The sequence below is a fragment of the Echiichthys vipera genome (genome assembly GCF_963691815.1).
Source record: "Echiichthys vipera genome assembly, chromosome: 14".
Taxonomy (NCBI): Eukaryota; Metazoa; Chordata; class Actinopteri; order Perciformes; family Trachinidae; genus Echiichthys; species Echiichthys vipera.
The window spans coordinates 6,816,439-7,104,796 of record NC_139839.1 but is presented as its reverse complement, the minus strand read 5'-3'; the positions used below and the strand labels follow the sequence as shown (position 1 = coordinate 7,104,796).

The following is a 288,358-nucleotide window of genomic DNA, read 5'->3' as shown; positions in this document are numbered from 1 at the left end:
CATTGTGTTTTTCACTGTCAATGTGCATCATGTTTCTCCCCTCTCTCCTTGGTTTGTTTCAGTTTCTCAGCAACAGAAACAGAAAAAAAGGAGTGGAGGGTTACTTGTATAATCTCAGTAGAACATCTTAAAACAGTTTCACAGCAGAGCCGAGAGAAATTCTGCCTCATAGCTACAGCGGCGGCACTTTGTCGAGGCAGAACCCTGCGCTCAGTGAAAGCGAGCGTCTCCCATACATGAAAAACATTATCTGGTAATCTCTGCCCTTTGGCACAGAAAGTTATTCATGAGCACTTAATACTCTTTTGGATCACCATCCTACCGGCTTTTTCCTTTTCTTCTTAGAGTAGAAATGCGAATTGACTGCTGGGATGATTGCATTTTGTGTGGCGAGCATTAACACTGGATAGCTCATGTTAAAAATTTTATTCATAAAAAAGACAAAAGACATATCATTGTGTTTCATTGTGCACTAGTGAGCTATCTGCAATTTCCCAGCTTGGGATCAATACAGTATTTTTATTCTTTTCTATTCTATGTTGAATTTAGTCAAAAAATGAAATGCTCTAGTGAAGTCCTACAAGGATTTGTTTCAAATTGAAATCTCAATCACATAAGTTCAACAGTGGATTATGGCATTTCTAAAAACCATGTCTTTATTCTTAAAAGTAATTGATACCTTGTACAGTACATATAAATCATGCATATTAAAAATGTAATCATTGTGACCATGGTTATGCAAATGACAGTTAAGGTAATGACATTTAAGGTAAATAAAATAAAATAAAGGTAAGGTAACCATGGACTGTATTAAAGAAGTGGACTACCCATAAGAAGTGGACACAGCCACCGTGATGTCACCCATATCACCCCCTTAAGTGATTAAAACATACAAGCATTGTGTTTATAGACACATGTTTTAACATAAAAGATTTTGTAAACAATAATTAGTTGCCTTCATGCAAGCAGGTAAGTTTGCAAACACTGACATTTAGGGACCCCAGAGAATTCAAAGGGTTTGAACGAGATAACTGTTTAATTAAAACAGATATCACAACAAAAATCACTCATTTAGCTCACAGTTTATTTAAAAACAGTTTGTTAACCAATCGTCTACAGTCAACAACGAAACAAAGATCTCCCTCAGAAAGATCAAGACTCGTTCAGAACTTAACTGATAATCCACATGTCTACAAAGAAGCAAGGCATTGCAGTAAAGGTCAGCTTTGTTTATAGGACATTACCTTCCCGATGGAGGCGTGTTGTTTCACAGCAGCCCCTCAAAGAAATACAAAGGAATCAGGATCTGATTGGTTTAAAATGGCTATTTTTAAGCTCTGTTTGCTCACCCTGTCAAGATGGAGTTCATTTTGCATGACTCATCTTTGGCTGCAGAACGAAGTCACCAGCTGCACCTGTGATGCTAAACAGATCCCATTTCTGGATGATAATGGAAACAGAAAAGTTGTGGAAGCTTGCTTATTAACATTTCGTCTCTCAAAGCAAAGACAGATGTGATTTTATATTCGATGCAGAGGACAATTTAAACTGAATGTCAATCCTAGAGCGAAACAACACTCAGCTTGTACAGGCCAAACTAAATCCTCAATGCATTTGCCATGCTAAGATGCAGCAGTAAGGGATTCCCCTGTTTGAAGTTAATGCAATTTGATGGGATGACAGCTCGTTGACTCATTACTTTTGGTGGGTGGTCTCTTTACCTACATTTGGTGCTGAGCCATTAGGCTGAAGGGTACAGCAGCCAACCCTCAATGTTTGCAGATTCGAGCAGAGTGAGCAGTTACATTCCTCCAGAAGGCAGGCCTCGGCTGTCACTTTCTTTTCTAGATATGGCACTTAACCGAGCAGGGGAGCTGAACCATCGCCTTCACCAGAATGACATTTCCAAACAGCCCCCCTCCTTTCACTTCTTCACTGTTATCTGTCCTGTCATATATTTACTTCTGCATGTGATTTACATTCACTTGCTATTTTCTTCTGGGAGATTGCAGGCTGCACAGGCTCTCTCGAGGGCTCTGATTCAACACGACTCTCCCCACAGTTTCTCCTTCCACCGTGATTCATTTACTGTCTAATATTTACTCCATCAGAGGCAGCTGCTGCCAGAAAGGACGATTTACTGTAGATTTAAAGTCCCTCTCTGGAAGAATTTCTCAGGCCAACTTTCTCAAATGATACACACACTGTCTTCAACAAATCAACCTTTTTACAGGCTAACACGGTCGCCCATCACTCTTAAGTTATGGGCCCGTACAGTCCCGCCCTCCCCTCCTAGCCTCCGTTCCATTAGCTTCTGTAACTCAATGTGCTTTCTCATGGAGAGTTTATTTCATCAATCTTGTTCAAACCTGTTCATGCCCTCATTTTTAGATTAATGAGTATCTACTTCTGTAACAACAGTAAATTGAACACACTATTTAAAAAAAAGAAGAGTTAATGAAACTTCACAAATTCAAGATAAATGTGCTTGAAAATTACATTTTAAAACTTTTTTCCTGGCAGCTCTATTTGAAAATATCTTACTGAGATAGATAATCTGATGGATGGGGTTTAATAATATGGAAAATGGTATAATATTATTACGAAGTTTATTGTAAATTCATTGTTTCAGTTAATAAAACCCAATTTTAATGGGAAGAGTATTGATCTGTATATTAACCATCACACGCTTTCTCAGGTAAAAGTCTCATAATGTTGTTTAAATCCAGTGTGTTTTCAATCATTTTAGAAGCAATGTGAAGTTTTACATTAAAGGTATGCTGTAAGTTCAGCCATAGCAGTGGTAAAGTACCAATACCAGTACCAAACGCAAAAGGCAGAGAAGAAGAAGACTGTTAGCTGTCAAACACAGAAGTAAACAATGCAGGTTTTTAAGTTAAAGAAAGCTTTAGAAATGCTTTATGAGGTGGGGATGCATTCAACAAGTGTGTTACACCTTGAGTAAATGAAAAAAATGACCTCCTCTCTTTATCAAAGCCTGCATCTCCTTGCTATCTTTGTCTTTCAGTCAGCATGCTGCTCATCACTTCATCAGAGCCTTAACAGCTATAATTACTGCCTGAAGCAAGGTCAGCAAAAAATATCTAATAGAGATCTCGCAGAGAAACAGCTATGGTCCAATTTCTCCTGAGGAGATGGAGGTGATGCAATTTCATTAAGTGTACCACAAATGTTTTAATTAACTGATAACTGACATTAAAGTACAACTCCTGCATAAACTGTTCCTCCCAAATTTGAATTATTCACATTCCTCATGTAGCAAAGGTACATTTTCTAGTTATTTTCCTCCTCTGTCTCCAGCCTGCAGTATCACCCTCTTGTGTTCATTCCTTCTCTCCTTGAGGCTGGTCATTGGAGGTAACAGCCTGTTGCTAATCACTTCATCAAAGCCAGAGATGCATGCAACAGCCTCCTGAAGTGACAGCAATAACGCTATCAAATTTATTCAGTAAACAAAACAGGTTATGACACGCTGCTGCTAAAGTGATAGGCAGTGAGACAAAGGAAGTTGGTTATTTCCATTACCCTGGATTTGATTGTTTTCGCCCACCTGCTGTGTTTCTATTTAGACCTTTTACAATTGCTCTTTTGTGTCTCTGCAATTTAAACCGCGTAACTGCGATAAAGTGCCAGCCCATAGTGTAATGCCTGCAGTGCTGTCATCATTCTACAGTAACAGCAATCGATATTTTTCATCCATTGAATCAAAGAGTAATTTCAGTATTTTTCAACCTGGACCCTATTTCTCCATGTTTTTCTGTGTGACTAAGGACAACCATTTTTTAATTTTTTTTTTTTTACCGTAGTCCATTATTGAATGTGAGCGCCGCAGCCTGGCCTTTGTGAAACGGGCTGTGAAGTATATTGATGGGGATAACTGCGCACCTACAATGAATGTCCATTAAAAGGGCTTGTTTTTGTCTTTGACAAGCTAAGATTGTTATTACTGTTCTCTATTACTGTGTGTTACGCATGCAATTGTTTAATAGAAGAAACAGGAAGACAACACTTGTATGGTGTGATAGGCTTCACTAAAAAAGCAAAATGAAGACTAACAAAGCACCAGCACATTGAAGGTGATTAATGTTTCTTAAAGGGGATCTATAGCGACCATTTTCAGGTTGATACTTGTATTTTGGGTTTCTACTAGAACATGTTTACATGCTTTAATGTTCAAAAAACACATTATTTATCTCATTCTGTCTGTCTGAAACACTCTGTTTTAGGGCATGTCTCTTTAAGATTTAATAATCAGCTTTTTTGAATCCTTTTTCTGCCTGCAATACAATTTAACAACCATATCCAATTTTAACATTTTCGTCAAACTAATGTTGTGGTTGTTGAAAGCTCTGTGTGGATAACAACTGCAGAGAATACAATTTTTTTTCAGATTTATCTCTTCACATCCAGTATGTCCGTCTATGGAGCCGTGTATTTTGCAGGCAAATGAAAGAGCAACTTGAGCTCATGAACCTGACAACTTACAGCCACCGTCTCCCACCGTTCATCCACACATACGCTTCCGTGCTAAAAGGTCACTTCTGTTATTAAAGGTTGTTTTTCACATCAGTTCTTACTTTATTAGCTTAGAATGTAGAGTGTGACAGGGGGAGATGGAAAGGAAGTGCTGCAACAAAGTTCACTTGTGTCTGCCTGCTGGAGGTTCTTGGTGGGAGCCCAACCTTCAACACCCTGACGTCTCCATAATAGATTTCCTCTAAATGGCAACAGGAATCAGCAGGCCAACCTTTACCTCGTCTGGGGTGCGAAAAAGGGAGAGAGAGGGGGGAGAAACGCAAGGTGGCTTATTGTTTTCCTATTCTCTGTCTGCTGAGAATGATTATGGATATACAAAACTGGTGGCATATTTTCATGATGGATGGCACAGCCAAGGCTGTTGACTGCCCTGCTGGTATTGTGTACACCCTAATTAAATGACAAATTGTCATCCAGGAAATCTGTATTTGTCCCTGGAGTTGCCAAACATTTTTTTTTTTGAATATGTTACTGTTGGGTTATTGTCTGCGGGTGTTGTGCAGGCAGACACGGAGGGGTAAATCCAAACAATTTAATCTTCACCTGATTATGTATGGGAAAACTGTGGATCATATGAGGTGTTGTTGTTTTCTACAATTTTCCATTAAAGTCTGTGAAACCTTTATAATACAAAACACCATCAACACAAATAGCCACCAATTGCTTTCCTTAGCTAGTGGTTTGCAGTCTGGATGAGTGTGTTATCATTGGCCAATCAGTTACCTCTTTCCAGTGATTGTCCTTTTCCAAGAGAAATATGGGATCCAGCTTGACTTTGAAAACATGAAAAAAACATGCGTATAATGTATAGTGTTCATTACATGGGGTATCATCTGGGTGCCTGCACAAAAGGAATCCCTTGAAATCACCCATTACTCATGTGTGGCTGAGCTGCATGAAATACCTGGGATATAAAGGCCTTTTCACAGCAAGTGAACAAATACTGTCAAACAAAACGAATAAAAAAACTGAACAAATTCATTTTAATTACACAATCCTCACATTGTGACCCATGTGGTGCTGGTAGCCTGTAAACTGTGTCTCTCTCCATGGTGCTGAACTCATGATCGCATGCAGTGTTCCATACCCGGCTGTTCAGTCTGGCATAACACCCTTTTAAAATATGATTACCGCAAACGCTCCGTTGAAACAAAACAGACAAAAACTGCAGAACATATGAACAATTACGATCACCTCTTTCGTCAGTTAGACATTTTTTTCATCGATATGAAAAAGCTCAGTGGTAATCAGTGCCAATTTAGGGAGTCGGCATATTATCGAACATCGGAACTGCTAACTCAAGCTAACACCAGTCGCATTAATGACAGAATGTCATTCCTGCAAAACTCACAAGGTGCTACCTGTTGCCATGCAACCAGTGTTTCATGTCACGTTTGTGGGCTGCAAAAAAATTGTTTTTTTAAGGAACTATCATGACATTTTTGCCTCTAAAACAGAAACAGTCCAGTCTGAGATGAGAGACTATTACCCTTTCATTAAACTGCTCACAATCAAAGACAAGTTGACAAGTAAGGATCACTCCATAGTTTCAAGGCTCAGAGACTATTGTGTGCACCTAAGGAGAAGCTGAGTATTTATCCTCTCTGCCTGAAGTAACAGGCTTTGTGGGGCAAATCAATCACACTGATGAAGGAGGTCAAATGAAATAAACTGTGCTGTAGTTGTACCGCAAGTGAAGAGATTGGTTTCAACATGGTTTATTAGCTGCACCTGCACACTGGCTTGTCCTCAGGCCAGATTTTCTGCAGTGAGTCCAAGAGGGGATCCATTTCCGTTACCTTCCACAAAAATCACTGCGAATTCACTTGATTAAAATAGAAGTGAGGAGCAGAGCAAAAATTAGGGCTCCTTCATCATGCTAATATCTGCTGCTCTCCACATACATGAGCCCATTCATTTCAAATGAAAGAATCCATTACATCAAGGCCCCACAGTGGCTTTCAGAGATGCAGTGAATTGAACTGATTGCATCAGTGCAAAGGAAAAAAAGGCAAAACATGAAACACTCTAGTTATGTAATTTTCTTCTTAACTCATTTGATATATATCGTCCTTCTGCATTACTTTGCACATGGACATTAACACCTTAGATACATAGTTGTCAGCCCAGTCTGGTACGTAGACTAAATAGGATTTCGACAAGAAATTAAGAAAAAAAGTCACCCAAGAAGCTAATTTTCAAACCAAATTAGAAAGTCAAACTTCCTTTGTGTACATATAAAACAAGCACAGCTGATTAATCCGCTTACGAGGCACAAAATACAAAAACAACTGAATAGAAAAGGAAACTACAGTAAGAATAAAACAATAAATAGTATTAAATTGTTAAGCTCTAGCCATATTTTTATGGAAAAAATGCCTCAAGGGTTGAAAATAATTGCAGTACAACAGAAGATGAAGTTAAGGTTTCAACTTAATCGAATGCCAGCGAGGAGAAATGGGTCTTCAGCAGTGAATTAAAGGTTTCTGTGCACTGATCAGTTTTACATACATTTAGAGGTTGTTCTAGAGATTAGGGGCAACAACTGCAAGAGCTTAATCACCACTGTCACATTATATATTCTTTCACTGTTACACATGATCAATTTACACACAACACAACATCATTCTTGGATTTAACAATCACACATCAGTTTTGTCAAGCTCCCAGTGGTCGCGGAAAAGTTAAAAAAATAAAAATAGACATTTCTGAGACCTTCAAAAGTCCAAAGACAGATATCCACTCAGCTGTGAGTTTGAAAAAAGATTTTCTAGTAGTTCACATTTAGTTTGTCAAGTCCGTAGCCCAGCTTGTTTGTACCCAACCAAGTCAGTTTCAGATACGGAACTGATACAGAACTGTGCGATGGATTGAACTGTTTCAAAATATATATTATACAACAATATCCCTCCATCTTATTTTACAATCTTTTTTAGGATGCGTGTTTTCATTTTCTTTTGGGGAAGCTTATTTGTGTTTTTGTCCTTACAACCTTCATCTGCACACACAACTATTTCCTGCATCATTTTTTTCTTATACTTTTTGTGTCCTTTCTTTTTTATTTAATGAACAAGACGGTTGAGTGCTGCATTAAAACAACAAAGTGTATTATCCATAAATCCCTAATTTATTGGGTACACAATGAACTATGTACTGTAATTTGTGAAAATCCTTTCACCACAGAAAAGCTGAGGGCTGTTCCATCTCCACCATTTTTGTTGATGCTAGAAATATAATAGTGATGTATGTTGGAAATAAATCTGACCTTCTGCGGTATTTAGTGCTGTCTGGAGGAGCTTTTTCTCCCTCTCTCCAGGAGCTAACTCTAGTGGGGCTTTCACACTCTGCTGCTGGACAAATGGCATTGAAGCAGTTCATCATGGCAGGTTAACTAGCATCTCCTGTCTTACTGTGACACCAGCTTCACACAGTTCAATACTTTACTACCGGCACCAAATACATCTCTCCACAAAAGCAGACGGTGGCTTTAAGACTTGGCTGTCTGGCAGGACTGTTTGTAGGATGAGAGTCCATGCCTAATTGTGAAAACACTGAAGAAACATCTGGAACACTCATTGATTAATTACACATTTAATTAAACTAAAAATTGGGAAGTTTATTAAGTAAAAGTAATCAAAAAAGAAATGTGTAAACAGAGAGACAGTGACATACTGAATATTTCAATTATTACTCGCACCTCCTCTGTGAAATTTCTCTTTTTACAGTTTTTTGTTCAGTTTTTTGTTTTTTTTCCACGTTTTCTGTAAACTTCCAAACTCAGAACAGCGTCATCATGAAAATGCTTTCATATACTTCAACATTTGGAAATTATGATCCCTACTTATTTCTATTCTCTTAGAAATAATGATATACTCACAAATGGAGTAACCAGCAACCGCATGATACCCGATCTTGCTCTCTAATATTTACAGCATGTGCGTTCTATCTTTTGTACCCTGGTTTAAAAAAAAAAAAAAGCAAAGCTAGTGTTGATCAGAGAAACACTAAGCAGAGCAAAAGGGAAATGTCTGAACCTTTAAAAATAGATTCAACAGTTGGAGGTGGAATGTGAAAGAGGTTCGGCTACAAAGAGACTCTGTGGTGCCTGTTGCTGCTTTCCTGCAGTGAAGAAGAAGTTAAACAAATCTTTGTGGTACAGGCTGTTCACGTGCCTTCATGCAGTGCAAATGTAATTTAATCCATAAACACTCCCAGCCAACACCAGTGGAAAAAAAACAGTTCAGGAGGGAGACAGAATACAAATCAAAATACACTTGACATACCAAAGGTCATTTTCCAACCTGGATTTCCTTCATTGAGCTCAAACCAACTGTGGCAGTTGACAACCTTTGTCTGGAAATTACATGTGCACCTACTTTGAAGGACACAGGAGAAACGGAGCACAGGCAAGTATGAACATGATCAACAATGCCAGTCGTATGTGACGTACAAAACAATGCCCCTCCTATACCCTTTCAGAAGGGCTGGTTATGGCTAGTTGAACAGTGAATGCCAGTTAACAGCAGTTGCTAGCTGGGTTAGTTTCCATGCTGTTACTGTCAGCCCTCTTTTTTGCCCTCTCTTTTTTGATCTGTGTTTGTTTGTATCTGTGTTGACCAGATATTGCGATGATTTTCCAGGCTGTTTCCGTCCACATGAACATTTTGTTTGACCTGTTCACATGCAGTAGGCACAGGTGATCAAGCCTCTTTGCATACTGTAGCTCTCTTAGGGCACACTCACACTGTCCATCCGTACCGTGCCCAAGCACGTTTCATGGGTAAAGTCTAGTTCCTTTGACCAGTGTGAGTGCAACCAGAACCGCAACCGCAACCGCAACCGCAAATGCAAATGCAAATGCAAATGCAAATGCAAATGTACCACGCCTAGATGCTGTACGCTTGCCGGCCACGGCCCGTTTGGGAGAGGTGGGCTTTTGTAAAGCACTGCACACGTGTACGAGCACAAGCACGAGGCCTATGGCATTTCTGACGTAATTTTATGTGCGCCTGTTCGGACATAGGAGTGTTTACTGCAGATTTGGTCAGATAAAAATATTCAAAAATAGTTGGGCAAGACGCACAAAAACTCCGAGGTCTATGGAAAGATTTGTATACAAAGTGACTCACACGTGCAAACTTGCTTTACAAAAGCCCACCTCTCCCAAACAGGGGCCATGACCAGCAAGTGTACCGCGCCTAAACACAGTACGGTTGCACTCACACTGCTCAAACGAACTAGACTTTAGCTGTGAAACGTGCTGAAGCGTGCTTGGGCACAGTACGGATGGACAGTGTGAGTGCGCCCCTAGTTGCTTTGAAAAGCTGACAAATGCTGTTAATTGCCATTCAAAGTAACAAGACCCTTCTTTGTAGCTTTTATTCAGGCTTTCTGTTCCGTTATTTCAGCTTTATTATGCAAAAACAAAGCTTAAGAAAAGAACATTAAGTTATGAAATATTTTATTTATAAGCTGGTGCAAGATTTTATTCAACACTGGCTGGTCCTGCAGTCTGAAAATGACAGACAGGTGATGTGCTGCATACTGAGATAAGCATCAGTCAAACTCTCAAACAGTAATCTCTCTCTCTCTCTCTCTCTCTCTCGCTCTCTCTCTCTCTCTCTCTCTCTCTCTCTCTCTCTGCCAAGCCCCAGAAAATCAATATCATCACCTTTTTGAAATGATAAGAATAATCCGCAGATGGATCGACAGAAGCTTCAGGGGACCTTTTAGCCATCTGTCTGTGTGTATGTGTTTGTTCTCTGGTTAAAGAGTTGTGCCAGCGTGTCCGGTCCTGCGGGTGACCTTGCCCGGAGCTCACGTGACCTCTGCTCGGCTTCTTCCTGCTGAGTCATGGTTCTCATCCAGACAATGGCCTGTGGACTGGTTTGGTAGCCAGATGGCCGCTGCTGCTCCAGTGCTTAATTCATTTTTTTAAAAAAAGAAAAAAAACCTTTCATTTGACCTTTTTAGTTTTAGTGATTTTATGATTAAATTAAGTTGCTGAAGAAGCACAAGAGTTTCTGTGACTCAGTGATGGCCAAGAAATTAATGGTTTTATGTGGATTTCTGCTGATGTACATTTTTGTAATTCCAATGCGGCCCTTGGACATTTGATGGATGGATCTCGGATCTTTCTATGAATCAAGCTCTTTAACTTACACAAGAAGAGTAGACGTGGATCACAATAATTTACCATCACTGCAAGGTTTTGATTTTCCATGAAAGGATAAAGATACAGCTACAGGTAGCTTTACTTTGGTTTAGGCAACAAAAGTTTAGGGTTAAAGTCAGACACCAAAACAACTTGGGTATATTGGGAAAAGGGCGGTGGTTTGGCTTAGTACATCTTGGCCACGAACACTGGTACCCAAGATGAAAGTCCTGTGTTTTGGGACCCATACTCCACCCCAACCCTCCTCCCTTTGCAGAGGACTTATACTACATCACCAGCTTTCCTTAATTGCTCTGGACATCACTTCTACAGTATTTAATAATAATAATAATAGTGCAATACTTGCCATAGGTATGTATATGAACAGTGTCAGTGACTATCCCTTTAAGGTTTTAGATGGCGGTTTACAACTTGACAAAAAAGCAACCTTTTTTAGGCTTTCAATGCATAAAGATAGCCACTCTGATGTCACTGTGAAAAAGGGACATTGATTATGCTGCTATTGTAAAGTTCAACCCCATCAAGGAACTCTGAATTCCACCAGCAGTTATTTCAAAAATGTACAACGGGGCCTCCATGTTAATGAGTAACACCGCCAATGTAATTAATGAAAGACCAATTGTTTTCACTCTGATGAATATGTCTAATCTCCAGGCTGTGACAGAAGAGGCAGTTAGTGCGGGCTTTGAATTTGTAGCTTCAGAGTAATAATTCAGTCTGGGTGGTGACAGGCGCTCACATCCTCCCCTCACTTAACTCCACCAAATTTCCACCCTTGTCATTTCCCAAGAAACTCATCAAACTTCCACCTGCACCCTTGGAAAAACAGTTGTAAATTGTGTGTTTTTCTGTCCAATGCATCACAGTGAATGCATATTGAGTGCCGAGCTTCATAATTCACCATCCGCTGAATCAAACTGTAAACCCACAGATGAAATACATTTGACAGGCTGCCTCTGTTACCTGCAAGACCTCATCTTGTATCTCATAATAATTCAAATAAATGACATCATTACCTCCAGGCCGCCGCAACTACAGTCGTTACAGCATCACCCAGAGAGTACAGAGCGACATCATGTGACAGCAGCTAAACAATGATACATTGTAGTCTCTCGGCCTTGGGTGATTTAATAAAAACAATCTCTGCATAAATAACATGAAAGTAATGTGGCAATGCGGGTGTATATACTCTCAATAACAGCTTAAATATTGCAGTATTACATCAGATGCTGATAAATAATAATGCAGCACTAAAAGGAAGCATGTGGAAAAAAGCTGCTGGTCATCTACAAACAGGCTCAAACCGGTGAGAGAATGATAGCGGTGGCATTTAAACAGCTGATGAGGAAACAAGCATTCTCTGCTCTTTGTATGACAAAAGGATGACAATGCCCATAGTGTGTCTGCTGTCCACAGCTCATCAGCTCATCTGCCCCGGCTCTAATGACACACACACACACACACACACACACACACACACACACACACACACACACACACACACACACACACACACACACACACACACACACACACACACACACACACACACACACACTAACCCTGTGTCTTTAAAAATAGAACTACATTGTGTTCTCAATTACATTTTGTTCTCATCCCAACTTCGAACATCACATGGATGCTTTGTAAGGACCCCTTTGCCCGCAGTTGTCAACGCAATGGGTAGCACAAAATCAAATCGAATCAACTTCATTTCTATGGCTAAATCACTAAAATCGTGATTCTCCACTACAGTCTCAGTTTCAAACTCGAGTAACACGTGGTTAACATTGTGAATTGAAACAAAACTACTTGGTAAGGTTTAGGAAACAATTGTGGGTAGTGTAAAATAAAAATGTTACCAATGTTACAAATGGAACAGCAAGGGAATATCAACTGGGGCCCCCTGGGTGAAAATCCTGTTTGTTTGACACATCCACCCTCTCAACACCACCTAACTTGGTTGCTCTTACTACTGCAACACTTGCATATATTGCTGCAGATGGACTGACAGTTGAAGCCTGTTTCATACAGATGCTCAGTAGTGCATCTGCATCAAACTCTCGACCATTGTCAGACGATTGAATGGGTGTTATCAGTTGCTAATTACTACTATAGATATGAGGCGGTGTGGCCCTGCTATACTGTATATCCTAGTTGCCTTAGTAGGCCGTTGTCATCTTTGCTATTGGTAAGCTGGATCACTCATCAGCTGTAAACTGCTTAACTACAGCACAGTATGATGACGTATTATGATGATAGGAATGTTAAAAGACCAAAAATTCCACGTCAGGGGGAAGGTTGGGGTGGTTGATGGATCAGCCAAACCCAGAACTTTCACACAAGAAACCTAAGTTTGTGTCCCATGTGAAATAGTGAATTTTTAAGTTAACATTTATACATTACATTCTCTAGTATTTTCACCCAAACCATAATATTTCCCTTAACCTAACTACATGGTTTTATTGCCTAAACCTAACCAAGTAATGTCCACTTTGTTGTTGTTCACAACTCGACTCCCGGACCAATGAAAGGCCAATACCCTTGACTCCACTTAATGGAGTGAGAATGTCCAAAGTGGGTGGAGACACATGACAAAGTGTCGGTATTTGACTCTCTGGAAATGAGAGCAGGCTGGTTATTATTTTATTTTAATCTTGTCTCATTATTATAACATTTTTGTATTTGATTGTATTTATTATATTTGTAAATGTTATGATTCTTTGCTTTCATACAAAGCAATTTCCATTGTATTTTATGCATGAATGTGCAGTAAATGTGCCACCAATAGCCAAGATGTAATCCTTTAATTTTAAGCAAAACCTTTAACTGTGTGTTAGAGCAGCTCTGTGAAACTTAGATCCAAATCCCCGAGTATCTCACAGCAGTAAACAGACACAGTGGAGAATGCAACTGACAACTCTGTTCTTAGCTCAACTGATACGACAGGTATTTTGACAGATAGATGTCATAATTGCGTATAAGTCTCTTGACAGACGTCCAGATGAGCGGCTGTGCTGACTGATCACCATGCGGAATTCCTGCCTTTGGTTTACAGTAGCACTTCATTATAAGAATATTGCAGTTTTATTCTACTCTCCTGCTGCTATCATTCTTTTTTTATATAGCTTTTTATATTCTGCATGAAAACAAAACAATCAAAAATCATTTAGGATACAATATAAACAGCCTACCTAATTCAACGCTGTATGTAAAGATGTATAGGCTCATTCTGTGTGTGCATGTTTGGACACAAGTGTATGTGCATATGTGTTCAAGTGTGTATTGTGTGTCATTGCATATTTCTCATTTGAGACATGTGCATATGTGCGCTGTACAAACGCATTTCCTCCTGGGACAATAAACACTATCCATCCATCTCTGTGTATACAGCATGCTTTTGGTACCTTCACAAGACATCTGAGGGCAACATTTCCATTTAAGTGACACACATTTAAATTATTGCTGGCATTTTCCGCTACTGTAAATCTTTCCTGACTCAGTAGCATGCATTACATATGGGCTGCCTAAATATGTACCATATGTTTACTTATCTTTTATTCATGCTAATGGTAGTGTGTGCTTGTATGTGTAAAGGTGCATTTGTTTAATTGAAAACAGGCACATAAACCAACTTGACTAGCACGAAACCGGGCCAACAACTAAATGCTGTACTTTGAATAGGGGGAATGAAGTAGCGTGGAGAGCATGTGTTACTGCTACAAATATTACTGACAATACTTTTAATTGTGTCTCAGAAAAATGTTAGGAAAGCTTAAATACACACTGAAAACCTGAGGATGACGCTTGAAAACCTTAACTTCACTGGTCAATTTTGGATCTAAATATCTTACTACCTAATGAATAGTCTGACATTATAGGGGGTGATTTATATATATATATATATATATATGTATGTATATATACTGAATATAGTTGTATTGACAACTAGTCTTCCTCTTTGAATAAAATTTGCAATAAAATTACAGTCCCAAGCTGTTTTAGGAACTATCTGAGCTGTTTAAACATTAAAGAAAACACCATCAAACTTTTCATTTAGACCATTTGTCGTTGATCAATGGATTCTGAATTTAACAAGAATGGCAACACTACATCTTTATCCCTGCTTACACCAGGCTTGCCTGCACACAGCTGACTTCCTGGTAAAATTGAGGGTATCCTTGGTGATTTTATTCAAAACAGCCTTTTCTTCACCTGTGGTTAACACATTTTCAGACCATCATATGCACATCATGAATTTCAGTAAGCAGCTGTAGCTTCATCAACTTTTAATCACAACAAATTAAAGGCTGAAGTCATTGAAATTAAAAGGACAAAGCTGCTTTAACAAAGCCGCATTCAGGCCTACAGAATCAATTGGTGGTTGCAGGTTGTTGGTTGAAGACCTGGGAAAGTAAATCGTCACCATTCCTCTGGAAATACTCACCCAGAGTAACTGCCATTTGTTCTGGCTTCAAATACTACTGAAACCAAAATCTAATCTAGATAAATGCAGACAGACTTAGCTTAAGAACTTAGCTACCATGTGCCTGTCAGTTCCACTAATATGTCAATTTTTATTATATATGGCTTACTATCACAAATTTGCCTGCCCCTGGGGCCTTTTTCTAATATGTACAGCAGAAGACACACTCACATTTGATGAGTCAAACTTCTTGAATGAACATATGTGCAATAAAATTGTAGTGTAGACAATCTATATGAGAAAACAATAGACAGGATATATAAGAAAAATATGCGTTCAGGAGGATGTCAAACTGAAGCAAATCAACACACAGAGAGAGAGAGGGACAGATGAGAGGAGAGGCTGAATCGATAGAGGACAGAGATCCAGATTTAACATTTGCAATGAAGCAGTGTGAGAGAGAAAGTTCCCACGGCTGATGGTCCAGCACTTAGATGCCCGGGCTAAAAGAAAGGGGGGGGGGGGGGGGGGGGCAGAAGGAGAGAGGGACAGAGTGAGACGCCATGCTTGTGGGACACAAACAACAGAGGGTTACTGAATGTGAATGAGACAGATACCATTGAGTTTAATTGAAAAATAATGAGTACTCTGCGTTGACTCTAGGCCAGTTGCCTCGCTGCGATAGCATGACTATGCCTCCTCGATAAACATCTAAATTAATTTTGCTAGAAAGAAATGCTTATCATTTAAATTACCATGCCTGTCAATGTTCTGATTTGTCATAATCAAATGATGAGCTGAGAAAACAATTCTGCATATCCAGTGGAACTGTAGATGTTTGGTTGGGGTCTACATTGGGAAGACACCAGTCAGAGACAAAAATAATAATAATAATAACAATAATTATTTGTAATTAATATGGAAATCATTATGTGAATAATACACAGACTTTTTTTGTTAATAATAATACTCAGGTTGGCTGTTCGTGTCTGTTTGATCCACACTGCTTCATTTTTATGAGGCAGAAAAATAACAACACTGGTTGATTGTTCAAACACTATGCACAACACAACAAAACCTATGCTTACATTTTTCTGTCAAGCAAATTCTTTCCGTTACATGACTGATGACGTGCTGTCACGCTACCTTCACCTGTGAGGTGTAGCTGTATTGCTGCAAACCCTATTAAGGAGAATTCGGTTTGGTTGGTTGCGCATACAATGCTGCAATGTTTCCGTCCTGCTTCCTACCAACAGCATGTTACGGCCACCAAGTCAAAAAGCAACAAAGGCCAATAACATAAGAAACAAAACCAGGTTCAATTGCAAAAATGATTTATTGTAGAACTAATCCTGGACCAAAACAACAAAAGGGTCAGATGGCCTGGTGAAATTAAGAATAACAGGTGCTCTGGCCAACCACACAACCTGGCCGTTGGACCAGAGACTCTGAACTACATAGCCACGGAAAGAGTAATGCCAGCCCATCCTTCCCAATCAAAATAAGATTAAATGAAAAAGAATAAAACCAAACCAAAACACCAGGCTGCTGCCACCAGTCTGAGAGAGAGACTGAAGGCACAGCTCTCTTTATAGGCTGAGGCCTCATTAGGCCAACATGGTGCAGTTTGGGCCAGGAGCCTTCAATTCACCAATCAGGGTTCGGGAACATCAAAGCAGCGTGAGATACTAAGGGAGCAAAGAGTCAGGTTAGTACAATACTAACACAAGCAGAGAGAGCGCATAACACAGCACAAAACTGACTGAAAATAATTTTAAGAACCACTTTTCTAGCTTTTTACACATCTCCCTGTCATCATCAGCAAATGGAGTTTGAACGAAGGTCAGGTGTCAAGTTAAGGTTTTATCATGAGACAACTGTAGTACGAATGAGTAGTATTTCTTGTTGCAGACGTACATTACACACAACGTGAGGTGACACATCACTAGATTTTTTTTCACTAGTTACTTAAAGTTGACTTTGTGTGTCAGGGCCTCTGAACAGTAGAATCTTTGGGTCAAAGATAGAGTCTACTGGGCAACATGGGGGCGTGTCGTTGACTCTCTAAGTGTCTGTGTTCAAACAACGTTTTAATTGAGGCGGAAGAGAACCCAGCACATGGGTTTCTATGACAACGTTCACCAGCGATATTCAGTGTCCGGCAAAACTGTTCTAACCAATGGGATATTCGGACACGGCCAAAACAAGCTTCTCTTTATTTTCTCGGTTAGCAGGATGCAAGTCTTTCCCCTCTAAAATATGATTGGTTGCCTTAAAATGAGCGACAGTGATGTCACCAACGGCTTCCTGTCAAGTTCAGAGATTGTAGCTAGAAGTGTGGCTACACAAAAAAGTTGAAGAGCTCTGTAAAAAGATGCTAAGTGCAACACTTTTACTCCATATGGATAACGCTCTCTGGTACTTTTTCTTCGTTTGTTTACCAAAATATTTCGCTTGTGACCCTTGAAAACAAAGAAAAGTGGACCCCTCAAGTGCTCATATTTGATTTTAACCTTCTCAGTTTGTAATACTGTAATAACAATAATTAGTTCAATTAATTGTAATATTCATGGAGGCCTGAAGATTTGCTGAAAGAAGCTGTTGGATCTATCTTGGATAAATGAAGACAATCAGAGCCTTAAAACTTTTACTCTTTTCATTTCTGCATAGTTTGAATATTGTAATGGACTGTGGTAACCGTTGATGTTAACATGTTCATGTTAATGTGTAAATGTTTAGAGTTTCACTGTTCAGAGGTATTAGTATTGTTGAGTGAAACACTGAGTTTCTCTTCAGGTCAGCGAAGTAAACATGTTGTCTGTTTAGATGCTGTGCAGCCTGTCTGCGTGTCAACTTCCTATGAGAGAGAGCAGCGAGTGAGCATACACCTGTAGTTGTTGTTATTCCTGCAGGAGAGGAGAGGAATTCTGTTGAGGGTAGGGGAAGCTAGTGAGCAGCTAGTGAAGAGTTGACTGAGTTCTCTGATTTGGCGTTGGCTACGGCCTACAGTAGCCTGTGTTCAGATCAGCATAAAGCTGCAACAAACTGGCTAACATTTCACCGTCTGCTTATTGGGGAATGTTACAATAATATACCATGTGGGAACTTTGTATACTAATACCTCCAACCTCAATTAAACAGATTGTTTCAAAAACTACCACAGAGCTGTATGTCTGCCCCTTTCAACCTTGGAGCGCATTTGTTCATGTGAGTGCACACAATATTGTTCCCAAATACACCCTCCTCTGAGTGATAATCAGTTGGGTACATTCCAATACAAGTGATTTTTTCAATATATGTCCCAGCCCTCCTGGGAAATTTCCCTTCCAACACCCACCAATTCCCTTCTCTCCTTGAGTAAAATGGGTTTGCGGCGATTGCAGGAAAGAAAAAGATGCTGTCTGTGCTGAGAGACATTTGCTATAAATGCAGTTATTGACTTGATAGGACCCCTGTGATTATGGCGTGGAAGTGGAATTACCCTGTTTTATCACAGAATGCACCTTCTTCCATTAGGTATGACATTAGGTTCTGCGTCGAACTGATGCAGTGATTAGAGACAAATGGTCAGGTTCCATTTTCAACACCTGTGAGACAGAGCACCCATACTAATATCAAATTAATGGATAATTCTCCCTGCACTGACTTTGAATGCATTTGCATGCATCTTAAGTGCACTCAGCAAGTGGATTTGAAAGTAGTCAGGGTAACTTTTGAACCTCTCCACAGGCCCTAATGGTGCTTGAAATGATCAAATAAAAACTCCTAAATGCGAGTTCATTCATTTTAAGAGACGGAAATGACTCCTAATTTGTTTGTAAGATTATGCATTTGACTCCTCTGTGTATTTACTCATAAACACAGAAGTGGCAAACAGAATATTTATACTTAAAGACTTATGAAGATCAACATGTCTATATGTTTTTTTAAGGCTATAAGACATATCAACAATATGAGCAGTCAACACCATGATTGAGCATTTCAGCTTTAGTGTATCCATGGTGAAGGATGGGGCTCAATGTAAGATCTAGAATTTCTCATGAGGGAAAAGAGTAGATGTGTTTTTGTCCTTTTTCAGAGTTTGTTATGCTTATTTACCAGCGACAGCCATGAACCAAGGCATTATAGCTTTGGGTTTTCCGTCCTTCCGTGCCATTCTACTCGACTCATTCTTCTCTGCCTACATCATAAATTTGTTTGTTTCAAGAAAATGCCCTGTGACCTTGTCATGCCAACTAGGAGTCTTTTCCAGAGACTTGACCAGTGTCCTCTCAATGGCGAGCAGAGATAGGCTGCTTAAACGGCCTTGGCACAGCTGGAGCTGCTGCGCCAGGCTACTGTGAAGTGTGACCGCCTGTAAGTGTGAGGGATCGTGACGGGGGAAGAAGCTGCAGCTGCCTCTGCTCATTGGAGAAAGAAACCGCGGAGTGACAGAACAGAGTGGCCAAACCCAATGCTAGTCGTTTTTAAAAGAAGACAAAATCGCTGAGGATCGGTAAAGTCTCCGAATCAGTTCAGAACAACATAATGAAAAACTTTGAAAATGCTCTCCGCTGGATGTCTATGCTTCAAGATCGCTGATCTGCTCATTTAGCTGTCACTCGAAAAAGGATTCCGCCTCAGATAGCTCCTCCAATAATTATGCAGAAGTCGAGCGTCCGGGCCAGCCCACTGTCCCATAGACCTCCCAGAGACGCTGAGCATCCGATGGGCAGGACAAAGCCCAGCATGAGTTTTACTGCAGTGGAACAATCTGCTCTATGCTCTAGTCAGTAGAAGCTGAGCGTCCAACTGTGTGCAGCGATATTGGGATGAATGAGAAGGAAGTTGCGCCGGTTAACTGTGATAAGTAGCTGATTTTGAACAAAAGACTAAGGCTTTCTAGTGCGTATTTAGTCAATAAAATGTACACACAGCAGTACATACATATATACACTGTGCAGCCCTCCTACTGTTAAATATTGTCAATACAGTAATAATAATACAATAATAGGACAAAAAGACACTATCTTCTAACCCATCGACAGGATAGCAGAACTAAATAATATATTTATTTATCAAAAGAAGTTTTAATATTAACAGGTCAGGGACACAGAGAGCACATACCAGTTACTCATTTGTCTGCAGAGATCAAGAAAAAGTCCCAGCTGCATCAGATTGATCCAGTCCACAACACAGTTCACTTCTGGCATTCTGACTGAAATTCTGCTGCTTCCCAGATAAAGTTCTCACCCATTGTGCTGTATTGACTCTGTAAAACTGAGTTTCCACATTCCCCTCAAAATCAAATAACATTTTGTTTGTTCTAAACAAACCGAGCAACACTGCCATTCCTCACAGCCCAGCCAACGAGGATTTGATCTCTGCTAATGCAAGAAATAATTAAATCAATAATCCGCCATCTGTGATATGATCTCATAGTTTATATAGAAGATCAACAATAGATTCCTGGTGTGCTGTCATCCAGAATAATAATAATTAGCAAAGAGCAACCAGACTGAAGCTGGAACATGACAACTGAGTACAAACCCTTCAATGTTTTCCATTGAAATTGCAATTTAATCCATATAATCAATCTATATATGAGTGTTTTTGTTTTCATTATATGTAGTTACAACATACTTGTTCTCAAGTTCAAGAATTTAGACCAAACTGATGCGCATGAATTACTATAGACACCCAAAGTGAAAGGGATAATTACACCTTAAGTTGTAAGTTACCCAGAACACACTGGCATACCACTAATTAACAGGCTGCCACAGTTCAAAAGAGCAGTCATACAATTCCTGAACTTCATAGATGGATCACATTTCCCACCTGCTATAAAGAAAAAGCAACATTACAGTATATGATCCTGGAAACATACAGGGAAAATAATCCGAGTCAATTAAGAGCCTATTTTTCAAAGGTGTTGCACATATTTTCTACAAAACCACCACAATAAATACAGAAGTAGGAACATGGAGGGTGAACATGAGGTGGGTAAAAGAGTATTTAAAGGATAATTGTAGTTTCTTTACAATTTAGGTATTATTTTCTTGGTAAGAATAATCAACATCGTTATAGTCAGATTGATGAAGAAACACGAGCATTCACAGGTTGTAAATCGGTCGATAGGCTATCCAGATTCAGTTTTAGTGGAATCAGTACACCCTCATGCATAGCTTTGTGTAGCATAAAACATCCTATTCCAGGCACTTAAGTGTTAGTTTAATAAATATGGCAATGCAAACCAGAATATGTGCCTTCCTCGGGGTGGATTCCAACATAATAAAGCCAAACTAATAGTCTTGTTCAGACAACTTAAACCAATTTATTTGTTCGTAAAAAGCAAATGAGAGCACCTCAGTAATGATTCCTCATTGCAGTAGAAATATGTGTGCAAACAACTACATTTTTTAAGTTGTTTAAGTTATAAGGTGTTAGATGCAGTGCAGACAGCATGTTCGATGCACGATAAAATCTCACGCTCTGCATGAAAAAAAGTTTCGTTTTATTAATCTCAAACAATAACAAGATCTATTCGAGTGTAATTTAATAAAAGAGTTACACTTATGAAAACAGTACTAAAAAGTAAATTAAATCTGTCAAAAGCATTTTAATATATAGTTTACAGCAAGGCACTAGTTCAAGGTTTCTTTATTGTCAATGTTTAATGCACACAAACACACACACACACACACACACACATACACACACTGCAGTTGTGTAGACTAATTTCCACATACACTGTCCTGCTGATGGAAATGATTATAGAGCATCAAATGTGAATAAATCTGCAGTTAAAAACAAATGCAATTACTCCCGTTTGAAGTATGTTTGCTAAAACATTACAGTTTCTGAAATCACTGAGCCTTTTTTGTGACCCACTTGAAAAAGGGTCACAAAATAATAATGATAATAATAATGATACATTTTATTTAAGGGCATCTTTCAAGACACCCAATGTCCTCTTACAATACATAGAAAAAATAATAAAATGTATTTATTTTCAAGACAAATGCAAAAAATTGCGCTAAATTTCCATATACACAACAATGGGAAATTGTTATGGACCAAGCTGAAAACAACCCCTCTTTGGAGCCAAACTGATTCGCCATACTTTAACGTAGAAAAACGATTGCAAGTTTAAACGGGACAGGATATTTGTGACTTCTATGGACTGAATGGGCATTTTGATATCAAACACGGTTTTCCTAAATTCTACATCATGATTTTGGTTTCAGGCTGTTTAAGTCTTTATAATGTTTGGGTATGGGGTGGACATAAGGTGGGCGACATCACAGCTAGAGTGTGGAGGAGCTGCTCTATCTCCCACCATTTTCACTTTTCTTACATCAATTTAAGTCAAAACATAATATTTGTGCCAATCGCAGACATGTTACTATGGGATTGAACAGGCGCACACATTTGACCCTATGAGCCTCCAAGTGACAGGAGTACCAACAGTCTGGATTACAGAGGAGGCAGCCACATTTTTAACCAGCTCTGGTTCCGACATAATTGACCCAACAAACATCAATATGATATCAATGCATTCAGCAGGGAATCATATTTTGGACATTGGACTCACATTTCTTTAAGAAAAAGTTGTTGTTTGACAGGTGTAATCTCCATTAAATCAACGTTCTGACCTGTCTACAGGGCTGCGACCAGTGACTTTGATTGATGGAGACAGTGACCCAATGACTTAGCAGTTGGTGGGAAAACGGAAGACAGGATGAATCTAATTATGACATTTCCAATAGATCGCTGAGTGTCCCTTTGTATTTTTGTTTGCACTTTATATTGTGTCAGGCTGATGGAAACATTACATTTCAGCATGCAGTAGAGCATCCTGTCGTTCACAGTAAAACGCGTTTTTCGATGCAACTTTTGGATTTCGTGCTAAGAGAGAATTGTTGATGATGCCACAAATGCTATTACATCCGGTGTCTGGACAGATTTCTTAACTGTTAGTCTATTACAGGGGGTGTCCTGCTGCTCCATGTTTTAGGTTTATCTCTGCACCAACACATCTGATTTTTATGATGCACTCGTTGTCAAGCAGCTGACGTCTGTCACTATTTTGCTCATTGTTAGACTTTTTAGATTGTTAGGTGTGTTGGAGCAGAGAGATACCTAAAACATGCAGGAGCAGGATTAGACACCTCTGGTATTTCATATGCTACCTCACACTTTTTTACGACTACTACTACTACTACAACTACTAATACTACTACTAATACAACTAGACAACTTCTGCTATTAATACTTTTGTCCTTAACATTGGGTTGTACCTGAACGGGTAAAAAGGCAGGCTCACAGTTAAAATGTTCTAGTTATAATTCATATTTACTTCTCAACAAATCACTGACTGGGGTATTTCAGGCCAATCCATGTACTTTTCTATTTTGATCATAAAACAGCTGACCGATACTGGCCTCAGCCCAGCAGGCTCACCTCATTTGAATTTGACAAGCTGCATGTTATTGGAAAATCAGGGTTTGGCACTGTCTGCTTGAATTTATTAATACCTAGTTAGCTATTCTACATATATTTGTACATTGTTAAGTTGTATATTTGTAACATCAGGTAGATAGGGGATGTACAAAGCACTGTACTGGGTCACATGTGTTGTTTAAATAGGTTTAGGCAATAAAGCATTATGTTTCTTAAAAACACTTCCATATGACTTTCCAAAACCACAATAAACCGCAGCTTTATCTTTATGTGTATTAAGCCCTTGATGGGAAACATGTTCACATGGTAACATTGCCTTTTATCCACTCCTCTGTCTGTGCTTGTAACTGTACGCTGTGCATAAACTGATAATGGCATGCTGGTTTTCATTAGTGTGATAAAATAATTTAAGACCATTTTAATGGTCAGCAAATTAGCATCATGGAATGTGATTAATTAAGTCTGACAAATTAAAATGTCTAATTATGAGAGCCGTTCACATTTCTTATTTTAGTTGAAAATGAACCTGTGTCTTCCTTGATTTTTCTGCTAACACATCCTAATTTGAAAATGTTTATTGTAATAGATTTCAAGGACCTTATAACAAAGGGGAATCAGTGTAAACTACACTGGCACTAAACCTGCTGTGTCTGGTCAATGGAACAGAAATGTATAAACCATTAGAAACACCTCAACTGAACCTTGCTGAGATGATTTATGCCAGACTGTTCCTCATCTTTCAGCTGAGACAGGAGCTGTGGTGCATAGGGACGTTTGTTGTCGCTTAGGAGAGCAAAGAAGTGATTGGAAGGCAAAGAGGAACATGGGGGGTAAAAGGAGAAACAAAATATAAGATGATGGAACAAAGGGAGAAGTTTGGAAGGAGAGAAACAGTAAAGAAAATAGTAGAAGGAGAGGGAGTAAAAAAGATACAAAGCACTGAAACACAAAGCTAACCACAATGGCAGTTTGGTCTTAGCTGCATTTTTCCCTTCAACATTTTGAAATGACAAGAGATGTGTAACATGTTAGCTTTGGATGTTGGACATTATAAAGTGTGCCAGTGTAATGGCTCATTTATGCTTCCTATATTTAGGGAAAATATATGCTGATTTGAAACAATGTAACTGTCACCATCCACATTAAAAGCTGAATTTTGGGTCAGTAGCTGAGGTTAGGTTCACTTGCTTGGCAGCTGGATTATTGAAAGATCATGTGGGATTCACAAGATCACATCTCACACAAACATCTAGCATCTTGTGAGGAGCTATTGGCAGTGAAGAGGTGAGATTTAGGTGTGTGTGATTTTCAAAACAAAAATGGCAGCTCCTAAAGAGGTTAGCGTAGATGCTGCAGTAGTGGTTCATCCAATCACCTGCCAGGTAATTTTGGACAGTTTCCGATGTCTCTGTGCAACAAACCACATTTCAAAAACGTTATTGCTTTGCATGATATTTCCTTGGATAACCTGAGTGAGTTTTTGAATCGATGCACAGTATTTATCTTTAATTTACAAGCTAAATGACAAAACAGAGCGTATGTGACAGGCGTGACCTTGCCCGTTTCCATTTGAACTCCTCAGAGTGATGTTTCCTCCCACACCTGCCTCTGTTTTTACCACAGTGCACTTTGGGACATAACCACTAAGTCTGGTATGCAAATGATCTGTTGACAATGCCTTTCGCTGGCACTGAAACATTTTCTGACATGTAAACACACTGTAAACAAACTGAAAAGATTAGCCAATGGTTGAAAGATCATAGTGTTAAATATTTTATATCAAAGTGCACATAAAGTTTATGTTTACTTGTAGGAATTTTCAACTATATTATGCTCAACGATGTTCCCCCATAGTGAACGTGACTATATACTGTACGGTACTGCTCTGATTGGTTGTCGGCCAGGTGCAGTGGATCAGGCAGATGGCATTAGAAGCACAGAGAGAGAGAGAGAGAGAGAGAGATTGATTACTGTTTACGAAACATCTGTCTCAATGTGCTGTCAGGATATGGTGACAGTTTCAGCTATTATAAAAAAAAACAACTAATTTTTGACAGAAAGGTACTAACTTCAGCACATATGCCCTTCCAGTTCAATTCGAGGAATTTTAGTATTTGATTAATAACTCTGGATTGATAATTCACATCTGCTCCTTTGAGCTTTCATTTGAAATATCTTTTTAATTTCCACCCAAAATGTCATATACACCCTTATGGTTCTCACCCCTTAAAGAACAGTTTATTTCTTTTTCATGACTTTTTCCAGTCTGACAAACTCCAAAGGCCAGATGAATAAATGATGCACACAGACAATAACTGTCAGTTCTGATTTACTGCTGTTCTTTTACTTGACGAGTGGAGAAGATAGGTGTTGTGAAAACAGCTGATTCAAAACCTGTGAAATCCCCAGGCAAATCTGTTCATGGAAAACTTTGGGAAAATGAAATCTGACTTTCACGCATTAACACCATATCAAAACTCACACTGATATCCAAATGTTTTTATAAATGGGATGAAAAATGTGTGTGCATATTCTACCTTTGGGCTTACAAAGAGTGTTGCCCCCCTGCAGGGAGTTATGCTGCTGACGTCACACAATTGTCATGTGCTGCCCTCATCAGTGCTCCAGTGAATATTGTATGAGTTACCTCATCATTGCCTGGAATGCAAATCATCATGTAGTGATCACAACCTACTGAATAAAGGAGCAGTTTCAGATATGACATTATGTGATATTACATGATAAAAAAGTAAGAATGATTCTATAATATAATTCTATAATAATAATAATCATGCGTTTTTGGATAGCAAATTGATAGACACCACAGAAGTGGATCATGCTCCTTGAGTGTTTTGACAGTTTTATTTGGGGGATTTGATATTTTTTACCCGACAGTGAAAATTTGTCAACAAGATAAATTTGAGCTGAACACTACCTCTCTCCTCTACAGAAGACAAAACCATCTTGCGCGGGCACTTTTCATACCTACAGGGGATGTGTGTTCCTACTCCAAAGACAGATTTTGGGACAAAACTGAGTCCCACCTCACATATAAAACATGAAACATGCAAGAACAGACCAATGCTGCCAGCTCACTGTCTCCCTGAGCAGGGATTAGACAGCTGTGGCCGCAAGTGAAAAAACAACAAAGACAGAATCTTGTTAGCTTATCTACTGTGGTGTGAAATTTGTCTTTGAGAACATCAGAAGATACTATGTACAACAGATAACAGCCAGAGCATATCAGCACATTAACTCTGCAAACTACCCTTTGATTGATTTTACACAGTTGAAAAAGAACCACAAGGCGTCCAACTTTCTGGGAAGATGGCAGAATCACATGAGTTATAAATAGATTTAAAAAAAAATAAATATAAAAAAGAAGTTTGTAGTAGTTACAGTAGTTCTTTATGAAGGACATTGATGAGTGGAAAGTGTTGCTCAATGTACTAAAGGAAGCAGGGTTGAGTCAGAATATCAGAACAATGGGCCCTATTCATCAATATCTTGGTGACTTTTTTCTCAAATTAAATTAAGGAAGATCGTAAGAAAATTCTACATCAGATTCATGAAATTTTCGTACCTTTTTTACATCAATGATGAATACAATTGTCCTTGTAAACCGAAAGCATTGGCTTATTGATCCTACTTAGCACTGGGCTACTAATAGTTCTAAAATGGAAGTTCTGCAAGAGGTTAATGCCAAACGAGCAGTCATACTTAGTAGTGGATATAAAAAAAACTCACACAAAGCTACTTAAATCAAAAAGCAGTTCCAATATGGCTTGAACTTGTTTGTGCTGTAAGAAGTTTGGTGAGAAGAGCAACTGAAGGTTAGCTCAACGTCAATGACAGTAACAAGTGATACATACCAAGTAAGCACGTAAGATCGTTTTTGGTAGGGGAAGTCATATATGACTGAATGACGGAGATCTTTGCATCCACAGGCCACACTTCACCTTCTACTTTACATTTTCCAGATATCTGATAGTGAAGAGCAAACTCCAGAAGGATATGCTCAAACTTGTCCCTCACGCTATGCTGTCAAAATGCTCTTCCCAAGTGTTACTTTATTAGTTCTGTTCATCTCGACCTGAATCGACTGCAGCTGATAAAAGCTCCCGTGCTCACTTGCTGTCAGCGCTTCCTGTAGAACTGCAGTCCATGTGCTGAAGAACATCAAAGATAAGGCTTTGGGACTTAACACATTTTTTACCAGAGTAAAATGGTTAGCATGTGGATATAAGGCCTGCTGCCTGCATACTTTGGCAAAATTGGCTGCTGCAGTTTGATTGATACTCAAGCAAACAGATCTTTTCATGACAAATCAAAAATATCAGGACGTTGATAATCAATAATGCATTGCAAGATGATCAGGACCCATCTCATCGTGTTTGCACGTGGTACTCGAGGGCTTTACTCTTCTTCTCCAGACTGTAATTGACCAGAATACATCCACCATGGTCCCCTGCAACGCACGCCCACCAATGGTCAATATTTCGGGATTTATGGTGTAGTCAGAGGCTATCAGGACCAAGACCTTCTCCTCTGTGTTCCAAGTCTGATTAGCAACTTGAGATGTGATAATGGAGTTGAGAGACGTCTCCATAAACGGATATCTGCAGTGGCACTGAAGCATAGTGCTTTAAACTTTTGTTGGGACTTTTCCAAGAGACTGCAGAGCCTGGCCAGTGCTGTCAATGCCACAGCCACTTTAGAGAACATAACATTGTGAGATTTAGAAGTGGCCCTTCCAACTACCAAATCAACAAAGATGCCTGAATCCATTAGCTGGCTTGTCAATTACTTTGGTTTCAATAGAAAAAAAAGATTGAGCCCAAACAGGGCAAATAGCAAGTTTCATAATTAAGATTAAATTCAAGGGGACAGGTAAATATAAAGTATATTTCCTTGTTATATAAAAATAGCAGAATTATCAACACATCATGTCTTAATATTTTATGGTGACTAACTCAAAGTAAATTTTACAGATCCAAAGACAAAAACAACACATTTCAGGTGATAAATGTTCAACTACATCCAACTTTTTAAGTACAGTATTCTCATAATTGCTCATTGAAATATTAAACAAATGACTGTTAGCGAAGAATTTATTGTGATGCCAGAAAAGAAGACAAAATTCCTGTAAGTCTGATGCTGAAGAAGTTCAATTGCCCGACCAAGGAGAACAGAAGAGTCATCAACACAAAGTAGTGCGTGAAGCCACCCCAATTCTGGGGCTCAACCACAAAGATCAGATTCTTATAGCAAGAGGAGATGTGCGATCATCTCATTGGCTATAATGCATAAACATGACACTAAGGAAGTGACGGTGAGTATTATCATTAACTCTGCACTGTATCTTGCAGCCTGCAGGGAGTCATATTGAAAGTGCCCTTCATCTGTGAAACACTCTGACCAAGACATTCTGTCATGAAGGGTTCTGAGAACAAGCTCTGAGAGCTGGGACCCAAATGCAGACATGGAAACTAAGTCAGGTGTAAACTAGCCTTTAATGAGAGAATTATGTACAAAAGTGTCCAGGAAGCAGGGGGGAAAGATTGAGGTCCAGGTAAAGGTGCAGCTCTCCAGAGCGACGGTGAAGAAACAAACAACAACGAGGTGATCACGGGAAAAACACAAATGGGTGGTAGGCAAGCAGGCGGGGATGCAGGCAGGGAAACAGGATCACAGGAAACTAAAACACAAAAAGAAACAAAGAAACACACACAGTGGAGCCAATGAATGAGACACGATAACGAGTAGATGATGAAACGATCTGGCGCCGGGCGTGTCCAACAACCAGCTTCTTATTCTGTTGGGGAGGTGATTAGTGGGATTAGTTTCAGCTGGTCCAGAACCAAGCCTCCCGTCTCCAAACAGACAAAAACAGAGAGGGGAGACACATACAGGGAAACAAAGACAGAGGGAGACAAACAAAAGCACACAAAGGAAAAGGGAAAGGGCTGCCAGAACTGGGATCTTGACACATTCTTGCCTTTTGTTTTTTTTTCTTTTTTTAAGTAATTTAAAAAACAGCTATCATGGTAGTGGAGGCAATGATGTAGCCATGATAACATTTGTAGGGAAACAAGTCATGAGACACAATCACATGGATTGTTTCTTTCCTCCCTTCAGCGTATTCTGTTTTTACTTGCAGTAAACACTTTTGTGTTCACAATTCAAAATAACCCCACAGCACGCTCACCACATGCAACCCAGTCAACACTGATTACAACTACTTTCACCCTCATTTTATTTTGTTTGTTTGTGTATTTCAGACCTATTTTATTTCTAATTAAATTAATGTTGCTGGTCCACATTGTTCTTCATACAAGCTGTTACAACACAACACAGAACCAAACAGGAAAATACAAAATAGTGTAACTTTATTTAAATATTACATATTCAAAAAAGCCAGCACAGTATCAACAAACAAAACAAAAAAGAAACAATCTGACAACAAATGAATGGAAAAGCTGGTGATGAAGAACGACAAGGGAGGGGGGAGTAAAAGTTACAATCAGATCCAGTTTTGAAATTGCAATTGAGCTAAAAACTCTCATTACCCTGACATATGGTGATCTCCTATATCTTTCAGTTTGACATGTTGGGATGGTCAGTTTGTTTGAGTTCCTTGACTCCTCCCTGGTAGGGGGCAGCCAGTCCCTGATGTTGGTCTGAAGCAGCTTTTTGGCAAGTCAAGGCACCGTTTAGTGTGTCTCTCTGCTAAAGTAGACAATCCAAGAGTGCAGAAAGCCTTTGGGTACCCAGAGTACCTCTGGCCAAGCATGATTTTACAACCCCACTTCTGCATTCTCTCAGCCTATTAGCCTGGTTTACAGTCAAGGAACTGAGCCAGGCAGGGACTGCATACTCTAGCACTGTGTAGCCGTGTAGATGGAAAACCATTCAGTGTCTTGAACACCTGATCTGATTTATTTCTCATTATAATTGTGACAAAAATAATTGTAGTGTTTCACATGCTTCTGTATTTATTTCAGTATATACAACTTAAAACACATTTCCTCAGAGCCTGAATTATTAGTAAAAAGGTGAGTGAGGTTAATGCAATGAATGATTCAGATGAGATTGACCATATTCTGGCGGCCAGTGGCTCAATTGTTTCAGCAGGTGCTAACAGAGGCTAAAAGTCCTCACTGTTGTGGCCTGGGTTCGACTCCGATCTGTGACCTTTTGCTGCATGTTTCCCCGTCTCTCTCCCATCTCCTGTCAAAACTCCAGCTGTCACAGAAGGCCAAAAAAAATCTTTAAAAAATAAATTGATTGATTGACCATGCTCTGTGTAATCACAGCTTACATCTTTCTGTTTAATTTACTCTTGTTGAATGTATGAGTCACCAACTATAATATATGCAAAGTGGTTCACACTGACACAGAAAAGACGTTTCTTGGAATTAGTTTGATCTGTATTTATTGACACATATAATGCAGATGATTAAAAACAACTGCCAGTCACTGTCATAGAAAGAGCACTTACTGTGGAACACAGTTCTAGGAAATTCTGTCTACTGTACTGTATGTATCAGTTTAATTATTGTTGTAGTGACAGTGGGCTTTGTGCAGAATTGTATTCATAAACTCTATGTCATAAAAATTATCAGGGGGAACAAAGGCTTTGTACAACTTCAACCCTTCAACTTTTTTTGCAATAATTCTTTGCACCAGACAAACATTTGAACTAGAAAACCAAAATCAGTATTTATTACTTCACTTCTACATTGTCTTTTGCCCAAAGGGAATAGTTTATAAGTTCTGCTGCTTGTGTTGCATGTATTGATGTAAAACTACACAATCGATAAGATATAAAGGTGAGATTTAGTTATGCATGTTTGAACGGCCGAACAGGGTTGCTTTTTGGATTATGATAGGTGTGATATAACATTTCCATCTTCACTGCAAATCTCAGATTGCTTTGTTGTCACAGAGCTCACTTTAATAAGAACATTTATAAAGATATGTCCATTTGTAGGTTAAAGTTGGCCTGGGAATGCACATCTCCAACCTCTTCTTTATTTGTGTGCTTCATGTGCCATATGGCCCGACTTTGTAACAGATGTGTGCCATAGGAGATAGGTGAAGGATACGTGACAGATTATCAAGAGCAAACTTCCTGCTATGGTCAAGAGTAACTACAATCCCTACAGGTTTATTAATTTACATCTAATTCTTGAATTATAAAGAAGCTTGATCTTTACAAAACAAAATGTCTCAGTCGTGTTTATCAATGAGATTTATTGCAGCTTGAACACGATTAGGTTATTTGGTCCACTGAAAGACAAACAACTTGGAACTAAAGTTAAGTCCTCATCTTAAAATTATTGTGTACTATTTAACTCAGACTTGGCTTTCAGTGGACAAGTGAAAGCAAATGAAGCAACTGAATTTGTAAATTACCTACTTTTATCTTGTCTGGATTATTTAAACAAACTTTCAAATGAGAATTAGTATTTGGAAAAATAGGGAGAATCAGTGTTGCACCCTTGACCTTCTTTCCTGTTTATGTTTCACTATTTTGTCTCCCAGGTCACTTCAGGTTATTTAATATCCCAGCTCTCAACCTGATAAGAAGCGAGAAAATCAGTGTGCTACAGATCAGTTAACAAGAGCTTCTCACTGAGCTCTCGTAAGGAAAGGATCTGTTGAAATCTGCTCTGCTATTAAATCAAAAGCTCTTTCACGCCGACAACCACCAGAGCTGTATCTGTAGTCAAGTAGTTTTCCCAGCTGTGAATGCAAATCATAACCATGAGATTAAGCTATGGGACTTCTCTAAATTACAACACTTGAAGTGTCAGTACCCAGACCTGCAATATTTCATTTGTCAAATCCATAATAACTCCATCTTATAGGATGACTACAATAAAAGATAAGCTCCAGTAGAGTACCAGATAGATAAATAAAGAGTGCAGTGTGTGACATAAACAGACATGGAACATGGGGGTGTATTAATATGAGCATTAAATCAGAGCTCATTTTTCATGACATTAAGATTCCCCTTAAAATGATGGACAAAATGTCGCAATGACCAGGGATGGAAGTTGTCTGCTTGTAAGGTGTATTTGTTCTTATTCTAGTACAAGTTTCCAGGCAGATAACAGGCAGACTGTTGCAATGATTCTTTGCACTTCCATTCTATCTCCTGACTTCTTAAGCTTGTTTTGTGGCTGGATATAATTTGTAGCAGGATCTTAATATATGAATGACAATAGTGATGAAGATACTTGCTGCAGCTGCATTCGTAGCAGTGATGGAACAGAAAAAACAATGTTTAATTTCTCTGAATCAATGCTTGACTCACAATAACAGTTCTCCCTGTCCTTATTTAATCGACCCTATAGCTCACACGTCCCTCTCTCTCTGTTGCATTTGTTGAGCCTCCGAACAGTTTGTAGCAGACATTGCTATGGGTTTATTGGTTGTTGAAACAAATGTCGTTTCCTACATTCTAAAATCAGCAGCCAGTTTGAGTTGATATGAGACAAGCCAATTCATGCTGCTGCAACTTTTCCCTGGAATGCTCTAAAATGGTTTTGTCATGAATCTTTGTTCTGAAATGGGCTTAAGCCTGCTAGCCAGGCAGTTATTATTGTGCTGGAATCAGAAAAGGCAATCAGATGGTAATGCACAACCTGACAGACGTTGGTCAAGAAATGCGCTCGTAAGTGGAGGTGTAGTGCTGCTTGAGCGCACAAGTGAAAAAAACAGAATAGTTGCAGTTTGAATAATCTGGTTGACATTCATACAGTCTTTTGAGCTCTTAAAGATCCAATAATTAGTAGTGTATGCCATTCAGGAAAGATGACAAAAACAAATAGTCCAAAATTTGGACAGTTATGGTGGCTTGATTGATTCACAACGTCAACCCATGCACTGAGTAACACGAAAGAACACTCCACCTTAAACTTTGTGGTTGCTGTCTAAAATGTGAAGTGCAAATTGGTGCGTTTCGGTAGTTTGAAAATAGCATACCGCTGCTCGTAAGGCAGCTTTAATGTCGACATTCCCTTTGCCGATAGACTGCAAGCTGTAAATGTTTGAGGTTTAACATCACCATTTCAAAGGACAAAACTGTTTTGTCTGATCATGGCCTCCATTCGCCATACAGGTGTTTTTTAATTAAACATTGCTTAATGTTGATGCAACATCACATAAAAAGGTTTTTAATAATTCACACATTTCTTGCAGCATTTTCACTATGCAACAATTTGTTATTTCTGTGTGCTAAACCGCCTCACCAAGTGAAGACTTTCTACTTCCTGCCTCAGCAATGATAGACACACACTCAGCATTCACTTTAAATCCTCCTCAAGGAGCCTACAATGAGCCATGTACTGATTGTGACTCACAAACACTCATGCACTTAAGTGTTGGTAGGAGGGATTAGTACAAAGATAGAAGGAGCATGTGAAAGGTATGAAAGAAGGGAGAGTGAAAGGCAGACACGCTGAAAAGCTATGAGCAGCTGGATAATTGAGCAGAAAGAAGACAGGTTTAAAAGAGGTTTTCTGTGACAGACACTTGAGGGAAGAACCCATCTGCTAAATATTATACGAGCTAAAGTTGCCTAAACTTTATTCAAAGAAACTTTCAGGGTAGTTCATAGTAAAATCTGTTGGTGTTTTACTGTGTTGTGAGGAATCCATATATGGTGTTGATGTGATAATTAAAACTTCATGTTAAATCCTCTGTGTGTTGGCTGTCACACCTGCAGCACAACTATAGGGCCCACCTTTTTATCCGATTTCTTTCAGGCTCGGTTCTCACTACGCCACAAGCTGTCTTCAGACAGCAACACTGAATAATTCCCTTTTCACCTCAGTTTGGCCTTGACAGGCAGTGACTGAGACCCTGCAGCTCAACACTGCTTAGTCCGTGCCCCTGCTGTACATAATGTCACACTCCCTGTTGATCTATCAGCGCACCGGTGTTTCTCAAGCAGTGTTTTCAACTAACACAATCTAGCTACACTTGTTTTTAGCTTGTTGGCCTGTAGCATGTTTGCTGCAGATTAAATGTTGTGTTCTGGATGTGGGTAGCTTTTAAAACAGAGACATACTCACTTTAGGTGTATAATGACTGTCTGGGAAAGGGACAAGGTGAATTCAGAATTTCACAGTTAATGTCACACCACGTCTGGTTTTCTGAGTGAGTTAGTGTGTGTGTATTATGAGTTTGGTGTTGGGTTTCAGTGTGCTCTTTAATATTGATAAAATGTGACAGATATTAGCTGTCCGAACCAGTGGCGGCTGGTGGAATGTATTCCGGGGGGGAGGGGTGCTTTGACATAAATAAAGCAGACTTTCTCTCAGAAAAATAAAACCTGTCCTGGCAAAAAACAGTGATATAATTGATATAATATACACAGGCACAGTTCATATTGTCCTTACTTGGTCACGAACACCGGTCTGCTTCATGGTGTGGTCCCACCCACTACAACTATCAGTTTTCGGTCACACATAGGCTGTCAATCACCCATCAGAAACACAACGAGCGAGATTTGGGGAGATATTAGGGTAGTGGTTTGGGGCAATAGAAGTATTACCCTGAGGTCCCATGAATTCGTCTATAGAGCCCAGCCAGCTGTGTGCTTTGAATGAGTGTGTATGTGGAACCGATGGGAGACCAGCTTTCCTCGCCTCGGAAGCAGCTCGGCTCAGCTCTGCAGACACAGAGATGAGAGATAGGACACATATTTAAGTCGTTGCTTTTAGTTACTTATATAGCAGGAAAATGCATTTTAAGCTACCCATTGGCCACACAATTGTAATCATAGGATGAAAATAAGTAATATATATATATATATATATATATATATAATAAAATAACTAAAAATTTAAAAAATAATTATTTTTGATGCAGAGCAGGAGGTGCAGCGCCATAGCGCTTACTATGGGCCTGTCGCCACTGGTCAGAACCAGACTGCTCTGCCAGAGACACATATACTGTATGCACAGACAAATAGTAATCATAACACTGAGAAAATATACTTTTCTGCATCATGCAGTTTGTTTGTCACAGGGACAGAAAACTAAAAAGTGCTTTAATGGATCAAATACTGCAAGATAACTACAAACGGCGTAAGAAATGCCTGGTATGACTGGAACATGTCCAACAGAAGCCTTTACACCTTCCAGTTTTATGGCAAATGGATTTTGCTGCCTTCCTCCTACAGTCCTCTGCAGCCTAAGAAGGATTTCCCTCACACCTCTAGAGAAGCGGCACAGAAAACCCATGTATTTGTTATCACCCGCATGGACTATTGCGAGTCTCTGCTTGCCGGAGTCTCTGCTTGCCGGAGCCCCTGCGTCTACCACCAGAGATCTGCATCTAGTCCAGAATGCTGCTGCTCTGCTGCTCTCTCTCTCACAAGTTTTCCTACTCCACTTCTGTACTCACGACACTGGCTCCCTGTTGTACTATACATTCATTTTAAGATTCTGGCGCTTTTTTTTTAATTTTCCCTCTGGACATTTGGCCCCATGTTTCATTTCAATGAAGGCTCTGGGTGGAATTATCTTCTCATCCTCAGGAAAGCTAAGTCACAATACATAAACTCAACTGTGACTTTGACTAAGCGCAAGTACTTGCTAATGTTAAATGTAGGTTGCTTCGGACAAAAATCTCTGCCGAATGATTGTTATGTAATTTCTTACTTAATGTGTCAGCCTGAGCAAATAAGTTGTGTTCAATCAGAGTTGCTGAGAGTTGATGTTTTTAATTGAAAGATTTAAGCCTTAAGGTCTTTAATCAACCCACTGTCAAGACACTGCCTTGGCAATGGGAGATATGAGAGCCTTGTGGGGGCTCCTTCATGACTGTAAGCTCTGGGTCTGGACTGTTAATGCTGCAACGTTTCTAGATCCTTTATGATAAACGCATTTTTTTGTAGGATTTGAAATACTGTGAACTATTATGCCACCAGCAGTTCGTTTCAGTTGTGTGACATTGTTACATACAACCTGTTGTCAGATTTCTTTCCAAGCAAAAATGTACAGGCATCTTAGTCCCAGCTGCTCTTGTTGGAGCATTATCTGTACTATGTTCTGTACTTCGTACTCCAATTATTTCAGTATTTGTGACTGGTCATTTGGTATTTAGTAGATCTTATCTACAATCAGCTAATATGTTATTGTGTTGCAAATGCACCATTCTTACTCAGTGCGAGTACATGGGCATGAGTATCCCGTTTATGGATTGCATTATTGGGTTATTACGTTTATGATATTAATCATGTAAATACCATATCCCATTTTCAGAAAACTGCATAAGCCCTTATCCCATTAATTTAACCAAATATGCTACCAGGAGTACTTCAGAAGAAACTGGGATGCTGCTGCATGTACAGTATACACCACGCCATTGACTATTTACACAGACGTGGCTTCAACCGAGTGACATAATGTAACAAATACAAACTATGAAGCCAGCGAAAACCTTTCACTTTCTGGAGTGATGTAGAAACAAAGTATAGTCGGTTGGAAATTAAAAATGCTGCGTATCTTCAACCACTGCCTGTCCCACAGTCTGTTAGTGACAGTGACAGGCTGGCACCGGCGCACAGGACATTATAAGACAAGCTCCTATCAGGAATAGCTCAGTCCGTAATGTGCGTCTGTATGTGCCAGTGAAGAGGGAGATGGTGGATAAGCTCAGAGCAGAAATGACATTAGCAATATCATTGTGAAGTGGATTGTACAGTGTAGTGTGTCATATTTTGTGACACAGGTTTGTTTTTGTAAACACAGCGCCTGCACAAATAGAATGTAGTAATCAGTAACCAGTTCACTATTTATTGTGTATGTTGGGAATATAAATGACCCAATTTCTCCGTGCTCATGTAAACGCATATCCCGCATATTAAGATAACCAGGATAAGGGTTATTGATGTCCATGTAACAGTATGTAGTTTTTGCTGAATTTCTGTTGGTTTAACTGTTGTGTATTTTCGTCTTTCAATTTAAGTGAATCTTGTTTCCTTGTTACTGTACAAAATGAATCTAAATACCCTAAAGCTATGGAATTTTTTATGATTTGTAACACATTTTTCAGTCAATAATTATAATACTCTTTCACAATTGCTTCCAGTAAAACCATGAAAGGCCAACCATTCCAACCGTTATTGGAAACCGCATGCACCAGGTACCAGGCACCCAGTGGTTGAATACTTAACTGCAATAACTAAAAATCCACAGTGTGTGTGTCGTGTGTCGTGTGCCTGCGTGCGTGCGTGCATGCGTGCGTGCGTGCGTACGTGCGTGTGTGTCCAAAGAAAATTAATACGTCTGATCATCAGGTTACAGAAAAACAAAACAAATACAATGATTCCATATTGGTTTCCATTGAATCTGAAAACATAGCTATTGGTTTAGTATGTGATAGAAACACCTGCCCTGAAGCCAAACAAGGTACTATTGCGTCATTACCTCAATCTATTGAGAAGAATATATGAGATAATGTAAAGAAATAAAGATACACTTAATTGTATATTTTGTTGCAGTTTACATTATGAAAATAATTATCTTCACCTCCAGCATTGCCTTAGCTGCTATACAGAGGGAGGGCATTTTACACTGTATTGAAACTCACCCTGCGCAGTCTGATGTTACTTGGGAGCTTGTAGAGAACACCCTTCCTCGAGATGTCCTACCCTGGAGCAGGTGGTGTGTTCCGTGTAACAGCAAGACATCCACACTTCCAGAGAGAGAGAGAGAGAGAGAGAAAGATAGAAAGAGATGTAAGTTACTGTAACATGGACAGATGCGCTAAGGACAGTGTATCATTCACGTGTTGGTGCCTAAAGTATGAACGTACAAGCTGCGGTGTACAAGGTGTAAAAGGAAGGATACTGAAAAATAGTTGGACACAGAGGGAGAGAGAAAATGTGGGATGAAAAACACTGATACAGAAACAGATGCTGGCTGGGAGATCAGAGAGGGATGATGAGAAAGAGGGATGAGAGGAAGAGTACTGTGATGGAAATTACATATACATTTTGGGTTTTAAAACACCGGACAAAACACATTTTTTATCTCCTTGTGATGCAGAAGTTCTTATCTGCATGCAATGTTCAGCTCTGAATAAAAAAACACAGAAACTTTTACATATTTGCATCAGCATGATTTTGTGAGATACTACACGGCACAACTCTACAGTATATGTTCACTTATCCTGTGATGCAAGTATGACAAAATGTATTGCCTATTTACATGCTACGGAGAAATCCTATGGTATGAATGGGATTAATGTAACTGCCTTACCTTGTACGTCACCCAACTAAACACTGACCATGTGTTTATATTCTGTATGAGATGCAAACTGCCCTCATCTCTGGATCTGTAGCTCTACCAGCCTGTTTTGTGTGCGTAGAGCGGAGGTCCTTTCCTGCAGGAAACTTGAGAATAAAACCACTGAGAAATGCCAAAACGTGTTTGGTGTCTTATCACTTCAAATGAGAAAATGGATGACTAATTTAAATAGGGATAAATAAAAAAAATTAAAAATCAGAAGCAAGAACAAGGGGTTTGCAAATAAAGTAGTAGTCATGCTTTGAAACCATGAAGAGAAGTAGTCGACCTAAGCTGGCGTGAGAGATTGTTCCAATCTGATGGAGCTTTACATGACTCTCCCAGTGCTCGCAGACTTGTCCAGAGGACTGTAGACTGCTAATTTTTGGCTGACTTTTCCCATAACAGTAGAAGTAGACAAGGCAATGCCAATGGATATAAGGAGAGAAAGGCTGAGGAGACTTGGGGAAGAGGAGGGATAGAAGATAAAGAGAAGTTTAGACAGAGATAGAATGAAAATCTGGAGAAATAGGATGAGTCTTGCAGTTTTAAAGCTGATGTGGAATTACGGAGCACTGTAATATGTTTAATTCAAAATACATACTCAAACACTCTGGTCGTGACTGGAGTAAACATCAACATATTCAATATTTAGGGGTTGAAATTGTGTCAACTGTTCCAGATCTGATGAAATGAATTCCTCTACACCTCCTGGTGGATGAAGACTAGGCTGAGCAGCAGCTGCAATACTACATCAATGTCTATACAAGATGCTTTCAGGAGTACTGAATAGATTACCTTGATTTTGGTATTACATATGTAAAATGGAAGGAAAAGGACATGAAGTAAAAATGAAAAAACACAAGCCTTTCTGTGAACACAGCGGTATTGGTTAAAATAAAAGCTTGTTCTGTCAGTTGTGCATGTGATGGACAACTAAAAAGCACAACCAAAAACACCTCCAGCACAGAAAAGCCTTTAGCCGAACAGTACATTTATTGCTGAAACACTGCAAACCACAAGTCAAACCTTTCAAACGTCCCTGTTTGTTTGAGGGTGTGCTTTGATTGACTAGTTGCATCACTGTAATGCAGCTTAGAAGACATAACATAGGATATTGTTACATTTTCCTGTCGCAAACAACAATGCCAACAAAGATGTTTATTTCAAATGGTTTGATGCTTTGAGTTGTGGTGTGCAATGTGTCAGTTTCAGCCGCAAATAATTACAACCCCTGGGCAGCGCGATGCCGTGTGATGCCGTCCCACCAAGTAATCCCCTGCTTATCTGCCCTGGACAAGTGGTCGTGATGGACACAAAAATGCCAATCTTGTGGTGTAATGGAAACATGATACCATTTAAGATTAGGTGTCCAATTTGGGTGGCAGGAGCTTCAAAGCCTGACATTAAACAACAGACCTGACGCATCTTCAAGTCTTCTACAGTCCATGTTATGTGGATTGAATTTTATTTGAATAATTCTTACATATTGCTGACTTTCCTACATGCTCACCATGAAACACACAAGCAACGTCTCATCATTGCTCTATGAACTTCTGATTTGACCATTCTCATTATCATCTGATAGACCACTCGATGAAGATGCAAAAAACCTAAACAGTATAAAAGCTATTTAAATGCAACACTTCTGACAGTGAAGCAGTACATTGAGCTGTAAGACAAACTTCCATACAGCCACTGCAGAGGAGTGTGAAGTTGCCATATACTGCTTGGTTATTAGCAGATTGAGCAGTGAGGTTTCTGCCTATCCACAACCACAGAAGACCATACGCAGTTCTTTGCTTTGCCTCTCCTCCCATTTTTTTTACAGCAATCACAGAAGGAATGAATAATGAACACAAAAGGAAAGACAAAGAGGCTTTTAACAAAAGAGGATTAGAACAAAATGGGGTGTGTGTGTGTGTGTGGGGGGGGGGGGGGGCAGAGAGCTGAGAAGCCAAGACTAAGACATGAAACATACGGGGAGAGTGATAACGGAATGGAGAGGGAGAGGTACCCGCTCCAACTAGATTTGGCTGAGCAGGGTCCCTTGATATGTAAATGTGCTACTGCTGTATGAATGTTTGATGGCTGCTGAGGCTCGACGTGCAGCGAGGGCCAACAAAGCATGAAATATACATGACAACTTGAGGCATTGTGTTGGCAAGGAAAGGTGTGAGGCACGCACACACATTCATACACACACACACACTAAATAAAGGACAACAGTTCAGCCTTGTGTCTGAAAGTTGGTCAATTTCAGGGTGATCGAGTAAAAAAGAAGGGAGAGAAGGAGAGTAATGTTTATGGGAGGTTGCATTATGCTTATTTATGTCGTGTGGGTATACATTTGTCTTACGCTTTTAAAGCTATAGGCCACACTGTATTACCATTGCTGAGTAAATTGTGTGTGCATCACTCACTGATCATGAGTAAAAGCCCATGGAGAACCATTCAGGCATGTCGCCGTATAGAAGACATCCTGATTGTAAATATAGGTTTTTATTTTTTTATTGGAACCCTCAACTTGCACCAGAGATTGTTATTATTTTTTTTAATCTCCGTGGATTCAACCTTGAAGAGAAAATTTGCTACATATGCATCAACTTTAACAACACACATGCAGTCCACCACAGCCAAAACATCTTAATGCACCTGGGGACCTGCGGCTACATGACCTGTAATATAACTGAGCCTTGAACCGAATATTGAAAGATTCCAAAAGAGAGGGGTGTACGCCGGTAACAAAGCAATGGTTCTGTGTGCTTCTAATTTTAATGTTGCTTCTTAGTGATGCCCCTCACGTAGATACCCTGGAAGATTTCACAGAGGACCAAAGAACAGAGTTTAGTCTCCTCAACACCAGGTTTATAAGTCGAGCTGACTATCTTGGCCACCCAGAAGTCAAAGACCATTTTCACAGAAGAAACTTTGACTTGTCAAAGCAGGAAAAGCACAGGTGTACCAGAGCCTCAGAACACTTAAGTGCAATGCAGTGTGCTTTTGCTGCTTTGACAAGTGAAATTGTCTGACAAAGGTACAATTAAACCACCCCAAACATCTTGCCAAAGTAAGCACAGTTTGTAGTTGTTGTATGTTTGGGCCCTAAGTGCTTTTTGATGCATTGGTCAATAAAAGCTATAATTTCTACAGTCACTTACAGTTGCTGCTGATGTTCATACGACAATTCATGCTCCTAACCTCGACACAGTACAAAGAATGAACTACACTTTTCTGAGCTGCTGAGTCAACTCTAGAGTCTAATACTATAGAGATGATTTTAGGTTATAAAAAGTCATGAATCATTTTAAAAAAGCACAGTAGGTTGCTGTTCTGCCATTTTCTCTATTAATCCTGAATGAATTTGAATACTGTTATAATATCTTTATTATGTTATAATACTCGTTTACCCAATCTTTATGTTTCCTGTACAAGGTTAAAGAACACTTTTCTCCATCTCCTTTTCTGCATACTGCATTTCAAATTTCATCCTTCTTCCTCTCTTTTAGGTATGACTCCTTACCCTTCATCTTTCCAATGGCATGCCAAACAATTAACTCTGTTCATCACCTCTATCACACCATTTGAGCTTTTTAACTGCAGGACTGACTGAGAAGTTTGAGCGCTGTGCCACAAGGATTACTCTGAAAGCCCTTTAGTTCTCCCATCTCATGAATATAACCTCAACTGTGCCATGTGGTTACTGTATAAGAGGATGGGTTGCTGCATGGCAATTAACGGGTCACTTGCATTACAACATAGCTTTGCACAGGTGACTGGAAGTCATTCCTGTTGTGCTTTGGATAATTTAGTTTTGTTTTCAGGAAGGCAATCTTGAGGATTACTAGTTTAGGTTGCCACTTACCGTATTTTACGCACTATAAGGTGCACCTAAAAACCTTCACATTTCTCAAAAGCCGACAGTGCGCCTTATATATGGACCAATATTGAGCCACAACAGGTCTCGCAACTACGGTAAGCAGCCGCCGACTCAATTTTCCCCCGTAGAATAAGTAACACGCGGTGCATGTTGAGATATATGACTGCGCTAAGCGTGCCGTTTCATTTCCATTTGTGTGTTTGTGTAAAGAGCCCAAAATGGCTCCTATTAAGAGACACGCTTACGACACAGAGTTTAAACTCAAGGCCATTTGTCACGCAGTAGAACACGGGAATAGAGCAGCAGCCAGAGAGTTCAACATGAACCAATCAATGGTGCGGAAGTGGAGGAAGCAACAAGATGACCTGCGCCAAGTAAAGAAAACTAAACAGAGTTTCCAAGGGAACAGAGCGAGATGGCTACAGTTGGAGGACAAACTCCAACAGTGGGTTGTTGAACAGAGAGCAGCAAGTAGAAGTGTTTAATACGGTGCTCTGTAGGAAATACTAGAGAGGGTTTAGAAGCTGGGTTTCGTCTGCAAAGTTTATTGGAGGTCACCTTCTTTTCCTTCCAGCTTCTTTCTCATTTTTATTTATGTTCATTTCAACACAATTTTGACTTTTCTCTGGCTAAACCACAGCCGAGCATATAAAAGCAGTATATTCTAAAGGAATAAATTAATCTTGAATTCCGTAGAATCTTCTTATGTAAAATACATCTTCATCTTCCCTTTTTTAAATGATTTTCTTATTCATTTTGCAAACTTCTCTTTGTCCCGTGTAAGCTCAGTGCAGTAGCAAGCTGAATCTCATCAGCTTGACTTTCATACAGTCTGATTTCCTGTTTAGAAATCAGACTTATTTGTTATCATATGCACAACAAAGTCGTTATTATGGTTTGCCTTAGTGGGTTTACTTTTAAGTAGAACTGCTTGGGTACTGGACTGGAATGCCAGTAGATGAACTCAAGTTAATATGATTTATTTAAATTTGTATTCCGATTGATGCTGTGCACTGCGCGAATAGTTTTCAAAACAACAGCAGGGCACAGTAAAGTTGGTTACTTTGCTGCAAAGTCAGTTTCACAATAAAAGTCACCCCATGTTTCGCCAGCAGGACATTTTTAATGTGAAGCAGCGACAGTAGGGTACTAGATTTGCATTAGCAATAATTTAATAAAGCTCTGATATGGTAGTATAAAAAAAATGTAGCTTTGAATTGCATGTATTCATAATTTTCTGTGAATCCCCAGTGAAGGCAATTTGATTGCATCATGAGAAGGGCAGACTCTGCCACTAACAATAAAAACAACTAAACAGAGACAATTATATAATACAGAATGTGAGTATATTGAATGGCTATTGCTAAAACCAAAACAAAAAGTACAAAAAGTGTTTTGATTTCAGAAAAAAAGGTTTTTAATTGATGGCATAACAGGGAGAAATGTGTGTGTGTGTGTGTGTGTGTGTGTGTGTGTGTGTGTGTGTGTGAATATCCCTAAAATCAGTGTAAGGTAGAATTTGATAACAAATAATTTTCTCAAGCCTAAACGTACTGCACTTCCAGGTTGATCTGGGTGGGGTTGGTAGGATGATGTTTTAAATCAAATCAAGATTATTATCTGGTAATGATCTTCTTTCGATAAAAAAATTAAGATAAAAAGTGTTACTCATATATGCATATCGGTTTTGTTGATAGAGAGAGCTAGAAAGAGCGTGTGTGCGCGAGAGAATCTTGGTGCATCCAGTGTCTTTTTTCCCCCTGTACTTGAATCTGAAGGTGCTCTGTACAACTAAGAACCAATTAACCCATCTGCACCACTGTGGGCTCTGACTGTTGTGACAAGCTCTGCGGTGCCAAACAACATAATGGTCCTCAGCTCAGGGTGCAGTGGGAGCTCCTCCCTGTAGAGGAGCTAAATGAAACAAACTGAGCAGCTCAGGACACAGAGGACAGACTACTATGCTGCACAGCGATGACAGTGTGACAAGAGGTGATGATGGAGCCATTGTGTGAGTCCCACTTGCCCTTGCATGCTTGCTGGGTTGATTTTAAATTTTGGCTCACCAACAGGAAGTCTAGCAAACGAGGGGGGGGGGGGGGGGAAACATGCATAACATGTCATGCATGACAATTACAAAGGAATGTGTTGAGAAGGGGAAATACCGGACCTTTTCACCCAGTTCAGCATTTTATAAAAAATCCTTCTCTACACCAACAAATCACTCCACCCCTGTACTCTCTGTCCCCTGTCCCGGATTTTCTGGTCCTGTCTGCTCACGACTTCCAACACTATACTATGGACTTCAGGTACAGGGGCTTCATTGTGGCAGCCCTCACCAACTAGAAGTCACTACTCACTCACCTTGATCTTGATATCTTGAAAAAAGGTTGAAAAAACCTTCTGAAACTCACCTTATAGACCCTTGCTGGTTTGTGTGCTTTTTGTTTAAGGGCTCATATGTAAAGCATCATTGTGTCCCTTGAAAGGCACAATAAAAGTCCACCTTATTATTACTATCCTCTAGAGAGTTAAAAATCAATGGCAGCCAAGCACCCTTGCCAAGGAACCCTGTGTTCACTGTTATCTCTATCAAGTGAAATCCACATGTTGTGGGTCACACCACTGCTCCTGAAATGGCAGCAACACAAAGTATGACAGGATCTCTCTTATAAACTACTCTAATAGCGGCTGACAGGAAATAAATGAATAACAAATGACAAGAAAGGAAGCCTGACCAGGGTGATTAGTGCTCTAAAGGGCCTTTGAAGAGCTGCAGGGATATTGCAGCAAAGAAAAGGAATTATTACTTCTTTTTTGGAGGACAATGTCATGGAGTTCAGAGCAGGATATCGACTGTGTGAGGTGGACTGGAATAGGAGAGGAGGAAGATGATGAAACTAACAATCACATTTTGAAAAACGGGGTGGGGTGCTAAACAATGTGATGATTCATACAGGAGGGAAGAAAAAAGATTCCAAGGGGACATAATATTGATAAATGGGCCAAGTGCAAAGAATAATGTAATTCTAATGACCATAGGGAACATCGACCTACCCTCCTTCTTCAGCTAGCACAATTTTTCCTCCTTTATAGTAAAACCTGAGGGGTCAGACAACAAACATCGCATCTGTATTTCTAGCCAGCCCGACAATGATGAAGAATACTAGGCAACTTAAAGTAAGCAAAGCTTTAGGTATACAAATACCCTGTGTTTCCTACTTCAGTTACCAAATGATTTTAGCTATTTTGTCTTCATCAAAATGGAAATTATGATTGTGATAAGCAAGAATGGATGCTAAAGTGTCCTCACATACTCACCTGACCATCTGTTTGAGTATTCATTTTACCATTTGACTTTGTTTTTCTTCCAAATAAAGTGGACTTACCTCGGGGCTTTTTATTTTCTTGCTTCAATATTTATTTGTGTTATATTTGTTATTTTATTGCAGCCCGAGATCTCAGCAATTACTTAGGTGAGTGCCAAAGTAAGGTGGTGAGTGCAACTTGTTGCATGTATTTTCTCTTACAAAACACCAAAGACTCTCAACTCGCAAGTGTTGAAGAAAGATTCAGAGCAAAATGTCCAAGCCTAAAATGTGACCTCTGGGTTTTTTTGAAACTTAAAATCACTCACAATTAAACAGAAACTAGATCACATTTGTTCAACATATAAGATTAATAATTCATCAGCACATTAGTGTGTCTTTGCTGTGTAAGAATAATAAGCCCTTAACATTTAAGCCCTAATGTTGCAAGATTATTACTTTCTTCGCCAATTACTTCTTGCTGTTTTCATGCGGACAACCATATTTTAATAATGAGGACTCAATATCCACCTCACATGCACATCCTTTCAAGCCTCATCATTGTACATCGTGTCTGGCATGAATATTTCTCACTCCTGCTCCATTCATCCTTTGACTCCATTCACTCTCTGCATCCACTCTTCTCTTTTCCCTTTTCATCTCTGAATGCATAGAGCAATAAAGTCCAGACAGAGTAATTACAGCTTTCCCAAAAATAACACAGAACCATCTGAGAGAGTGCAACATATGCTTTTAAGCTGCTTATTTTCACCCCGCAGCAAATTAGACACTCTGTGCTAAATCGACCGGCCTCTCCCTCGCATGCTCCCTGTTTGGGTTTAATTGTGTAAACAAAAACCTACACAGTCTGTAACCCTTCGCTATAACCGTTTGCTTCTTGAACAATATCTGATGAACAAGTCCTTTATCATGTTTTGTTGATTCTGACAGTGTCTTTTGACATGAAACATGTATTTTGTGGTGTATATTGTAGTCCTTCAGTCTCATGTTGGTTTAATTTGAATGATTAGCACTTTTTTAATAATAAGCCATGTCATGTTTTATGGGCAATTCACTCATTCTCTTTTTAAAACAAAGGGATGCTTTTTTCTGACAAATAAGTTCCACACCGTCATCAAGTTGTGTGTTGGGCGTGCCACTTTTAATGAATTAAAATGAAAACTGTTTGAACAACAAAGCACTACTACCAGTGAGTGTGAAAGTGAAAAAAGAAGAAAAGAACAAATTTGCATTTACTGTAATTTCTGTAATTTTCTTTTAACTGCCATCAGGTACTCCAGCAGCCCTTACAGCGCATGCATTGTTGCATGCAGTATGCATACATATGTGACATACTTCTTCTTCATAACATTGAGCCTTGAACTTTGACCATCTTGCTTACATATATGCTGCCCAAAGGATTGTGGGTCAGATGACCAGAAAGGAATGCTGGCTTGCATACTGCAAAATTCAACCGGATATAGAGTAATAGGATATCCTTGTATTTTTTTGCATAGTCTGTATGCCATATTAAGTATTGCAACATACTAAATTTTGTTTCTAACATACTAACAGTATCGTAGTATGAGTTTTGGATCACAGGGTAAATCTTTATCTCATTATGTGACCTAAGTGCATAACATGTGACTTGCATGTTATAACATAACACCAGTTCCATACTTAGTTCATGACAACTGAGCAGTCTCCATCTGTTGACGAGGGCTGTCAAATGATATTGAAAACTCTGGAAAAAATAATCAAGTGGACAATACAAAGGGCTATGTTGCTAACTCACTTAGCAATGGAGGAGTTCCCCAACCTCCACACCCTTATTGTCTACCTCTTCTTCCTGCATTGGCACTAAGTGTTGGTGTTGGACTGTATTCCATTAGACCGCATAGTTTTAATCAACTGATGTTAACCTTTTAAAGTCAGCCATAATTTTAGTCAATTCTAGTAAAAGTACAGCAAGCTATGTTTGTGTTTGTGTTTGTGTGTGTGTTTATAACAAAAATAATAATAAGCTTTATACATAAACTACTTGTAATTCAAGAGATGTAGCTCAAAGTGTTTGCAGCAAAAAAAATACAAGTGAATAATAAAATATATCAAATCAAATCAAGTTCAACCAGAGTTTGCCAAAGTTCTGTAAAATTAAATAAAACAAGAAAACAAGAAAACAGCCCTGGAGATAAAATAGCAATATCACCCACATATATCACATATAAATAAGCAAAGGAACAGATGGAAAATAAAAGACACAAAAGCTTAAACAATTAGATATAAAACCTTAATGGACACTCAACGGCCAGGAAAAATAAGTGGGTCTTGAGTTTGGCCTTTAAAGTGTCTACAGTGGAAGAACACTTAAATGAAAATTAGAAAAACGTTTGAAAGCTACTGCAAATGCTGGATCGCCCTTACACATTAGCTTTGATTGAGGGACAGCCATGCAGCTGGTCTGAGGCTCTGAGAAATCTGGGGTTGGAAAGGGGGTAGAGGAGCTCAGTGAGGTACTGGAGTACCGGGCTGTTTAAAGCTTTAAAAAACTGTTACTTATATCAGCTGCATTCTGCACCAGCTGCAAGTTAGACAAGGATGACTAGCAAAGAGTATTGCAGTGATACACCCGAGAAATAATTAATAAGTAAAAGTAAAAAGCAGAGACCATTAAGAATAATACAAAAGAGAAATAATTAAATAAATAGCCTTTCCGCTGTTGTTTAAAACAATTCACAGATCTTATTTTACAGGAGTGTGAGTGTGGAAGTCTTCCATGGAATTGGTCCAAGGCAGTCAAACACAAAGGAATCACAATCAGTAACCGCCTTGACCCTACTTAGCTTTTGCCCCTATGATTGTTTTGGGGTGTTTACTATATGCTTGCATCGTCTATGTGTTTGATGTGTATTCAATTCACTGGATAGTATGGACACCAAGAGAGTTATTTCAAAGCTAAACATGGCAAGGACGGTAATAATCTCAGTAGTGGCTAGAGCATGTAATTTTTCCTTGAACCTTATCGCTTCTCCTGCCCTCATCAGCTGATGTTGTTCCTGTTCCAGCACTTGTAATTCATCTTAATGAGCTCTGTATCTTTAAACGACCTCAGGCCTGAGGCTGAGGTAACAGCATCTATGAAGGTCCCAACACATGCTGAAGAAGCTGACTACAAATGCAGCTGTAAATCTATGGTTTTTATTAAGTATCATTGTTTGTCTTCACTTTCCTAGGCTGGAATAAACACACAATGTCACTGGGGTTGTTGATATTCCCATTATGAGTGTATTGAAATGTGATTTATACTGTAATTTTGAGGACACCCTTAAATGTCCTGTGCATCATTGAAAAGCCAATTCCATCTGGATAGGCACAGACACAATGTTGCAGAATGTCATCTTAACAATGTAATGTCCTACTTTTCAATTGTTATTTAGAAAGTTAACCCTTATGGCTATAGTTTCATGACAGTTTCATCAATATTCTTATTTTTTATTTTTGCTCGAAAGCCACCGTCAGCAGGATAGAGCCACCTTGAACGGTCTTATCAGCAGCTCCAGCCTCACCATCTGCATGACAGAGATGGAGGCTAGGAGAGGTGGGCGATGGGGAACAAATGGCAGATGCAGTGATTAAAAGATAAGAAACAATCTGTTGGAAAGGCATGGATGGACAGAGAGAGACAGAGAGAGAGAGAAACGGAAAGATGAATCCTAGTTCAAGGAGAGGGAAGATGTAATAACAAGCCCAAAGACAGGAAAGGATCAGAGCAAAAGAAGACATGGGAGCAGATGAGAGAGAAACACATCACCTGTACAGTGGTGGACACTGTAGAATTCTTCCCTGTTTCACGGTTGCAGTAACATCACACTGCATTAATTTTGTCTAAAGCAACAACCATCAAGTACTTTGAAGTAATTGGAGCTAGATGTAGCTAGTCCATAATATAATTTAGGTAATAAAAGGCTGCAGTTAAATGAGGAATGTTTTGAGTTACTGTGGGCCAGCAGAAACAAGTTTCAGCACGACATTAAAATAGCACGTCTTCGGTTTCGACCAGCTCCTGAGGAAAATACGTCTCCTTAGCTGTTGAAGGCTCCACTATCTTCACCAGCTACTCTCTGACAGTGAAGCAAACCAGTGAAGTTGTCGGCCAGACAGATAAGTAATACGCTGAGACTGTTGACTGAGAATGACATTGATTGGCCCGGAAGAAACAAAATAGATGTCCATGGGTAGATAAAAGGTCAGGTGTGACGTTAGATGAAAGCAACATGTATTTAAGCCCCTCCAAGTGGTTGCTTAAAATATTGCATTCCCCAAAAATCACTTTTGATTGGACTCATAGATGAGACAAGCCATTTTGTTCAGATTGTGGACAGCAATGTGCTCTGAAGCCCTCTCTGTTTAAATCCATCACCCGTGATAAGTATACATTTCTTGTTTAGGGGTAACTACTGATGCATATTACGTTGTTTTAATTCATATTTTAAGACAATAATCTATAATCGATTTTAAGGTTCTTTTATTCGTTTTTAAGTTTCTTAATGGCCTTGGGCCTTCTTATCCGTCTGACCTGCTTTTACCGTATTGGCCCTTGCGGACCCTGAGGTCGTCCGTTACTGGTCTTATATCTGTTCCCAATGTGAGAACCAAATCCTTTGGTGAAGCCTCATTTTACCATAACGTCCCTCGCCTGTGGAACAGCCTGCCGGAGGGCCTCAGGGCCACTGAGTCTGTTGATGCTTTTAAACGCAGGCTCAAGACTCACCTTTCTAATTTAGCTTTTAATCATCTTTTACTCTTTTAGTATTACTCATTTATTCTGCACTGTCATTTTTCCTTGTCTTTTAATGTTTTCTTAAACGTTTATTATTCCTTTTCTTATTTATTTTTTTCTGCTCTCTTCTTTCATATTAACATTCATTTATGTGGTTTTAGAAGGTTTTTTATTTTGTGTGTGTGTTTGTGTTACATGAATGAGGGTGCGGAGAGTGGGGATGTCAAGGGGATTTGTTTTATTTTATTTTATTTCATTTTAAGCACTTTGGGCTGCATGTTTATATGTATGAAAGGTGCTATATCAATAAAGTTGATTTGATTTTGATTTCATTATAATTACCTCCACCCTTTTTTGCCATGTGTAGCATTTCCATACATCTGTAATATACTATTAAGCAGCTATTTGTCTATTTACTTTATCTTTTAAATGGTTTAAGGAGGATTTATTCTGTCTTTAAGACAAATAAATTAACTCAACTTTATTTCCACGTCCAATTCCTAACTTAACTCAGTGTTGGGTACATCTGTCACTTTGTGTACAACCACACATGCAAAGGAACAGAATATAAGTGGTATATAAAGCTGGGAACCTGCAAATTTAAATTCATTTAAAATGCACTGCACAGCCCTGTGTTAAGTTTAGTCAAAAATCAAACGTGGCCATTCTCATGCTCCAAATTGTATCATACATTAATGCAACAATTCTTAGATCGATATAATTTGTTTCACTGTTTGATTTACTGCTAAATTTAACCATTTCTACCTCAAGGATTGATAAATGGTCAAACATATCTTCAAAATACCACCTTTAAGACACCAAGATCTTGATGGATATCGTAGAAAAACCCATGCTGTGAATCTGTATCAAAAACTTTTGACATTTGGAGATTTGCAATTGTTCAAGGATTGCATTTTTTCGCCATTGGACGGTGAAAACTTCTGTTCTGGAAACTTCTCAGAAACCCTCTCTTTGTCAATATACCTAGGAAAGCCACCAATCTCCTAAATTATCTAGGTCTCTAGCTTGTGGTTGTAAAGTTTCATGAGGCTGGGATTATCCTCAAGGTCACATCAGGTCATTTTATACAGCAAAACAAAAAATGGTCTCATTAAAATGAAATGGCCACTGGGTACTTACATCATCACACTTTAATACAATAGGGCTGATTGAATCCACAATATTCTCATCTTTCCAGTCAGACATTTTTAAGTATAGCCTTGCCCGTTGCCATTTCCTCATCAACATTTTGCAGAGAACTTCAGAGAATTATTTAGCCCCATTTCCAACATGCTAGTTGGGTTTTTAATATTACACAGACTGTAAACAACATTTTGTTTTATAAGAGGAAGGCTCCAATCTTGTAGTTTCATGAAAAGTTTAATTGTCTTAAAACGTAAAATGCCTATCTAAGGGGATAACTGCTGTAAATTCATTCCATCTACTCATTATTCCTCAACTTATGACAGCTGACTTTTCTTTAACAACGTCCTTTAGAGCCATGGTACGGCAACATTTCAGCAAGTAAGCAAAACAGTAAAAAATGTGATTACTCCAAACATCTGTATGCTGCCTTGTTTTGGGCAGAATCCATTCATCAGTGGGTGCTGTGAGCTGAGGTTTAGCTGCATGTAGTACAAAAAAATCAAATAGAAAAAGACAGAAAAATAGAAAGGCAGAGATGCCCTGTAGACAGCAAATGCCAATCTCCAGTCTTAACGAAGCCGGTTCTGTCTGATGTCTGGCAGGCTACAGTTAATGATGAGGTTTAGTTAGGTGAGGGAAAAGATGTGGGGGGAGAAAGAGTGGGGGTAAGGTGGCTTTGGGGGGGAGCACGTGCCAATCGTAATGAAACCTGCCTTGTCTGATGTCTGGCTGGCACCAGCTAATGATTAGTTAGGTTAAGGACGGCGAGAGGGGGGGAGGAGGTGGGGGTGAGGGGGACAGTTGGGAAAGGAAAAATAGATGGGGGAGAGAATGAGAGAGGTCGTCCTTCTCTGCCTTTATAAAAATTCAAAAGGTCAGATCAACTATTGAGCTCTATCTCTGTCGAAGATGAGCTGTTTCCTTTTTGTATGTAGTTTATCATTAGCACCTTTTTTGGCATTTCACCCTGTTCATAATTTATTCATTGAATTTTCCATGGGATTGTTCAATTCTATGTTGTCTGGACATGCCTGTCAATAGAGCACACAATGGACAGTAGTTCTAACTTTGTGTGAAGAGATTGTTTGGGTCTTTCCTGTTTTAGCATTAAAATGCCCCTGTGAACAAAGCCAGAGCAAAAAATTCATGAAGAAATGCTATTTTCTAGCCTTGGAACCCCTCCTGTTCAGATGGCTGTCCAGCAGCCCACACACTGGACGGACCAATCACAGCTGTTTATCTTGGTTTACGACAATGACAGGAGAAGCATCATGCTGAAATCTAGTTACTGATCATAACTTGGCTCACAATCTCAGATTGGTTTTGAATAACTTTATTGGTCTGCAAAAAGCCCTGTCCTCAACAGCATTCAACAGCTTTGGGATGAACTGAATAGGGCAGGGGTGGTCAACTTCCAGGCCCTGCGCCACAACCGCATGTGCATGCACATCTGCATTATGTTCATTCTCATATCTACATGACTTGATTAATTATTGTGGGGAGGGGATGCAAACTGAGTGTTCAGCATCATTACCCCCGCCTTGATTTGGCTGATGCTGGTTTGTGCGCCGTCTGCTAACTCATTACCTTTTGTGTTTCTTAGTGGAGCTGTGTTTATGTGTTTATGGGGCCGCAGGGTACAAGGTGCTGTTTACATATGCAGGCATGCCATCTGTATCCACTGCAGCATAGAGAAAAAAAGGAGTTGAGGCTAATGCAGCGCATTCCCACATTGCACTTTTTTATAATTACTTTTCAAGAGAGGCCTGTCATTACAAATTGTTTTCTTGGCATTTTTTAATGATATACTCAAATGCCTTGTAGACATTAGTAACTTTCTTTGTCACTGGGAAATACAGCTTTGTTAGCATCTGTTACAGTAAAACATTAATGTTGAGGGGTTGCATCTTCTTTATAAAATCATTGTTAACATGGGCATTATCTTCATCTCCCAATGGATCCTGTATCACCTGTAAGGCAAACCATCAGAAGAGAGAAAATATGTGAGTAAAGGCATATTATTATGTTTTAATAGTTGTCCCAGGGGAGTAAAAGGTCCATTTCGTGCTAAGCTAATGAAAGGAGGGATGGGGCGTGGCATAGAGGGGAGAGAGAGAGAATGTAGAAGTGAGGAGAGGGTGAGGATGAAATGAGAGGGGAGCAGGGATGATGGGGAGATATGGACAGAGTAACAGGGAAGAACAGAGGATCGATGAGTCCAGTCCTCATTTCACCAATATGATTATATATATCACCATATACACCATATAGATATTCCTTTAAAAATGGCGTGTACAGTGCACTAGCAAAGTGATGTGTTAACCAACTGAGAGCAAATTAGCCTCCCGTCTTAAACTGCTGCATTTGTAGCTAATCATTTGTTGGTATGAGTCTTGAAAATCTTTTTCTTCAGCCTTGCTAGTGACATGGCTCTAGGATAATGTTGGTTGGTTGGTCCACCACTTTGATCTAGACTGAAATATTGTTCATATATTTGGGGACTCTCTGACACCTCTTGGCTAGCATGGCTGTAGATTCTTCGTCTTGTTTTTAAGTATGAAATGCTAACACCCCTGGTCATTTTGATATGTTCTGATGTGACCCTGGGTCAGATGAAATCCATCATAAATGTTGTTAATCCAGGATGACTGCAGTGGCTATTCCCATAAAAGAGCAAGCTATAAACTTCCTAGAGCCTCCATTTAAACCTACATGCAGAATCTTAAAAACAGATTTAATGTGTCCTGAAGTGAGTTTTTCACCCAGAGTCAAACATACTTGACTAAAGAAAAGAAATACCAAACAAAAAAACAAACAAACATAAGCTGGTGTTTCAAACATTTGAAACTTGGTATGGCTCTTTTTGAATTGAAGTAGCCAGTTGAGGTGGTCTGAACAATATATAATCACTTATGAGAACATTTTTAAATGTGAATTTACAGAAGGGAGAAAATACTTCTGGGACCGGCTGCTTCTCCCACTTCATATAAAAATGTTAGTGCAGCTTTAACCTTCACTCACATTCTGCACCACAACACTCCTATTCTGTTAACAGCTCTACACCATAAAACCCCCCTCGCCCGCAGCGTGATTGCTGCTTCAGGCTCTGCAACATCTGAAAACAAAGAACAGCTGGAGCTGCCCTTAGCAAAACAGCAACAACTTAATTCACTGTTTCCAATCTCCAATGTTATTTTGTTTATTGACCCAGTTCAAGTAAGATGCTTTTATTGGCTTGACATTTCACATGTTACCACAACAAGCTGCAATGACTCAAACAGATATTAATGAGAACCCACACATGCCTTCTGTCTTCTGAACCTCTCACTCTTCTATCAAAGACATACATTTACGCATCCCTCCTATCTCCCCCCATTTCTCATGCGTACCTGCCAATGCTGAAAACTGTTCCTACTGAACAAATTAATAATATCCATCGCAGCACAGCTTCAATTCAGCATGATACTGTGGTTTTACTGTGCCCTCCAGAATTATTGGTGGCCTTGGTAAAGATTAGCTCATTACTTTTTTACAGCTTTTTGGCTCATCCTCACCAAGGGCGCCAATAATTCTGGAGAGCAATATATATATATATATATATATATATATATATATATATTTATATATATACATACTGTATATGTGACAAGTTTGGAAGAGAACACTTTGTACTACATTGTAAGCCACATAATACATTTTTCTTAATTTGGTTCAATGCAAATGTATCGATATTGTGACTACGTCTATTTTGTGACACGAAAAAACTCGAGAAACATGACTAAAATAAATAAGCAAAGTGAAATTTACTTTTCAAAAACCTCTAAATCATCCATTTCAGAATAACCTTCCTGTGTCTTTTTTACTTCAACCTCAAATCTTCCTAGCCAAGCACTGGGATTGGTAGGATTGGATGGGTTTCACAAGAGCAGTGGGATATAGTGTTTGAGGAATAAATTAGCAGCCTCAGTTTTTGGTGCTTTGCCATGGTATCTTGGAATTCATCCACCACCACGAACCAGATGGAAAAATGGATCCACTGCAATTTGAAGCCAATTGAATTCTTAAATAAGTCATCAAGAGGAAGATGCTAGTGGTGTTTATATTCACTCAAACAGGTAGTGCTCTTTATGCGTGCATTGAGACACACAATTTTGATAATTTTACGCACTGTAGTACATCATGTTGAGGTTTTATTTGCTAAGCCTCAAGTGAGTGATTTTCTTTAAGCCACCTTATCAATCATTGATTCATCTGTTCCTATATACTGTTTACTGTATTCTGGGATGAGAATAACTTTTCTCCTGAGAACTGATCTTGTTTACCGTTCTCGGGGATATGAAGATCTCACAGTCTTTTATGGAGACTCTGCATTGTGTTAAATCTCAGGTGATCTATTATAGACAACTCATGAGAATCTGGGGAAATTCTCTTGGTTGAATAATAGCAAAAGACACAGGCTTTATTTTTTATTTTTTTTGCTCTTACCGCCGGCCGCCCCAAAGCGTGGCTTTTATAATCTCGATCAGTGATGCTCCTCTGTGATTGGCTGGGTTCTGGTCGGCTGGAAATCAACATAACATAAAACATGACCCTGGCAGATTTGTCTGGTTCCCAGGTTAAAAATTCACTGTATCATTCAGAGTGCTATGGCCTCAGACTTGGATGCACACAAAAAGCCTCAGTGCTTGTTGGAAGTCCTGCTCCAATGAGACAAACAGCACTCAACATCTGCAAAAGTAGTCACTATCCTGGATGTTCTCATCTAGAAACAACAGGGATTTGACAGATTCTGTCCATGAAAATAACAAACAGAACTGCCGTCAAGGAACTACCTTTGTGGATTCTATGCAAGACAGTCTGAGGGGAATGGTCACAAGGCTTCTTTAAGTACACAACACAGCAGACTAACTCTAATGACCTTGGATCCTTCAAGTGCAAAGAACCAGTCCACTCATCAGATCAGAATGATCACAGATATGACTAATGTTCTAGCCGCTTATCAAGGATGATGAAAATGATATTAATAAGTGTTTCATGTAAACATCAGACCCAATATGATAAAACACAAAATATACATTAGGAGAATTTGTGAGAATGGTTTTTAATCAATTAAACTAATGGACATAATTCCCTCAGACAGACACACGCACAAATAAAACTCTTTTGGAGCTGGGGTGAAGCCACTGTGCTGCAGGGCACAAAGATACCCACAGAAAAACACATTTATACCTTTCATTCATTTTTCTTCTCTCTCCATATACTTTTAGTGCATTATTTAACACCTCGGGAAATGGAAATGTGAACAGGAAATTATGCATCACACAGTGGTTCAGAACTACACTTTATGATAAATCTCCTCTTCCTTCTCCTCTTAAATCCCAGTGATAATATTGCACTTGTCCCCTGATTTATTATGTAAGGGTCCAAAGTCATGCATTGACTCCATAGTTCAAATTGATTAAGCTGCCTGTGTGAGAAGACCGATACACACAGGAGCTGTTTTGCATTATTCTCTGTAATGTTCCTGCTGCAACAGAAGGCAATGCAATCAGCTTTTGGTGGTTTGTATATCTCACTATTTCTTTTGATTCTTAAGTCTATTGAAGAAGTTATATCCTGTATGAGAAAAGGCTCATTAAAAAGTTTTCTTACCAAATCTTTGAGGAGCATTGAGCCCCAAATTCCAGGATGCTTGGCTACTATGGCTTATGCAAGTAAATATAGAAAATTCAAAGCTCCAGTATCATTATTTTTTTAATTGTTCCGGTCAAAATCACAAATCAGTCTGCTGATTCAAAAATAGTTTCATTCAGTTTAGTTCAAAGTTTGTTTGTTTTTTAAGCTAAGCTGTCAAATCACCGTTTAGTAGTTCACTTTAGTATGTAACTAAAGTTCTTGTAACTTGAGTTCACTAACAAAGACCATGATATAAAAGTAGTTTTGGATGGAATATCATTAGCATTAACATTAGCTTTAACAGGTTAACAAATTAAACAGCTAAACAGCATAAAAGTAGCCGAATTTACAGCTTGCAGTTTGAGCCTGTGTGTAGAAGTATGACCAACAGGGAAGTCAGGATTCTTCTACGTATACAAATCCCGAAATTCTGAGAAATCTCTAATAGTGACCAAGACCCTCACATTAAGAGTTGAGCACAGCCAACCTGTACGGTCAGCAGGGCTCACGTCTAAATGCAGTACTTAATTAGTTGACACTTTGGTATTATAAAACATTATAACTACATTAATTGGTCAGAAAAGACGGAAAAGCAAAGTAGGTCATCTTCCTGAAGCTTTTCAATTACCATAAATGGTTCAGTCTTTACCTGAACGAGACTCTTCATTGAGAACATCATTTTTATATTTTTTTTTTTAGAAAAAAGTGATTTATTTTTCAGAATAACCAGGAAATGTGTGCTATTGTCTCATTACCTTTTCACAGTGGAGGGACATAATGTTAACAGAATTTAATCTTCATCATAAAGGTCATGCTTATGTTAAAAAAAAACTGTTATGGGAATGTGTTGCCTCTGGTGTGTTGCAGTGGCCTTTTCAATTTTCTACCTTCTCAAGTTCTGTCTTATCAAAGAGAAATACGACCTAAGAGGAAGCCTTCGGCGACTGATTCCCTTCCTTATATGTCATGTTTTACTGCCTGCCCTGAGGGAAACATAAGTTGACATAGAGGAGCTTCCAGATCCAAAACATGGTAGAAATGCTTTATAATGTAGATATTTACAGAAAAACTGGTTCAGTGTCCTGGAAACTAACCATGAACGGGTTAAATTTGGAATCAGATTTTTTTCTCCTTGTCTTTAGACATATTAGTTTTGTGTTAATTACAATTTGTCATCATAATCCTCAGTTGTAGATCACTTGATGTGATCGATGAAACCCACATTTAAATATAATTTGGTTACTAATAATTGTGGACAAGGTTAAAATCCAGAGAAATATGTTTTTTTTATTGCTTCTAAGGTCAGATCAGGTATAAAAGAGATAGTTTGCCCCTTTCAATCCAGGTCTGTGTCATGGCAATGTGGGCATTGTGTTCAGATGGGCAGTGTCTAGTCAGTTTTCATGTTTATCAGCCTAATGTGCTGTTTATACAACACTTCAGATTGGAAATTAAACTATTTTTCCTAAATATACATCCTGTTAGCCCAACAATGATCCTTCATGACACAGCTGTTTAAATGTGTCACATGACTTTTAACTTTTAATTTGTCATACTATTTGGTCCCGATGATGGCACCAGATCACCATAGTTATTACGGTTAATTGTGCAGGCCACATTCATATGTGTACAGTGCCAAATTTCCTGGACATTAAGCCAGTAGTTGCGAATACATTTTAACTACAACTATCAACTCCATGTTGGCACTAGCTACAAAGAGTTTACCAATATTAGTAAGGTTTATCCTTTATCTTCTTTCATGATTTTTGTTGATGTTGCATCTATTAGTTGTTGAGATATTTCAGTCTCGGCCAAAGTGCGATGGACCTGCCATCAGACAATTCTATTGAGCAGGCAGTAAAAGGCATCAACAAATTCATCAAAAGGCAAGTCAAAGTAAAAATAGGCAAAACTTCTGCCTAATAACCTCAAACTCTGTACAGGCCTATACACAGCTAGAATGTGAGTGACGTTTTAAAGGAACTGGAAAATACCAGAGGTCAATTCAAAGCATGCAGGTATTGGTAGCATTCAACCTAAACTTCCTGTGGTTCACACTGAGCTGCTGCCAGACAGCCTAAGGTGAAAAGCCATCTATTACACTAGTTAGGAAATGTTTTGGGTACAGAGACCTTGCGATCAAAGACAGTGTCATGGTTTGAAGCAGGCAGGTGGACCCAAACAAAGATAGAGCAACAGGCAGGAGACAAGAATTAAAGAATAAACTGTTTATTCCCAAAACAAGGAATATAAACTATAAACACTGGGGAATTGCAGAACTCAAGGATAAAATGAAGCTTCGACACCAGGAAAAGTGTCAATAAACACAGGTATATATAGACAGGCTAAATCACAGGACAAGACCCAGCTGGAGTGGCCAGAGAACAGGAAAACAGAGGGACAAACTGATTAGGTAACGAGACCAGCAAGGCTACAGGAAACACAGACAGGAAGTAAAACAAGACATGGCACAAGGGGAGAGAACTTCAGCATAAAACGGGCAACAAAGTATAACCAAGCTTTGTGCTTCCACCAGTTACAATGTACTTTATGCTTTTTCCTGGTACTAATGCAGGACAGTGTAGCACAGTCCTCAAATGTCTACTCAAACATGCCAGTCAGTCACTCAAGATGAACTGGAAATGTGAACTTGCCAGGGGGAGGAATTTGTCCTCACAAGCTCATGAGGGAGATGAAACATTGTCAAGCATAAAGGATACAATGACAAAACAATGATTTACTCTGACAGAGATGGGGTGACTTACGTTAAAGTTGATGGAAGTCTCTGTATTTCAGTCTCTGACCAAATTGTGGACGGCAGAGTTTTTAAGTAAATAAAACTATTTTTTAAAATGAATGTTGTCATTCCACTACTTCCACCTCATTTATTTCCCACAATATATCAGGGCACCTCTGTATGTCAGACAAAGACCACCAAGTCAGCCCAAACAATAAACTAGTAAAATGTACCATAACAACTATTCACGAGGGGAGAGATTATAACCTGAGAGACGTGTTTGTCCACTTAGATACACCTCTGGTGTGTGGACTTTAATACACTGTCAGATTTAATTCCCAATGATTTTAATGATGGTTTCTGTTGTTGTTGTTGTTGTTGTTGTTGTTGTGGTGGTGGTAGTGGTAAAAAATCAATATGGGGAAAAGTGTCCAACAGATGGTTATCTTTAGTTTAAAGGCATGAAGAGTCACTGTATGCTTTGTTTGAACTGTGCTATATTAGTGTTCTATAATTACTATTTTACCAGCATTAATACACAACTAATTGTCCATGTATTCTTTGGGGACTTGGTAAAGTACCAGATATTAATTAGATTCAAGTGTTAATTTCCCCTTTGTTTTTTACTTTAGTTTTTTACCGTACCGTACAGTTTATTAGGTAGACCTTGCTACTTGAATCAAAACCTCTCTAATACAGACTTTATAATAGTTGAATATAATGAGCTTTTAGAAAAATAAAATTATTACTTGATTGTTGTTCTGGCTGTGGATAATAATAATGTGGCAAAACTATATTGTGGCAATTCAGTGTACATAACTGCTCATATACTATTAGTAATTCACACACAGGAAAGAATTGCACTTGAAATACTTGAAATAAACACTTGACTTAATGCTACAGAAACAGTCATCCATACGATCCACATCTACTGTGACCTCCGTTACAACTACAACTCCTTGAAACAGCTGACCTGTCAGCAGAACGCAACAGCCAGATAGACTGTCTTCATTGTTTGAATTCAATTATTTATTTATTTTATTTTCCCAGCCCACCATAGCTCTATGCCACGATGAAGCTGGAAACTGTACTACATATTGAGAGAACTATTGAATATTTAAAACAATTGCTCATAGCCAGCAATTTCAGACAGTTGAAGAGTTGTTTGATTCACAATTTGCCTCTCATTCACCCACACATTCACAGACCTATGGGGCTGGAGGTGCCATGCGAGCAGATGGCCTGGCCAATGGGAAATAATTTGCGGTTCCAACTATGTGAGTTTTTTACCACTTAGATTTACCTTGTGGGGACCCATTTTTTTTTGCGAAAACCACCGTGCATTCCCCCAAATGGCAGGAGAATTCCAATAATATATGAATAAGTGTGTGTCTCCCCAAAGGGATTGACAGTATGCACGCATACAAAGCTATGTGAAGGCCACTCGCTCCCGTTGGGCTTATTATATTCAGAGATTCCACATAAAAGACTAAGATGGATTTAAGATTCAATTCAATCCATTTCCCGGTTTTCAGCCCTTTCTCACAGAATTTTCCTCCTTGAATGGCCAAATGTGCGCTGCTGAGAGCTGCAAGTTTACACAAAGAAAATGTCCTCTTCTATTTCATGCTTGATGGCCCTGTGAGGAGAATATCAATTATTTCACAAAGCAAGGCGGCCTTTGCAAATGCACGCATGTCACACATTTACTGTTATCATTCTTTGGAGCTACTAAACAGGAAAGCGCAGATACAGTAATTTACTACGACAAATTGTTTTGAACTGCAGAAATGAGTTTCAGCAGCTCTACAGTAGCGCTACACAATGCAGAAATAATTACCTCATGTGAGAGGATGCAATTAGTGGAATCGAAGAGATTGAAATCAGCTTAAACTTCTTAATCTCTATGAGTGGAACAATATAAATACAAATGGCAGGAGTAATTGCATTGAATCCATGAATTATTAATCAAGCTGTCGGCTGATGCAACTTAGATATTACATAATAAAGCCATTTGCGACATTAATCTAGTCAAGTGTGTGTGTCCACGAAATACAGGGCGATGGTTTCACTGATTGCCTCTTTAACAAACACACAAGCACATGTATACATTCCAATCAAAGGCTGCCATTGATAACACATAGCCCTAACACATCAAATCCGTTATGTGCATCGGTGACCATGAGGAAAGAGAGAGAGAGGATATTTGAGAGGTAAATAAACATTGATGGCTCTCTGTTTTCAGATGATGGTAAAAAGGCACCATCATACATAGGAGATGTAGGGAACAGTGTGTCTACAAGTCCTTGAAAGACCTTAAATGTCTCTGCTTACATTCAGAGCCTTGAATTGTCTTTAATGCTGTTATTTTGTTAAGTGTACTTGTCAAGTCTTACTAATATCCTAATCGCCTGTTGAGAAATGAGTCATTTCAATTACCGTTTTTGGTGGTTGTTTGTCTTTTTTTTATTGTTTGTCTCTTCTTGTATTTCAGTTTTATTATGTGTTATGTATTATTATCCCTTAAAAGCCTTTCCAGGGACAAGGACTGCACATTAGATATGGCTACAAGTCATACATATACTGCATCTGTTGCATTTTATGCAAAAATAACAATGCCTATATGTGCATCAACACTGAAAAATGAATGACTTAAAATAAAATGATGGCTCAAGAGTTGCTTTTTCAATAATCTAGTAATAATCTTGTTTTTTTTAACCTCATGTGCACTGAAAATGTCTTGTAAACGTTATAATCATAATGATTAAAAAAGGAAATTCTAGGTTGGTGAGTTGGTAGTAGGTAGGAAATATCTAACTTACGTCGAAATAAGACCATGCAAGTGGAAGGAAAGTCAATTGGAAAAAAAATCAAATCATTTTCAAAGCAACTTCCAAGTAAATGTATCACTACTGACCTTCTGGTCAGCAATTTCTCCTTAAATCGTTCATCCACAAAAACATTGTCTCGATGGTTTATTTGATGAACAAATTTGCCGATAAAGACCCTGGGATGATTTTACACCAGTATTACGCTTTAAGGTGTTGAAACCTTGCAGAGTGCTACACACGCCCTGACATACTTGGGATATAATTACACCCATGGTCTGGTGGTCTGGTGAAGGCCAAGCTACCACGCTGGCACAAAATCATTCCACTCCGGGCTCTTTTCCACCCTCTTAATATTCAAGCAACAGCACCACTCCAAAAGGGAATACTGGCAGGAGCCATGCAATGAGCCACACAGCCTATTTTGTCTCAATCAACCAACCACTCATTAACTGACAACATTGCAGAAGTGGCAGGAAATGCATCTTAAACCAAGCAATTAGTTCTGATAAAAATACAAAGCAGCTGAGAGAGACATTGAAAGATGGAGGAAAGGGACACACATTGCCAATGCTACCTGAAGTGAGTGATCCTTAATTTACTTTGATGTTTCCTTTTAATAGATGACTGATGTCAGGGCTGCAAACTGTATCCCTGTTTTTTTTTCCCACTATTCAATTCAAAAACAGAAATATAACACATTCAAGACCCTTGAAGTTCACTTGAAACTACATTTCAAAGCTGCAGGTGTTTTTGATGGTTACTTGTCCTGCATAAGCCTGTGAATGTTCTCATTTGTCCAGGTCGTCGTTATCCTCAAAGCAATTTCAGTCAAAAACAACTGGACTGGTTGTTTGTCTAGGAAGACGTTTCACCTCTCATCCAAGAGGCTTCATCAGTTCATGTACGCATCTGACCAGGCTGGGACTGTCCTCAATATTTTCGGTCTAAAGCTTTTTAAATGTGAGGGAAACATATTTTTTATATTAAAACTTGCAATACTAACGTTTTCAGGGGAGAGTGAGGGATGTCCAATTTGAAGTTCATGTTAATTGAACTCATTTTATAAGATACTTATTTCATGGCCAATGTGATTAGCAATGAGGACCACCTGGAAACCTTAAAATAAAATTGTTGGTGGGTTGTCAGAAATTAAGCTAAGTATATTCTCTGTCCTGTAAAGTCCGTGTTCAAGGTGAGACACAGCACAGATAATGTGACTGACATTTAGCACTCAGAGAATGCATTTCTTGCTGGTGCTGCTGGGTATGAGTTGAATACCCACAAGTATGCAAACTATACAGACTAATCAATGGCACTGATACTAGTCAGTCAATTTACTGTACTACTTAAACTTTAATTCCAGACTAAGTAATGCAAAGCTGGCTTTACTACCCTGGCTTTGTTCAGTATTCAGTATAGGGAAATCAATATGTTAAATGTCTTTTTAATGTGCTTTAACTGGATTGTTATGATTAGATTTGTGATTCACCCAGGGTCATTCTGGGCTCATTCCTGCTCCTGTGAATGTAGACATTGATCTCACAATCCCTTCAGTGATTAATTTCTCCTTGAACTAGCACCTATTGAAAAAAGCTTGTTTGATATAATTGTAACTGGCATCAAAACATGACATTTACCACTGCTGTTTGAAAATGAAAAATGTTATCTGTACTGTATGTAAGTTATCTAAGTTATCTCACTGAGGCTGAAAAACACCACTGACGGTTGGTTACAATAATCTAATGGGTTGTTTATTTATTCATTCATCTTTTCTTGTTGTTCTGCATGCTTTTATCATTGTATGATTTAGTCCTTGTAAGTTATTACAATTTTGAATCACAGCTTAATTTCTCAGTCCACTCTGAAAGGATGGAGGAGAGTGCAGGTACTTATTCAACCTGTGTGTGTGTGTGTGTGTGTGTGTGTGTGTGTGTGTGTGTGTGTGTGTGTGTGTGTGTGTGTTTGTGTGTGTGGACGCATTAACACGTATCTCTTTAAGGGATTCTGCAGCTTCAGTATTAGTTTCTGGGGCTCTTCTTGCTCTGGACACTTATTTCTTCCACTGCATTTTGTTTCATGGTGTGAATTTTGTATGGTGATAATGAATAATATTAAATATATTAACCTTGTTATACAAACTCTTATTTTTGCACTTTTGGCCATGAACACTTTCTGTTATAATACTTACTTGTTAAATTGTGGGACACAGATTCAGTGAAGCCAAAATCAAACAACGCCTCAGTTCATGGATATGATTGTAAATGAGTTCATCCACTTAGTTGGTAACACAAACAAAGGGGAACACACCAAAATGATCCAACACAAAATCACACTGAAATGTAAAACCTTGCATATCACAGCTACAATAAAAAACCACTCCATGTATAATCAGATGAAGACTTAAGACTATATGGAATGGGGGATTAATGTCAAACCTCTCTCATTGAAAAATAAAGGGTTGCTCATAAACTTTTCCTAGTTTCTGTGGGAGACGCAGGTGTGGAGATATATAAGAGCACAATGATAACAGTGTTGTGGCACTTGAGGTGCTGAGGCATAGTGCTGCCAACTCCAAGAGCAGCTTACTGTCACATCACAGTTGGAGTCCAATCTGACAGATAAGCAGTCCTGTCATCCCATGTGTGAAGAAAGGGTTTTTTAAAAAGTGAGCTGATGTCAGTCTGAAGTTTGCTTGACTGTAACAGCTAGAACATTATCAAAAACATCATTATAATTTCTCACTTAATAACTAAACCTTCCAGAATCTCTTGAATATGCAATTTCCTAAAAACCAGGTGTCTGCTACAATGATGGCTAACAGCTTCATACAATAAGTTTTTGCTTAAATATGGTATCCAAGGGCTGCACCTTTCCCTCATTTGGTGCCTTGTGCTGATCTAGGGCAGCAGATCCCTGACAGGTCTGTGGGGCAGCATCTGCACACACTCAGTCCGTGTTTTAGCCAGCAGAGAGTCAGAATCATTTTCCTTGTTTCCCCGCTTTGAATTGAAAACTGACTTCCATGATCATCACAAAATGTAGTTTTATTTACCTTCTAAATAACACATAAAGACATACTGCTAGTCACTGTGTGCCTTGCACTTCACTGATTTTCTTTTAAAGCAAAACATACTAGAGACAGTCTTGGAATGGGCTCACATCAGCCACAACGCTAAATCCGGCCCTTTTTTTGGCACCCTTGCCTGGACCACACACATCTTTGATCTTCATTTTGATCTCTCCTGTCTATAGTCTCTCCTGTCTGCACTGATGCAAAGCAGATTACCTTTTCCTTGATTTGCATGGCGATGATTCAAGGTGCAGCCGTGCAGCTTACTGGCATTATTTAACATTGAGTTCCTTTATCTCGGACCTCAGTTTGTTAGAGGGGAGGCGGAGGGTACGGCTGTGTATCGGTACTCGATACCCTTTAGGTATCGACCGAAGTAACCTACTGCAGAAGAATTAGATACCTGCGCTGGATCCATTTTGTTCCAGATCTAAAAAAAAAAAAATCACAGTCAATCGTCACAAGCATGGTTTGATATAATGTGACATGTAATTGGCCTACTCCCACTGCAGCTACAAACTGTACAGTCTTGGTGTGGTGAAGTTGACGGTGGTGTATACACCATTCACATGATAGGTATCAAATGAAGTAGAGAAAAAAAGTTAACAAATGAAGTACTGTACAGAACCCTAGTCGAGGTAGACCGATGGTGCAAACGTTGGTGACCTTGCTGGCCTTATCAGTCCTCAGGCAGGAGGGAGCTGTTCCTATAATATGTGCTTGGTTTGTAGGGGGTTAGTTCTCACATACTCACATGTCTAAACTTATCAGCAGCTACTTCCACTTCTGTCTCATGGAGATTTAATAATGGTTCAAAACGGTTTGTAATGTCTGGGGTGACTGTTGACCTGTGTTTATCTCTACCTTTGACTGCCTTCCAGGTTTAAGCGGCAGAGAGCTGCACAGTTTGTGTTAATCTTCAATAGTTCTGGCATTACAACAAGTCTTTCAACTCACAGTTAATATAAAAAAATACCATTTTAGATCTCCTTTCTGTCACTTCGCCTTGACTAATGGTTTAAGGCAAACATCCCGCGTGTACTGTCACCATTTACAAAAGACTAATATATACAACTGTGCCATTATCGATATCAGATCCAAGTGTTCTGGTTCTTCAAACCTCGTCTCTTTCTTTCTGTCTCTGTCTATTTGCCTGTCTGTCTTTCCCTCCTCCAGAGTCTTGTTATCTAAGTCTTTGGTCAGTGGAGGATGTCAAAGGCTCAGTGTGTGAGGGAATAGATTGCCCATTAATCCTGAGTTCAAAACAAACTAACAAGCAACACAATCGAGACTGGTGAAATGTGAAAGTCAATCATGCTCACAATGAAAAAAAACCCCACAAAAACACCTAACGACGGTAGTAGTCAAGTGACTCATCTTTTAATGAGCCCGAGGTGCTTGTTAACAGTGTCGGTGCATGAATAAGGAGCTATTTATTTTAAAACGCATGCTGACAATGCAAGAAACAATTAAAGTGTTAAGTAATAGTCAATGCTATTATAATAATCAAAAGAAAGAAAAAGCCTTGGGGAGCAATATCTCCCCAGAACGTTTAAAGTGTTTTCCATCCATCATTAACTCCTATTATTTGAAAAACAATTGTAAATTCTCCTTGTGCAAACTGAGGTTATGTACACCTCAAATCGTCCCAGACATTAGAAACATCCACACCTTAATTAAAGGCCGGCACATTTGATCAGTACAGTACTGAGGTTTTTTTCTTATTATTTGGAAGCCTTGAACGGGAGCGCATGCTTGGTCACCAAATAATGAGGACTCAGATGAAGGCTAAAGGGAGAATAAAGTGTATGTTTTCAAGGCGCTGTTTGTTCGTTTGTGTCTCGTTCAAAAATCACTCTACTGCAGCTTGTTGTGTGATTGCATGAGGGTATCTGTTGTTATGTCTGTGTGTGATACCTTTTTGACAAATGTGAATATAAGTGTGCAAAGTTAGAAAAGGCAACAACAGGAAGCAGACAGGGTGAAATTGGCATCAGGCACAAATGTGGTTGGTCGCTTGAAGGGCTATTAAAGTGACATGGATGAAATTGCAGGGACTCACTGGAATGAATCGTTGCTTTTGAGCAGGTTTTGTACTTATTTTTTCTGTCTTGAGTTTAGCATTAATATTGTTATTTATGTGTCGAGCAACTTTCATGACCATCTGGGGCTTAAAAATGTGAAAAATCTCTTATTGAGTGGCACCTACGAGTGATTTATGAAACTGGTTGCATTCAACAATTTTCTTTTATTTTGAATTTAAACTTTTAGGAATGTACAAAGTTGGCCTTTGTTCACAGATGAAAAAGAAGAAGAAGCTCAGGTCGACGTCAGGGCCTACACACTGCTGGAGTGCTTCTTGATGGTTGCTGGGAGAAGTGTTGGTCCTCGTACTTGTACCGTAAATTATGTAGTTGCTGTCCATGGGAATCATGCTTGGGTCATCTGTAACAGGGCTTGGTCACATTGTTTAATCATTAGGTCATTTTTGTTGTGACTTTGAAAGATGGTTATATTTACATCTGAAAGATAAAAAGTTGAGCTTTGATGTAGTGAGGGCTTCTGATTATTATTATTATTATTATTATTTTTCCATTGACCACTTTCTGCCCTTAACATAACACTATGCCCCTATAGCATGTTAACAGTGTGTATTAAATGGCATGGATAATGTGAAGGCAGTCAGAAGTTATCACAATCAGGAATACTTTATTGATTTCCAGGGGGAAATTGGGTAATGACGAGCCCAGAACAATACATGCTCAGCATCAATTGGCAGATAGTGGGTGAAGAATGTAGAACATCTGGCAGCTAAAGAGTTGGCAGATATCTACTTACCAGGTATTCATTCAATAACTACGAATGCTGCCGTTTGGTAATTCAAGCATGGATACTTATAACATTGAAACAGACACACAAACACACACACACACTAACACACACACTCCACTAACTACACAGCGTCATAGTGATTCTCCTCTTAAATCAGCTCATTTGAATGCTAAGCCTGAGTTTTCTTTCCAATTACACACTCGAACTGGAGCAAAGTAAATCTGGGAAGGGGTTTAGAAATTACAGTTATTAGATTATGATGAGCAAAGTTCAGTTGAATGGCTTAAGCTTCTGCAGTTCACATGAGAAAGGAAGTGCTCCACACAGCACTCACCATGCGCTTCAACGAGAACCCTGTATAATCTCTGTATATAGCGCATGCAAAAAGGGTTAGAAATACTTGTGTTTTGTTTTCTTCTTCTGCATGGGCCCTTTCCACCGCGGCCACCAAAGTAAGATCAGGATACAAAATAATTTATGCGCATATTTTTGGAGGCTTGTCTTGACACAAATGCATCATAGTAACAGTGTAGGAGGCACCAGGAAATAAATTGTTTCTGATGATGTTTTAAAGAGTAATATTTAATATACATATGTGTATGTATCAAGAGTTTATTTATAAGCACAATCATACCTCATCCCATTAACCTTCTATTAAAGCAATTATTACCTTTCTGCCAGAGGGGCGAATGACTCAGTGCCACTGCTTATTAGGAGCATTTTAAGATTGTTTTGCAGGAAGGACATGGTAATATAATTTCACCCCAGAAAAGGGGCCTGTGATTCGTGACCTGAGAGACCCATCAAGTCGCGCCCCCCAAATGAAATGGGGGGGGGGGGGGGGGGGTATTTGGTTTTTGTTTTTAGTTTTCATTATTTCTGGTGGGTGATTTTAATTGTTATCCTTGACACTGAATCTCAAGCACTTGTTCATAAGTCCATTTTAGACATGGTGGAAAGTGGAGATGTAGAGGTTGAAAGGAATGTTGAATGAGTCAAATCTCATTGTTTTGGAAGTTACCCTAAATACACGCACAATATGTAAAACTGGCCATTTCCATCATATAGATGGATATAATTGAATAGGTAAAAGTTTTGTAAAACCAAAAAACCTAAACTCATAAAAGCAATTTTGTGCTGGTTCATCCTATCCTCCATCCATCTACTTTTCCATCACCCTAGCTTCTAGTCTCTTCTTCATCCAGCCATCCACTAAAGTAAACATCCACAACCCTCTTGCCCACCTACCTATCCATTCCTCAATGTAATCTCTGTCCATCGAACCACACATCCATCCATCACTCACTCCTTTATCTGTTCAAGTCACTTTGCAGGAGGCTGCTTGGGGGGGGCTTTTTTTCAGTTTGACAGTCCAAAAGACAAAGTGCTCTTGAGGCTGACAGCAAGCCGTGCAGATAGGAGCAGGTAAGTGGCACCTTCTGTTCATCACTGCCTGCAGAGAGTGAGCAGCCCCACGCTGTGTCTGTGATCCTCTGGCGGGATTTCTCCACCGTGGCAATCAGAGACAGAGTGATTTCAGCCAGAAGACACCCTGCTGCTCTGCCTCTTTTCTGGCTCTCATCAGGCTTCAGCACCCCACCCAACCTCAGTCTCATTAAATCTGTGAAGATAAACACAGGCTTTAACTTCTGGATTAGGCACTCCCTGCACTTACACTGTCATACTTCAAAGAGTACAGATCCTGTCACTTTGATTTTTTACATGTTCTGCAAACGGCATGGCTGAAAAGTTCGAAATGTAGTTTATAAGTCACAATATGTTGCAAAAAAATCTGAGTTACTTTAATATTTCAGTGACTTGCACATTCTGATGTATTACAGCAACTAAAATTGTCTCATGGTGAAAAGGGGCCAGGCACTGCAATGTCTATATTGTAAATCTAGTACGCCCCATGAGGTTACAGTGCCTATAGAAAGTCATCATACCCTTTTGAAAGTCACTTTTTTTGTTTTACGACCTGAAATGTCGTAATATATATAAATATATATTTTCCAGCGTGAGTTACACAATTTTCCTTACAACATTCAAGTGAAATTTTACTTTTTTTTGGGACCATCTGCAAATTCAATTAAAAAAAAAAAAATGTGGAAAAAATCCCAATAAAATGACCTGGTTAGGATTAGAATAAAGGTGGTGGTTTGGCTGAGTACTTCTAGGACACAAACGGGAGAAAAACCAAGGTCGCCCGGGTGAAAGTCCTATGTTTTGGGACCCATTCATACCCCTAACCTGCCACCCCCTATTTTTAATATGTGGAATACACAAAAAATACTGCCCATTACTTTCTAAGGTATATGTACAAAGGAAGTGAATGACAAAAGCCTTTCACAAATCCTATATCCTACTCCTGTTATTTGCTTCACGCCAACTAGGTGTTGTTTCCGTACCAGGCAGTGATGCTCCCCAGTAAGGTGTTCGCCTGACACCAGTAGGTCACATGCTCTATTTCTTTCAAATAGACGTTCCATTTTTTAACCTTCACTTAATGTTCACATCCAATTTGTGGCAAATGGACTTTACATCCAGTGAAATCTGAAAAATGAGGAAGTCAAATTTTTTTCAACAATTAAAACAGCTGAACATTTATTTTTTGTCTAGTTAAAGTCCACTTGATAAGAAAAGACTACAGAACAAACATGAGGTATGTTCTTGCCTAAAAGTCTTACTTGGCATTATCAGTTTACTGACAATCAGGCATGGTGTAAGAGGGAAATACGTTACTGGAAAGCAATGTATAGAAACAGGTTTGTAGGATACTGTATGAAATGTTCTGCACACAAATTTGCATGGACCCCAGTTAGTTAGGATTAGAAGTGGTATTAGTGGTTTGGTTTATTACATCCGGGACATGAGCGGAAATTATCCCCATTGGCCCAGGTGAAATTCCTGTGTTTTGGTACCCATCTATCATCCCAAACTCCCTTCTTACTTAGTGATTTGTTGTCTTATACTTCATCTCATGCTATCAATACGTCACATACACACCCAATAAATATGTGGAACGCACACAAATTAGTGTGTATTACTTTTCGTTGTTATATGTTCCACAAATGCATGAGGACAGCTTTTAGAGAGTCAAAGGTTCTGGATAAGTCAATTTCCTCCTCGGCCACCAACATACCAGCAAAGGAATCACTGTATGTGTAAGGTGTGCATAACTCACTGGCATAGAGATGCATTCCTTATTTTCTCTCCTCTCATTCACATCTCAGCCAGCATTTTAGCAATGCAACTCATTTTCCTCCCAAATTCCTACAGTAACACCTTTATCATTCGCTCTTGTAATGATCAGCACATTCATTCAGCCTCTCTCTCTCATTGCCTAACTTCTTTCCTCCCAATTGCTAACTTAATACCTTCATCAGCTTCCAAACAGCCTAAATGGCTTCAGCAGATGGTCTTTGCATGCTAGAATAAGTAAATATAGGACAAATATAAATAGGTATTTAATATTTATTTATATACTGGTTAATTTCACAGTGTCAGGACTCATTTTGTATGAGTTTGTCACCCTCTGTGTCTGTTTCTCCGTGCTTGTGTCTTTCCCTGTGTGTTTGTCCATTGCAGCTGGTAGGCTAATTGTAGGACGTGACTCACGTCTGGCGCCAGACTGTTATTTCTTTTTCGTGGTTCGTGTCTCTCGTTTGGTTGGCTACCTAATTTATGATTGCGTTACCTTTCCGTGTTGCTTTGTCTTGTGTTAATCGTTTCTTTGTTTCTTTTGTTATAGTTTCAAGATCATCTGTTTGTGTTTCATCTCCTGATCCCCGCGTGTGGTTTTCCCCTCGTCTCCACCCAGACCCTGTAACTGTTTTCCCTTTTCCCTGGTTTTTGTTTGTTTCTGGTTTTCGTCTATTAAATATCTGTTAAATTACTCGTTGTCCGTGTCTGCATTTAGGTCCTGCTCCTCTGAGTTATTCCCCGCACCGTTCATGACACATAGTTGTTGAACAGCTTTCAAAAGTATCCACCTTTTGTTTGCAACATTGTTGAAGCCATTGACTCGTTAGGACTACTCATTTTCAAAAATCCAAATTTGCATGTGTTTTTTAAAAATATGAGTCACAATCAAACATTTTTTGGTTGTCTCTCCAGAGGCATTTCGATGTTCATTCAAAAATGTTTCCATTTTTGGTCTTTTTGGAGAAGAAGTTATGTTGACCTGAGAGGTAGAGCTTCATTCAAAGTGATTTTTGCAGCCAATGTGCACATGTGAATGTCATTTGCTCCAGCAGGTGATGGCAATCTGTACTTTTAGGACTAAAATTACCCAATTTTAAAACGTGGTTAATTTGACGTGATTGTTGGCTTTGTTTCAATATATAGTTAAAACAGGTTGTAGGCTTCTGGAGCTGCTTAATCTGCATCAACCTAGCATCTGCTATGTAATTCCCTTTGATTGGTGTGAGAGTTGAATTTTCTGAAAGGAAGGAGTGCACGATGCAAACAGCAAGAAAAGTGATTCCAATGAAATGCAATGGAGACAAAGTTTTGAAGATTGCCTCTTTTTCAACTCATTTATTATGGTTCCTAAAATAGGGGCCTTTGATACCACATCTGATTAGCTTGCCAAATAATCCTGAACTCACCTGAAAATGAATGAAGTTTTTGCACATACTTTAGCACTAATGGCAACTACTTTCTTACAGTGCAGACGCTTTTCTCTCTGCTCTCGCCTCTGCTTGCAATTCTGTGCTGATATTCATGGTTTCTTATAAGATAAATTACGAGCAGTGGCTCCTGGATACCTATAAATCACTGGGACTATACACTTTTTGTGAATAGCAGACTACTGCCATAATATATATTTCTGCGACCTTAGTACTGCTCAACCTTGGCCTACCCATAGCAAAAGTCTGCAGTGAGACGGAGCCAAAGCTAATCAGCAGCAAGATATCTCCCTTTTCTGAAGACGACTTACACAAACTTCTCCAGAAGATCTCAGTACTGGAAACCAAAATCCACAGGGTAGAAGTGAATAGACAATGTGGGGACGATACAACATAACCATGGCCCCAAAACAGTGGACAAAAAAATGCTAACACACGGCTAGTTAGCACTACAAAGAAACAGGAGGACTGTGTACAAGGTAATAAATCCACAAGTTATAGCTGAAACCCTCTTGGTGCTAAGCCTAAGAGTAAATCATCTCCCTGGGGAATGCAAGGGAGACTAACAGGCAGAGCCTGAGATTTGTGATGTGACCGGCTGGCCTGCTCTACCATCCCGGCATAGCATTTCATAATCACCAGGACAGAGCTCCTGACAGCAGCCAAAGGGAGGAATAACAACAAACCTCCCCAAAAACAATGTATACAACCGCAGAACAGATTTGCTCCTGTATCCCCATCTGATGACCTGGATCATTTTTCATCTGCTCACAACAAGGTGAGAGCAAAAAGAAACTCAGAAAGGCCACAGAGAAAGCTAATGCCTGGGTCTGAAACTCTGATTGTGGGTGACTCTGCCTTGAAAGATATGAGAAACTTTGGCAGTAAGAACACCAAAGTTCTTTGTTTTCTTAAGGACATGGTATCTGACATGGATGAAAAAAATCATGGATACTGTGAAGGAGCACCAAACGGTGAAACGTAATGTATTGCACACAGGGTCAAATGATGTTGTGAAACAGCAGTCTGAAGTACTGAAGCAAGACTTTATTGAACTGCTAAACACAGTCAGCTGTCTGATCATTGAAGTGTCCATCAGTGGGCCTCTGCTTCCTGCTGGAAAAGAAGTTGAGAAACTCTCAAGACTTCTGAGTCTTCACACATGGCTTTCAGCTGCATGTGCCGTCCACTCAGTTCTTTTTATTGACAATTTCAACTTTTTTGGGACCACAGACACCTTTTTATGGATTAGAGGACTTAAGTGTCAGCAGTACTTAGAAAATGTGTCCATGCATTTATCTTCAGCAGGCTCTGTAACAGTCTCTTTACATGTATCCCTAAAAAGTCTATCAGAGAGCTGCAGTTAATTCAAACTGCTGTTGCTCAAGTCCTCACTAAGACCAAAAAAGTAGATCGTATCACTCCAGTCCGCAGATATTTACACTGGCTTCCTGTCTGACAAAGAATTGACTTCAAAATACTTCTGTTGGTTTACAAAGCACTGAATGGTTTAGGGCAAAAATAAATTTCAGATCATCTGCTCAGCTACTGACCATCCATACCTGTCTCAGATCTCTCTCTCTCTGTCCCCAGAGTCAGAACTAAACATGGGGAGGCAGCATTTAGTTTTTATCAAACTTCCAGAAAACTGCAGGTCTTCTGCAACTCTTAGTTCTTTTATATCAAGACTGAAGACTTTTCTATTTACCGCTGCTTTTCAGTAAACTGCACCGTAAGTTCTGTAACTGTAACCATCTTTCATGTTTTAAAAATAACCTTTTATGCGTTTTAAATATTTCATGTGTTTTAAATGTATATGTTTTACGTGTTATTTCTCACAATGCTTTCAATGTTTAATGTGAAGCACTTTGCCTTGTTGTTGAATTGTGTTATACAAATAAACATGACTTTCAGACAGAATATTTGCATCACCACAATCAGTGGCTCTAACTTTTGAGGATCAGAACTGTTTCACCACTGGTGTCATGTGATAGATAAAGATTTTTCTCCCACTAGCCAGTTAGTCAGCTGGTTGACTGGGTGGGCCAAATATAATAGCAACCATGGATCTGATAGGAACCACATTTCCACAGGATGATTCCTGATGATTTTGACAAAACCCCAAGGTGCCACTTTCAGGGCAAACTTGATAGTTGTACACAATAATTTTCTGGTCAGTTCGCCATAAAATTTACAAAACAGATTCCTTCTTTTCTAGGAAGACAAACCCTTCCTGTTTAAGATACGTGGTGACTTTCACTCTTGCACCACTTAAAGCTCCACACAATATACCTCATACTTAAATTTAATCACATTTCTGGAATACATGGATGAATGCACAACATCAGTATGTTTGTGCAGTCCAACTCTTTCTAAAAATAAGGCTCCTTACTTTTGTGTATGGATTTGCCATTGTGAAACATCATTTTTGTGGTTGGTGTGGTTCTCAGTGTTATTGTTTTTCAGATACAGTACGACCATACTATCTCAGCCCTGGTGCGTGCTGTCAAATTTCTCAATGGTTCGAAAGTTGGTAAAAAAAATGTGGGAATGCACTCCCCTGCAACCACAAGTTAAACTCTTACCTTTCATCTCACACGCTCTTCTGTTTGTGCTGAGGTCGGGAATTTCAGTTTTCCCTCTGAGACGCTTCCGCAGGCTATCAGACTACGTAAACATCAGTCTGAGATGATTAATTATGCCCGGCAGATAGAGCTAGAGGAGAACAGCATGAAGAAAAAAAAGGGTGATCATATAGATTTGAGTCCCGAGTCTCCTTGACCTGGCTCTCCCGTGGTACCTGCTCGTCTTTACAATAGGAAAAAGGTATAAATATTTCAAGTCAAATAGAAAGCGGTATAAACTGAGCTTTCATCTTTTATTCATCAAAGCCATGGGATGTGCACATCCACCAGTCTTTATGCCTGCAGGCCAAATGCTCCAACAGTATACCATATATGCAAGTGCATTTGTGTGTGTGTCTGTGTGTGTGTCTGTGTGTGCGCGCAAGAACACAACTTTGTATGAAGACGAACTCTTTATCCACACAAAGCCAGGTGATAATCTGAAGCATTTTATTCTCATTATAATCCTGAGCGTTGGAATATTTTCAGATACCTGGTGGCATTATGTATGCTGCCCCATGCAGTTATGGCAATGTTCTGGTACTGGATAATCTGAAGTCTTTCCAACAAGCTTGTTTGAAGGATAAAGTTGGCAATAGTGTCAACAAATTCCACGAAAACACTAAAATCAACAGTGTGTTAGTCCATCTCTCAATGCTTTGTGATTTACCCCTTTAAGTCTTCCAAACACAGCTCACACATATTGACCTTATGTTTCGGCAACATGAAAGTCTCTCTAATTAGATCAGTTCTCCCATACAGCGTCAGGATCATCTGGTCTGCGCCCTGTCAGTGCGCTGTATGATTTCATCAGAAAGTTAACTGATCACATCAAATAGGCTGAATTGTTTGTGAGGAATGCAAATAATTTGAATCACTAAATTGCCTTCATCATTGTAGCTTAATGCTTCACCAAATAAACATCAAGCTCCTGCTGTAATACAAAGTCAGCTAATTGAGCAGTTTATCAGAATGACATTTTGGAAAGTGGAAATACATAGATTAAACGCCATCCATCATCTGCAACCGCTTGTCCCTGACGGGGTTGCGGGGGGCTGGAGCCGATCCCAGCTGACACTCGGCATAAGGCGGAGAGAGGACGCCAGTCTATCACAGGGCACATAGAGACGAACTGAGACCGACATCCATTCACACTCACATTCCCACCTACTGGAAATTGAGAGTCATCAATCAACCTAACACCTGCATGTCTTTTATACTGTGGGAGAAAAGCCGGAGAACCCAGAGAGAACCCGGGCAGATACGGGGAGAACTTGCAAACTCCATACAGAGGGGCCCCAGCCCAGAATCAAACCACCAGCCCCTTCGTCTAAACTCACATCTGATTAATATAGAATCAATTGTAGAGCATAAATATGGCAGAAATAAATATTAACCATCAACTCAGTAAAAAGAATAAAGACACTGTTAATTTTCTGCTCCAAAACTGCACGATGTTCAGCAGTTAAAGAAACCAAAACTTCCCACGGCACTTCAGTACATCCCCAGAGTCCCACCTGCACTTTTTTGCCACTATAAAGAGGCCAGCGGACTAATGGTATCACTAACCATTCTGCATCCTCCGCATTCAGCTGGTAGCAAATACAACCCCACGAGCTTCTCCACTGCTCTTAACTGCCTTCATGTGATATTAACCACTAGAAAAAAAGGGAAATGCATAAATACATTGAATCCATGAATAAGTAGGTAAATTCACATGAACATGCATATGTCATCCTCATTTGTAGTATATTATTTCAACTTTGAGATATTGACTCTTTACATCAGCCCCAACTGTGAGCACTTTTAAATCCAGGTTAAAAACAGTTCTCTTTCCATGTGCTTTTTTTTTTAACTGTGTTTTTTGTCTGTTTTTTTATGCTGTTTTAAGAAAATGTTTTGTCTTTATGACTTTGTGTAAAGCACATTGAGTTGCCTTCGTATGAAATGCGCTATATAAATAATGATGCCTTGCCTTGCCTTGACTACACTTGGCATTTTATATTTGACATTTAAGAGGACATTTTGCAAGAAAAAACATTAACAGTGGTTTAAAGGGTAGGCACCACATGTTGTGACTCAGCCCAGACACAGTGTTAGGGACAATTGCTCTTAAGTAGAAAAAAAACCTTTTTCAAAATTGCTTTACATTCTAACACTATTTCCTTATACTCAAATAATATAGATGTAAGACTTATTGGGATAATCACACAAGAGTGGAAGATACTGCTGTATGTATGCACCTTACCACACAGTAAGGTTACCACAAGGAGCAACACAAGGTGAGTAAGGCTTGCTACTTCTAACTAATGTATAGATTGTGTATCTTAGTGTAGACTTTATCCTGACTGAGAGACATACTGAATTGTCCATCCCTGAGCCTGAGTTGTTTTTTCTTTTTTTTGTTTTACAATTGTTCATTAAACTATAGTAGGATTCTCACAAGATGTGGATCCTCACAGTTTACATCAGCATATTCTCATCAACAGGTTTGTAGTGTATCGTACAAAAAGTATACGATATCTTCAAATGTTATGTTTTATTTACTGGCGGAAATGACGTCAGGAAGTGGATAGTGGCGGTTACATTCCGTTCTGTTTAGGAAACAAAAGGTGACGGTGAAGGTTTAGGCAACCAAACTACCCTTACATTACAAAAGATGATAATTAGGGTAAGGCATCAGAACAACTTGGTTCGGATTAGAAAAAAAAGGGAAAATCCTGTGTTTTAGGACCCATCCACCACTCTGACCTTCCCATCAGCGGTCCTATACTACGGCACCTCATTTTAATATGTGAAATCCACACAAAATAAACACGTGGAATACGCGCAAAATGCAGTGCATTACTTTTTGTAAGATATTATACAAACCAGGAATGACTATTGAGTATTTATCATTTTTTTATGTAAGTGGCGTTAGGGTTAGGATATTACACAGATATCTGACCTGAGTTGAGTGTTACACAAATCACAGATTATCAAAGGTCAGGCAGGATTTAAATAAAACTAAACGAGATATAAAGGAGCCAAGGAATAACTTAAGTATCAAATCAGACGTGCTGAAGGAGCAGGGTTGAGGAATATATCTTCAGATGAAAGAAGGCTAAATTGGATATTGATCCTAGGGGATTACAACAAAAATAGAAATGAAATATAAATTGTAATTCCTCTCTTTAGAAGAATGATACAAGGGTCAACGGCCAGAGAAAGATAAGAAGAAGAATAGATGAGAGAGAGGGAGTGGTATGATAGTTCAGAAGAGTAAAGACAGTGAACAGAACATGCAGACGATGTCTCAGTAAATTAGATAAACGCTCTATCAAGCCCTTAATTCTCTCCAGAGAACATTCTGGTAATACATCAGTGTGCATACTGAAAATGTTCTATTGTAATTTTCACTTGAGGGAAGATAACAAAATATTGATGCCAGTTCTGTGTCTAGATTTTAGTAGCTCGTAATTGGGATAACTTTTGTAAGGATGTAGCACTGTGAATACAATTTAATTAAACGGAACAATATGAAAACTAAACTGATACCGACATTTTTAAATTTTTAATCAATCAAAAATAGTTTTGATTATAGCTGTATAAGAAAAACATATTGCAAGTACATGTCTCCTCTTCATTCTGATGTTTCTTATGTACAGTATCTGCACTCCCACCCTCTCTGACTTCAGGCAAACAATCACACAGTACAAACAAAGCCAGGGTTTAACCTTTCCCACAAACACTCAGCACGTTACTCGCAATGGTGTCAGGCAGTGGCTGAGAAAAGGGTTAATGCTATACAAATGATGTAGGGGGGTGTTGAATATGTATGGGTGTAGGGCAGTGTGTGAGTGCTGGTGCATCTGCAGCAGGGTCTGTCAGGCAGTATTCCTCATTAGCGCTGACTAGAACAGACGTGCTAGCTCTGTGTTGTGTGCAGTCAGCCTCAGTCTGTCCACCTCCCTAGTGCGTAAAACTGCCATTCCGATAGAACCTTTTCACTCCCTACACTTTCAACTTCTGACTGTTGTTGACTCTTGTTAGCAAAATAGATTTTAACTTTTCTTCTCCTGTGGGAAAGTTTGTGCAGAATTGAACAGTGTCGCCAGCATTTCCACATTTTAACAGAGACAGAAAACTTTGCAGTTCAGGCTGGTGTGGGAGGAAGCTTTTAGTTGTCCTCTGTCAGCAGTTTCTGCTTGAAGACATGCAGCATGCGTGGGTTCAATAAGCTATCTGCACACAAGAATATAGCATCTCAATGACACAAATATCACAACTTTCTACTGAAAGAAGCTCTCTGTATTGAGGGAGTAAAGTTTTTTTAACCTTCTACAGCTTTCCTGCACTGTTCCCTAAACACACACTAACGATTTTGTGAATCGATTGCCGTAATTTGGAAAAAGCAAACAAAATCTAAAGACATAAGCAAATAAAGAGATGTATAGTGCTTAATCACTTACTAGATTTAGTATTTGCTTCTTTAATTAATCCTAGAAACCTTATCTTCTTAAAACAAGTGAAAGTAACTGCTATTAGTGGGCTATTGAATGAGAGATGAATGTGGCAGGTTGCTTAGGAAAAATAATTTGGACCTCAGAATATACATGACACTTTGATATGCATTCAGGCTGTTGGAAAGCTTTTGTCGCCACTAAACTTGCGCACATAAGACCAAAAGAACCTGTGTTATTCTCAAAGCACCAGCAAAGAGTGAAATGATTCCCTAACTGCGCTGTCAAGCAAATTGTGTCTTTGTGCTCCTTTGCATTGCATGTATATTTAAATTAAGTAACATGCATACATTTGGTGCACAATTGTCCTCTTTTACTACGACTGGGCCCTGGTGCAAAAACAGTCCAATTCAGAAAGATTAGCGTTGATAGCTACACTCAGTTACACTGAAAGTCTCAAACAAACAAACAAACACACACACACACACACACACCTTGGACAACAGGGTGGCGTTGTCCTTGACTCTGTCTTTGAGGTCTGTCTTTGGACTGTGATATCATTGGCACAATATCTTGTGTGATTCGACCTTGAGATGGATCAAATAGCATTTCATAGCAGTTCATAGAGCTATCATCGGCTGCAATCCTGAATACGCCCTCCCAACATACATTTCTATATTGAACAATACAGTTTATTGCAACAATTCAAAAACTTAGCTTAGCTACTAGCCCCCTTTACATACGTTGTTAAGCGCCTTTACAGACTAACATTCTGAAAATGTTAAGGTTGCTAGAGATAGCCCAAGGCTGAGAGAATACAGTGTGAACAGTTCTCATGTAAATTTTGAAAAACTAAACTGATCTCATTCTTTGTGGTGTGGTCACATTGGCCTCTACACAAAAAAGGTGCCATGTTGTGTTTATGCAACATTAGGTATGCACAAACACACAGTGGTGTTGAAATATTCTCCTCCTGGACCTTTTCACCGGAGTTTTCTTGGATTTTATTTCCTAACCTGCACCGTCTCTCTTTCTTAATGCACATTCCCCAAAATGATGCTATCAACACTTAACTCCCCAGACAGCAATACCCTTTTCTAAGAGAACAGGGTTAGACTAAAGTCCCTTCAGCAATGGCACTGCAGTATTTGTCTAAAGAAAGTGAATGAATAGTCTGGCACACACAAAATTAAAAACTATCGTTCACATGGAGCACACACTTGTCTGGCTGCAAAGACATTTGTCAGCTGCTCATGGTACAACGATTTGGTAATTTGATACTCCATCAAAATTTGAGGCAATGTGAAGAGCTCCTGAGATGCAGGTGTGGAGGAAAAGGTCTCCCTTCATGCATGTATGGTATGCTGCATTTATAATGGAGACAAATGTTTATACATATTTAGAAGACACACATTTCTGCTGGGGTCTTAACAATCTTGGTTTGGTTTGCTGCAGTGATATCACATGAATGTATATATGACCATCAAGACCAAAGAAAAACCTAAAAGAAACTGAATCTCAATACTTACAATAATTATTTAGACAGAGTCTATATTTTTCTGAGCCTAAACGCCTCTTTTTACTAATTTGCATATTTACACGCCACAACTAGGTGCTATTGTTGCTTTACTGAATGATTTGCAGAATCCTTCATTTGTTAATTATATTTTGCTCTGTCTGAACTGTATGTTGAGCTCCAACGTAAATTACTTTTTCCTCAACTTTACACCTTATGTCTTCAGTACTTGTGTTAAGAACTTGTCATATGTACCTAATTAAGCTGCTCATTATATTATTTCATGTAATGTCCTTTAGCAGCTCTCAGAGGGCAAACTGTGTGTACTCGACTTGAATCCGATCTGTTTCTCTAAGCCTCTGTCTCTCCTTCTCTTTATGTTGTTTACAGAATACTCTTAATTTAGTGGCTTATTTTTTATATTCATTCTTCTCAGTCGACATTGGTTTGTTTCAAATGTGAAATTGATGTTGGTATTTGTTGCCTAGACATTACCGAACCTAAAGGAACATACTTTACCCATTTTATTCCAGGTTTGTGTCTGTGTTTGTGTCATGGCAATGTGGGCATTGTGGATGAACGGTGTTTGGCCCGTTTCAGAGGCGGAAAAGGAGCATCGTCTGAAAACATTCCCAACATTACAATGACACAGACCTGGATTAAAATGGGTGTAGTATGTCTTAAAGCACTGAGGCACCAGAACAGAAAACATAAGTCCTTTTTGAGATAGTCATATAACGTATATGACAAAGAGAATAGGTAAAGTTTTAGGAAAAAAAAATATCTCCTCATAATGCTAACATACATTTCTATATTGAACGATACAGTTACGATTTCCGAGATACTGCCATAAAGAAGATCCACCATTACACGGCTTTGCCTTTATACACTGACAGAATATAATGCTGTCTCAGTGTGTTATCTTAGCTAAAATGCCAGAACTCCAGGAACTAAACAGACACGATTTGTAACACACCAGCCTTGGCGTTTAGTGTGTGTGTCTAGTCCCGCCATGCCCTTTATCCCTTACTCACAGATGACAATTCAGCTTTGTCACTACCTCCCCTGCCAGCTTAAAGGCATAACAACTGTCCCCCATTCTGTCCTTGTACCTTTTACACAGAACTGAGAGGCACAATAACGCACCATTTCTGTCTTGAACAGGCTGTGTGAAAGCTGCTTTTGTTGCACTTAGGGCCTTCAAAAAACATCAGTCAAAAGATAAGTTGAGCCTTAAAGGACAGATAAGCCCAGGTCCGATTACAAAATGTAGCTTTGGAAAAGTAATAAGGACAGAAGAAAATCAAGAAATACATTTTGTGCAGGTTAAAACAAAGAAAACACCACTTGTGAAAATATCTTTATACAATGGAACAAAAGAACTGAAATACTGTTGAACTGAAATGTGATTTTCTCGACTTATAACAGTAATAATATAATAGTAACTGGTAAAGAGTTTCTTATACTCATCAAACAAAGTGTGTTATTTATATTTTTTCAATATCTTTTCCTGTACGTCTTTTTGTAATGGCTTGCACACAAAAATAGAAAAATTAAAAGCCCAAATCAAGAATGATTTGTGTCACCGTCATTTCCTATCTCAGGGACTGCAGGTTTGCTGCAGGGTCTCGCAGGGCTTGTTGGTGGGCACGTGGGCTGCTGTCGTCCTCTGGCTGTCTTCTCGAATGAGTTGAATGTGAAATGATTCCTTAAGCGATGCTGACTGTATCACCTCGCTCATATCTTATCCATGCAAACAGATGCTCGTTAGCCACAGGGGGATTTTGTTTCCATAAAAACAACATGAGGACATGTGATGTGAGGTGTGAGCCGGAAGAATCACACTGCCTTAAAAATAAACAGTGGAATCCTTCATACAACAAACCCACTTTGGAGGAGGTTCAGTATCCCAAGTGCTTTACAGCAAAGTCATTACACTGAATGCATTTTAACCAAGATCAAGCCAGGGGGCATGCACGCTTTAACCTTCAAACTAGATCAGGAGGCATTTCAAAATTTCTACACCCCCTGATGTGAAACATGAAGCATGTAGGACAGAGACAGAGAAGGATAGTCATTGTGCAGAGAATATTTTTGAGATGCCTTTTCGCTCTTGTAATATGGTGCTTATCACAATTTTAGAGTGCATATCAGCTGACAAGAGAACCGTCTGGGAATCCATGATGCATAATCCCTTTAGCAACATGTAGGTAAAATTGGAATTTTTCCTCTTGGCACATCCTCTCTGGGAATTTCTTTATAAAAATGAACAAGAAAACATGGTATGTTTAAAATAAGGAACATGCAAAGCCTTCAATACAAGGGTATAATTTGCTACATATGGAAAGTGGGAATTTAACGGAGATCATGGTTGGACCACAATGGATCATTTCTAAAATGATGTGACTTAACATACATGTTACGTTACAAACATAGAGTATCTATATAGACAAACAACACATTCTATCTCGTAGAAATCGAGTATTTATGAGTCAAACTGTAATCATTTCACCATGTTTAATTATATATATATATATATATATATATATATATTATATATATATATACTGTACTAATTTGATTGTTTATTGTTTTATTATTTGTCCAAATCAATAGGTTGCATTGGTCTGTTCAGTAACAGCTCAATAAAAAATCATGGATGGAGTCTGTCATGTATGTGATAACAATGAAACAGGATGTACACACTGCAAAGAAACCAAATTGCTTTAAATGATTGAACTCCCATAGACAGGAAAACACAAAGGATGAGCCTCTACAGTTTGCTGCTTCAGTTATTAGCGAGCCTGTGTTGGGAGCTGACCAACTGATGTAGTATTGTTTTATTGATCAGTGATTCATGCTGCTAACCATGTCGTGTACTCTTATAAACTCTTGGGCCCGCTGGACAATCTGCACAACCTTACCAGAGAAAGCCAATTACAATTTAGGAAACACCTTCATTTTTGATTCAGTTTATAATCCTTAAGATTTTCATCACATCAACAACTTTGAATTCTAGTCATGGCTGTTATTGAAACAGCTAGTTATTTAATGATCACTACTGCAGCGACGCACTCAGGAGTCTGATCAGTGCCAACACTCAAGAGTCAAGGTGTTAAAATTAGTATCTGGAGAGAAAAAGTTGGGTTGGTGAATCTCTACTTCACACCCAGGATTTGAACCTTCACTTGCTCAGATGGAGAACATCTTGCTGAACAGAAGGAGACTCACTAAGCAAGTCCCAGGTGTGAGCATAGCTATGTGGAGCAGGCTGTTGCCGAAAAATACCATAATGCCATTCTAATACTTTTTCCTGGGTAGATAAAGGTTAAAAGAACTGTAGAGCTGGCAGCTGCTGCCCAATGGATCTTGAACATGTCCAGTGTGCCCGGAGCTAATAGAACAAGCTCTCAGAAATCCCCAGACTGTGAAATTACCATCAGTGAATGTGACTTAGCCATTCAATTCTGTCATCTCCACTCAGTTAAGAAAAAGCACATCTGCTTTCTGCAATATTACTGACTCTCATTACCTACAGTTTAGAAGCCCATGTTCCTTCAACTATAATTTTCAGTACTTTATTAAACTTTTCACAGCACCCAAAGAAGGAAGAAATGTCTGATCCAATTTTTCATTGTCGTGAATTTAGGCATGGCATAATTTGATGATATTTGTCAGCTAAAAGTGTTTGTCTCCAGTGGCTTCAGTGGATGGGGAACTCAAATGGTTCATGAACGTATGTCATAATTTATTATTATATGATTTGTTATTATTTATTATTTTATTATTTATTACTGCTTCCATGGCTCTTAAGCGCATCTTGCTTTTTAACATCTTTTTGGGATATTTCGACTCTTTTCAAATTTCCAGCATTTCCACTCTCTTTTTTTAATATACAAATTGTAAATGCACATCACAGGTGGATGAAAACTCAAGCCATTTTCAGATATGAACTCGGGACAAGGTCGAGTTGCCCTTTCACACAGGTTGAAATGTTCTCTTCTCTCTCATGATCCCTTTGAGATGCCCTGAGCCTCAAGTTGGATTTAATTTAAATCTGAATTCTAAAGTATGATTTCAAGAGTATTAGTAAAGAAAAAGAAAAGTCATTGACCGTTACATTCTATTAAAATATGCAAGAGACAAGTGATTGGCCATTGAGCACAAATGAACAGAGGTCTTGAGTATCACTAAAGATAATAAAACAAATGATTTCCTTAAGTAGACCAACACTTAAAATCCATGTTAATTCACTGATGGCATGTGTGATGTCAAGAGAGGCTCATGATGATGCAGGTAGTCATTGCACTTAATTAAGTACTCTGAAAATGTCGCTTATTAGATTCTCGCTCCCTGGAAGAAGTTGAATCAGTGAGAGCAACTTGTTTGTTGTTATATTGGAAGAAAAAAATTGCATACTTAAGATAGCCCATTTTATTAAGTTTGCCTTAGGTATATATATTCAAATTGTAGTTTTTACTTTAAATGCAAAACATTTCCAGCAAATTACAGTACTCTTTTCATTGAATCCCCTTTCAATCTAATCACAGTTTAACAGGTAAAGACACAAGAGGGTCATGGCATACACAGAGCCCCTTTAGGTATAATGAGGTCATTACTGTGAGCTAGTCAAAGGTGCCTGTTTGGAGGCCTGACCTCTGGCACCCTGAGATGATACATCAGTTTGCTCAGTGCACCGCGCCCGACATCTCTAAAATAGATCTCTGTAGCTTCAAGCCTGGAATGAAATTAACTAAAACAAGAGACCTACAGGCAGAGTGTCACTTTAACTCACCCACAGAATGGAAATGACTGAGAGCAACGTGGGCTAGCAGCTGCGTGTGTGGGTGGGTGTGATGGTATGGTAATGCAGTTACAGCGTTGATGACACTATGAAGCTCATTTAAATCTGCTTGGTTTCATTACAGTTTTTTAGTTTTTTTAAAGATTATATTTTTGGGCGGTTTTTCAATCTTTTTATTATATAGGACATACAGGAAATATGAACAACATGCAGCACATGGCCGCGGGTCAGAGTCCAACCTGTGGCTGCAGCCTCTAGGACCTTAAGCCTCTTTACATGGGGTGACTGCTCTAACCACTGTGCTGCCCCTCATTAGAGTTTTTATAGTTTTTGACTTACATTCTGAAATTGTCTTCCAACAGCTACTCATGGCTCGTCAGATGGTTTGTTTTACAGAACCATCTGAGAAGGCATCATTGGAAATGTATTGGGAAATGGCAGGCGTGCTCAAAATATACCTGGTAGGTGATTGGATGAACCGAATAACTCTCGCCAAAGTCAATCAGGGGAAGAGAGAAAACAACTTTTCTATCTAGAAAATCCTCCAATGTAGTTCTCTTCTCTCAATGAAGAAAAACTCCTGTTCTGATAAAACTGATTGTATTGCAACATCTAAGCTAACCTAGGCTTGCGTGGGTCCTGTCTAAATGGTAACCCTAGAATTGCTGGAAATTTGCTAAAACTCTTGCACTTCCTGACTACCTACACTAACCTTAACCATTAGATTTTGATGCCTAAGTTTAACAAATTAAATTTCAGAGCGGGTCGTCCTTCATTTGGAAGATCGGCCGGTCTTATTCTAAATGAGATTAGATTAAAATTTGGGGAGGTAGCCTCTGCATATATATGAATGTTTGTGTGAATGGGTGAATGTGACTAGTAGTGTAAAAGTGCCTCATGTAGCAAGAAGACTAGAAGGCACTATATAAATACAAGTCCATTCCCATTAACATTTAACCTTAATAATGTTAATGCCTAACCATAACCATCTCTTGAGACTTTTGCAAATCTTAGGGTTACCATCTACACACGACCCCTCATGTGTTGTAGGTGCTCCCCTCCTCAAGTGCCAGTAATTCCTTACAGGATGCTGATTGGTCGGTGGAGCACAAACTCATTACACTGAGCCTGACAAGATGGATTTCCATGTGACAAAGGAATGCTGTTATTGCAAGAAATTGGCTGCTGTGCAAGATAAACTCATGGAGGCATGAACCAAAAAAACGTAATTTTGTACTAGAAAACATTTGCAGATTGTAGATTATTGTGCTGCAATGGAATAAGAAACATTTCCGCATTTTAATTCTTGTGAAAATGAAACAGTCTCAACAGAGAAAAATATCTGTACTTCATTGCTCTGTCTGTGTTCAGCTCACATAAGGGCTGATTTTTTTTTGTTACGTACCTTTTAATAATCTCAAAGGACTTGAGTGAAACTCTGTTCATAGTACTTCAGGTGTTAAAACTATTTTCTAGGGATTTCCTATTTTTCCAGGGGTATTGGGAAAACTACAAAGAAGCAGACTATGCAGAAGGAATTTAATTTGATAAACCAGAGCCTGAAGCTGCAGCAATAGATGATGGATTTCCCTGCGGTAAAGCAGCACTGTCCTACAACTGGAATATTAAATGATATTCCTCAACACAAGTTACACTGGGTCTTAATATACATGCACTGTGTTTATGTGTGTGAGTGTGTAAGATGTTGGAGAGGAGCAGGTTCATTTGGAGTGAGCTCAGGTGGAGATCCTCAGGAGACATTCACCAAGGCCTTTGAAGATACTTCGGCTCATTCACTTTGCATTACTTATGGGAATGTGTTTGCACTCAATATGCATGAATCAATAGTCAAGCAAGCTTGTGATGAAGTGTAATGCTGATGTGTGTGCCGATACAGCCCACCGTGAATCCATTTTAAATGCAGCTTTAAACTGGGTATGTTCTTGAGAATCCCTTCTTAGCGCTGGAGAGCTCTGAAATGAAAGGGCCATACCCTAACTATTTTGTAGTGAAACATGTTTACATTGCTGATGTTCACTTTGGAAAACAAAACCAATTTTCACTGAAAAATACAAACATATTAAAGATCAGATCCATTTAACCTTGTCAATTCCATCTAATTATATATAACCATTAATATAGAAGCCAACCAACATTTGCTACAGTATGTAAGGATATGGTGGAGTAATGGCATCTTGAGCAGAGAATGAAGTCCCTCTCCCTCTATTCGAGTTTCTCTGTTCGTTTTGGTAGCTGGTCTGAACATGCGTACATGAGTGCCTTGTGCATCTGTATTAGATGCCAAGGTGCATAGCAAATACCCAGTATTTGAGGAGTTAGGGAATGGTCTGTGAGAGCCACATGGAGACAGTTGCAGCCCAACATTAATGGCGCACTAACACTGTCAATCCGTACCGTGCCCCGTGTTTTAGGGTACTTGTCCCCCCCCCTCCATCTCCCCCTGCGCGCCAGGCACGTTTGTACTCAAACTACCTGGGCCTCACGCGAATGCTTCTTGCCTGCCTGTACGTCATCATCCGTAACACGTCACACGCATTGATTGACATCATCACGATGCGTCGCTTTGTTTACCAATCTTTCCATAGACCTCAGAGTTTTTGTGCGTCTTGTCGACTGTCTTTGAATATTTTCATCCGACCTAATCTGCAGTAAACACTCCACCTCCGCATCAAACCAAAGTGAAGCTTTCGCCGCCATTGTTTTAAATGTCCGCGCATGGTCCGTCTTTTTTTTCTATGCCTGAAAAGGCGCACATAAAATGACGTCAGAACCGCCGTAGGCCTCGTGCTCTTAGACGTGCGCCCGTTGCTGCTCGTACATGTGCAAATGTGCTTAACAAAAGCCTACCTCTCCCAAACAGGCAGTGGCCAGCAAGCGTACCGCGCCTAGGAGCAGTACGCCAGTGTCCTCCTCGCTCCCACTCACACTGGTCAAACAAACTAGACTTTAGCCGTGAAACGTGCTTGGGCACGGTACGGATGGACAGTGTGAGTGTGCCCTAACAGAACATACACCATCATAGACAAATAAATGTATAGATTCTCCATATAGTTGATGAAGGTAGCCTAGATAATATTATATATTTTTTCAACTACAGAGGACCAACTACAGAGGACCAACCGTGAGGCTAATGCTATAGCTTTTGATTGGTCTGTAGACGTAGGTCTATGCCGTTCTCATTTCCAAGGCATCAGATTCCGCCGTTTTGCCCTCGGCGTATTTCCAGAGCCCCTTTAATATCATGAAGTAGCTCATTGACATACAAGTGACTAACAGCTGTGCTGCATTGCCTAGCAACAACAAGATGCAAAGAATAAAACCAGGGTGATCGGGATCAGAGCTACAGGAAAGAGGCACCATGGTGATTCTCACTTTACAGACATCCTCTGTGTGGCTGTCAGGCAGTTTGCGCTGCACATGGTATGTATGGAACACAATGTAATGCTTGGATTTATATTTGTTAAATTATAAGTGTTAAATCAGTTTTTATCCATTTTCAAAGAATAATTATAATAAGCATTGGACAAATCTTTTGAAGATGATTCAATTGCGTAGAAAGTCTCTGCAAATTGTAATAAAAAATATGGAAATATGAGAGAGGTGGGGAAAAAAGTGTGTTGGAAAATGGTCAGCACAGCCCTTTATTTCTTTTCACACACAAAAGCATGGACATATTTCAAGTTTTCACCCTGTCTTCTCCTCTTCCTCTCATTGCTCTGCCAGATAGAGAACAGCAAAGTGTTCTGTGCCTCTGGAGGTCTGAGATGCACTTGTTTGAGTGTGGTTAAATCTGTAGAGTTAATAAGCACCATAGGGTGCTGCTGGAAGGGGGAGGGGAATCGATAATGTGATAGAAGGCTTTCAAGACAAAACAAGGTATCCTCCAGCAGTGCTGCAGCTGAGCTGATTGAATCTGACGTGTTTTATTACGAGTCCTGGCATGCTGCTCTGTAGTTTAACATCAATTAAGGCCACCGGTCCTCTTACCCTCTCACCCGTACAAGATGAACACTATGTATCTGTACACACTGATTAATGGTGTGACTTGCATGTAAAAGTAGGAGCTGGTCTCTGCAGGCCACAGACACCAGTGATCAGCTGCATGTTATCTTCCTGTCTCTGTCATTATATCAGACTAAAGGGCAATCCACACCAACAGTGTTTTCAGAGCCTTTATGGTTGTGCTAGACACCCATCGGTCTCTGCTTCTATTCCTACAAATGTATCAATCCACTCAAGGGCTGCACAATAATCACATTGCAATACATAAGGCAAGACAGCCTAATTTTGAGTTGAAAAAAAGTATGAAATTGCACTTTAAAATGAGCCTGTATTCAGATCAATGTTGAATTTTATAAATAACATTGGAAATAATTTCCTTTCAGTATTTTTTTGTTCAACAGGCAATACGTTTTTTAAGTGAGTGTACTTTAACATCTGTTATATTTTATGCAAGTAATAGCGTTATCTCTGTTCTCATATGTTGTAGCCCTAATCCACACAGCCTCTGATAGACATGCATGAAATGCCCATCAAATGGAATCAAGTAAAGCATATTAGCAGCCCCTCAATCCACACAAATCACCAGATTTCTATATGTGGTGAAAATGACATTGTCACCATCCATCTGATTTCAGGTTTCTGCTTTTTCATGTTTGTCTTTATTTGATAATAGGTACCCGGGTGTCCCCCTGCAGTCCGGCAATGTTTTGCCAAGTTCTGCCGAGTAAAGGTAGACTGAAAACAAAAAGCACCCATCACCTTTCTCTGAATGTTATGCTGTTGAAAGTAGAGCTAAGGAGAGGAGACACTATTTTGAGAATGGAATAGAATAGAAAAAAAATTCTTAATTTTTTTTTGGTGGGTGTATTTTAGGTGATCAAAATATGTTTTGCTGCTCTCCCTTATTCCTGCCAACTTGTACCTCTCCAAACTGAACCCCACTCAAGAAATCTTAATAAAATAAACTATGTATAATATATATAGTAATATATATATTACATAGTACCTTATATTTTTGTAATGCATCTCAGCTCAGAGCTGCAATGTCACTAAATTTCCTGGAAATATAACAACACCATGGGTTTTATAGGTTTGCACTCCCTCCAACGCTGAGATTCCTGCTATGTCTCTGCCTCACCGTCCTTCTGTGATGCCCTGAATCACAAAGAAATCCCTGAGAGTTTTGCAGCCAGCTGGAGAAGAATAACCCATTCAGAGAAAGTTTGCTGAGCATGCTTTTCTCTCTTTATGCAGTCCCTGGCATCATACCGATCCAGTAACAAAATGGGGCAGCCCAGTTACAGTACAACTACATGCCACTGGTAGTCTCTGTGCAGCTTGGGCTTTGGGGAAGCTCTCTTTGTGCCAATATGCTCCTTAATTCCTTATTTTTCCTTATTGTTGATGTTCCTGCTGTCTTCTTGCCACTATACATGGACACACTCCGAAATTCAGAATCAAAGCCAGTGTGATAGTGGTGACCAGTACTGAAAAAAATGTGAACTATGATACTTTAATATTTTACTTAAACTAAGGCTTAGACTTCTCTGTATTGATACTTTGGCATGACTCACGCAAGGAAATTAAGATTCCAGCAGCTTACAAAAAACACAAGTAAGGTTTAAAAAATACAGTAAAGGATAACCAGTAAACTTTGTATAAACACAAAAACAAACAGTAAGCAATAAACTCTTAGTCCAATATATGTGAGGTATATGTAAGAATACAGGTCAAAAATATTCACAGAAAGCTAAATCAGATAAGATAAATGTAGAGGAAATGTATAAGATACAATATGTATGACTGTATATGACAGAAATGAGCAGTAAGTTTAAATATTGCACTTAAGTGGTGGATAAAGTTATTGCACGAAAAAAGAGGAAGATAAGTGTCCAGGTTCGTAAGAGTATAGATTATTAATTGCACAGTGAGTGGCTCCCAATCCTTCCCTTCTGTCTTCTTTATTTCCTCCTCCCCCCGAGTGAGGAGTTGTAGAGGATGATGGCCTGAGGATCCTACACTTGGGCAGGAGCAGCCTTTCCACTGAATAGGCTCCTCTGGTGACTGATGACTGTGTGCAGGGGGTGGCTAGCATTGTCCATAATGTCCAGCAGTTTGTCCAGTGTCCTCCTCTCTGCCACCGTCACCAGCGAGTCCCGTTTCATGCTGACCACAGAGGTGAAACGCCTGATCAGTTTATCCAGTCTGGAGGTGTCCTTCTTGGATATGCTGCCCCTCAGCACACCACAGTGTAGAAGAGGACACTGGTGACCACATACTGGTAAAACATGCACAGCAGTTTGTTACAGATGTTGAAGGACCGCAGTCTCCCCAGGAAGTAAAACCTGCTTTGTGTCTTCCTGTACAGGTGGCTGATGTGTGTTGTCCCGTCTAGTTTATTGTCCAGCCACAGCCCGAGGTGTTTGTATGAGTCCACCGCCTCCACCTCAGCCAGTGGCACCAAAACATAACAGGGAAGCTGCTTTCATCAATTATTTGTGAAACATTATGGAGAAAGATAGATAAGCAGGTTGCAATGTCTCTAGAGTACTATTTATTGTGAGCCAGCACTAGGTATAAAGATGCTGCTTTTTACCAGTAACTTGCTAACTTGTGGCTAGGTAAACTTTATGTGTCAGCTGAAATTAATTGTATCTTCTGCTTCTTCATGCTACTGGGCAGATGGACTCACAGTTTTATACTAAGAGCCAGAAAGTGAACGTGTGTGTGTGTGTGTGTGTGTGTGTGTGTGTGTGTGTGTGTGTGTGTGTGTGTGTGTGTGTATGTGTGTGTCTGGGTGTCTGGGTGTCTGTGTGTCTGTGTGTGTGTTTATTTCTGAGACAGAGAAAGCCACTAATTGATAAAGTTGTTAATTACTAATAACTAATTGCTAATGTTAATAGAACAAGGGTTACAATAACATGACCTTTGTTATTCCAGCAATGGTTGATAACGGAAGGAAATGGCAGAAAGAAAGGCTGTCGGTTATTGTTTTTATGCCCTGTTGAAATGGTCGGCTTGAATATGGGGTTTAACAATCGTTTCATTTTTTAAAACTGCTTATTCAGATTGATGCTCATTGGGAGGCTAAATGATGAGGACTTGTGTGGAGTGATGAGGGGGGATGAGGGCTTTGTACATCTCATTTGGGATCTGCTACTTGATTAATGTGGCCCTCCTTTACAGATTGGGCTTTCACCAAGATTTCTGATGAGACAATCAGATTCCCACTGTAACATTATTCCTACAGCACGATGAAATAATGCACTTTTTATAGAGCCCATTGTTTTAATGATGGATTGCACACTGCATCTTGAGAAAATGGAATACATTACCGGTAGATCCCCAAGTTTTAACAGGATCATGAAGTTTTGCAAGCTTTGCAATTCTACAAATATGATTAAAGTTGAAAACATAAGCTATCCTTGTGTGTTTTATGTGATTAAAAGGTAAGTGGTCTGTTGGATAACGGTGAATAAATGACTGAGTAAAGTGTCACAGGGTTACTTCTTATGCTGGACCCAAGAATGAAAAGCTTGCTTTGCTGTTTTACTTTTGTAAAGTAGGGTCTCAGCTCTCTCAATGCAGAGCTTCAAGCTCGACAAATGAAATATTTAGTTGACCATTGCCCGAGGCAATACATTGCGACAGAATGTATATTGTAGTATGGTTTTCAAGGGGCATGACAAAGTGTCCCTCCTTGCCTGTGATATAGAGAAAATACCACTTTGGTTTGCGTCACAGCTTTCTTAACCCTCTGAGGCCATTTTTTTACATCCAAAGGAAAAGAAAAAACTGGAGTACACTGGTTCATTTGCATCCTTTGATTGTGAAAACAGAACAACGTTTCAACACTACTGTGTCTTCATCAGAGTCAAAAAGAAAAAGGACAAGGCAAACATACATGTAGTCAACCTACAGCGGGTTAGTAATCCTCATTGGATTATAGGTTTAAAAGGATTTCAAATCTATTGTGTGGCGAATCCAAAACTAGGAGTTGTGATTGTCAGACCTATGGCTTAAATTGAATTTGTTGTGTTTACTAGAATTACATGCAATGGACACCTGTACATTTTATACTTCTTTGTCACTTAAAGAGATTTCTGTGTTCCTTTGTTCCTGTTTTGATTGTGGTGCAGGGGGTGTTACATTTGGACACTGACTATGGCAACACCCACTTGGGAATTCACCATCCAATATGTTTGAAATCCTGTTGAACCTATGAGGATTGCTCAACTGTTGTAAGTTGACTACCTTTGTGTATACCTTGCCCTTATTCTGTTTGACTCTAATAAAGACACAGTAGTGTTGAAACTGAACTTTAATCAGTGCATTTCAGTTATTTATTTTCCCTCAGAGGTTCTCTGTCTTTGAGCTGAGAGGTGCCTGATTTAGCCAAATGCTGCTGGGCAGCCTGGTTGCCAGGAAAAAATGCTTGCATTGTGTAATAGTGCAAACCACAGATACTTCAATATTAAACATCTTTGGCACCTTTTAGGATCTGTATGATCTGCACCAGGCTTTCAACTGACAGCAGGTGCTCAAGAAGTCAGGTGACACAGTATTATGAGCCTCAGACTCCATTTATGGCTGGGGTGTCCAGTTCTGCTCCTGGAGGGCCGCTCCCCTGCATGTTTATGGTTTCTCTCTGGTCTAACACACCTGAGTCTAATGATCTGCTCGTCATCAAGCACCTGAAGCTCATCACAGGTTTGATAACCCTTAGAGTCAGGTTTGTTAGATTAGGGAGAAACCTAAAACATGATGGGTAGCGGCACCCCTGATTTAGGGAGTTAAGATTGAATGTATCTGTTGTTTGCAGACAAGTAAAACAAAATTCTCTCAACTGGTTGACAAATAACGTGTCCAGAGATTCTTGAAAGTCTAAATTATAGAAAAGATTAAGAAACAAAATAAAACCATAAAAAGTAATAACTCTCAGATGCAACCTCTTGGTTTGGTCTAGATGGATCAATTTACTCATGTTTTCTATCAGTGCAGCCAGCTGTGTCCCTATTGGGAACAATGGCAGGGGAAAAGTCTTGTTGTTAGTGATTTCTCTGATAAGCACCCCTTTAATCACATAGGGAGGATCAATGAGTGAACTCACCTGTGTGGTGATTGGTTTAAGTATAACCATGCAGACTCTCTCCTTTCCATGGGCTTGCATGGCAATCATGTACTGTCCGACACACTTTTAGTCTTCTGCTGTACTCTGGCACATGAGATGAAACAATGTGAATGTTTACAAAAACATGGTTTACATTGCCTTCATCTGAAGACATCGCAGGCACCTGCCCAAATAGCTTGCAGTAATTGGTAACCAGAAAAGTAGTATCTGTCATCTATACGGGGAAATGAATAACGAGATTTCACTGTTCGATGGAAACATCTTATTCCAAATATAATCAAATGCATAATATGGTCACACCTTTATTTACCATATTGTTGTTGTTGTTTTTGTTGAACCCTACATGGTTCTCTGCTGCAACTAAGCATCTTCAACATGTTTCTACCTAGATGTGTTACATTCACATTCTAAAATCTGGGGTGCCAAAACCTCAGGATGTACTGGAATCTCTATGAGGCTGGAACTGGTTCAAAATTGCTCAAATATTAGCCCACAACTACTGTGTGTCCCCTCATCCATTACTGTCACATAAAACAATAACTGAAGGTCTGGTGCCAGGAAACAGCTTTATTAAAAATTCTGCATTGTGCCACTTTTGTAAACCCTCGGCAGCTTTAAAAGGGAGTGACTTAGTGAATCAATCAGCAGGCGAGCTTCTAACTTAATTTTGAGATGACAATTTGATTAATTAAATGTCAGTTCCAGTTGCTTTATGACTGATATGCTTTGTTTTTGCAGCCACTGCTGAATGGAACCTTTTGATGCAGGCTTTGCATTTCCAGCTCGTGTTTGGTTGTTTATTAGAAATAAGTTTAGAATTTATTTTGTCTTTCTGTTGATAGCTTCACGCCTAATTAAATGTCTCCATCCTTTAATCTTTTTTTTTTCAATTAACCAAAGTTAATTGATCAAAGTTTAATGAAAGCTCCCTGTGCACCTGGGGAAAACATAAAAAAAAAATGCCCTCCTAGCTTTTGAATCAGAGCAAATAGATGTTGAGAGTGGGATTAGTTTCAATTCCCAATGCACTCAATCAAAGCTTGTGAAATGAGGCAGGCTGATGAAACATGTAAAGAACAATAACAGTCTGCCTCTTGCACTAGCACGAAAGAAACATCTCATCATGCTCACAATAGTTTCACCTCACAGGAAAACATGTTTTTAGTAGGAGATGTACATATACAGTATATGGACTGTACTAATCTAATACTATTGCTGTTTTGCGTAGGTTTTGAAATAAGAAATTACATTTTTGTCTTTACATGGTGACCATCTGCCAGACAGCTTATGAGACGATGTGTGGGTGTAGAGTTTGAATGATGTAAATAGCTGGAAAAGTGCAGAAGCCACAGGGATGAATCTTGCATCCACCTCTGTTTGCAACAGGTCAAGAGGTGACCTGCATGGTCCAAACCCTGGAACATAATGCTTTAAAAGATTTTCTGAAACAACAAGCTTAGGATGAGTTTATAAATTGTTTGCCAGCTTCCAGCATTTTGGAGCAGCAACTGTGTTTGTTTCAGCCTGGAAAGAACGAGGTCCCGGGTACAAGTGACTGAAATGGGTTTTCTCATGAGGGTGGCTGGGGTGGGAAGTTCAGCCATCCGTGAGGAAAAAGCCGCTGCTCCTTTGGGTTGAAGGGAGCCTGTTGAGGTGGTTCGAGGATCTGGTAAGGATTCTCCCTGGGCGCATACCTAGGGAGGTGTTGCAGGCACATCCAGCTGGAAGGAAGCCTCGGGGAAGACCCAGGACTAGGTGGAGAGATCATATCTCCACACTGGCATGGGAACGCCTCGGGATTAGATATTTATCTTTACTCTGCTGCCAGTAGACTTGTCCATGGTTTGTTTGTGAATGGTCATATGCTGCAAACACAGCCCCTTCTTCGTAAATGCGCTTATGACAAGATTGGGAAACCCTGGGTTGACTGTCCAAGTTGATACCGTTTGTTGTGTGGCTGCTTGACATGACTGAGTTTGTAATTGATTACACTTATTGTCTACAGGGTGTTTGTATGATTATCATGGTATTCCATATTTTGTTACACATTTGTGCATGCACACACATAGTACCAGCTAGATACCACCCACATGCACATGTGACTCCTTTGACCTATCTGACCTTTATGTATCTATGGCTTTTGCCTGGAGGCACACACACACACACACACACACCGTTGATTTTACTACAGCAGACTGTGTACAGTGCAGAGCAAGGGGCATGAGGATATGAGGCTGCATCATTATCCCTGAAGGCAGATTCTACTGCAGAGTCTTTGGGGTCCATAAGCCGCTGCTGCTGTGAGGCTTTCTTACTGTCGTTTCTTCATCCTCTTCTTTACTCAGGAAAGCAAAACAGCAACCAAACACATGTGATATAATAGCTTTTGTTCTTTCATCACACCACTTTCCTTGTTAGTGGTGTTGTTATTGCATGACATATAACAGGATTCAGCCAGACAAAGGATTAATGGACTTTGCTGCAGGTGTGATGAAGTACTTTTTTGGGCATTTAATAATGTTTAACTTATTGTTGAATCCATTGTAATTGCTGCATTTCCAAGCTTCAAACACACTTTTCAAGCCTACTGGAAGTGTATGTTTGATGCTCAGCGTTGTGTTTTGGGTGGAGTATTCCTTTAAAAAAATAATTTACTCTAAAACATGTGTCAATAGTAAAACCTCTGACTTTCATCTGCATCTTCAAAAATGCATCTGAAAATAAGTTATAGGAGGTAACTGATCCATTTAAAAAAATGAATAGAACTCTGATGTGTCATCTGACGTGCAACACAGCCCAAACTGTCATATTCCATATTAAATAAAGATTTTGTAATACTTCTCATTAATCGGAGGTGGGTCTCAGGACTGTTCTGACTGACTTTCAAACCGCAGCGGAAAAATCAATGAGACAATCGTCAAATGTCAATATTGAAATTGTGCATTACAGTAGACTATCGATTTATACCACCAAGCAGTCCTTACTTACAAATAAGTAAAATAAACACCTGGACAATTGTATGACCCCAATTCGATTTATGATTTATTTATTGTTTTTTCAAAGATTATTTTAAGGGGCATTTTTGTCTTTTTGATACATAGAGCTTAAGTTAGACAGGAAAGGGGGAGAGGTGGGAGATGACATGCAGCAAATTGCTGTGGGTTGGATTTGAACCCCTTGGACCCACTGCAGAAAGGACTCAGACTTTTTGTACATTGGCCCTCCACTCTCAGAGTGAGCTACCAGGGGGATCAAGCCCAGGGGAATTTTGAGAAGTTACAGCTCAGCTGAGCTTGACTGACAGGTGTCTCAGCAACAGGACAACTGACAGCACTGCTCTGCACTGTGTGTGTGGTTTGTCTAAATGCCATGAATGTAGGGTTGCCCTCTTGTCACTGTGCAAACTGTAATTAAGAATGACTTTTATGTCTCGAGGTCTTTGAGGGTGAAAAGTTTTCCGCACAGTGCTTCACTATAGGAATAAAAAAGTGTCAACATGTGATTAGTTTCTTTGATAATGTGCACCTGCATGATGTAGGATATCATGCCTTATCAGCCCTGATATATTTCTGGATCCAGATTCAGTGGAATGTGAAGCATGCATATAACTCAAACTGAAAAAGCCTTTACTCATTTATTATTTAGACACTCTCTCCTCACGTCCCCAACTTCTTTTCAACTTTAGCAAAACTGGCAGACTCTGTTTACGTTCAGCGCCAGTCTATTATTTATGCAAGATAATCGTGTGTGTGTGTGTGTGTGTGTGTGTGTGTGTGTGTATTATCAAAACACTACTACTTGGATATAGTGCCTATAGAAAGTTATGATACCCTTTTAAAATAATCACTTTTTTTGTTTTACAGCCTGAAACTATAATACATAAAAAAATATATTTTGTTCCAGCACGATTTATTGTCTTACAACTTTCCGATATTTTTTTTTTTTCATTTCTGAAAATTACTAAAAAATGAAAAACTAGAATAGCAGCGTGGGAAAAGTGATGAGTCCCCAGAGGTCCGTTTCACAAAGCAGGTTTAACAAACTCTGAGTCTAAGCCTGAACTCTGAGTTGATTTACCCTGAGATAGGAAACTCTGAGTTTTCGGTTCGGTTCTTTTTTCGGTACGGTAGTGTAGCACTGAATCAAACAAAGTTTCATTTCAAGCTATAACTTTAAGATTGTATACCAATGAGAAAGATATTTAGTAAGAAAATACACTTTTACAAAAGAGAGACCAAAAAAAACTCAGCTTTTTCATTTGAATTTTTCTGTCTGGGACAACACTCACTGAAATCCTAGATGTGACTTTATATATGAGATAATATTCTCCTGTTAGATTGTATTGTGTATTGTATTGTCTCCGTGAAAAACTTAAAACCACCACATAACTTTTAAGGTTTTCTTTTCAAAGCAGAATGAATCTCAGGAAAGGCCTCCTCCTGTTGTGAAGCTTGACAGAACAGAGGAAGCCGACAGACAGCTTGATATAACACTGATTCTTGCCAGAGAAGAGAGCACCTGTGAGGTGTAAAATCAGGGGCTGTGTCGGTATGACTGCAGCTCTCTTCTAGAATCTGAACAAGTTGGTTTCCGTCATGCTTTACCTTATTTTTTGCCTATGAAGTTTGGGCTCATTTACCACTGAGTATATTTGGTGTCTTTGAGATGCAAAAATCCTTTATTTAGCGGACATATTTCACTTTTACCAACACAATGAAAATGAATGGCAGTATGTGACAAAAGCTATTAAATGTCATTTCTGAGCCAAATACTGACAAAGATGGAAAATATAATGTGTGACTACAAGAGCGAGACACGCACAATGGCAATGTGAGCTCTGCAGGGGGAAGAACATGAACCTCATGAATTCATTGATGGAAATGTTCTTCTTATATTAAATAGATACATATTTAATATAGCAAATAAGACATGTGCCACCATTTAAGGCAGCTTCAAGAATACCGTGATGCCACTTCTACAGGGGAGTGAAATTAAAGAGGCACATACCAGTGTTCAGTATCACCCACTACACCACTTTTCATCCACTAACGTATTTCCTCACTGATGCTTTGATTAATTGACTGAGTCACATAGGTAAGTACCGCCCCTGTAATACAGCTTTTGGTAGACCCCATGGGACCTCAGCTCCTGAAAAATTTGCATTGGTGTCTATTAAATTAAACAACTATTTTCTGGTCCCAGTCATTATCTGTCCTGGATTACACATATGATGTTTGCGGTATAAAATACTATTCCTGTCTTGTTAAGAACAGTTTATTGTAAGGTTATTCAGTGAAAGGCTCTGGAAAAAGCGTAATGAGAACGACTGCATTTCATGAAGCCATGAACGTCACGTCACATGACAATGAAACTAAGAGAGTTGCAAATTGTTTGGAGAAGCTTTGCTTTCTAAAGGTGGTCGAGATAAAAATGTATGAACTGGTGTGAAAATCCATTTTTCTGATCAATGATGCTCAGGATGGAGGAGGCCATAGCAGCACAGGATTCCAGGCCAAGCCATTTTTTGCAGTGTGAACATGCACAATAGTACATATTGTGATTAACCAAATCTAAAAATGATGGCACACAGATTTTAACCCAGAAGACATTAATTTGGTACAACTTGATTTCTCCTTACTCAACTTAAGATTCATTGCGAACAGCCACTTAGGCATTGAGTGAAAGAATCGGACATGCCTCAAAACTTTATAAATATTGCACAGCATGATTGGTTTGATAAAATCTAAGCTCTATCAATCGCTCATGTGTGCAAAGGAAACAACCTGCAAGATATTTAAAGAGATACATTACCCATTTGAATCCAGGTCTGTGTTATGACAATGTGGGCATTGTGTTCAGATGAATGGTGTTTGGCCTGTCTCTGTAGCAGTAGTCCCCAAGGAACAGATCATTAGAGAGCCACTTAATTATCTGAATCGCCTCATCCAGCAAATTCAAGCAGAGATTGATGTTATTCAGCAAAATCTGTCTCTTTTCTGATCTGTTCCCTCAAACATGAGACAAACCTGGATTAAAACGGGTAAAATATCACCAACATGTGTGAAAGCATACCCACAAGTTCACATTTTACTTTACTACTCCAAAGACATCAGCTCGGCCTTTACTGTAAACGCACAGCTCAGCTACTGAGGAAAAACATTGTTAGACATAATTAATTTTATTGTATGACTGAATGTGATAAAACAAGTATGTTGTTCTTTGTGTAAAGAGAGCATCTAGTAAGTGAGAGTCTGTTGGGTGCTTCAAAAACAACTCTCAATTCGTACTCTTGAGATCAAAATATCTTAAGTGCTTTGATATAACTTACATTTCTAGGATTTTCAGATGCGTGACAGACACTGGCACGGAGATGAACTTCGAGAATCCATTCAAGAAAAGCCCTACACTTTGCATTGTGATAGTGAATAATGTTATGGGGGTAAGTTGTTTGCTCAAGTACACTTGAACAGGACACACACATCGACTGAATCAGGTTACAGTAATGGAGTCTCAGTGGGCCACCGAGTCCCTTCCTTACTAGACATGATGACAGATTTTGGAAAAACAACACTGATGAGAGAATCCATCTTAAATTCATGAGGACTAGTGCTAATATTTAATATTTCAGAGTGTAAAAACACAAGACAGCTTCTGCTGTGAGCTGTCTGTATATTTGTAAACACTTACAGTTTGCAGACAGATTATTGAGTCTGTCACGCCTACATGAAATAAATCTTATATAATATAAGTCCTATTTGGCATCTGTCTTTCTCAGAAAACGTCCACACATTTTTCTCTACAACACTGCGTTTGACACATCCTGATACATGTTCATGTGTTGTTGGGGTTTCTACTGAGAAATTGAACTTTCATAAGTTGCAGTTTCTCTCTTTCCTGAATTAGATCTCAGGCTATTTCTGGAGCAGCTGGAACCAAGGAATTTTTTGCAGAAAGTCATTTGGTGTGACTGTAGCCTCTAAAGGACCCCATGAATATTGTCAGGTGGAGCGACCTTGTTGTCCTTCAGAACACTCCTTCAGTCAAATTGAACTGATATCAATGCGTGGAGACAATGGTCAGATTCCATTCCTAGCTCGGGTAAAGGCGCATTAATGAAGAGAACCAATTTCCACCAAATTAAAATTCATTTGCATGAGGCTCAAGTGCATCTGGCGGATACATTTCCATAAGCCAGACAGGGCTTAGGGGCAGCACTTGAGGCGTTACTGTGCTTGTAATAACTGAATTAAATTTTTATTAGAAGCAGCTAATTTCAAGTGAAGAAAATTACTCTGACAAGTCGGAGGGTTTTTGGGACACTGAATGGAGGCAAGGCTGGCACATTAGAGAGGCTCTTCACGCTTCTTTATGTGACAGATTCATGCTGCTGAACACAGAGCAAGTTTTTGAAGGTTGCTGTGTGTGTGTGTGTGTGTGTGTGTGTATTTGATTAGATGTCTGCAATGAAATTTTCTCCATGAAGGATTAATGAATTTTAGGGACATACAGCCAACATCTCCGGAATTAGACTCCCTCTGGGAAAAGTTTAACTTAAACCTGCGTGAATCACCCATTTTGATATTAATATTGAATCCAGTGAAAGTTCTTAGGGCTGACACTATAGACAGAAATTTTAGCCTCTTTTGACTCAGAGTTTTAGTTTAATGGCACATTTACTGTTTGATTCAGTCTCATTGTTCTCCTCAACCTCATTTCAAGCCACAGCAGGCAGCTGTTTTCAACAAACAAGCTCTGATACATTTGTTGTAGGCTACCCTACTCCATGAGCACCAAATGGCAACAGACAAAATAAGAGAGTATTTGGTGATTCAAGTGTATATTTAGCATTAAAAGCTCAAGCTATGTTCTGGGTTATACAAGAAAATAAGCAGTTTGTATGATTTTTGTCCCACCATGTTGGGAAGCAAAGGTGTTTATACATGTTCTGCCCATACAAGGCTTGTTCAGGTTAAACACAGCCCCCAAAAATTACTTTTGAGGAAGAATACTGGCACCTTAACCTATACTCAAAATACTCAAAATAACCAAATGAGCAGTAGCTTGACTGATTTGATATTGCTGGCCGCTGGTCTTTATGAAAAACACCCAGGTAAGGGACTGAGAAAGATGTGTGTTGGAGGGAAGCTTTAGTCAACAGACACTTGAGATTTCCAGTGGATAATAAACTTTATTTGTATAGCACCTTTCAAAATAAGAGTCCAGAAGAGGAATTTTATGAAAATCCTCTACTCAGCACCTGTTGTGAATGGATTTCTGAATTAAGCAATGTAGTAAGTATTGTTTTGTTTTTTTCAGCAGCTATGTTTTAGTTTAGGAAGAACATATACAAAAGCAGTTTTGGCAGATGCAACGGTCAGTTCATCCTTGACAAAACCCATTTGAAATAGCGGGGTATGATTGTTTCTTCCCAATCCTTCATGCTCAGCAGTTACTACTGCTATACTAGGGGGGATTCATCTATAATGTCTACAATCCACTCTGCACGACGATGAAGTTTTTGTGTGTACTTGGCTGGTTTATACAACTTATATTTTAGCTGAAGTGTATCAGTACGTGTCTTTTGATACAGATTCAGTTAGTGGTGGCAAAGTTAAATCATTTTTGTATTTCTAGCTATCGTCAAACCTTCTCCAATTCACAAACATGAATGCCATGAAATATGCTTTGTACATTTGTGGTTTACAGAAGAAGAATCTGAATGAAAACCCCTTGACCTTTGATCTAGTGCTTCTGTCAGGCCAAAATGCCAAAAACTTTGGTCTATGCAGCAGTGACTAGACAATTAGTTGACAGATTTCCATACTTTCCCACTTTAATATTCATGGCCATCAGCAAATTAAAGTTAATTTATTTGACCTTTTCCCCACAAAATAATCACAAAAATCTAATGGAAAGTCCTGCAAAAAATGTACTGACTACATTAACGCCCTCTTCTTCTTCCTCGGGTCTTTGCGATGGCTTCCTATTTTTGAATGGACTGGTGAAAACGAAGCTTTAAAGTTTCTCTCTGCCACCATTTGATTAAAACTTAAGCTATTTTTCAAAGATGGATTTGCCATTAAATGAAGTTAGAAAACTAATGTAGATCAACCCATTTGGATTTTGATATTTCACCTTTCTTCATCTTCTTATGTGTATTATATTCAACACTTTTTTTATTGTAGAATAGTTTTGACATTTAGTTGTGTTTCAAAACCTTTCTTTCAAGATGGCCATAGACTAATGTAAAGTACATTGTAGCAGAGTACATTGCTTTGATTGCCTTTTTTTTTTCTTTTGGCCTCTAGTGCCCTTTCCAATGATCCAATATGAAATTACTTTCATTTGTTTCCCCAAAAGTCCTTCATTGTGTGCCCAACAGTAAACGAAAATGAAGACATTGTGTTTTTTTAAACTGTTCTGTGGTCCATAAGGGATTTTGCTGACCCTTTCTTTATAGATTGTGGTCGCCTTTTTACATATTTTACTTTTTATTTTTTTTAATGTTTGTGATTTATTGCATTGTGAGGGAAATGAAAACCTATGTGGATGGATGAGAGGGTGAAAATAAGGATATGGAACAAAGATAGGTCCCAGTGTTTGTTGGCGGGAGAATGGAGATTACTGCTGCCTATGGTTTGAGAAAATCAACGTGTGGATTGATCAGAATCTGCTTGGGGTTGTCTAGGTTACAAGAAGAAGAACAAATGGCTCCAATTAGAAGGATTTTAATGCTAGTGGCATTTTGAGCCTACGGCTCTTCCTCAGACTTGTGAAGATTGGGCACTTGGGATTTGCATCTTTTTTAATCGTCTCTGGCTGGGTTACAAGGCATGAAATGTGGATTCAGGATATCGCCGAAATACATGAATTATTGAAAATGAAAACAGGTCCTTCTTTGAGGAGCTTTCATTTTGCACTGGTGTTCAGATTGATTAAAAAATCAATTGTGGTAAAACACATAGATTTAATAATAAGATTTTTAATTAACAAAATAGTGGAAAAAAGACTAGAATTATGGGATTCATATTTCCTTCTCCTGTGACCATTGATAGCTATGTGTGTTGATTAAAGCGTTGTTGAGGGCTGTTGAAAGGAACTCTGGGACATGTAGGACATTAACAACGAAGATAAGGCAGGGTTTGAGTATAAATGGATATCGTACACGGAGAGAAAATCATAAAAATTATATTATTCGTGCAAAATGTACCACACCAGACCAGACGAGCAAAAGAGTTGGGCTGAAAGAAGATGACAGTCTTCCTCCATGTAACGTCTTTCAGTCGGTTCTCATGCAGCTTTCGTACATATAACAACGTGAAGTAATGTGTATAAATTCATGTGTACTCTACGAATTGATTGCATGTGTATTCCAAATATTGAAAACAGGAGATGTAGTTTAAGACAGCGGATCTCCGCTGAGTGGGGTTTCTTTCCGAGGTCATTACCCTTCATGTCTCTGACGTACAGTTCTAAACCAAACCACAGCCTTTGTTCTTATCATAACCAAGTGGTTTTCATGACTAACCCTAACCATCATCTTTTGTAGGCAAAAAATCAGTCATGTAATTAGTTTTGGTACCACTGGTGTCGCAGACCACTTCTGTTTTTCGCCTTCTGGTGGTCGATTTCCGAGTCAACTTCTGGGCCTGTGCCGTCACACGGTCGACTTTTGTTCAGCGTTTCGTAAGATATCATACAAATTTGTGTGCAAAACTTTTTGTACGATATTCTACGAACCCGTTCATGAGAATACGTTGTTCAATTACAATATTACAAACTGTTTAAAGCTAACGTACGTACACTCTCTGAAGAATATGCTTCTGAGCCGAGTCCTGGTTATTGATCTTGCAGACATGATGTTCACTGTGCTAGAATACAGAACTTGAGCAAGTTTTACGCCTTTGTGAAAAGATTTTCACAATGTAATCAAATAAATTGAAGGGATTGGCTGCCTGGAGGGTGGGAAAAATAAAAAAAACTGTCAGCAGTAAATAGTGTTTCTTAGTAAATTAACTGGAATTACAGAAACACCAGTTTGGACGTTTTTGTTAAGTTTGAATTCTAATTTCCGGCTAACATTCTTTATGGCTTTCTCTCAGCTGTAGAGTCAGTGAGGAGCAGTTTGGCTCATGTAGGCAAGCTGCTTTTGGACGTGAGCCTGGTGCAGGCAACCTGAACAGAATATATAGCATGCTGTAAAAATCTGCTCAAAGGCGAAGGTGACAGCAGCATGTGTGAGACGCCAACAGCAGCGAGTGACTGCAGTACAATGAGCTGAAGTTTCTGCTTGTTGCTCTTAAAACGCTGTTGTTATTCTGCGGCTCCTGTCTGTGATGCACTCACCCAGGCTCAATGGGTTTATGTAAATATCACCACAGGTAGTTAACTAAGTCACTGAGCCTCAGACAGACTTTTGAGTGGAAACGTTATTTGCTTCACAGCCAGAAGGATGATAATAAAAACAGGCAGAGTGAGGGACGAGCTGTTATATTGAAGGGGAGGACGGATGCAGTGACAACTACCTTGGAGTATTGTCAAAATCAGGGATCAGTATAACTCTTTGTTCACTCATAAAAATTCAAAAGTGGGAGGCTATTTCTTGCTGCTCATGAATCTGTAGCATCAAGAGTGTTTTGTATTAAGTAACTGTAATTCTATTTAATTAAAGTATTAATTGCTGTAAAAGTTACCTCCGCAGCAATGAAGGAAATCAGGTGATGTAGTAAGAGAGGGCTTAAATCCGCATGGGGAGATGGGCTGGGGGGTCGGATGGCCCAAAATTTCCATCCAGGGGACCTATGTTTGTATCCCAGAAGTAGCCTACTAAGCCAAACCACAATCTTTTCTTATTCTAAGCGTTGTTTAGTGCTTTAACTTAACTGCCACCTGTGGTTGCCTAAACGTCCACTTCTAGTTGCCCTTTCACAGCGTTATGTTGAATATCATAAGCTACAAGGTATCATACTAATCTGTTCCCTTCATATTTCGGAAGAGATCATGCTAATTTTTGCTAATCATTTTTTGGAACATATCATACGAACCACAACAAAGCTTCATATCAACGTGACTGCACATACAGTAGTTGGAAGTAACATATTTTTTGCCATCATATGAGTTGCTTGCCAAGAGCTTAGGTAGGACCTTCAGGTACATTTACCGTCACAAAGCATCAAAAGAAACAGATCATAGAGAAAACAAAGTTTTGCCTTCAAGCCTTTGAGTGAGCAGTCTTTGAAATACAATGCGAATAAATGATGATGGTAAATATAGCTTAAGGCCAGACAGTGTTTTCTTAGCAGTGGTATAAAGGGATAACAATCACATCTGCCTGATGAATAGTCCTTTGGTAAGTAGTTCTGCAAGCAAGACATTATTTGAAAGAAACATTAGCTAGAATGCTAATGCAAGCTACAGTCCAAAGTCTGAGGCTTCTTTTTCTGTGTCTCAGGCTGCCATTGGTTGTCAATGTCACCTGTTACGAAAAATGTATTTACTTGACGTGCATAATAATTCTTTGTCAATGTAGACAGAAAAAAAACAATGGCATCGCAATTGGACAAATGGGCAGCAATGTCATGAAACCAAAGTTGTAGTACAGCTAAAACCCGCCTTTATAAACAGCGAGGCATATTACAGTGTTTGACCCGAATACGTCCACCCAGGTCCCCGGTGACATGGACTTGCCACTACAGTACTGGCACAGTCATGATTTTCCATTAGTGTGAGACAGCGGAGCCATTATAGCAGCAAAGCCCTGTGGAGAAGGAGGTTAGCTGTAATTATTCAGCTGATAGGTCATGAGCAAAGAAGGCCTGTCACACCTCTCCTGGCTCCCTGAACTGAAGAAATCGGAAGCCAGGAGGAGCGTTTGGTTGTTAGTCACACCGGCAGCAAGCTTCTCTCCAGAGAGGGAAACTGCATTTTCACCAGAAGTCATTTCATATTTCATTTGAAGACTCTCTGTTCAAAAGTAGCATCTCCTACATGAGACTAATCATACTATTACCCTGGTTAACACACATGCTAGGAAGTTGTTTTTCATCCTGACCTATTTCTGCAAATATATTTTCTAGATATGAAGATAAAATTCACTTAAGAAAGAAAATGGTTTTATTTTTCAGTCAGGGCAGGATTCAATTTGCTTTCTTTTTCTCAGGATTTTTCTCTGGCTACCATCTATCTTTGCATGTCACGCTGTTCATATTGCACATCATTCAAAGAAGTGGGTGCAATTTGTAGGGTCATAATATGATGGAGGCGAATATGGATGTGAAGTTAAGTGACAGTGGGTCTATCTCCCTTTTTGACTCAAAACAATGCATTATGCATACACCTCCAGAGACATCAATTGTGAAGATTGTCCGCAATTTACTTCTGATTGTTTCTGCATTTGTTCAAAGCTCGATGTCCAGGTTTCAATCATGTCTTATTTTAAATAGCACTCACGGTGACAAGCAAAAAGTGAATGAAAATATTGAGAGCGTCACGACCAATGAGTGTGTGTGAAAGCAGAAGAGGGATTGGATCTGATGGGATCCAGGCAGAAGGCACAACAATGAAAGCAGCAGTAAGACTTGTACTGAAGCATCAAAATAAGGTTTATGTCAGGCCCAGGCAGGAATGAGGACTCAGATACGGAGGTTCGCGGTTCAAAACTGAATTTATTTACTTGGCGACGAGAAACGTGGCACAGAACTAAGTACAAAATAAAGACGCACCATCCAGGAGGAAAAAACAAAAGGAAAAGTGAACAAAATAATGAATTAAACAAGGACACTCCAACCAGGAGGGGAGAAAAAATGGAGAGACGAGAATTAAAAAATGCTACACTTACTTTGACAAAACAAGAAATACTATCACCAGAACATGGAAACAATAACCCGAGGGCATGAACAAGACAGTAGAAAAAACCGATGGATACATTCGACACAAGGTACAAAATAATCTGCCACGGAACAAGCGGGAAGACACAGACTTTATACACATGAGGGAAGGGGAACCACAGGTGGAAACAATCGTGAATCAGGGAATGACATCAGACCGGTGACACAAGAGGAAGGGCAAGTGACCTGGATCGAGAGGAGAGTTATCTTTCAAAATAAAACAGGAAATGCACAAGACAAAAACCCCAAGACATGACGGACCTCACCGTGGAGTGACAGTTTATATATTTGTTGTTTTGTTTTTTTAAGAATTGGAATTTGTAAATTGAGAGAAACATAGAAGTGTGTTCTGTACTGTGTATATCTAGTCATGTTTTGAGTCTATTCACAGTGTGCTGTTGATATTGCTCAACAAGATATGCCCAAATGAAATAGAGGAGATAATCACAGCTGCAAAACTTTAAAACAAATTGTAGACAGACTGAAGGCAGCTCCAGTAAGTACCTGTGTCAAAGTATTGAATCTTTGGCAAAATACATATTCATAGACTACTCAAGGCGCTTTCACACTACTTGTCACGTTCACCCATTCACACAGACATTCACACTGATGGCAGTGGACATGTTAATAATCTAACCAGCAAGAGGAGCAATTGGGGCTCAGTGTCTTGCCCAAGGACACTTCGACATGCGGACTGGAGGAGCTGGGGATCTAACCTAGATCGAACCTCCAGTATATACAGTATATGTGTGTATATACTCCAATGCAATGAAACTGCATTCTCAGTTATGTTTGTTTGACCCATTTATCCAGCTCGACCTTCTCTACATGTCAAGGTTTGAAGCAGTCAAGTGGACCTAAATGCAGATACAGCAACAGGCAGGAGACAAGAGCTTAAGAATGAGATATTTATTCCCAAAACAGGAAATATAGACAATAAACTCTGGGAAATTGGAGGCGGAACTCAAGGATCAAATAGGTGACTCGGCTGGGAACCTGAGGGTCGCTGGTTCGAGTCCCTGTGTGGACCATGAATGGAGTGTGGACTGGTGGCTGGAGAGGTGCCAGTTCATCTCCTGGGCACTGCCGAGGTGCTGTTGAGCAAGTCATCGAACCCCCCCATCGAACTGCTCGGGGCGACGATCCATTGGCAGCCCCCTCGCTCTGACATCTCTCCATTAATCGCATGTATATAGGTCCTGTTTGTGCATGTGTGTGTATTTCGGGTGTTTGTAACATGTTAAATAACAGAGTGAAAAAATTAAATTTCCCCTTGCTGGATTAACAAAGTAATTCTTCTTCTTCTAAAATGTCAGACGGCACAAAAAAAAAACAAAAAGCAGTCATCTTTAGTAAAATTGGACATAACCAATGTAATGCTGTGGCTTTATTGTGCAGTAAGAAAAAAATCCACAATAAGTCTGTACAAGGTTTTGTAACTTCTATAAAATACATATCATTCAATGCAATCCATCTGCACACTGTGCAGGAATATTTTTGTCCAGTTTCCATAGAGTTGTGGCTTGCAAAAGTCCCACATATGTCACCATATGCTGCTTTGGTACTTGCATGAAAAGATAGGGAGCAGGTACTTCCCATAGTTGGATTTTTTTAAAGGAGGAAAAAAATAAAAGATAATCCATTGAATCCAGCAGAATTTGTGTTTTTGACCCTTGAGGTCAAACTTCAGTCCGTGAGAGCTCTGTGTTTTCATGGTTTCTACAAGACAATCAGGTTTCACCGTGGTTCTCCCACCCTGGGGAAAGACAGAATACAGGTTTTTTTCAGTATTTTTAACCAAGCGATCTTCAATTGACTGACTGCTGGTGGCATTGTCGCTAAGGCAAGTGTATCTCTTACCTTATTCCTTATCATAAGCTCATGCTGTATGATGAATTCTGGGTGTTTTTGTGTGTGGTCCGACCAGCTCTTCTGCTGTCAGCCAGCACACTAGATTGCTGCTGGGATTTTTCTGAAGTAACACGTGTAAACCTCACGTGTAGCTTCCATTATTATCTGGATAACAGTGAAACAGAGGCAAAATGATCAGGCAGCTTCCAGCACCTCAGACAATGTGCTGTTTAGTTATACAATCTGATGTTGAAATGTTGCTTATAAAATATGTTCAGGTTCATACCTGTATTTTGTGTTTCTACTGTACTAGAACATGTTTTAAAAAACAAAACAAACGTTATTTTTCCCATGCTGCATGTCTGTATACGTATATTCACCCTCTGCCAGAAAGCTCTCTTTGAGCCTGCATAATGAAAAATCCCTGTCAGCTCTGATAATGATAATGATGCCATGAACCGTTAATGCAGCCGGGGAATGAATATAACAGCAGTGTAGCTGAACTTTCTACCTGTATCCACTATAGGTAAGTATACAGAAGTTCTGACGGGTTGTTTAAAGGCACAGTTTCTGAAAACAGGCTGTGTGCATTTCCTTGTGAATTGAGCATTTTGATACTTTCACAATAATTGCACCTTGGCCTGTTTTATAATCAAAAACAACATGGGAATCTCACTTTTTAAGATTTGTGACTAACTGAGTTTAAAGAATGTTTTTCCCACAAAAACTTGCATGAAAAGGATTTCATCCATTTCATTTATTCCTGAGAAAACAGGGTAAAAAAAAGCATGTAGTGTTCACCTGACCAATGGTGATCATTGACTCAGGGTCTTTTTCCTTGAAAGACGCCTCATCTCATTGTGCAGTGGTCTCAGTTGGTGCCCCGGTTGAAGTGCTCCAGCACGGTGGCGTTAGTTCTCTCAAAGAGCCACTGCTGGCTAAGAGAGGAGGGGTCGCACGTGTTCATGAAGACTCGCCGCTCGCTTGGGCTGCTGTCGATACAGCTGTTACTCACGGGGTGATACAGACTCTTATCCTGGAGAAAAGAGAGTAATGATTAAAAAAGCCCTATTCATATGTCCTAAACTTTTTCACAAGGCATTTATTTTCTTCTCTTTTTACCACAAATAAACAGAAATATGTTGGTTTTTTTTACAGTGGAGTTTATATAGTATATCATTTTGAATTTGACAAGAATGACCCAGGGTCAATTTTTATTCTTTGCCAAAAATGTATTTAAAAACTTTACTTCGGACGTCCCCCTCCCTTTAGCTCTGGTTTGATCTCCACCAATTCCCGAGACTGACTTTTGCACCCCCGATAGTAATCCTCACATTCATTTTATTATGTGTTTAATAGATGGTCATCATTTTGTTAAAATAATTAATCATTTGACTTAAATGATTCTTTGTTGACCAAAGAAATCACAGCAGCAGCTCAGTTGGAATGCTGAAAAGAGGACACAGGTGTAAATACCACCATTTTCTACGAGTAGTGAACTCCAAAGTTAGTCTACACTTTCCTCTGCCGTACCTCTCTGTAGCGCCACAGCTGGTTCCCCTTCATACCGTGGCAGTCGTATAGGGTGACGGGGCTGTTGTGGGAGACAGCATCGAAGCAGACCTTCCGAGTGTGCGTGGGGTCACCCACCCGAATATCCTCCCGCCAACCAAATGTTAACACCTGCAGATAACAAATTTCAACATCACCTGTAAACCCAATTTTACATTTAGCATGTTACCATGAGCCTGTGAATGTTCTCATTCGTCCAGGTCATCGTTATCCTCAAAGCAATTTCAGTCAAAAACAACCGGACTGGTTGTTTGTCTAGGAAGACGTTTCACCTCTCATCCAAGAGGCTTCATCAATTCAGCCTGGTCAGATGCGTACATGAACTGATGAAGCCTCTTGGATGAGAGGTGAAACGTCTTCCTAGACAAACAACCAGTCCAGTTGTTTTTGACTGAAATTGCTTTGAGGATACATGTTACCATGCAAATATTTGCAGGTTAACATTAATTAAGTCTCTCGACTGACAGAGAACGGGTTCTTGAATCGGTGCCGTTCAGAATTATTTGAACCTTGGTGCTACCTAGCAAACTACCCCACATTTCCATTAGCTTTGTGGGAACCACTGTAATCAAGAATGTGTTAGCAAGTGAGGGCATGCACTATGCACAACTGCAGTACATGTACTGTGCGCAGTGAGCCTGATGTGTTACGCACTACGTAGCTAACTGTTTACCAGAGGGGACTGAAATTCATTCAAAACATTCCCGGTCAGAAGTCCCAGGAGGAGGTGCTTTTATTTTGTCTCCTGGCTGGAATCTTCAGAGCTAGCCTCTGTCACTTCACTTAGCAGCGGAAATAACATGCGGGACTCCCCTGCGGGTCTTTATTTACTCTTAAACTGAAAACTGTAGCTGCTGTACATTCACTAGATATCTTTACACATATCTTGATAAACTTTATTTCTCCTCTGCTCTGATCGCTCTCCATCATTCACTGAGAACAAATCTCCTGTCACATTTTCATGTACTTTATTGGTCACGACCCCAGAGAAGAAAGCTGCATTGCTCTGTCCATTTTACCTACATCAATTTTTTATAGAGTCTATGGTCTCCAATGTCCTTCTTTCTCCTGAACACATCTGAGTGTAATCAGTGCTCAAGTAGAGTGAGGGAGGTGATAAGAAGGCAGAGATTGCAGGGACAGGTGAGCATGGAAAAAAACACACGGTAAGACTTCATGGCAATCTCTTTTGTCAATATTTTTCATTTACACCATTAGAGTGGTTGACTCAAAGGGCCACGCTAGTGCAGCGGGGAAAAAAAACAAAACCTAACCATTAACCCCTACTTGAGCATGTTCATGTGTCATGGTCATGTCATGTGCAGTGCAGCAGTCCAACCACACATAATGAAGAGACTTCAGGTCTGGAAACTGAGACCTCAGGAGACATTTTACTAAAGAAAAGTATAATTTTTTACCCTCACCTGTCCATGACTCCAGGCCACCTCACCCCGCCCTTTCACACAGCTCTCCAGGCGGATGGGGCTCCCTGACACAAAGTGTTTGATCTCCATGCACATCCCGCTGCCGACGTTGCGTATCTACAAAACACACACACATGGACTTGGGTGTCACAAAAACAGGAACTGATCTTTAGTCATGGACAGTCGGACATTGTTTTCAATCCAGCCAAGTCATGGATTATTGCCTTCTTGGTTAACATCTCCCTCTGTATTTCATCATGTTTCATTTCGCTTTACATCCTATAAGATGACATCTGGGCAATACGTACTTTAGATCTGAGTAACCTAATGTTTTTTCAGTATTTATCCACAGTGTCCTTTCTTAACAATTATTGGATCAGACCTCTGTTTTTCAAGACACAACATGAACCTACATTCTAGAGGGCTGTGCTACCAGTTTGCCATTTATTTGGTTTTTCTCCCCTTAAAGATGCCCGAAGACATGTTTGCCCCCGGGTACGTAAACCAAGATGCTCTGAGGATAGTTATCGCATACAAGAGGAGAAGGCAAAAAATCTGTTTTTATTGTCAGTACTTACCACTGGGAATTTTGCTATTGCTATCTCCTGTTTGAAGTCACAGCCCTCGATCAACTTGTACAATTCCCACTTGTATTGCATTTTTGGTAAGTCAAAAATCCTGTGGTGAATTGTAAATAAATGATGACTTGCGATGTTCACCTCTGTATCCGGCGCTCTTTATAGCAACATGTAATGTTTGTGTTACACAGGGATCACTCCACAGTGTAATCCTATTCTCATACACAGCGATAAATGTAACAGCTACAGAATAATCTGCAGAGAAATAATTGTCCTGCCTGTCAAGCATTTGCATTTGTTTCCACTTGATTTAGTCAGACTCTCTTGTATAAATGACAAAATACTTTCAAATAACTATATACATACAGTGTATCTCTGTATAAGACAACAATGGTGAACTAAAGGAAGTGGCTCATTTATTTGTAAATATTGTACTTCGATGAATTCATTCCCAATATATAGAAGATAAGCTCACAAAGCATGGTCATGGTTGATCCATTTTTAAACTATTTGATTGTTCCGAGAACCAGAGTTGGGGAAGGAGCGTTTTGGGCATTAAAAAAACGTTTTTCAGATATTTTACAGGGAGGCAGAAACCACTTATATTTTCAAAGAAAGGATGAAATTCTCTTTAAACCTTGCTTTGAGCTAAGGAGCAGTTTCTACTAATTTCCTCCTTCCTTTGATATTGTTATTTCTCCTTCTTGTGTCTCTGCAGATTTTATTTTAATTTCTGAAATAATAAATACATAATACAAGGGTACAGATCCTTCATTGTCCATGAACAAACTTTAAATAAACATTTTAGTGCTGATAGTGATTTGGAGTCCAAAGTCTTATTTTCAGATGACTTCATTCTCCCATTCTCAGGTGAGGGTAATAATTACATTGTATGTTTTCTTAAAACTAATGAACTGATCCTTACTTCTCCCCATGCAGCAGCAGGAGGCTCCACCATTGGGTAGTGTTTGGGCAGATCCCAGGCCACCTCGCTCATGAACCACTTAAAGCTCTTGCAGTTAAGGCGGTTCCTCAGCTCCTTTTGGGCCGTCATGTCACCCGCCGACAGGTGGCGGTACTCGGGCCGTCGCTGGTAGACATATTCAGCGTATTCGTCCATCCACACCTCTGCCACGCGTTTTAGGTTCTGAAATTAAATCAAGGAGACAGTCAGCCAGATAGATTTATTCATTTAGCAGCCTGATTCTTTTCATCAGGCATCTCAAGACTGCCAGATTGTCTTTAAGCCTCACACAAATGAAAACAAAAATCCCACAGCCCCTGGCAGTGCGAATGATCTTTTGTAACCATATTAGACTTTTTTTTAACATAACTGTTGACTATGTCTGCTTTTAGTACTGTAGATTGGTCTAAGGGAGTCTGTTTCGGTGATGGCATCCATTTGTTCACCCTGTCTTGGAATAACCCAACTTAACAGCACCATTGTGCTACTTTACTGCAGCTGTTTAAACTTGTAACTCCTGAAATTATTTTGAGCCAACTGAATTCAAACTGACCTTATCTGTTGGTTGCCATGAATGTAGTTTTAGGGTCCATAAACACCAAACAGCACCGCACATCACCTTTGACTCGGTCAAAAAGTTTCACTTGAACACTTTAAAAGACTACAGACAACTAGCAAGTATGTTCTGTGCCTGTGTGAGAGGATATAACACTCCATACCAGCAGGTTGTGGTAGTCTGTATCCACCTTCAAAAAGGAAAACCAGAAAACCAACAGGACAGGTCAAGGCGCTATTTAGCCAGCTAGCACATTAACAACACAACCATGGATGCGTTATGAGACCTGGATATGAAAGTGCTCAGCCCAGCAGCATTTATTTTTCCCCACTCGCAGTATTGCAAAATAATAATTTTAGTTGAAGTACTGTAGCACTTCAATAAAAAGGTTTAATAAAGAAGAATGATAGAAATTAAAGAGAGATAACGCTGATGATGACACGTCTTTTTTTTAGGATCGGGCTGATTCAAAACCATTAGCATTCGATTGGGGTCCAGTTTAAAGACTGTTGGTCAGAATAAAAATTCAAAACAAAGGCCAGTGCCTTTCAGTTGCATACTGAGCCAAGTTCCAAGATGCGGCAGATGCATACATAATGAATGATGTTAGGCTACACTCCAGATGATTTAGCACTTTTGAACAATTTTTCATTCTGTGTAGGTACTTTGAAGCGTACAAGGAACAAAGAAACTCATTCTTCACAGTAACACCTGCAAAGGCAATAAGATGTAAATAGTGGATATTCTGCACACTGCTGCCTCTCGTCTGGTGGTCTTTTGTTAATAGATGCTGAGCTGACTGTAAAGACTCTTGTGCATGGAGGAGAAAGAGGGTATTTAGTAAAGAATGTGAGGACGGAAACGCTGCTGTTTGTTATCCTGTTCTGTACTTAAAGACCAGCTCATAGTAGGGTGGGTGTGTGTGTGTGTGTGTGTGTGTGTGTGTGTGTGTGTGTGTGTGTGTGTGTGTGTGTGTGTGTGTGTGTGTGTGTGTGTGTGTGTGTGTGTGTGTGTGTGTGTGTGTGTGTGTGTGTGTGTGTGTGTGTGTGTGTATGTGTGTGTGTGTGTGTGTGAGCTTTGAAGACTGCCATTCAAAAGCTACAATATACCTCAAGATGGAATTGTAACATTCAGACCTGATGAATAAAATATTATAATATTAAAAATAAACCATTCATCCAATTCAGAAAATAAAGTGTAATTACTAGTTTATACAACTTAGCCTGTGGAACTTTAATGTCTTCTGTCGCTTGAAAGCTTTGTCAAGTACGACTTACAACTCCGTTTGATGTCATCAGTGTCAAGCTTGGGGTTGGAAACTACGCTAATTTTAACAAGCCTGCAATATAAACGAGCTGGGATACTCTAAAATGAGTAAAGCTGATGTAATTCTAGAAATGCATAATGTATGTATGAAAATATAACCTGTATTACATCTATTGTTTTTTTGGTTTCCTATTACATTTTGTTTAGTTCGCTATAGTCTCAGTGTGTGGACCTTTGATCAGTTAGGTTTGATGTGTCTCCATCTCATTGTAAACAATATCTGTTCAAACTAAGTTTTCCAGTGTGGTGCACCTGGAAAATGTTGCTACAACAGAAGCACAAACAGCATTACAAATTATGTAAGTTTCACTTTTTCAATGGCACTCAGACAGCAGGCGTACCCTGTGGTTTCTGCTTTCTGAGCTCACATGATTATAAAACCTAGGATCTGAATGGATATGATCATTGCAGAGCCATTATGCTAAAATAGCCCTGCTTTTAATTTTACAGATGTGTCCTATTTACAAAATAATGCAATCCATTGTTGTGTTGTGACTCAGACGTAACAGAGGTGATTTAACTGACACTGAACACCTGCATCTGTGAACGTTCTGCTCTTTTGTATTCTGTCACGAACTGTTGGTGCATACAGTGCAATGTGAATTACCTTTGCCAAGCTGATCCCACCAGGGACCTTGTAGGGGACATACTTCCTATAGATGTGTCCTACCCTGGAGCAAGGGATGTCCTCCATCCGCCCACCACACATCCACACCTATAGAGATGCACAGAAAAAGAAAGCACTCTTTCATCAGATGGATCTCTATTGTACATATGCTTTGTCCATGTTAATGTTCAACATGTTCAAGTTGTGTAAAGGTAGAAGGAAGGGCAAGGAAAGTGAAGATCAAGGAGATGAGCATGAAGTTCAGTAGTTCTAACAGGCTTATACATCATTGGGGACTAAGAGAAGAGAGGAGAAAATTCAGAGAGAGAGGCATAAAGATGAAATGGCAGCATAGGGGAGGAAGAAGAGAACTACTAACCAAGTTATGATATCATGGTGACCTGACTTCAACTGAGCAACAGCATCAGATAAGGCACTATAGGCTGCCACATAACAATAAATGTGAATATGGGTCATTATAAGCAGCTTCCACACTCAATCTATACAGCCATACAGTATAGAAGTAACAATTACAAGTGCAATAACAGCTAACTGCAAAGGTGTTTGTATTTTATCTACTTTCTTTGCATTTCCCTTGTCTCTCACATACTGTAACTGAGACATCCAGCAGTGGCTTCCTCATTAATAATCCAACTATAAAGAAGACCACAGAGATGATTCTCTTTCTTGGCTTGTTGAAAATAAACATTGAAAAAGAAAGGGCAGCCATGAGGAGGATGGCGATGAAAGGCCGACTTAGAGACAGCAGGCGAGATTGAAATGGGTTTTTGTTTTAAGATAATAGCTAAATGAAAAAGTAGGGAAATGAAAAGATGGATTTAATCCTAGAAACAATCCAGTTAGATATGAGAAAAAAGGTTCAAAGTAAAGTCCTTTTAAAATGTAAATGAGATTTATGCTATTTGAAAGTTAGAGGTAGAGGTGAATTTGCTTGGAGTTCAAGAACATTGACATATTTACACATATAACTTCGAGGTGTAGTCATGCACAACACAGAGTTTAACAGGGGTGTAGAGACAGTGGTCAACCTCCTGTCCATCTGTCACGACCTGACTTCAGGTTGACTTGAAGTTGACACAAGTCGTCATACCTGAACGAAGCAGCAACCTCCAGGGCTGGAAAATTAAGCCAACACGGAAGTGCTGAAAACTACGGTTCCGCTGATGGCCACTTGAGGCTGGCTCCAAATGTGAGTCAGTCCCCTCATAACACCTTGTTTAAATACCCATGTTTACAGCCTGGTTCAAAAAACGGTTTTGGTCTCTACAACTAATTTCCCAGTTCATGGCAACTGTACAGGGGGTGCATTTTTATACAATTCACCTGTTTTAAATCATATTATTGCTTAAAGTTATGCATTTTGAAGGGCTTGGCCACTTTGAGTGACAGATGGGTGCTTTCACAGGTAGCTAGCATAGCCCAAACTGCAGGCTCCATTTGGCCAATCTCAGCCCCATCCACACTCCATCTGATTGCCGAAGGCTGGAGCCTATGGCTGGGGGGAAATTTTGTTCCCAGTCCGACCCCTGGTGAATGCAATGTGCATTGCGATGTGTTTCCAATAGAGGCAGATGTCATCCCAAAGGGTTTGACTCATCCAGGCAAAAGAAAGCCTTGCAGCCATTAATCAGCTGCAGAATTGTGGCGACAAGCTAGCAAAGATAGACTTGAATTGGGATGAGGATAAATATGTTGCCAAGTTAAAAAAAGAACAAAAGAACAACAAAAAAACGACTGAGCTTATGTCAGGTGATGTAGTGGATTGGGGAACAAGGTAGAAGTGGTCCCCAGAGGATGATCCAAAATTCTTTAGGTTACCTTCTAAGGTTTCTTCCGCCAAATGCACATTTACTCCTGTTCCAAAACTACAGTTCCCATTTGTTTTCGGCTGTTGTGTCCTTTTTATATAAATTTCTTTTGAAAATTCCTTGATTCCCTTTGATTCGAAACTTTCCTTCTTGCTTGGATCAAGTTTTTGTTGTTTCCAAACATTAGGCTACTGAACCATCCAGACATGATCAAAACAACAAAGGTTCTCATCACTGTGTGTTGACATCATTGTCACTGCAGCACAACCACATTCTCTGGTCTGTTGAAGATGACATTCTGCTACCAGTGCACTGACTCAGATTACACAACTGTACACGGGTCAGTTGATAGAGAGAAACTACAGTACAGAACAAGAGAATTCACTCCAACTGCATGAATAAAACATATTGCTGCGAGGCAAAATCCAGCATTGACTAAAAGTGCAACTAAAACTTGAGTTGTCTCTATTGGTCTCTTTGAATTGATAAAATATTAATGTATATAGTTCAGTATATACCATATGGCAGTGGCTCTGACACTGTGTTTGCTACTACTACATAAATAATAATGAGCTAACCAAAGGCTGGCGGCAACAGATGCAAAGTCAGGATAACATAGAAATGCAATGTTTCAAGGATAGTAATGTCTCCCAGACCTATCTGAATGGAACAACCCTATGCATTTTACACAACAGATATTTCACATGCTCATTTTTGTGTTTGCCCGGTTTGACACTTGGGCCAGAGGGCGATACAGAATGAATCCACTTCTCATTAATGATAAAGTTTAGTTTTCTTTTGCTAACATACTGTAGACTGTTTGATGGTGTCGCCATGGAAATAAGCATCAGCAAGCCAGTGCATGATGGCAGCAACAGCATGATCTTGACAAGCATAGCGCTTTCCTATATGGGAACGTTTATGTACTGTATGTACTGTCCATCCCAGAAAAACTCATGTCATTTATTTTCTAATGCATTCTTTTAGAAAAAAAATATTTGTCTGTGAACTGTTTGTCAGTTAGCTAACTTTTACTCTGAATAATTACTTTTTTGGCTCCATTCATTAAGGTTTAAATAATTCTGGTGGAAGAGCAGCTCTGTCTCTGAGAAATGTTTGCAGAACTGAAACTCCAATCTGCCGGAGCGATATAAAAAAAAACCACCATCAGTTTAATGCCTTGAACATTCACTTGCTCGGTATGTGAGGCCATATTGCCTCTGCTCTCTGTGTGCCTGTATGAGCTTATATTATTTCACTGTGTGAGGTGGAAATGCTTGATGATCCCATACCAGTGTGACCAGGATGGAGCTTGAGATTAACTGTACCAGTTAATGAAGCGATTGTGTTTCACATGCTAGCAGGGCTTGCTGTCTGTGGGTGCAGCAGTTTGGTTGTAAGGATTAGTATGAGAGCCTGTTAATCTCTTCACCTCAGGAGAGTGGCTGTCTCCTCTGTATCAGCTAATTGGGATCTTAATAAAAAAGGAACCGAAATTGAATATCTGTTGGCATAGAGTAGACTTAAGAGACACAGCTAGGCATGTGCTGATAGCGAAACATAATAGTATGATAATCTTGGCCAGAATAATAACCTTGGTATGTGATATTATCTCAGTAATTACTTAAATAAGATGAAAAGATTCAAAATAGTATTAAAACATAAGAGCTTTTCAGATCAGGCTCAGCCCTGGGTCACGGCTAGTGTTAGTTGAGGATATTTCATACTTACAGCGCTAAATGTAAGAACTACTCACCTTTTGCTTGAGGTCTAAAAAACACTCAAGCATAGAGGTATCCTTTACATTTCAGGCTTAAGGTGGAGTTATACCTCTGCATCCCAGGGTGAAGTTGTATGTGCCTGAGGTTTATTAAGGAATCCGAGACTTCAGGAACTGATTTATAAATCAGCGCCAGATTTTCATCTGTGGAAACCACCACAACACTAGGAAGGCAGATGCTCTGCAGTGCTTTAATTATATAACCCCCAAGAAATTGTGTAGGAAATGAGCTTGCAAGATCCAGAATATGTCGAGTGTCACTGAAAAGTTTACTGAGACTTTCTGACTTGATGATATCTGTACTATCAACAATCAACTCAGGCATTTGAACACTTGCTAAAAGCTATCTTCCAAAATAACCAATATATGAGTATTTTCTGATCTGACATTCCTATTACAGGAGGCCAAAACACTGCTTGTCAGTGTCTTCCGACAACTCATACAAATGGCTGTTAAAATATAATTGACATGAATACCTGATCTGCCTCTGTTATTGCTAAGCACAAACTAATTCAGGGAAAGATTATGGGCATGGTTAAAATAACTGGTAGGGAACATGAAACAGAGCAGAAATCATGAGCTTTTTGTTACAATAAAAAAGTCTAAAAACAATGAAGCAATGCTTTTTTAATGGACATTGGGAAATATTTTTCTCTCATGCAAAAACATGATGATCCAAGGTCAGCTACGCAAAAGGCTCAAGGTTTCAAGTTGGTGTCAGATGGGAACACTGCCAATCGCATAAATGTCTACAACTGTTTGCTCTTCTATAACCCTCACCAGGAACACCAGAGATGTTCTGTTTTTGTGAATCACTTTATTCCATTGATTTTCACCAATGGCCCTGACACTGAACCTGTACTTAGATGTGAATTGCCTGTTTTTAATGCTGTCTGAGATGGTGAAAAATAAAGCTCATAAATTCAATCCAGATCTTCAAAATAAAAATGAGCATTACCTGAATGAGCATTGATTAGACAATTGATTAAAATCATAAAATAAAAAAATATTTGAAATATTTGTCAATTTAATTTTTTTTACCTTGAAAGAGATCTCGTACTGTTCTCCTCCCCATATCTCCAGACCCGTGTCATATCCTCCCAGCTCCCAGAACCACTTCCTGTCCACAGCAAACAGTCCACCTGCCATCACTGGAGACCTACAGGACACACAGAACGCAACACACACTACTTGCAGTAGGTTTTGTACAGCTGCACCCAAAACCATTACATTAATGCAGAACGGCAGCATCACTTTCCACTTCTCGTCTGCCAAAGAAAACTTCCAAATAAATGTAAGACACACTACGAATGAAACAACTATCAAGGACATAGAGTTCATCACTTTATAGGAGTAGGAACAGAGATGGAGAGAGAGAAAGCAGACATTCATAGTTCATTATATTGCAAATGCAAGGGCTTTAATCAGTGGGCCAGCTGCTCAATCGTCATCGTGTTACCTCATTTGGTGATTGAAAGTGATTTAACAGGCATTTATTTAAATGAAAGATCTTTGTGATTATTACTTTAATGATTAATAAAGTACTGATCTTAACAATTTATCAAAGCTACATTTATCTCATATTTTCTCAAACAAGCTCCCTCTTCAGTGCAGAAATATTGCAAGACATACTTGCAGGTACACCAGGTTGTCATAGTTACAAGCTTTCATCAGGTAGAAGTCAGAGGCATGCAGCCAGTAGTGTGCTCTCACCAAAGTCATCCCTGAGGAGGATCAATTAAAGCCAAACAGGGCAGCTACTGTACTTTCAGCAGTGAGAATGCCTCGAAGGCTTCCCACGACTCATGAGCAGTGACATCAGATACCAGTCCCGTGGTGATAACAGCCAGGTTTCTGCAGTTTTCCTTCTCCAAAGGTGAAAAGGATGAAATGCATCTAGCAGTGACTACAAACACCTCTGTACTTCTCTCTAACATTGCTTTTGTTTCATGTCTCTAATCACTCTGGCCAGACTGCGTTGTCTTTAACACTTATCACAGTTCGAGTGAGGAAAACATTTATGTTTGCTTTGCCAGCTGTGGGTTTTTTCTATCTTGATTGGTCTAATTACCTCCATCCATCTGAACAATATGCATATGTGATAAACGAATGACTTTGTTTGCTGTGTGATAAAATGAACAAACATTAATTAGCTGTCTTCAACACATACATGGTCTGCGCACTGTACTTCCTGGCGTACAGGCACATGTTTTTCATCCCCTGCAGGGCTCTCACAAGAACAGTGAAATAGTAATGAAACAATGACTTTCAGCCTGTCTCTATCTCCTACAAACATGTGAAAGATCAAGCTAAGTGAGGTGGGGGGTTGTGTGTGTACAGTATGTACAGGATATGGATGGGTGTTGCTCTCTGCCAGGCAAGCTCAGTAACCTCCAGTTGACTTCCCCGTGGAAATTGACATGGCAGCTGAAATACGTTTTGCCTCCTTATGTAAAACAACCTGGAAGTCTTTGGATTGGTCAAACAAACACAGGACTTTCTCCCAGGAGACAACTGTTTGCATTCCATGCAAGCCAAAAGTAATCATGGATTTCTGTTAATTTATGTACATAACTTAAGTTGCAAAAAAAAACCAAATCAAACCACAAACTTTTCCTAAACCAAACCAAGTATTTTTGTGTGAATTCACAGTATTAACCTAGTTCTAGTCTATCAGACCATTCTGCCTATTGAAAATTGACGCTAAATGGGTAACCAGCACGTTAAAAGGTGGTGCTGACCAGTTACACTGACAGAAGATACGATTTTCACTGATTGTCACTCACTCGAACGGTTCACTGGGGTCGTCACTCTGCATCTCCGGAGGGATGGGAATCCGTTTGTAGTACATTTCCCAGTCAAATGCCCCTCGCATGGCGTCCCCCGCCTGTGTGTCATAGCCAAAGTTGTCATGGTCGATAACGTCGATCATTGGACACACGATAGTCTTCCTGTTCTGGACGATTCGGTCTGAGAGATACAGAGGCAGACAGATAGTTGATGTTTGGTTCAATTAAAGAAAAAAGAACCACAGCAAACACAATAAAGGCTTTAATATTGCAGGACTTAGAGTTGTGTTTGTTTGTCTATTCCTGTTGTGTGTAAGAGTGTTTCCTTCATCGACAGAAGTAAAGGAGGAAGTCAGTGGGTGCCCAAGAAGAAAGAGTGTGTGTGTGTGTGTGTGTGTGTGTGTGTGTGTGTGTGTGTGTGTGTGTGTTTGTTGTTTATGCACTTGTGCCCCTTTTTTCACTGAGCTCCCGACAAGTCAGACTCAGATCGCTGAAAAAGGGGGGTTGGCAGTGTTTGGGCTCCATAAAAAAAGGTTTGATGAGAGATTAAAAAAACCCTGATTTAACAGCTCATGCTGCTGTTCTCTATACATTTTCACTCTAGTTTTTTTCAGTAGGGCTTGGAAATAACTTTGGACCTTTGGCACCGATTTCTGCTTCACCACCACAGTATAACCATAACAAGAATACAGATTAATAACACAAAACTGTTACGTTAACATAGCATTGACCTGTACCATCCTGGTATTTTATAATATGATCTTTAATAAATTGCCTGATTTGGCATTTGGCCACACAAACATATCCCACTGCATCCTGTTTGCCTCTCTGAATACAACCCCCCCCACACACACACACACACACACACACACACACACACACACACACACACACCACCACCACCACTACTTTTAAATTGGGAAAGATGCTGTACTCATTATTTTGTTACAACCTTTTTACCCTTTCTCCATTAGTAATATTCCAAGTGTCACATTGCACTGTAATGAACACAACAACTGCCTGTTTACGTTATGCACTGTCTGGCAGATACACATTCTAGTATTGCCTGAACAGCTTGACATGGTAACGTGGTTCATAAAGTTTGTTGTTGAAATGGTTCCATCCGGGACGGCGCCATGCTGGGAAAGGGAGCTGAACATGGGTACTTGATGGAAAAAGGGTCATTGAGAAGTGAGACTGTTTATAAGGAAAGTCCATCTGCCAGAAGAGGAAGTGCTTAGATTCACAGTAGGGGAGGTGTGTGTTTGATTGTGTGTGCTCCGTTACTTTAATCTGCTGTGAGAGAACCTTTAAAATGATTACTGGATGTAACAGCGAGGAAAGTGTGCGCTAGATGACGGTCTTTATCCCTGCACTGTACACCCGGTAAGCCAGAGTCCTGGAGGCATGTGATATAATTTTCTTTCACTGTACTGTCAATAGTGAGATACTTGTTAAACTAGTCAGGGAAATGTGTACGCGTTCAGATGGGTTAAGCATTACATTTTCATGTAGCTAATAGGCCTAATTGACTGTATATGGCTGAATGCACGTTTGTTGACCAGGAAATTGAATAAACTAGGAAGAAACAGGGCCAAAAAACAACAATAACAGAGCATTACCTTTAAACTGAGGGAGGACTTCGCAACAGCAAGTAACATTACTACCAAGAAGACCCGTTTTAGTTGTAATTCTGTCCAAAAGTCGGCCGTTTGTGATTTTTACATAGGTGAACTGGAAAAAAGCCGTATTCAGTTCACCTGTATGTTGGCTGAGCATCACCTACTGTACCGGTGGCCGTCATCTTCCCATTCAACCCCCTTTTATGTATACATGGGAAATTTCATCAATCTGATTATTCCCTCAACCGGGGTAGGGCCATTTTCGGGTTACCGGTGTGCACGTAAACGTGTGTGTTCCTCACCCAGCAGTGGAGGCAGCCAGTTGACGTTGGCCTCACAGTGGGAGTCCAGGAAAGTGATAACTTCCCCTTTAGCGTCTGTGGCTCCCAGCAGACGAGTCCTGATCAGCCCCTCCCTCTTCTTGGTCCTGAGGATGCGAACCTTTGGCATTCGCATCATGTACTCCTCCAGTGCCAACTTGAGGTGCTCTGCATAGAGGATAAGGGAGGAAGGAGAGGATAGAGGAAGAGGGTGGGATCATCAGTCCCATATTAAATGCTGTCAGGTGTTATCTTGTTAAGTGGTATGATTGGTGTTGTCCTGGCATCTGTTTTCTCTCATCTTGACACATGTACTTCGATAATTTCTTTGCTTTCCAGAGTACCCTTAAATAACCAACAGAGAAGGGACTTAAACTATGGACATATGAATGATGATGAGCTTTGGTTTGTATGATTGGTTAAAAGGTGCATACTAGCCATCAAGAAGCCTGGGAATTTACCCCAAGGGCCGGTCTTGTAAGGGTGTTTTTTTCCCCCTAACCCAGCATTATATATTAGCCTATATACAAATATTCAAAGGGTCATCTTAGCTGCAGGTGCAAGGCTGATGAAATCCGTTACAGTGTGCTAAGATAACAAATTTAAATAAACAGTCTGCAGGTGATGATGAGGACTCTGGCGAAGTGTGTTAATATGATTAAGTACGTTCAGGTGTTAGGTGATCATTACATTAATTCAACTATGAATGTGTGCTTTCTGTACACAGGAAAACAACTGAGTTTTTATAGTTTTTACATAATAGTCTATAGGAATTAGCAGATTGTGTTTTTTTTAATTTATGATTCAGTTATTGACAAACATGTCAATTTGAATTTGGTGTAAAATTGAGGCCGTGTGACAGCAATTCCCTGCTAGTCTGTTCCTATTGTTTAACCACAGTGCAAAGTGATGTCTGTAGAAAGAAGGATGCAGTGCAGGGGTTACTGCAGTACCCTGTGATAGACTGGCAACCTGTCCAGGCTGTCCCTTGCCTCTTTAACACTGCATGCTGGCAGTTATAGGGATAGGCTTCAGCCCTCTGCAACCTTGCACAAGATAAATGATTTAGAAAATGGCTGGCTCCTTACTGTCACAGCAGTGAAGGACAGATTCAGGATGGGTAACTTTTGAAACTAAAGTTGTACAGGTCCCTCAATGCCTTTACATAACAAACCTCTACAGTCAAGGGGAGATGCCTGAAAATAACTTTTCTTCAGTTTCACGCCTGTGGGATTGTCACATGTTCATGCAGACATTAAAGACAGAACATTAAACTGAACAGGCAAGGAATCAGACTGACAAGCTACCAAAACAGTGTTGCTTTATTGATGCAGGACACTTCAAATAAAAGAATGAATGATAGTTATATTGCACCAGCAAATACTGTTAACAGCCCACATTTGCCTAAACCCTTAACAAACTTCAGTACATTACAAACTCTGCTGCACGCCTCCTCACCAACACTTGTTTCTGTCACCACATCACCCCTGTTCCTCAAAGCATCCAGTTCAAAGTCCTCCGCCTCACCCACAAGCCCTCCACAACCAACCTTCCTACCTCACCAACCTGCTCCACCATCACTCTAACTAACCACTAACCTACGCTCCTCCGACACAAACCTCATCTGCCCACCCGCCAGGACAAAGCACCATACCTGGGGCGACAGAGCCTTTTCTATTGCTGCCTCCTCCCTCTGGTACTCACTAACCACACATCCGTGACTGCACCGACCATCATACCCTCAAATCACTCATCAAAACCCATCTCTTCAGAATTGCCTTCAACCTCCAATAATCCACTATGTCATTTAACTTTTATTTCTTTAGTACTCGATTTCAAATATGCCTGATTTTAGCGGTTTTATCACTTTATCACTTATCAATCTTTTTTACAATATCTTACTTGTTTCTTAAATATAGTTTACATGTTTTTAATGCTGCTTGTTGCTTAAATGTACTTATTTTTAAATGTATTGGTTTTTATTTCACTATGTTAAGTGTCTTTGAGTAGCCTGAAAAGTGCTATACAAATAAAATGTAATATTATTATTAAATATCTCTGTGCAAAGTCCATCTACCAATTTGCATAGAAGCCAGTTGGTTTAATGGTCTCCCTGAAAAGAAAGGGCAGCCTTTTGTTGTCTCTGTTGGCAGATGAAAAGCTTTATGCAAGAAGTTATTTTCTATCGAGTGTTGTTTCCCCACTGCAATATATCTGGTGTGTTTGTCTTAATGTTGGGTTTGGCAGTAGGGTTGAGCATCTTAACTTGATACTACTGTGAAAATGGTGCAAACCTACCATCTAATTATCGAGGAAGGATGTTGCTGCCTTCACTAATGTTTTTTGGAGTGAAAATGTTTTTTTTTTTTATCAATTTAACCCTGAGTACTCAGAGTAGTTTGAAAAGATTTAATTTTAAGCAGTCAAAACATAAAATAGAACTTTGACAGATTCTCTACAGAAAGCAACAAGAGCTTGTCAACAAGAGCAGAGAGAAATATATGAGAAGTTGAAAAGTTAACCTTTTAACTTTATTCGTTGGAAATGTTATTTTCTTTCATGCCAATTCACAACTGAGCTGACAGTATGAGAAACACAAAGTGCTCTGAAAGAGCAGGAGGCAGGAGGGAAAACAACTGTTAATTGATGTTTTTATGATATTTTCATGGAGAGGAGTTGAAAGAACAACTCCACATTGTTAAATAATGACAAGGATGAGAGTGCGATGAAAGGGGGAGACTGACAAATGAATATTATCCAAACTTCACGGATCCATCCCTTCTGGTTTCCATTCTTCCAACAGATATCTCACTGACCTCTGCTATTTCTTTCTATCTTGACCTTTGTGAACAGAGCTGTATTCTTTGTCAAAGAGAAACATAAATTACCTATAGGAATGAGGAAAGAGCCTGTCTACAACAGCAACAGGGAGGATGTGATAGGAATCATTCATTCTGACCTCAATATTTCTCTCTGTTCTAACTGCCGCTTACAAAGGAAGTTATGTAGGGCTTTCTTTTGCCATTTACGGGCACTGTACCTTTCTCTCTTTTGTCCATTTGTCTTTGTCTTCTCTGGTTGGGGTGTGTCCCAATGCTCTCTATAAGACTTATTGTTTTGCTGAACTTGACCAGACAAGTCGTATTATAAGACTGTTTTCTTTCTTTCAACATTTATTTTCCTTGCCCACCAATCTTTGCATCCATCCTTTTTAGAAACACTTAATATGTGCAGGATCTTAGGGGGGTGGAGTCCCTTCTTACAGGGCTGACACACACAAACAAACACACTTACATTGCTCACTGTGAATTATCTGGGCAAGGAGCTGCTCTATTCACACATGGGCTCAATCCCACATTACAACGACTTTGTACTGAGGAGCTGGTAGGGTAAATACTATGTGATGTCTGATCCAACTGACTGCATTTGTTTCTCATATACAGCACTGCTTGGTAAGGTCTAAATAACTTCAGGTTTGCAGTACATGTGTGAATGGGGCTTTTTAGTGCCAGTTAACCCAACCTCCATGTCTTTGGATTGTAATTGAAACTGCTACGGCACAACTCAATGAGTCCAATTCCATTAATGGGACAAAAACATGTTCTGCAATTTGAAATTGTTTGGGTTCCCATCATGCTTTGAGTGATGGAAAAGGAAATATCAATACATCATGTAAACAGGGAACTGTGGGCTACACATTTTTCTTACATTTTGGTTGGTTTGCAACATGCAAAGTAATGCTGTACTAGTTTTTTGCTTCTTGTCACTGTTGCCATGGAGGAAAAGCAAAGTCTCAGCTAGATCCATGTTGCTAAGAATTCGATTAATTGGTTAAGAAGCAATAATTGGAGGAGTTTCTTTTTAAGTAGTGTCCCAACACATGTATAGATGTTTATCCCTGACTGACATCAAAGATATAAATCCTACAAATACTGTGCAGCACTGATTCCAGCATCATTTGTATGATATCTGAAATTCAACTGAGTTATGACCCCAAGAAGAAGAGATGTATCAGCTGGGTGCTCACATCTACTGTATGATTACTTGCACATAGCTGCTATATTTCTCTCTCAGCTAGACACACCATGTCTGTAACCACAGACAGGTGTCTACTGTGCTGCATTGGAATGCAGGTTTAGTGTTGGACAATGAAATCAACTCTGGCTGGTGTTTGTGATGCTGTTTAAAGCCACCACTGTCTTTTTTTAAAAATAGCTGTCTTCCTTTATATCACCCCATATAAAACAAATCCTAAATTGAATCCCTGCATCCTTCCATCCCCACCTTTCAGACTTAATGATGCCATGTATCTCCTTTACTGATTCTCTCAGACTCCAATGAAAGTCAGCCATATTTATTTTCCATTGCTGCATTTATCGTGTTGCACAGCACCTGACCTACACGCTGTTAAGTGTGACATTGCAACAAGGGCGGAAGGGTTCCGTAAGGTCGGCTCCAAACTTCGCAGAAAAGGCAAGCTGTCCTCCCTGTATGCTCCTGCAATAAATCAACCCATTAAAAACTAACCATTACGAGCGTGACTCTGGCTCTTTATAAGCGCTCGCCCTACACAAAGTGACGCCAACATCATCCTGCTAATGACAGGAAGCGAGGCAAAATTAATCAACACACATTCACCCTGTGTGTGAAGAGAGCTTGTATGGGGAGAGGTGAGGGAGAAAGATCAGAGCATTTAATTATGATTGGTTAATTTCCGCTGAATAAATTGGATTACTGCTCATTCTGTTTACCAAAAGCAAGGAGGCAATTAATCACGCTAATGAGAGCGAGCTGATGTTGGCAAACACATTAGTCTTTATTAAAATGTGAAGCACAGGAGATTGGAAGGCTGAAGCATCGTAGATGGCGGGGTCATTTTACAGGAGCAGAGGGATAAATCGCTCATCCCACACTAGGTTAGTGATAAAAATCCAGGCCATTTGTTCGGCACAGACTAGACTCCACCTTACCCCCAGTAATACCATGCATCCCATTCTGTTGTTCTACCTCCCTGCAAACTGTCACTCATTTATTTCTCCTGTGGATGGTGTTGGAGCTACCCGGCCCCCTTTCATCTGCTCTCATGGGGCCATACTCAAACATGAATTAGCGGTTAGCAGATGAAAGGCACTGCAGTTGGCCTCAGGCTCTTGTCAAAGTGTCTGTGTGTATTTAAACTGTCAATGATAAAATGTACATATGTTTTCAGCTTAGGCTTATCGCACTGAAATCACACCCACTGACTGGAGTGTTTAAAAGAGTAGTTAACTAAATGTTCCTCTTTCCAAGTTGTATGGTGGAGAGGACGTCTTGTGGCTCAGGCTCCAGCTGTTTGGCACTACTGAGAAGCTGCTGGAGTTCAATTCCAGATCCATTTTCCTTCTTTCAGTATAATATCTATTTCCATGTACCTTTATAATATTGGGCTTTTCTGTACACACTACATGTACTACTACTATTGCATGGTAACCATCCAGGGAGAGGGATCCCTCCTCTGTTGCGTTCAGGTTTCTTCTTTTTTTCTGCGTCAAAGGGGTTCGTTTGGGGAGTGATATTGAGCTATATAGATACAACTCGTTTGACTAGGCAACTAAAGCTACTTTTTTTTTAAAGTTAGAGAAAAATCCCCTTCATGCTCGAAAAAAAAAAAGAAAACAGCAGCAACCTCTGAGAAGTCACATACTTCGTCATCATTCACCAGTGGTATAATGTCAATTTTTAGCGTGGCATTTACATAATGGCAGTCTCAGAAATAAGTGACGGACAACTAAATCCAATTTTATAGTCTAATTGTGCAAAAAACTCTAAGTTTTAAGAAAATGCAGTATCAGTCTGCTGAAAGCTCCACAAGTTTTAAGCCTTTGAATTTAAAACATTTTGTAACATATTCTGTCCCCAAATTGAAGAATGAACGTCTCTGTGTTTGTTTGTTTTTTCGGTTTTCTGCAAACACTTATACTGTATGTATGTATATATATATATATATATATATATCAAAATGATGTCCAAGAATTACATAATGGGTCTTTAAATCCATTAAATGCTTTTATCTATATTAACTCATTTCAAAAGTGATATGAGCTGTTTTGGATTACAAGTGGGTTTCATGCATAAAATAAATGAATAGGTGCCTACACACACATTTCAACCACGACTGCCACCAGCAACGTCTCCCCTGATGCATTATTTTTTTAAATTAAATTAGCGTTGAGACACAGTGGATTCAACATGGCACGCTGAGCTCTGTTTCCAGGGTGGTGGATTAATCCCAAGATGCTCTGGCACACCACCAAGGGCTGGAGCAGCTCATTTATTCCCTAAGCAAAATATGCCAATGCCCTTGTAGACTCCATCACACATTTTCTTCGAAGCATGTTGCAAGTCAGTGTTTGCTGCATTGTTGAGGACAGGAAACGGAGGGCTGTTAGAGAGATACACGACAAACCAATGATGTCGAGTTTTACAATACTAGCATATCAACCTCAGATATAAAATAGTTAATTCCTTCACCATACAGTCCAATAACATTGCATTACTGCCATTATTCAGTCTCACACTAATCTTCCCCTTCGTCATAAAGAAGACCTTGAGATATTCAAACTTGAGGCAGCACCTCAGTCCTAACCTCAAGTGGACAATTAACTGTGTGCTCTGGCAGTTCTTTATTCAAATCAAAGGAAAAATGGCATAAATAAAGGGAGTGCTGTTAATTCCTTATGTCAAGTTTAAATCCAGCTTGGTTCTTTGCTGCAAAACAGCCTAGTGTGTGCTGTAGGTCATAGGTGGATGAGGCCAACATAACTACATCACCTGTAAAAGCAGAGATGCAAGTAATTCATTAATTAACAGATTCTGTTCACTAGAATGAGAAAAAGACAATTGCAACAAACACAGGCCTTGGCAGAGTCTAGTGTGTTCAACCAAAATGTTTAAAAAAGTGGTAAACTTGTTCTGCTAACACAATTAAATATCCTTTTCATTCTACCATAAAATGAATTAGCAAACCGGTGATACCGCAGTGAACTAAACAGCATCACTGGCGCACTATAGTAAGGACAGATTCAAATGATATCAAGAAATAATCAGATATTTACCTTTCATTGTGATCTTATAATGCATTTTAGAGCTGCCACCAGAATTAGCTAGGGAAGAAAATGTTCTTTCCTTCAATACCTTTAGAAAGTTATTTGCAGCTTTGTAGTTTGTGTTCCAACAAGCAGTGACAATACCTTTACAGTCGAGCGAAACTTGGGAGGCAAAAAACGTACAAATTACACAAACTTCTGTTCATTATATTTTAGATATTTGGAGACTTTCATTATCTGGCAAAGTACCTCACATTAGAACTGTTTTAATTTAAATTACAATTCAATTTAAATTTAAATTAAATTGAAAAACCAAAACATGGGAAACCAACAAATTTACCTTCGAAGAGGAGACAGAAACACAAGGGCACAACCTGGGACATGTGACGATGTAATGAAATTAGATCTTTCTTAAATTATGTTTAGTGTTTTATGTAATTGGGGAAACAAACTCATTGTTTTAATTTCAAAAAGAAGTCACAGGTGTCAAGGGAAATTCAGGGTTGTTAAGAAACTACTTCCATTATGAATGATTCTGATATTGTAAAGGAGAGGAACAGGGACACTATGGGAGAAGTATAAAAGAAGAGCAAAATAAGAAGATGCCTTGGTGCATGTCTAAATAAACTTGATGGTCTAAACCAGGGGTAGCCCACCCTGCTCCTGGAGAGCTACTACTTTGGCAAGCTTCACCTGCTTGATAACGAGCACACCATTAGAATCAGGTGTGTTGGAGCAGGGAAAAACCTGAAACATGCAGGACAGTAGCTCTCCAGGAGCAGGGTTGGCTATCCCAGGTCTAAACTAAGCAACTGGATGGTGAAAATACAAAAAAAGTAGAATACATCTCATCCTTTGTGAGTGGATGATTTCTTCAGTTGGTTTTATTTTGGAGGTTTCAGTTCTGTTTGAAATGACTTGTGCAGCTACATCCCCACATATTCTACATCACACTACAGAGAGAGGTTGTAGTCAGCACTGCATATTTTAAGTTCGGTTGTGCTCCGGGCCCTGTCGGGGCAGAGAGTCAGATTGTGTTCTCCACCTTAAAAAGGTTTTCTGAGCTCTTCTGATGTGTGCTGAACACAAAAGGTGTGCCACCTACCTGGAAAGTGTCAAACATCACACTTAAAACCATGCTGCCTCTGAATATCTCAGAATTTCAGCTCTCTTATGAAGTTTCACTGATAGATTTTCAGGTAGACTTGAGCACACGTCGCACTCATGAATCTAGATCAGCAGAGATAATTGAATCCCTATTGTCTGCTGTTTTCCTAAATATAAACTCGAACACATCAAATAAATATGTGATATGCGAACAATGAGCTGTAGAGGAAGAATTTTTACAGTTTATTTATGCAAGGAACTATAATTTCCACAGGTGCGTCTTCATCACTATGGGTGAGTATTTTATATTCCAGCTTTATCTGTACTTTCATCATACAAAGAGTCATATCAAATGAGCAAGAAGGAAAGTGGAAATTGGCAAAAAATAACCTTTGACAGCAAGTGCTGATTTACCTTAACCTTCTACACTTACACTTGAATGGAGGTAGGGGAGTATAAAGGAAAAGTGCATAAAGTTATTCTCAGAGCTTCATCAATTAGAATAGTTATTAGAATATTTTGTAAGGTTCATGGTGAATTTTGAAAAAATCAAAGTTCACTCAAAAGAATGAATAGACTTTCTTGTACCCATCAATGCACTGTATATGTAGTTCAAATACACAGATACACAGTTCAGATCAGAGACAAGTGCATTTGCTCAGTGGCTGTGAATGAAGCTCCTGGCTACATTTTCAAGGTTATGCAGAGGGAAATAAATGGAATACCAAAGAAGCAGAAGACATTGTAACTTTGTCCTCACACAACATAACTCATCTGGTTCTGTACTCTTCAGTAAGACGTTGGAATCGATCAGCTTCCACTGATGGCTCAACATCTCAAAATGGCAACACTTAATTAGCTCCTTTTGTCCTCTGTCGTCTCTTTCCCTCTCAACCTCCCTCTTCATATCACTCTCCCTCGTCTCTCCGTCACACTTCACTGAGCTCCATTACCTCATTATCTCCCTACACCCTTAGTCACATACACAAACATACAATCACACTGGCATGAATGAATAAACATGCCTAACTATGTACAGTCTAGCAGCATTGCTCCCTCTCTCTCCCTTCGTACTCCTCCCGTCGCTGTCTGTCCCACAAATCGTCTCCTATCTCCACATAAACGTTGCATCCTCTCCCCACCTCTCCATCTTGCAGATGGTCCAGCTGCTGGTGTTGATAAGACTCTTAAAAGCAACTACACCGCTGACAGCAGCTTTCTCAGACAGCCAGTAAACTGATGTTCATCTAATGCCACCATCAGAAATCTGATACTTTTGGGCAAACTAAGTCTATAAGGGCACTCTCACACTGTACGGTGCCCCGTGCTTTAGGGCACTTGTCCCCCCCTCCCTCTCCCCCCGCGGACCAGGCCCGTTTGTACTCACACTACCTGGGCCTCGGCAAAATACTTCTTGCCTGCCTATACGTCATCACGTCAAAGTAACTGCATGACAGTAAGCAATAACATTTCTTCTTGATGTTGTGGTCATTCCGACAAAGAGAAAAAAGCATTGTTTGACTTTTCATTTCCGATATTTCTTTTTAAAAATGGCCTTTTTCTTGACTATTTCCCCAACAAAAGAGCAAATACGATGTGAAAAGTGTCTCTGGATTCACACAAGTAGCTGCGTTTGGCAGCACTGCACACCAGCACTGGTGGTGGTTACAATCATTTTCCTTCTGAACACTATAAAAATCTGTTTGGTTCCAAAATGTGAGACATATTTCTGCACAATTAGCAGAAGACCTTGTGGTCAGCTCTGTGGTGGGTCCAGGTTGGAGGCTGAGCTGACGCCTGCTGGGAGCCATGCTGTCTGACGCCAAACCGCTTCTACATTTGACTGGAAATATATCAAAAGTCACTCTGCATAAGAGCAGCATACAGGCCACGCCTTATTTGAAATGAAGTATTGCATTCATTTGCACAACTGATCCCATCGGGGAGCAGAAAATAGGAAAGTAATTGGGTGATCAATCTGCCAATGGCATGTTTCCATCAAAGCGTTTCCTAATGCGCAGTGTACCACAACGTCCCCACTGAGTAAACACAGGCTCTGTTACTGGCTGTGATATCATGACAAGTGTTTTTCATGCAGGACAAAAAAAATCCATGTTCTTGAGAAAATGCAGCAAAATAATGGAATGAAGTGTTCTGATAACAGCCCCTCGCTTCAAAGAAGAACCTGGATTGAGTATTTGACAGTTATTGGTTTCACTCCAGTGCTTTACTAAAACAACAATTTTATCACCACACATTACTGTTGCGATCATAAAGCTTCAAAATGGTTGCCAATGTTTTGTAAATGAGGCCAGTAAAGAGTTTTTTTTAATAAGTAGGATTTTCCAAATAGATTTATTCTTAAAATGCATGTGGGTTTGATTTTAACAACATTTCACATTCTGTAGTTTTCTTGTTACTATACTACTAATAATACTGTGCAAATGCAATTCTTGAACGGGCTGGTCCTGTTGTATGAGTCGTGCAGAGACCTCTTTGCTTTAGAACATTATAAAAAATGCAAGAGTAAAGACATTGAAACAGCGAACTGTCAAGTACTTGAGCACTCGATAGCACCGGCGAGAAAACACAGACGTATGGATTGAGAAGAGAAATGTGTTTTTCAGCTCCATATTTTTGCACAGTAAAGTCATGACTATTTAACACAGAAACAAACCAACTACTTGGCAATACACCCCACTGTGACATGGTGAATAACACCTTCCCCTGCATCATTAACTCCTGTCAGACTCATGAACAAAACCCTCAGTCTCAAACTGCTGTACTGGTGCTGCATTAGCCAGTAGACTTGGTAGAACTGGCCGCTTGCCAAGTGTTAAGGTGTGAATATGTACACCACTGTCCTACAGCTATAACTGTAAACAATGTTTTTTCATCAACTTGTAGTAATTAAGCTGTGCCAAAAGTAACATTTTGTATAAATACACTGGGAAAGTGAGGAGCATTTTCAGCTCACTAAATACACTAGGAGTGACCCTGAATAGTCGACTATTTAACGATTCGCTCCAAGGAGGCTGATTCGACTGCCAATTATAGTTGAATCGTAGCAAAATGTGGTTATGAAATAATGGATTATTCCATTCTGGCTATTGGGGTGCTGAATGGCGGATTTTACACATAGATGCTTGGTTTCTCCCAAAAAAAGCATGATTAATAGCACATTTGGGTATAAATATAAGCCTAATAATAAATACTGTTGGTAAAAATGTGAAATGAACTCATGTGCTTTTAATCTATCTCTTTAGTTTGCAGGATTAACCCCCTCCCCCTCGTAGACTTAGTTGTACTATCCAGGATCCGACACCATCAGCGCATCTTGGCTGGGCTTTGAATCTATCTGGGCACCAGAAATACAACAGTCTGCTCCTGTTTAATCATGAGCGTCATTTTAATTGAATACTTGACCATTTGTTGTTTTTCATTACAGACGTTCAATCTGACACAGCGCTGTGAAAGTGAGACTACAGTTCTAAATATACTGTCAGCTGTTGTCAAAGAAAGATACAAACAAAAAAAAATGTGTGTTACAAAAACAAATACTTTTAATAAGACGCCTCTATCAGAAATCACAGAAATCACATTTCTCAGTAACCCTCTGCCTGACACGTGTGACCGCGCAGTGCTGGACTCGCCACTGACTGGGGTGGCGAGCCATGAACATAGTCATGGCTCGCCATCCCGGATCAGAGGGTTTTTCATGAGCAGAAAAAAAAACTGATTTGGCGATTAGTCGATTATAGGCAAGACGTGACGAATCAGATTCGACTATGAACATTTTTAGTAGGGGACACCCCTAGAATACACTAAGGCTACGTTCACACTGCGGGTCTTAATGCACATTGCTCAAATCCGATATATTGTTTGGCTGTTAGCATTAGGTCTTTAAATGTGGCCTGTCCGCGGATTGATGTGTGAACAGCTCGCGCTCCTGAAGTGACCAGCATGCGTGGTTGATTGATTGATTGATGACATCACGCCACAACAGTGTTTATGGGAGCCAACATGGCAATGGCAACTGGTATTGTAGGACTTTATGGCTTAATGCTTAAAACGATAAGACCCTTCAAGACAAGCTAGCTTAAAAATAAGGAGGTCTAAAACTTCACTATCCCTCCTCTGGTTGCCTGCTTCTCTGCTGTCCTCCATGTTTGTTTTGATTCTCTTTCTGTGGCACATTTTTTTTCGAATCAACCTTATTTGTCATTCATTTAGAAAACAGTGAAGCACAGAATGACGTCGAAGTCGCAATAAATGCGAGGCTGTTCAGATTGTGATCGAATTTTAAAAAAAAAGATACGTAAAGGATTCAGTAGCACATTTTAAAGTGGCCTAATTCTGTTTCGAAAATGTCCGATTCAATGCGACTGTCAAAAGCAAATCAGATATGGGTCACACATCACACACACAGTGGAAAGTTTCTATGGATTTTTGTTACTTTGTTCTCTTGGAATTCTAACTGCTAGGAATCCAAGCTGACTGTAGCTGCGTTCAGTGCCCCATTTCAAGTCTACAGGGGGTGAATATTTAATACTTACATTGTTTACATTATATTTCCACCAGATGAGCTAGTCAAGAGAGTTCTGCGTTGACTGAACGGATTCTGGGGGATCTATGAGTCAGATTCAGGAGCCTTGTTGACCCGATCCCAAGAAAAGCTGATATGATGAAGCATATGAAGCTTCAGCATGCAGGCTCACACTGTAACCCACACTCGGGTCGTATAAAGCACTCCCTCTTCCTGTCTTCCATGCACTATTTTGTCTTCCCTGCTGTGGAGAGGGAGGTGGCAGCTTTCTTTTGTTTTCTGTTTCTTAATGTGACAAGTTACAGCTACTTTCCCTGTCCGTTCTGGCCATCAATCCGTGAAATGACTTGGGCTCCACCAGCAGAATTCATTGCTCATGCTCATCCACCAATGCTAAGCTGCCAAACGCACACACACCCATTTACCCAGTGTGACAGCCTTTACACAGCGCCAGGGAGGCTATGGGTATCACCAGGGATTAACGCATTTAAAGTGGGCGTTCCAGCACTGTTGATTTGTGTACTGTAATTACAGCAGGACAGTTGAGTGTCTGTAATCCAAACTACCAATGTCAGTTGAATAGGTTAAGTGAAGATAACGTTTGTCGATAGCTTACCAGTTACACGCAGGCTCAGTAGTGATTGTCACACTAACGTAAGGGCAGATTTATTTAGTTAAAACAGATCAGTTATGCTGTTTTGCCCTCATCGTTCTCTGTGAAGTTTGCTGGAAGAGATTTAATGTAGTGTTTTATTTAGGTTGAGCAATGCTCCTGACTCGGTTTAAAAATAGCCAATAGGCAATTTGTTTGCAAAGCGGATGAAAGAGAGCAATGTGCTTTATGTGTCTAAACAGTACTAATACTCATACTGTGATATCAAATAAGAAAATGGTCTATTCAGGACAATATTTTCAATTGCATGGGGATTTAAACTTGAATATCTCAAAATGCCTAACTGCTCATAATGTAGGCTATAGAGGAGATATAAAAGAGCTGTTGTCAGCACTGATAGCAACACTTGCTCACTGTCTGCAGCTCAGTGTCACGCTTGAGCTACAGACTGTAAATCAGAGCTGTCTGCTGGTCAGATGTGAGAGGGGGAGAGAGACAACAAGGGAAAACCAGTGAGGCAAGGACCGAAATGTGGGGGTCATTCCCCCTCTGACATGGTAAACTGGTCCCAACTGAAACATGGAATTAAAGGAAATCTGAAATCTGTGAAAATGAAGTCAATGAAAATAAAAATGAAGATGTTGCCTCCTGAGTTTATACTTTTTGACAGCAAAGGGTCATTTCATGGACATCTGGTTAGAGTCTAATCATAAGTAATGACAGGAAATGGTAGTAATGCAAGATGAAGGAGAGAAACAAGACGAATGTGGAACTTGATATCCAGTACAGTCTGCTTGATTAATTGGTTGAGTGAAAAAAAAGATGGATGTGCAAATCAAAGCCTGCATTGAGTCTTAACCCTTGTATGTTCTTCACTTTTGTGCCCCTTTGGTATCCCTAGGGTCAAACTGACGCGGGTATATTTACAAAGGGAAAATACAGAGGGTCTTTTCGGGTGAGTTTTAGCTGACATATTTTTTCCGGACTGTTTTACAGAAAGTGAAAATCACTATGATTTATTCTGATATTCTCCTGAATAATTATCAACTTGGCACATTCAGTCTAAAACCTCTGGTTAAAAAGACCTTAACCCACGAAATAGCAACAAGCCTGTACATAATACATCATACAAGTTGAACCCTAAAATAAAAGTTGAGAACATGCCCATGGTTTCCAAACCTTGGGTTTAGACGGGTTTTGTCTTTATAAATAAATAACATAAGTAAAACATCAAAAAGAAGTGAATGCACTTGAAACTTAACACTGTGCTTTGAATGAAATGAGTTGTGCCACAGAATAAGATAGCAAAGGCTTTTTCAAACTGACTGAGGCTTATTTTTAATCTGTCATTTAGTGATTAGATTGATTATAAAATGACTGAGGAGATGAGATAGATAAGGATGAGTTGGACTCTGTCCTGTAGGTGATTTATTTAGTTATTGATTGATTGCGTCATACATTTCCAGCAGCATTGCCTATCGCCTCCACTAAGCCACGTGTATGAAAAGATAGAGGCATGGTTTCATGAATGAAAAGGACAAGTGGCTACTCCCGATTCCAGTTGTCCCACCATAACTCCAAGGCTCTTGTTGCTATGTTACCTCTCCTAAATCACTGACACCCGACAAACAGCATCTGTCATCTGCAGTTTGCCATGAAACAGACGAGGCAGAGCTGCTTGGACAGTTGTTTTTATTCTCTAGAAATCTATTGATTGGAAAACTTTGGCAAACTGCTATGTGACTACAAAATGCCCAAACTGTCTTGATACATTGTTCTCTTTTTCTATTTTAATTAATGTCATCTTTTTTGTTAATAAAAAAATGCATTAAAGGACACACTTGCTGACGGTAAACATTCCTCAAAAATCTGGTCCTATTGCCATTCATCAGATCATTAAAGCAAGAATGGCAAACAAAGGGACACATTTGTTCAGATGCAATAAGAGGGTCAATGCAGGAAGGGTGCAGTTTTGCAGACATGATCCACAACTCTCCATGAACTGAAAAGGTGTTGTGATCCTCAGAAGATAAGAAAAACCTTAATGTAGAACTTACTGAGCCTTGGGGGATGTCAAGCCCCACAACTTTGGCCTCTGGTGCAAGACTGCAGAGATAAAGGATAGCAAGCTTGGCAGTTCCCATCAGAGATCGACTGCAGCATCGATATGGTGATAGCTGACTCATTTTAGCATCAACAGAAAAGGAATGATGATGCTCACAGGATGTTGTGTGAAGGTTAAACCACCTCATCAAATCTGAATCGTGTCTGAAAAGCTGCTGTTAACTTTGAGAGCAACTATAAATGTATGCTATGAATGTTTCTCATTATTACATTTTATGTAAAAAGATTAGTTTAACAACATCGGTGCTTGTTGTTTTGAAATGTTCAAAGCAGTGCTGCAATAAACAATTATTTTCATTATTACTGACCATCATGTTGATTAAGAGAGCCATTACTACATGAATGAGTTGTGGCATAAATAGGAATGAAGAGATCAGCTGTAATGTTAGCTACCTTCATGTAAACATCTTCCAACACCCACAGCAGGTTGGTAAGGGAGAGAGGGAGAGAGAGGGAGAGAGATAGAAAGAGAGATATGTGGAAAATTGTGCTAACTTTCAGCAACACTGGAGGGATCCTTTAACGACCACATTAATAAAACTGGAGGTCATTTCTATAATTACAACATGTGTTATCATACTCACCTTAAAGGCAAACTTCACAATGTTTAAAAAACTGCCTTATCATGAATTCATTTGCCCCAGGATAACTGTTACAAGCGTTTCTGGTGCATAATGAAGTTATAAATATAACAGGGCATTAGTATGACTGTAGGCTCTGTAGATGTCGTTAAGCAGAGTTAGGTAACTCAGCGTCAGCAGAACTGATCGGGAGGGTTTCTTCCCATCTGTGTGGTCGTGTTATGAAAGACGTAACCTTTGTCAGGGCGGGCGGGGATGTTAATGACTCACACAGATTGATTCCATTTTGTGAATAAGAATTAGATCACGAACGGCTGAAGAATAATTATCTTTTATTTCGACCCTCAGTAAAGGGGAAGTGCTGCACCAAAACAGGTTATGTTAAGAAGTTGGAAAAAAAATCAACAGAGCTGTTAGCTAGTTAACCAGGTAGTAAAATACTAGCTGATTACCTAGATCTCGAGATCTATTTATGTCTGACACATTTTTTTGGTTTCAATTTTGTCTGATTAATAACGTGTGCGTGTTGGCCAAAAAAGCTGGACATGGTTGAACTGTATCTACTGAGCATGCTGCAGCACCAAGAGTGGTGGGCCGTGTCCAAACAGAGCAAGCAGACCTCACGTGAGGCCAGACATGGTGCTGTGAGCTGCGGCCAAAATAATCTGACTGCTGATTCAGCTCACAGCGCCATGGGAAGAACAATTGGAGGCAGTCCATGAAAGGAAGAAGGAAAAATACACAGACTTGATTGCAGAGTGCCGGGAAGGCAGGCATAGTGCAAGGCTCTGTCCAGTGGAAGCTTTGTGGGAGGCTCAAACGCATGCCTACTCAGAGATGTAGGGCTCCAGTATAAGGAACCGCACAAAGCCACCAGGGAGCTTTCCAAATAAGATCAAGAAGTCAAGTTTTAGCCTCTGGCTGAGAAGGCGAGGACAACTCCTGAGGCAGGTTAGCTACAGGTGGTGTCAGGGAGACGTCCTCCAAATTGTTACAGGTCTTGCATTTGTAAATCCCAGTACTTCTACCAAACATTTCAGAAGTGAACACCCCAACAGGTGCTTTCTGTTATTTCGGCTGATTAGAATCCTGCTCAGGAAGATATCATACACAGTCTGTTCGTGCTCAAACAGAGCTGAGATGAGGTAAAATCACCTGTGTGGTTGCACCATAGTTGTGCAGGGCTTAAGTTCCTGAATGCTATCCTCTCTCCACTTCAAACAAGTCAACATGCTGTTGTATACATTATGCAAGTAGTATTTTGCTGTTTCACAGATACATTTCTGACCTTGTAGATGTAGTTGGGGTAGTCTTCTGTTGACACTGCTTTTGTCATGTTTTGAGCCACGAGGTTAAGAGTGTCTTTCATGGTGTGTGTTTTATTCTGTGACATTTTAAGTGTATGGACTAAGATCCATTTAGATTATTTGTATGGCCAGGGTTGCCACCCCTGAGCGCTCCTTTAACTCTGACAAAACATAATTAAGGACAGAATCCTGAGTAAAGTACACCACCGCTAGACACACAAATGCAAATATACAGACATACTCATCTTCCTGCTTTTTCCACATTCTTACAGAAAATCATTTCTCATTTTGGTAAATTGATGCATGAGCCAGAAATGAAGCCCTGCACTGTAAATCTGAACGACACTTAATAATCAATCACTATTTTCTCCAGTATAATACACTTGCTCCCTAATTTATTATGCAAGGTTCAATGCTGAGCCATAATTTGTGGTATTCTGTACAGAAACTGTCCGGGCTTATTCCTTCAGACATTGTTACATAAGTCGCTCAACCAAATACATCTTGTGTGCATGTCTTTGTGTCTCTAAAGTCTTAATTACAGCCTTACTTATTTCCTATCAAAGGACAGAGGCAGTGAGGGGGAGTGTTAGAGCGGATGGCATGCAGAGGTTAAATCCCTTCCCTGCAGCTGTGTAATGTTCTCCCATCCATCATGACGACAGAGGGCCCAGAACCATCCCAGGTTCTAGGCTATTTTCACACAACCGAGTTGTTCTCAACGTCCCACCCACAGGGAGGGTAGAGGGGAGGGCAAGATGTAGAAACAAGGTTTTCCTATTTTCTTTTTTTTAATTAAAATTAATTATGATTAATTTGATTAAAAGTGTAAAAAAATAGCTTGTTGTTATTCATGGATTTTTGTTATGGTATCATTTGTGACCTACTGATTGGACGCTTGCACAAGATCCACTTGTCCTTGTTTGTCTATTCTGTTTGTTCTTTATCCTCAAAGCAATTTCAGTCAAAAGCAACTGGACTTGGTTATTTGTCTAGGAAGACGTTTCACCTCTCATCCAAGAGGCTTCATCAGTTCATTTACGCATCTGACCAGGCTGGGACTGGTCCAGGACCAGGACCAGGACCAGGACCAGGCCCAGGACCAGGCTGCGACTGGTCCAACAAACTGGTGTGAGATCCAGGTATTTAACCTCTCACAAGGCCGATGATGTCACTGAAACCCTTTGTGCTCCTTGTAACAATAACACAGGTAATTTTCCCAATGCACATCCCTAATGTCCTTCCCAGTGTGCATCTACTCCTTGTTTTGCAATCTTATCTATTTGCATCAAGCATCTTTGACACTGAGGTGCACCACTCCTTGTTGTGTAACCATTCCTTTAAAAAAACACTGCACTATTTTAGCATTACTTTCATCCTATTTTGTTTCCACTCCACTCAGCAGCAGCAGCAGAAGGAGGAAGGAATGGTCTCTGCGCTCTGATGGGTGTTAACCTCTAAATGAGTCTGAGGCAGCGGGACATCTCATTACCATGGAGACGAGAGGTAAACACATCCTTCAACAGGGGACCGTGACGGAGAGCACTAATTAACAAGGAATTAAACACTTTCTTAAAAGGGCTGGTGAAGTGAGAGTTAAAGAGAAAATAACACACAGACAGGTGCAGGCGTGCGCGCGCACACACACACACACACGTACACACACGCATGTGCACACACACGCAAACACACACACGCGAACACACACACGTGCACAAAAATTTAAAAAATACAGAACTCACTGGATTAGTCTAGGGTTATAGTGGCGCTGGCATTGCCATTTGTTTCCTAAATTAAGCTCCAAAATGATTCAGTCAACGCATTAATCTGTCTCATCTCATTGTTAATCGTATAATGAACATCACTTATCACATGTATCAGATTGAAAATAATGATAAAAGTGCACAGAACTGCTTGGGGCAGCTGGCGGTACAGTGGTTAGAGCAGTCACCCCATGTAAAGAGGCTGAAGGTCCTCGAGGGTTTGGCTCCAACCTGCGGCCCTTTGCTGCGTGTCTACCCCCTCACTCTCACCCCATTTCCTGTCTGTCCTCCATAATAAAGGGCTTGAAAACTGTCCTAAAAAATCTTTTTAAAAAAAGGGCACATAACGGTAAATAGAAGTCCTGATGGAAACCTTGTGTTAGTGTCTGACATCATATTTAATTGTTCTGACGTTGAACTTTACAATTGATATTTAATTTAACATGTAAAATGTTCAAAATGGCTTTATATAAATTCTAATTTTAATAAAGTGACACAACTCAAACTTGTATTGCACATTTTGGAGGGGGTGTGTTAACTGTATCCTCTGTACCTTTGTCGCTGAAGTCGTCGACCAGGATGATCTCTGCGATGAGCTGTGGAGGAGAGCGGTTGAGCACGCTGTGAACAGTCCTCAGCAGCGACGACCAGCCCTCGTTATGGAACGGGATGATAATGCTGGTGTTGGGCAGCTTCTCTGCATACAGCTTCTGTTTACAGCTACAAAGAGGCAAAATAAATACAGAAATATAACACGTTATACTTGCCCGGAGGCCAACATACATTTTGTGAGTTGACAAGCTGTCTTTGTTTTTCTCCATCCACCTTATAGAGGTAAGAAAGCATCTCATTCACATCCCCTTATCCAGTAACCTTTGTTCTGGTAACACACTCGCCTCCTCAGCAGATCTCAGGTCACTGGGGTGACATATGGATTCAGTGGTCAAATGGATGTATTGCAGACTGGAAGACAGGTCAGGTCGTTGAAACCTATATGTAATCTTCTCTGAAACCACTATTCAATCCATTTTCTATCTTTTGCTATTACAGTGAAATATTGTATTTACAGGCCTCTCAGAGAGAGGGAAAGGAAGGGAGAGATAGTCTATCTAGAAGAGCCCTCTATTTATGGTTGTTGTATGGTTGTTGCCAACACTGGTGTGTTGCACGGAATAACATATGATAATAATAATAATAAAATTTTAAAAAACAACAACAACAAAAAACTTGCATAGATGATCATACTCTTGCTGTTTTGTCAGTGAAGAGTGAAAAGCGTTACCAGTGAATGGTAATGTGTAGAATCATCTGTCTCCCTCTTCTGCAAGCAGCGGCTTTTGAGGGGCAAAAAAAAAGATTGCTCGGCAATGGACACAACCACATGTTCAGTGGTCTGGAAATTTACAAATCTAAGGCTTCAACAATAAAAATATGGGTAGAAACTGCCTAAAAAAATCCAAACCAAACGATTGCCTTCCAAAACAACCTATAAAGGCATCTTCTTCCTTTTGTTCATCATAGTTGTCAACGCTCTGCCAGTGCCTTTCTGCCAGAGAAAAACATTCTGTTGGTACGCAACACGGAGACACACAAGGTTACAGCTTGCTAGCAATTTAAAAGTTATCTCAGGTTGTATTTGGACAGAACGATGCAACAGCTTTTAATAATTAATCCTCCAAATGCCAAATAGAGCTCAGTGCAGACTCAGCAGTAATTGCACTGACATGTTCCTCTGCATCAGAGACAGCTTTAATATTTGCAGCACATACAGCTGTGATCAGTTGCTGTAGTTTTTAACATGTTCTCCAGTGACGGGTTACAGCGATCATCTTGTACATGATCATCACAGCAAGCGGCAGGACCCCTGCATGGGAGCTAATCATGGGAATGGAATTATGGTCCCTTGCTGATGGAAAGAGAGAGGGAGAGAAAGTGTAGTGAACTGTGGCAGTCGATCAGCATCAGTGTTGAACACCAGCCTGAATGTTATTCATTCAAATATGAACACTGGGAGACAGGCAGGCAGAGTGATAGACAGTTACCTGGCTGGTAACTCTTAACAAACCCTGTCCAATTCCACAGGGGCTGGAAGTTTGTGTGTGTGTGTGTGTGTGTGTGTGTTTGTGTATCTGTATGTGTGTGTGTGTGTGTGTGTGTGTGTGTGTGTGTGTGTGTACACTTCAATTAAATCTTGTCAGCGTGCAGAAATCGAATGTGTCAGACGCAGGTCCTGGACTGGCTGCCACTGAGGCTCCGACAACATGCCAATCACCAGGAGGCAGACACCGGGAAGTAAGTCGGGGCAGCCACTGGTCGGTGGAAGGAGCATGTGTGTTCATATGATTGGTTGCAGGACTGTGACAAGTGTCTGGCAGCCAAGGGGGCTACATTAAACCACCATTTACATATTAAAAATCATTTTTTAACCACTCTAATGCAAGATTCTGATCTAAACAATTGTCAGGTAGTCACTATACAGATAATTGATGGAGCAAAAGTCTTAATTTAGACGTTACTATCTAAACATTTGATTTGTCTTGAGAAAAGTGGCGGCTGGCCCACAGAGGGTGCTAGGGCGCCGCCCCTCCTGCTCTGCATCAAAATGTATAAAAAATGTTTTAGTGATTTAATTTATTCATTATTTTCATCCTATGATTATAATTGTGTGGTCAATTAGTAGCTTATAATGCATTTTCTACAATAAAAGTTACTGAAATGAACGACTCCATTGAAATATTTATCTTATCTCTCATTTCTTTGTCTGCCGAGCTGCTTCCAAGACGAGGAAAGCTGGTCTCGTGACTTTACAGGTCTCGGACGAGATAGAGGGGAATTTTCGGAGCGCCCATGCTGTGCTCGCTGGATGAATTCATGGGACAGCAGGGCGATATCGCCCCGAACCACCCCTAGTCTCTCCAAAAGTCTGAGTGACAGCCTACGTGTGACTGGAAACTGAAACGGTAGTTGTAGTGGGAGGGATCAAAACCTGGAGCCGACCAGTGTTTTTAAGGCCCCTGAACACCCACACAGGTGTTTTCAGTTAAGTCTTCCTGAGACTCCTGGTAGTTTTGTTTCACTTGTTAAGGCAGGACAAGTACATCTTTATCATTCTTAGTGGTAGATAGACATTTATGACCTCATATATTCCCATCACATTCTCATCAAAGCGCCGCCCACCTTCAGCCCAAGCAGAGGTCTAATCAGCCAGAATAACTGGAAACACCTGCGTGGGTGTTCAGGGGCTTTAACTGTTAAATCTCTCAAACTAAATCTGTTTAAGAAAAGATCACTAACAGACAACTTGTTAAACAACTTGGACTGCATCAGCGCGATGTTACAGTTGTCAAGACAACCACTTAGAGAAGGTGAGAATACGATCGACGTTTAACGAGAGGTTTGTAAAAACTTCATAGACAACTGTCTGTTGTGATGCTCAGGAACTATCCTGCTTTCCTTTCCTCCTTTTCCAAAATTAAAATAACAGATCAAGCCTGGAGAAATACTGGAGCAAATGACCTAAAGCCCCTTTCTGAATAATATATGAAAAAGGGAGATCTCTCTTTGAAAATCCAGTATAATTATTTGCAAAATTAAATATTGAAACATCTAAAAGAAAAAGTATGTTTACTTATGTTAAATTGAGCAATGACATGTTAATCATCTTAAAACTATGTGTTTGAGGTTATTGATGGGAATCAAATAGGGACAATATGAACTGTGTCTGTGTACATTATATTGACACACAATCTTCTCACTGTTTCTTGCCAGTACAGGTTATATATTTCTGAGAGAACGTTTTTGACAAAGCCCCTCTAAAATAAATTACACCAGCTGCCACTGCTTGAGAAGGAACAGCAAAAAACTATTCAAGTTACAGTCTGCTACAATCCTGGAACATTTGGGTGAGACAGGCCTTGTATTGTCCACCATCTAGGATATTTACTTGTAATTGTATTGAACAGACTTGGTCTCAGTTATGTAAAAATAATACCAGTTTCCCTCCAAACATAATTGAGAGAGCAGTTTATCTGTATGTGAATGTAACTTATTTAGGAGAGAGGGTTGCAGGAAGTATAAACACACAGACGCCGAACACCAGTACTCACGTTGCATGACGGATGTCAGGGAGGGAGCGGTTGAGGGAGATCCGGTCGCTGATGTAAATGTTAAAGCCGTTCTCCCTGTAGGCCTGGTCGACCCGGTCAGTTTCTGTCAGAGGAAACGGCTTCCCCTGTTCACCGTAACCTACGTCAAACACACACACATACAGGTCATTGAAAAATGAAATCTGCTCAGTGTTTAAATAATCAACACGTCCTATCAACCCTTAACCTGACTCTACCAGATGGATTGATTAGCATGATTCGCATTTGCTCAGCATATCCATCTGGGAATTCTTGTTTGGAGATCTTTTGAGAAGGGCTGAAATACTGGTTGCTGATTGGATAAACCATCTGTCTATGGGGCCAAATCAACCAATCAGATCATTGAAGGGTATGACGTACTATAACAGAGCATTGAGGCAAAACTAAGAAAGTAAACAACATGTCGATAAAAGATATTTGCCGTTTGTGTAACGTGAATTTACGGATAAAAGGTGCCCGATATATATTCCAACAGAAGGATCCAAGAGAAAAATTAGGGCTACAGCTGTCGGACGATGTGTCTAGAGCAGGTCAGATTTGCAAGTGTAATTTCGGCACAAAAAACGCAAATGGGCTCCTTTCTTTTGGATTGCATTTGGTAATAGACTTACCAGTTGGTAAGTCTTTCAAAACACTCTTTAAATGAACTCAAGGTAGGCTAACTACATTGTTGGTGCTACAGTTTATGCGTGTGTATCAGGCTACTGCTGAGGTTTGGTGTTATTTTGAGCAGTATTAGAGGTTAGAAAAGCCGTTTTAACGCCTTCAGCGTACTGCCCCAAGCTAATCAGTGTTAGCCAGGTCCGTCCATTATAGGTCATACTCAAAACTGTCTTGATGGCTTATTTGATGTATATAAGTCCCGAAAAAACCCATGGAATGATTTTGCGCCTTAATTTCCACTTTAAACTCGCCTCAAAACCAACACTGATCGCACTTTTGCTTGGCAAACAGCTACAAACTTTCTCTGTCGCATGTTACCACACTGTTCTGCGAGTAAAATACAATGGACCTCGCAAAATCAGGATGGTCACACAAGGCTAATCAACCCTATCAAAAGTCGATTATATGTCCATGTTCACTAAACCAATTGATGATCTGTGGATGTTGGAGACCAAAAGCTGTTTTGTCTTTTAAAAGGTAGTCTGTAATTATCTTTATGATATGTGAGCTCTTAGAGATGACAGCAACAAAGTACAATATGAAAGGTATGACTATGAACATACAATTTTGGTTACATTTAATGTATAGTGTGTGTTTTCGATGTCACTTCTCTACCATTAAAATCTGCTTCTGTTTCACAGGCTATTTAAGCCTGAACCCTCTAATTAGTTTATCCTTTATACAAACAGGAATTTCCCAATAGGTTTACAGTCCATTGATTGATACATAAATCCTCTAATTGTTTCAGACTAAGGCAGTCAATATATACCCACAATATATACATTCTAGATATATATGGTAAGGCACTTAGCTTAGATGTAAGACATACTGTATACACACAAGCAATTACCTAACCACTGTCCAACAACTCTTCTCCACATGCAAGCAAGCTTGTGAGCTCATTTTAAGGAGTGCAGCAAAAAACACTGTGCTGCATGTTTCATTAGCCCCTCATCAATGCACTGCACACAAACACACACACACACACACACACACACACACACACAGAGACACACGCATTGAGGCTGATCTAGAGTCAGAGGAGAGTGACAAATTAAAATGAGCTGCCTTGTTCCATTAGGCAGAAATGATCTGTTTACATTCCTAAAGGTAATAAGTGCGGAAAATAACTCCTCACTTTAATGGCTCATTTGAAAGATAAACTCTTGCCTCTCCCCACATAATAAACCTGTTTCATCACTGAAATGATGTCTTCTAGTGCTTCTCAGGCAAAACCTCAACCCTAAGAAATATTTTGAAAAGATTCTTGGAAGATTCTTTTTGACTGAGTAACCTTTTGACTGATTATTTAATTGACTTTTCTTTTTCTTTTTTTAAATGAGATATTCATGTGTTTTGCTTTAACTGGAGAATGCACACCACACACACTTGCATACTGAGCTGAGGGAATGCAATGTGCTCCGGACAGGTTTGGGTATCTCCCGCTCTCTCTCTAGGCAGCCATAAGCCATCAGACTCAGTCTCTCAATGAGCCTCTCTCCATTGTGCTGAATACTCTCTAAGCTCAAATTCATACTGTACATTTCTTATTACATATTTCTCAGCAGGTTCAGAGTATGTGCAAGTTTTATGACTTTTTTCTGGGTGTCATTTTGTCACATTTGTAGTAAAGATACTAAAAAATGTTTAATTTGTTGAGTGTCCTGTACATGGCTGTCAATGTGCTGCACAAGGAACCAAAGGCTCAACTCATTGGTGCAATGAATTAGAGGTGCTGGTGATATGGCTCCAGAAAGATCTTGGAACACAGGTTAGGCTTGTACTTTTTTATTTTTTTATTGATTTATTTTTATTGTATTTTTATCAGGGCAAACATTGAAAGTCATTTCAGTGCCATTGCACACACACAGAGCTAAGCAAAAACATGAACTTGGACTGGTTTGCTAACATATTCTACAAGCTATTACTGTCCCTTTCATTTTACAATGTATAAAATATGAACATTTGAACAAAAGATGTCACATTTACTAATTTTTCCATCAAGATTAATAGTCTGGTACTTCAAGCCATGTAATGAAGATACTTAAAGCAGTTCAGGTTTCCGGGATCTTATATATCTGATCCATTTTGACCACCAACTTTTAAATTTCTCTGAATGCAATTTTAGAGCGAATGTCAGTCTCTCCGTGATGTACATTTTGTGAACAGCCCTTTGCCAGTCTTCCAGTGTCGGTGCATTGGGTAGTAGCCATTTCCTTTTTATAGCTTTCTTTGCTGCAATCAATATCTTCATTCGATATTTGTCTACTATTGATTGGATATGTAATGCTATGGTGAAGTAATACACTGAGCTGACATCCAATTGTATAGTCATTCGAAACATATATTCCAGACAATCAAGAATGTCGTGCCAGAAAAATTGAATTTTTCGGACATTCCCAAAATAAATGATAATGGTTGGCCACATCTGAACCACACATCCTCTTCTGAGTAGGTGTTATGAAATCTCTCACAATGTTTTTCCATCCAAACTTGCGCCACTTTTGGGAAGTTGTGGTTTTCCATTGTACTTTACAAATGTTTTTCCATTCATCCTTAGATACGACCAAATTTCCCTCCCTTTCCCATCTACATTTAATATGCAGGCTGTTGGAATTTGAGGAGTCTTGGAGACCTTTGTATAATCTAGATATTAATTTCTTTCCTCTCCCAGATTAATAAATTGAAACAAAAACCTTCAGGACATCACTTATCTGGTCCTCAGGCTTGTACTTTTTTAATCAAAGACAATTGTACAGTTGTATATTTGTTTATCTTTTCTATTGATGATTCAACAGACACAATTAGTGCATGTAAAATTTACTTGTTACAGTACATGAGCCCCCCCATGGGGCTTTAAATAAACTCCAAACCAGTGACTTTTCCTCAAAATCCCCTTCATGTTCTTTAAGAGTCTCAAACCTCTTGGTACTCTGTCAGAAATACAGCTCATTTTTTACCTTGTGTACCATCTAATACCATATAAAAGTCTGCTGAATCTGTAACATTTGTAACAAAAATGCAAAGGTATGTTTCCCACTAAATGCCTGACGCTGAATCAATGCTGACTGTATAAGTTTAACTGTGTTTAATTATGAACTCAGAGCTATACTCACAGAATTAAATTGCACTACTCCTGAGAGAGACAGAGAGAGAGAGAGAGATCGTGCCACTTGGAAAGAATTAGTAGAGGAAAAACAGTTGTACTGCAGCACCACAGTGTGTAGACGTGTTTGGTCTTGCGTTGAAAGGCAGCAGATGTTCTGAGCACACGTTCCCAAACAAAAGAGCCTCAGCATCGAGGTCAGACCTACCTGAGCGAGCGGCATCTCTCCTCATTGCTTCGTAGTCGTGCCAGTCTGTCCGCCGCACACCATCGAGTCCCACCTGGGCGACCTTCCTCATCTGGTTAAACCCCTGCAAGAACACACAGAAAGAATACAAACCAGTGAGACTTCCATCATGTCTTTTCAGCTGCTAAGTCTTTCAGTTTATGTATATATGTATATGATATCAACCACATAATTTAGGCCAAGACAAGAAGAACATCATTATTCATGTATGATTTTAGGTGGTGGTTAACGAGGAATAAAACAGGATTGTCTTTGATATTAGAGAATAGAAAATAGTTACAGATATCTTGTGTTACTAAATAATATACATTTGATCCATTCATATCTATGAAATGAATAATTCATTAAAATTTGGTGCAGTACAATGTTGGAAAAATAAAAGATAAAGCTAATTTTCTTTGAGAAAACTGACTTTTTAATTAATTTTCCTCCTGCTCAGTCAAAATCTACATTGTTATTGTTCTTCCTAAACTGTGCTGCTGACAGCTGAAGGTATACACAAACAAAACATGTCTGTATGACACCTAAATGACATTCAGTTTCACTGCTGTGACACAAATGCACACCCTCCTCACCATAAGCTGTATTCTCTACTCTACTGCTTTAAAATGCAAAAGCAGCCATTTATGAAATTCTCTCTGCTTTAGGAATTACTTCCAGTACACAGCACAATGATAAATCAATTAGCTCCATGGGACGAGGCAATTAGTGAAATGTTGATAATACAATACGTCTGACTGCATGGAGTTCTGTTAACCGGGCTGTTAGCTGATACCAGAATATAATCAAACAGCCACTGTGGGTGCAATATGAGTGTTTGCTCATGTAAGTGAAAAGTGCAGACAGCAGCTGCTTCCAGTTCGGACATTTCAGAGTCAGCGAAGGTGGTAAATATTATATAAAATACAAATGGAACACTGTCAATATCCCATACTACATGCTCATCGTATACAGTACATACTATCAATGTAGTGAACTGTTTTGTCTAGGTAATATCAATAAATCAAGGTATAAGTTACCATTTTATACAGGTATAACTATAGGTAAGGTACTAATAAGTGTCCTGTCCAGGGTGTATCCCGCCTTACACCCAATGTCAGCTGGGATCGGCTCCAGCCCCCCACCCCACCCCACCCCCGTGCGCGACCCCGATAGGGACAAGCGATTGAAGATGAATGAATGAATGTGTTGTAGGAGGTCAGTCTACTCCGACTTTAGAATGCCATTCATAATTAAACATATAATTGATTTGTTAAAATCTTTCTGGACCTATCTCACATGTGCAGTTTTTGTTAGTTCTCTTTTGCAGCTCCATTTAATCTTCTCCATTTACTTGCATTGTGAGAGAGTTAGTGGACAAACAGCAGATATTAAAAATTAAGCTTTTTTTTTAGTAAACATGCATACTTTTGTCACTTTTCATGTACAACTACATTGTTTTACCCAAAACATGCGTTGTTCGTAGTGTGGATTTGGGACAGGAAGAAGAAGAAAAGCCTATAATTGTGGCTATGGTTATGACACTACACAATTGTGTTAGAAATGACTATTTATGTATAATCGCCAAATTATTAAACAATGACTCATGACTATGACTGACTATAATGGTGGTTAAAATGACCTGATGAATCTGACAGAAAACAAACTTTGATAATTTATGTAATTTTGTAATATCATTTTTTTTAATAACACATAATTCTTATGAATACAAAAGGATTTCTCCTTCCTTGACATCAGTGTGTCTCCTTCAAGCTGAATTTGAATAAAACTGGATTTGGTAATTAGAAAAAAAAAGCAACTACAGCATCAAACCAAATTAAGACAACTCAGACATAATATGAAGTAAGTGTGATGGAAATGTGACATGCAAAAAACATGAAAATGCTCTTGCATCTTTCATTCACATTGTGGTTTGGCAGACAATTTTTGACTGACAGACTGGCTGGACTTAATGCACCAGAGCAGGCACATGAAACAAACAGTTTCAACACCATTTAAGTCTAATTAATTGTAGAAAATCAGCATCTTGATTATTTAGTGCGACCTCTTTTAAGCATAATTAGTTCTTTTAATTATTCTGATTGGTGGTGTTAGCGATATAACGAATTCTGGATGATCTGTATGAGGTCATTGAGCTGGAGCAGCTACCACTCCCATTCTGCATGCTGACATGAAGCGTGGAGATCATCACAGAGGCTTATTCATCATCAATTGGGGTCCGAAAGAAATAAACTCTTTCCTAGTTTTGCTTCATGTTTGATTTCATCGTGTCACACTAGGACCTGACGTTAAGTGAGACTCCATCTTTATACTTCCAACCTAAAGGAAGTGACTGTGCCAGCAAATGTAGAGGACTTTTCAAAGAACAAACAACTGGGGGTATCTCACTTTTAGACATCTTAATCACCCAACACTAATGTGATGCAAATTAAACCAGAATTCACATAAACCCAGCATTAATTTCCTCCCACCATAGAGGCACATTCATTTTCATTCAACTCATTTCAGTTCAGTTCAGCTCAGTTCAGTTTGAATGTATTATACATTCTGCATGGCACCAGTGCTCAGCTAAAGGGAGTATTTTTCTCTTGAGGTTACAGTGAAAATCAAACTGGTCTATGAATAAAAATGCATGAAAATAAAAGTATCTATATTGTCCAAGTAGAGGTTTTTGTTTATTTTTTTTTCGTTAATCAAAACTGCAATAAATAAAGCTCATGACAAATGAAAGTAATGACTAACACAAAACCCACAGAACCCCAATTTTGCACTTCTACAGAGATTCTTAGATTATTTTAGCCCCTTGTTTCTTACTGTTGGGTTCTGTCTCAGCACTGTTAACCCACTGATCCACAGTATTAGTCACTTTGTCAGCTTGTTTGTAGATTTAGTCTGGCTCACCAGATGTAGACTTTCGCAATTAAGCCTGTCATTGGCCAGCATGTGCCTCCCCTTCTGCTATCCCTGCTATCTATTTTGCAAGGCCACCATCATTGCATCCGGACCTTAATGCCACCCAAGACGATTGTGATGGGTTTAAAGAATTAAACAACCTAGACAATATAAACTCCACCAGCCAGACTTTTGTCTACTGACATAGTTCTACGGAGACAGCTATGACTAGACTACTGCATCTTCAGACATCAACCACATTGAATAAATCCCTGTCACTAATAGAAACAGCTCTTCACCAAAGCTCGACAACATTCAGGCCAGACTGGGATGAATTTTGCAAAGTCAGCTCAAGTCAACTGCTATCGTCACAAACATAACACCAATCATCGTATTCTTAATATTCAGGAATAAGACAGTAAATATATATCTGAAAAGATACAAGCAAACCGAACCATCATTTGCCAGTGCCTGGCCTGCTGCTATCTCACGAAATAAAATCTTGAAAAAGATCTGAGTCAACTGGTGAAGTGGGTAGGATTTCAAATAAAATGGTTGAATCTACACTGCTGTGCGTCTGTATTGTGTAGTATCAACCACATCACCGCTATCCACCTTGTAAAGCTTGTAATCGGCCTTCATATTGTACAAAAAGGAAAGAAAGAACAGTAAACACAGTCATCGTTATTCTACTCTTATTGTCGCTTCATCTACCTCCCTGCTGTGCGCTCTGCTGCTACCTTCCTAATGGCCATCATCACAGGGACGAGACTCCATGCTGCCACAAACAAATTACTGCTTCTGGCACTTTTCTACTCCATCGATATTCAAGGTGCAGCATAGATTAGCTAATAGGACACAACAAGAGCCGCACTAGAAATCATGCAGCCCATGTTTTACCTCCATCTACTATTCAATCATTCAGGAAGCACAGTGTCACATAGATGACAAGCTGCAACGGAAATTCTTAGTTTATTTCTGGAAGGTTGGAGATCTTCTCACCCATCATCCTGTTCACCAAGGCCTTTGGTCCCTAGATGTTTTGTGTTCTTTGTGTGTGTGACTGTTTGGTTGTATGCCCCACGTATGTAAAGCATCCTTGGGTTCCCTGAAAGGCGCTATATGAATCTAAATTGTTTTTATTACATTTATTCAGCAGAATATTCAGCTTACGGCAGACAGAGAGACAGTGGAGAGACCATTTCACCTGCATGTGATCACTAATTAACTTTCATGTAGCCCTCTAATGGTCTATTCATCTAATGTTTGCTGCTTACAATCTATATGTCCCTGGGTGCAGATAAACACTGTGAGTTCCACTTTGAAGTGTGTTTTTGTGTGTGTTAAGTAGCATACACAAAGAAACTGGGTTTAACTCTTTCCGCACCATGGACAGGGACAGAGTTAAAAGGCTCCAAACAGCTAGTATAGTGGTGTGTGAAAAATCAGACCCATTGAGGCAAAAGTTACAGAGATTATTTAGCAGTATCCATTAATGATAGTATGATGGACATAGCAACATTGACTGAGGTGGGTGTGGCGAAGTGAATGTTCAGTTGCACTTTAAGAATATGAAATATCTCCCCTGCTGCTCCATTTCATTGTACTATTTCATTCTATTTAAGTAATGTTCTACATTGCCTCCTATTCTTGGCCCAACATATTTAGCATATATACCATCTCCAACTGAAAATTTATCACACGTCGCACCTGACCAAACGTGAAAAGGTCTTCAACGCCTCAAAATCCGAAGAGAGTGGTACCACAATGAATAGAAATGCCATGCTAACCTCTGAGGCATCAGCTTTTCTGAAAAGACTCACCTCATCATCCTTTGGTCACTGGCTTTATTGTTCAGTGTATGTACTATTGCACAAAGGAGAACCTTTTCTCCTGCGACATAAGTAAGGGCAAAATCAGAAAAAAATGCCACTGACCTCTGAGGTCTCACGTGTCTTCTAAATAATGGAAAACTCTGCAGAGAAAAAGTTTAACCCAAGATATTAGTATGTCATGTTTTAAATCACATGAGGCTGTTGCCGTCCACCTTCCAAATGCTTTGCATCGTGTCTGTTTGAAAACAGACCTTGTAGGACTATTCTGAATAAACCCTGCAGTTGTTTGTATTGCTCTCTGTAAGTTATGTATCATATCACTATTTCCAGCATTCCCAAGAGTATAACAAACCTGCCAAGTCAACAATCTACACTAAATATATAAAATAATGATGTTGTGTTTCTTGGCAGAAATTAGCATTAATTCAATCAGTGTACAAATCTGTATTTTCATTTGTGAAAGAGTGAGCTGTTGCTGTTACAATGCAAGCTACTGATGGTTCTATCTCCAGGGGATTGTCTAGAAAATCTGTCGCTTGACTTTGCACAAAGTTGTCTTGTATGAGTCAGGCATGGCAATAATGATGCCTGAGATAGGTTCAATGCACAGCAGGGAAGCATGGAAAATGTATGCATCCAAATACACAGTGACTACTATATCACTACACTATTAAACTTGGTAATGACCTTCATTATCCCCAGACTATAAATTGTAATGACTTAGGTGATCCTGTCACTTTTAATCTAGCGCCACAAACAGGTCGTCATTTGTTAAATTCAAGAACTTTCACTGAACTGTCATCATGCAAGCATGAAATTGCAATTGTGTCAGCCTACAAATGGTGCACTGTATTAAGGACTTGACAGATATTTACTTAATTGTGCATACAGTAACATACCTAAAAATCTGAAAAGAGGAAAACAGACTGTGACACAGATTTCTTTGAATGCCCATTCTAGTTGCACCACAAATCAGACCATCATCTCCATTTGCTTAAATACTAGGATGGGACAAAAAAACACCCCATGCACTAACCATCGTACAGCAAGTCTCATGGAGTTGTTGTTCATTGCTGATTGCTTGCAATAAAGCACTGATGTAACTACAGGTTGGAAATTGTGACTGTGTTGCACAATAATTAATATTAACACTAATACAGCAATGTTTAATTTTCTATTTTATTGCCTCAGCTTTATGATAGCAGACGATGGCTCTTAATCAATATCAGCCCCAAAACATGCAGCACTTTTTCAAAGCATTGTTGCTCTCTTAATTCTAGCACCCACTATTGACAATGACAGACAATGCTTTGCTTGTTTCCAGGTCTGTTATGCTGAACAAAAGCGGATTGCGAACAAGGAGCGATAGAGGACTGCCTTTGTTTGCCATAAAGGGGAAAAGCTGGTATTACCAGCGGTGCAGTAAGTCTGATAAGAACAGAGCTGCCCATTCGTTCTCTGAGGAGGACGAATCAGACCACCTTGGGTCAATACTTCCCTTTTCTGTTTCCTCTCCTTCTGCTGAGAGCAGACAGAAGCTCAGAGTAGGAAAAGGAAGCTTTTCTTTTCTCTTTTCTTCCTCTTCCGATTCTGTCAGATCACAGACAGATCTGCCTCGACCCCCAGAGACACAATTACCTGACTTTCCTATTTCACCTCACCCTCGGCTCCTCCTCCCCCACCTTCAGCCACTTCACAGGCAAGCCATTCTTTGCTGGAGGCTCACAAATCCCCTGTTACCACTTCTAGTAACATGAAACTTCTGCATGCACGAACTGACCCACTCCGGCTTCAGTTCAGTGAGAGGCCAGGTTAAACAGAGACGAATAAGTCCTTTGACTGTCCCTTCACAAGTCATGACAGTGGGTGAGAATGCTGCAACAGACGCAGAGCAATATTTTTTATCCCATTTGAGTCGTGAAAGACATCGTCACAAATTTGACAAGGTGTTTGACTTTACACTAAGCCCTGTTTTAATACACATGCAAATGCTTATAGGCGTGTGCTCCCTGTGCTGTCTGAGCCAGACATCAGGTCCCTGCAGTGAGGCACTCCAAGCCCCCTGAAGGAAAAGCTCAGCAAGGCCACTGCACAATCCATTATATCCCAAAAGGAGTCATTATCCCAATTCCCGCTGAGAAGGACAGAGCAGGAAGAGGACCAGAGAGAGGGCAGGACTCTTTGAGTCCTCTGCCTCCTGCGGTCTCAGACTTTGGCTCAGATATTGATGGATAATGAGCTGAACACTGATTTTACAAAATCTTTGGACCACCTGCTTTTCCAATGACAAAATTGAGATGTAGGTTCTCACTCCTAACTCAAAGTAAAAATTATGTAAAGGATGGAGACAGGGACAAGAACATCGGTATTTGCAAATGGGCATGTTCGCACGCAAACACACACACACACACACACACACACACAAGAGCGATGAACAGCAGCTTCAATGTTTTTTTTTGTTTTTAAGTTGCTGCTTAGGTGTTTTTTGGCAGAGCACAGTGTTTTCAGAGAAAGGCTTCATTTTCCAGAAAATGTCACATCAAGCATCTTTTTCTCAGTCTGTTAGTCATAACAAAGGAGAAGAAGAAAAATGGTAAAATGTTTTAAATGTATAAATGTTTTAAATGAACTTACATTTTCCATTCAAACGCTGCATTCTGCTTGATATTTAGTACCATTTACAACTAGACACAAACTGCACATCCATACCACAGGAATTTCCCCCAAGACAGCAGAGCTCTCATTCCATATGAGAGCAAAAGTCAACGTTGACTGTACATATAGTTCGTATTTAAACCCAAACTCCAATCTTTCCCTATCCACATATTTTTGATGCTTAAAGCTAACCAAGTAATGTTAGTTTTGTTTGAATTCACAATAGGACTCCCAGACCATTAAAAAGGGATGCCAAGATGTGCTGACCAAGCAAACAGTGACTGTTATCATGTGAACAAATGATAATGGCCTTCTGAACCTACATATAGGTGTAGCAGGCTCCTCCTGACCCATATATATGAGGCTGATAATCACTGATAACACCAATTCATTGGAGTAAAGTAACCCTGATGGTGATCTTATTAAAAGCTGCATCATGGGACATTTACAATCCAGTGAGACTAAAACTCAGGATATCTGCTACTTTGATTTTTACCTACCGTACATGTACCATTTTTCTAATCTGTCTCTTGATGACCACTGATAACACCCAATCGGGTGTGTGGAAAGCCTAAAGCCAGAAGAGCAGATGCTAATAGCAGCAGATTGTTGCACATAAAGGTGTAATGTTAGGGTCTCCACATATGTTTGACCATATAATGGACTCTCCCTTTCACACTGCAGAAGTCTGCTTCTATTTTCAGCTTGTAGGCAACACAAAACTAACAAGGAAGAACACAGTAAGGGGCACACACTAACAGAATAGATGGAGGGTAAACTGTACAACTGTACACACACCTAAAGTTAAAAGCAGTTCTGCTATTGCCTGCTAACAGTCAACTGCAGAGAGTATCCCAAAAAGTTTAAAGGATATTAATAAAAAACTGTGACTAAATTATGTTTAGCTGCTGCCCCCACCCACAGCAATACATTTCTTAGCTTCCATGTCAGTACTCCTGCCTGCTTTTCCAAACTGGGGGCATGCTTACAGCCATATACTGTACACTGAATATGGATAATGACCTCATACAACCCAACATACAAATACAACTCTGATTTTACATAAGGCCGAACTGGCTGATCAAAACTCAAAACTGCAGAAGTGTTTTTTGTTTGCAAGGTACTCTAAGGTATTTCAGGAAGGGGCGAGAGGAACTCAAACTTGTGGTTAGCGCTAGCCTGCCAGCCACATAAATTTATTATATTAGCCTATTTATTTGTTTGCTGTCCTGCCACATTGTGTGAGTAAACGGTTTATGTGGATTACTTTCTACAAAGAAGTAGTCCCTGTATGAAAACTGATAAGAGTTATATCCGTGAATTATTCACAGTAACTACAATGTTGTTTTTGGAAATATTTATTATTTGGAGATTATTTTACAATACTTCGAGAGGGACAACAATTATATTCACCCCCATTGTATTAAGATGAATGCAGATGTTTCAGAGATGCATATCACAAAATCTTGGCACATAAAACCAAAAATATGTGTGTCCAGACACTATAAAAATAAGCTTTAAGTAATTTAGGTTCAGATAGAGGAAAAATACATATTAAGGACCTCTGCACAGTATTTTGACTTGCCAACAAAGGACAAAAGAAATAAACACATCCTGAGCTTTAAGCATGGTGTGATGGACTGGATGGGGGGGGTTCAGTGTTAATTTGCAGCTGTGTTGGTTCTGCTAGGATCACCGCCTCCAATGGCTCCAGTCCAAACTATTCTGAGCTGTTCAAATAAGCTCCTTATTATCATGTCTGAGGGAGAGGAAGGCTGGGGATAACAGCACAGAAATACTGTTCATCAAGTGCTGAGCTGTGGTTCTGCCAGTTTGCTTCCCAGTGTAATGTAGTACAGTTGCAAAATTTCTAAAAGAAATTGGATGGTTGGATAAAAAAGCATGTTACTTTACAAGGGTAACTGAGGTTTATTTGACAAGTGACTGAAAATGATTAAGCGGCTACGATACACACTAGAATCTGCAGTGTGGTGCTGACATGAGAAGCAGAGTCCTGTTTCAGTGATGAGGGACACCACAAACATTATCTCTTCTCTCTTCATCATGTTTTTAGAGTTACAAATAAAACTCTATGTCACAAGACAGGCAGTGGCAGCCCTGCAGTCTTCTCTCTTCTTCTGTATGAATGTCTCTCTGTCGGCAGAATTCAGACTACAGATAAGTGACTTCTCTGCTTGTTGCTTCTGAGCGGGGCTCCGTTTTACATGGGGCTAGTAAAAGGACAGATGTGGCTTACATCGACTTATCTAACCCTCCTCCCAGCATCTCCTCCTCTAAAGCACACTCACTTAGTCTCACTGCGTTGTGCTGAGCGGGGGAGCCAGAGACATGTCGCTCCTCCCCACTACTACGGCAATCACTGCTCATGAGGCACAAATACATTGGTTTAACACAAAGGGCTGTCTGTGTGCCGCTTAAAACCATTTAGTCACACTGGTGTGCCCCCTTAAGGACAAGCTACCCTCATAGTAACTGTGCTTTTTACCTCATTTCAATGTAGCATTCGGAAAAATCAAACATTTACAATCTAATGATAAAACTGAAACTCATTTCATATGCAGAATGCGTGAAGTGATGCTGCGCGGCTTCATTAGCTTTGAAACATTCAAACAATTCACGCTTCTGGCCATGACACAATCACAGAGTTTGTGTTCAACATGCTGCACCTCAAACACATCTTGCAGGAAATGAGGAACAAGGAGGCAGGAAGCTTCAGAGAGAATCACTGGTGTATACCAGTTGGGAAAAAAAAACCTTTAAAGTGATGATAAAGTGTTTAGTGATTGGTCTGAATGATGGGACAGTAAAAGGAACAGTGAAGACTGTTCGACAAAGGTGACTAGGTCCATAATCAGTACTGGGATGGCAGTAAGTACTCAATGAGTCCTACACATTATAGCAGAGATGTTGTGACATATGAATAACTGTCATGTTATCAAAATGATGGTGGACTGAGCGAGGATGCCTTTGTATACAAACCCCCCGCCCTTGTATCTATTAGTAAGAGTTAATATATGAGGAAAAGATGTGAATGAAGGAGCAATGAGCTGCATAAGGAAAGCACCCATTTTCAATGAGCAGAAAAAATGCTGTGTGGAAGTACACTTTAAAAAGTCATCAGGGGTCCGCTGGTGTTTCCTTGATATATTTAGAAATATTTTTCAGCGCAATGAGAGGAAGAAGCATTCAATAACGATGGAGAATGTATGAGTTAATAAAACATACTGAGCATTTGGTTCATGGTTCAGAGAGGATGTAGCTGCAGGAATAGTTTGTGAAGATTTCATGGATGTTTGGATACTTTTCAATACTTTGGCATTACTGGGGGGTCACCATAGGGATCCACTGTACCTGCTGTGAATTCAAGCTGACGAATGTTGTAGTTTCCTTTGAGGGAGCAAGAAAAAAATCCCAAACTGCAATTTTCTTATGCTAAAATGCTCCTGGAGAAACAGAAAACTAGTTGGGAAAAAGTGCAACGTAAACAGGTACAGCACAGAAACAAAGCTTTCTCCTCCTCCCATCTGGTATTTGAAAAAAACGTAATTCATGAATTTTGTTCATTTATATTCTATTTTATCTGATGCATCAGTGGGAGATATTGTGTATGAATGAGACTGCAATTTATTCAGTTTATATTTAATCCACTCTGATCATATTCTGATGGATTAAGCTGTGTCAACTACAAGTGAAGACGACAGTAACCAACAAGGGGAATGAAATATCCACTACAAATGTCTCTAACAAGACTTATGTGGGAAAAGGCTGAATGGGATAAGGGTATTGATTTTTATCTACTTCAGTGAAGCCATAACAGCCCACAGGGAGCACTTAAACACAGAACAGAAACACACATATTGCTCCTTCCTTTTTCCCCCTCATTTGTCCTTTGTTCAATTTGTCTTTTGCTGTTGAAAGTTTGCAAGATAAATCAACAGAACAGAATACAAATTCTTACAGCCAGTTCTGAGCAGTGTGAAAGAGGTTACGTGTTATGTTCACAATTTAAAATACACAAATATTAAAGCTGCCTAATGTGAGTCTGAAATAATAGCACATTAATGTCATGGAGGAGTTTCCTACCACACAATGATCAAGTCCCACGACCAATTCAGTATACACTGTAGAATCTTTCAACTTAGCACTTAAAACACAAAAGTGCCCAAGGTTAGGGTTAGGGTTAGGGGTTTGGGGTTAGTGTTAAGGTTAGGGTTAGGGTTAGGGGTTAGGGGTTAGGGTTGGGATAGGGTTAGGGGTTAGGGTTAGGGTTAGGGTGTGATCATGTTTTACTCGCTAGCCTTTGTCCTAGAGAAATAGCAATACGAAGTCGTCAACGTTGAGACAATGCAGCCCTTAGTGATGAGACAGATTTTAAACAAGGCATATGTCAACCAATTATTAAACAAGTTCTCCTAATTAAACAACAAAACTCTTTGTTGTTTTTGTGTGTGTGTGAGAAAGTGTGTGTGTGTGTGTGTGTGTGTGTGTGTGTGTGTGTGTGTGTGTGTGTAATTACCATCCTGAATCACACATAATTCAGATATGCTGCCCATCCCCCATCTATTGTCTCGAGATCATAATTGCAACAACAAAAAATTTAGTTGGGTTGCCATGTTCGTTGCCCAGTAGCCTACAGGGGACCTGAGTCAGTTTGAGCCTGTTTGAACCCATCCCCTCCAGAAAATCGCACCATAAAAATAAGTATTGCAAAGGAGTTTGACTGACAGTTACCGTTACCCGTAACAGCTAAGTAAACATGGAAGTTAGCTTACCAATCAAGGAGCAACATAGCCATTTCGGCGTGCGTTTTAATGCCGTTGAACTCCTTTATCTCACTCCATTGAGTGAATGCATGGCCTATATTTACTCTTGTTTTTGCCCTTCTCCGGTCACTCAGTTGCTGGGACTAATAACGCCCCCTTTGCTGAGGCTCAGAAGCTAACTCCATTTTATCCAGTGTCAGCCTACAGTAGATGCACCCAACAACAGACAACCCTGGCAACCCCTACATGCCGGGCGCTATTGCTGGTAAAATGTTAACAGAACGTGACAGAAAGTCATCGTCAAACCCGTAAAAGAAATATATATATTTCAATTCAGACTAAATATATATTTTTATGGAAAAGCAATACTTTCATTCTGTGCCCCTCAAAACAACCAGTAGGTGTTTGGGTTTTTTTTTTAAATATAGCTTTTAATAAAGATTCTTAATATTCAACCTTTAAGTCCAAAGCAATGTACAGTGTGCTACTTACTGACCCATTTACACAACCTCACACACCAGTGACAGCGATCCATCGCGCAAAGTGCCGATCTGACCATCAGGGTTTAGTTTGACACAAGAACAGACAACTATGCAATTAGTGGATGAGCCGCTGTACCTTCTTCCGTCTGACTACTTCGTTTGACTTAATCCATCTGCAGACTTTATTGCTTTTTAACGTCACATGCTCAACTATTTAACAGGATATACAACATGTTGGACAATCCAGGATGAACAGATCAGAAACTTATTTTAGTCAAAAACTCTTGAAATCCTTGAGTCTAAAACAACCAACACATTTAAATATGATCGCATGCTGTCTCTCTCTGAAACACTGTTCCAATACAACACAGAAATCAGGATCTATTATATAATTAGCCTTTATATTGCTTGAAATCAGAAGGAATATCAAAGGCAATATTTGCTAAATGCTCTCTCGGGATAATGTCTAATGAAATTTGTTCCACATCACAAAGCACCTGAGACTTACAGCAACACATTAAATCTTTACAATTTATAGAACACCATACCACATACACATAAGCATTCTTAGGGATTAATGACTGAGGACTGGAAAAACTGAATAAACAATCAATAGAAAGGGTAAAACAAAATCATGGTTATACGGATTTAACAGGGACAGTGAGGAATGTCTCCACAGACCATTTTCAAAGAAAAAAATCGAAGACGACAGACTTGTTACATCCAAAGTGAGTCACAAATCATAATTATCTTTTGATTATTCTTGGTATGGTTCACATTACCCTTACATTAATGCAGATAACCAGTTGTAAGCTTGGTTCTCCATGGCAACAGCCACACACCATTATGGGGAAGGGCAGTAACATCAATTTAAACATGATCAATTAATGTAACCAACCATATACAGCTGCTTGCCATAAGGGAAACATCAGAAATGCCATTGCAAAATGCACACAGCAGCAAACCACCCTGTTTGAGAAGAAATCAATAATTCTGAAGTAATAAACTAACAGCAGAAATGACTTTACAGGAGATGAACGCCTAACCTCTTGCCTTTGAGTGCCTCTATGCCTGTCTAAAGGAGCTGCTAGACATCTCAGAATAACTGTTTTATTTACATCACGCCACCAGCTGAATAAATAAACAGTAAATTATCAAAGAAATAAACTGTCTACTGAGTTTTCTATACCAAGAGGGCGCGCTTGGCTTGCTCCACTGAAGTCTCTCCATGGTGCTGAACCTGAGCCGCGCTGGACCTGCCGAGACGCTCTCCATGGTCCTGACTCTGCACCGTAGTCTCCGTTACCCGACTTTAAGACGTTCTGCACCGGTCTCAACATATTTCTGTTATAACTACTGTCACTTTCTGAAGTCACCTACATGAGTTTGTGCTTTTGTGCCGATTGTCGAGTTCCTAACAGAGCAGAGTTCCAAGAATTGAGTAGAAAACGCGCAGACAATTAAAGAAAAGGTCCATGTTTTCTCAAGACCACCTGAAAATCCCAGAACACCAGTTAGAGAAACAATTCACGAGCAGGAGGATTATAACCGAGATCCCCTAACCTGTGTCCGGGGGATGCCGCCCGGTCCGTCCACTGTGCTGGGAGAGTTGTCGAAGACTCGGTCCCTGTACAAAGACCACAGTCCGACGTTAGGGAGGAAGAGAAGAGCCGCTATGAGCAGCCCGGCGAACTGCAGCAGCCTCTTCTCCTTCCGCCTCATCTCTCCGGGAGAAAGCGTGTGAAGCAGCGGCGGTGGAAACTAGCAAGCCCCGAACTCGTGCTTCCCCGAGCGGAGGCAACTTTCACTCTGACTGGGGAGGACGGACTGCTTTGTTTCAAGCTGGTCGGAATACTTAAACGGGCGCCACGTCCTGTCGTGACTTTCACAATAAAACACCCTCAGACTCAATAAATTGTTTTGACTTTTCCCAAGTGGAATAAAAAAAAAAATTTTACATACAAAAACACTTTTTATGTTCCCTGTAGAAACAGCACATGCGGTAAATAGTAGAATACCAGAAAGAAAAATGTAACATTTTAAGGTCGCTGATTCAAGTTTCACAATTAAAAAGACATTTGACCGTTCAAAATGTGCTCGTGAATTTACATGCATAGGCTACATGCATATAAAATACCCCCAAAAGTAAATGTTTTGTTGTTCGTTAATGATCTGTGTTTCAATAGAGTTCCCTCCACATTTTGAAATCAGATTTATCTCAGTAAAATTGTATTGACTCTGTGCAGAGCATATAAATTGGTGTTCTCACAGTCCACCAATGTCTATCAGGGTAATAAGAAGCAGATAAGAAGCATTAAACAATATATGAAAAAGAAGTAGAAAGTAACTGAATTTACCCTTGATATTAGATCAAGGAGGGGAAAATGCCACGTAGACAGCCAAGCTGAAATGCATTGGTTAACTAAGTGTTTAACAAAGCAAAGCAAATATGTAGTACACAAAAGTCTAAATTCATGTAGCCTTGTGGAAACACGTATCAAATAAGAAAAGTCTAAGTCTAAGTATGTACAACTACATAATGAAAAAAAAACATACAAGATAAAGTTGGCAGCTTGTGAGCACGTCTACAACCAAACTGTCTAATTAACCCACAACGGAAGCTAAATGCTGGTGCCAGAATAATCCAAGTCATACAGTGAGAACACTCCTTTGCACTGTGTCGTTAGGCTGTCGGAGGTCTTTCTAAATTATAATTTGTGAGGACTATAAGCTCCCATTCTGTATCACTTAGGGCCCTCCCTTGGTACTGAATTTCATATCAAGTTATCAAAGGTTTTATACATTTTATAGTCACACTTTTAGAATAAACCACTACAGCCTTGATCTATTATTTACTAGTATTTTTATTTATGTTGTTATGTACACCCACTTCCTTAACCCCCTCTCCCTTGCAAATTACAGAATTGGTGCTTTTATTTTGAAGGGTAAATCACCTAACTTCCTTTGGTCTTTATGATTCTCTTATCAAACTTGACAGTTTATAATTTTGAAAGACGAAATGGAGAGATAATCCGTGGATCACCCGTTTGACAAACTCTGATTTCTGAATTTAGCGCCAGTTTAAACTGAAACACTGCCACTTTTGTCCCGATGTGATATTATTATTAATATTAAGTACAAACATCTTGAGATACCAGTTAGGTAAATGAAGTAAACAAAGTAGACTGTTAGAAAACATGCAATATGTCTAATCAACACGCAACTATGATAGTCTGTGAATCTATCCATTGTCAATTACGTTTTTTCACATTTTACTGTTTCCATAAAGCTTATTTTAGTGCAAATATTCAATATGCACATTCAAATATGTTTATGGAAACACAGCTACTGCCTCCTTTCATCTTCTCCTATACATTTTCTTCTCAAGGCCATACATGCAAACAGAGAGGGAATACAATTACTGCATTGTAAAGTTCATTGTCACCGGGCTCATCGCTCTTTACTCAACTGACTGCTATGCTCGACTGTAGACCCTGAATCAAACCTTTGCGAAAAACAAACCATCAACCCATACAGAAGAAGCAGAGCAGGAGTCAGTGCTGTCTTTTACCAAATGACTTCAAACATCAGCAAGGGCTGCAGTGCCTTTGAGCAAGACACTTCATCCCTGATAACCAATGTTGGGCAAGGTACTCAGGAAGTGTAATGTGTAATACACTCAATTTCCTTGCGGGAGTCCTCCTAAAGGGATCAATATAGATAAATCTAAGTCTAGGTGTTACTTTTTCCTTATGGCCCCTTTAAAAAGTGATAATATTACTTGACAACTTACTTGGTATCAAAAGTAATGAGTAACATTACTTGTTATTATAAGACTTTTTGCTTTCATCAGGTAAGGTAGCTTGAATAGGACAAAAAGCTAATTGCGTATTGGTAACTCAGTAGCACAGCATCACTCAGATTATTAACTGTAATATAATAACTGTTTTGGAAATAATAAAAATAAATCTTTTACAGTACTCATTACTGGGGAAAGTAATAATGTAACAGTGATGCTTTAACTGATGCATTACTGTTAAACACTGCTGATGACACAGGGGCATGTGCTGGTCTCAGTTGTGCTGCAACTGCATTGGTTATTAGGGTCATGAGCAACAATGCATGCTTATACCACATTTAGATTTTTGGATAGCTCGTTCCTTGCAAATACGATTATTAGAGGATTCATTATTTTCTATGCTATGTTAACTGCAGATGGACTGATGAAGGAGAATGGGACTGGAATTTGTTACAATGGGGGAAAAAATGCTCTTCTGTTGCTTCAAATATGTAATCTACTCTTTTATTGATTTCTTACAGATAATAACACACATATTGTAAGATAAAGAATTAATGATGTTCTCCAATTATAACCAGCAACCAAAGTGCATTACTGCCACCTAATAGACAGATACATACATATGAGCTGCTGTTATTGAATGAAATATTTCACAATGTAGTAATTTATATAATTACAAATGTATTGGTTTGATAACTTCTAATGCACCATTTTGAGTTCCACCTTAAACTCTGTTACACACACACACACACACACACACACACACACACACACACACACACACACACACACACACACACACACACACACACACACACACACACACACACACACACACACACACACTGTACCTCTATAAAATTTGTACTCATACTTATTTTGTAAATGTTAGTATTTCCATTGTTCCCCTAAAGAGTCTTGAGGAAACCTCTCTGTTGATGTGACCTATAGGAGCAGATTTTACAGCTCAGTTCATTGGAACAGAATGATGCTTCTGTAATTGCCTATCAGGGAAGTCACGGTGCAGCCCTCTCTGAATGAGCTCTGCTAATGGCTTTTTAGCACAGAAGAGTCAATCAGTGATCTACCATCAGGGGATATTAATACCGGCATTTCCCCTGCTTTGATGATCTGAGAATTACCTGGATTTTTTTACGCCCCCAACCTCTTCCAAATCCACACTGAGCCTGTGACACGAGCAGGCGGAGTTATAAAGCGTAAATCCCCACCACATTCAGAGGTTGCGTGGTTCATCCATAATTCATGTGGGAAGACGCTGAACAGATTGAATTGTCACAACTCAGAATGGTACAGATGGAGAGTACGAGAGAGGAATGAGCTCTCTTTCTCTCTCTCGGAGTGTCCGGCGCTGGAATAGAAGGAGCAGGATTAGCACGGGTAGAGACTCCAACACATCCTGAGTTTAAGTCCACTCTGTTAAACAATGTGTCTAATCTTCAGTTAACCCACACTCATTATTTCTGCTCAGTATATGCATGCCCGTCAAATACAAGGGTAAGAAGAGATTAGGGAGATGCTTGACTGGTTTAGAAATTAGATTTTGTTCATCGAGTGTCAGAGGTTACAGGGAAGAGGCAAATTGGCTGCCACTTGGAATAATACTAATAAATAATGGGGCACTTTGAGGTCAAGAAGAGGTCAGCATTTCTGCTGTGCTATTAGTGACTGTCAGGAGCAAAGTGGGTGAACATGACTTTTACAAAATTTCATTTATGTAAAGTGGAAGCAAAAATGACGTGAGCGAGCAAAACCGAAGGCTTGTTGTACACACTAGCTGCGGTTTCATGGGTGAAAGTCCGGTGTGGGTTTGACCTAACCACCCACCCTGAACTCCTCCAGTAGAGCTTGAGGCTAGTTTTACAACATCCCCTTACTTTCGGAGCACTTGCTCGTAAGTGCAGCTATATATAATACACCATTTGATGTTGTCAGTTTGGGAGTCATGTCAAGAGCAGGGCATTAAATATAACTATATTTATATCACAGACCTGAAAAATTACATGCATAACTTTATATAAAAATGACTTAATATGCAACAGCATGTGCATTTAATCACAATATGGCTGGAAAAATGTCCCATAAAAAAAGAACCTGTGCTGCCTTTGCTTTTGTGACCAAGAGGCTGGAGGGACAATATGTCGATTTACAATTTATGTGGGAAAATGTTCTTTCTCAACGCCATGAAAGGTCAAGAAGTGGTAATTCACCAGATAAATTACAGTTGCAAATGCAAAATCTGAGCCAAATGGGTATGCTGAGTGGTGGAAGAGTGGAACTGAAGCATTATTGTTTTATGGTTCCACTTTACTTTTCTCACCTGATGCTTTCTATATAATAGTTCAGCTTTCCCAGCTAAATCTGTAACAGAGCAATCTGTCACGTGGCACAGGAGAGTTTAGGAAGGAGATCCATCCCAAAGAGGGAAAATTTGACATGCTATAAGCATAGTACTTAATGTGAAATTAGCTGTTCATACTATTTTGAACTTCGGGGAGACACCTGCTCCCTGCAGCCATAGGGGAACTAAACAACAGGCCTCGCTGAACACGCCTGAGGGTGCCAATATGATCTATCAGTATGGAGTTTTTTGTTGAAGCTATGTGCTGTTGTGTAGTTTTTGTGTCGTTTTTCTATAGTGTGTCGGGCCCTTTGTCAATGTGTGTGTCAGATGGTACAGTACTGTGGAGACACATTTTCCTCCTTGGGGTATATTAAAGTCTAGCAAAGTTGAGATTGAGCCAAAAAAGGCTGCTTTCAGAAGCAGCTTCTGGTATTAAATCTGTAATCTGCTATGCAAGGGAACAAACCATGCACTACAGGCTTTTGAGATGGAGCATATCCGTTTAACATTAGTGGACAACAGAAAAGACATGCCCTAAAGTTGAACAATAATACTTTAATGCCCTTTAATTAGCCTTTACAGACAATAAACCAACACATTCAATTGTTTATAAGACACTCTAATATAGCAGTAAATAGATACTGAATATGGACATTTTGAAGTGTTTATCCATTTATTTGACAACAACTATAGCAATTTCTCAAAACTAAGTATTCCAAGTTTGGACTTGTTAGCTTAGTAGTTCAGACTTGGCAAGTTCGACACGGTACCACCGTTAATGTGAAATGCATTCTGGGATACCTGGCTGTCTTAAGTCCACACAAGTCACCTCTGATGCATCCGCAACAAAATGGAGGGAGCATGAAGTCACATCCGGGCATTTGGACTGTGCATGCCGAGGTGCAGACTATTCTCCAGTTAAACAAGTAGAAAGGTACTCCTCTTCTATGAGGGTTGTCAGTAGGCATTGTGTGAAGTGTAGGAATCAATAGGCAGGTTGTGCGAAAATGATTCCCTGTCAATCACAACATCGGTTTTCTTCTGAGTCCTGAAATGCACTGAATGTCAGGGTAAAACCATTTGTCACTTGAATGCATTCATTTATTCATTTTGTGAACTAAAATTCTTCCAGCTTGACTTTATCATTAAAAAAAGTGTGCCATCTAAATCGAACATTTTGCAAGCAAGGATCCTTCTGTGTTGACAATAATGGAGACTGCTCTCTTTGTGTATGAATTAATTATGTGGCATCAGAATTCCTTCAGTCTAATGGTGTAACTGGCAGAGAAAGAAAGACTATATTCTCAGGGCTGTTCCTGGACCACTGCCCTCTGTAATTCTGTCTCCTCTGGTCCCACGGTAATTTCTAAATCCCTTACATTACATTAACATAATTTGTTTTATCTACCCTGACAGCTTTGGGTGTACTTTTGCCACCTTCCTTAGAAATATCACAAGAATTGTCATTGCATCATATCTTTCCTGAAGTAGTTTCTGTTGTTTGTCTAGAAGTTTGAAAAAATCCCACTTGTGGGACAATAGATAGGCCCTATCATCCCAGTTTAATGTCTGCTGTGCCCATTTCAGACTTCTGTTACCCTGTGTTGGTTTTTGTTGGACTCCAAAGTATCAGTTCTGGCCCCCAAGCAGATCATAATGTGCCTCTCTCTCTTGCATTGATATAAAATAACCTAACCATAATTTTTCACGAATATGTTTCAGATGTCACCCTTTCCTCGAATGTTGGTCTTTTTTGTGCACCAAAGGCTCAGCGTGTCTCACAGATTCATGTTTTATTGTAAAAAATGCACACAAATTCCATACATCATGCTAGTTTTCTTCTGAGTGCTGTCCAAGGGGTAAACAAGTTTGATGTTGTATTTCACTGTGGTTGTCTGCAGTTTCAGTTATGTTTTCTTTGTTTCTCAGTTATTCTCTGTTCCCTCTCTTATTTTGTATACTCACCTTGTCTCTCATTTCAGGTAAATTCCTGCCCTTGTGTTTCCCGCCTGAGTGATTGTCTGCCCTGCCCTGTTGTGATCCACCTCTTTCCCATCAACCCTCATGTCACCTGTACCTCGTGCCACCCTCCTTTCCCTGTGTATTTTGGCTATGTTTTCACGTAGCTGGCTATTTTCATAAACAGACTTTTCGCCATCTCCGTTTTCAAAAATACCATCATACACAACTGTCTGTTTCCCCTCCCCCCCCAAAAAATAGTGTACACTAACCCGTGTATATATGCCTTCAAGAGCATGCGACCTGTAGGTGGCAGTGTATATAGAAGCTTAAGCCCAAGTTAGCCAATCAGAATAACCCATCCATGATCATCACAGCCAACGGGCTTATTCAGGGGCCACAATGGAAATAAGCCTCTGGGCTTTATTGTGTCATCCCTGACTATGTATGTATTTTAATGTATGGCAAAGTGCTGACATATCTTTTATCAATAATGGTCAGATAAAATCAGTCAATCAATCAAATGAAAATGTGTAAACCAAGAGCACAAACACAGGGAAATGTCTCTGTTTTTAAAAATAACCGTGTATGTGTAAACAGGGCCTCAGTCTTCGGGTGCATCTTTAGTTTCTTAATTGCATCCACTCTGCCCTCCCTTTTGTCTTTGTCCCTCCTACTCCAGATGAGACACAAGAATCCATTTCAGAAGAAATGAGGAAATACATTTTTAGAGACATGAGACATCCTTTCCTTTGAAGCATCACATGAAGTGATGTCCGTTTGCGGACCAGCTGTCAGACACCTTTAACAGCTGTAGAGAATTCTGACGAGTTTGTGGCTGCACTTACTGTCTGTGCCGTACTAATTCTAATGAGGTCACACAGTTATCACTGCAAAACAGCCGTGGTTTCTCTCTGCAGTCTATTACGCGTTTAACAAACACCTACCCATGAAGTGAGAGCATGAACTACAGAGACCATAAAATCCAATAAGGTGATATTTATGACCTTGTGCACACTTGTTCTTACAGGATTAAAAATATCCCCTTACGGGACTTTAGAGACTCTTTTGGCAGAATGGTTTTGTATTTATGCATATTCTGATGGTGAATTCGTTGTCCAGAAACTATTTATTATACCTTTTAAACACTTTGAATTGTTTATTAGGCAGGGGAAATTGAAAATATATAGGCCTAACTCATACGAACCCAGCCGAATGTAAATAAATAATCTAAAGTGTTTCTTGCTGACAGACAGAATATCCTACTCTCCCAGACTTTAATTATATCCATAATAAAAGTTAATGGTAGAAATAACGGATAATGAAAAGACAAATCTTGAATAAATGAAGAGAGAGTTTAATCCGTTAACTGTTCCTCCGGTATGAAACATCGCTGATGCTGCAGTGTCCAGTCAAATAACTGATATGCAATAATTGGGGGCAAGTAAAAGACTTCTGTGAAAGCTGCTCTCATGTATACTCATAGATCCTCAGTACTGGATCCTAAGGGCAGAAATAAGTGCTTGGGACTGCCTTTGATGGCTGAATAGAACAACTTTGAGGATCGAGGAGGCAGAGAATATCAGATAAGAGACTTTGGATGTACCCTTGGTGTTCTCTTGTGTCAGATCGTCTGTTTTGGTCCATCATTATGTCTCCCTGTTTCGTTTTCTCCATGGCTTAGTGATGTTTTTTCTTATGTCAGTTTTTGTATATTTTGAGATTCAGCTTTATGTTGTGAAAGCCCGCCTTTTATTCATTCGACCTGTCTTTCTAGTGTCATCTGGTGCATTTGGGTCCAAACCTGCTCTCCCTAAACTATAGCAGAGATTGCTCATGTCTGTAAACAAGGTGCAATACAGGACAACTCTGAAAAGGCCAACTGACAGAGGTGCTCTCCTCTCAGCTTGCATTCACATACATAAATATTTTCCTTCTTGGAAATTTAAGAAAGAATGGAAAACCGTGGGATAAAAGGATTCATTGCATCATAAATGTAGTCTGTCTGCTGTATGGAGAGGCAGATAAAGGATGCAATAGATACACTGAAAAGATATCGCTGACAAAATGTTGTCCATGAATTTAATTATTTCAGGGTTTATATAACTTTAATAATTCAATTTTCATTTGATAATCCAAACAAAGTAATAAGAGAAAGGTAATCTCAGAATTACAGAAGAGGGTCGTGAGTTTTCTACGCACTCTAAACCAATCAAGCCTCCAAACAAAGTGCAGCTGATTTTTTTAGGTCTCTTTTAATAGATTGCTGTGGTGTCGCAATTGAATGTTATCTGATTATCAATGAATGCACCCAGATGCACTACTTTGAACTGAACTTTGAAGAGTGGAGAAAGTCGACCCAACCACAGAAGACTGCATTCAACAGGGACTTAATGAAATAACTTTCTATGAAGACACAGTGCATTATGAGGGCATTCATAGTGAATTATAAAATATATTCAAAATTCTTTATGAACACTCAAACACATATAACTCTTCTTATATTATCATCGCAAGATATCCAGCTATTTCTTCTTTGTCTTAGGAAAATGATTGGTGGTCACTCTTGTAGTTGTGTTAATAATAAAATGTGTAAGCTTGCTCGCTACCTTCTTGCATTTTGTTTGGGATGACAAGCTTAAATTCAAAATATTAGTAGCTCATGTGTGGGCTAGGTAATGCATTCATAATCTCAAAACAATAGGCCAAGGACATATCAGTAACCACAGCCAGTGATTCAAACATCATAATCCTTTGTAGTGAATTATGTCTAAGATTTGCTCCATACCTCACAGTAATGCATGAGAAGGGAGATAAGAGCACCAAAGCACCAACCATCTAGCAGGAGCTTCTCTTACAGTGGGTTCTTGGAACTTTTCATTGAAACAACGTTGCAATTTTATGTTCTTAGCAACACGGACAACTTCTCCTGCTTTTAACTCACTCACCCAGGCACTGCTAGTACAGCCTGTTGCCGTTATGAGAGTCTAAGTGCCTTTGAAGAAGTCCTTGAGTTTCATCTGCCTCCAATAAGAACAGAAGTGAGAGTGTCTACATCCACCAACTTGTTTCTTCAGTCATTTTGCAGCTCTGTTTCTCGGTCTCTACATGCTGATGGACCCCTAGCCATCCGTCTACATCATCTAAACTATAACCAAAAAGAAAAATACAATATTTCCTATCCCGCAACCCTATCGGTCTCTATCTCTACCTCTCTGCCCCTATTTGTCCATCTCTGTCTCCTCTGTCTCTCCCTGATGGTTCATTATCCACTATGAGCAGTGATCATACCATCCAGTCAACTGTATTAATTTCTCTGCAATCCAAAAATACCTCCATCAACATAACCAGCCCATCCACTTTTACTCATTTTCTAATTATTCGTTCTTCCACTGCTGGCTTGATACCTTCATCAGCTAAACAAACAGAGGTCTTAATGAGTTAGACAGGTGGTGCTTTCAGTGTATTTGAGGAGAGTTAATTTCCCCAAGATTGAATGGTAAAAGTAAGAAGAACAGCTTCTAGCTAGTTGACATTGAAACATGATAAATGCTGCATTTAAAAGACCAAACAGGTGGTTTAAGCAATTTTAATAAAACAAAACTAGAGACTGTGTGCTAACCCTTGCCCCCCTTAGTCACTGATATGTCAAGTTCACATTTTGTGCAACAAATAAGTAGTTTAAATTGAAACAGTGGCAGGTTAAGTACTCAAAAACAATGCATTTGACTTTTGATGGATGTACAAAAGCACACTTTCTATTTCTAGCCAGTAACCCCTCAAATTTGCCAGTTCTAATCATAACTGTCTCTACCAGATTTAACCAGCTTATTAATTTAAGGATGTATCCATGTTGTGTGATGTAAATGCTGTTTAAACCTTAATTATACTGTATTGATATTCCCATTAGTTATGGGCACATGAAGCTTTATGCAGCTATACAAAGCATTTTATTTATTTTCTGAGATTGTGTTCTCAGTTTAAAGAAAAGGGCTCAAAGAAAAGAGAGAAACCTGTAAAGGGCCATATTTGCACATACATGATTTTGTGCTATGAGACTGAGGCTACAAGTCAATTTGACACCCTAACCTGTTGGTGATCAGTTACATTGGTTACAGTGTAGAGCTAGTTAGTCCTGGTGTGTGACAGGGTTGTCAATTTTTCTTTAAAAAAAATAAAGTTTAAACTAATATCAAATGACATACATTTTGTCACCTCTACCCACTTCCCCTCTGAAAAGCTGTATGGACAAACATTCCCTAACTCTTTGATTTTTTTCCATATAACTTCGATCATCACTCGTCAAGGACGTAATATAGCTGTCTGCCTGACTAACATTAGTCATTGCAGAAGGTGTCCAAGCCAGTTACGTAAAATAGGCAGAATCAGGACAGATTACTTCCTTCCTTTTACTTACGAGCTTACGAGCCCTTAGCAATGTTATTTTTAAGCTGATTTTTTTCTGCTCAATTATGCTGCTATAGGCCTAGTCTGCCGGGGGATAATACTTTTCCAGATACTCTGAGCTTCTCTCCTCTCTGTCTGTATCATTCATGTCTCATCAATGCATGTTACTAATTCAGCTTCTTCCCCAGAGTTGTTTGTGCTTTGTCGTCTCGCAGGTCTCTGCTGATCGTGGTGGTGCCTGCTGCTGTGGTCCTGCATGACGTTTCCTGCTACAATTATAATCTATAACCATAGCTGTGCTTGTTTCCACTATAATGCTGTATTAACTGCCATAACTTATAAGTCATATTCACATTACTATAGATATTATTATAGTTACTGTAAGTGTGTCTGTCTCTGTCTTTGTGTATGTCTTTGTCTTTCTCTGTCCATCTATCCGTCTTTTCTCTCTTTCTCTCTCCCTTTCTTCCTCCCCAACCGGTGCAGCTAGATGGCCGTCCTCCACAGAGCTGGGTCTGACTGACGTTCCTGCCTGTTATAGGGAAGGTTTTCGTTGCCACCATAATCTACGGGGGAATTGTTGGGTCTATGTTTATCATAGAGTGTGGTCTTTACCTAGTCTGTAAAGTGTCCTGAGATAACTTCTGTTATGATTTGGCACTATAAATAAAATTTAATTGAGTTGAAATGAATTACGGCAGTTTGTTTTCTCCTTGGCCTAATGTGTTACTCTCATCTATAGTCCATATTTTCTAACAGTCCCATTTCTCTTTTCCACTTGCCTAGCCAAGAGGCAAAATGAGGAAACAAGAGTGGCTTTAGTTATAAAGTCTAAATGTAGACAGAGCAGACGGAGGGAATGAGGAATAAGATCAGCCTCGCTCCAGTGCGTTCTTGCTCCATTCTTCCAACGAGTGCCTTGTCTTTGTAATGGAAAAGACACACTAGATATTTCAAGTCAAATGGAATGAGGTGTTATCAGCTTGAGCTTCTATATTATTCATTAAAGTCAAATAATGAAGGACCTCATCAAATACCCATGGGGCAAAATGCTGATACAGCGCCTATGTTTTCATCAAACTATCAAGTAGATTCTAAACCAACTTTAGAAAACGTTGTAAAACATAAACTTAAGCTGAATGTGAGCTTATGTGAATTAAATGAACTGCACTTCTAGGAGGAAAAACATCAAGACGTAAAACAGGATGTATTTGCTGCTTACTCTCTGGCTTTAATCAAGAGAAGACATAAATACATCTATATCATAGAGAGGCTGTCTAACTCTTTATAGAAATGTGCTTTAAAAACTTTTGATACGACTGAGATTAAATCATTAATCATGTTTATCTTTCCTTCAGATGAGGGATGGGCACAAGTAGTTCAAGTGCCATTGTTTACCAATCGAGTTAATTTGAAACACAGACTACTCAAGAAATCGATCACTCACGCCCATCCCTACTTCTGACACAAATAGGTATTTTACTTCAGAATCAACTATTTGATGTCTCTAATACAAAATCTTAATGTCAATGTATAATGTTCAATGTGCTGGTTTATAATATTTAGGTCATCTTTGTCCTCATACTTATTTGATGTAAAGACCAAGTCATATGCAGTGATTTTACCTCAGTCCTATTTCTTAAAAATGACCCTTATATAGACGTACTAATACATTTCCACAACATATGCATTCTGTAAGATATTTAATGTTTCTAAAATGTCTATATAGAGCATAAGTCATGCACTTTATATTACCACCATCCACCTTGACCATCGCCCTATGATTTGGATAGAGTACAGAAATAATTGCACATGCGCACATGAAAACAGACTGCCAGGGTAAATTATCCAGGTCAGTGTATTATGATATCTTATGAAAAGTTATGTAGAACTATTCATGTGATATCTTCCCAAATATGACGTTCTATTTCACACAACGGCCGTAAGTGGATCGCATCTGTTTGAGCAACAGGTAACGGTTAGGTTTAGGTACCATAACTATTGTTGTGTCCGGTTAAGGTAAAGCAACAAAAGGTGAAGGTCAATGTTAGCCATCAAAACGACTTGGTAAGGATTGGAAAAAAAGGTCAACATTTGGCTTTTTACTTCCAGGACACAGACACTGCTGGGATACAGGTGCAAGTCCCCCAGGTGAAAGTCCTGTGTTTTGGTTCCTATCCACTTCCCTGACCCGCCTCCATACGCGGCCCAACGGTCTTATACGATGTCGCCGGATTTCCTTCTTTGCTGCAAATGTCTATAAGTACGTGGATTACACACAAATTAAAGTGCATTACTATTTGTCATTACATGTTCTGTAAGAACAGTGAATGAGGACAGACAATTATGTTTCCCTACAAGTTGTGTATCAGGAGGAAAGAGAACCCAGAATACAGGGTGTCAATAACATGATAACGTAGTGATCTAGTATTGCTTATAATTGCACTTACATAAAACTGGTGATCTGTGAATCAGATAAAAAAAGAAAGAATCATCGAATGAGGTCACCTTTTTGTCCCTATGGATCATGCTCTGAGACCACTAGATCCCTTCCCATGATGCAACTTGAAAGTGTCATCTGTTGTACCATACCTACCTAGTAAATCAGTTGAATCTGGGATAACACATATGATATCTTCATGACATCATCAAGGTTGTTTAACAATTTTAAAAAGCTCCCTCCGGATACACAGAAGACAACATACAAATGTCTTCACAGGCATTGGCACTGCTCATAATGAGTAAACCTATCTTCAAGTGTAAAATAGATGGAGTGCCCATTTTCATACAGGTCCCTGTATGAGGTCCCTCAAATTGAATGTTCATTCATGAACTCAAAATATTCTTTTCACTTATAAATGCCACATTATTATTCAGTTTATCCATTAAGTTCATGCACTTCAGTGTCAGGTCCTGATGTAGCAGAGCTGTGGGTAAATGGAAGAACATCATTAAACTTTTAATCATAACCAACTGTGGCAGCATGCAAGCGGGGGAGGCAGGGTAACCCTCTGTGAATGACTCCCACAGTGAGTCTGCTAGCTATTGCATATAATACATGGGCACCCCCACTTCTACCGCTGCTCAGAGTTTTTTCTCACTGTCACACTTTTAACAAGATTTCAAACTTCCAAACTTCATTTTAAAAACCCAGAGTGATTTTGATTTACAGCGCAGGTGTTCGGTGCGAGGCGGTGTTTGCTCTCCAGCTGTCAACACTTTTGACAAAACGACTGGGACATTGGGCAACAGAGCTTCTAAATGACAGACGCTTGTGCACACGATGTGAACCCTTGGTGGTCGGATGAAACTGACAGCGACGGGCTCGCAGGCTCGGAGAGAAACAGATGACAATTTTTCTAAAGTAAAATAAATATGCGGTTCAGCTGTGATTCCTGCAGCTACAGCCAATCTGTTTGAATAAATCAGATCTGGTGCATTTAATCCAGAAGAATTCACTTTACGAATTCATTTTTCAGAAAAGTCTCAGCCTTGTACATCACTAAGATCATGGTGGCAGGACTAAAGGATGGCGATTTTAGTTGGCTGATCGTTAAATTACTCAGATGTGTATTAGTTCACTTTGCTCACATTTCACACCATTTCTACTCTGTGTGTTTTATTTTCCATCAAATGTCCCCTCCTGATTGAAGCTGTGAATTGATGCCTTGGTATCTCCCATGGTGCAGCTTTATTTGCATTTAACAGCTTCAGATCCTTGTCTGCATGAAACCATATTAAGTAGAAGTATGAACCACTCATGCACAGGGATATATGGTCAAAATTAGTTAATAAATGAGGGATTTTGACCCATTCCATCTTTTCTCCTTATGAATTGGCTTCATAAAACCTGAGCAAAGTGACTGTTTCCATATTGGTTGACTGACAATGTGTTCTATTTACTGCTTTATTTCAGTGACTTCCATGTGCAAGTTAAAATTAGACCTGAATTATGATTTATGCATTTCAGTCTGCAGACACAAATACTTAAAGCGATATCATCAGAGAAAGCAGTTTCACAGTCTTCTGCATTATTATGCTATATCTAACTCTGATGTAAATGTGAATGCATACTATGTGTAATGGAAAAATATGTATGTTCATGTAAAGAGAGTTTCAATGCTGCAGTGACATTTAAGGGAAAGCAGCTATTTGAACAATGATAAAACTTAATTGTCTTAACCCCTGACCCTCTGGTATCCCTCGGGACAACCTGACCCTGGACATACAGTAGTTGGGGTTTTAAAAACAAGTCTGAAATAATATTTTACTTCATAAACCATTAACATATAATGCCATTACCTCAATTCGAATCAATAGAAAAAACATATGATTGCAGTCAGTTTCTACCAGAACACAATTATCAATGGGATTGTTTGTGGTGGTGGTGGTGGTGGTGGACACATGATAGAGGGAAAAGAGTGGGTGGCAGTGAGAGCAAACATCTTCTTTGCGCTTAGATTATAATAATGTAACATGGGACGAGGGATCATGTGTAATGTGAAAGATGTTGCCCAGAGAATTATCACCTTACTGTTCAGACCCCCTTAACCCCACACTCTGTTTTAGCATCTTTCAGCTCATTGATTTTGGCTTTAAGGCCAACAACTTCACTGCCAAACTCTCGCCATCCCTGAGATACAGTTCTCTGGAGTTGGTGAAGACAAAAAACTAAGCTGAAAGGTTGCGTGAATATAAGAGCTGGTCGCCAAAATCCTCTACCTCTGTAATTTCATATCCCAACAACAATATAAATCACGCTATAGCCTGTTTTCTGATAACTCAATAAATAAGTATGTTGCTCTCTCCCCATTCATTAAACATTAGATAAGAAACTCACTGCTGTATCAATAGATTTGGCTCAGGCCAGTCAGCAATCATCTTATTGATAATACAGTAGATTATGGGACCTGATTAATGAGCTGCCCTTACACAGTGTGTCTTCAGTCCTAACTCACCACATACATTACATAGATTAGTGATGCCGAATTGGCCTCTAGCTGAGTGCTGTTGGCAGTCGGGACAATGGAGCTTTCACTGTCAACCCACACTGTATCAATATATCTGACCAAGAGCAGGCAGAAATCAAGTAATTGATAATACATTAGACTGCTGGATGATTGGGGCAACTGCCCCATTCATTACACCAAGCAGTCAATGTGACAAGACCGGACCAGGCTAGATTCACAAGTAGATTGATTATGATCTGAACACCTTGGAGGAAATATTTGTGTCATCTTACTTTACAAGGAGGATGAAGATGTAAAGACAGCTAAGCTATGATGTTTTTTTACCTGCTGCCATGAACTGTCAGGAGGTGTGTCAACACGGGCGTTAAATGTTCAAGGTCAAATGAAAAAAGTATGAGTTTAAAAGTTATATTCCCCCAGAAAAACAGTCCACAATTTTGAGGAAAAATGGGTGCAGTTGTCCAATTAAAAATGATGAAAGTTGCGGAAACACCCCAGAAAGGAGCATGAAGTGTTTTAACTGATCTGAAAGCAACACATACATGCTCATACCTACATTATACACTAGGTAGTTTGTCATTGACTCCCAAAACGACTTATATGACGATTCTATTTCACATTGTGAAGTGATCGCACGGTGGCAGTTTTAAACATGTGACCGTTTTATTGAATGTTGTGAAACAGTCGCAGATTTAAAACCATGGTTAACGTTGTGAAACGGAACAACTTGGTTAAGTTTAGGAAAAGATCATGGTTTGGCTTAAAATGAGTAAGTCAGTGATATAGTTATGTCCAGTACACACACATAGTGAAGTCGGTTAACTTAAAATTAGTCAACCCGTACTTTTGGTTTCACACGGGTCTTGAACAGTGGTCACCTGGGTAACCTTTTCTCTACGCAGACTTCAGGACCTTTTATACTACCTCATCTAACTTCCTCCTTTGATCCTGCTTTAAGTACTACAGTCACTACAGGTGAACATCTAACAACAAACATCAATATGGGCTGTAATGACTTGTAATAGATGCTTACACAATCAAACTATACAGTGAGGAAGTTTTCACCAGATGGAAATGAAATGCTGTTTATGAGATGAATAAATAAAGACCTGGTTGTGCCAGAGGGCATTTATTAATGATTTAAAAAACATTTATAGATGTTTTAACAATATTTATTTTATTTTTTCTGTTAAAAAGAAGTTGGTATGATCATTTCAATTCAATATACGCTTTTTTAAATTCCCTGAAGCCTCCACTGGTTGCAACTTCTCCTAAGCAGTAGTCCCGCACGCAACTCCCTGTGAAACAAATTCAACATCATTTTTCATCAGATTAAAGAAAAAGGGATGCCATGTTAATTAGTGAGCTTTGGAGGTGCTTTGTAGGCAGATTGTGTTATTATAGTGGATCATTTTAAGCAGAGATAATTTTCTGGTGAAGACCCAAGTTTCAAAACAATACAATCGCCAAAATGGGTCTCTTGTAGGATTCTACAAAATGTGCATGATTGACAAAAATGTGACTTCTAACCGAGACAACGACAGCACTGCATCACATTGAATAAACAATTTGGAGCTGCTTAAAACCGAGGGAGTAACCAATGCACTCGACTGTATCCTCTCCAACTGAATGCAAATAGAAACCTTTAATAGAGCTGCAGAAAAATGTGAAGGCAGTTTTTGAACTGTGCATGAAATCAGAATTCTCTGCTTAAAATGTACAACTCTGTCCCTGTGCGCTCCCTCCTACTGGGCTTACATCTTGTTTACAGTTGGCTTTGTTTTCTGCTCCCTTCACCTGTTTTTCAACAATTAATTAAAAGAGCAAAATCACTAAATTGTGTCTATACCCCGGTCTAATATTGTTCTATAATTCCTTTTTGTCTGTGTTGTATACATGTCTTCCTTTCTCTCACTGGTGTTTGTGCCTATTTCTCTCTCTGACAATAAGTGCGTGCACTAATGCTTTTGTTTGCCCTGTACAACCTGTGTTTTTGTCCCACTGCATGTTAGTTTCCATGTACATTTACACACTGCATGTGTGTGTTTGTCACACAGTGTGTAATCTGGCTAGGGCCTGAAGGAGTGCAGGTGCTGATGCAGTCTGCACTATCTCTGTGTACACGTTGTGTGTGTGTGTGTGTGTGTGTGTGTGTGTGTGTTTTCCTGGTGTGTGTTGGTGTGTAACCTGGCTGGGTTCTGTTCTGTGATAAGGGGCCAGCTGCCACCTCAGCTCCCTGCCATGTGGAGCCAGACCAAGGCTGATCCTGGACAGAGAGATTAGAGAATAAATGACTGATAACCGGGAGCCAGAGGGGCTCAGAGAGCAGATACATGAATCACAACCTACAGACCTAAATAAGTAAAAGTGGAGAGGTAATTGACAGACAGCGATTGGGTCTGCATTGCATCAGTAAAATTGAATTGTGAGTATATACTGTAATTATGCATTGATATGGATATGTCTTATATAACACGCTTTTCTTCACTGAGCAGCATTTATGAAAGTGTTTATTTGGTACATATAAAACTGCAACATATCAAAGCATAACATTATCTAATTCATTTTGATCGCATAATACATCCCTGAATATAGACTGTGCAGGGTGAAGATTGACTAAACAGCTGTTTGAAATTAAGTAAATGGATGTAAAAAGAAGGTAAATGCAACCATCTACTGTAACAATCCAGAGTAAAGAAAGGGAAAAATGTTGATGTTAGAAAGAGTGACTGATGCAACAGCTAATGTTCACTGGCTCAGCTGACATGTGTGTATATACTTAAACTGCATGGCCTTGCAGGGCCTGAATAGCTACCAACTTTGCTGGTAGATCGTCAATATGTTCTATTCATGGACACCATTAAGGTCAAAGAAAATCACATTTTACAAAAGTTGAGGACATATTTGAATTATCACAGCTTGAAGACCACGGCATCCATGTTATGGATGTAGCATAAACCAATATGTGCTAATCAGCCAATTCAGCATCATTGTATTGTCCATATATGCCAACCCCCATTCCCCATCCCAACTTGTCATATACCGCCAATTCATACAGAACTATGTGATTAGGTTTAAGCAACAAAACCACTTGATAAGGTTTAGAAAAAGATTGTGGGTGGGGTTAAAATAAGTGTATTTGTAATGTAACTAAAGTTACGCATGAGACATGAAACTGTTAGAAGTCCAAATGTTCTATGACCCATCGACCCCCCTCACCTGCTTTTAAGGTGGTGCTTGGCGCTCTTAGTCTTGGAGAACTTTCTTTGAGCATCTAAAACCCCAGTCGGGTTCACAATTGAAAGCCCATTGCATTTGGCACACAGGTATCATGTGTGTTGCTGCCAAACACGTGGGGGCCACGACAATGCAGTGGTATTGGATGTCCTGGGAATGAGAGTGTTATATATAATGTCCTTTATGACATGACAACCCATAAGGTATGTCCACAGCGCTGAACCAGAGCATACTACAAATCACAGTTATCTAGGGCTATCAGCAGGAACTCAAACATATCAGTCACTCTGGTAATTTGTTGCAAAAATGTTGGAAATTAATATCATCTGGAGGGCAGTTTTTTTATTTATCAGAAAGTATTTAAAGTCAACGGCATAAGGGCTTTGTATACAGTCTGAACATACCTTTCCACTGTCTTCTTTGCTGCATGTCTAGAATCGGAGCTCCTATGTAAGTGCAGTTGTAACATATTTGATACACTGCATTAAGTGGACTGGCAATTAGCAGCACTATAAAAGTAGAAGAAAAAACAGCATGAATCCTGTGTCTGAATAATACACTGACAGCTTTAAGTCTTGAAAACACAATACGCCCTCACAAGTTAAATTTGAAAGCAACCAGCTAATACATAATAGATAATTGCCTTACATTCAGTAAATTCATATTTATTAATATTCTCCCCATAGTAAATTTTATCAATTCCTTAGTGACAATCACACTAGGGCTGGATTTTGAATAATGTAAGATAGATGTATTAAGATTCTTTGCTTGTGCTTTTCTGTGGCATAAGCAAGTGCGGCAGCCCTTCCTCTGTCATGCTTTCACTCCGCAGTAGATATAAACTGGTATAGATAAGTCATTAGTGCCCTATTAATGGGAACATGATTATGCATGTTGCTATGGATACTGTTCAGTGCTATAACCACATGTTCAATGCAGGTCACTGCAGTATTTCTTTACATTGGCTGTAATGTACAAATGATCAGCAGCCAGTCACGGGGATATGAGTGTATGTACTACCTTCATACAGAAATGAGGTACAGGGCTATGGATGATGTGCAGAAAGATTTGTGCTGAAGGTTCCCTTGTGTTGGTTTCCTCTTATTTTGTGATTGATTTAGAAGGAGAGGTTCAACATCTTGCAATCTGCAATTATATAAAAAAGGGCCCTGGACATAATAACACACTGGCAGAGTCGATATTTGTGGTCTGTCATTATTTCCAAGATGTACTGCATTTCAAAAATGGCTTTGTCAATATTTTGGTATTCCTTTTTTAATCTACAAGGATAAGGGGTTTGAATGTAAGTCTGTTAGCTTGTCCAATTTTATTCTGGTAAACACTTATATGACCACACCTACTCATACCTCTCTTATAACCCAAGGCTTTAGTGTTTGGTAATATTGAACACAGCTGAATAGAAAATGACCTGACCTATGTCTTAAGCAATAGAGTTTCAGTGATTCAAAAGTATATACGGTACAATTAAACAAGTATTCTGTGAGGAAAACTTTCCCAGCTCAGTAATGACTTTTTCAACCACCTCTGAGATTTAAGTGAAGTTAGCTGCAGTTCTTAAGGCACGCAGTAAAAATGGGGAACTTTAGGAGGGCAAAGGCTACACCTTTATTCTTCAACAAAAAAATTTTTAGAGCCAAAGTAGCCTACTGGCCTGTGAATGCCACAGGCCAGTGGGTTCTTTTTAAGTTGTATGTTTTGGTTGGCCATCAAGCTTCAGCTTTTCTGGCAGTCAACAAGTGCTTGGCCAAGCCGAGGTGGTTTAGTGCCAAGCAAAAGATTTGTTTGTCTGAGGCAAAAAACATTATCCTTATTTTATTGTTTTATTTTTGCAGTATAGCATGGGCAGCACATTACGCCAGAAAGCATTACTTTAATTGGACCATCATAGAGAGATGTATGAGTGGGCGTGAGTGTCTGTCGGTCATTGCTGTAATGGAATGGACACGATCTTTTCAGTCACATGATTGCAGGATTTAAGTGGCTGCTATATTCTGGCTAATTTTAGCTACCATGTAAAATGGTTCATTTAACTGATGGACACAAAAGGAATGTGCTGCTGAACATTCAGTTTCCTCATTTGTGTGCTTCGCCTGTTATGGGTGCATCCACTATAACCTGCCAGTATGAGCCAGTATGCTTGTCATAACTGAAACTCTACTTTTTGAGAGTGCGCATCAGTTGGTGTCATCATTGTAAAATCAGTTATCTTAATGTGATAACGTGGGCAAGTCTGATGGGTCTTGCAATTGGTTTTAAATGGCTTTTACATGTTTTATACATACAGTATTTTGTTTGTCAAACAGTACAACAATTTACCATGACATCATAACAATATTATACGTTCTTCCCTGTGGCAAAAGCAGAAGCATTCTCCGATGGCACTACTAGTAAACAAGCCCTTCCGATCGAGAAAACAGAGTAAATGGCTTAAATTACTGAGTGATCTGCACCGAAGTGAATGTAGAATTATTTTACACACTTCTAAGAATCTACAAGTGAAATTTCATATTTGTACATGAACATTTACATGTTAAATTAGTAAAATAAAGTGACCTTGATGTGAGAAAGCAGTAAGAATGATTGGTTGACGCTCAACCTGAGCAGCTCAGGTGGTGGTTTACATTAAAAATGGAAATTAAGAAGACTTTACGGTATATTTTGGAGCTGTTAACGAATGTAATTTTATTGTGAAGGACTGAACTATGTCCCTGGATGTTTTGACAACATTGATGTTTATGTGAATGACCAGCAGCTCCCACAGTTTACGTCGAGGAGATTGGGGTGTTCGATTAGGGCCGAGAGGAGCAGACAGCTAATTCACTGGTGTAAGCGTCCTTTTGACCACTCTTGTAAACACAAAGCTAAATTAGGCCGTTAAAATGATATATGGTTACAAAGATAAGAAGTTAGACTTTAGTTTTAAACCATTAAATTAACTCTACACATTGCATCTGTGGCTGCTGGTAATGCAACCACATAAAAGTCTACTGTACTGGGATATTTCCTCATCGTTATGTTTGTTTTTTGTTTTTTTTAGATTTGATGATTTGTCCGGCTCAAACTGCTGAATCCACACTTTACGATCAGTTCACCTTCACAATGCATTTTTGCACTGAACAAGGACTTTGGATAGTGTACACTTTTTCTAACAGTGCAGAAGTGATCTCTTTACAGCCAGTAGGAATATGTGTCTAAGTAGCAACAAGTTTTCCAACTCTTCCCGCCCTCCCTGACTTATTCATCTGTAATTTGAAAGGAAATTTAAATATTTGGTAATCACAGCCCAAAAGAGAAAATTGTTTAATTTGGACTGGGATAGAAGATAGTGAAACAAATTCAGTACATGTCATGCGTGCATTGCATTTATGACTGGGTCTTTATGTCTTATTGATTTGACTAATTAACTCATCACAATGAAACATGTGATACTAACCACAAGTCACTTAGTAGTTTATAACCCGAGGTCAAGACCCCAACGGCTTTTCAAGATAAATCTGAGAGATGATAGGATTATTAATAAGATGAAAAGAAAATATAACTGTCTTAGACCAATCATACTTGCCTATGGGAGTTGCCATCTTGTCAGACTTTGACTCATTTCTCATTTCCTCATTTCCTCTTCCCAAAAGAGGGCATTGATGTGACGTTGGGGGGAGGGATATACATCCATAGATTCTACATTAACCGGCCAGGAAACCAACTGTAATGGCTAACGTTAGTCAGGCAGATAGCTATATTACGTTGTTGCCGAGCAATGCTCGACGTTATATAGAAAAAATCAAAGAGTTAGGGAATGTTTTTCCATACAGCTTAACGGAGGAGAAGTGGGTAAAGGAGCCCACTCAGTGGACAGAGGTGACATACCCAGAAACCTCATTGATCACCAGGTAATGCAGGCCTATGACAACGATCACTTTTTCTGTCAATAATATACTGTCATTTTAGTAGGCTATGTGAAACAAAACAACAGCCAAGGCTTTGTCCACCTAAATGAGGATGAAAATGTACTGTATTTCTCTCTCTTACACACACAGACTCACATACTGCCATCTTTCTGCCATCATTCTGTCATCTTTCTGCCATCATTCTATCAATAAATGTGTAAATATTACTTGTTATTCCTCAAATGTAATCGTATTTATTTTTATAAAACTCAGTACTCACTCCTGTTTTTTGCATTAGTGCCTATAGACCACTGAGGTCTTCTCCTTTGTTTTCACCGCCAAGGGGGCGCAGCCTTTTACGTGATGTAGGGTCGCTCTCTTCTATCTGGCTGACGTTTACTGAATTAGCCACATTAGCACCACTGCCCGGGAGCTAGGCTAATAGAAAACATTACTAGATAAATGGGAGTGGGAGTCCATGTTGAGATTTTTTACTGGAAGGGAACGGGAGTCATTTTTTTTATTTCTCAAAAGGAACAGGTATGAGACTGACACAGGAGGTCAGTCTCTAGCAGAGACAAGTGCAGGCACTCCTGTGTGAGTCTAGTGGAAAAAACACCGGCGCCGGGAGTCAAGAGCAGGCAACCAGCATTTATGATATATGATTTAAACTGATATTCAACACAGTACCATGTCCATAGACTGTAAAACACGGACCCTCACGGCCCCAATCCTCCCGGGGCTTCAGATTAGCATCTAGTGTCTATGCTATTGATAGTAGGATATATTGCAAGTCTAGACTAACTATCTGTTGGTACAGTCGATAGAAGAGCAAACAATCTTGTCACTTATGATAACACCAACACACGAATGACCGCAGTCCAGGTCCAGATGACGGCGTTAGCATGCCAATCCTGACGATTAGCCTCTGAGGTGAAGGGAGGGCCTGCGGCTAGCTGTCACTCAAGAGGCCGCACTCCTAATTATTCATAAACTTTAACCTCCAATAAATTAAAAACTAGCCTTGTACCAAAAATAAATAAATAAAATCAACCCCCTCAATGTTGTCATGGAGATATGACCTAAACATACAGGCTAGAATTATTTTTTTGTACCGGGCCTTAAATAGGTTTAATTATGCTGTGAAAACGACCTGTTTACCATAGGGATCAATGAGTAATTGCTTTATTATGCAAACTGCTCCCAGTGGCCACTCAACAAAAAGGGAGGGAAAGGGGGAAAAAACACTAAACTGTGGAAGTAAAGCACTAAGATGATAAACTTAACCATCGCTGCCAAGCAGCTGACACAAAAACAAATTGTTCAGGAGAGCCAGAAAGTACAAAACTAAAGGCAAAGATGGTGTTTGTATATACACTTGACAACAGGGAGAACCTCTCACTACCTCCGAAGGTAAGATCAGCACAGAGTACTGAATACTCAGGGTGTATGAACTCTTTCCCACACCTGGGCTTAATCAACGCCAATCAGTGCCACACACACCGTATTGCAGTTAGTTGATTCACTCACCACTCTCATTGAGCCAAAAGATTGAGAGCCCTTACGTATAACATTATTGGATTACTTGACCTTTTCAGGCTCCTAAAAACAATGTGAGATCATCATTTACAACCTGTGAACATGACCATGGGTCACGAGTAGACATTGCTTCTCATTTAAGGTTCACAACAAGGCAAAAAGCTTGGGAAAGTTCATCTTGCACATTTGATATTATCTTGATATTTAAAATCAAAACTAGTGCCATACTTGCAAACCCATGGATGAGCATGTATACATATGCCTCAATTTGTGAGTGGCAATTTATTGTGAAATATGACGCCCCCTTTTGCAATCTGGTTTGTAAAGCGTCCAGCGCTTCCACCACACATTTTTACAGTCTTGAGGCCATTTTATCTGAGTTGTGATGCAAAAACACAGCTAAAAACAAGATGGTTCCAAGTTTCCTTCCTGTCAGCTCTTATTAGCATAGAAATATATTTGAACTGATTTACATATTTCAGTTAAAGGTAAACCATGAATTCAATTCAACTGACAAGCAGATTTAGGTCCTTGGGAGAAGTACTCAATTCATTTTAACATTAGAGCACATTATTATGGGCCTGCAGGGTGACCTTAATTCTGCAGTTTTCCCTATTTGCAATTCAGAGATAAAACTCTTTGACTTTTCACAGAGAAGATACAGAATGACCTTCATTACTCAGCAAAACCAGCTAGAAACCGCAAAATATCCTTCCCTCAGTAAAAGCCCCTCAAAGCTCAGCTGATAGAACTTTTTTTAAACCCGCAAAAGGCTCAGATCTGGACCTTCACTTAACATTCAATCACTGCACAGAGAAATCTCTACTTTTAAAAAAATAATGACGAACCTTACGAAACTGAAAAAAAATGAAAGTCATTCCCTCGCGGGGTGTAACCACCCGCCAAAATGTTGCGCATGCATCTTTCATACCGTGTTACAGCCAGCAGTATGTGGCACAGATTAGGTCTGCTGCTTCTATACAAAGACCGCAGGTGGTGAATATGTATGAGTGTATGCCAGAGTGAGCATGCGTGCGTCTATGCGTGTCTATCAGAGTAAGGAATTAACTTTTTAAGAGGACAGGTTGCTCCCTTGTTCTGACTTCAAGAAGTATTTAATGAATAATTTAGTGGAACTTTTTTATTGAAAAACTGAAAATAAGCACTACATTTTCATTAGGTTCAACACCTATTTTGCGCCTTTTTGTTGATGCAGTGGTTAGTTTGATGTTGGTGTTTTCCTCTGCTGGTATCATGATGCCAACATTTCCAACTTATATTTATATCTACTTTTATACATATAGCGTGAACTTTGCATGTTTAAAGTCTAGGACATACGTAGCATATTAGCTGAAAGTCTGCGGCATATCTTTTCTTAACAAGTTCGGATGATGATCACACATCCATCAATCATCTGTCTTTAAATGTTTGTCCCTATCGGAGTCGCGGGGGAGGCTGGAGCACATCCCAGCTGACATCGGGCGTGAGGCGGGGTACACCTTGGACAGGACGTCAGTACATAGAGGGCACATAGAGACAAGAGACAGACAATCATTCACACTCACATTCAAAACCTACGGGTAATTTAGAGTCATCAATTAACCTTGACACGTGCATGTCTTTGGACTGTGGGAGGAAGCCGGAGAACCCGGAGAGAACCTACACAGTCATGGGAAGACCATGCAAACTCCACACAAAAGGGCCCCAGCCAGGATTCGAACCAGGAACATAATGACGACACAGGCGACCCTAATTTAAAGCGACAATAGCGGTACCTAAAGACGTTAGTTTAAATACTGCAATAGCATCTGTGTTGTCAGAACAGGATAATTATTCTTCATTGAGAGAAGAGAACGTCACTGAAGGCTATTCTCAATAGAAAAGATGTTTTCTCTCTTCTACTGATTGACTTTGGCGAGAGTTTGATAGACAGATGGTTTATTCAATCCCCTGCCCCCCTAGTATAGTTTGGGAGTGTCTGCCCATTCCCAATCAGTTTCCAATGGTACCTTCTACGGTGGTTCTGTGAAATAGGTTAGTGATTACTGGCTATTTACATTGGTGCCTTTAACATAATGGTAGAACGGGAAGTAACCCGTCAATTATAAGATAGAAAATAAATAATGGAAAAAAATACAGAAAAGGAGATTTACTTTTCCAAGGAGATATCCTTGTCTCAGTTCGGATGGGAAGGTGAAGAAGGGGTCATTTTAGTAGGCCAGGTCTATTTTGGGTTATGGGAAATGGTGAGAACAATGCTTCTCCAATTTTTCATCTGACTAACAGATGGAGAGGGGGGCGTGGGGGCAGAGAGAGGGAAAGAGAAAGAGGAGGATTGGGGGTGGAAAGAATATAAATAGAGGGCACTGAAGCTCATCCAGCATGTATCATACTGAACAGCAAAGGGTCGGTTACAGAGTGGGAGGAAATGGGGCCTTGGGTTCACCGATGTGTCTCCGCTCAACACAGAATGATGTTCACTGACAGGAAAATGCAATCAACAGAATCAACATGCAGGAGTTATAGAACATCCTCAATGTGTCCCTTCCTCTTTCCAAATGTATATATGACTCTTTTAAAAGAAGAATAAGGCTGATGATGAATATGGATAAGAGGCAAGAGAAGTAAGTCATCTCTACCATGGTAATACAGTGTGCCTTTCAATGTCACCTTCAAGTGTGCACATAAATTACTGAGTTGTAGCTATTCAAGGAGGACAGGCTTCAGCCTGATGGAGTGTACCGATGAGAAAAGCTTTCTTAGAAGTCCTCATCATCATGCATGGAGACAGTTTTCATGAGTTTTGTGGAGAAACGTTTCAACTCAGTTGACTTTTTCGATTCTGAGAGTTCAAAGACAACATTTGTGAAAAAGCTGGAAGGTGATGACAGTGTTCATTAAAACAATGTAAATGTCTCACAGTGTAGCTTTTGTTCTACAAGTTTAAGTGAGCATAAAAATCTAATTTAATCAATATTGTTTCAGTGATAAACAAACATAATTATCTCACTTTCTACAATTTGTTTTGGTTCATGGTTTTGCTTTTACAGCACATTAACTGTTTGTTTAGTCTCTGCCTTTGGTAAAGTACTTAAAAAGAATTTTAACTCTAAAAATAACTCATATTGAAAATTTAGATAAAAAATACATTAAAAAATATTCTCTTTAACAGGTTAATGTGATATCATATGAAATGTATGCACAATTCATATACGTTACAAAATATGATGTTCTATCTAACGTTTTGAAACAGTTTCCTATGGTGTATTACAAAATATGACATTCTCTTACACACTGTGGGTCCTGAAAAAGAATATGCACAGTATGGAAGCACTAATTAGTCAACCCTTTGATAGTTTATTGATATATTCATTTACTTCCCTTTACTCAAAAAAATTAAAAGAAAGAGAGAGAGGTGTTACTTGAGAAAATAAACTGCAACATGAGCAGAGATATGGTGAAAAAATAGTCCACAAGTGGTCGATGAATGGTCCCTTCCAAGTCATAAATATTTCAAAGCAATGATTTATTTTAAGAGATAGTATTGTGTGTGTGTGTGTGCAAGAGATAGCTTTTGCTCTTGTTGTGGTTGATTCAAGTGCAAAAGATTCAAAGCCCGGACATACTTTAATTAACCAAAAAAATGAATGTTTATTTTAATGCATTGGAACTCTACATTGCAAATGTCAAGGTAGAGAAGGAGAGAGAGACAAAGATGGAGTGGAATGAAGGTGAGAGAAAGAAGGAAACTGGGAAAAAGAACAAATAACTGAGAGGAAGGGACAATTTCAAAAAGTAAAAAAGAGAGCAACCAATATAAAAGATATTAACAGCTTTGTCTGGGGCTAGCATATAGCTGCTTGTAGTAAGCAGTGGACTGTGAAGGAACAGAGCAGCATTTTCCATATTCTTTACCTTCAGAAGTTTGAACCTTAACACAAGCATGTAGACGCGACATTATCAAAAATAATGTTTTCAGACATGTCTTGTATTAAAAGTGTTTGGCAGATGAATCTCCAATTTGCCGTGCATGGAGTGTTCTTCAAAGGGAACTGGAAAAAAAAAACTTGCAATTTGTCCCCTTTTAAGTGACGAAGTTGTTGTGCCATCACATTTGGAAAAAAAAAAACATGACCCATGAAGGGAACATGGGTTAAAGATACGTTGTCTGGAATATTTCATGACTGAAATCATAATTATCTATATCAGTATATGCAATGATTAACAGGTGTAAATAAGTATATAAATAAGTATGAAATTACAGTTTTTTAAGTATTTTTCGTTTCTTTGAGGAAGTTTTGAGTTTTCTTGAATTGAGCTAAACCAAGTTCCATGAAAAGAAGATCTTCCGCATAATGAAAACCCTGAGACGACCCGAGACTCTCTGGGGTTTGAATCTGGCACATACTAATTGGTCCCTGTCTAGCTCTTTCTCTCTCTCTCCAGTAATGTGTGTGTGGGATGATTAAGTGCACCATCACATGGGATTCAGGGAAAGTCAGAGCTTGTGATGAAGCCCCTTTCAGGGAGATAGACAGACAGACACACAGTTCACAAGGGGGAGGAATGTGAAGTGAAAATTGGCAGGGATGTGAGCTATGTTTGTAGTGGAGTGTGACTCTGACTGTAAGTGCAGCTGCTAGAAAAACTTTATATGTGATTTTTGTAGGTGAGTAGAAGCTTTCCCAAAGCAGCAGAGACACAAGTTTGAATTGATATGACCAGTCCCAGCCTGGTCCTGGTCCTGGTCCTGGTCCTGGTCCAGTCCCAGCCTGGTCAGATGCATACATGAACTGATGAAGCCTCTTGGATGAGAGGTGAAACGTCTTCCTAGACAAATAACCAAGTCCAGTTGCTTTTGACAGAAATAGCTTTGAGGATTATTGCACCAGATTAGTTGGATGGAATACACAATCAGGCTTTGGGCACATATGTCTAAGGGCGTGATCACACTGTCCTCCCGGACCACGACCCGGACTTTAGGGTACTTGTCCCCCCTCCCTCTCCCCCCCGCGCCCCAGCCCCCTTTGTACTCACACTACCAGGGCCTCGGCCAATGCTTCTTGCTGTCCATACGCCTTCAAGCCGTAGCACGTCACACGCATTGATCGCGTGTGTGTGGCTTTGTTTACAAATCTTTCCGTAGATTCAAATCTGCAGTAAACACTCCACCTCCACATCACACCAACGTGAACCTTTCACCGCCATTGTTGTTGTTGTTAAATGTCCGTGCATGGTCCGTCCTTCTATTTACATGTCCGAACAGGCGGACAAAACGCTACTGCCGTAGGGTTCGTGCTCGTACACGTGCGCACGCTCGTTCTCGTACATGTGCAAACGGCTCCGCTAAAGCCCACCTCTTTCAAGCGGGCCGTGGCGGCCCAGCTGGCCCCAGTTGAGCGCGGAGCGGGTGCGCTCACACTACTTAAAGGTACTAGACTTTAGCTGAAAAACCGGTTTTGGCCGCGGCCAAAAGGATAGTGTGAGCACGCTCTAAAAGCCCCTACCTAGCAGCCATCATACACAGAGACAAGGGCCCCATATCGCATGGTGACTGTAAACGCACAAGGCTGAAACATCCTTAGTATACAAACTCATTTTGAATGTTTCATGATCTTTATCTTTGCTTTGACATCTTTAACATGAATGGGATTTTTTTCCAGGAGGACTTGTGACTGAAGTTGTTTCCTCATACGAACTCCTGACACGTCAGGTGCTGACATTATCCAAAGTTGCCCTTTCGCACACAACAGGAGATTGTCTGTCTGAGTCAGAGACTGTTGGACACTGTGTGGTACCTGGATGCGGATTAAACCGCAACCATGCAGAAGGTTTGTAATTTCGGCAGAAACAACAGTGTCTTGTCATTCAGTTTGGATTGGATTCGAGTTTGTCATGTCTTCAGTAAAACATTTCTTTCCTATAACCTCAAATATTTGTTTTCTTCTGGTTTTCGAGCGAGCCCAATGATAGAAACGTCATCAACACGCCCGCTCACTCACAATGAACTCTCTGGACAATGAGCCGCTCTATTCTCACATGGGCACAATCGAACATAACGTGGACTTTGCACTAGGGAGCTGGTGGGGTAAAGTCGGTTTAATGTCTGGTCCAACTGATACAAACATTTACCTCCTCACACACAGCTCCTCCAGGTAATGTCTAGTTAATTTCCGAGTTGCATTGCATGTGTGAAAACTGCTTGAAACGTCTAAAGCTTGACTTTCAGCCCTCTGGTCCTTTGGGCCCCTGGACAATTTGGTAATACATTTATAACCGAATCCAGACAAGATCTGTATGTGTTTACTTTTCTACAGTAAAGCCAAACTTACAAACATATCAGCATTAATCACACTTAAGATGCACACATCTACTACATTTGTTTATTACAGTGTTAAGTGCTGTCTGACTGTAAAATGGTTTAAGTCATTGCTATAGTTCAGTAGATTAAAGCATATCTGCATGTTTGTCACTGGTTGATGTTAGAAAGCGTATTGTGTCCCCAGGCAACTGACAGCTTTGTTCGACAACTGGTTGCAAGGTAAATCCAATCAATTTCTACGCCTCTGTGAACAAGAGGCACAGTGAAAACAGCTGCTTTCTGCTCTCACAATCACTTGACCACATGTTGATTTAACTTTCTTTTATCTTTTACATATTGCAATCAAAGAGGTTTCATGGAGCCTATAATGAAAGGCTTGGGTTGATAATATAGATGAAAAACCAAAAAATGAGTTATTGATTCTGTATAATTCAAAAAAGGGACAATTTGTTCACATGTGGAAAACGATAGTGTTGATTCAGGCTGCATATTGCTGTGAGTTATTACATTAGCCACGCATAAGTAAATTGTGTAAACAGTTTTCTCAGCCGTGCAGACTCAGAAGGTCCATTTGTTTTCTAGATGTGGCGCTGAAGCAATCCTCCGTCTTTGCCATAATGATACTTCCAGTGTGTCCTCCTCTTCCTCCCTCATTCCCTCTTCCCTCCACTATCTCCTTTGTAGTTATCTTGCACATTGTGTGTAAGCTTTTGCTGCTTGCTCTTCAAGACTCAAATTTACTCCTGTTTGTCTCATGTTGCCACAGAACTTCAAAAGGTTATGATCTGTAACACATCTGTCATATTAAACACAATATCTGAATGATTTTTTCAGTTTAATACCAATTTAGTAAGTGAGTCCCAGTTCTTCGAATCAAAATAATTGTCCAGATACTTAAAAACTTCAAACTGTAGTTTCCCTGTAGTAATGCATCATCAGGCCAAACATGTTGTTCTATGTTGCTGTTAAGTTGACACGGATAAAATGGCTTCACTAAGCCAGCTACGGTATCATTTTAGTCTGCTTTCAGACTTGCCACATCTCTGAGCTTTCAGCGTTTCAAACGAAAAGGGAAGCCTGTTCTTGTACATACTGTATATTATACAATATACGTGTGTTCACATATGCATTCATGGCCATATATTCCCACACATACTGTAAATACACATGTACACATGCATACAGCTGCAGTACATTTATACATACAGTACTCTATACTGTAGGTCTGGTGTTGTGATCGGATTATACAGATGAAAAAAAGAAAACAGCAGAGCCATCAGAGCTTTTTAGGCAGGATAATTCATGTAGGCATGCCCCAAAAAATGCCCTGGTATTGCTGTCCATGTTTGTGATTATGACAACATTCCCTCTCAGACCTAAAATGGCTGACACGACTTTAATGGCAGACTAAATAATGAGGTGAAAATTATAAATCAGTCTGATTCATAGACTGTATAAAAGATAGACGTAGCATACCCATAGAGGTCCGTTCTCCCAACTTGATCCAATTGTCCGCGCCTATGCCACCATCTTGTCAGAATTTGACTCCGCCTCATTTCCTCTAACCAAATAAAGGCATTGATGTGACATTGGGGGAGGGAGATCCGTCCATCTGGCTGATGTACACTGAATTAGCCACATTAACACCACCGCCTGTGAGCTAGGCTAACAGCACACGCTACGATATAAACGGGAGTGGGAATCAATGTTGACTCCCGTGTCAGTCTCTAGTGTAAAACACACTAGCGCCGACAGATTTAGCATGCTAATCCTGACAACTAGCCTCCTAGGAGAAGTGAGGGACAACGGCTAGCTGTCACTCAAGAGGTTGTGCCCCTAATTATTCATAAACTTTTACCTCCAGTAAAAAAGAACTAGTTTATGACCTAAACATACAGACTGGAATGTGTTTTGCACCAGGCCTTAAAAAGGTTTAATAATGCTGTGAAAATGGCCTGTTTAAAATTGCGGTCAATGAGAAATTGCTCTATTATGAAACCTAACAGCCAGACATAAAAACAGTTTCTACCCCCAGGCCGTCACACTGCTGAACAATTGACCCCACCCGACACATCACACACACATGTCAGACATACAAGACAAATGCACCTAATGCACCTTATGTATATCACTGTAAATAACATAACAAAGATATTTATAACAGCCTGGTCACTTTACTTTGCACAATTATTTTATCTTTCTATTTTAAATTTCTCATATTTACTTGTTAACCTATTTTTAATATTACCTCTATTTTTTATCTTAAATTATTGTTCTGTGTTGTTCTGTTATTGTTCTGTTATTGTTATTGTTATTGTTATGTTTAGGTTTGTCCTGTTAAATGTTTGGAAACTGTGAGTAAAGCATAAGCCGGAGTCAAATTCTCTGTATGTCCAACATACTTAGCAATAAACCTGATTCTGATTCTGATTCTGATTCTGATTCTAAGGATAAAATAGAGGTTTGATAATCTTTCGGTTAACCAATACACTGCTAAATGTTTAAATTCATACATAAGAACTGCAGTAACCACCGGACCAGCTCTTATAACTTGAATAGATGTAGTAACAATATGTTGATAAAAAACCATGAGAGATTAGCCTGATGGTAGCATCAAAACGAAATTATTCAAAAGTGTAGTTTGTTAGTTTGTTAGCTTGCTTTTGTGCAAGACATTAGCAAGTAAATTGAATCCAGTACAAGGACCTTACTTTACAGAGGGACATAAAATCTTTCCGTTGAAGTGCCAATGTGATTATTGACACCTTCAGGAGAAATAAGGGGTAATTCTTCAGAGAGGTCAATGTTAACGTTGCGTCCTCCCCGGTACTTTTTATATCTCACCTCTTTATTAACTTATGTTAGTTGTAATCTAATGACACATCTCATGACTTCCAAATGTATTGCGAGATACAGATGCTAATGTGCTAGTGTTGATAATAAATTGTAATGTCAACCACTTAATATGCTGATATATTCCCCAAATGCCCTGGGATAATAGATTGAGCCCTTGTGTGTTCTTGCCAGAGTTCACTTGGAAAGTTGCATTAATTACCAGCAGTGAATTTGCCTCATGACATTGATAATGACCTTGCTCCCTGTCTTTGTCTTACAAGAATCAGTGATACATGGAATATAATATAACACCTCAGGTATTACAGGATCACCATAATGCTAATAATTTCATTAATGCTAATATGGTCGGGAATACCTGATTTAAAAAAAAGTCAAAAAGTCATAAAAGGTGACACCTTAAGTATTCATAAAAAGGAAAAATGCATATCAAAAGTTTATAACAAGGCAGGAAAATACAGTTTTTGTTGAATTAGGAACCCATGTGGAACTCTGCTAAGTTAAATTGAACTGAGGGTGGCGCAGAGGCTGCATGCATTATTTGTCATTGCTTGTGTTACCATTTTTTATGCAGAATTTCAAGATATAAGTAATAAGAAATAAATAGGAATCAAATTAAACCCTGTAAAAGAAATGTTCTGAGTGCACAAATTAACATAAAGATGCATTAAACATATTGTTGATGCTTTGAGAATGTTTAAAGCAATAAATATCAAAGATTACATTATGCCATTAAACTGGCAAAATCTGACATATCGACATATCTTAGTCCAAAATCAAAACTCTTTTAAATCCAGGCAGCTCATTTAGATTGTCCATCGACTATATAATACATCCACAGCTGTCACTCACTACTGGCGAACCTCTCTGGTCAGGTAGAGAGGAAAGCTCAGTGCTATCAAATAAAATACTTTTTCTCTCAGTTCACCTCCGATTGAGCTTTTTTATTTTTCCAACCAGACCTTGGCAGCTGAGCCAAAAGATAATTGAGAACGCTGTATTAAGCTCTCACCAGCACTGCCAGACACTCAGGTTTCATCAGAATGTCTGCTCTGAGGTTGTTATCCATCCACCTGTGCTTTTGCCTTTGTCCTCTTCTCTTCTCGTGTTATGCTGACATGCATTTTCAAGTATGACATTCCAGATAATATGTCACATTGTATAACACATTGTGTGTAGTTATTTGCCGTTTCTTATGCTCTAAGTGAAATACGTAAATAAGTAGGAGGCATATCTCAATAAAGAGGCCGGATTGATGACAACGACAGAATCAAATGTACATTTAGAATATTTTAAACATCACAATACCATTTCCTCAGTAAAATCATGTTTATTGTGACATTTATTGTTCTTTTCCTTGATGAAATGACCAGTACAGGTGTTACAAAATTAGCTGATTGCCAAGTGCCTCCACAAGAGAGTGTTAAATCACAGCGGCATTCATCATTAATGCATAGCTGAGTTGGTTGAAATGCTCAGAATCAATCACCTAAATGGGACCATGAAAGCATAGAGTGTGCTATTAAATGAGTTGTATCTGCAGCTAGGCTCACCGCTCATCTCAGAGCGTAATCAGCATCACTGCCGGAAGGGAGAAACACAATAACATACAACATCTGTTTAATCGCTTAACCTTAATATAGTTTTCAAACAATAAGGTGTAGTGATCTATCTTGCTTTTTCACACTGGTTATAATGGTTGGAAACCATAGCCGTTTATTCCATTGATAATCAGAACAGCAGCACAATAAAATAATTACTCCTAAGATGGACTTTGTGAGAGGATTGTAATCATTGTTGGGACGTTGGATGTAGTGTATTTGGACATATTTTTAACAAATGCGGAAAAGAAGACAAGGAAAAATGGACGTAAACATCGCAGCTTTGCAAATGTTTTATGATGAGGGACATTTTAACACATTTGTGAAGCCTAAGATGTTCTGTATTTTTGAAGGTAATCACTAGGGAAACTATTGTGTTGACTAAAAATGATGTCAACAGTATGAATACATCACTTACTCATCAGTTATTTCAACATAACCCCTACCAAGCAGAAAATGCTTCAAATGAGCACAATGTCAGACTGAATACTGAAAGGAAAATGAAATAGCAAATGGTCTGATTGTCAGGCACATTCATCGTCAACGTGCCTTAACTGTCTAGCTAGTTGGTGAGTGAAAGGATTGGAATAAAACATTCAAACCCTGTGCCATATGCCGTATGCTAAATCCTAAAAAGCAATGTAGCGACACCTCACATCAGCCAGCCTTCATTCATTAATGGTGTAAAGTGTAAAATTTATAAAGTAAAGATCAGTATAGAACTGGAATATCATCATAGTGTTTGCCAATTATGTTGTAGTTTCCCACAGCTGCCACTAGAAGTCCCATATTTGACTGGTAGCTCCTTTGAAATGACTATTACATTAGGGTCATTGTATTGTGATCGACTTAGGACCTACAAAAGTTTGCTTTCCTGCCAAAGTCATGTGGGAAAGGTCAAACTAAGAATCACCAGGCACTATTTCACAAATAGCATTTGGTCATTTCCTTCCCCAGTAGTGATTTGTAAACAAAAGTATTTTCATCATGAAATAGATAATGAGTACATACATGTGAAACTGATGTCAGAGCTGTGGGGGTCGTAGTTGTTTTCCAGTGATTTGCCCAACTAAGTTTTGAAAACTACAATGCAGCAGGCAGGTTGGATAATGGAGGTTCTAATTTAATCAGCCGGTGCCTGAAGTAGCTGTTCTACATGATGGTTTTCCCCAACAGTAAGAGAGAGGAGGATTATAGAGATGTGTGTGTGTGTGTGTGTGTGTATGTGTGTGTATTGTAGATGTGATTCTCTCCTCCTTTTCCCTGTCTATATTACAACATGAGGCCTCCATTTACATGTATCTAGTCTACGGTCCTAATAAGGCTTCACTTAAAGGGGGGAATACATGGGTTAGTAATATAACACAATAGTAACAAGTGGGTATGCTTTGATTTTAATGAAACGTGTGCGTGCAGTGACAAATAGTGCATTCTACAATCTAAACTACAGCAGCAAAAAAGTAGCTAGAGCCAGGAGACTCAAGTAGGAGGGCCCACTTCCACTTTTATGCTAAACTAAGCAAATTTTCTCTCGGCTCTAGCTTCATATTTAGTATTCAGACATGAAAGTGGTGTTGATCCTCTCATCAAACCCACAGCAAGTAAACAAATAATCGCATTTCACAATATGTCAAACTGTTCCATTCAGGAAAGAAGTCAACTACGCTAAGTCAGTTGCCTTAAGGCTGAAGATTACTATTTGTATAAACCGGCTAAATCATTCAGCAGTTCGAGTCAGAGATGTTTATGCTCATGGGTGTTACACTGTTATGATCCATGATACCAAACTGGTGAAAAAACATGATTTGTCCAACGAAGAAGAGGAAATAATTAAAACTGATGGGCATATATACCAAACCTTGAGTAGTGATAAAGAGTCCAGGAGACTCCATGTTGCTTTATGTTGAGGAAAAAATACAGTAGAAGTGATGATCTGCCCCCCTATCTGCCATATTAGCACTGAGTCTGTATTCTTGTGTTTGATTTGATAGTTGACTTTTTGACAATTTATAAAAAAAAATCAACTTCTGTTTTAATCCTAGTCCTAACCTCGAAGCCCAATGGTGAGGTAGAGTCAACGCGTTGAGACCCTTGAGCCGCTTGCACACTTTGTTGCATTTTTCAAAATGATGCAGTGGGCGGAGTTAGGCTCAGACCTCGGGTTGAAGTTACACTTTAATATGTTTGTTAACCTTAAAATTGCACTTACGCTCAGTCTGGCCCTATATCTAAAATGGTCTAGAACCGCCACTGGTTCTCTTGTCATGAATCCAAGTTTTGTACAACACGCTTCAATGCAGTTGATAATTTACTCTCACTCCTCTCCTCTGTGGCAGATATCTGTGGTGGCAGTGTGGGGAGGTGTCTCTGAGTCTCTCACTGTATTCATGGGTTAGTGAGTGAAGGGCATGCGTGTGTGTGTGTGTGTGTGTGTGTGTGTGTGTGTGTGTGTGTGTGTGTGTGTGTGTGTGTGTGTGTGTGTGTGTGTGTGTGTGTGTGTGTGTGTGTGTGTGTGTGTGTGTGTGTGTGTGTGTGTGTGTGTGTGTGTGTGTGTGTGTGTGGGGAGTAAGATCAATCACAAGCAGTCAAGTAAAACAAAGTGTCCTCCTGTTGCGGTGGAGCTGAGGTGATTGAATCTGACACGTTTTATTATCAAGTCACAGCACTTTGCTCTGCACTTCACTGCCAATTAGGATAGCTCACCTTTTTCAGTATTGACCTCTACAAGACAAATTTTCTCTCCCTGTGCACATTGATGAGCTCCGAATATGACCTGAACTGACCTAAGTCCCCATACCCAAGCCTCAGGTCTGACACATCAGATCCCTGATACAAAGTTGTTAGCACACGCTGACCTTGGTTTTCAGAGAGTCTTCCAGCAGCCTAACTGTAAACAGGAGGTGCGGTTCAGATTAAATCAATATTGTCCCAGTGGAAGAAAATAAGTCACACATGTAATCTTTACCCCAGGACCACAAAATATATAGAAAATAATCATTGATCTGAAAAATAGAAACCTCTGAACAATGTCAATTTCTGTTTAAACTGTAAAAAGTAAAAATGAAAACTGTTAAACTCTGCTTAGGGAGGAGGTTGGGGTGGATGGCTGGGTCATACACACATGCCGCAGGACCGCAGTTAATTTCCTGTTCACGTCCTATCCCATGTGAAAGTGACACTGAATTGCATAATAGAAAAGGGATACATCTTATTGTTGTTGGATTATAAATTGGACAAAAAAATCATCAGATAAACTGGTTCACCCTATAATTATCACACAAACTCCCCTGGTTCCTCAGCTATGCGGCGAATGAATGAATTGCTGTGCTGTTCCATCCTGTGCCTCTATACCTCGACCTTCAAACATAAATCTGATTTATCTTTGAATGCTTTTACAGCTGCACCTGGTTCACATCCTTCCTTGAGTGACGTTATGGCTCTGTGGCACATCGCAAACAGTGGCATCTGTCATAAGAAACTTTCAAGACTTCCTGTCTGATATTCAGGAGCTGAGGTGCTTAATGTTTAATTAATGACAAAAAGGCATCTCTGTAAAAGGCAGGGGTTGTCTGCCATACGGCAGCTGGAGAAAAACAAAGAGCGAGAGAAAAAACCTGCAGCCTTGTCATCTTGATCTCTGGAGTCCCTTTACCTCTATCTCATGACCCACTCTCTGCCATCCATCACTGCTCGTGGCACCATGTGTTCATCTGTCTCTCTTTTTTCTCTCCTGTTGATTTGGGTTTTGATGATGAAAACATAACTGTCCTCCTTTTGCTTTTCCAAATGCCATAAAACGTGTGAGCTGATGCATATGATGTGTTTAGGAGTGGGAGTATTCATTTGTGTTTGTGCACTGAGGAAAGGTGACCGTGTGCATACAGACATAAGCATTAATATGTGTGTAAATATGAATGCGTGGAGCTGCATGCACTTCTCAGCACATATGGCGCTGAAGTAAACAAAAGCTAGCAGGCCATATGTCTTCCTGCAGGTGCTGCTCAGTGCTGAAGTGCCTGAAATCCCCCAGATGTCATTTCAGTCCTGCTGATATTTATATTCAACTTAGCATGTCTCTGTTTGATGGGTTTGAGTTGGGAGATAAAGCGACTACACCTAGCATGGGGCACTTAGATTTAAGTCTAAAACACACAACTTTCCCCCTGTCTTAATGGCTTTGCCCCTTCTTTAAGCAACACTACTACCAAGAACTAAGTTCTCATCGTGGTGGATCTGTCGGCAGCCTTTGACACGGTAAAACATCCCCCCTGTCCTAACTGGGCATCTCAGGTACAGCACTCCATTTCTTACAGGGCGACTGCTCAAAATGGCATAGCAAGGACAGGTGTCCAAGCGTCACTACGTTTTCATGGTGGTAATCTTGAAGATCTGTGTTAGGATCCCTTTTCTTCTTAACATTAACCACCTCCAGCGCTATGCTAATGATACCCAGCGCTATCTATCCTTACAGCCAGATGATCCCACTGCTTTGCAATAGATCTCAACCCGCCAAACTGATATTTCAAAGTGGAAATTATTCCATTGATGAAATGCCACCATCAACTCATCAATTTAACTGAACCCCTGGGGATCCGATTCAGTCGCTCTGTTCAGCAAAACATTACTATCCACATGTGCAGGCAGCATCAGGCACTACCAAGACTGTGACGGACTGAGCTTCATGTGAGCTCTTCAGAAACCTAGGGGTGACGTCAAAGAGACTACGTCCATATTTTACACAGTCTCTGATAGGCACTAGTCCACTCGCAGCTTGACTACTGTAATCCTCTTCTGGCATGACTGCCAGCATGCACAGTAAAACCTCTTCAAGTGATTTACTCTTCACTGGCTCCCCGGTGCTGCTCAGGTGATGTCACAAGTGCTCATCTACACACCTGCCACTAGCTCAGCATCCACCTTCTTGAACTCACTGAGGTTTATGCACCACAGACAAAAACTAGTGCTGTCATCACTGCAAGGCAGGAATCTCGATCCAAACTCTTTTTCTGTGTGGTCCCTTGGTGGTTAGCAGAATAACTCTCTGTCTTCAAAAAATCCCTAGAAGACCTACCTTCCTCCTCTCTGATAACCTTTGGTTCCCTTTAGGATCTGTTCTCTTAAAAACAAATAACAAATAATTCATGCACATCCAGTTTAGATGGGGTTTCCACAGTTTAGATTCATCTACCTGGATGCACTGAGCATTGGATAAAACAAATCATAATACAATAATGGGTTGAATATTCAGATAGCTTTTGTTGCTTTTGCCATGACTGCAGGTTCTCATTAGAATCCATGGTACAGTTACTGCAAGCTCACTTCAGCTGCCATCCTCCACAAAGGACTAATCTTCAAACGTCTCACTTTTGTAGACTTTTCAGGCTTTCAGGCAGTAGGTAGTCAGTCAATTACAATTTTGATAATGAATCAATCATTTCTTATTCATCAGAAGTGCCACATACAAGGTCATACACTTTTTTCATTGTAAGGCTAGTGGCGCATTGTAGCTCATTTTTAATTAAGTATTTCTAGGAGTAAAATGACTACTTCAAGAAGACTTGTCAGAGAGCCGTCAAAGAGAGTTTTGCATGTGCAAATGTTAGCTATGACCATGACTATGAAAAAGAGCAATTTGTAACATCAAAAGATTCTGTCCTTGTCCACAGTGCAGCTCTTACATTACTGTTCAAATGCAGTTTAAATTAACACATCTTGCATGAATCTCAAAAGAAAAGCCACATGCTCTGATCAAAGGAGAATTCACAACCTTTGATTAAATCAGAGCCAAACAATAAGGGAGTCCTTTGCAGTCCTTTCTCCAGTGGGTTAAGGACATCCTTTTGAAACACAAGCTTTGCTGAGGACTTTATCATACATATGATATATATCATCATATCATCATCTATATGTTGCAATTAAGTAAAATCTATGTAGGTCACATAACTTTATTATGAGCTCTTTCATTAGTGTTGACCTCTATGAAATAGTGAAACAGAGCAGAGCTGGGTCTGTCTGACGTTCCTGCCTGTTATAGGGAAGGTTTTCGTTGCCACTGTACTCTACAGAGGAATTGTTGGGTCTATGTAAATCATAAATAAGTCATTGAGTGTGGTCTTTACCTACTCTGTAAAGTGTCCTGAGATAACTTTTGTTATGATTTGACACTATAAATAAAATTGAATTGAATTGAATTGAATATCCACTTTCACACAGAGCCATGCAATACCACACAAAACTGGACATGAGCTAACAAAGAATAAAGAAAATCGCTCTCCACATTCACACTGATCATATGTACAAATCATAATAATAGTTATCTCAAGAGACTTTCTATATAATAGGTCTGGATCACGTGATGAGTTGTGTATTATTTACAGTACAGAAACCCAACATTCCCCCATGAGCAAAAATAAGTTGCATTGTAGCAATCTTGTGATCAGTGGCGAGACCAATGCAAACAAACAGCACCTAGTTGCCAGTGTTCAGGCATCTTTGTGGGTATTGTGTGATAAAGTCATAGTTTATCTTTATCAAAGAGTGGCGGCAGCCATGAGATAAATTAATGGTGATCTACAACTGTTAGTCCTTTGTTCTGGTTAGCTGGCCATGTCTTATTGCAGGTGAAAACAGGAGAAAATACACCTTGGAGTGAATAAAGTCAATGCCACATTTCAGCAGAGCAAATTTTTACTTTGATATTGTTTTCGGTTTTGAGATGACCTGGGAAGAATATTCCCTTTAAATGGCGCTCAATATAACGGACAACTTAAGTGATGACATTCCATCTAGCTATCCAATCCCTCCAATGGCATACACTTCGAAAGTCACTTCAGACGTGGGCAAAACCAGAGAATGAGTATGAAGGCTACTTTTGCTTACACAACAACACAAATGACAACAAAGTAGTGCTTGAGTGTGGCCTAGGACACATTCATGTACACCTGGGCCACACTGAAGACCTGCCTAACTGATGCGTCATCACAGTTGAGGCCCATTATCAGGGAAAATCCTTCGCTAGTAATTTAAAAACTGAAAACACAATCAAATGCACCCAAGACACATTAAGGAAGTCCTTAATGCATCTTGGATGCATTCACTCATGTACTTAGAGCTGTCCACTTGCTGTTGATCACCCAGGGGGACGCATGTTGATACCAGGTCGGAACGGTACAGCGTTAGTACGAAATTTCCAGGTTTTTCAGTTTCGGGATGGTGCAACTGTTATTTCAGTCCAACATTGTCAATACTGTGGCTAAAAAAGCAGCGGAGGACAAAGTGATAAAGTGATAGAAATGTAACGGCTGAACATCACATCAGCATTCAGAGCATGAGCCTCCCTCAGGCCGCATTCATAAATATGTTATGAGCATGGCCTGCTGTTACTATACAGTCCGGCAGTAATGGATATTCAGGGTGAAGGGGCTCTTGTGAGAGCAGCATGTAAAGGATGACTGGGCAGGAGTTAGTAATGCACCATTAACTGACTCCTCAGAATGCTCACAGACTGGGAAGAGAAGGAAACCCGGCCGGTCAGGAAATCAATATGAAGCGCATCAGTATGTGAGTCAGTGAGAGAGGGGGAGGAGGCTGTTTGCCATATCAGGATCCCTTTGAACACACACAGGAATGGTCTTGTAGATGCGTGTACTAAACAAGTTTGAATGCATACTGAGACAAGGTGCAAAGACAACAGCATCTTCCATACTGCAGCTGAACACACTGAATAGACAGAAACTGCAAATTTTTGATACTTGGATTTCTATCAGTGCAGTTCATACATTATTTTTAAAGGCTATGCACTTGCTTTTCAGATATTGCAGCAAACATTTATGATACACTGTGTAACTTTCCAAATGTAGCATACAGTAATCCAGGAAGTTACAGCAATATGTGTCACACATGATCGGGTGACATTGTGCTATTCATTCTTCACAGTAACTATGTTTTTTAATATTTCATTTACTTTGTGACAAACAGTAGTCAGTGGATACAACAGAGTTACGTTTATCTAACCTCTATGTCACCTCCATGCCACGCAAATGCACAGTTTACATTATTTCATGTACTTCATGATAGAGCAATGATCATGGTGATGTTAGCATTGGAGATGGCATTTTCTAGAAGTGTGTTACTGAAAAAGAGAGCATTACAGAGTCTTGAACTTCCAGGATGTTGTCTTCACTATCAATAATCTCCACCAGCATCAGAACTTCTCTTGTAGAAGAAGTGTGAGAACAGTTATGGTCAGCACAGGTGGATTGTAGTTTTCATGTGGATCCTTTGTATAGCAGGAACTTGTACTTTCATTTTGGAGGTACATATCCACCATGGTGTAGATTCTGAAGCTACACCCTAAGCCCTTGACCCTAAGCCCCCCTTAATGCAAAAGAGACACTTTTGATTATCATGATACATGAACCTTACTTTTTCCCCTTTTCCCCTGTAGGGATGGCACTCTGGCTTCACATGAACCCATACTACAGGTCAGTTTCAACTTCAAACAAAATTGTTCAGGTAAAGTCTGGCCAACTATGCTTTTTTTTAATCCAAACCAGAGTTTGTGAAAAAATGTAATAATATTAACAAATCTTCAGCCAAACAGTTCTCAGACTCTGAATACAATGGGAGTGTGAAAATGCCTTAAAATGATCTGTTACAGGCTTACAGCCAACTAAAAGGTTTCTTCCCAGAGCACTGCAATCCTCCTAACAATATCTACCAAATCTACCACAAATTAAGATCAGCATCTCTGTGCACATCATGGCGGATTCATGAGAGAAAAAAAGTTTTAAAAAATCACAATGTTGACAGGTGTTTCTGATAAAATTGCTGAACTCCTCTATCATGAGTCGACAGATATCCACAGCTTGAGCTTCCTTGTCTCATTTCCCCATTAAAGAGGCATAATTGGTTTTGCTATCTCAGCAGCTCAGTAGTGTGTTAATAACATCCCAAACTTGTGGTGTGAAGACATCAGAGAACCGCCGGCATATGAGCATCTGAATGTCTTTATGAAGAAAAGTGCTGTTCTTGTGATACACTGTAGGTGGTGGAGGGTAAAGGAAATGTGTTTAAGAAATGTGTGTGCGTGTGTGTGTGTGTGCGTGTGTGTGCGTGTGTGTGTGTACGTGTGGGCATGTGTGCGTGTGTGTGTGTGTGTGCGCGCGTGTGTGTGTGCGCGCGCGTGTGTGTGTGTGTGTGTGTGTGTCTGAGTGCAAGGCTGTCTGCTTTTTACGGGTGGGTGGTTTTGCTAAAGATTATGTTTACACAAGCTGTTGCTTCCATGTGGCGTTTCTCCTTATGTAATGTTTCTGAAATACTCAATGTGTTTTATTGGGCCAAATGTGCAAACAGACACTGACAACGTTTGTCTGCGGCGCCATTCGGGAGTCAAAATGATAAAACAAAGCCTTTATGGCGGATGAGATGGTCGCTTCATTCTCATCTTAATCCATTTTGTTTTGTGGATGAGATTTTTCCTATTCAGGGAGTCAGATAGAAAACCTTAAATAAAAACAATATCCTAATGGATAGAAGCCCAACATCTAATCTGGAAGAAAAACGGACTGATGTTTCTCTACACAAGTGAATGGCTTTGGGATTTTTCAGTTCAAGGTATCGCCACATATAATAATTGACACTAACAGGGCTCCCAGGTTTTCAGTACATTAAATAAGACGTTAAATAGATTGTCAATGTCATACAAGAGCAGCCACTCATGGGGGTTTAATGAGAACATCAGAGAAATGATCCCAAGGCTGTAGACGGTGGAGAAAAGAAGCATCAAAATGTTAGGATGTCTCGTGGGCGTGGAGAGGAAAAGATACATTTCTTTCTGCTCTCTGAGTAAAACAAGGACACTCTCCTTTGATCTTACAACCCAAGTTTCATTTCCTTCTCATCTGCAGCCATTTTCCCTGCATGAGTCATCCCAAACAGTCATGCCATGTTGGAAAGGGCAGCAAGCTGTTTTTTTGAATTTTCTTTAGATCAAACTTTAATTGAATTTGAGGGTAGACTCTGGAGCTAGTTCATGTTTAAATCGGGAACAGGCAGTTTATTTACCACGATGTTGGTAAAAATAAAAATCCATAATAATCTTTCATCCTATTGTAACATTTCTTATTGTGATGGTATGGTTGCCCTGGCTCAGGAGAGAGAGGCAAGAGAGCTGCAGAAAGAGATCTCACTCTGCTGCAAATTCTGGCATTTTTTAATGTATTTGTTTTGCTTATGACCTACTAAAGCTTTAAGGCCACTAACTAAAAATCACTAATATGATTTACATGTTGCAGCCAACCATTTTCCAAAACGAAACAATCTTTTTATTTTTTTTTTTTTATAAAAAAACAAACAAAAAAAGTAGACAAACTCACAAAATAGATGGCAAGTGCCAGAGCTCTTCTGGAGGGATGAACACCATTCTCCCAAAATATATTATTTTATTTGGTGTTTTGATGATGTACATATACTGTATACATACCAGGCACGTGTCCTCATTAAGTGGCGAGCTCTTGGGCTGAAAAATTAAGCCAATTCTGAAGTGCACTTCCTCGAATGGCCACTTCAGTGTGTGGCCGCATTGAAACATGATCCGTTGGATTCAGATCATGTGACTCATTCAGACAGTCAAGAACATGCCACTGTGTAGTTTAATTTTTTTCCCTCGTCCGTCTCTTTAGGATCATTGTCCTTCTGCATTGCCCTAAAATTGAGGGAATGTATATAAAAACTTTCACATCATTACACAGTTTACCCAATATGGATGGGAAGTCTTAGTTTTAAAGCCAACTTGCTGCAATACGGAGACAAAACAATAAAAATCAATATAAATAATAAAAAATAAACAGTTCTTTGACTTTGCTGACTTTACTGCACTAGGCTATAGCTTCCTTCATGCCCCCTTAAATATTGGAAAAACAGAGCAAGCAGTGCAAACAGCACTTTGTATATTTTTGTGATGCCAATGCACATTCACACATACCAAACTTGTTTGCGATGTCCCATGTATTTGAAGAATGAGCACAGATTGTATAATTGACTTGCCAGTGGCCATGACCTATATATGACATGTATGCTATTGCAATGCAGCTCATATGGAGCTCATGTTAGATGTTGGCAAGTCCTAAAATAATGCTCTGTAGCCTGGGACTGCCTCTCACAGCTTATCTTAAACTGATTTATGTAAATGTAACCAGAGCTAAAATCCTCCATTTGAATAGTGGCTTGAATAGTAACTTGCAGTAATGTCATCCAGTAAGTTCCAGTCTTATTTCACAGAGGAGCACATCCCACCTGTCTGTGAAGAGATGGAGCAAGAAGCTGGTCAATAAATATTTCATGAGTTTCATTACTGCATATTTATAGTGAGTCTGCCACTCAGTAAATCTGTCTGAGTCTGTGCCGTGAAACAATCTTTAACCCAACAGCCACAAAGTGAAGTCATCGGATTCAACCGTCCTGCCAAGTGAAGCCCACAGAGCCGTTACCGCCAGGGAAATGACAATAAGGGCATTTTTGTTCGCTGATCCACGGGGTGTGAAGTTTGTCTTTGAGAGCATCAGGACACAATATTTGCAACATAAAAAAGCTACAGCATATAAGCACAACTAACATAAAAATTCGGACTAGTTTGGGCTTTATCTGTGTTGCAGCGTTATGCACTGAGTCTCTAATTGTTCAGCAAGAGAGCAAGGGATAAATTACACAGAAATAAAAAAAGTGTAGATTAAATTAAAAGTGTTTGTGCCAAAGGAAGTATTGTAAATGAAAAGTCATTCTAGACAAAAACTAGATGTTAAAAACACTGGTTTTAATTGAAGTGCAAGAAGATGGTACGGTGGAGTGGTGGTTAGCACTGTCACCTCACAGAAAGAGGCTTCCTGGTTTGGATCCTCGGGCCTTTTGGTGGGGAGCTTGCATGTTCTCCCCGTCTCTGAGGAGGTTCTCTCCGGGTTCTGCGGCTTCCTCCCACAGTCCAAAGACATGTTAGGTTAATTGATGACTGTAAATGGCCCGTAGGTGTGAATATGAGTGTGAATGGTTGTCTGTCTCTGTTTGTCTCTATGTGCCCTGTGATAGACTGTCCAGGGTGTACCACGCCTCACACCCGATGTCAGCTGGGACACCCCCCCCACCCCCCCCACCCCCCCCACCCCCAGCGACCCCGATAGCGATAGCGATAGGGGTTATGGATAGTGCAGATATGGCTCAGCTGGTCACTCGGGTTGGCCATTAACTGTTGGCTTGGTAGTTTGCACCCCAATAGCCTTGTCCACATGTACCTCAGCAAGAAAGTCAACCACAAATTGCTCTGGGAAGACAAGCAGGTTGCTCAATCACTTTAAAAAACACAACCATAAATCAAACAGTAGTATAGTATCTAGTGTGTTTGTAACAGTAATAGAAAGACAAATTGTTTACCAAAGACCGCCATCAGGGCCCAACAATCTCTCCCATTAGCTGTGACCTTCATTGTCATCATTACACTGGTTACAAAGTTTGCATTTGTGGGAATTAGTACTGCCGTCTTTCTAAAGAAAATGTACATATGGATCATGACATTAAAGCTCCGCAAGTCCTCTTACCACGAAGACTTGCAGAACACAGAACAGGATGTTTAAACATTGTAGGTTGCTTATTTACACAGTTCTTTAAGAAGCAAAGTACTTGCTAGTTTTTCAGTGTTGACACGGCCTCAGCATGGAGTGCATTATTGAGATTAGTTCTCTTCCAGTGGTTCTTCATGGTAAGGAGTGGGTGGTTGAATTAACAAATGTTGACTTTGACACATCCTGGCGCCCACCAAGAGTCTGTGTTTGTTTTCATAACCACAGTCATTTCCTAGCTTTAAAGGAGACCTAGTATGCTCATTTTCAGCTTCATACTTACATATTTTGGGTTACTTCTAGAACCTTACCTTATTTTTCTCATACTGTCCATGGCTGGTGCACCTGTATCCCCCCTCTGTCTGGGACACTTGGTCTTTTTAAGCCCCTTTGCTGAAAAAGCCTTGTCTGCTCTGATTGGTTACAGTTTTCAGGTCTCCACATCTGTGCAGCTCTGCACCTTCTGCCATTGCAGTGGGGTACAGAGTGCACCAACCATGCACACTCACACCTACAGGCAATTTAGAGTCATCAATTAACCTAAAACATGCATGTCTTTGGATCGTGGGAGGAAGCTGGAGAACGCAGGAAAACCCACACAGAAAAAGGGATAGATGCAAACTCCACACAGAAGGGCCCCAGCCGTGATTCAAACCAGGAACCCTCTTGCTGTGAGGCGACAGTGCTAACCACCACACCACCGCCAGCACAACTGATAGGTGGGTATATTGTAAACTGCCAGAATAAGAGGTGGGTTTACTCCGTATACCCTCGTATACTCTCCACTACACCACTGCTTTGTATGACACATTTTAACATGAGCAGAGGACAGACGTCACAGAAATCATTACGATTGTCTTTGTTGATTTGAAGAATGATAATGGGAATGAAGTGACCTCTGTGGCAATTTATGAACCCAGAGCTTTATTGTAAGACCTAAATTCATGTTCATTTTTCTCTTCACTTTCTATTACATGAAGCTTCTAAACTCTATTTATTATAAACTGTGAAGTTTTTGTCTTTGCATGGGAACATAGCATTTGGGTGAAAACAATTTGAACTGATCTGACTTTTTTTGAAAAATCTGTTTACTATTCAGTGATGTAAAACATCTGCTTGCTGAATGTTATTTTCCATGCAGCAGATGCCAGAGTGAGTTGTGGTTGATATCATTATAAGTGTATTTATCTCTCTGAATCAATCAATTCACTGTTATGCCATTAAAGTTATTTCACAGCCTTGACTGAATTATTCCCACTGGATGTTGATGAATTATACCTACTGGAGGTTGATGAATTATACCTACTGGAGGTTGATGACTTGAACGCTTTATTGTATGGGTCCGTATTTGGCAATCATTTCCAAGACTAATGTATGTAATATAATTGTGGAGTGTTTATAAGGACATGCTGAATTCCAACACATTGTCAGCACTGTGTTTATTAGAAACGTAATAGGGATGGACACTATAAGTTAAATCCAAGATCGAGGGATTGCATCAATTCCCCTAGGGCTCGTTTTTCCAAATCTATTTTTAGAACGCAATGCATCTTCCTGCAGGGAATAATGATGCACAGTAATACAGCCACCCAAACACCTAATGCTTATTCTCAATCAAAAAAAGTCACAGTTACCCTTTAAGGATTTCTTTTTTCACAGCCACAACTTCAAATCATTGTTTCCTTACAAAAACGTAATTCATTTTGCATTCTGTTAATGATCAGTCCTACTGCGGAGAACAGGTGCCCCGTTGATACAGAGGTGGCAGGTATCAGCAGGAGCTGCTTTGACATAACGCTCATTTTTCTGTTCTGGTGCCTGTTGCACTTCCACCACTTCAGTGGGATTTTCTAAAGACGAATGCATGGCTCACTGGAACAAGCTTCTAGCTCATTGACACCCATATTTTCGAACTAGTCCTCCACGAGGGTTTCCAGTGCCTCTGTGCTTGTGAAGTGGCCCCGAACATCACTGCTTTCCGCCTCCATGTCACCTGGGCCTTGTACAGTAACCCCATCATGTAGGTCATACAACTTCTCTCGGATGGTGAGGCGAAGAGCCTGTTCCACAAATCATAGGTGTTTGTGCCTCGGGTCAAGCGCAGAAGCAAGAGGCGCTGCATGCGCAAGCACACAAAAAAAACTTGAGTGCCGTTGTTTACCAATCAAGTTCATTTGAAACAAGGACAACTAGAGGAATTGATCACTCACAACCATCCCTAAGATGGTTGTGAGTGATGTATCATTTCAAAGTGAGAAGCTAGACAAAAAAATGATATGTTGCATTTGTAATACATGTAATGCCTACCATGGAAATTTGTGGCCAACTGCTGCTTCACTGTATGTCCTAACCCCCTGAGAATTTACATCAAGGAAGAAAAAATATTTTGGGGAAAAAAAAAACCAAGACCTACCAAGAAGCCTCACTAAGATGATTAGTTAAAAAATCTTACGGGGCAGTAGTCCCCCCCACCTCCCCTTCTGACTTCCTCCTAGGTGCAATCTTTCTACACGACCTCATTTGGCCGACGTCATTGCTCGTCGTTTTCCCTTGAGATGTTTTCTGTCTGTGCAGTATGTATCTGTCCAATGATGCAAGGAGTCATCAGAAGATGTGACCCCAATACATTCACCCTAGTCCCCAGCGAGCCCGGCCCGATCACTGTAATGCTGCCGCAGCCATTATTTCCCATTAGTGCCTGACAGCGGGCCGTTTGTTGCAGCAAGACCCTGTGGAGAATCAGGTCAGCGTCAGTGCCCCCCAGTGCTCCCTTTGTTGTATATGGACTGTTTGACCTTGCATGGGCTGGTCACAAGTCCACATTTTTGTTGGAGGTAATCTAGAAATAAGGACAAACAAGACTGAATCCTACATTTGCAGTAAATAGGTTGCTATGACTACATGCAAATAATAGAGTACAGCTGAATCTATCTTAAAGTTGTACACCGTGAGATTTTCATCGATTTAATTGTCCCTATCTATCAAAGAGTACGTTAAACAATGGTGACCCACTAATGAAAGCACTTCTACTTTCTTTTTGCCAAGTATTCCAATCTGTGTGTCGTTGGCGAAATTCCCAGGCTAGATGTGAATAACTGCCATGATAGTGATGCCGCCGGCCTAGATCATCACTAACGGCTATGCTTCGTTCACTTGTAATCGGAAATCTCGAACTTCCAACTTCAGTCAGGCTTGTAGTAAGGGCAGAAGCATAATAGTTACATGCATGTGTTCTTGGATTTAAGAGGGTGACATATAGGGGACGAACTGGAAGTAGAAAGGAGACTCTGTTTCAATAAAGTTTACAAAGTAAACACATATGGTGACCATAAATGGGACAAGATGGAGGGCTCCGAAAGAACAGGCTCACCTACAATTACCGGTATATCTTTCTGCCAAAGAGGTCGCTGGAACAACATATCTCAATTCTTATGTAGTACAACTTACATAAAAACTGGAAAACTGGATTTATTTAGCACTTTTCCAAACTTACTTAGTGTTTTATTAGGGTAAAGGAGAGAAGAGATGAAGACAATAACAAAGACTCTACAATCATTCTAGTAGTTCTGTGAACAGGCAAAGTGCTTCGAGCTAAACGCTAATGTCAGAATGCTAACATTCAGTCTCAATGTTATGATGCTGATGTTTAGCATATACAATGTTTACCTTTATCAGCATCATAGTTTAGTGTGTTAGCATGCTAACGTGCTAATTTGGATCAAACACAAAATTGAGGCTGATGGGAATTTCATTATTTTGCAGATATTTTGGTCATTTACAAAGTATGGGCAAATTAAAAGTTTAGATGATGACAATAGATGGAAGATCATGGGACTACCAAAGCCAGGGTAAGGGTTAAGGTTATTGATCATCTAGGAACCGTATACGTCTGTAATTCATTTTGTGCCAACACATCCGGTAGATATAGAATATTTCAATGGATCAGTGGACATTTTGGAACAAAAAAAATCCAATTACCTTGCATGTGGTAGGATGGCCTCGACTCCAGACACCACTGAGCGGTAGATACATGGGTACAACAATTTTCCTCTTAGTTCAAACAATGGGAAATGTTAGTGCTACAGCATACGATAATAATTAGGTCACTTGTGTTCCTCTAATGTTGTGTCAACAGTTTATCCCTGTCCCTCTTTATTTGTCCCTTTTCTGTTCCAACATGACTAGTTTTCCCAGTTTGGTGTGGACAAACTTGAATTGCCAACACAGAGCTCTGACCTCATCCACATCCAACACTTTAGGAATAAACTGGAGTGCTGACTGAGAGCCAGGCCTTAGCATCCTCAGACAAAGTCAGATGTGGATTTACTGTGCATGTGTCCGCATACTTATGGCTATGTAGTGTCTGTCTCTCTATGAGCTCAATGTGAAGTTGTGATTTTGCCGCAGAAATCTCCCCCCACCTTCTGTAATAAAAGTTTAGAAATGGATCTGTTGTCTTTACAGAGGAAAAACAAACAGAGCGTTTGTTTGTCCTTGAGTGTGCGAGACGATCAAGTTCAAAGCTTAGAGGGCAACACTGTGTTTGGGATCATGCCAGTGAATCTCTCACACACACACACACACACACACACACACACACACGCACACGCACACGCACACGCGCACACACACACACACACACACACACACACACACACACACACACACACACACACACACACACACACACACACACACACACACACACACACACACACACACACACACACACACACACACACACACACACACACACAACACAAGCAGAGATAATCATGGCTGCTGCATCTGCACCGAGTCCTCTCATTTAATGAACAGATATGATGGGCACTTCTCTTACGGTGTCGTCTTAATTCATCATCTACTGTCCTTGGCTTTTTTTTTTCTTGCTGTGTTCCTTCAGGCTGATTGGATTAAAAATGCAATTAGCAACGTTTGCCTTCTTACACGATTTTATGAGCAGTTTAAATTTAAGATGCCCAACGAGGAAGTATATATAATCAGACACACAAACACACACTCCAGATACACACAAGATGGTATGTGTCCTTTAAATAAACTTTTATATATTTTTCCTGCACTCTCTCTCTCTCCCAAACACACATACACACACTCACACACACAGTATCTGTCCTTTTTAGTCTGATCAATTTGTTTAGTTTACCTTGATGACACAGAGAGCCCGCTAGAAATATCCTGTCCTTAAAATCTTCCTTCCCCTTCTCCTTAAACGTCTGCTTTGGCTCGGCATGATGAATGATCGTTTAGACCAATCAATTCTATTTAGATAAGCTTGCCCCCGGAGAGGACAGAAAAAGGAAGAAGGATGGATTTTTTTTGAGCTATTCAACACAGAGGCCCAAGGTTATTGTTATTTGGGCTGCTCTCCAACCTGATAATTCTGAGGTAGTGGACTGTAACATGCATTCTAAGAGATTAACCTCTGGGAAGGGACTGCGTACACAGCAGCAGCGTTCAAGATGAGCTCACAGTAATGAAGAACTGTAGTGCTGAAGTCCCAGACACTAACTGAACTGTGTTAATGATACTACTGAAATGAATTTATCCTCAAAAGTGTTCACTCACTGGAAAGTTAGAAGTCAGAAGACATTTGTGTCTCTTCCCTTTCATAAGTATCTTTTTAATACTCTGATAAATCTGGAATAGAAGTTATTTCTTATACTATCAGATGATTTTGAAATTTTTCAACATACATGAGTTTGTGGTTGAAGGTGAGGTGAGAAAAAGAGCAACACTTGTAATATGACAATGTTACTTTACTTATTGTACATTAGGAAAAAATAAGTTTCAAAATAAAGTATAGCTACATATATATGTTTTGTTTCTTTCTCTGTGAACTGAGGACTTTGGATCACCTGTGTTGCGTTTAAAGTATTTAAAGATGTTAAGTATATTTAGATGTTTACTCTGGATTTTCTAGCTTTAAATCATGGGTGTCAAACTGATCCAGCAAAGGGTCGTGTGGCAGCAGGTTTTCATTCCAACAAAGCAAGAACACACCTGACTCGACTTACTCAATCACCTGAATTGTCTTCACACAGTTGACTTGTTGGAGCAGGTGTGTTTTTGATTGGTTGGAATGAAAACCTGCAGCCACACGGCCCTTTACTGGATCAGTTTGACACCCATGCTTTAAATGGTACACAGCAAATAAGCACAACTACAGATTCTCACACTTTATTCAGTACTTGAACCAATCACTTAAAGCCACACTTCAACTCTCAGCTGTTTCTTTAACAATTATATAAAACGTTCATCCACAGCAGTAAATTTTCAAAATGACACTTCAGGAGCATTCTGGGTGGTGATTGCACACATGTTAACGCTGATATACAGACATGTTTTGCCCAACAGCTCCACCCAGTGGCTCATAAGCAGTGTCACCTGCCAGGGTCACTTTAAACATTTAAAAACCATTTCACAAAGTAACAGCATATATACAATAACAAGATTTAGCAAACAGAAATCCTTAAAAGAAAAAAAAAGTTCAACCATTTTCCAGTTCCACAACTATTTCACATGTTATATACCTTACATGATACACGTTTTTATTACCCCTCTGAAACAGTAAACAAGATGTCCTGGTTTCTCAACATTATTTTTACCTCTGACTCATTCATTCATTCATCTTCAACTGCTTGTCCCTGTCGGGGTTGCGGGGGGCTGGAGCCGATCCCAGCTGACATCGGGCGTGAGGCGGGGTACACCCTGGACAGGACGCCAATCTATCACAGGACACAAACAGAGACAGACAACCATTCACACCTACGGGCAATTTAGAGTAATCAATTAACCTGACACATGCATGTCTTTGGCTTGTGGGAGGAAACCGGAGAACCCAGAGAAAACCCACACAGTCAACATGCAAACTCCACACAGAAGGGCCCCAGCCGGGATGCAAACCTGGAACCTTTGCGCTGTTTGGCGTCAGTGCTAACCACTACCCCACTGTGTCGCCTACCTCTGACAAAACATCTTTATTAAATCTAAATTGTTGGACGCACTTCTATTATTACACATCTTACCCAGGATATGTAAAATCGGGGTGTTTATATACATACATATGCAAACCTCTAAACAAACCAATAACTTGACTTAAGGGAGTCACTATTTACCTTCCTTTCTCCCAAATGCAATGAAAGCAATGTATAAAAGTCCCTTACTTTTTCAGGCATGCACATATTGAAATATAATACATTACACCTGCATATTAATAAGACAATTTCAGACATTTTCCATCACATTGGACATCAAAGCTCTAATGCAAAAATGATCCTCTTTTGTTTTGTATATTTCAGCTCCTCTGCCGCCTTTGAAAGGTGAAAATAGATTGTGGTGTTTCCCTCAAACATCTTGTATTGGTTATGTTTTTTTTTTTTTTTTTTATTAATAACAGTCACTCGAAGGAGAAACCTAACCTGTAATCAACTGCTGTCCTGACTAACAAAGCCCCTAAAGAGACATGGAGATAGCAATCAAGTCTGTGAAGTGACATGTTTTTCAGACATAATTTGAACGTTTTTCACTTCTTCTTCTTCTTCTGTGTCAGATGATTGACAGGAAACAGTGACATGAATACAATCTACACCACGAAATAAGGATGTTCTGTTGAAGTGGCTCACTGACACAAAGTGAAAGGCAGCGAACGGTGTCTTCTGAAGGAGGAACATGACACACAAATCACATATTTGCTGCCCACGAAATGGAAAGATGGAAAAATAAAATATATACAGGACAAGAGAAAACAGAATTCTGACTTCGTCTGTTGGTGCAGTTTTGCTCAATATGAAATATTGTTGTAATTTGATAAGAACTGAGGATTTCAGTGCATGGGGTTAATAATGGGGCATAAGGGAGCACACGCCTCACGCCTACAAGTACGACAATTGGAGAAATACAATTATGCAGGAAGGAGAAGGAGGAGGAATGTGACTTAATGGTATTTTGATCGCCACAGATGTAGTCACAATGTCCGAGATCAACTAAAGCTAGGACCATTTCAAGGAAAAACAAGTAACAAACAGCTATCATCCAATAATAATATAAACGTATTTTGGTTTATTTCTTTCTTTGCTAAGACGCAGATTGACAACATTTGGAGAAAGGATTCCATAAAGACCTGAATCAATGACAGACAGAAACAGAATCTCTAAAATCTACCACCACCGCAATTTTCCAGTGTGTTTTCGATCTCTAAGCACTTGCAATGCAAGTGTTTTTTTCTGATGGGATTTAGATTGTGATAGCCTTGGCTATATGTTGCTCTCGTAGGACACACTTGTCCGTGAGCCTGGCACATGGAGGCACATCTCAGCCTCCTTATCCTCGCTGTCCACCCTCTCAGAATCTGTGTGGATTGAAACTTTTACATCAACGCTGCCATCAGTGTTCCCCCCACTTGATAGCAGTGCCTGACACACCTCCCCCTCCTCTCCATTTCTGTCAGGGGGGGGAGGGCTTATTGCTTGTCTGTTCCTAGACACTGATGTCCCAACCTGTTCTGCATGTTGAGGCCCCGGGTCTCCTGTCTCCTCCGAGGATGTGCGGCAGTTTAGAATGAGCGGGGGCAGGGGAACGCTCCGGGCAAGATCCTCCATGTGACGTGCAAATTCCATGGTCTTGTACTGCGTGACCTTGGCAAGTTCCAGCGTCTTGGCTGTCGTGACGATTGGAATGGCCTTGGCGACCTCAAACGCCTTCTGCAGCTTCTCTGCACCCTCAGTGCGAAAGAACTCATTGATGGCTCTCTCGGTCTTCTTGAGGTGGCTGCTGACCATGCAGAGCCGCGCCACGTTGAGGATCATGGTGATAGTGAAGGCCACCAGGCAGACGGTGACATAGTATATGCCCAGGCCACTGTCGGTGTGGGCTACACGAATGGTGACGGTGTAGTTGGTGGTCCCACCGTAGCCGCTGGAGGCGACGCAGGTGTAGCGCCCCCGGTCCTTGAAGGAGACCGCAGTGATGTTCAGGACACCCTTCTCCTGAATCTGCCACTTCCCTTCACATTAAGAACAGATTATTTAATTGTTATCATCTCTGCCAACATTATTATTGTGGGGCGCCTGGTGGCTCAGTGGTTACAATGGGTGCCCCATGTACCGAGGCTAGAAGTCCTCGATGCAGCGGGCCTTTGCTGCATGTCACCACCCCTCTCTCTCTCAATCCTGTTTCCTGTCATTCTAAGCTGCCCTATCCAATAAAGGCATGAAAAGGCCAAAAAATAATCTTTTAAAACAAACAAAGAAATAACATTATTATTGTGTTGTTTCAGCGTCCACTCAGAAACTGCTTCTGCCCTGTGGAGTCAGATTTTACTGACACAGCATTCAACTGATATTACACAGATACCAACAAGGGTAGGGTGACAACAAATACAAAGGAATTGGTGAATTAGGAGTAAATCTTTCTCAAATAGCAGCAAAACGTGCATTTTTTGGATACCTGGAAACTAGACTGAATGTCACAAATGAATTGTATTGTGATATAAAATGTACGGTATGTGTTATTGAAATTGTATTGCATAGCATCTTATGATTAAAATAGCATTTTGGTATTAGTATGGTATGGATAACTTTTACTTTTGATGCCAAACGTTAGGTAACCTTTTGATCTGCAGAAAATCTTGTGGTGTTGTGTTTGACATTTTGTTAACTTCTGTTGAAAGTAGCTTATTTTCTTCGATCTTGTCTATTTGCTTGTGGAGTTATTAATGTCCCTTTAAAATCCGCAATATGCAATAATGATAGTTTGTCTTTATTTGTCATTACATCCTGAGATATGTCATATTATGTCCTGCACATCTACAAATAGACAATAACACCATTTGGTGTTATTGACCATTTGGCGATTTATGACAAGGTGAGTCTTACACATTCAGGTTAACTACGCTTAATTGCATGTGACCTTTGATTTCCAGAATTGAAATGACAGGATTGACTTCACATGAATACAGAGTACTTTAAATGAAATGGAAATAAAATTTATAATTAACCTAGACTTTAAAATATTTCACTTTCAACCAAACATTGAGACGTATTTTCTACTTGAAATTCGTCAAATCGGTGCTTGCTGGGTGTTTAGAAGTGATAGTTTTTGACATACTAGGTTATTTGACTGTGTCCCTGTTTAATTGCACCTGTTTCAGAAAAGTACACATCAAGGGGAGGCATGGCACATGATACGAAATTGACTGACTTTTTGAAAAGAAACCTGCTCTTCCTACCTGAGTCCTCACCCAGCAGAGCTCCTTTGGAGTTGTACCACTTGATGTCATCGTACTCTCCGGTCACGTTACACTCAATCAGTGTGCTGGATCCCTCCTTCACCACTATGTCCCTGCTGGAGGAGACTCTGACCAGCTGCACGGTAGACACCGATTCCGCCTCTGACCCATTCTGAGCTCGATCAGCTGTGCAGCCACCAAGCAGCAGGACTGTGAGAAGCAGTTGTGACAGGTGGCGGTTCTGAGGTGATAACATGGCGTTACAGCTTCAGCTCACATTTAGACGAGCCAAACCTGCAAAACAGGAAGCGTCAAAGGTTATGATTCATGCAGCAACACAGGATTGTAGACACTTCCTTTTTAGTCTTTATAATTGATGGTCCTGCCCATATAATCTTTAGCTCCTGCAGTCTTTAGTAGTCTAACATAGGCCTATTTAAATCAAACCAATTCAGTTTAAACAGCATTCTTGTCTTTTTTTCTTGCTGCTCTTTTGATTTCTCTTTTTTCTTTTTTCCTCATCACACATTTTAACTACGAGAGTATTTTCTTACTTCCGTGGAATACCTGTGTTTTTATGTCTTCACTGGTTTCTATTGAAGTAGTTTTCTTTTTTAGCTGAACTAATGTTAATTTGATTAGCTCATTTGGTTTTTCAGTGACATAAAAATCACTGGTCAGTCTTGTTACCCCTTAAAAAAATTAAAACTAAGCAATGAAGATAGGTAATGAGCACAGTGGAGATGCTAATTAAATTGCATTAAACTGCCCTGTAGAAGAAATTAGTAAAATTGTGTAATCCTTTAATTAATTTACAAACTGTTGGTGTCTTTGGTGATGTTAGGGTATATACACACATGGCTACCAGTCATGATTTGGTGATAAGTGTAGAAAAATAATTGATTATAATAATTTATATATTTTTTTTTACATGCATTAGGTAGCCTACTGATTAGAAGCTCCTTTGGCAAAGGCTAATAATGGCGTATGGAGCACACTAGACAAAAGGAAGAAGCAAACCCCTACCAAAGCACCACAATCCCAAACACACTCTGAGCCCCTGGTTCCCACCTGCTGCTCGGACAGCGACCAAACCGACAAATCCTCGACCGACATAAACAAAAAAAATGTGTAGCTTGGTAATATGTTCGGCGATATTCCTTCTTGTCCTATTTGATCGGCTTCAACACTCGAACATTTGCGCAAAACTGACACGACCTGTTGGTCCGTTCACTTCCTGGTTCGCTGGTTCAGGTGTGAGCGGGAGGGCGTGGCTTCTCATTGACTCTCCCAAGCAGGTGCAGGTGCAGGTGCAGGTAGGCGATCCCATGAGATGCTTTGTGATTGGTCTTCCGCTAATATCAGTATTATTAGTTTTACTATTATTGTTTCAATCCAATATTTATATTTATTTATTTGCATCCAGTTAAATGTTTATTTTCAAGCTATGTTTCTTTAAAAATAAATATATATTTTAATTAATTGTTTAAACATAAAACATTGGATTGATGTTTGACATTGTATAAAGCAAGAGGTCTGCACAAACAAGAGAACCAAAAGACACTTTTTTGTTTTACAAACTGTGAGATGGACAAGGTTAAGTTTTGTATTTTGTTATGAATGAGATTCACAAGACAAAATCCACTGATCCCCAAGCCCAACCATAAAAAAAAAATAAATCCCGATTGCTATAAATAAAGCATGCAAAATAACGTTTAACAATGTTAATTTTAATTATCGGCTCCAGCACCCCCCACGACCCCGACCCCGGGATAAGCGGTTGAAGATGAATGAATGAATGATGTATAAATAAATCATCGTACAGTATATGGTATTTATTGATGATTCTGTTATTTTATTTTCTAAAATAAATTAATTGATTAATAACTTAAAACAGACAACTAATTTAAGACAATGTTTAATAAAAGAAACGTGAATGTATATTATTTCTGGGAACCAAATATCAAACTTTATTTTAACCGGAAGTTTAAATGTTTTTATTTTATTTTGACTGTTCCGGAAGTACTGTTGCGTCAAACAAGCGTAAGGGAGACGGTGTTCCGTTCTTCAAAATAAAACTGTAACGCCTCTCACCTGGGAAAAGTCAAACTTCTCTGACGCTTAAATTGCGTCTCGATGCAGATTACCACTTAAACGCATTAGTAATTTCCAGCAGCCCATTTTATTTTGAAAACTTATCTTAGATTCTGAATTTAAATACTTTTATTTTGGAGATGTTAACCGGAACCTCTGTCCTCATTGTGGTAACTATTGGACGGTTCAGTAAAAACAAATGTGACGTGGCTAATCCGTGGACAAAAAGAAGGAGAAAACCTGAACCATTAAAGTGTTTACTGGGAAATAAACGGCGTTAAACGTGTAGAAATTATGTGTAAACCGACATAAACAATATAAACGTTACGTGTTTTTTATTATTGTGGTACGGAAACTGTTAGCAGGCTGGGCTAACGTTAACTGCTAGCCTCAAGACATTGACAGGAGAAGAAGGTGAGTTTGTAGCATAGTCAAAGTACAAAAGTATATATTTTTCCCGACTTTAAATTGTATGTTGATAATTATTAAAACAGCTCGTAACGATATGGATAAAAAATAAAGTAAAAACGCTCCTCCTAGCCATATCGTCATGAAAAATAACGCTACTAGCAACTCATAGTTTATGGAGGACTAAACATGACTTATGCTCAATAAATGAATAAATACATGCTGAAAAATATGACTAAAAGAAGAAATATATGCTTATAAAAATAAATGTTTAAATAAATAATGCAGTTTATGAATTGTATTTATGTGTTTGTTTCCGAAATGTACAGATACAGGCACATATATATACTGTATGTATAGATTTAATAGGCTATACACACTTTGTTCATTTTATGAATTTACTGTATGGGTTAAAGAAAATCCAGACTGGACTTTAAACCAACACTCAGCTGCACAGATGACCAACAGTTGACTCATATCTAGGAGTTGACTGCGGTTCCCAGGTGTTGTTGAAATGCATTATGGGAAATGTATGATTTCACCAAAACATTGAATTGCAGCATTTTATCATAGAGTTATTGATGACTTTTTTTTAAAATTAACACCACACTTTAAAAGTCTTCCTGTGTTTGTTTAAACCTGTGTCATAAAACCCTTGTCACTTTAAAATCTTGATTTCTTTTTATTTTATTATTGATTTTCAACCAATCCTGTCTTCAATTATCTTCAGTACTGCACAGTTCATCAAAACAGCATGTGGGATTGTACCGTGTGGGACTGTAACGTATGCGTTGTTTGATTGGATTTTTGTCTCGGTAAAAGTTATATTCGTTTTTTGTCATATTTTCACTTTAAAGGCATGCACTAAGACTTTAAGATGTCAGACAGCGAAGCTACAGCAGCAGAGGGTCCTGAAGTGGCACCAGAGATTCAGGAGGCCTCTCCTGAGGAAACGCCAGACAGTTCCTCGCCAACCACACCTGACAACTCCACTGATGTGGCCCCGACGAGGAGAGCCAGGAGGAGACCAGACGTCAAACCTGCAGCCGAAATTGAGGAGACGCCGAAAGTAGAGGAGCAGCCGGCAAAAGCACCGGTGAGATAATTAATGTTTATACTACACAATGCTATAAATAATCTTAAAAAGGAAGCATAACTTCTGCGGGAATTGTATTCTGTGTTGAATAACTATTGAGGCCTTAACTGTGATTTTTAAACAAGCTGCAGTATTTTTGCAAGAGTTTTACACTAGTGATAAGCCTTGTCTTGTGTCACTGAAGGTCACTTTGTTTGGCGCTTAAAAGTAATATTTTTTTCTTTCGGTTTGTCTAACTCTTTCACACCCATCCTCGTGTCCTCTCCCTCTCAGGCACCTAGTGAGTCAACTGTGTCTCAGGGTGGTTGGGGATACTGGGGCAGCTGGGGCAAATCCATCTTATCCACAGCAACAGCTACTGTGGCCACTGTGGGTGAGTATGGACCACCTAACTAACCCAACCGTTCTGTAAAAGATACAGTGGTGACATTAGAGCTACAGCCACTCATCTTCTAATCACATTCTTAAGCTTTGTATTGCCTCAATTCTACATGCAGCAGCATGCCATGTAACCTCTTAAGAGTCTATTTAAATCGTTAAATAGTTCAGAAAGCAGAGATACAGTTATGTGAGATCCCTGATGGTACCTAAAAATGATATCTATAAACTTTAAACTTACCGTTTTAAGATAAATGTATTTGTGTCCATGCATGTCTGCTGGTTTAGCTGTTTTTTTACATTGTGTATTACTTACTATTACTCATAATACACAATCTCTCCCCGTCTTTCTGTCAATTACTTATTAGTTAAAACTTCTTATACATGCTGCCCGTCTCCCCTGTTCTTCCAGGCCAAGGCCTCACTCAGGTGATAGCAAAGGCAGAGACGTCGCTGGGAATCCCCAGTCCGACCGAAGTCTCGGCACAAGTTGAGGAAGAGCAGAAAGAGCTTGGTAAGTCATTACTGTAGGTTGTTTCCTGTGTAAAGACACTGAGTTATATGGTCCAGTCATCATGGATTCACCCATCTTATACAGAGAGATGTAGGAATATGAGTCTGTTCTTCACACATCCCATATTTTCTCCATATTGTGTTATCCTTGTATAACAGCAGGTGTTGTGTTTGTTCATCCTCCTGCAGGCGAATCCTGCAGTGAGACTGACAAAGGGGCTCAAGATGGAGCGGCAACAGTGGGAAGTGCGATGGGAATGCTGTCTTCGCTCACCAGCGTCGTCCAGAGCACAGTAAGCAGAAATATTATCTATGTTTAGTTTCTGTTCCTTTTGGAGAAGAGAGAAAGTTCACGTTTCTAAGTGGATCTCATACTTCCAGTTCTTCGTGACAGAGTTAGGAGAAGAACATCTTCTTATGTGGAGCATAAATACTGTTTAATGCAGTGATTCCTGTGTGTCAGAAATTACATTTTCTGACCTGTTCGGTCTGTAAAACATTTTTTATTCTTCAAACCTTTCACACAATTCATATTTCCTTTTTCTCCCAGGGGAAAACGGTGATAACGGGCGGTCTGGATGCTTTGGAATTCATTGGGAAAAAGACGATGGACGTGATAGCAGAAGGTGATCCCGGCTTTAAGAAAACCAAAGGACTGATGATCAGGAACTCCACTTTGTCTCAGGTAGGCAGACCAGGGTCAAACGTGAATGAGGAGACAAGATGAGACTGTTTACCTCTTAATAAATCTACAGTTAGACTAAGATTAAACTGAACAATTGATCCTAATGGAGCAAATGAGATGATACAAGATGTAAAAACAACAATAACTAAAATCTACACTAAGATAAGTGGACAAAATAGTTTTAGCTCAAGGTCCACGTAGTAGCTTTTCTGAGAGTTTGAATCATCTCATGGCAAAACTAAGCTAAAATCAGAATAACAAATTACAGGATGAGACTAAAGAATATTGTTCCATTGCTGTTTTAATTTCATCAGCATACAAGTAAACCAAAAAGAAATAAACATTAGCAGAGAAACTTGTATTACTCCTGACGCATTTTTCAACTTGTCATCGCACTCTCTCTCGTAGGTGCTGAGGGAAGCAAAGGAACGAGAGGAGTTGCAGACGGCAGGAAAGGAGTTTTCCGATTCCGAGAAGAAGGTGGTCGCTCACTACGGGATGCTGTTTGATGAATTTCAGGGTCTGTCACACCTCGAGGCGCTGGAGATTCTGTCTCGAGAGAGTGAGTCTAAGGTACGACGTGAGATCCATTCAAAAACGCTACGCCTGATGTGGCTGAATAGACATGCCAGGGAATTCATGTTTCATAGTTCAATGGGATGGGCGTTGACTTTTTCTTGTGTGTGTGTTGTAGGTGAAGTCGGTGCTGACCACTCTATCGGGAGATGAGCTGGTTCAGCTAAAACAAGAGCTGGATCTCATCAAGGACTCTTTCTCCCTGGTGGAGTTTGATGATGAGGACGTGGACGAGAAGAAAGGTAACACCTCTTTAAAATGGTTTTTAAAAATACCAGCACTGCCAAATGAATAAAGCATATATAGCATATATACCTGTGCCAGAATTGATGTTTCACCTATACCTACCTGTACATTTCTAATTCCAGATGACGACGGCTCAGAGTTTGAGAGGGAGTTAATGGAGGCCTTGGAGGGTCTCAGTGTCACCACCACAGCTGAGAAACTCAACAGGGTACCATCTACACTTTTCTATGTTTTGGACTGGATACTGTCAAGTCAATGTTGTTAAATTGGACTGCCCTTGTTTTGGTCAACTGGGGCTCTGTTAATACTCTGGTACTGTATCTAACCTCCAACAGGCCTGTAAGAGCACCTGCAGCCTGATCACTGACATGAACAAACCAGAGAAGGAAGAGGAGGAGAGTGAGGATGGTGTAAAGAAAACACTTTCTGTAGAGGTATCCTGATGTCATCAGTATTTAACATTGCAAGTAAAGCTCATAGCTTTATTATAAGAGTTCTGAGTTCAGATTCTGTTGAGAAGAAAGGCAGTCCAATTTTGTCGTCTTAAATCAACGTCAGTAAGCTAAAAACGTGCAAAGTTTTTCATTTACTTTAACTGTAGAAGCTACAGATCCTGTTGTCATTGCAGTACTTGCAAATTAGTGGGTTTTGCCTTTTAAAGTTTCTGTGTAAGAAAGAAAAAAAACTAATTTAGTTGAATTCATAGATTATTCTCAGTTAAAAAAAGTGAATCTGACAGTTTCTGACAGTTTCCCAGAGCCCATTGATTTTGTCTGACCAACAGGTTCTCTAAATGATAGATACAAAGATATTTATTCTACATGACATAAAACAGAGAAAAGCAACAAATCCTGATGTCTTGAGAAGATTATTAACTTAATACCTTTAACTTGATAATTAAGATGAATCGGTTCATTAATCAGTTGTGCACTACACTGTGCTCACACGATGTTATGCTTCTAACCAGCCCACAGATGTTGCAATTGGACACTGGACATTTGTGTGAGTTCACAGTAAAAACAGGATGCTCTTTTGTTGTGTGTGTGTTTCAGGACGTTCATGCTGCAGCCATCAGGAGTCTGGCGGAGCTGACGGCCCGATCCATCGAGCTTTTCCACAAAATGGCTGAGATGATCCTTTTCTCCAACGGCAGCACGGAGGCTGGCATTCTGTCACAGTAAGATGACGTGGATTTTCTGTCTGGAGACGCTGCAGGAACTGTTCTGTAGAAATTCAAAGTTTAATCTGCACTTTAATTGAACGTCTGTGTTTTGTCATGTTGTCTTTCCTCAGGTTAACTGTTGTTCTCTGTAAAGAAATCTCACTGCTTTCCAAGAAGTTCACGTCCTGCCTAACAACCACAGGGGTAAGTGTGATGATTCTAACAGAGCTCTGTGTCAGAGAGTTTGATTCTGCAATTAGATATTTCACTTTGTTTTAATGTGAAAGCATCTTCGTCACCATCATCATCATCACTATCGTCATCGTTGTCATCGTTGTGGCTTTCAAACCATTAAAGTAATAAATGAAGAGTGCATTTATATTTAAAAAAGCCATTTTCTAAAAATGAATGAACTACTGCCAGTTTGATTGATATTCCCTTGACTGCTCAATCAATAAAAAAAACATGATTTAGTAAATGAATAAAATGGAGATATCTGTTTTTCCAAATGATCTCATCCCGACGTTCCACTATGAATACTATCATCCTACTAGTGTACAAGATCGTGATTTAGCATGTCCTGATACATCTCATCTATCAGCAGCTTTTTCCCGGGCCACATTAACCATAGTATGTCAAATGCATTATGCCAAAAATTCCAGGATGTCATACTTCATCCGGTCGGGTTTTGCAGTATATAAGCCAGCATGCTTTTCTGGCTCTTCTGAGCCGCAATCCTTTGTGCAACATACATGAGCAAGAGGTTCAAAGTTCAAAGTGCAATGTTTTGAAGAATGTTCCAATAGTATGCATTCAACATGCAGCGGTACAGACTTTAGGATGACAGTTGCAGCACACACGGAAACTAAAAAGAAAAAGTAGTACATTTAGAACTCAGCCCATGTCGTTTTCGTTCTCGTGGCGCTATCGTGTTGCATTATGGGAAGTGTTTTCGGAGCTTGATCCATACTGGAAAAATGTTTTTTTATTATGTCTCACGAGTCTTCCAACTGTATGACCGTGCAGCATGTTACAATACTCTTTATAACTTGCTGCACAGCCTTAAACTTATTTGAGTTTCTCATTAGAAGCCTACTGATTCAGCCCTTAATAGAGCTGTCTGTAGTTGAGTCAGTGAGAGCGAGGCAATATGACATTTATTAAGTTACACCATCTGAAATGATTGGATTTCGAGGTCATAGGGATACATTTTTATCATATTTTACTCACTTCTTCCTTCGTTTTGTTCCCACCCACGTTTTTCTGTTCTACTTAAATGGCAAAACTCTGATACGTGCTGCTCTTTGCACATCGTCTGAGAGTCGAGTGTAATTTAATCTAAATATTCTGTTTTACAGCCAAACGAGAAGGGAGATGTCCTCAACCCACTGATAACAGGAGTCTTTTTAGAGGTCTGTGTCATAATATCACAGCACTGTCATCACACTATTACAGTGTTATCTCTATCCACTTTGATTTCTGTGTAACGGCTCAGTTTATCTTTGAAATGTGTTAAGTCCCAATTATGACTTTTGATTGACTTTAAATGCCAGTATACCACAATATGTTTTGTACAGATTATTTTTTATTGCATGTTTAGCTGTTCCTTTTGGGCATGTGAATGTTTTCCACAGTTTGGGTGATTTCACCTCTAGCTCTTATGGCATGCTGTATGTATTTTACAGTGGTTCAATTCTTAGACCTTTAATCTGCATATGCTTCTGTGTTGCTCTCTAAAAAGTTGTGAAGAGCCTGAATACTTTTTAAGGAGGAGGTTTGGCAGTTGGATTATCTGTATTTGTGCAAAAGGGACACAAATACACACACTGATACTGAAATAGTGTCTTGTGTTGACATGTTATCAATCCTGTTTCCTCACAGGCATCCAACAGTGCGTCCTACATCCAGGATGCTTTCCAGCTGCTGATGCCCATCCTGGAAATCTCCCACATCCAGAGGAGAGCTGAATCCACAGAGCACTGACCAGCTGAGGTCCCCTCTGCCCGTTGTTGCCATGATGCTGGGACTTTGTCACAGCAGAGAACTGACACATCTTTAGAACTTTTGTTTTGTTTTGTTTTTAATCGTCTGTGTCGGCTCTTACTATGGCTGGTTTTCAGCTCAGGACAAAATCGATTTCACACCTGATAGGAAAAATGTGTTTTTGTCGAACAGTGTTAACTTTTGTTGCATTGCTGGTTTAATTACTAAGCACAGTAGATGCTAATTGAAGTACAGTGTTGAGGATGTCTGGATATACAGTTCCAGCTAATAGAAACAAATACATCTATGTTAAACAGGGATCAACTTATTGTTCTTCCTTATTCTACACTATGTCTTTCTGACAGCACTCTGGACTTTAAAATCTCAATTTTTCCTCGAGGAACTCTTAAAAAAAAACTTACATTATTAATAATGCTTTTGCTCTTAATTGCACAGATAATACTTCATTTTCTATGCAGATCACTCTAAAATACGGATCCCGGAGCAGTTGGCTGTGTGTCTTGGGACACCGAAACTGTTTATCTATAACCCACAAAAAACTGGGCTCTCGCTGACTCAAGAAGCCTTGAATTACATATCTCCAAAGTACAGATAATTGTTCTTTTAATTTTTTGGCAACCTTGGTATTATTCTTGAACCGTGAGCAGACTGGCTGTAATTGGATTACTGCACTGTACATCTAATGATGCCTGTTTGTAGAGGAGATAAGGTTTATTAACCACGCTTGGAATTTTACTCTGGTGCTTTCCTTTGCCTCTGACTGTATAAACCCACTTTTGTAACAGTATCAGTTTTAAAGAAGTATTTCTTGTCACCTGCAAATACAAGGTATCCTCCTGTTTAAGTGGCTCTCCGTATTCAAATCAACGTGGCTTTCTCTTCAGCCACACGCAGAATTGAAGACGAAAGACTTGGATCTGTTGGACTTGAGTCATAACACAAACTTTATTGACCACTTTTGTTTATTTCCAATGTCCAGTTGGAGAAATTTGTATGTAAACATACAGATTATACATTTCAGCAATTTTAAGATCCCTCTGTATTGTCATCTAATGCATTATTCATGAAACTTCAGCACAACTTCAGGTGTTTGTTAATCAACAAAGGAGCTTCTACCTGCCATGAAGATTTTCTTCCTCTAACCAATCACCTTCAGTGTCATGATACTGAACTGCTGACAGCTTTGTGTTGTGGTTATATAAAGTTATATTTTGTCGAGTAATATACTGCGCTGTATATTAGGTAATTGAGATGGTTTTTTAATAAATGTGCTTTCATCGAAGCCGTGTGTGCGTTGACTAGTTTTGGTGTGTATGAATAGACTGAGTTTGGAAATGATCATAAGTTAAATTCCTGTGTTTTGATTTTGGATTGTTGCAGGGACAGAAATCTTTGTGTAGTTACTTATTACCTTTATTACTTCCGGTCTGGAAGGGTTTTACATGGTTTGGACCCATTAGTTCCATCCATCCATGAATCTTCAACCGCATGTCCCTATCGGGATCGCGGGGTGGTTGGAGCCGATCCCAGCTGACATTGGGCGTGGACAGGTCCACCCTGGACAGGACGCCAGTCTATCACAGGGCACATAGAGACGAACAGAGACAGACAACCATTCACACCTACGGGGAATTTAGAGTCATCAATTAACCTAACACGTGCATGTCTTTGGACTGTGGGTGAAAGATGGAGAACCCACGCAGACATGGGGAGAACGTGCAAACTCCACGCAGAAGGGCCCCAGCCTGGATTCAAACCAGCAACCCTCCAACCTAACTAACCACCACACCACCCCCATTAGTTCCAATAAAAGGAAATCTTAATGCTACAGCTTCAAATGCTATTTTAGTGTCTGCTTTCAACTTTGTGGGAACAGTTCGGGAAAGGCACTTTTCCTGTCTCAACACGACAACAGACTCCCCATCCAACGTCGACTGCGATCCTGGTCTCATCACCGAATATCAGTGTTGGATCTTATGGATGTTCTCGCGGTTGGATGGGAGCAGAGCAGAGTGAAGGCTCAACTGATTAATGCCCATTATTAATTTTGCACACTGGCATTCTGTTGTATTAATGTGCATGTCCTCTGTAAATAGCATTTAACTGTTTTGTTGATCAAATTAGAGCCAAATGTATCTATTGTTCTATATGTGTAAAAATGCATCATGTTTTGTATTCATAAAATATTTGGCATGAACAATCTTAATTTGTAAAGTCGAAATGGAAATTCTGAAGGGAAGAGCAAGTACCTTGTGTGCTGTACTTTTACTTTCCACCACTAAACAATTAGAATAATTCAAGTTTTTCTGTAGGCATGTATGTTCATAAGTAATGCTGTTGCGTTTTCCAAAAGCCATTTTCACGTGTGGAGCAGTTTAACAGTTGATTTCACCTTAACTAAGTTTATTATTTTGGATAAAAATTAAATACGTTTGCAATAAGTTATAATATATGTTTGATAGGAATATATGAGAAATTGCTTTTGTAAGATTGTTGTTAAGAAAAGTTAAACAAAAAATTGGTTGTGCTTGGAAATAATAACAATGCTAAATAGATAGATACATAAACGTATGACAGAGGAAGCTGTTAACTAACTCACAATGAATTATGGAGAACGCATGGCATTAAATAGGCGTATACTTTTTCTCACTCCTTTTCAGACATGTACATTTTTTTTTTAAATCAAGTATTTGTTTTTAATGTATTTCTATGCTTTCTAGTTGTGTGATATTGATATTTTCTGTATGCCCTTAACTGTTTTCTTTTTTTACATGTTGGAAAATACAATTTATATCAATCACTCAAACAAATATTGAGTAGCAGCAGAATTGTTTTAGGGCAAAATCTCATGTTATGCAGGCCGTGTGAACTCAATGGACCCTCACTTCACGTCATTACATATGCGATACAACAGGGGGCGGTGTGGACACCACCGTTAACTGCGACGCGCTAATACACCAACGAAGGAGAAACCGCAGAAAACCAATAGAGAAAACGAAGAAGAAGAAGAAGAAGAACAGAGGCGCTAACAGCTAGCTTGGCAAGTTACGTCGAGGAAAATCCTGAGGTAAACCTAATGTGTGTATGCTTTCCACAGTAACACGCCGCGGTGTTACAGCTTAACTAGCTATTGTGACACACTGAGAAGTGAAAAAAACGGAGCCCTTATATCAGCCATTTGTTATTGGCTCTGGTGTTGTTGGCTTTCTCAATAGCGCGAGGATTAGCTTGTAAACGTTAGCCGTGGATGCTAAGCATTCAGCCAGTGCTTTGGTCCCTCGCTGCGACGTTGTTCCTTAATTTCAAACTGTGCTGTTACTAAAACTTGTTGTTTTAACCCTCCGGCCACTTTCTAAAGTTTCAGTTAAGAGGAACGAGTGCCATATATTATGTCATTTTGTTGGATATCTGTAAACAACTATAAACAACTAATGTTACTAGCTAACTTCCATACGGTTGACGTTAGTTCAGCTTGGTGTCATGGTAACACAAAGGCACTTCATTTGGGAAAATGTCTTTCATAACTGTTCTTAGAGTTGCATACAAGTGCTTTTATCATTGCAGTTAATGAAGAAGGAAATTGCTGCCTAAACCAATAATCGTAGAGACCTCATATTTAAAACATCTCAGTGTGTATATATACAGTATATCGCACATTCCCCAGGCTCCACAATGACTAGCTGTACAGTTAAATCCACATCTCTATACAACAGTTTTAACAAAAACTAACATAACTTGCATTAAGGTTTCCAGGGCTGCTGTATCAGAGAGAATTGGTTTCGCCTAAAATAGCTTAAGGATACTGGGAACTTGGTGTATTATAACAGTAAAAATACAGCCATGCAACTGGAAATATATTTGCTGGCTCCAGTCTTAAAAAAAGACACCTTTGCACACATTCAAAACCCATTTTCCCGGCGCTGTACAATTTTTAATGAACCTAATAAAGCTCCATTTAAAACGTGATCTTAGCAGCACAAGTATTTTTAAATAGTTTATATTCATTCAAAAGGATGTCCATATGGTTAATTTTGGTGTTATGAGTTTTTGTTTAACAGATGCTTCATGCATTAGTGTGTGTGCACTATTCTCAGTACCGCAGTAGTAGTTGTACCAACATTAATCATCACATTTGTTCATCTGATGCAATGCTTACACCAGTGTTGAGTGAGAATTTGATGCATTCACCAACTCCTTCTTTCCATCCTCTCCCAGAGTGGTCTTTCTTCATCACACTGCGCTCCCTTCGCCCCCTTCACAAGCACTGCAGGATCGTTGGGGTTTTAGCTCTTTTCCTGACCTGCCAACATGCCAGCCGCACTTACAGATTCCAGTCAGATAATCTGTGAAGTATGGGCGAGCAATGTGGAGGAGGAAATGAGGAAGATCCGACAGATTATTCAAAGCTACAATTTCATTGCCATGGTGAGAGCTGGTACTTTCTCTTTTTTTGAGTAATGTTGAGTGAGAGAAAGAAGAGTAGCTTCACTGTCTGACTCAAAGACATGAGTGAAGCATGACAATTTGAATATCACGCTTGGAAACATATCTGTTGGTAGGGCTCATTATTCTTTGTATTACCAGAAAATAATTATTTGAATGATAAGTGTTTATTTTGAAAAGTGAAGCAGGTAAACGTCCAAATACAATTTTTAACATACTTTTTGAAGTGGAAATGGCTACATTTGAATGATTCAACAGCTCATTTTGTATTTTCTTCTTGATTTATGAAACCTGTCTTGATTGCAATCTGAATGAAAATGATTGAAACCAGTTTGCAGTTTTTGTCAATTAAAGATAAAAATTAAAAAAAAAAAATTGGCATCTATCAGGCAGGTTAAGGCAAAGTTGGCACAAAAAGGTTAATTTACAAAACTGTAGTCCACTCAAGTGGTTGAGTGATGACCGTCACATACAAATGAGAAATAACAGTGCAGGATTTCTGGAGGGTGGAATTATCTGATAATGTCTGTATTTTTCATCAGGACACAGAATTCCCTGGAGTAGTTGTCCGGCCAATCGGTGAGTTTCGAAGCACCGTAGACTACCAGTACCAGCTGCTGAGGTGTAACGTTGACCTCCTAAAGATCATCCAACTCGGCCTCACATTCATGAACGAGGATGGAGACTATCCTCCTGGCACGACGACGTGGCAGTTCAACTTCAAGTTCAACCTCACGTAGGCAGATCTTCTTCTAGCACTTTCTAACCCAATGTGTCCTTACGTAAAATATGTATCCGCCGATGGTTGAGCTTGATGATAGCACTCCCTAAATGTCTGTCTGTCTTTTTGCTCCGCACAGAGAAGACATGTACTCGCAAGACTCCATAGATCTGCTCCAGAACTCCGGCCTGCAGTTTAAAAAACACGAAGAAGAGGGAATCGAGACACTCTACTTTGCTGAGCTCCTCATGACGTCTGGTCTGGTGCTGTGTGAAAACGTCAAGTGGCTCTCCTTCCACAGGTCTGTTGTTTGTTCCTCATCAGCTTTTGCATTGTTGGTCCTAGTTCAGAGGAATGGGAATTCTGTTTCTAGCAAGAAATTTACATGCTTGGTAAAAGGGAATATCTTTCCTTTCTTCATTTAAAAAATATCAACACCTGCAACCTTGCAAGTATTCTAAACCGAAGACCACATTAATGAAATTAAATACTTTCAATTTGTTTGGAATATCTCTATCTAATTAGATCTAAAAAATAATCCTGATTTGTAAGCATGGTGGTCTTCTCTGTAATTTATTAGAGCAAAAAGAAGCCTCACTGCAAAAACAATGTAGCCTAAGCCAAGCCCTATTTGGACTGGATACGTTTAATGGACTGTCATCTCCCTGTCACCATGTGTGTGCTACGTAGCTTCCTGATATTACAAAACTAACTAGACACAAAACTGAAGGACAGAATCAATTATCCCCCCCCAATAAAGTGACGAGTGCTTCTTCAAGCGCCTCCACGCTCACAAATATTTGGAAACTACGTATTGACGAGATATGAGGGAATATTAACATATGTTTAACAGAGGGTCGTATTCAGATGATACTAGTTTTACCTGAGGTATTTTTTCCGGACCTTTTTACAGAAGGTGAAAATCACCGTTAATTTTACTGACATTATCCCGAATAATTGCTGACATGGCGCATTCGGGTGGGACTAAAACCTCTGGTTGAAATGACCGTACCCCACGTCCTCACATTAAACTCATCAAGTCCAAATAGGGCTATAGACACCTGTGATCAAGGCAAACACGCCCCCAAACATAGCCCACTGTAATCACTAATGTTATCTTAATGAATCAGAAAAATGCAATTATAAGAATTGAACTAGACCCTAACCTGATATCTGTAGAGAAACTTTGGGTATACTGGTATCTACATCCATGAGCATTAGCATCAAAATTTAGCCGTGGTGTATGCTTATTATTTTGAACACAGTAACATCAGTATAATCGAGTCCATCCTGACCCAAATCCCTCCGTTCTGTATTGCTCAGCGGCTACGACTTTGGCTACCTGGTGAAGCTCCTGACAGACGCACGGCTCCCTGAGGAGGAACATGACTTCTTTCAGATCCTAAACCTCTTCTTCCCCGCTATCTATGACGTCAAGTACTTGATGAAGAGCTGCAAGAACCTAAAGGTATTCTAGACAGGATACAGACATACAGGGGTGAATAGAGTCGTTTTGTAGAAACCGTATCAGAGGCGTACTGTAGGTGATGATGGGGCTCATGTTCTTCTGCTTCAGCTTGTACATATTAGACCAAATCATGTCTTGAGCCATCTGACTTGTGTGTGTTTGTGCAGGGAGGGCTACAGGAAGTAGCAGACCAGCTGGAGCTAAAGAGGATCGGGCGGCAGCATCAGGCCGGATCAGACTCTCTTCTCACCGGCATGGCTTTTTTTAGGATGAAAGAGGTATGGGCTTACAAATATCCAGAGGTGTTTTTTCTCATAACTTTTTATTAATTCAATTCAATTTTATTTATAGTGCCAAATCATAACAAAAGTTATCTCAGGACACTTTACAGAGTAGGTATAGACCACACACTATGAATTATTTATGATTTACATTGACCCAACAATTCCAACGTAGAGTACGGTGGCAACGAAAACCTTCCCTATTACAGACAGGAATGTCAGACAGACCCAGCTCTGGAAATATCACCTGATAATTATTCACTGCCCTCACTACCAGATAACTTTGTTTACAGTAAACTGCTGAAGAATGGCCTCTGGAAGTATTTTACAATGAATTTTTTTACTGATATGAAGGGTGATCCGTCAGCATGCTATTTTTTTCCCCATGCCTTCCATTTATTTACCTTGCCATGCACATTACCAGGCTATCATAATCATGTCATGCTCCTTGCCAGAGATTCACTGCATCTCATAGAAAATGAATGGGAGCAAGCTGTTCTGTATCCTAACTATTAAATGTCCCACTCTAACATGCTGTCATAAAATGGAAATGCTTCACTCCAAGGAAGTACTTTTGTGGGATTTGTAAATATACTGCATGTAGGTGCATAGGTGGGTTTCTGGTAATACAGCAGCTTTCATCTAATCAAAATCTGTTTGGTTTCGTTCAGCTTTTCTTCGAGGACAACATCGATGATGCAAAGTATTGTGGGAGATTGTACGGCCTGGGCTCGGGCTCTACCCAACCCCAGAATGGCATCTCCAGCTCGGGCCAGGAAGAGACGAACAACAAGCACTGACTGAGCACTCAAATCTCCAAGTGGACTACACACTTGTTTTTAAAACCCAACCTGCAGATTTCCCCTCTGATTTCCCTCAACACTCGATCCCTGAACGAGACAAAACTAATTCGATTTCTTTCACTTCTCCTCCTGAGTGACTGTAAAATGGACTCACAGTGACATTGGGTCCTTCACTGGCTGTCGGTTTTTTTAAGTCGCTTTTACTGGGTGTATGACCATATATTCAGAACACGTTTTTTTAAATGTTTTTTTTTTTTTTTTTTTACAGTATTACAGTACCCTTCTTTAACAGCATGGGACCAGCTTGTGTATCATACTGTGATTTCAGCCCAACCTTTGCCAAAAACAAAAGGTCAGATTCTTCAGTTCAAACCATCCTTCTCATCAGCAGGACTCATCTTGTTGCAGGGATTTCATTTTTTAAGTTAATGTCGGAAGGGCCTGTAAATTAAAATGTATAATTTTGATGAAAATAAAAATGTTTTAGCTCTTTTCCAATTTGAGGAACTTTTAACAGTGTGCGTCAAACGTGTATAACTATAGCTTGGTTATGCATGTGTTCCGATGGGCAAACTACTGTCGTTCTGTACATTCACCCACCAAACCAAACGGTCCACCGTCAGGTTTACAGATGTTGTGGTTACTGCTTTTACATTCTACCTTGTTTTGAACAGTTGTATATTAAATTGTTTTGTATTTTAAATGTAAGCATTAAGTATTTGATCTTTTTTTTCTAACCAGCCACACACTGACACGGCTTGTTCAATATTTGTGTTTAAAACGGTTCATTTCATTCCATTAGAAACTTGTCTGGAATTTGTTCAGCAGAAGTCGACACTTTATGGTAAAATTCATGCAACATTTCTTCTTCTCTACAATCTCTCACGTTCTACAAATTAAAAAATAAGTGGGCAACTGAAACAATTAGCGTAGTCAATTGACAATGTATCAACTATTTGTGTTTTAACTATTTGTCAAGCAAGAGACAAATTCTCTAACTTGAATCTGTTTTAAGAAGTTGGACAACAAATTTGAAGATTACTTGGACAGTTACTTATTGTCAGTAAAACATAATGGACAGATTTTTCAAAGTGGGCATCTCGTAAGGATGCCACCTGGGCGCTTCCCTAGAGACTGTTCCAGGCACGTCCAGCTGGGAGGAGGCCTCAGGGAAGACCCAGGACCTGGTGGAGAGATTAGATCTCCACACTGGCCTGGGAACGCCTCGGGATCCCCCAGTTATAGCTGGTTAATGTGGCCCGGGAAAGGGAAGTTTGGGGTCCCCTGCTAAAGCTGCTGCCCCCGCGACCCGACCCCGGATAAGCGGTTGAAGATGAGATGAGATGAGATGAGATATGAGGTCTTTTTTTTCCAGAGCATCTTTGCAAAACCCAGAGATATTGAACTTATATAAAATGGCAGCGAAAAAGCAGCCAATTTTCATGTAAGAAACTGGAAGCAGAGAATGTGGAATTTTTACTTAACTGATGAATCATTAGATTGAACAGTTGGAAATCTTTAAATCATCAGCAATATTTAAGTCTACATCCAGAAAAGCCTGACGGACACTTAGAAAAAGGATCTTTGGACATTGTTTTGTAATCAAAGGTGTTTTTTATTCAACAAAGGGCTGTACAGTGGAAGTGCTTTAAGTTTCTTTCAGGTGAGGAATTGCTGGGAGGCTTTGAGGACAGAGGGATTTGTTCCGTATTTTCGAAGCACATCCTTGGCGTCTTGTTGGAGCGACTCAGACATGGATGGTAAAGACTTGCTGACGTGCAGGAGAACCAGGCAGCATTCAACGACATCTGGGTGAGGATACATCTGAAGGGGAAACAGACTAGGTCTGGATATAGCCTGAGGATAACTGAAGTTTAACCACATCACACTGCCAGAAAATGTAGTCCCTCAGGAGTTTATTGCGAGAACATATTAACCCATTCCTAGATCATTAGTATAAAGTCAGCTTTCTCTCCTATTGATTGGAGGAGCAAACAGGTGACATGCATTAGTCATTCTCCTGCTTAAATAACAGGGTATGACAAACTAGTGATAATTACATTTGTTCAGACTATCAAAAACTATGCACACTTTTGACATCCTATAGCTACCATAATACACCACTGTCCTTTCAGTCACAACTTTTCTGGACAAGAATACATCCTAAGTGGTCGAATACATGGGAAGCTTTTACTGTATGTGTAGTGTGGGGACTGGGACTTGTACCTTGATTGTGTCAGGCAGGTCAGTCAGCAGTTTCTGGTGTTCTGACATCTTGGCAGACAAAGAGAGCAGAGTCTCCTGGTCCTCAGGCCTGATGGGAGAGAAACATATGATGAGATGGACAGTCATCAAACTGCAGGAAACTATGATCGACACATACATACTAATAAAAAGTTACCAGGGCTTTCACCAAATCCATTACCTCACCTCAAAATATGGCCAAGAGACAAAAAGGAGCTTCTATCAGGACTGTACGTAGAATGCATTTAAGTACATTTACTGAAATGGGCTTATGTACAATTTTGAGGTACTCTTGCTTTACATGACAATTATATCCTGTGCTGCTCTATACTTCTATTACATCACAATTTTCAGAGAGAAATATTTTACTTTTTCTATAAGATTTTAATGTGATATTTTAAGTACATTTGTTACTTTTACAATGTGGTGTTATCACATTACCTGAAGTATCAAAAGTAAAAAAAAAGTCTGTGCAGAAAAATGGTCCATGTGGGTGTTTTAGTTTCTTATATCATCTCCATTCTGCAAAGTAACTAGCTTTCAGAGAAATGTAATGGACATAAAAAAAATATATATCTACCTGAAGTGAAGTAAAAAGTAAGAAAAAAGTATAAAGCAGCATAAAATGCAAATACTTAAAGTACAAGTACCTTTAAATTGTACTTGAGTAAATACTTAGTTGCTTTCCACTTGTCAGTTTCACAAAATGTCTGAAGGTATATTTGTAGATTCAAACCCCAAAATCACAAATTGGAGTCCATAATCAATCATCAATAACAGAGCACTCACCCTTGCTCAGCATCAGCAGACGCCTGGCTGTCTGATGACTCACTGGTGGGGGCGATCTGTGTGGGCTTGTCCACCTCCGTCTCTCCAGGTTTGAGGTGCCCTCCCTGGGCTCTGCTGTGCTTCAGCACCATGGCTGCCAGCCGCTCCTGGACCTCCCTCACTGACCTCTGAGTGGCCTGACAGGCAGCGTGATGCTCAGACAGAAGTACAGACGCATCAAAGTCCAGTTTATCAAACCTTCTGGTTGATGGGAAGATACATTCTTCTGACCCTGATACACCTCCATTTATGACTTTATCCTTCAACTCTTCTCCAGGACAGGAGTCAGCCGCTGAGGGGGAACATCTGCTCTGGATCTGGATGGAGCTGCTCCACCATTGTTGGTACAGATGGTGATAATGGACATAAGCCTGTAGACTGTTGGCAGCAGCTTTGGCTTCTTCTCCTGTGTGATGAAGTATTTTGGGGTGTTTCGTGGAACAAACACTGACGTCACCTAAAAGAGAATAAGATAAAGATGGTAAAACAGACGACTTTATATAGCATATACTTTATATAGCATATACTATATATACGTGTACATATATAGTTACAAATTAAATTATGTGATCTAAATTACAATGTTACCTTTCATCACAGGGTGTTGCCAAATCAACCAAAACAGAAATTGCCTTAAGCTCAGAGGCTTGTTGATTTTAATTTATTTTATTTAGTTTCATTTATATTTGAACATTTGACACTAGCCAGCATTTGCACTAATTTCAAATATGATTGATTGGACAGACGTACCGTCAGGGAACAGCAGCCTGCAGAGCTCTGCACACACACAAAAGTGTCCGGCATCTCTGAGCCAGGCCATTGCCTGCCACAACTCCTTTATCAGCTGCCCATCATCGTCCAGTAACCAGCTCAACATAGCACGGGTCAGATGGAGGGATGAATACAGCTGAACCTGATGACGAGGGAGACACAAGCACCAACAAAGCCAGAAAAATAATAAACAGCTGGAACAGTCGATTTATCTGAACTTAAGAGTATTGTGTTTGCTCCTTTTTAACAATCTGAAAACATACCGTTTGTTATCGTATAGGCAAGTTTGAGGACTCTTTACCTGTCTGAGAGGAATGTTGGCAGTGTGTGTTGGGCTCTCCACAGACTTCAGCTCCTGCAGAAGAGCTCCGGCACTGCGGTGTCCTGCTGACTTTTGTGAAACACCAAAGTGCTCCTCCCACACGTCTCTCACTTGGTCCAGGATGACGATGTGGCGCTCGCCTGGCGACGCCCATATGTGACTGGAGACGCAGGGCTGAGAGTCTGCCAGCGTCGCAGCCAGCAGCTCAGCTACACAGAGATGTAGTCTGTGGACCTACAGAGGCCGGGGTTCAAACAATTCTTCATTTCAATTAGGATTTCACAAACACCCCACAATGCCAGACTTCGGACTGACGATGGAGAACCCAAAAAGGCTTTAATAATTATGTTGTTGTGTGCCACTTTATGAAGACAAAGAATGAATCGCACATTTTTTGGTTTTGGTTCCCAACCTTTTTGCATGTGTTTACGACTTGCAAGGAATTCCATCAACGCATTATGTTCCCTTCTCAAATTGACAAATAAGAGTAAAAAAATAAAACATTTGTGCTGCAGATGTTTTTTGTGTTCACGGTGTCTTTGCCACTAACCAGCAGGCTCTCCTGTGAGCTGAGGACCTCCTGGGCTCCAATCCAGTCCTGGGCAGCAGCCAGATCTTTAGCACACCGCAATGCCAGCGACTGAGCCAGAGTGACCTCTCCTGAGATTCTCGCTAGACCAGCTGCTGTCCTCAGCGAGGAGACGTCATTCTTCCTGGCGATTACTTTAGCAGCATCGAAACTGGCACCGGCAGCCAGATAACTGGAAGACGAGGTAAAACAAAGGTGAAGTTTAAATCTGTCTTTGTGAAAGAGATTTAAATCACTGTAAAATGTTTAACTGCAACAGAGGGACAAGAGTACGCAATTCCATAAATCCTTGCAGTTCTCACCATTTAGCAGCTGCAGAGAAATGTCCATCCTTCTCCAGCACGCCGGCCCAGCAGGTGTACAGCTCCTTCAGGACAGGCTCGTCTGCCGGCAGCCTGGCTTTCACCAGAGCTATGGCTTCCCTGACATAACACACACAGAGCAAACATCAAATGGAGAAGACACTGACGAAAAAAAAAAAAAACTATAAAGTTGAAACAGGAGTACTTTAATTTACAATCCTTTTTGTAGCGTAGCTAATCGTGCAAAGCAAACAAACTTTGTCACACTGTGTAAGTCCATGACCAAAAGAAAATCACAAACAACTTTTATTTTACTTCATTAAAAAGGAAAAGATGAAAAAAGTGAACCTGTAGAGCTTGTGAGAGCGTAGCAGTTCGACGGCCTCATACAGCTTGTTGATTGACAGCAGATGGGACGCTGCCTTCAGGTACTGCTCCTGCAGACACAGCTGCTTGACGAAGGCCTCCACAGTCCGGCTCCACACCTTGAACCCGGCTGGAGGAGGAAACACACATAAGAGTTGTTGCAGTATTTGGAAGCCTCTGAATGTTGTGTTGCATCAGCTTTAAAATGAATGCAGTGCCACATTATGAATAGTTAAACTTTAATTTAAAAACGAACCATAGTTGTGAAAGCTAGTTAAAATTATGAGAAAATTAAAAGGATGGAGAGGTTTAATCTATGTGTATGTAACGAGACAATCTTATTGGATAAAAGTCTTACAATATATATGAATTTGGACTTTGTAAGTCTGAATTTTCATCTCAAAAAATTTTATTGAGTGAGTGGCTGAGTATGTCTATTATTATCCCTGATGTTTTATACTTTTTCATGGTAGGAATGGGTTTCCATACAGCCATGTCTTGTTTGTTAAACTTAAGCTGAAGTGTAAAATTGAAACCTATAGTCCGACATTTGCAAAAAATCGCAATACATCGGTTAATGGTCAATATTAAATCACCAAGTCTTTACCCATAGGAGCTACAGAGAGCAGGTGGTCATTCAGTTCTCCTTTCTCTGTGGCGAGCTGCAGCGCCCCCTGCAGGTCTCCGCTCCACAGCCGCATGTACACTACGGACTCGTAGTGACCCGCCTCCACATGACCTTCCTCTGAAGAACAAGAGACAAGCGGATTCAAAGAATTCAGACACAACATCTTTTCCGAGAGTTAAAACTTGATGAATATTAGCATTCCTGACGTGAACACCGCTGTAGTGCTGTGATTTACATCGGGAACACATACAGTGTTTAAATCTGGCAGTGATGTGTGCATTATAAGGATGTATATGCTCACGTTAATTAAACCTGTCAAACTTTAAATGGGAAGACTGAAGGTTTCATTAACTCGTCTGTGTTAATCAAAGAGTGGATGTGCAACACAAAGAAGGCCATCACTCCCAGCAGAGAAAACAACGTACCTTCTGCCTCAAACATGCGGTACAGAGCCTCTCTGTCAGCGAAGAGGCCCAGATGGATGTGCTCTCCCTGGCCTGGGACACACCCTGCAGGGGGAGCTGGAAACATACAGTCCAGTAAATCACTTTATTATAATCACTGTGAAAACCAATAAACCAAATGTACATCTCCATTTGCTCAGTCTCACCACTGCTGTGTCTGACAGAGGCCAGAGTGATGCAGTCCTGCAGCAGATCCTCTTTGGGCCGATGGTCCATGGAGGTACTGATGGGCAGCATGGAGCGAGGCTTCTTCTTCTTCAGCAAATTTAAGTCTGGAGACACACAGACAGACAGTTAGATAGTAACGTTTATACGTCTGATTTCAAAAATGCAGTCAGCTGACGAAGTTTTATAAAACTAAAAGTACATACCTGGTTTTTCTTTGCTCTTTACAGGAGCAAAGGATTTTCTTTGCATCTCAAAAGTGGCTGAAACACAATTTCAGTATTAGGTTTAATTTACATTAAAAAAAGGTCACAAATATCATATAGTTGGTTTTTTTTCAAATCTCTAACTACTCTCTTACCTGAAGGAGGTACAGGACTGCTTGTTGAGCTGACTTCATCTTCCTCATCTTCACCGGACAGCTCCTGTGCAGCCGCTGTCTTCTCTCCTCCCGTAACTATCGCTCCGTTCATCTCTGGAAGCGCGACATCTCCGGCCCCTGTCGCCTTCTTGTTCTTCCTCTTCTGCTTGGGATTGGCCTTCATCTTCTCCTTCAGGTCGACCATCTTTTTCCCTGAGAGGAGTAGCATGTGAACATTACAGTCTGCTAGTTACACCGAAAGGCAGAAAGATACATTTTGCTGAAGTGTTAGAGGATGTGGTTTTTGGGTGTTTCAAGACGGGCGTTCACCTTTAGGTGGCTTTGTAAACTCTTGTTTGGAGACTCTCCACTCCTGCAGGGTGAAGTCCTTCCCTCCTGTCCAGATGACGTCCGGATCAACAGGCGACCAGTCCACGCAAAGCAGATAACCAACGTGACCCCGGTAGTTAGAGACAGCTGCCTCCTGCAGCACGTCCCACACCTGAACACAACAAAAACAGAGGAAAGATTACAAAGGAAACAAGGAATCAAAGTATATAAAATGAAAATGATTGATGATTTAGCTAAGAGAAAGAAACCAAATCCACCTATTAGATAAAAAAAACAAATCCAAAAGGAGCATTTCATGATGCTGTTGAGCAGACTGGTGCATCTGACTGGAACACTTATCATGGCTTTATACCCATGCAACTGGTCTGGTACTGACCTGGGCTGTGCCATCATATGAGGCGGTGACCAGTCGGGCTTCGTGGTGTGGACTCCAGGCCATGTCTGTGATTTTTGATGTGTGACCACACAGCCTGCGATACGGCTCTGTCACCACCACAGGGCTCTCTGGAGGATTCTCTGTGCAGAGGGAAAACACTAAAGTCAGTACCCAATGAAATGAAAGCTCCCACTAATATTGTAGGACAGACTGAATAATTCAATGTATTTGAGTCGTCTTCCCACCTATGATGGAGCTGAGATCGTGAACGTAGATGACGGCATTGCTGGAGCCCGATGCCAGGAGGCAGTGCAGCTCTGGCGGGGAGCTGTGGTCGTGATGCCACCGTAAAGTGTTAATGATCTTGTGGTGTTGCTGAATGCTGCACAGCAACTTCAGACTGGGAGCCTCATATACATCAATACACCTGCAGCAGAGAGCAGAAATGTGGTCAAATGTGGGGGAAAAAAGGGAACACAAGAACTTTATTTCAGAATTTAAAGTAACTGATTTTTTAGGCTCACAAATAGGTTTTTGCTCTAACCCCTGATTAATACATTTAAGCATAGGCAAAAACAGCTCGACAAACTTGACATCTTTGATAGAACTTGATTGGTTTCGATCAACTGATGAGTTTTCTCCTCCCTAATGCAAACTGTCAACGCAGTAAAAAAAAAAAAAATCTTGAAATCATAACGCTAAATAATGCCTTCAGAAATCTTTCTTGGCTGCATTCTGTTCTACTTAATGAACTTAATAAGCATCTACAAACAAACCCAAACAAGAAAAGTTCTATGATCTAACTTATGATAATGGTATTGTATCTACTGAATCACAGTGATTCCACACAGTTGTGTCTTTTAGTTTTTACTGTGATTCTGTTTGGTTTAAGGATGTTTAAAGGTCTCACATCATGCTTAACCCTGTTTAAATAATCGCCTAACTTATGTTTTCAGCACACTTGTCAACTGAGGATGTAGGCGATTTTACCATAGGTGGCCGGCGTCATGAGGAGTTGATTTAGGCAAAATAACATAAGCGATTATTAACCGTGTGACTATATGGAACCATTAAGTGTTGAGGAGTCATTCAGACATCCGATCATAAACTCACAATGTGACCTAGTTGACACAGAATTAAATCCATTGATCTGCAGCCTTAAACTATGAACAGTCAGTAGACAGTTGGTCAGTGACACGACTCCACAGGCCGATCGTCAATTATGAGAGGGGCCAGGCCCGGCTAATCACTCACCCATCCTCGTTGCCGATGGCAACCACTTTCCCATCTGGCTTCCAGCTGAGGTCGGTGTGTGAAGACAGCTTGTGCTGTTGGGAAGCAGAGCTCACCTTCATAACCTATTCAAATCACCTCAGTTTCCTACATTGAGCAGCCAGGAGCACCAGCAATGATATCTGCATGATTAAAGCTTTGACACAGAGTATCTGCTAACTCCTCATGTGAATTTCAGTTTTTCCTCCACCTGGAAGTGTTTGTCCGGTTTACTGGAGGTGCACATGGTTCACTAAAGGGTCACTGAAGTCTGTGCGTGGATGTAAGAGGACACGGAGTAGAGATCGGCTCCGATATTGACTAATTAGCTGGATCGGATATCAGATGAATGAGGCCGATCCAGCATTCCGACCCAGTCATTTCTTTTTAATTAATATCGTACACAGCAATACAGTTAAAGCAATCTAGTCACTTCAATCCTATGTTTGCAACACCGGTTAGGGTTTTATATTACATTTTAAAGTATGACACTGATTAATTTCTGTGAATACATGTGATTGTTCTGCCCATAGTAGTGTCAGTAGTATAAATCAGCTCAGTGCTGGGTGTTAGAAGACGTACGACAACCATCTTGTCTATCTTCTAAATTTGATGAAATTTAGATTTTATGACATTAAAGCAGTCAAAGAAAAAATATTTTATCCATTAAAATAGATCAAGACATGCCCCTTGTGTGCATAAACCATCCAGTTGTTGATTTCTAATGCTGTGCAGAACCACCAGTGTAAATGTCGAAAGAAGTTAACAGCTGTAGGATTTTGAACAAACGATCATTCAGCAACTGGCCATCGGTAGACGCAGGGAAAGCTTACTGACTCTGCCGTGTGCTGCAGTGAGCAGAACCTGGCACTAACACGTACAGAATTCAGGTTAAATGGCCCAGAGAAATATCATCGTCATCATCATCGTCACATAAACATCCCTCCCACCTTGATGTCGTTTGTGTCTATGATCAGCTTGTCGATATCCGACGCCTCTCCGCTCAGCTTAGTCGGATCGTGCTGCAGGATAATGCCTTCCCCGGCGCAGCTGTACAGGCTGTAGGACTGCTTTCCTACTGCTGCACCTGAACGTAACACACAAAAATAATCAGAACTATAGATGTTGGTGATGGGATGACTGTCTACTGACTAATGACCAAACAATGTTTTCTAAAAACCTGTTGGTTCAGCAGCTGATAAGTGTTTTGAGTCTTAAAATATCCAGGGAAGGAGGAAGCAGCTGGACCTGATTTCCTCTGCACACCTATTGTAAATCATCCTCATGATTTAAACTCCACCAGAAGCATTAAGTGTGAGTTGAGCAGGTGTCAAAGCTGTGGCTAAACAAAGAAGTGGCTCCTTTTGTTGGTTGTAGGAGCCATCAGGAGATTGTTGACACAGCCACAATCACAATGTTTATGGCTTCAAAGCCGAGCGACTGTATGCTATCAAAATGTCATCTGCTGACAGCTGGACAAATTAACTTCCTATATCTTGATTTCCCCACAAGGGGCTGTAGTGGGGGTAAGCAATAAGTGTTTTCTCAGCTCATTCGATTATAGAGGTGATTACAAAAAGGGCGTGCAGAGTTGTTTGGTCTTTTTCGCTGACTTGCTGGTTTTTGGCATCCCACCGCTCGTGTTTTTGCTGGATCAGAGCGTTCATGGAGAAAACTGCAGCAGTTGCTCATACTTCATTAGAAACTTACCAAATGACATTGGTGGGACGGGGGGTCCCCAGGCCAGTGTGTACACTGTTTTTCTGTGATAGGAGCTCGATATCTGAGGAGGCCTTGAAGGAGAAGCAGAACAAATGCCCAGTCAGAAATACACAATAAATAGCTGCATGAAAAATGGGTCTCAGGGCCCCGTCAAGGGATGATGAGAGGAATCCACAAGGAACACAGCAAGTTCTTGTGTGGTTTAAGGTCTCCCAATGACACCAGTCATCCTTTTGTCATGCTTAAAATCATGACCATATTCATTTAAAAAAAAAAAAAAAAGCAACAGCAACTTTGGTTTTATACGGTTTATTTTCAGTTTTTCCTACCGAAATGTAATGTGTAATGTAATGTAATGTAATTACTGTTGGCTTGATTTCTTCTCCATAAAACATTTTACATCCACGTTGGCATACTGGCAGTCTTCTTCACTGCTTTTGTTGGTACACTGCAATGTATCTTTGCACATTATCGCCACCATTAGTGAAATAACATGAAACAGGCTGGAGATTAATGTGAGCCAGCCAAAAATAGTTTGGGTACAGGCTTTTTTTTTTCTTAAAAGTGAGAACAGAACATGTACAGAGCAAACTCTATACAATGTGGCGTGGGTGCTGTGTGTGGGCTGCTGTGATGAAGTGTTGAAAACTTTGCTTAGGGAGATTCAAACCATAAAAAAGTTAAATTAATTAATCTTACCTGTTTGAGAAGACGTCGTAGATACCAACTTTACCATCATCTGTTCCAAAAGACAAGGATCCTTCTTTTTTTGGGTGCCACGCCAGCTGCAGTGAATGAAAAAAGTTATTCAATGCACTTAATCTTATCTTCGTGTAATGTCAGAGTTTCTGACATGAGTAACGGATGTCGATAATGGAGGACGCTTCATGCAAAACAAACAATAGAAGTCTAACCTAAAAATAATAATCATCTCCACAAACGTCCTCACAGATGCTCTGCCCAGCTCAGAGCGACAGAGTAAAACAGATGTGTCGGCTTGATATGAGCGCTTCATTAGATGCCCATAAGCTGTTATCATCAACCTCAGATATGATGGGCTTTTGAAGATTCAAGTGAGAACTAAAGGAAGTTCAAACTGATGAATTGCATTCTGAATCATAGCACGTTTACATGTCTCTTGAGTTTTATAGCTTTGAGCAGCTGATAGGGGTCTGTGTGGTCTTATCAGCGGCTCAGTGGAGGATTTCATTGAAAAGCAGACATTCAGACAGTAAGCAAATGCTTTCACTCACACAGAGATTCAAACTAAATCAAGTTAAACCAAAACATCTTACCGCTGTGACCTTGGACTTGATGCCCTGCCAGAAGGACCTGGTGTCATACTGGTTCTGGGTGGTCAGTGTGTTCCACACTCGGATCATGTTGTCACCGACGCCCAGCGCCAGACACCCCGCACCCACAGGGGAGAAGGTCAGGGCGTAGACGAAACCGCCCAGGGTGGGCAGAGTCCAGCAGCAGTCCAGAGAGGCCAGGTCCCAGCATTTCATCTGGAAAATAAAAAGTCAGGTCTTTCCAAGAAAAAAGTCAACTTTCTGAAAGGATTCCTTGCAACAAGATGAACCAGCTTTCAATCAAATGCCCTGTTGGAAACAACTCAACCAAAATTCAGACTTATCAGGCTTTTCTTTATAATATAAAAACACTCTGCGTTTCCGAGACTTTCTGTCTTGAAAAAAAAAAGGCCAAACATGATCTGTAACACTCAGGTTTGGTCCTAAAATCTCTAAATTGGGCACAGTCTATTAAACAAGCTGCTGGTAATTATAAATAATGCAAACATTTATTTGTGTTATATCAGCTTAAAAGGAGGGTGACTCACCTCTCTGTCCATGGAGGTGCTGATGAGCAGCTCCCTGTCGTCCTGCAGGTGGACTGAACTCATGTTGAAGATTATCCTGCTGTGGTTCTGACCCTCTGAAGATGTCCCGAACAGAGTCCACTTCTGCTTCCCTGTCCTGGTCAAGTCCCACATCACCAACTCACCACTGTGGACATGCACACATACACAAAATAAGTATGCGACTAACCAATTGATGTTTTGCCTCTCGCGTGGTCCCTTTTGACTAAACTTTCAGGGTACTGACTAACTACTAAGCTGTGCTGTCATGTTTCATCGAGTTTCCTCTCTGGTTTTCTGACTGAGACGATGTGTGTGTGTACCCGAAGCAACTGGACACAAGTTGTGTTGGTCGTCCCTTCGGCCAGTGGACGTGGAGCCAGAGTCTCTCTTTGACCCCGGGGTCGACTGCAGAGCCTCTTTTCTTCAGATACGGCAGCTTCAGAGTCATCACACCTGCAGGGAACCGGGGTTGAGAGGATACAGGGAGGATTACACAGGACCCTTGACCTCCATCTCTCTCAAAAAGTACATTAGCAGTGTGATTTTAGTTGCTGCTTTTTTCTATTGTCTTATAATCTATAATTTTTTTGGGAGACACTTTTTAACCCTTTTTTAAAACTGAAGGAATAAACCTACTTTGAGCTTTTTGTCTTATTTTACTGTTGAATTCCAAATTTGAGCCTAAAAATGTTACTTTTTTGTTTTATATTATTATAAATTAACAATTTAAAACTTCATCAATGTGTTTTGGGGCTTCTTAACAACTTGTATATGCAGTGCGACTGGTTAAGGCTCCACTTCCACTTCCACTTTAACACGAATAGACGTCAGGAAGAAATATTGAATGAGCATAAAAGTTTGGATATTTGCCGCTGAAGACACTGACGCTGGTCAAACCTTGGCTGAGTTTCGTACCTTTTCCCTTCACTGAGCTCCAGATCCTCAGTGTCTGGTCTTTGCTCCCAGATGCAAGATAGCAGCCCTTCTCATCTCCTGCAGGCACTGCACTGGTTGCTATAGGATAAATAAAAAATACACAAACACTTTTTACATTACAAGTCTCTATAACAAACCACCAAACCAGTGTGGGACTGGTGTTTCTGTTTTTTTTTATAACAATTGCACACTGCTACCTTCACTGTCCTCAGGTCTGCTATAGAGAAAATCTTCGCTGGCCAGTGGCGACCACGCCAGCGAGTGAATCTCATCGTCGTGTCCACGCAGACGGTGCATCACCTCGCCTTTCTTACTCACATCAATCAGCACGATCATCCCATCTTTGTACCTTAGACATAATCGTGACAATCACAATCACATTCTTCTTTGGTATTACAGCCAAAGATTGAATTTGACTAAACTTTAGAAGTGTTTTCGACATCACCATCTGTGACCACTGAAACAGGGACGTCAGATTTAAAACGCACCATAAAGCCCTTTTCAAATCAAATATTAAGAAGTCTTAATGTAATAGATTGTAGGATTTTTTTTAACCTATTACTATTTATTCAGGGCTCCAGAGAAGAGTTTAGATGTATTTCTACGGTTGGATATGGAGAATGAGCAGAACACCGCCATCTAGTGTCTCTAGATTGTAGTTGTAGAAACAACAAAAAATAATTCCAGCAGTCAGGTTGCCAAGTTCGTTGTAGAGTGTGCCAAGCGAGGAGACAGGACGACGGAGTCTGTTTGAGCCTGTTGAACCCATCCCCTCCGGCAAATCGCATTACAAAAACAGGTAGTACAGAGGAGTTTGACTGACAGTTACCGACAGTTACATGAAAGTTAGCTTCCCGATCACTAGCTACCGATTTGGCCGTGCGTTTTAATGCCGTTGAACTTTGTCTCAGTCTATTGAGTGAATGCTTGGACTATATTGACTCATTTTTGTCTGTCTGCGGTCACTCAGCTGCTGGGACAAATAACGGTGTCACCCAGTGTCAGCCTACAGTAGCTGAGCTGAACAACAGACAACCCTGGCAACCCACAATGCCAGCTGCTATTGGTTGGTACAATGTAAACAGAACGTGACAGAAAGTCATTGTCAAACCTGTCAAATTTTAAATATTAATTCAGACTAAATGTTTTTTATGGAATAGCAATACTTTCATTCTGTAACCCTCAGAACGCCCTGTGGTTGTATTATTATTATTATTATTATTATTATTTAAATATGAGGTTTAATAAAGATTCTACATATTCAACCTTTAAGTATAAGGAGTTCACAAGTCCACAATCACAGATGGCTTATGTCAAAATTAACAATGTCTAAAATTGTATTTATCCCTTACATTCATAAAACCTGAGACTTTTGGAAACTTAAGGATGACTAAGCTGAAAGCAGTCTTATTTTTGGTTTACATTTGACTGTCTGAAGGTGTTGTTACAACCGAGTGAGCTGAGCTCTCTGTGGTCTTCTTACCCCACAGCCACAGAGCTCCAGATGTGAGGGGAGCAGGTGAGGCAGAAGATGGTCCTGGGCTCTGGGAAGAATCTGGTGATGTCTCCTGTGTTGTACCAGTGACACACCACGACACCCTTCTCATCCCCCGACACCACCAGGTTTTTGTCCACGGGAGACCAGTGCACTGCTGCAACGGAGCTCTGTACGTGAGAAAAGACATCCGTAGTAGTGGCATTCTGTCAGGCTCCAGTGGAAAGTTTAAGTTTGTTATGATGGTCGAACTGCTGTTTGCAGGGTGTTTCTACCTTCAAAGGAAAAATTATATTTTTTTATTCTTTTTCAATTTTGGCATTTAAAGGGTAATATTTACAAACATCTTAATATCTTCTGAAACACCTGATTCAGAACACAGTGGGAAAACATAGTGTTATCAGTACTGACCGAACATAAACCGAAAAGGGCAATAATAAAGACTAAGTGTTAAAGCCCTCTAATGCCTAACTGAGTGGATTTACAGTTAATCTGATGTTTAATGTTTTATTTATTTTAGGCTGATTTATGAATAGAAGATCAGAAACATCTTTTCTCAAAGGTGGAAGCCTAAAAATCCTGTCTGCGACTTTTATTTTTCAGATCAAACCACATTAATTATCCGCTGAAGGCTTATTCTTTAGAAATTATGGAAAGTATACAAGCAATGCCCTCCCTAACCGTCAACTATAAAAGTGCGCTCGAGTGACTCACTGAGTTGCTGCTGGGAAGCCAACTATTGAAATCTGTGCTGTTAGTCCCCCTGTAGAGTAGAAACAGTCATCCTCATCCTGTTGAGCTCAGATGACTAGCTTTCTCTCTCCGTAAGGGGTCAACGGCCCACTCTCGCCAGCAGCACAAAAATGTGAAGCCAAAATTTGTGACGACGTAGCTGACAGGCTCATCTATCGACTACATCACTTTTAGAAATCTGTAGTGAAAGACTGCTGCAGCTTCAGAGCTGAGAAAGCTGCCTCCTCGTACCTCTGCTTCTGTTGCAGAGCTGACTACGGCCTGCAGGAGGCGCCAGTGTGGCTGGAAAATGCACTGTTTCTATTGACAATGAGACCAGAACAGGAAGGTCGACTCTCACCTGATGAGCCGCATGCTCCCTCACAAGAACCTTTTTGTCTGAGTCCCAGAAGCGAACACTCCCATCATTGGAGGAGCTGACACAGAGGTGACTCTGCTCTGCATGCTGACAGAAGGAAAAGCCTGACACCAAGTCTTTATGGCCGACAAGTTCACCTGAAAAACACAGAGAGCGTTGAACATCAATGTCTTACTGTGAAGCAAAGGTAGAAAAGGGCCACAGAATACCAAAACAAAGGAACAAGTCTGATGATGGTTTAAGATCTACTTAGTAATTGTTGGATTTATTTTATGTTTGCTTTATTTTGATTATGTTAGCTCATTGTCACTCTGATCATTTCCCAACTTTGTATTGAAACTGCTGCACAATAATTTCCCTCTGGATAAATAAAGCTTCTTGAATCTTGAATTAAGACATTTTAGGGGCTGCAAGCAGAGCTGCAACAATTACTTACCTACCTATCTATCTATCTATCTATCTATATATTAAGACAGACATTTCATAGACTAAATGTTTAATAGAGACGGTAATCATCAGTCCTAGCTGCAACTAATGAGTACTTTCATTATTGATCAGCCTTTTATTTTGTCCAATGATTTTACACATTAAGTACTGCTCATCTGTGTCGACATGTACTTTGTTTTATGTGGTTTTGGAAAAGCCTTTCAAAGTCTTAGGGTTAGGTTAAACGTCCAACTATGAAAGTGCAAAAATAATGGCGTACCCCTTCAATTCCGGTCCTGGAGGGTCACTGTCCTGCATGTTTTAGGTTTCTCTCTGCTCTAACACACCTGAGTCTAATGATTTATCCGTTATTAAGCAGCTGATGCTTGTTACAGTTTGATTATTGGCAGACTCAGGTGTGTTAGGGTAGAGAGAAACCTAAGACATGCAAGACAGTGGCCCTCTAGGACCGGAATTGCCCATCCCCGCTCCTGGAGGGCCACTGTCCTGCTCCTGGAGGGCCACTGTCCTGCTCCTGGAGGGCCACTGTCCTGCTCCTGGAGGGCCACTGTCCTGCTCCTGGAGGGCCACTGTCCTGCTCCTGGAGGGCCACTGTCCTGCTCCTGGAGGGCCACTGACCTGCTCCTGGAGGGCCACTGACCTGCTCCTGGAGGGCCACTGTCCTGCTCCTGGAGGGCCACTGTCCTGCATGTTTTAGGTTTCTCTCTGCTCCAACACACCTGAATCTAATGATGTGCTCGTTATCAAGCAGCTGAAGTGTATCACAGGTTTGAAAAGCGTTAGACTCAAGTGTGTTAGAGCAGGGGGAAACCTAAAACATGCAGCACAATGGCCCTCCAGGAGCAGGGCAGTGGCCCTCCAAGAGCAGGTTTGGGCAGCCCTGTGCTAGAGGATAAGTACCAGCGTGACCCACCACGGTGTGGGTGTGATGCCCAGCCCCTGTGACAGCGGACTCACCTACAACCCTGCAGGAAGATGCAGACACGTCAATCAAATAGATGGTGTTTTTGGCTCCGACGCCCAGCAAGCCGCTGTTGTTGACGTCACTGCAGCGGGAGCAGTACCAGTTGGGAGAGGCGGGGAGCGACCTCTCGTGCATGGCGCCTCTGACGGTTTAAAGTTCACAGACTCTCTAAGAAAATACAATAAGGCAAAGTAAACTTCTCACATGTCCGCGGCACTGTCGTAGCGACTACATTGACGGCCGTACGGCCAGCGTGGTGTCGTAAATCCCGGCTGTGCTGAGTACGGGATCCCCGTTGGATCAAATGATGATGTCGAGTTCGCTTTCTCAAACACGAGCGTTTAAAGCTTTAACACATTACTCTTATGACGACTTAGAAGTGATAATCTGTAACCAAACATTATAGCTCTTATACGAAATGAAGACGGGAAAAATATGTTAACGATATTACTTTACGACGGTTAAGGTGTTGTGAATAAGATGCCTGTGATTTATTGATAGGGTCTCAAAATACGAATAATACGAGAAACATTGATTTATTTATGTGTAGAGATCATATGATGTATAAAAACATACCTATTAGAAATGTAAAAACCTATTTTGACAGCTAGAAGGGGCTCATGCCCTGCCTTAAAGTATGTTTTTATGTGCTATGTACTTTATTTAATTTCCATTTATTCATGTATGTACCTTAATTTATTGTCAATAGCGCCTTTCCGCTTTGAACAGGTTATAATGTTTCTGAGAAATGCAAATTAAAAATCCCTACGAGAAGTTATTTACTGTTTTTATTGTTTTAAATAAAGTTTTTTTTGGGGAAAAAAGAAAAAACTTTACTGCCGTCAAGCGGAGCCCAAGTGTCGTAAAAATCCAACATGGCGACTGCAATGACAGGACGCGGTAAGAGAGAAATGTAGCCTGATTATCCAGAACAATAGCCTTGTTATGACATTTATTTTGTCTGCTAACGATGTTTTAACCGATACATACTTGTATTTTTTTAGGTATGGCTTTTATTAGGAATGTATCTGGACTGTTGTACTCAAGGTAAGTGCGTATATGTCTATCACTGTCTGTGTGGAAGGACAAATGTCTGTGGACAGGTTTAAGTAACTTTAGCTAGTGTGTGTGTGTGTGTGCGTGTGTGCGTGTGTGCGTGCGTGCGTGCGTGTGTGTGTGTGTGTGTGTGTGTGTGTGCGCGCGCGTGCGCGCGCGCGCGTGTGCTAACAGCACGTCTTTTTATGTTCTGAGCAAGACTGAACGACTGTGTGATTGGACTTTTTTTTTTAATTACAACTATGAAGAAAAGTCCAAATATTAAAAAATGCATTAATCAGTCACATTTCCAGGTGGTTTAACGTTAATAGCAGAAATGCTATGGGTCTTTTAGAGCACTGTATTATATATAATTAATATTTTTACCTTAAGGATCCGGAAAAGTGACTAAGCTATACAGCAAATACCATTTTTTTTATTTAGTAGTATGTTTTTTTTCCTATCAGCTTTTGAAAATATATATTACAGAGCAACCGTATGTATTATACATGTTTTGAGTTTATATTTGCTGTTGCGTAATGCATTTTGTTTTTTGTCTTGCTGTATGAATGTTTTTGAGGTATGTTGTACTTCTATTGTAATTTGTATAAGAGGCAGGTTTGTTTGTTAACCAACGAATGTAAGTTATGAAATTGTAGAGACCCCAGGAAGAGTAGCAACTGTCATAGACTGACGCTAATGGGGATCTTAATAACTAAACAACTGGCCTTGTCTTTTGTGTGGCATGGCATTGTGAGTACATCAATATAACCTGCCTATATCCGGCTTTGGCTCATTGGTGGAGTGGGTAGTCCTCCATTCGAGAGATTGGTGGTTCGATCCCCAGCCGGTCTGCAAGTCGAAGTGTCCTTGGGCAAGAGAGCGAACCCTGAATTGCTCCCCATGCTGCTCATGGGTGTGTGAACGTGGTGTGAATGATTAGATTAGATGGTTTGTAAATGTCCACTGCCATCAGTGTGAATGTCTGTGTGAATGGGTGAATGTGACAAACACTGTGAAAGCACCTTGAGTAGTCAGAAGTCTAGAAAGGCGCTATACACAAGTACAAGTCCATTTACCATTTACCATATTACAAACAAACTTTATTCTGAGATGGGCCGAAAACTGTTAGAGGTCAGAATAAAACTAATATTTGACAACGAGCCTCATTTTTTGTGTGTATGAGTGTCTGAGCTGGTACGACACATGCAATAAAATGCCTTTTTTTTCTCCCCTCTCCTAAACGTCTCTACAGGTTACAGGTTCTGGGTGGCGGTCCTCAACAGCTGTCATGTCTCCACACCAGCACGTCACTGGAATCAAAATACTGGGAGAAGAGGAACTTGAAGGTGTATCCAACTCAGCTACCAGATGAACCTCGCAGACCAGCAGTAAGTCTTTCTTTCTGCTTATAATGTGAAGTGCACAGAGAAAGGAGGTCCCGCACAGGTGTGACCTGCAGAAAACCGAGTGGATAGCATTACTTCAGACTTTCTTAGAAATGCTAACCACAACTTTATGGATTATGTATGTATTGTGTGTACTGTATTTGTTTATGTAAGCCAGGGCTATTCGATTAATTTGGAAGCGTGTGGAGCATTGTGGTTGCGTCTACAGGAAGCACGCAGAGCAAGTCTCCTAGCCTCTGGTATTTGAAGCGAGACAGTTGCGCTGAGATGCGAGAGAGGACCGCAGTCAACATCGGCCACTCCGGACATTAATTACTTTTTCACATTGGCTCCTACTCAAAGGGCCAGTAAATATTCTCTCACGGGTCTGGTCCAATAGATTAGCCCTGGTGTAAGCTGAGCAATCGTTGACATTGCCCTTAAACTGTGCTCTTTGGCTCCTGTCTCTACAAATATCTGAATGCTCTGGTGTTCTTTGTTTTGTTCTTTCTTCAGAAGATCTACCACAGCAGGAGGCAGATCAAGTACAGCAAAGACAAGATGTGGTACCTGGCCAAAATGGTGAGACCCACACAGGGGTGGAATTTCCTGTACCGATAACATATCTCAATAAATCATGTATGGCCAGTTTAGTGAGTTTTTTTGCGCCAATCACATCAGTCAAATACTTGAAGGTGATGCTTGTATCATACAGGCATTGACAGGGTCGCCTGTTGATGACAGCTGAGAAAAAGTTTCAAAATTTGGGGTAAAATAGCAGTGTTGATGATATCTACTCTTGCTAGGTAGCAGATTATTTTTAAAGTTGGTCAACAGATCTAAAAGGAAATTAAAATTCACCAAATGTGTCTGAGTTAGTCTTTCCGCTGTTCCATTAATCACCGACTCTGTTGTGATCGAAATAAATCCTTTAAATTGTAATCCGTAAGATTTGAGATACCTTGTTTCTAGCGCCCTCTTTGGCAGTTAAATGTAATTGTCACGTTCACGGTCGCAATGTGTGTTTACCATTGCCATTAGTAACTGCTTTTTACATCTAGCGAAATAATGTTATTCTTTCCAGGAAGACCATTAAATTAGCCACAAAAAACCAACAACAATGTTTTTAAAAATTGACCCAAAAAATCCCAACCTGCGACGCTCTCAGTGGTAGCAGATATATTCATCCCAGCACTCAACCCTTCAAATCTTATGATTTCTAATCTTGTCTGTTGTTTCTGGCATTGACTCAATCATGGTGCTGCAGCTAAATAATAGGGGGTTCCTCGGACAATGCAACAACCTGTCCTAGCAGCTGTGGATAAAACTTTAATTTTGTTGTTTCATCTCACTGTTTGTTGTCCTCCTCAGATCAAAGGGATGAGCATCGATCAAGCCATTGCACAGCTGGAGTTCAACGACAAGAAAGGGGCGAAGATCATGAAAGAGGTTAGAAGCTGCATGTTCACTATTGACCAAGATGTGTGTGTTTATTCAAATTAGACACGTTTATCACAAATAAATGTTAAACAAATTGCTCTATGGTTACAATGTTTCCATTTTCACTGTTCATGTTTTATTATTTGACTTGTTGTGAATTCATGCATTATTCTGACATTATCTCCCATCACACACTTATGTATTAGAAGTGTATTTATGGATGTCACAAATCACTGTTTGTTTCTTTTATTAAGGTTCTTGAGGAAGCTCAGGAGATGGCGGTCAGAGTTCACAATGTAGAGTACAAATCCAACCTGTATGTAGGTAAGCATCCGCAGCACTGTTGGATTTTACTGCCTGAACACCTGCATATTATTAATACAGCATAACCAGCGGTAGCTGGATGGCTTAAAAACAAGTTGAAGATGCTCTCTAAATGTTGGATTTGTGTCTTATTTTAAAAGACTTAGACCTGCAAATGAAAGCTTAAACTTTGAAAAACATTGGTTATCGCATGCTCTCGCCCATTGTGCCAAATACAAGAAAATAAATTTCAGAATGGGGAAAATGACCTTAGTAGGAGGGGAAGCAGGTCGATTTCTTTTGAATTTAGATGGTGTGCAGAATGAGTAATTTATGTGGGGTTGCAGACGTTATTACAGATGAGCCTAAACTCGGCACAATCTTTGTTATTTTAACCAGTTTTTACTCAAAGGCACCTTTCCAAATTAAATGAGTTCTTCTGTACCTTTTCTCTCTCTCTGTTTATCTCATCCCCTCCCTCTTTAATCACATCCCCGGCCGTCTCCCCTCCTGCAGCTGAGTCCCACTCGGGCAAAGGGAGGTACCTGAAGCGAATCCGTTACCACGGCCGGGGGATGTTTGGCATCATGGACAAAGTTTACTGTCACTACTTTGTCAAGTTGGTGGAGGGCTCGCCGCCCAAGAGGGAGGAGAAGACGGGCTTTGACCAGGCCAAAGAGTACGTCCAGAGCCTAAAGAACCGAACCATCATCCACAGTCTGTAGACCCTCTGATACGACAATATTTCACTGTACCTTTTACTGTGTTTGTGTGTGCGTTTTGACATCTGTAAATAAACAAATGATTAATGAGACCTTTATACTGATGCTCATTTTTGTTATTTTTATTGTCCCATATATAATATTTTAAATATCATTGACTGCAGCCTGTGATGCAGTTCTCAGTCATGAGGACTTCAGACAGGGATCATAAAGACCTTCAATGTTTAAGAAAGGGCACTGATTGCATTTCTACAATAGGTCATCAAATTTGATCTGACAGATCATGGCAACAAATTGACATGTTGACATACTAACATATCACTAGCATTATAACAGTACATGGCGTAGTGCATTCTGTTTAACAAATATAATGAGAGGACGTCTCAACTCTATGGCAGAGGCCTGTATACATATAAAGACTGGGGAAATAAAATAACTATTGATTGTTATTATTGCCCCGAGAAACTAAACAAAAAATACAAAAAAATCAATTTCACATTTTTTTTTCTTAGTGAGGACATTAAAGGAAACATGTTCATTTTTACCAAAAAAAAAGTAATTAGAATTAACAACGATTTAATGAATTTCTTAATATATAAATTGGGAGGAAAAGGTTGGAAAGTGTCTGGAATGGGAACAAAAAGTTGGAGCAGGGAGGAAAGTCTGCCGCTGGTAGATGTGTGCGGTGCAATACAGAGAATGGGAAATAAGGGAAATTTAGCACCGCATCAGCAAGTGCAGACCATCAATGCCCGCTCTGTTCTTTTTGTTTGCACCACTGCCAATGTGCATTTCAAGATAACAGTTTACAAGAAAGCAGCAGGTGCAAATGGTAAGCTAAACCTACCCAATTCAGAAGGACTACATATTGCCTCAGAAAGTGACCGATGTTGTATTGTGCAGACATTCTGAAACATTTCTCAGAAGGTTTGTTCTCGCCTCGGCCTTTATACCCCGACAGACTACTCCTAACCAATTGAAGACAACTCTGGAGCACTGAATATTGGCTAATGCAAACCACTGTAAGACCTGACATCACCTGACATACTTACCCGGCAGGGGAGATACCATGATCAAGAAGGTGGTTCACCCAGGGCGAGGCTAAGCCATTGCACTCCTGTTGTGCTGACCCCTGCGGATTTCCCAAATGTGGGAATCTCAACTGCATAAGTTATGGTAGTGGGGGACTGCGTTTGCACTCTCCCCTGTTTTTTTTTTTGTTTTGTTTTTTTGGGCACCAGTAGCGCAGTCCATAGGTGACTCGGCTGGGAACTGGAGGGTCACCATTTCGAGTCCTTGTGTGGACCATGAATGGAGCGTGGACTGGTGGCTGGAGAGGTGCCAGTTCATCTCCTGTGCTATGCTGATGTGCTGTTGAGCGAGGCACCGAACCCCAAACTGCTCGAGGCGCTGGTCACTGGCAGCCCCCTCGCTCTGACATCTCTCCATTAATTGCATGTATATAGGTCCTGTTTGTGCGTGTGTGTGTATTTCGAGCCTGTGTGTGTGTAACATGAAAAATAATAATAGAGTGAAAAAAATCGAATTTCCCCGTTGTGGGTTTAATAAAGTAATTCTTCTTCTTCATCAAAGTTGTAGTTTGCCTCTGGTTTCCTATTATCACTGCGGCACACAGCAAGTCCAAAACACCAAACGGACGCAGGCAAGGAAAGACATCCCACTCAGTGTTTTTTCTGCACCACAGCCATGCAAAAATAGAGCCTTAAGTATGTGTCTGCCATGCCGTCACAGCTTCACTGTTCTTCATCTCTTCACTAGACGGCGGCTCTGTGAAGAACTGGCCTGCAGACATCTTCAGAGCTGCCTCAGCGTCTTTATAAAACACAGGGAACGCTAAGCTGGTAGTGACTGGCTTGGCTAAGAGGCTTTAGTCTGGCGAAAAGAGGAAGAGTTTTTGTTTTCAAAGTGAGATGTCACAACAGCAAGCTTCTCGAAAAACTTTTTTTTTCCATGAATATAAAATAAGATACTTGTTTAACACATCACATAACCTTTCAATTTTTAATGTCAGAGGACAGACCTGTAAATTGCTTATTCATATAATTTCTAACTTTTCGTTGTTTTGTTTTCTTATCGAAATCTCCTGCAGAATGTAATTATGTTTGCTTAACGCTGTGTCTTTCATGTCCTTATCTATTTATTATTTGCATTCTCTTGAAAAATCTCATTATTACAGTCTGTTATTCTGCTAATAAATTGAATTTAGAGGAAAATAATAAATAATACCCTTAGAGAAACAAACTGAGGAGGAGATACGAAAAAACGCATCCTTTGGAATTTGTATTTTCTAAAGGTCGCTGTGTCTCAGTGTTGTGTTGTTGGGGCCCAGAGCTTTGGTCTCTGCTGTCCCTAATTGGCCTTTGGTTTCCTGTTCCTGATGTAAGTGATCCAGTTTGTGTATCTGCCTGTCACTATGTCCCTCCAAAGCCCTTGTCAGCTCTGAGCAGCTTTGAGTGCATTTTCAAATAAAATGCCACGCTGGCCCCAATTTCAGCAAACATGTGCCCTCAATCTCAGGTTGGAGGCCGGCTGGGTCCCACAGCACAAAGCAGCATCGACTTCTGAAAAGAGCAAAAGGTTTCATCTTCTTCCTGGTTTCCTTTTCCTCTATCTCGCCCAGACTTTATTTACTCCCAATCTCCTCCTCCCTCCGTCTCTGAGCTCAAACACAAACATACAGAAAACGTTTGGCGGGATATTAATTATTTACAATGTATCTATCTGATGATGATGTTAGCAAAGATTTATTTTAACATTAACAGGTTACATTTTTCAAAATGTCATCATTTTTGTCTTGTCATTGTTACAATTCATCCTTTAAATTAGGTTGTTAAAGAAATTGTGAAATTTCTTCCCTGCTAAGGAATAAGAAGCATCCATTAAAATCCATGTTTTATTGGTTAATGTTCGATAATCGAGTCTAATTCGATGATTGAATGGATCCAAGAAATCTTAGTAAACTTAGTTATGATGCATTCAAGAGCATTACAAAAAGTCTTCCTACCACAGAAAAAAAATAAAATACTGCTTTACCTTTGTTTTTCACAAACCACCTGCCTTCTCTCCAAATGTAGTCATGCAATGCACACACACACACTCACACACACGCGCATACACTCACACACCCACGCTCACAAACACTCACACACACACACACACACACACACACCTTGTGTAATGTCTATACCAATTTGTGGGCACTGTACAGATGACTGCCTTCGCCCAGCAGCTACAGACACACAAATATGCACTGAGATTGAAGTCAAAAAAAGGTTTTGCAAAGCTTTGGCCAATAAACCCAATAGGCTTGTGGTCAATCTTGGCTCTCTGTCAGATAAGAGCATGTTTCGGTGAATCGTGCTGATGAAGCAGCGATACTGCTGATTAATGCACGTGTGAATATCATGCTGTGTGTGTCTGAGTGCATTAAAGAGAGGGCAAACAACCCCTTGAGTGAATGTGAAGTGTATTCGCTCATCTCTGGTCCCATACTTACTGGTGACTTTTCATCAAACCACCTCGGTGGTCTCGCTACATATTTTCAAACTAATGGACAGTAACAGAAAATATGACTGTGCACACCTTATGACAAGGGGTCCATAGTTGTAAATCATTTGAAGAACTTCAAAATTCACATTTTTCACTATTTTTTTTTTTGGACAAAATACCAACTCAAGGTCCACTTATTATGTTTGCTTTTGTATGCTTTGTTGTATGTCACAACCCTCTTTCTCCCATTGGGCTCCTGCCTGTCTCACCACTACCAGTTGTCCAACAAAAACTAACAAAAATATAATCATAAAAAAAACAACTACTACTGTATATTCCCGACACACACAAGCATACTGCAAGCCTCCATGCAAAGCTAACACACGTTTCCTTTCCAGAATTCAAATGTGTTTTGTCAAGAGTCGCTGGTGTGGAGAAACATGTATTTTCTTCATTGTGAATCTCATAAGGATTCACATAATTAATTGATCAAAAATGAGAAACTAAGCACCTATCCTCTCTGTTGCCTCCCTCCATCCCTCAACAGGGACGCCGTGGTGGAGTTCAGTTGTTACATGAAGTGAATTATTTATCGTCACATCCCAAGCTTGAGCTCATCAGGCCACAAGACAAAAAAACGTGCCACAAGTGTTGGGAATTAACTGGAAGGAAAGATTCAAATAGCCTGTACACAAGCGTATGCACTTCACAACCCGTGCCGCCACACACACACATATGTACACACACCCGGATGAAAGAATGGGATGTCATGGTGCTTCCTTTCATTTGTTTTTAATGTCGGTTGTCGGTCAACGTGCCGGGGCGTCCCAGCGGGGGCTCAGATTGAGAAACAAATAGAAATCAGAAGCTGGTTTGTGGGGAGCGCCTCAGGGTGTTCTTCATTTCCTTTTAACTTTTCCATTTTTTCCCCCACCTCACTTTCCCCGTCTCTCTGTAGTGGTGTGCAGAGAACAGCCGCAACATAGTGTTAGCTCCCAAATGAAATTTTCAGCATAAACACCAAAGAGCAGGCTGCCTGCTGGCCGCCGCTGGATGCTTTGCCCTTGAGAAACAAACCCAGATACAAAACACTTTGTTAGCTCTCTGGACAGCCTCCAATAAAGCCATGTTCACCTCTTTTTCCCTAAAAAAAAAAGACTCTGACAGGGACACATCTGTTTTTAGACACAAGAAAAGATGAAAAAATACTTAAAGTCTTGTCTGTTCTTGTTGCAGTTCAATATTTCAGTTGAATTGTTTTTGGAAAGACAATACGGTATATAAATAATACTCGGTGGCCTCATCACACGCTTCAACACAATACTTCACTCAAATGTTGATCTTTTAGATCTTTAGAGCATCAAATTTGCCATGCTTGATTGGTGGATGCAAAATGTTTGCAGTTTCCTTCTTGTTTATAGCAATGATGTTCATCTCAAATTCATTTGACCTACTATGCGATCCAATTGTTTTCACAGAAAATAAAGAAACTTTGTATACCATGGTTGCAACGTAATACATTTCTCCACTGTTATCCATCCATCCATCCATTTTCTGCAACTAATCTAGGTCACATTTGGCAAAAGGTTGTACTTCAAAAAACCTTTCTTACCTGTTCTGAATGACCACACTTGAAGAAGAAGAGAGGTGAAATCCAATTGTTTCACTCTGTTATTATTCAGGTTACACACAAACAGGCCCGAAATACACACACATGCACGAACAGGACCTATATACATGCAATTAATGGAGAGATGTCAGAGCGAGAAGACGTGGCGAAAGCACATCTGACCATTCGATGTGTTCAGACTGTCTGTTTTTTGTAAAATTACAAGAATTGTTGGACACAAACTCGGGATTTCAGTGTTGAATATTAGGTATTCTTATTATTTTAACAAGCACTTTGTTTTAAGCACACCGATGCTACTTGTTCTTCTTCTTCTTCTTCTTCTTCTTCTTGTGTTTAAATCCTCAAACCTTCCTGCTCTGCTTTGTCTTAATGCGTTACAACCTCTAATGAAACTCAGAGAGGAGACACTACTGGGAACAGATACAGTACATGAGAATTAAAGTGATGAAGCTTTATTGATCACTGTTGGCAAATTAATTTGATACAGCAGGTAAGAAGGTTAAAGTGTCGGAAGATTTTGATCACGGGGAGGCGGAGGTGATACAAATGCAAACCACCAGCTGTTCTGAAGATTAATATGCTCCTATTAATAAAACATAACATTCAGATTGGAAACAAGGATATTACCGATGAGTGATAGTTTTCATGTTGTTAGTAATTTCTATGAAGGATTTCACGACCCATCACAGAGTAAATGCATGGTGATATGAGTACCTCTGTATTGTAGCTGCACTGGGTGTCACTGTTGCATCACATCTGAATCCTCCTGCTCCAAACTTCATGCCAGATGCTCTAGCAGCAGCAACACGAGTGTCACGTTTCACAGGACGCAGAGGACGGTTTCCTTTAACAAGACTGCAGGCTCCTCCAACGGATCACATCCCACATGAAACCAGAGACACAGAAACCAATCTGGCACAATCATGCTGGCTATGTGCGCTGCATGTCTTTCAATTCATCAAGATGGATTTCAATATTTCAATCTGTCACGCATGCTGCAGCGCTCAGCTCGGAGCCGTGCGGAGCAGAGCGGTGTGCAGCAGGCTGACACAAAAAATAACTATTAAACACTGTTACAGTAAAATTGACTTTCTGCAATTCTGATACTGAGTGTGTGCATTCCAATATTTCATTACAGCTGTACAATAGTTAATGAAATGTCCAGGCACACAGCCCTGAATGACAAGCACCCCTGCACTTGCATTGAGGCCAAAATACAACACAGTGAATCTCTCACACACATCTAACCGGAGCTGAATCAAAGCATTTTGCAGAGTCATAAAGGCACAGATTAAAAAAAAACAACAACCCCAACAACTACAAAAAGTAAGTTGAAAAGAGAACATTTGTATCCCTCGTTTTCTACTCACTACACAGGGAATTCTATGTAGAGGACTACATGATGTGGCAGGTGGCAAAGTACTCGCACACTACTTTTCTTTACTTTTTATGGACCTGTTTTTTTCTGCCTGTGCATGCAGGACGGTAGTTAACTCTTGTTTAGTGACCATCCGTTGTACTCAGTTGTACTTTTTAACATTACAGTTTGGGATCATTTGAGTCAACTGAATTTAGAACTGCATACTAATGCTCCCAGTAATGTATTGTGAATTACCTAAGAGACAGACTGCCACTCGCCTGCCTCTGGCAAAGCTGCTGGCATCTCTAATGGATGTTCATGAAAATAAAGAGAAAGTACAAATGTAATTTTACATTCAAACAGTTGTTCTGCTGCTGGTTTCTCAGCATCACAGTTTAGGGCGTGCATCTACTGTGGTTTTTGTTTAGTTTCTTTGCCATGTTTGTCTCCAATTAATGGTCGGTATAGTAGATCAACAGATCTAGAGAGAAGGATGACATAAAACCTATTAATCAAACAAGGGATGTTGTGTTTATGTGATGTGTGTCGAGGTGCTATATAAATACTGTGGATGTATCAAAATGCTCAATCCATAGAGAAAAGCAAACATTCTGCATTCAGAAACGTTCTCTTTGAACAGGCTGTAAGCACTTCTGTACAGTTATTCAATTCAATTTTATGTATAGTGCCAAATCAGAACCAAAGTTATCTCAGGACACTTTACAGACTAGGTATAGACCACACTCTATACAGGTAGTGCAGCTAGGGTGCCATTACAGTCATTTTTCCAGCAGCAATTATGGCAAAAGCACAGATGTGGAAGACCCAGAAATGCTGACCAATCAGAGCAGACTGGCGTTTTTGGGAGGGGGGACAGAGACAGGAGCTAAAACAGAGAGTGAATAGAGGTATTTTCAGACCATGGGACATGTTTATGAGCATGTACAGGTAGTTTAGAAATCCAAATAACTGGTTAATTTTTAATTATGAACCTGAATATGAGCATAATATGTCTCCTCTAAGGTCTTCACAATAGAGGTTTGTATAAATGGTAAATTAAATTGAGGAATCACTAAGGTAATGAAATTGAGAGTGTTCATTAATTTACCTCTGCCAATGTTGTTTTGCTTACCAAGGTATTACCACAGCAACATGCAATCCATTCAAAATGCCTTCACAAACACAAATACTAGGTCTACATTCCCCATAATGTATTCTCTGCTGCACTTTTATCTCAAGTCAATAGGCAAATGTGGAGTGTGAAGAGGCAGTGTTAAACTGTCACTCTGATAACAGTTTATGTGACATCAGGTATTTAAAAGGCACCATCTTCAGTCTAAACGTAATAAAAGTACCAAGCAAATGAGATAGAGCAGATAAGTGAAGATCAGCTGAAACAAGTAACCTTTTAGCTTTGAATATAAAATTTGAAGGGTGATGGGGCCATTGCAGCTGGGTGCTTATTCGCTCCTTCCAGCCAATCAGGGTGGAATATTCTTAGTGGTCATAAATCGTGGCCATAAATCTGCCTTACTACCTGAATTCAAATCAGCTCCTTAAATGTGATCTACGCAGTCTGTCTGTGAGCTAATTCTGTCCTGAGTTTCATCCCGCATTTAAAGCGTTGTTAGCGTGGCAGCTGCACATTCTCTGTCATCTGAATTAGGGTCAAAGTCAGAGGAGCTTGTGTTTGTGTTTTGCCGTTGCCGCGGGGAAAGTCACCTGATGCCAGGCGACGCCAGAGATCAGAGGCTCTTCGGTCATAAAACGCTCCATAAACACAGAAACAATCAAGGGAGGGCCAGGCACGCGTGTGTGCAGAGAATATACTGGATGTTTATGTGTGTGTGAGTGAAGGCCAGTTGGAACATAATTGCCCACCTCCCTGCCTTAAATTCAGTAAAGCTAAATGTTGTTAACTCTCTGCTGAGCCAAACCTTCTTTATTAACAAGGAACATTGCACCTCTATCCAGTTAATGAAATATTGATTTGGAAATTGTATTGTAAGACGACGGAAGGCTTTTAAAGTGCTAAGTGCCTTTGCTCAGAGCCAACTTCATCAATTATTATTTTTAATGGTATTATTTGGAAACACACCTAAAGCAAAGAGCAGTTTTCCCTGGTCTCGGCGTGCACTGTGGCCGTGATTAGCGTCATAGTTCCGTACTGAGGGACTTCTGGGCCCCGAATGGCGCATGTTTTTTTAATGAAAGATGTTGGCATCAAACTGAGTTTCATAATGACGATGACAGTGGGACATGACTGATTTAATGATGTGTTTGTTCCTATTCCAGTTGAGCTGTAAAAAGAGAACAAAAAAAAAACAAGGGAATTAGTCACATTTCCAAATGTAGTTCACAATCAGCGATTCAGTATAATGGGATTGTGTGTCTCTGGTGTCCAAGCCGGGCCAATTTTGCGAACCTCATGAATCAAAAATGACAAAAATTTAAATGTGTCTGCACTGTATCCATCTGTACAGTACAGATAAGAAACTAATCCAAACCAAATGGAAACCACTTGGTGCCTGAATTTGCTTTTTGTGGTATCTGTGTTGACCAGCAGACTTTTGGTGGACCTCATCACTCAAACTACGAGATAAAACTAACTATCGGCGGATAAAAAGCCAAGCATCTTTACTACAAAACAAACACTTACTGGTCCAGTACTGCACAACAACAACTCTATTCACCTCTATTGTACTTATGTGCTGGAAAAAAACGTATAACCTTGTCATATACAAAACCACAAGTACTTGGAAATAACAAATCAGACAAAATCATCTGCAATATTTTACTGTTAAAAAGTCACCATGGTGATTTTTAAGCAGATGATGTATCACATCTTTGCCACTACTGTGCACCCAATACACTTCAAACGTTTGAGCTTGATGAGTACCTGTACATGTGGGTTATGTATTCACGATATATTGGATTAAGAGATGTCTCGTGGCCTGTTTTGATGAGATATCTGAGGATGAACCCTCTCCCTGATGTGCTGCTGTGATGATGCATGCTTTTTACAGCTACTCTGAAGGATCTAACAAGGCTTTACTAAATATTGTAAAATAAAACTCCTGCGTTCACTTTGATGATATGTGTTCTGACTATAGCCAGCAGTATAGAACATTGCAACATTAAGACATGGAGTTTTGGACATTATGCCCTAAAGTTATTAGCAGACCGTTATTCATTCAGTCATGCAACGTGGACTTCTGTTTGGACTCATGCTTCTGGTGACTCAACAAATGTAGGTCCATTATATTTAGTCAACTCCTGAGGGGAATATCTCACTCTGTAGCAACTAAATGCTCACCTATTTTTATCATCTAATTAATAACTTTCAACTTTAGGCCAACCAGAATGGATGTAAGAATTTTTTCCACGCAATGACACATTTATACCGCGAAAACAAGCCTAATATCATTAAGTGGCGAATTTGATTTTTGTCTTTTATTATCTCTTTGTATTAGATACAGTGATGACATGAAGTTTTTCAGTTTCCAATATTCTTTGTAAAATAATGCGGCATTTTGCAGTTGACATGACCAAAGCAGGTACATAGTGGCGACAGGGCAGCTTTCCATCCATTGTCTATGCTTTAGTGACTGTGTGTAGATTAGCAGGAGGTCATCATGGTTTATTACACACAGTCCATCAGAGCTGTTTCCATTCAGCTGATCTGTAACACACGTCCAGACTAATCAGCACCACAGACAGCACTGCTGCCACTTCACCCAGCTCGACCACCACTTCACTCGATTGAAATGCACGATGCCATTCACACTCCAGTACACTTAGTCCGGCCTTTGTTTTCACTTCATGCACCGGCAGCCTTCCACCATTTATTTACCATTGCAATACAAGCTTTAATCAAATTTTGTCCACACAGAGCCACTCGTTTCTTTGCAGTGACCCGCAATACAATAAATACAGAATCATGAACAACAGCAGACGAACATTTTGGCATTAAATACATGTCGATGTGACAGAAAGTGTTTATAATACAGCATCAGAAGAAGCCATGACAATATCTATCCGCAACATATTTTTGAGGCAAAATCTGGATCAAATTTCTTTCTTGTGTCAAAACATTGAAAGCTTTAGTGTACTTTTTTTCATAGTGAATCATTCTGTACTCATCTGGGTACATGTTGAACTTTCTGTATGATATATGGTCTCTCAGGTGACATTTCAGGCGCCAGGTATAGATGGCTCCATTACATGATTCCCTTCTGATGCACTGGTTTTCAGTATTGTTTTGTCATAAGTTTCCTTTAGCAGTCTTTCTGAGAAGCTTCTGGAGTTTTATGTTCACAGTCTAATACACATTACTATAACTTTACTGGCACGGTAGTATTGAACACTCATTAAACAGGAGAAATTAAAAATACAGCTAGCAAGTGGCTTAGGCAGCAGGCAAAGCAGCTGCTGCTTAGGGCCCCTGGCAAGTAGGGGGGCCCTGAGGACTGACAAGCTTTAAACTACAGCAGTGACAATGCGCAAAGCTTGCAATGAAAATGTGCCAGATTATTTATAACATAATGCTGATGAATGCTGGTGAAGAACCTTGGTTCTACCTAGGGCCCCCAACAGAATCGCCTCTGCTTCTGTTGCTAAGACTCCTGGGATATGTTGTGGGCCCATTAATGGCTAGCTTAAATAGCTTTCACTGTGTTCCAGTGTCTAAGAACATAATGTGATTAGCCTGATGGGGGAGCTACTGTATAATTAGTATAGTATTTTTTACTTTAAGAAGGGTGATGTAAACTGTTGCTTAATGTCCAAAGCATTATCCTGTATTGTTATGGGAGGAAAACGTCTTTAATGTGTCTGAAACAAACTTCTAGTCATGTAGTGTCTTGATTATCCTCATCCTTATCATTCTATCCTGCTTTTTGTTCCTCATTTCGGTATAAACAACTTAAAACTTTCTTGAAAGGTACAGTATAAGCTATCTATCTCTACAAGTGATACAATGACACAACTGTTAAGACTGATGATGATTTTAAGGTTGTCCCCACCCCTGAGACAAAAATTACAATACATAATTTCTAATACGAGAAAGATTAGAATAGATTTTGGGTACTTTTCCCACTACTGCTGCCATTGCTGGTGGTGAGGGAATTAATGACACAGTTACAAATGTTCCTCTAATTCCAACAACGTTCTCTAACTCTGCAGGCTGCGTGCGTGCTCACCTACAGGACTACCACTGCTCTCCCCTGGATGTACACAAGGGCTTGATGCAGGACCAGATGTTGTTGTTGTGTAGCTGCTGCAGAGTCACTCGCACTTTCATTAATCATTATCCAAACACCTCTCCTCGACTCCTCTGAAACAACCGAACATATGGGCTTTCTTGTCTGCCACTGTGCCCATGACAAATGCAGGTCCTGGCCCACGGTTCATCAAGGTCCCACTTGATGAAACAGCCTGAGCCGCTGATCTCCTAATTTAATGATAACTATCACTTGTTCTCCAAAAGCAGTGCTACATTCTAGATGGGGTGTGAGTAATTGGCCTGAGCCTTTTGCTTGATTAATTTGATTGCTACATTTTTCACTGTCCCCTCTCTGGTGATTGCTCTGGCAATACAGGTGCTGGGTTTCATCAATTATGTCCTTAATTGGTTTGGAAATATTGCAGGCAAGTTTGTTTTGGGGGAAGGTTGGGGTTTGTTGCGAGCGGCAAAACATCTCAGCATGTTTCTTCCACTTAAAAAGATAAATGAACCTCATCTTTTTAGCAGATTGTGGACACTCAAGGACAACAAGCTGGTGAGACTGTTGGATGCAAGTCTGTCAACTTATTTGCATTCTTATTTTTATGATGTGTTTGATGTATTATAAAGACTTGAACATAAGCCCAATTTTAAACGTTTGACCACAAGACGTGCCTACTGAGGGTGCATTTAGTGGACTTCTTCAGCATGTTTTCCAGAAGTAACAGAGATAAAATTCAAAACGTTGTGTTTAGGTTGATCATGTGATTTCAAACACAAATTTTGTCTTAGTAAAAATGCCTCTTTGTTCGAAATGTGTTTTTTTTCCCCATTCAACATAACTTTTGTTGACAAGGCCCGGTTGAAGGGCCACAGGGCAAAGAGAGAGGGGGAACAATGCTGGATACTCTTGAGGGATGGCTGCCATGTACAAAATGAGGTCAGTTAAGTGGAGACAATAGCTATTTCCTGTGCTAGCTCAGCTGTGTAATGCTTGTCTTGTGCATCTTAGTGTGATGGGGGCGAGGGAGCACCCCTCCCTTCAAATGCTCTTTGAGACCAGAGCTATACAGACTAGGAAATCATTGCAGAACCCTCCCATGCCCTGTATTCACAATACGAACTGCTCTCATCAGGTAAACACTATAGGGCTCCAATCAAATACAGAGAGGATGTCTGAATAGGTATAAAAACATTCATCCCTTTATCAGTCAATCTCAAAAGAAAGATGTGAAATGAGGGTTTCATGTATTTGAATGCACCACACGTCTGCACTTCTCTGTGCTATGCACTTTATGTCTGTGTATGTATTGTTATGTGGCAGCCTTTTATGTCCAAGAGAAATTTCCCCAGGGACAAATTAAGAAGTCTTGAACCTTGAATCGCCGTCCCCCCCAAGAGTCTCCTGAAGCAATGCAGATGCTAAAGATGCTCCAACGTCGGAGATTTGACGGTTGGCCAACCGACAGCAAATTTTGGGATGCAAGAACAATTTATATTCAAATATCCGGGTCATGCCAAGTTCAAGTCCAAATCCATGTTTGTTTGTTTGCTGATTACATATATCTAATATCAAAATAAAGCAGACTCATTGGACACTGTAATGGATTACCTTCAAAGAAAACCCGTGTGACCTGTAGACCTGTGCTGTGTCCGAAATCGCACACTGCAGTGAGTGACTGACTGACACGATCGGTACATTCAATAAGTGCTGTCTCAAATCAAACTCTGCCGCTGAGCACTTACAAGAAATGACGATCATATTTCCTTAAAAAAAGCCAGTTTGAGGGTTACGCAGGGACACAGCACTGATACTAACCTGTGATACGCTGGCCCTGCAGCTGACTGATTGGCTTATTGGTGTAGTATAGAACACCTGGGCCTGGTGTTCCCAGTTTAATTAAGCCACAGCTGCAACTCTGTCACTCTCCCTTGCTTCCCTTCTGTTTGATTCGGTTATGTTGGTTTTAGGGGTGACCCCGAATAGTGGTTTAATTTATATTAAGGCGTAAAGTTATGCATAATTCAGGACATGCTGCTTTGAGTGACAGGTGGGTGCAGTCACCAGCATAGACTTTTGGATTAATTCGGCCAGCCTCATCACAAAGACTACCTCTATGTTTTATAGTCTATAACACAAGCTTCAAATCCCAATCCATGACTTGAAGCTGCTCCATAAAGCAAGTTTAAACAAGGATTATTTCAGTAAATCTAACTCTTTCAGTTTTTTTGGTTCCATAAATCAAGTTGAGCATAGTTCAAGCTCAGTTACGATGGCAACTTAACCAGAGTTCCTGTAACACTGACCCCACATAAATTAGATGATTTTATTTGACTTTCTGTCATGATGCCATATTATTTCACTTAATTAACCATTGTGTATAGAAAATCAACTTTAATAAAATGAATAAAAACATATTTACAATAATAAATCATGACATATATCTAGGCCAGGGGTAGGCAATTCCGGTCCTAGAGAGCGTCTGTCCTGCATGTTTTAGGTTTCTCTCTGCTCATACACACCTGATTCTAATGATGTGCTCGTTATCAAGCAGCTGATGCTCGTCACAGTTTGATTATTGTTAGACTCAGGTGTGTTAGGGTAGGGAGAAACCTAAAACATGCAGGACAGTAGCTCTCTAGGACCAGATTGCCTACCCCTGATCTAGGCTATCAGTACACAGTTATCTTGACTATTTGAGCTTGTCTCTAATTCAGGGGTGTCCAATCCTGCTCCTGGAGGGCCACTGCCCTGCATGCTCTAGGTTTCTTCCTGCTTTAACACACCAGAGTCTAATGATGTGAAAAAGATGAAAAAGACAAATTTTCTATCAGATGTGCCTTTTATTTAGACAGAGTTTCTGCGGCTTAAAAACGCAAAAATAGTAAAACCACCCTCCAGAGTGGAAATCTTTCTAATGCTCCATTGTTGTGTTTCCCCATAAAGGAGTAAAAACGCAAAAGTGTGCTCTGATCTGCTCACGCCACGTACGCGTTTACGTAACATCCATGTGCAGAGGACTATTTCCATTACTCAGACTTTCCAGTCACCTTGGTGGGAGCCAAGGTGGTGGGAGGCTGCACATCCCTGTCGCACTGTACGGCTTCCTGCTTCTCCGCTATTAGAAGTATAAGGAAGTGTCTATGAATGTGCTAGCTCTTTGTGGTGTTGTGTGGCCGAGCGTCACAGTACCACCTGGCCACCTCACGTGCATACTACATAGAATTTCACACCGTTTTGCGTCAGCGTATGCACACAGATTTCCCTCCAAAGACGCTCTTCTAAACGTGGAATAAAAAGTAAGAACGCGACGCCACTTTTGTGTTTCCTTTCTAAATCGTCTCTGTCTAAAAAGGCCCGAGTACGTGAGCCTACAATGCCAAGAAAAAGTGATCCCCTGTATCCTGCTGTTAAGACTTGACGTCCCCTTTTCAAAATATATTTTCCGGGTCCAAGCCGTTCCGAGCCTCTTATTTCCACAGCGTCACAGTGCCGTGTTCCCTGTTGTTTGGACAGATCTGAGTTTTAAAAAAAACAACATAATTGTCATTTTACCTATATCTTATCGATGAAAAAGATGTCTAACTGACGAAAGAGGTGACTGTAATTGTTCACATATTCGGCCGATGTTGTCTGTTTTGTTTCAGCGGAGCCAGAAATCGTATTTTAAAAGAGTGTTACGTCAGAGTTAAAAGCCGGATACCATGTACAATTGTAGATTTTTTTTAATATTATAGCTCTTCTGTTTGATAGGGTCAACCATGAATGAAGTGGCTGTGTGTACCATGGGTTCAATCTGTGGCCTTTTCAATGCATGTCAGTCATTCACTGCCTCACTTTACTCTCTCATTGCAATCACTGCTTAAAAGAGAATGTAAAAAACAACGGGCCTCAGGTGAATGTGTGCATCTGACTATGATCTTGTATTCATTTGACTTATACTATAAGCAGCATTTTAAATGTGATGTGTTAATACCCCAGTCATGGTAGCCCAAAAACATACATCTCTCGCTCTCTCGTATGACATTTTTGGAGAATGACTGCAGTGAGAAGAAGTGTGAAACACTAGGCACTGTGTAAAAAAATGATTTTCCTGCCTCCCAATTTTTACTTCATTGAGTCTTAAGTCGATGTTGGTCAAATTATCAACAGCTGTCTCATTCCCTGGTAGGGAATCTGTTACATTTGAATTTGTCTACACTTGTTTTTGATGTAGCAATGGTAGAACTAAAGCTTGTCATGTTCAACAGCTGGCCAGTTGAATAAATTCCTGCAGTGGGTTCTGTCATGTTGCTGATGTATGGCAATGTTGGTATTTTTTTCTTTACTATGTAATGGTTCATTTGGTAGCTCAGTGTGCAACAATGGGGGTGAGGTTCAGATCCTTGTAGTTGATTGTAAAACACACCAATGAGCGTGCACATAGACTGAGGTAGGCTCAGATTGAGATTTATTTTTCTGACAACCTGATGGTGATCAACATGTAAGACATACAGTACCAACAGGGTCATAAACACAGAGCGTTGGTTATATTGGTTATACGGGGGAATGTTTACTCCGAGGTGTCTTTTAATGTCAAAGCTTGAGAGTGGTAAAGGTTTATATGTGGTTTGATTGCCAGGCATTATTTTTTTTGTCATCATTTGCGCAGACATGTGGAGCCGCTCAACAAGGGCTCAACCAAATCTCTTTAGGGATATCGGCCTCTCCTTCCCTAGTCCTTCACTCAGTCTGTGCTTCGGATTCTCTCCCCACTCTGAGGTTTCCCTGAATCTCTTCCTCTTTGTCTCCCTCTTTTATTCTGTCTCCATAATGTTATTTTGCCTCTTTACAAAAGTGTGATCAGTGTGTAATTTCATTTAATTCAAATGCACCGAATCTGCAGCGATACAAATTGCCTCCACCAATCAACTCACACTGGGTGACAGAAACCAAAGTTTGCGGCAAGGAACTGTGGATGACACAGATTTTTATTCAATACATTTTTTGGTGTTTTAAGTGACACAGACATCATTGTGATGTTTATCATTTATAAGTACTGTGATGGCAGCACAAATCTCAGTCTTGGAGATCTCAGAACAGTAGGAAATAAAGCAAAAACAATCTGCACAACTATGGCATTAAATTACTGACACGGCAATATTTCACAAAGGACCACATGCTCTCGTACTGGTCAGTTGCACTGCATTCAGATTGAAGCTGAGGCAAATTTCAGGACCTGTTGTGCAGTCAGATTCTAGCTAAACCTACGAGTAACTCCAACTTCATTCTGTTTCTCTACCTCTTACTCTCATCATTCATACAGTAAAGTCATATAGGATTGGGAAAAAAATGAATTTGAAGGATTAAATTACACCTGCATGGGTGCATCTTTGCATCAATCTGTGCCACCTAGTGCTATGCTGTATCTATGTCCACTTATGTATTTCTCTGGTGATTTAGTACATCAATCAACCTCTAAAATTCCCTTTGTGTTCAGCCTCAACACATGCTTCCTTGGAGAGAAATTGTTCAGAGATGACTTAACATTCATCCGTGGTGAAAACAATGAAGAAGCATAGTGTGTGTTACAGGATGTTCTGCAGTCACTGTTGCAGCACCAATGCAGGGAGTGTTTTCTTTTGGGGGGGGGGGGGCTACTACCGTGTATGGAAAACCCCTAGCCCCGGATCGATGCACCCTTTCCCCACAGTCTAAATTGGATGGTTGGGGATTGATTCATCTGAGAGCCGCTGCTGCTGAAGAAACCTGCACCGCACGTACACACAGAGGTATGCACTTACACACTCAACCTGTGCAGCATCGTAACTCTCCTTAATCATGTAATGTGTTCTGCGTCTAGACACCTGGATCCTCTGCAGGCTGATCTCGATAATGGATCTGTGGCTCTCTTACACTTGACCCTGAGCGTAAGTCTGTGTGTTTGTGCAAAATGGCCATTTGTCTGGCCTGGCCTGCACTGTCACCTTGCACATTTTCACTATTGAGATGCAGCCATTGTTAAAATCGGACATTTAACCTATTTAACTGCACGGCAACTGCACCACTTCTGCACCACAGCAAGTTTGCTTCCGTGCAGAGAGGTCATAGCTTACTTAAACCCATTATATTGTATTGCAGTTGCTTTCATTTAGCCCTAATTTGTCTTTAACACCATTAATGACATTTTCGTTGTTCACATACTGCTTGTTAATCACAGCACCAGAGTTGCATTCAGCCAGGGCATTGTCTTTTAGTATAACATTAGTATATGTTTGCAGGGATCTGGTTGTGGCAGGGTGATTTGCTTTAAGGACCTTTACAACAAAACATTTGGAGATAGCACTCTGCGGTTCTTCCAACAGAAAATTTTTGAAAAAGTTCCTTCTCAGTGGTACCTGTACCGATAACATTTAAAATCTACAGTAGCTCGTACCGGAATGGTTAATATCAAATGGATGAAAATGAACCAAAACAAACAGGGAGCCCAAACAGGGGTGAACTACGAAGCAAGTTCAGCAGAGTAGGCTCTCTCCATTGCAAAGCCTAAAGCCCCTGTCATAGATATTGAATACCACAATCATGGTTATATAAGTCTTAGTTAACCCACAATGTCTTTCTAAGGCTCTGTGTGCATTCCCATGAAAGTATGCATTATTTCAATCTACTACCGGACCGAACGTATGCTGCCTACAAAGCATATGAAAAAAATATTACAACAGGAAGCAACATTGTTGCTACAAATAAGAAAAGAGAGGAATGCTAGCAGAAAATTATGAATTGTGTAAATGTGTTTATATATTTTTTTTTACAGCTAAACGCACTCTCAATTCCTACTGTATATTTCTCACTGAAGCTCTTGATGCAGAATATTCAAACATTATGTTCAAAAATGTGGAAATCAAATTGGTTTTTGGCGAAATCAAAGTTAAATTAATTTTATTGATGGAATATTATCTGGGATAAATAGCGATGGACTAAACAATTTTGTAATCAAAGCAATATGGCAGTAGTGCAGACAAATCAGGAAGCAAAAAAATATAATCCAGAGTGGTAACACTCTGGCTTGAATTATTATACTGCATTTTATGCAACTAAATGTATGTTACCTGCGATTTTATAGAAGGTTTATTTTATAGCTAGTTTGGGCTGTTGGCCAGAGAAGACTACAAAGAAATTCAGGAGTTCGATGAGAGCAATAAAAAACTTGGGAACAAACTGAAACAAGTTCTTGCTCAGATTTTAAGCAGCACCAACGGGATGCATGAACGAGATTCAAACAGTTTTGTGCTACTATTATTACACAGCTTCGTTCAATGGCATAATTTAACGTTACAGCTCAACAAGTTTGCATATCATATTCCCTTAGCTGAGAATCTCCATTGGTTGATTGGTGAAAGATGCTTTATAGCTGGTTTCAAACCCGAATTCTGAACAAAACCTGGTCTGGACCAGGTAAGTTGCCATGGTGATCTCACCAAGCCACATTTGTAACATTGAAATTTCTGGCTAACATACCTCGCAAACCCACTAATCTTGCTAGCAGTACACCCCTCAGGTTGCTTATAATACTGTATATGTAGTAAATACTTTGGCTGATCCACTTGTAAGGGCTCCTCCGGTATTAGTGCTAGTCATGAGTAATTCCCGTGGCTCAGCGTATAATGATGATTAAATGGAGAGAAAAATAAATGATTAGGCAAGGTGAAATGCTGTGTGCTTTATCTTGATAACCAAAATGTCAAATGTCAAAAAGTAACAGCTCTGACATCTCCCTGAATCTGTGAAAATACCTGTTATTTTTGCCTTTGAATATCTTTACAGCCATAACCTTGTTTTCAGCTGAGAGGGACTTTTGTGTTGTACTGAACAAAGTAATTTAGTTCACTCCTTGTTCTAAGTTTACTGTTGCATGCAACCGTTAAGGCGGTTGTTTGTGGGTCTGCCATTCAACCAAACGGATAGTCCTCTAAGGTTGAAAAGGACGTTCTGGAGAGCTAGTTTTTATTTCTACCTTTGTGTCTTTTCCAAACCACCAGCTAACAACAGTCAGATCAGCTGTCAGGCTGCAGCTAACCAGCACACATCACAACAGCAGCAACCAACCAAAACTGCAATGCTGCTGCCGCTGCTGAGCATCCATCGATTTCTGTGGGTTTTGTCCGTCCTGTAAAGCTGCTCCTGTCACACACAGTCTAAGCAGCAATGGCACCTCCAGTCTCCTGCAGGAGCCTCCGCGAAGCTCACTAGACTCCAGCCTGTCACAAGCTGTTTAGGAGGCAGCGGATGGCGCCAGCCTTTAATCAGCTTCAGAGTCTCCATCGTGCCTCTCGGCTGCCGACACGCTGATACAGACAATCCAATCAGCCACAATGCCTGTCAAAAGACGAGAATCTGGTGCCTCTGCTGACTTTTCTGGTTGTTCTCTTCATCAGATGCTCTTGGGAATTAAGTCAATGCAGTGGCAGTGGAAATTTAAAGGAAACTGATTTTTAAAGTGGGGGGCATCTATCTATCTATCCATTATGCTTCTTTGTACTAATACTAATAAGAACGTATTACACAATTGCAATAGAATCCTATCAAGAGACACTGTTCGACATGGCACAAATGGTGGCAGCTATTTAAACACTATAGCATTAGGAATATATAGTAGGAATATATAGTAGGCATATACAGCCAAATTCTGATGAAATTACGCTTCACCTAACCTAGTTTATTTGCTCCAACGGCCACAGATGGGTTTACAGTTGAAAGCCCTTTGTGTTTCATACCAACGCTGAAGGGGGTCTTGTGCATCTGTATCAAACAAGCAGTATTTGGTGCTGTGGGAAGTCCAACGGGCTAGAACAGTCCACAAACATGGGTCAAACTCTGTTTCTCGTGGGTTTTTTTCAGCTTGACTATATTAATGGTGCAAAGCAATAATTGCTTTACCATGCACCTTTATCAATCTTTACCAAACAAGCTTTATATCTCCACAAGATTACAATTAATCCAGCTAAGGCAGGGAGGAAAAAGGACACACAAATTACAAAGAAGAGGGGCCGACCATGAAGTGGAATCAAAGCAGTGCAGTGTCCTCTGCTCCTGTTGAAGTTTTATGTTAACTCGTGTTCAAAGCTCAGATTAAGCTCCTTTTTTGTCAAGGATGGACTCAAAGACTGATCGCCATTTAAGTTGTGTTTTCTTTGCTTTACTTTGGGATCTGCTGCTTTAGCCTGGTATCACAATGCGGCCATTCAGTTTCAGCAATTACTCCACCTTTGTTTTAAAAAAAGATCCAAGGGTTGATGTAGGACAAACAAATATCTTTGAACAGAGATGGTGCAACAGCCAAATATTAAAGTGCATTAGAGCCAAAGATCTTCCAGGAGTTTTAATTAATAGAAAACTATGTACGAGCAAGATTCTTGTCTCACGGGAACACGATGTACTTTACATACAAATGTAGAAGTTATGGTCCATTGCTCTGCATCACCTTGGGTGATGCTGGCAGAGTTATACATTAAGTACCTCACAAAATCTCTCTCTACAGTGAGACAGAAGTGAACCCCTGCTGTCACACAAAATGTTGCATCCTCAGGGTCCAACTAATAATCAGATGGATTTTCCTTTCAATCCGGAGTGTAGCAGGCATGAGCATGTTGCTTTGAATCACCTAGCGGTTTTGGTGTTCTATATTTTAAATAGACAGTAGAGCGTGGCACTATTATATGCAGACCATATGCCCTTGGCAAAATGACACAAGGGCACAACACAGCGCATCACAACGCAACAAATTAAGGAGTAAGATGTAGCTATAGATGAGAGTCCAGAGATGCATTCAGCAGGCACAGCTGACCCTGATTCCTACTATTATAGATTTTATTATTATTTTATGTTTTATGTATGCACGTTACTGTTGTGAGTGAATGAAACCAAATCAAACTAAAACAAGATGTCCAAAAGCTTAATTATTGACAGTAATATTCACATTGAAAAGTTATATTTTCATTATATTTCTTTCCTTTTTGAATTCCACAGAAATCCAATTTGAGCCAGCACCTCTTGGTCTCAAGGTTATGGTGGCGTTCAGGCCTGTTGTTTCATAAATCAGGGGATAATGTGATTGGCTGAGATCGAGT

General features: G+C 39.9%; 6 protein-coding genes across 8 annotated transcripts; 3 read left to right on the top strand and 3 right to left on the bottom strand.

The window, feature by feature from the left end:
- Positions 1-77,545: 77,545 nt before the first annotated feature.
- Positions 77,546-228,412, bottom strand: LOC310956366 (microfibrillar-associated protein 3-like). Of its 3 annotated transcripts, XR_014593475.1 has the most exons (4): positions 228,258-228,412; positions 227,187-227,480; positions 223,725-225,962; positions 77,546-77,577 (listed from the first exon to the last, which is right to left on the bottom strand). XR_014593475.1 is itself a non-coding variant. In XM_083926565.1 (3 exons), exons 2-3 carry the CDS (start codon positions 227,440-227,442, stop codon positions 225,214-225,216), a joined length of 1,005 nt encoding a protein of 334 aa, XP_083782691.1. In that variant the 5' UTR covers positions 227,443-227,480; positions 228,213-228,412; the 3' UTR covers positions 223,123-225,213. The 3 variants fall into 3 exon arrangements, 2 of the variants coding, with proteins under 2 accessions (XP_083782691.1, XP_083782690.1); XM_083926565.1 differs by lacking the exon at positions 77,546-77,577 and having other exon boundaries at positions 223,123-225,962; positions 228,213-228,412; XM_083926564.1 differs by lacking the exon at positions 77,546-77,577 and having other exon boundaries at positions 223,123-225,962.
- On the bottom strand, positions 112,948-169,100 carry LOC310956977 (polypeptide N-acetylgalactosaminyltransferase 10-like; the record flags this gene model as incomplete). Its single annotated transcript, XM_083927368.1, has 12 exons — positions 112,948-113,112; positions 113,610-113,759; positions 115,073-115,189; positions 116,576-116,797; positions 119,104-119,211; positions 123,754-123,871; positions 125,499-125,682; positions 127,426-127,611; positions 147,123-147,289; positions 150,676-150,814; positions 154,692-154,794; positions 168,942-169,100. 12 exons carry the CDS (start codon positions 169,098-169,100, stop codon positions 112,948-112,950), a joined length of 1,818 nt encoding a protein of 605 aa, XP_083783494.1.
- Positions 228,413-229,461: 1,049 nt separating the features above from the next.
- Positions 229,462-237,569, top strand: fam114a2 (family with sequence similarity 114 member A2). The gene is made up of 14 exons (XM_083926528.1): positions 229,462-229,694; positions 230,546-230,784; positions 231,058-231,157; positions 231,575-231,676; positions 231,865-231,968; positions 232,226-232,360; positions 232,769-232,933; positions 233,055-233,178; positions 233,305-233,390; positions 233,518-233,616; positions 234,235-234,359; positions 234,476-234,548; positions 235,703-235,756; positions 236,226-237,569. The coding sequence occupies exons 2-14, from the start codon at positions 230,566-230,568 to the stop codon at positions 236,325-236,327; spliced, it is 1,488 nt and encodes a 495-aa protein (XP_083782654.1). The 5' UTR covers positions 229,462-229,694; positions 230,546-230,565; the 3' UTR covers positions 236,328-237,569.
- A 1,778-nt stretch (positions 237,570-239,347) lies between these two features.
- On the top strand, positions 239,348-244,838 carry cnot8 (CCR4-NOT transcription complex, subunit 8). Its single transcript, XM_083927372.1, has 7 exons — positions 239,348-239,415; positions 240,564-240,773; positions 241,334-241,527; positions 241,652-241,813; positions 242,836-242,980; positions 243,148-243,258; positions 243,933-244,838. Exons 2-7 carry the CDS (start codon positions 240,657-240,659, stop codon positions 244,059-244,061), a joined length of 858 nt encoding a protein of 285 aa, XP_083783498.1. The 5' UTR covers positions 239,348-239,415; positions 240,564-240,656; the 3' UTR covers positions 244,062-244,838.
- An 885-nt stretch (positions 244,839-245,723) lies between these two features.
- On the bottom strand, positions 245,724-261,828 carry gemin5 (gem (nuclear organelle) associated protein 5; the record flags this gene model as incomplete). Its single annotated transcript, XM_083927553.1, has 28 exons — positions 261,633-261,828; positions 260,211-260,365; positions 259,106-259,287; positions 257,820-257,971; positions 257,602-257,700; positions 257,007-257,139; positions 256,666-256,831; positions 256,121-256,333; positions 255,525-255,610; positions 254,814-254,896; positions 254,054-254,190; positions 253,086-253,159; positions 252,077-252,258; positions 251,832-251,971; positions 251,435-251,606; positions 251,105-251,317; positions 250,950-251,006; positions 250,725-250,850; positions 250,540-250,635; positions 250,094-250,231; positions 249,469-249,616; positions 249,121-249,240; positions 248,780-248,990; positions 248,209-248,463; positions 247,887-248,049; positions 247,098-247,593; positions 246,291-246,378; positions 245,724-245,888 (listed from the first exon to the last, which is right to left on the bottom strand). Exons 1-28 carry the CDS (start codon positions 261,772-261,774, stop codon positions 245,724-245,726), a joined length of 4,392 nt encoding a protein of 1,463 aa, XP_083783679.1. The 5' UTR covers positions 261,775-261,828.
- Positions 261,829-262,514: 686 nt separating this feature from the next.
- Positions 262,515-266,577, top strand: mrpl22 (mitochondrial ribosomal protein L22; the record flags this gene model as incomplete). Its single annotated transcript, XM_083926610.1, has 7 exons — positions 262,515-262,539; positions 262,644-262,686; positions 263,930-264,065; positions 264,579-264,644; positions 265,434-265,511; positions 265,757-265,826; positions 266,322-266,577. 7 exons carry the CDS (start codon positions 262,515-262,517, stop codon positions 266,528-266,530), a joined length of 627 nt encoding a protein of 208 aa, XP_083782736.1. The 3' UTR covers positions 266,531-266,577.
- Positions 266,578-288,358: the final 21,781 nt, after the last annotated feature.

Excerpts from the sequence above, each read along its gene's own strand:
- LOC310956366 (XM_083926565.1), bottom strand. The coding sequence starts at position 227,442 with ATGTTATCACCTCAGAACCGCCACCTGTCACAACTGCTTCTCACAGTC. Across the intron at positions 225,963-227,186 it reads TCTGCTGGGTGAGGACTCAG|GGAAGTGGCAGATTCAGGAG; the intron begins GTAGGAAGAGCA and ends CTTAATGTGAAG.
- fam114a2 (XM_083926528.1), top strand. The coding sequence starts at position 230,566 with ATGTCAGACAGCGAAGCTACAGCAGCAGAGGGTCCTGAAGTGGCACCA. Across the intron at positions 232,361-232,768 it reads GGAACTCCACTTTGTCTCAG|GTGCTGAGGGAAGCAAAGGA; the intron begins GTAGGCAGACCA and ends TCTCTCTCGTAG. Across the intron at positions 233,391-233,517 it reads CAGCTGAGAAACTCAACAGG|GCCTGTAAGAGCACCTGCAG; the intron begins GTACCATCTACA and ends AACCTCCAACAG.
- cnot8 (XM_083927372.1), top strand. The coding sequence starts at position 240,657 with ATGCCAGCCGCACTTACAGATTCCAGTCAGATAATCTGTGAAGTATGG. Across the intron at positions 242,981-243,147 it reads AGAGCTGCAAGAACCTAAAG|GGAGGGCTACAGGAAGTAGC; the intron begins GTATTCTAGACA and ends GTGTTTGTGCAG. Across the intron at positions 243,259-243,932 it reads CTTTTTTTAGGATGAAAGAG|CTTTTCTTCGAGGACAACAT; the intron begins GTATGGGCTTAC and ends GGTTTCGTTCAG.